This window comes from Anopheles gambiae, chromosome 2 (assembly GCF_943734735.2).
Source record: "Anopheles gambiae chromosome 2, idAnoGambNW_F1_1, whole genome shotgun sequence".
In the NCBI taxonomy this organism is placed as follows: Eukaryota; Metazoa; Arthropoda; class Insecta; order Diptera; family Culicidae; genus Anopheles; species Anopheles gambiae.
The window spans coordinates 97,961,099-98,249,456 of NC_064601.1; the positions used below are offsets into that span (position 1 = coordinate 97,961,099).

Sequence of the window (288,358 nt, forward strand, 5' to 3'; positions counted from 1 at the left end):
AGTCCATTGGCGCGAGTTGATACTCATACGATGTTTGGTGGAGGGGAAGGGGAGGGGGGGCTGTTTCTTCTGAAAGTATTCAAAATTAAGGAAGGAAGTTGCACATTGGAGTGAGAAAATACATTGCTCGATCATTTTGTTCTTGGAAATCAACACCTTCGCATACGTGGAATACGTGGACGAGCGGAATCTTGGAGAGTATGCTGATATGGTCTCGTTGTATGAGTTCTAGTAAGGTTATTTGGCTTTCAGGCTATTTGAATTGAACTTTGAATGCTGAATGTCTATGCCACGTCAAACACATGGAGCAGCCGGGTATGGTTCACTAACCAGTATGGTAGCAGAATCAGCATCCGAATTAGATCCGAATTAGGTAGTGTATCGGTTCTTGGACCAGGACAGCTTCGTGATGTATTCCATGACTGAGACAAAGTCACTGCGACAGAAAAAATTACACTCTACAGCATTTGTGGTGAAACTGACGGTCCGTGGGCCCCTGAGGGTTCTGGCCTGCGGCACTAGCAAGTTGGGAAGCATCCTGTTCACATTAGTGATGGGAAAAATGAATCATTCTGGAATAAGAGGTCATTCTGTTTTACTCCTAATTATTTAACATTTCAGTAATTACATCGTAATTAGTAGAAGAAATCCCTGAGACACGCGGACCTTTATTCAATATCAAATCAAATAATTTAGTGAGTGACTATACCTCATTAAATGCCCCATTACACGACCATTTGCTATATTTTGACTGAAAACTGCTTGATTCGACTTCGGAAATAAGAGATACGCAGATTCAATAGCGTATCTCGCGGACAGCCTGTACTCATTTCAATCGAAATTCCAATCCCAATCGCAAACGCAATCGCAATCGCAATCGCAATCGCAATCGAAATCGCAATCCCAATACCATTTAGAATCCCAATTACAATTCCAACCCCAATCAGAATCCCAATGACATCCCAATCGAATCGCAATCCCAATCCCAAACGCAATCCGAGTCCTAATCGAATCGCAAACGAATCCCAATCCCGAACAAATCGCAAACGAATCCCAATCGAACCGCAGTCAAATCGCAATGGAATCTTTGAGAGATTCAAATCTTACCAACGGGATCCGATCCAATTGAATATTTCTAGGGATATAATCTTCGAATCTTCCGAAACCTGGATCTCCCAACACTAGTCCACATTAGTGATGGGAAAAATGAAGATTTCGTCAGAATCGATTCCGGCAAACTCCAAAGTTTTCTGGAATCGATTCCAGATAATAGGTCCGGAATCAGTTTCCGGAATCGATTTCGGAATCGACTCCGGAATTGGTTCCGGAATCGGCTCCGGAATTGATTCCGGAATCGGAATCGGCTCCGGAATTGATTCCGGCATCGGAATCGGCTCCGAAATCATATTAAACTCCGGAATCATATTCAACTCCGGAATCGGAATCGGTTCCGGAATTGGCTCCGGAATCAAAATCGGCTCCTACATCGGAATTGACTTCGAAATCAGAATTGGCTTCGAAACGGAGTTGGTTTCGGCATCTTCTTAGGGATAGGCGTTTGGGTCCAATAATGCTACGTATTGATAGCGGCAAAGAATGGTCATTTTCGTCATTCCGAATGTCTAGAAACTAAGGAATCTTCAGTCAGCATAGGCAATTCCATCATTCAAAGTGTAAAGAAACTTGTACAAATTTACTTGCAAATGAATTCAAATGGAGATTCCCGGACTTATTTCGCTTCCCACACTTATTATTTCAATTCCAAAGCTAATTTTCATTCCGGAGCTAACTCCATTTTTGGTGTCAAACCTACTGATTCCGTTACCGGAGCAAATTGCGATTCCCAGGTCGATTCCGATTCCGGTGACGATTCTGATTTCGGAGCCGATTCCGATCCTGGAATCGATTCCAGAGCCGATCCCGGAATCGATTCCGGAGTCGACTCCGGAATCGGCTCCGGATTCAACTCCGGAATCGGCTCCGGAACCAACTCCGGAATCTGCTCCGGAATCGACTCCGGAATCGGAATCGATTCCAGCATCGGAATCGGCTCCGGAATTGATTCCGAACACGGAATCGGAATCGGGTAGGTCCGATTCCGAGCTCCCACCTTTAGTTCACATACCTCCAGCCTTTTAATACCTATTATTAGAGTACCTATCTGATATCCTCGTCTTTAGAGTTAAATATTGAAGCCACATATCAGATTTACAGCACTAGTTGAGATTCAGAATCAGTTCCAGCCAAGGGGATTCAGCGCTGTTTCAAAATCTTTCTAGATTCGGAATCAGTTCCATGAACAATATGGGTTCATCAGGCAGAGTTTCAGAACTGGCATTGGTTCAGCATTAGTTCAAAGTCTGGAATGGATTTGGGATAAGTTTCGTAAGAGAGTTGAAAATCCCGAATCTGAGCAGCTTGAGGTCAGTTTCAAGATCGATGTATAAGATCAAGATCATTTCTAGAACCGGTATCGGGTTTTGATCAGTTCCACTACTAGTCAGACGGGTGGGAAGTCTAATTTGGGTTCAACAGTAATTTTAAAAACTGTAAAGATTAAGATGATAAGATCGATTCCAGAACGAATAAAAGCTAAAAGAAATGTAAAAAGAAACTCGAAAATGGAGCACTGCAAGTGGTTCAATTCAAACATATATTGTATTTCCTTTGAAAACCATTTAAATATAGCTCCAGTTTTTTGTTGTTGGTGAAATGTGTTGCAAAACCTCTCATTTGCCAATTGCTGCATTTGTAAAGTATAAAACCAAAACCATCCACAACAATCCACTTACTGGTAACAATTAGCAACCAAAAGAAGCTGCAATTGATTGCTTCCGCCAGTCGGTGAAAACAAACAACCATGATTGGCATTTTTCGTTGAAATTTTTTCAACGTTTAATTCAAAAATTGCAATTAAAATGCCAATTTGTTTGTGCAACAGGCAAACCAGCCCCAGAGGGATTCGGGCTCTATGCCCTCCGGGGGTTCTGTAAGGCATTCTGCGCATCGAAACCACATCAAAGAGGAACCGTGCGGCATGTAACGATTAAAAATCAACCTGTCATGCGGTGCTAATTGCTACGGCGAAGGTGCTGTCGTAAACAATTATCGGATAGTGAACGAGTACGCAAATTGTAGGGCTCCGGCACATAATGAATGGTAATTTGTGCAACAAAAACATTGCACAATTGCTGAGCAAGCATTTTTATTTTCTTCTCTTCACGATTATCATTGGCTAGATATAAAGCTGTCGCTCTTAAAACTATGCAAAATTTACCACAAAGCTACCCCTTAGCTATCCCACACGTGATTATTTACCAGCAAAATGAATGACTTTCGCTGGCGGAACGAAAACGACCTCCTGCCTGTTCTGACGGCACACCACGGAAAAAGGAAGCCCCATCGTACCGCGTATAAACTTTATTACAACTTTAACACATTCTTCACCATTCCCAGCTGCAGTGGGACTGATCGTCGCCCCGCGGGAGGTAGCGCCGCAAAACGCAAAGCACAATCTGCAATGAAGAGATCTCGTTATCCCCGAACCCCAAAACAGGGAGCCAAAAATTCATCATCTCAGCCTCAACTTGCGTGGGAAGGGTGTTTGTGTCACAAAAAGCCGACAAAATTCCATCCCAGTCTGGGTAGTTGGGAACAAAACACACAGGCACAAAAAACGGACAACCTCGAACGATGTCCCGGAAGTCATCTGCGTGTTGAACTCCATATTTCACAACCTTCGTCCCACTCAACCATTTCTGTTGTGGAATGCAACCGATGATTTGTGCCACTCTGCTGAGCCCCAAATTTGGTGGTAACAGTCAAACTGAGCAACACACAAACACACCAATACATGCCGAAGACATGGAGCAAGCTTCCCATTACTTGTACTACCGAAGCGCGCGTGAAGAATGTCACCAGCATTGTCGGGTGCGAGAAATTACACACCACTGCTCAGACCTGTCAATCGCAAATTTACAAGTGCTGCTGCCGTGCCGTTGACACTTTCCCCGGCACGGGTGTGCTGGAAACGATTCTATCTTTCAGCACTTACCACACACAAAAAAAATCCTTCCCCCCATTTAGGCTGGGTTGCGTTTTAGACCGAAAGTTTTTACGATCTCATTTTACCTGATTACAACAAAGCCACAAAGGAGTTTGCTTTGCAAACGGCGGGCAGGGGTTGAGCATAGTACAGCCACATTTCCCAGACGCATTTGGCGCTGTGTGGTGGCGTGGTTATACTTTCCTCCATCGACACCATCTTGCCCTTCCACTTTCCCGAAACTCACACAGCACGCGAGATTATAAAGCTTGTCATCATTTCACCGCACACCGGGGTTTCCGGTTTATCCTTTGCGAACGCCACGTACAAGGGCCCTGGCGGTGCAAGGCGCGTTAATTAATTTTATTCTTTTTCCACCTCACCTTGCATGCAGGGGATAGAGAAGGTAAACTTTGCACAGCGACACAGTCGGTGTGGATTTTTGACATGTCGTCCGGTCGTAGAACATTGCGGCGTGTGAGCGGATTGCATCCCTCGTTACACGGGACGGGTCAGTTTGGGCTTTAGAGCCACCAGGCTCGGCTCGGTGAATCCCTGATTAGAGTTTGAGAGGGTTTTTACCGTACTACTTTTTTTTTCTTCTTTCGTTTAACTATCGGGTGATGAGCTGAGTGGATTTGGCCCCACGGTAAGCTAGGGCGTACGAATGCGTACAAGTTCCGCAGTAGGTGCAGAAGAAAGTTTGTTTAACAAATTTCGAGACAAAAAAAAAACATGTTTAATGCAATGAGGTTTGCTTTTGCAAACATGCAAAAGCACATTGCAATATTTGCATTTCAGCGGGAGGGAGAGATAAAAAAGGTTAGTATGCTTTGCAAAAGGGTTCCATTTGCATTTCGATTATTTGATTGCGTTTAAAGCGCTTAAAGTTTTGGACAACCTAAAACCTTCCTCGCTTGGAAGAATTTAAACCAACAGTAAGCAAATGAACTAAATTTTTATTCCCAGGCCAACTATAACTCGTTGAGCCGCTGGTCCAACCGATGTGAAATGAGCTGAGGGCCCGGTGGACGGTACAAATTACTGTTGATTAGCTCGTAAAACCTTTCCTCCCCCCTCCCTGAAACCTTTGTAGTAGCTTTCACAATTTAAATGATTTCCACGCAGCATTGCCTGCTTAGCGAGAAGTGCAGAAGAAGTTGATGCACGAAGAACTAGAAGATAGAAGCAAAGCAAAGAGAATTTCATGTTGAAATCGGTATGCATTAATTTCAAATTGAAATGTATCACATGATATTAGGAAAAATTAAGTAAATTTATGAGACTAGCCAACCCTGGGGAGTATAAAACGTACAAGAGAGACAATGTAGCAATTCACATCGATATTTGCATCTCAGACACGACATTCTAGCTATTTTATAGTAAATTTCTGTCAAAGTTACACTTTTTATTTACATGCAACCTAACTATTGAGTTTGAAATTAATAAGTAATCCAATTTATTCTCCTCCCCAGGACTGCCAATCCTGGCATAGCAATCCTGGAACACGTCATGAACACATGCATGAGGTGCGCTCTGGAGCGCACCCAAGATTTCGATCCAACTCGGGCAAAAGCGAAACCAATGATTCAGACCAGGGTAGGAGTGAAGCCTGGAGTTGAGGCTGGAATTCCGACTCCTACAACAGACTAGTGTTGGGTTTTAAGAATCTTTCGTTGAGATTCACTAACATTAATTTTCATCGATGCTTGTTTCGAATCTTGAATAGAATCTCTAAATATTCATGGATCTTTAAAGATTTGTGAATGCTTGAAGATTCATGAATCTCGAAACATTCATTAATATTGCAGCGCTGAAATTCGAAGCAGCGCCGTGTAGACGCGCATTCAGAGCGCTGTAGACACTCGGACATGAGAGCCCGGTGACGGGATCGGAATGATAAGAGCGGCAGTTGTGCAATTAGTGAATAATAAATGTTTTCCGGGTATAATAAGTTTAGTGTTTGGTTTTATTTAAGTTTCTACAATCTATAAAGATTCATTAATCTTCAACGATTCAGGGACCTATACAGAGTCATGAATCAGTGTAGATTCATACATTTCTAGGGACTCATGAACTCTTAGACAAAAGTAATTTTCAAAATGTTGAATTTGTGCGATCCCGTGGTACAGTGGTTAACTCGTACGACATGCCCGTCGTGGGTTTAAATCCGCCAAGGACCGTCTCCCCGTATCAAAACAAACTATCTGGCTGCGTGGTACCAAGAATTCTTGAATGCCTGTACAGGCTGGCATAACCACGTAGGTTGTTACGCCAAGAAGAAGCTCAAGCTATACGCATCTTTCGCGATTCATGAATCTTTACACCCAGATTCAGATTCATTGAATCATTCAAAAGATTAATTCAGATTCATGAATCTGATTCATATTTACTAATCACTACTCCAGACGACTACTGATGACTTTGACTCCAGATGACGCTCAAAAATTCCGGCTCTATATAGCCTCGATTCCAAACGATTTTGGACGATTCGGCATGGCTCTGGAAATTGCTGACAGAAAATTTTCGGAGTCGGAACGGATTCGACTCCAGATTTCTTGTCAACTTTACCCATTCCGACTAATCCTAAAACACAACTTGAACACATCCATACCACGACTGGACCCAATTACGAAGCCCCGAGGTTTACGAGGCCTTAGAAACGATCATAAACCATGTCTCAATCCATAGCTGAACTGTCACTCAATCCATAGCTGAATGAGAATGAACCTACACTGGTCCTGGTACATATGGCGCAACCCTATATCAATTCTGGAACCAGTCACGAACTCATACCGGTCCTGGAACATAGACTGCACCCATGCTTCTAAGAATTGTGAGAACAATCCAAAAACTATGAGAAAAGATGAATAAATCATTAGACGAATCTAAAACAATTACGCAAACCAACCAATAAATAGTGTGAAACCCTGTAACAAACTTATTTTGGCTACGCTTTTTCGCTTCACATCGTGAAATTCTCACGGTATGACAAAATGTGCGGCGATGTAAGCTTCGTAGTTGTGGCCTTTCCTCACTCTTTCAGCAATCTGATCATTTCAACGAATACAGTCCAACTTAATAGACTAAGGTCTATTTATCAATTTTCTTTCAAAAAAGTACTCAAAAATAACAAAAAGGAAAGCCAACACGTTTATTGATTTTTATACGAAAAGAAAGTTTTGTTTTTATTAGACTTTTTGTTTGCTCTCAATTTTTTTTCCTGTCCATGTTTTAACCGCTTCCGTTCGACACTCGTGTACCAGTGCAAACCCTGTGTGCAAACCGTTCTAATCAATTGCTATCCTCTTTCTACTGCGTTTTCGATCGATCAACGTTTGTTATTCGTTTCACTTACTTGTTTCAGAAACATTTCACTGCCTGTAAAGTGTCTTTGCTCTCTACGTGGGGCTTTGAGTTAGCTGTTGTTTTGACTAATCCTTTTGTCGCTGCTTTCTTTGCCCTTTCGTACCGATTTGGTGAGTCACTGGATTGAAGTGCGATCAAAAGACAGTGCTTGCCAAGGTCACGTTGCACGAGGACGTGCTTATACGCCTCGTTCTTCTGCAATGCAATTCCAACGCTAAGATGAATCAATCATTTGCCCGCTTCAATTTAGAGATAGCAGCCGTTTTTTTCCCAGTGGCATCGAATAGACAGTTTGAAAAGGTTTAACAACGCTTACAATTCCTCCGCGCACAGCCTGTGCCTGTGTGCCACCAACCACTGAGTGTACAATTCCACTAGATCCACCTTCATTCCTACACGGCTCGTTTTGCTAATTCCATTGCTTCCCAGTTTTTGTGCTAGTTTGCTGTGAAACGGGGTGGGGGAGGTCCGCCCTTCCGCTCAGCCATAGAAACAAAGGGATTTGGTTTTCTTTTGTTTTGTTTTTCTGTTACGATCAAAGAGATTTAACTACTTTTCCACACGTTTCACGCACGACTTGCTCGATTAGTTTAGTATTATTTTTTGTTTTTTTTTCTCCCCTTTTGTTTTTCCCTTTCAGTTTGTGGTAATGAATTTCGTGTGAATACCTTGTAAGTGTTTGCTATTTTGCTAGTTTGCTTTTGCCACCCTTTCTTTTGTAATTGTTTCATGTGATGTTTTCATTCTGTTATTTTTTGTTTTGTTTTTTTTTCGTCTTTTGTTTTTTATTTACTTTATTTCAGCAACTAAAAGTGTTTCTATTTTACAGTTTAGTTGTGAATGTCTTTATTTTTTTTTCTTTCTTCTTCACCAATCCATTATTTGCCACATCGAGCAGTGGTTTTCTTTTTCTTTTTTTGTAATTCTTATCTGGTCTTTGTGTGAACGTGTTTTTTGTCCCCTTGTTTCGGACTTCCGTTTCCGCTTTCGCTACAGTTATTGTAAGTGTTTTGTAAGTTTTAATTTAATTTTCTTTTTCTTTACACTATTCAACGGAAAGACTATATGTGTGTGTTTGTGAGTGAGTGTGTTGTGTATTTTTTTTTCTCTCTTTAAATTTATGTCACTGTAACTAGAATATCTCCAGAAAATGGTAACAAATTTATTACTTTCTCGTTAAATCTTTCTACTATCTTTTTATCATGCAATTTAGTTTAGCGTGTGGGGATTTATACTTCCTCTGCACCACCACTCCTGCTCGGAGCAGTGTAACGGAAAAACGAACCACGATCGTGTAGAGACAGCCAAGATTGAGTTATGCTTTGCAAATCGAAACTCATAGTAAACTCATCATTTCGCTACAGTTTTATGGTACACAGCACAGGAGTGTATAGTCAAGAAGGGAGGGACGTAACGAAACAGAACTTTTATTTTACATTGCGCGCCTGTTTCGATAGACAAAGCGTGAAGGTGTGTGTTCCGTGTGTTTTGCAACTGCCTTTGCTTAAGTTTTTATTTCTTTTCTCTGCTCTACTTTACGTGTTTGTGTGTATGATTGGATTCGTTTAGTTTTTGTTTTTTTTGGTGAATGAAATTAAATTCCTCACTAAACATAACAGATACATGCTTTCTTAATTCAACTATGTACAGACGCTCTGCTTCCATCACCGGTGTCCGTACCCGGCTGGCGACAGTGCGGATTATAAGATGTAATACACTTGCCTTAACTGTACCGATTCTTAACCCTTCTACTGGTGGACTGGAATATTGGCCGCGGGATGCAGTGCATCGGGTTTTACGCAATTTCAAACAATGTTCGCACGACCACTTTATCGGTCTGGTTCAATTTCACCACTCCATAAGAAATGGGACGTAAAAACCCTTCATAAACCACTTCAAGAAATGCCATTCCATTCGCTCTCTCTCGCTCTCACACACAAACACACACATACACACAAACGCACTTCATCTACAAATCTCCAGTACCGGTTTGCATTTGCATTTGCTTTTCGACGCCACTGTGCCACCCCCTTTGCACATTTTCTGCCCATTAGCCGTCGCTAAAACGGAGCACAGTTTCAAGCACAACCGTTCTTGAGAACGAGATTGCGCGCGTGATTGTTCCATTTGATTGGTTTACTTTGAAGAAGACGATGATGACGACGGTATTGCGCTAACAGTGGCAGTTGTTGGTCGTTTCGCTGCGAAGCAATGGGGTCTCATTTTGAAACTTCATTTTCGAGTGGTTTCGAGTAGAATATTTCGCCCTGTGTGTGTGTGTGTGTGTGTGTGTGCGTGAATAGTTTAACCATAATTCCAAAATGGCAGAAAAAGGTTCAACGTTCAATCTCCCCCATTCACGCCCTGCTCCACATTCGCACGAGTTCATCGGAATGAAGTGAAAAGCGAACTGTAAATTATACTTTCCGATGAGCTTTTCATAAACTGTGCATCATTGTTTCGGCCGAAGGGGGCGAGTTGGGACGATGACACTGCGTCGCAATGGTGCCGGCTCTTTGCCCCCGGTTTATTGCTTTCGTGTGCCACTGTGCCATTGTCTTGGGAGTTGCCGCAGTGAAGTGGGAGGTAACACAAAAAAAAGATGGACAAAAGTTGGGAGTTTTTTTTTTGTTGGTCTTGTTTTATGCTGTCGCCCCCTTTTTTCGCTGTCTTTGGCAATTCTGAGGAGGGCTTCTTTAGAACCTTTCTCGAGGGGATTCTGCAAGGGATGGATTTTTTTGTTTCGTAGCAGTAATGAAGTAAAGGGCGCATTGGATCACGAACACGATGGAGCGTGAATTAGTTGAAACAATGTGATACAAAGGACGACACAACTGAATCATGCGAGGAAAGGAAAGGTCAAAGGGCACGACGGTGATAAAGTTAATATTTAGAACGACATTAACTTTTGCAAAAGCGAAAAAAAACCTTTAAAAAAAAGGAATTTAATTTGGATTGAATTTTTATTCATTTTCAACCAATCTGATCCATCGATTGCCTACATTCAGGCGGCTATTTGAAAAGCGTTAGCAAACAGAGCAGCGCAGGTCTGCTCGTGCTGTGGCAGAGGAAGTGTGCAACGGTCAAACAGTAATGGGTAAACATTTTCCGATGCATTTGCAAGGAGGAAAAACCCATTTTCAATGGTATACAGAAGCGAAGGAAAGAGGAAGAATGCAACAAAACGCCCAGCCCAGCGCGTAACTGTTTGCATTATTAATGGTCGGGCCCATTGCGATAAGCTCCAATTATATGCGGATTTGATCCATTCGGTTTCCTCCCCGTGTAGCACGTGCCTGCGATTGTGGATGGGAGTTGAGGTACACAATGTTTGTAAAAAGCAAAAAAAAAAAGAAAATAGAAAAAAAAACCAGCATTCACTCGCCAATACCAATTATTGAAACATTCACGATCATTCACTCGATCACAAGTTTATCGGGGCCGGGCAAAAACATAAAACCAAAAAACCTCCAGGTCCGCTTTCTTTCCGCGCCTTCCAGGTTGGGTGAATGCCTTTTTCCTCGGTAGAAAGTGTGTTTGCATTCCACAGGCATGGGTCCGGCAGCATTGTATGCGTTATCGGAACGCTTCAGAATGTGCGTTGATAGGCAAACGATTGGGTATGGGACGCAGGCAGGGAAGGGTTTTTTTCCTCTTCATTATCTGGCGCATCCATTTGTTTGGCTTATTGAGAGCCGGGGTTTTTTTTTCCCACGAATGCTTTTTTGTTTTTTTACGATGATGCATTTTTAATGCACTTTTGTGTTGATTTGTCTATCGATGTGGAACACACACACACACACACAGCGAAAAAAAAAAGCGAGGGAGGCTGTAGGAGAAGGGGTTGTTTTTGTGTATTTACAAATTCTGAACATCGCTACAAACGATTTCGGTTCAATTTCGGTTTTGATTTCCTTCCTTGCTGAATGTTTTTCCACGCTTTCTCTCTCTGCCTCCCTGTTTGGTTCAATTTACCATTTCGGGTTAATTTGCAACCCGGCATGTGGTGCACTCTTTGTTGTTCACTCAAGTTTAACCTGTGCGTTCATTATTCAAATGGTTGTTTTTACACTTTTGTCCCAGCGCACACCCGCCCACCCATACCCCGCGGTGCTTTCGGGGTTCAACGAGGAGGAGCGTTTCAGCGGATCATAAAAGGATCATGTCTGCTCCTGCTGTGTATCCTGCTGCACCCCGAGCCATCCCAAACGTTCATTTGCAATTGGTTTGCTTGCAGCGAAATTTCTTCCCTTCGTTCCCGGAACAACGGATCATGCACCATCGATTCCGGTGGCACAAGTCATGTTTGATTAATTCATGTTCGGCAATAGTAGCAGCAGCAGCAGCAGCAGCAGCAGTATTGCGTTTTAACAATGCATGCACGCACCACACGCGAGCGCGATTCCTCCCTGCCCCGTCCCTCCGGCCCCGGCGATGTTAAACCCTTTGTGGCCAGCATTTGACCCTTTATCGTGTTTGTGTTCCCTTTGTCCAACCCTTTCGCGCACTGGTTGTTTCACGAAGCAGTGGGAAAAGTGAAGTGGATGAGGCTTTCGTTTTGCCTTTAATTTTTAAGCTCTCGATTTATTTACACGTGACCATCTCTCGCGCACGGGGGTGTGTGACGCAAGTTCGGGGCGAGCTCATTCCAACGTGTGTGTGCGTGTGTGAGCTGAAAGTTTTCTTTGCCAATTCAACGCTCCGCAATGGTGCACACATGGGCGGCAGTGTAGAATGTTTGTGCTCCTTTTTTTACTTCGCTCGTTCGTTTGTTTGTTAGTGTGAATGCATTCCGCTTCATATTGCTTGTTTTCGTATGCAGCGAGTTAATTTATTTAATGGTTTCCTTCTTCCGCCTTCTGCACTTTTGCAAGTTTGCACGAGGAAGAGAGGAAAGCTGCACCCCGGGTAATTCGATTCTGGTCCACCAGCTGCAAGGAGGAAGGTGAGATAGAGCGGGATGATGATGAAGGGTGAGGGCTCAACCAAGGTGGAAACAAATGAATAGAAAGTGGGATCCACTACCTATTTACAAAGAGTTCACTCGTCTTCCCACTGAGTCGGAAGATTGTTTTGTTCGAGATTAACTGTTTTATTTTTATGTGTCGATTTTTCGCTGCTCTTTTGCCACTCCCAACTTAAAGAAAACTTTTGTCTCACACTTCTTGGAAGTAGCTGTATCGGTTGAACAGTTGAAGTGAAACATAATTTTGCGTTTTTTTTAAATCGTTCTTCTAGATCGCTGTCCGTCCGTGCGTCCCCGGGATCAATCAACCTGTATTGCGCTATGGGCGACTATTGGGCCCCACCTGAACACCTTCGCCTCGTTCGTGCTTTCCTTCGTATGCTTTACGTTTGCTCCATTAGGCATAGCTCGACTTGAGCAGATACGATAGTATCACGCTGGGAAAGAACAAACACTCGAACAGGATGGCGGACAGCTGTGACGTGGCGGCGGCACCGCTCGTTTTTCGGCGCGAGATTGCTGCCGTATTGTCGCCTGCAATCGAAAGAAAATGGAGAGAAGAAAAGTGTTGTTAAATATTTTGCATTCAATGAACAACCAGCTGAGTGATTAAACATTTGGCAACTCTTGCTGAGACGTAATGTTTGTATAGCTAAGGGAAAATTGTTTGGAGCAAAAATCTGTTTATGGTAGCTTGACAAAGAATATTTTACGAGCCCACGACTGGCTTCATAAATAACTGGAACATGCCTTGGTAAAGAAGTACTGTTGCACCAAATAGAAATTAGAAGAATAATAGAAAAAAGTAGATGCCCTTCAAATAAGTAACAAGAACATTTCAAATTCTGTTGAAGTAAAACTTTGACAATGAAATGTAACGATTGAACATTATTGCATAATTTAATTTTTATCTTTAGGCTTGATCATTCTAATACCTGACAACCATGCATCTGATTCTTCTTCTTCTTCTTCTTCTTTGGCTCAACTATCGTTGTCGGTCAAGGCCTGCCTGTAACACTTGTAGGGTTAGCTTTCAGTGACTTATTGACTACTCCCCATAGCAGGATAGTCAGTCCTACGTGTGGCGGCACGGTCCATTTGGGGCTTGAACCCATGACGGGCATGTTGTTAAACTGTACAAGTTGACGAATGTACCTCGAGACTGGGATGCATCTGATTAGTCTGATTAAAAGTGCGATAAGCGCGGATTGTGTGCTAATTCCTACAAGGTCCCTTGAAATCATAACATAAGCATGGTCATGGTCATGACCGCATGGGTCGTTACGCCATCCGAAGACGAATAAGAATCATCAAGCTCAAGTATGAGTAATTTGATTGTTTATTGTTATGGGAGCATTTAGTTCAGAATATGCAGTCTAGAACACTAAGTCTAGAATATTAATCAAATCTACTCCACTGTAAATAGTAAGTGAGTAGTAGTAGTAGTAGAGATGTTTATTGTGGATATAAAGAAAAAAAAAATACATATAGAATCGAACGTTCTTTAACATTGGGTACGCAATGTGCTCTCCTCAATAATCGGGAATTTTTATAGCATAGCTGAGTAGAATATATGTTGTTTGCTGATTTTAAATCTGAGTATATGGGAAAAGTGCAAAAAAAAAACCCATGCAATTTTAGACTTAACCTAAAAACATATATATCTAACCTATATCTTAACCTACATTTGCTAGACCTAATCCTTAACTAGATAGAGAAGAGGAGAGCTTTGTACAGAAAATTATAAACTCATATTTTATGCTTAGATACGATGTTCAACTAGTTGATTAATTATGCTAATTGAGCTCTGGCGACATTTGTTTGCGTAATTTACATTTAAATTTCCTATAAATTCTTCTATTTTTACTAAATTACTTCTTTTGTGTAAATCGTTTGTGTTATGCCAAGGTGGTAAGTTCATGATCATTTTTAATATTTTGTTTTGTCTAACTTGAAGTTTTTTTCTATGAGAGTACGCACAACTAATCCATGCCGGCGCTGCGTACGTCAGAATCGGGCGTATATAAGCCGTGTAAACTAATTTTTTGTTTTGCAAATTTAGTTTTGATTTCCTATTTAGGAAAGGATATAAAATTTTTAGTAATTTGTCTACTTTTTCTAATTGTTTTTCTATGTGGGTTTTAAATGTCATGCGTTTTTCTAAATGTACTCCAAGGTATTTAACTTGATCTTTCCATGTAATGTTTCCTTGCATAAAGCTAACTTCATTACTAGGTAATTTGCGTAAACTAGTGTTTCTCGTGAAGAAGATTGCCTCAGATTTATTTGCGTTTGTTTTAAGCTTCCATCTATTGCAGAACTTGGCGTATGCTTTTAATGTGCCATTTAAGGCTTTGATTATTGAGCTCGGACTTCTGGCCGTAGCCGCGATTGCTAGGTCGTCTGCATATAGATAATTTGTACAGTTGTTTGTAGAGGGAATGTCAGAAATAAATATATTAAATAGTATTGGCGATAATATACTACCTTGTGGTACTCCCGCTATGGGTTTAAAGAAATTTGATTTAGTGTGCCCAATATGAACTGAACTTTTTCGATTGCTGAGAAAGGACTGAATTATTTTTATAATATACGTAGGAAAATTATATTGAATTAATTTATATAACAGGCCGTCATGCCAAATGGAATCGAAAGCTTTTTCAGTATCTAACAAAACTAAACCAGTAGATCTTTTTCTATTCCGATTTTCTATAATATAATTTTTGAGTCTATGTATCTGATGAGTTGTTGATTTTTCGGGTTGAAAACCAAATTGTGACTGTGGGATGATATTGTTAATGTCTGTATGAGAACGTATATTGCGTGCAATAATTTTCTCAAAAAGTTTACCTATGCAACTCAGAAGGGATATTGGTCTGTAGTTTCCAGGATTAGAATGATCTTTTCCGGGTTTTGGAATAGCCACTATTTTTGCTTTTTTCCATTGTGAAGGAAAGTATCCTAGTTTAAGACAACTATCAAATATTATTTTGAGGTAGAGTACTGCCTTTTTAGGAAGCATTTTAATCTCTGTGTTGTTAATTTCGTCACAGCCTGCTGATTTTTTATTTTTAAGATTTTTGATTATGTTCATGAGTAATTTTGGTTTAACCAAGTAACCAGGATCCAAGGAGTGATTTTGGTTTCTCGCAAAGAAAATTCTATTGTTTTTTGTAACTTTCCTTTCCATTGGACTATTTGTGTTGTAAGTTAAGTAATGAGAGTTTTCAAAATGTGTTTTGAGGGCGTTACATTTTTCAGTGGCTGTTAGGAAGATGTTGTTTCCTAGCTTTAGCGTTTGAATAGTATGTTGCTTGTTTTTAACTATTTTTACAAATTTGAATAGGTTATTTGTATTATTTTGTTGTGTATTTATACTTTTTAATGTATCAGACCAAGCTCTGTTACGGGCTAGCGACATTTGCTGCTCTATCTCTGTTTTAAGTGCATGATAATAATTCCGAAAGGTAATATTACGTCTGTGTCTTTGCCATTTCTTCCTGTATTTATTTCTTAGTTTAATTAGAGCAATAATGTAATCTGGAATGATAATGTTATATTTTCCAGGAATTGCTTTCGGAATGGCACTTTGTTTAGCTGTTGTAATAAGTGAGGTTAAGTTATGTAGCATATCATCGATTTGTGTAGCGTTAATTATGTCATTTGGGTGTATTGTGGTCAAGTCGATACTATTATTTATAATATTTTTGAAAATATTCCAGTCTGCTTTTTTGTAATTATAAATACCTTTGTTGGAAACAAAATTAGCTGATGAATGTTTTATACTGAATGTAACTGGCAAATGATCCGAAGTGAGAGCAGTGATAGTTCGTAATTTCGATATTGTATACAGATTTTTTGTTAGCATTAAGTCCAACGTTGAAGTATTTCTTGTGGGGTCGATAGGAATGTATGTTGGTTTATCTGGGAAATGTATAGAAAATTTACCTTTTTGTGCTTCAGCAAAAAGGAGTTTTCCGGCTGCATTTGTAGAGACACAATTCCATGATTTATGTCGCGCATTAAAATCGCCACAGATGAAATAGTTGTCGTTTCGCGCTGAAAGTTTCTTGATATCTTGTTGAAAGGTAACTAAGTTGGTATTTTTACCTGGGTGATATGCTGCTATTAAAGTAAATTCTCCTAGTCTAGTGAGCACTTTAACACTTAATGTTTCAATTATCCCTAGTTTATTATGTTTTAGCAATTGGTGTCTAAAATTGCATTTGATCGCTATTAGAACACCACCTTTTGGTCCCGATAATCTATCAACTCTATATACTATATAATTCGGAATAGAAAAAGCGTGCACTGGTTTCAGAAATGTCTCAACAATCAATACAGCATCAATATCATATCGGCTTAAATAGTAGATTAAATCCATCTTTTTGTTGGCAATGCCATTAGCATTCCAGTAGGAAATATTAAAATTGTCTGGGCAATCCATCACGGGAAACAAAATTTAGCAACTACCTCAAAGATCACTGTTATTTGATCCTGCTTTGTTTTGCACTTTTGTAGCTTCTGAAAAACTTCGCCTACAATTGGAATTATTTCCGAAGAATTAAAAAGTTCGCCTGACGCGGTTTCATTTTGTCTGAAATTTACAAATTTGACTGGGTTTTGTTCAAGTTGTTTCCATCCCTGAATTGTTTTTGTCTGTGGTAGAGCAGGAAAGCTATTTTTTTCCATGTTGAAAGAAGTTGTACGTTTCGGTTCTTTAGGTAGATTGGCAGCGGGACGTTTAGGACATCCGCTGAAAGTAGCTGTATGGTTACCGCCGCAATTCGCGCATTTCAGTTTGTGCTCTGGCACTTTGCCATCACTTGAAGATGACCCAGCTGTGAGTGGGCACACTGACGAATTATGATCGTCAGCACATTTGTTGCATCTAGCGACGCGATTACAATTATTCGCACCGTGCCCGTACAGTTGGCAACGTTTACACTGCATCGGTCCGGCTCTTTTCGAAAAATAGCTCCATTTCACTACACAGTGATCTAGAGCAGGGATGGTTCTGAGAAGATTCATGGATATTGTACCCGCCGGAAAGTGCAGTAGGTATACTGCTTGATCATCGTATCGTTTTTGCCTGATCTGTAACTTTTTTATACTGGTTGGTTGCAAATTCTCTTCTTTTAAGATCTCCATCACTTCATCGGTTGGGAGATCGTGTAGGCCATACAAAACGATTTTTGTAGATTTTTCTTCATCTAGTTGATAAGTATGATATGCAACATTGCTGTTTTGTAGGTGTTTTATCACGCTTCGGTAATCGCTTGTGTTAGTGACCTGAACATTGGTCCCGTTGTTTGTCTGTTTGGTGCTGTACCTCACTACACCTGCTTCTATTACACGCTTATGCACAAAATGTACGGACGAGCTTTTAACGACAATAGGTGGCACTTTGTTCGTTACCGTCGCACTGGTGGAGTTTTTTGTAGTAGTGGTTTTCGGGACAGCGTCCTGAAGCTTTGCTGGTGTATCTTCACACTCGCTTAGTAGCGCGTAGCTGTTTTCGGAACGATCCGATCTAACGCGTGAATCGTCGTATGAACGATTTCTGTTTCTTGGTATTGGTCTTAACCTTTTACCTTTGTGTCTTCCTCTCCCCCTCATCTTGTTGGTAGGAACGGGACACCTGCTGCTTGTTAGTATTTTTTTGTGATTCTATCGCTATCGATCGCTTATCAGATTAGAGATCAGCAAATTTACGTCTGCTCTCGATCGGAGCTGGATTGCGACTGTAAATAGTAAGTGAGTAATTCTAGAAGTACATAATGGTATAGTAAATCGTTTTAAGCATCTAACCATGAATACATGCAGCAGCAGCAGAATATATTCTTTAACATCATATGAAGTATAGTTTTTGTATTTGTTTCATCGAAACTTTAAACAGAACAATCTGTCCATTGGTGCAAGCAATATAATACACTTTGTTTACCATGAATCGCTGCGAAACTGTTACGCAGAAAAAGACAGACTCATCAAACATAACCGATTTCTAACCAAATCGCGTTTGCGAAATTGTCAACAAGAGCACTGGAACGGTGCGCTGGTGTGATAAGCAGGCTGATTGACACTATCATGCAGTGTCGAATCTTACATAGCAGCTGCAGTGTTTTCACGACCAGCTTATCAGGCCAGACGCTATTGCTTTCGTCTGTTTTCGTTCTTGACCGACGCGATCCGGTACGATTATTCTCCGTCCAGCAGTGGATTAAAGTAGACGTGAAATTTGTTTCATTCCGAAACAGCAACTATGGTGCATATTAAGGCAACACTTTTGGTCATTTTGGCGCTCACAACAGGTAATGCTACGTAGTGGTGAATAATGTAAAGATGTAACATTAAAAAAAATCAATTCGTTCCTCCTAACATCGGTAATACAGTGGCGTTCGCCTCACCAAGGTTTGCAAGAGATGCCGATTCTTCCTCGGAGGAGTCTGCCGAAACGGGTGAAATTATGAAAGAGCTGCAGGAATTTTGCCGTAACAACAGTGGCTCCGATGCAGCCTTCGTTACGCTGATGGAATCGGCCCAGACCACCTTTACGTGCTTTGTCGGTGCCATCGATTTGGACGCGTTCATGAGCGACCTGTACACGCTGTCGAATGAAACTCGGTCGACGTTTTTCCCTCGGTGTGTATGGTTTTTGACGAGTTGGATTATTGAGTAGGAGACTAATCGGGTTTGGGGTTAATTTTCTTCAAAACAGCTACTGTCCTCAGCTGCGGACGGCCTATAAGTGTACCGATCAGCTGTTGAATGATTTCCGTCCGTGCCTCGAGGAGGATGACTTCACGATCGTGCAGGCACTGTCCGGCATCATTCCCGATGCCGTGGATCTGATGTGCAAGAATGAGGGAGAAATCTTGTTCAGTAAGTGTGCTCTGTTCGATAGAGTGTTGGCAATACATCATTGATCATGTGTGGAAAAAAAACCCTTTCCAGAGCTTGAAGAACCAAAGTACGCGGACTGTGTTGCCAAGATTGGAGACAACTTCAATGAGTGCATCAACACGTTCCTCAACGGAACTGATGACTGGGATATCTCTCACCTGAACCAGGATCAGTGCAAGTAAGACCGTCAAACTGATGATTGATATCTGATTGGTTCTAAAATTCACTTTTGTTTCATCCTCAGCACCCTCACCGGTTTCCGGCAGTGCGTGGAAAGCAAGCTGAGCATTTGCAAGGCACCGGAACTAATCAGCGTGTACGATCTGTTCCACAACACTCTCTTCCGCATGACGCCGTGCCGTAACGTAAGTAGCACAGATTTGATGTATATATTTGTGTGCGACGTTCGAACCCGGTCGCGAGAGAGCCAAATGATAATTCTAAAACAAAACAAAACTGCTCTCTGCTCTTCTTTGCAGTACGTGGATGTTCCCAAAGTCGTGGTCCTTGATAACAACGAACTTAACGAGGTTTAGCTCGGTACAAGCGACTTGCTACCATCGTACTATCAGGTTTGGGTTTTTTAGATTAGAGGGGTTTTGTTTCTGTAAAATAAACAAAAATGATTCTGTATTGAAATCGTTTGCACGTGTGTGTGTATCAGTTAATGAGAGAAATGATATTCTTCCTGTGCTTGCGAATTTTGTAGTGCGCAATTTGTGCCGTTTAAACGCGATTAAAGAAACCTTTGACATTGGCCTCAATCGGAGAAGCGGTAGTAATGACTCAATACCATTGAATCGTGTGATAACGTGCGATGAATGTACTCTTGTTGGTACATACAGCTGTGCAGTGTTATGTTGTAATCAATACTTTCTACCGTGGTGAAGGTCAGATGAGCAGTTTATAACTGTACCCTGGACTGTCTCACAGTAGATACACGTTACGGTGGAGAACTCGATCGCTATCGTTGCTGGAGAGTCGGCACAAGATCGTGAGAGTGGGAGAAGGGAGAACCAAACCGTTAGAAAAAATTGGAGATAATTAGGATGTTGGATGTAGGCCGTAGTGTGGTTTAGGTTACTTTAAGAATAGTAAAGTGTTTTGTCCACGGTTGCGGTGGGTAAAGAGGGCAAAAAATCCAGAGTCGACTCCAATCTGACTCCAAAAATGTTAAATTTGACACCGGAAGGTAGGTCCGACCAGTACTATCCGGAGCCGTTGGGTATCTGCTGGAGTCGTCCATAATCGCTTGGAGTCATGAGGAGTCGTCCGGAGTCATCCGGTGTCGTACAGAGTCGGAGTCGTCCAGTGTCATGCAAGGTCGGCAGGAGTCGGCTTGAAAGGGCCGGAGCAATGCATTTTTGTTCGTGCATTTAATCTCAAACTCCGACTTCAGCTGACTCTGGTCGACTCAAATCACTATTCTTAGATAGAAAGGCTTGTTTAAGAAATACACACATAAAGAGGAGAGGAAAAAACACAACGAAATTAAATGTCTGACCACATACACATTGCTCCAGCCGTCTAGAGCCGACTCTGGAGTACTCCAGTTCACTTCGGATGACTCCGGCCAACTAAATACGACTTCAGATAACTGCGGACGACTTTGGATGACTCCGGACGAAATCGGACGACTCCAACTTCGGAAGGAAATAATCAAGTGTAAATTATGTATACATTTTAATTTAAAGTGGTTCTAGCGTAATTTAACTGTGCATAGTTTATTTTATTTGATCCTTTAACACAGCTTTAAAAAGGATGAAACGAGCATAACTTAGGCAATGCTCACCGTGGTTATGCAAATGCGATACAAGCGCAGCTGCAGGCATCAAACAAAGGTAAACGAACTATTTCACTAACAGGATGCTAAATGAACCAAACGGAAAACTTTCTCCATCTTACACTTCAAATCTCATCTGCGCGTGCTACCGACATTGCTCGCACCGAAAATTTCCCCGTAACAAGAATGCCATTTGCTCTTCACCTTTCCCGCGACCTTTATCCGTCCCGCAGCAGCAGCAGCAGCAACGGAACAATGTGCACTTTAAACTTTGAACTTGGATTCATTTGCGTACGCGGTATGTGCCTGCACATGTAATGGATGCCGGCCGGTGGAAACGGTGCATCAATTCCAGCGGCGGCGTTGGACGGGACACGTTGCGCAGGGAAGAAGTTTGCACACATTATCCGTTGGGATAATGGAATCCACTCGAAGAAGTCTTGTCGATTTCGAATCACTCCTGGTGGGTGTGTGTTAGTGTCGATGTAGTCGATGGATTGAATGATGCTAAATTGAACCTTACCAGCAAGCGGGAACGCGCGCACGCTGATCGACAAAAGCCTACTCCAGGCTCAGAGCTGTGAATATTTGCAGAGAAAAGTTGCGCTTCTACCCAAAGTGATGCACGAAAGACAGTCGTGGATGGTGATATCCTTTCCCTACAGTGCCCAAAGCACCATTCGAAGCATCGGGAGCATAGCACTGCCAAAAGTTCAGAGCTCAAGTTCAAACTATAAAACTGTTTGAAGAATATGAAAGCTTTCAGCTCGTTTTAAATTGGGCCAACCATTTTCCCCGCTCCGAGCTGCGGATCGTAGCGTCTTGTCTTGGTGGCCCGGAAGAATGGCTAGTGGAAAGTTTGATGCATGCCAGCTTCACTCTGACACTTCCTAGAGGGGTGGGCCGCTGGGTGAACTCTCCTGCCCCGGGTACCCCGGGTTGTTGGAAACTGGAGAACTGCGCTGCCGCGTGATGATGCCTATACATACAACTCGTTGCGCATGCAATTCCGACGAGAAATTTTCTAATGCATATTGAAAACTTCCGCAAAACATGCGCCATTATACTTTATGACTTCTCCGTTCGTCATTCGGTGCAAACGGACGGCGCATCCGGAAGCATCGTGACAGTGCTGGTTCCTCGTTCTCCAGTACGCACTGTGTACAAACGGATAGTTGTGTGTGTGTGTGTGTTTGCTTGTGTAGTGGAGTGATTTGAAGAGATTTTTTTTGTTGGCCAAAATAACCTTCACTCTTATTCACTCACACTCTCATGGTTAGTTAACGGGAAGGGCTTGCATGTGACGCTTTCCTATCAAGCGAAGTGGATATGCAACAAGACAACTTTTTGTCGATAAAAGCAAAACAAAAAACGGTTCAACTTCACTTGCTAAATCGACTAGTGGAAGCAACCAAACAAAACCAAAACAAAAAACCTGAGAAAGTTGCTGTTGGATGAAAAATAGTTAAATAAACATGTGATTATGCGAGCAAATACATTTCCTCGAAACGTCACACTCCCGTGTCCTGTGCCGAGCTGCAAAACTAGCAGCAGCAGCAACGAGTTCGTCGGGCGGGTTTGTCCTTTCCCTCCACCCAATCCAAACGCTGTCAAATTTGCTCCACTTGCCACTGCCCGATGTGCTAACGATGTGCGGTGCGAAAGTGAACGCAACGTTGAGCTCACTGCGACACACGCTCACTAATCAATCACCTCGGACTCGCTCCACCTCGTGATTCATATCCTTTCCGGACGAGGTAGCCGAGCAGCTCATCACGCAGGGTATCGTGATTCATGATTTCTTGAGCATCAGCTTTGAGCTGTTCCGTTTTTCCCTTCGAGCGTTGTGTTGTTGAGTACTTCCCCAGGGTTGTTTACAGTGTTGGTTTTTTTTCTTCTCTCCCACATTTTAAAGCTTCTGCATTGTCTTTCATGAGTTGGAGGTTGATGCTGGAGCCACCCAGACACCACACAATGCTGTTCGGCCGGGGCTGAAAGCGAGTGAAATGTTTCCCGTGCGCTCGACCGAGTGACGGATTGTGGAAGCAGCAGGCCGATTGGTGTGTTTGGGTGTTGAAAGAAATATTCAAAATGATAAACGATAGCGTCTAGCTAGGCTATTATCTACTTTGCTTTTCAGCGCCCGTCAGCGCCTGAAGAACCGTTTGAAGGACCTTAAGCAGCACCGCACACAAAAAAGGCACGAGCACACGATCGAACTAGGTTGAGTACATTTGTCATGTTTGTTGTTGGGTGGGTCACTAGAAGGAACAGAACATCCTCCATTGCATTGCACACTTTTTCTCACACCCGTCGCCACGAAATCGGCCCCAAATGAAGCGTGTAGTTGGCAATTACTACACTATCCATTTGGATGGAAGCAGTTTTTTCTTCTGTCACCAAACCTTCCGGATTGCTGTTAATTTCGAACTCACAAGGCAATGTTTGCCTTCCTTCTGCTAGCTCATTTCCTTTCGCAACACAAAAAATGGGTTAAACTTGTCTCTCCGCACAGCTCGTTTAGTGCCGATTTTTATGCAAACCTCGATTGACAAGCTGAGACAGAAATGATTGAAGCTCCAATGATTGATTACACACTGGATGAGTATCGTAATCTGTTCCGTTTGCAAAGAAAAACTAAAACGAACGTCTCGTGCCGCATGGTCGTGCGCTTTTGCGTAAAGTATGCCTCGAAGAAAACGGGGCGTCCCTGCAGCGTTTGACGTGTGGAAAATAAATCCATTTTTGATGCGATTCTTGCCGTTTGGAAACTTGTCGGAGACTTGCTCGTAAAATCATCCCCCCCCTCCAGGAAAAGGACCTTCGATAGGTAGGGCCGTGTTGTGTGTGTGTGCATTTTCCCATCAATTTCCAGCGTCGTACGGTATCGGTACGTCCTTTTGTGTGTGTGTGTGTGTGTGTGTGTGTTCAAGAGTGTGTCTTCAGGGTTTGTGGCGCTACGAGTGGTAACGATCGAACTGAACGAGGGTTTTTTTCTGCAGAAAAAGGGGTTTGCTCTCTCTCTTTTTTTTCGCGCACACTTCCTTTCGGGTGGTTTGAAAATTAGGTCAACTAGAATCGCCGCTTTGCCGCTTTGAGCGTGATGGCAGCGCGTCTTGAAGATGCTGAAGATGAGCGTGCACAAATTTCCACCTCTGCTTTCGAAGTTCTCTCGGTTTGCGCTAGCAGTGGCAGTAGATTGGGAAGAGGCTTCCACGCAGCCGAGCGTTTATTAATTTTAACGCTCACAGCACGAAGAAATGATTTATAGGTTTGGCGTTTTAATGGAGAAAATGTAGATGCAAGCTTGAAAAACAAAAGAATTCACAATAAGTCATTGTGGAGTAAGTGAAAACAAAATTTCCATCTTGAAAGGACAGCCCAACCGGCCGAAAGCAGCATTCAGGCGTTGAAAGGGAGCACCGGAAGTTTCAAATGAGCATTTATCTTGATGACTAATTGGTTTTTACCTTTTAAAATCATGAAGCTTCTTAGAGTTCAACAAACTATATAATAAATCAAATGAGAAGTGGCAGTTTAGTTGAAATTTATTAATAAGTTAATAATATTTCCAAAAAAAAAGTTAAATTTAAGTGAGGAGATGATAACTTTAAGATAATTTAAGAGCAAATATTCTAAATACAATACCGAATAAAATCTTTGAACCAAATTTTTGCAATGCTCGTACTGCTGAACTGTCCATACTAGCAAATTAATATATTTTCATGATTAAATTGCAGTAATTTAGCTTTAAAAATTTGATACACAATTGGACTAGTTTAGCCGCGTTAAACCAATCTATCTTCAAAAAGTTCAATTTAGCTAGAAAAGGAAAATTTAGCCTTCATTAACCACCCTTTTGATCATCCAGAATTGGTTGCAACTATATTCTTCATGAGTCACATATTTGCATAACAATTTTTTACCAAGTTTGGTTTCCCTGTTGCAGAAAAAACCCCTCAAGCCAGGTACGTCAGTGCACAAAAATGACTAGTTAGGCGTCAAACACATCGCTAATGAAGGTGATTATTAGGGGCCGGCTGAGAAGTAAACGAACATGGATAAACACATAAACACGCACGCGCACACACACACACATACACCCATGCATAAGCTATTAATGTCGAATGCAGCTCACCGCTCGTCGCTTTTCCCCTGTCATGCTGTGGTGCAAATAAACACGCCATATACTGTTGTCCGCAAACTGACAGTGAGTAAATAAAAAGTATAGAGGATATTTAAGAGTGCACAAACACACACACACACACACACACACACACACACACACACACACACACACACACACACACACACACACACACACACACACACACACACACACACACACACACACACACACACACACACACACACACACACACACACACACACACACACACACACACACACACACACACACACACACACACACACACACACACACACACACACACACACACACACACACACACACACAGAAACGTGTGCCCGAGTGTGGCTGCATCCACTACAAGTCAACGAAAGTAGCCACCTGAGTAGGTGTACGTCGAGTGTAATGCATTAGTGCACTCATAGAGCCGGCCCGCACAGCGCTCTGTACGTACGTGTGTTAACAACATAACAGGAAGAATGAAAAAAAATCCCCAACATATGTGTCTGTGTCCGGGTGTGTGGCTAGCGTATGCAGGTGAAGTACATCCATGTTGCTGCTAATGCTGCTACAGCGCTTGCATCGTGCAATAGAGCGTATCGAGTGAAGCATTTTGTAAACAGGAAATGAAGTACATCATCCCGCTTTATGCACTCTTCAGAGCTTTACCACTCACTTTAACAGCGAGCCCATTCCCATTCGCTTCCAAACCCTACCTCTTCCAGGAAAGGCAAGTTGATTGTGTGTGCAGGGTTTTGTTTGACTTTTTCTACCGTTTTGCCACCTAGCCACCTAGCCAGACTGCCCGTCCCGTGTTCACAAACGAACCGGTCTGATGGAGTGGGGCGGGCAATTTTATATAAGCGTGAGTAATTAATAGACCAACTCCACCTGCTGTAGCAACACCCTCTACAGGACGGACAAGTTGATATGAATTTCCTTTTGGTACATATTAAATAGCAGCACATTGTTACCGACTGTAAGCTGTTTGATGTTGATAGGGGTTTTTTTTACCTTATACTGCCAAGTAGTGAAACCGACATCAATTGTACAACCCATGAGGTGAATGCAGTATGCAGCATCAACACCGATGATCCGATTTGTATTTCCTATGCATCCGGTATTGCTAAGGGAAATAGCATTTAATCTATGCAAAGAATTGCAGCCTAACGAATCCTGCTTGTGATACCTTTTATCAACAGTTCATGGAAAACACTGAAGCAATTAGTATCGTTACAGGATTGATGAAACGATTGGTTTGCAATTTGAATTGGCTTAAATTTTGCAGGATTAGGGTAGAACATACTGCACCAAATCGTTTTAATTTACCCTTTATACAATTTCCATGTTGATTTTTACAGGACGAAAGATGGTTGAAAAAACAGTTCTATGAACTGTAAAGAGCGCTTTAAGTCAAAGTAATTTTATACTTTTTTCTACTGCCAGCCAATCGATAGCCGTAGCCAAGTGAATGGCTTATTCGTATGCTAATGCGAGAAACTAGCCGATAGCACAGAACGCGTGCTTCACACGCGTGAATATGTAACAGCTCAGAATTATGAACAGCATAACCCATCCCATACTCCAACAAGCTCCACAACTGTCTGGCTGTAGCCACAGAGCATTAACATTGGTCACTCGGTGGATGGGATTTGCGTCCCTCGCATCCCACCTCGCTGTCCATTCCCATCACCAAACGTCAGCCGCGTGGATGGAGGCGTATTTGCCCGTCAGTCATGTCTTACGATAAGTACCGGTCGCCACAGAGCATGATCCGACCGCTTCGGTGATAGTATCCGGTCATATTTACCACTCAACCGAAGGCAAAGCCTTGCCTGGCTCCCACCCCATCGCCGAAACGTTCCGTGGACGTGATTGCAATGGAAATTAAAAGTATAACCTACGCTCGAACTCCGTCCTGCCACCTGCCGCGGGCGGGGGGTCCTCTCCCGCATGCTGGGCAGTAAAGGCGAGCGAGCGTGGAAATTATTATTCCACTCGGGCGGAAATGGGCGAGAGATGGAATTAAATTTGATTAACCTGGGCAAGGATGAATAATTTAATGAGCAGCATTTTGCACACTCTGCCCATTCTGCTGTGGCGTGTGCACGACCGAAGGCGTACATGGGAAGGTGTGAAAGATGTAAAACGGCAGCGGGACGGGGGACGAAAGATGTGAATGGTTGACGATGATGATGATGGTGATGGCGATGGCAAAGCGCTAGTGTTGGGTGGGATGAGATAATGAGCGAGATTTGCTAAAAATATGATTTTGCCGCTTCGTATCGCGCCACGAGGCTATCCTTCCGGGCCCGGATGCTCACCGCCCTTGCTTCGTTGAGATAGTTCCGGCGCGGTGTGTGTCTCTATCCCTTGGCTGTCGGTGGGATATGATGAGCATATTATACTAATAAATATTAATTTTCCGTACTTGTGGTGCATGGTTGAGATGCGATTTACTTATCAAGCATACTGAGTGCAGGTAAGGTGTAAGCTGCAATAGGGTGTATCTCATCCGGATGAAGGAATAAGAGATGGTAACTGAGCAGTGAAAGAAGTAGGATCAAGATATATAGAGACAACAAATAAATAGGGATGAAGAAGAATCACTCGACGGTTTTGCTCCCAAAATTACCAACGATTATAGGTTGTAGATGTCTTCAAAGTCAATTACAGTTTTAGAAGAGGTTTTAGAACTATTTTTGAAGCATAAAAAACTTGAAATTCGGTTTCTTCAAATCTAATTTTTTACCTATGTATTTCTAACCTTTTGAATTCATTTATTTTGGATCCCAGCACTCCTTTGGAGCATTCCTATTTCGTATCCTATAACTTATGGGTTTGTTTTATCAGCCCATCCGGAGCGTGATGAGTATTTCCTAAACCAAACGGATGAACATAATCGTCCATTATGAACAGACACGCACAAAGATTCCCTTCCCAACAAATTTGCTGCTCCTGATGCAACAGATGCACTGGAACTTCATAATCGTTAGCAGAAAGCTCACGAAACCATATAATGATGTGGGAGAGCTTGAAACCATTTCGTTCTCCTTTCTGCGTTCAACATCAGCGAAAGATCACGCAGCATTGCAGGTAAATAGTTTCCGTTTTGCATTAATGCAAAGTTCGTGCTACGGGAATGCACTGGCACAGCAAAATCGGGTCAAAAGCTTCGTGACAATATGGCAAACGACCGTTTATTGAATGTATCGTAGGAGTTGGAACGGAAATTTAAACAGACGTGACGGTTCGTGTTTTTTGGCGAAAGATTTCTCCCGCAGGCGTATTAGTTTAGGCTTTTTTTATTCTATCTTTGAAAAGGATCATTGCCACTGCTGGGAAGATCTGGACGTACCCTAAGGATATAACAGTTTGCATTAGTTCTGTAAACAAACTCAGCAGCATGATCAATTACTCATAAAATATACGAGATTTGTTTAAAATATTTAATGAGTTCTCAATAAGTTTGATAGCCAGTACAGGATTTGTCCACAAAGTTGGTTCAATTCTAGGAACCAACCAATAAATCTTGGAAAGCTGTAAACTATCTTCGATTTTTTTTCTAAACAAGTGATTAATTCAAGCCGTTAGGAAGGATATAGAGACAACTTTGAATTGCAGGACATTTACAAATATGAGTTATTTTAAACCCAAAAGGCTCCTTCACATGTTTAAAAAATGAAAATTTAATAAAATGAAAATAAACTGATTTCATAAAAAAATGCTAAAAAAGACCTTAACAATTGTTTTTAAAACACATCTTTATTGGTTAGCTAGCAGGCTGTTTGTGGATGAAGCAAACGATACTAAATCGACCAATTCGATTAATTGATCAGCTCTGGCCAACATCTCCGTAACGTCTCGCCCCTGCTGAACCATCAACTAAATAGTTATCCGCTTTTAATGTGTCTGAAATCTGCCAACACCCACGCCCACGAGCCCATTAAAATCTGAACACTTGTATCATTAGCCAGCTATCCGGCTCTCGAGTGGCTCAACTTAGTTTAATTTCAATTTGTCTCACGCACTCTGCCCCACTCACGTCAGCTTTTTGGGCGTCAGCGGCCGGCCCAAGCGAACTACCACTTAAAAAGCTGCAATCACTTGAAAGTAAATAAAATTTTAGTGCTTCGTAAAATGTTTTCCAAAACACAAACCAGAAAACGGAACCACGGGCAGGCTGTGGCGCAGCGCTTCAAACAACGGACAGCTGGTGGGGTGAGCAAGTTCGTTCGCCCGTTGCCTTTGTTGTCCAATCGTGCGTAGAATAAGCGAGATCCGTTTAGTGACTCAATTTTGAAGATGACGTTGTGCAAAATTGTGTCGCCCCGCTCGTGGAAGCAAGCGGGCCAAGGTACGCTGCACGAATCATAACTCGAGGCTGGGAAGCTTTATGATGTCGGGAGAGTGGACTTTTTTGTGTGTGTGTCTCCTTTTCGTCCCCAGTCAGTTGTTTGCTTTATTTCACGAAAATTCAATCAAACTGCACATGGCAATGAGCGGGATAGAAGTGAAGCGAGCAAATACCGCATCGACTGCGAGGGACTAAACCGCGGCGTGGTGCCGGGGATTTTGCGCGTTCCCTCCCCGCTTGCAGGGCTACGGCGTACGCTGGGGGAAGATTGAATGAAAAGCCATCAAATTTAATTTCCTAAGTTTAATTTTTATAGACTGCCACTTGCTGCAGCGTGCTGCCCTGCCCGTGGTGCGCGCGGTCGCTTGTCATTCTGGGCTTCGGTGACCATAATTGCTTTGCCAGACGCGGTGGGAATCTTTTCTATACTTGTGCAGAGTGTGAGTGCAGTAGGCAGGGAAAGGGAGTGGTGGAAGGCACTGGCTTGGTGGACCGGGCTTGCGGGTCATAAATTGAGTATATATCCCGATTTATGGCCGACGCGAACGCTCGGTATTTTGGAACCAGTAGCGATGCGTCACGGTATTGGTTTGTTTTCGATCTGTTGGCCTTTTATCTGGACCATTTGATGATTTGTTGGCATCAACTTTCCTATCAAACTTTTGCAGCATTTTTGTCTTCTAGTAGCGTTAATACACAAAAAAAAAACAATAGAAGGGAGAGAGAGAGAGAGGGAGAGTGTTTTGTCATTTATATCTGCTTTGATTGATTTTGATATTTTTAAAGGCAGGGTTTTTGCGCTAAGGGAAAGCGCGCACTGTGTGCCATCGTAAAGCGTGTTGAAGTGGTACAAAAGTGAGATAAATTAAATAGACAAATTTAATTTGCTTGATGTTTTGAACCTGTAATGTGTTCTTTGTCTAGCGAAAAATAAAGACGATTGGTAAATGGCCACGTATTTTATTAGCAAAAGAGGTTTTGATGAATGAAAAATGTATGTTGAAAATAAAACATAATAATTTATTATGCTTTGTTTCTGGTTAAATATTTACCGTATTAGTTTATTTGTTTAAAGAACATGAAAACAATAAAAAAATTACCATTCATTATTTGAATTATTTAATTAACCTTTCACTAATCCAAATAGCATAAAAATCCATTCTGATGAAAAGCTTTTTAAAAACCGGTCTCTTGCTATCTCCATGCTTTAATAATCCCAAATATTTTTTTTTCCGTGGTGCTCCTATACCTGGACCAAAAGATTATTATGAGAAATGAATGCAGAACAAAAAATAAAACTTAAAATTATTCCATCGCTTGAGGGGAAAAGTTTTCTACTCCCATGCGTTTTTGCAGATCCGTACATTTGTAACCGATTCGAATTCATTTCGAAAAACTTTTAACACCCGACTCATACTGCAAAGGAGGAATAATTGAACCCCTTCCCTGCCCACGCTTTCCTCCCTCGGAAGACTATTCTGAAGCGTGATGGTAGTTTGAGCGGAACTATCGAGAAGAAGGCGTAACCGTAGCCCTGTGCTGGTGGATGGTCAAAATTTACAACAAATTTAACGCTCTTTACCCATGGCTGGTTTTCCGCCGGAGCCTCGTTTGGCCATGGGGAGGATAGGCAGGTTCGTTGGTTCGCTGCGTTGGTTGATAAAGCGAGTGACCCAATTTTGCCGCTCGATCACATCGATTTGCATTTGTGCTGATTTTGCGTTTGTATTTGCATCTTGCGCTAGATGCATTATGGAGGATGTAGTGAGGGGAAGCTTTTTGTATGCAAAATTTTATGCAAACTGTGCTTATGGGAGATAAACATGCTTTTTCCCAAGCTTGCTTTTAAAAACAAATAACTCTTGCAACTAAAATATTATTTAATTGGTGTATTATGTCAAAACAAACGTAAAACAAATAATTAAAACCATATTGATGCTCTATTTTTTCTAAAACTTTTTTAACTACAGATAATTGCTTTGACTAATGAATCTCCAGCTAAAATACGGAAGTCCTGTCCTTACTTATTCAAAGTAATGTTTTTTTATGTTTTTTTTTATTGACATGGGGCTAAATTTGAAATAAAAACATGTACTTTGACTACACTACTAAAATATGTCGTTACATTATTCCGCAGATGTAATCCATTCTATCAAAGGGACCGTTTCCGTTTTAAGTTCGTAGGCTGAAATTTCAGCCTGTCAGCTGTTTGCATTGTAAAGCAGTTTTCGAGCAGCTATCTAAATCGATATAATATACAGGTGGGCTTATCCCAAGGTGTATGTGTTTAGAAGGCTGATTTTTATCGCTTCTGTTTCTGAATGACGATTTTAAGAGTGTTTTGTGTATTCATCTAGCCTCCAGAATGCTGTGACGTTCACATTTGGATATAAAACATGCTATGAGACCACCTGGACTACATTCTAGACTTGATGGACTTTGATTCTAGATTCTATCACTTGATCTCTTTAATAAACCTTAATAAATGTAATACACCTGCATAAATGTAAACACCACCTTGTATTGCCATCTTTTGGAACAGGTACTTGAATCTAATTCTAGCTTTGAGGCTAGAATAATCTAGACTGAAAATTGCAGACTAGTTTTATGTGTGGTTTTGTATGAAGTGTTTACATAAATTCAGCCTCCAACTGTCAAACTCCACACAAAAAGCTGACTAGAATCGTGAAGGGCCCCAAAGTTGTCTTTTGTTCAGTTCTAGAAAACATGTTTTTCATCTCTTAATTAGTTTATCAAAACATTCAACGATATGTTGCCCTAAAGACACTTATCTCAATTATGGTAGCATTCCAAGAACATGGTATCGAAAGCCTTTCACTGCAGCAAAAAAAAAAAAACGTATCACGGAAATTGGCTGCATTGTTGAAACCCATCCGCGTTATTGAAGCCACGTAACGGAGTGGGCGAAAAATGGAAAATCAGCTTAAAATCAACGATCTTTTCCGAGTGTATATCAACTTTTTGTCAGTGGTTCTTGCCTATTTCCCCCTGTAAGGTTATAGCATACACACACACACACCAACAATAAAAGAGCAAAACCTGATACCTTCAGAATGGCCGGAAAACTTTACCTTCCTGTCTGTCGTGATTGCAGGAATTGCACTGCTTCCTTCGCCTCCTCCCGCTAGTCAAAGCAGCAGGAGTAGTGATCGTCCGCCGCGGAAGGAGTGACGGAGGAGTTGCTTGCTGATTTCCGTTCGTTTGGCAGCTTGCGTGATAGTTCAATTGTAAGTTTGCCGAAGAAGTTAAATAGCCCATCCAGTAGCTTCGGCTACTTCTTCATGGAACGATGTATTCTCTTTCCCGCACTCCGCTCCGCTCTCTTCCGGCATTGTACAAAATCCGCCCACGAAAGAGGGTTTGGGCAAAAAAGAAATGTAGTGGATCACCGTTCCAGGGTAAGGCGTGGCCGCCCTTTCATCATACCCTTGTCATACCCCGTTCCCAAACCCTACGGTCATCGGTTTTACACCGGCCAAAGAGTAGGAAGTGGCAGGAAATTCAAAGGGAGAAAAAAACACCCAAGCGCCCATCAAAAGAGCACGGTAAGAGCATTAACGGAGGGCGTTTTACGGGAACGCTTCTTTTTGCCAGTTGCTATGGGTGGAAGAAGTTTTCGCTGTTCTTTCCACCCTTTTTCTTGCCCGTTCGCTTGGGGCCCAGTAGCTTGAATGGTTCCCGGAGCGAGATTAGCTGCCACCGGATCGGTTTGGGCCGGGCAAGCGAACGGATCGGTAGGCTATTGAGGGTACGGTTTCGGGTGCTCCCGGGGTATAGAATCAATATTGACTTTGGCTATGTTTAAAGTTTCATCCCTGGGCATGGTTCATGCATTATTGTTATTACTTTCATAGTTTCGGTGCGAGAGTTTTTCGCCCGGGCTCAAAATTTACGGTACGCCTTACAGGGACGGAAGTTTTCTTGTGCTGGGGGAGCCGTGATGAGCTGGGAAAGGGGGAATCTTTGGCGAAAGTTTTTCGAACCTTCACAAAAGACAGCTTGGTAGGTGTGTGTGTGTGTGTGTGTGTGTGTGTGTGTGGGCATGTTTTCATTTTGAAGCTCTTGCATGCTTTAGGAAAATCGTTTTTTCCTTAATCATAATTTTATCCCGCTGCATTGAACGTTTCCAGCAACGATCTGTAGAGGGCGGTCGACGCATTGAATGTTAAAAAAAGGTAGATGAAAGACCAGTGGGGTGCCAGTAAATAACTCAGTTTGCGCTTATCTTTCGAAAGGAATAAGCTAAACATACTCTTGGTTCCAAAACCTCCGGTTGGAACTTTAACGGAAAGCGACTTTCCCAGCGAACGTTCAAAATCACGCTCGATTAAGCGTAAAGTGTTGCTGCTCACGTGCATAAGCTACTCATAAACTAACGAGCGATACACACAGCGCTAACGGCGTTTGGTGGTGTATGATTGTGAAAGTGGGTCGGAAAAATATGTTAACAGAAACATACATAAGCTCGGAGGAGGAAGATAAAAAAATAATCCCAAGAAAGCACAACATACAGGCATTACTATGGAAAGGTTTTCGGAAATCCTTGCTCTTTTTTCCTCGTCGAAAGATGCTGCAAAACGAGGCCTGAGTTCAACGATCCGGTTGGGTCGTTGGGAGTGATGGATAAACTACAACCGTCACTACGACCGACGACGGTACGCTGCCGCTCGAAAGGTAAACTGGACAGTCACGACTGGTGTGCGTTCCGTTTTTTGCCCGCCCTGGTCCCTGGTTGCGCTGGCCAGCAAATTCCCTATTGGCCAATCATGGCGTAATTTTATGGAACGGTAATCCGCTTACTTTCAAATCCTTTTTTCCCCCTTGGGGGAAGGTGACCATGATGGCGCTTTTTCGGCATCGATCCAGGTCCTATTCTGCAGTACTGCCCCTACTACCACCGCTATGGCTTTAGAGCTGAGCATTTATCCCTTCCCGTAGTAGTGAATGTGTGTGTGTGTGTGAGAGTGGACTATGTTGCTGGGCGATGCGTACTGGCTGATATTGTACACATCGCACGTGGCATCATGCGACGATGATCTGTTTACGACAAAACGATGAACCAATAATTGAATCTGGCAGCAAATTTCGCCCATGCTCGTCCCACAATGGCTGCGTGATGGAAGGCGTTCGATGGTTGGTATCGTAGCGCCAGGTTCCCCCCCGGCGTAATGGAAACGTGCGCAAATGTTGACATTTTGATTACGGCACTTTGCCGTGGGTTGCTTTGGGCTCTTTTTTCTCCACTCTTTCTCCACTTTTCACAGCAAATTTTAGAATGGTTTTTTGTTTACAACTCTACTGATAAGTGCGTAATGCATTCGAGCAGTGCAGTGAAGGTTGGTTTTTTGATGCAGTAAATATTGACGATAACGATAAAAAGCTTTCATGTAGTGCACAATGCTTCCATTTGTGTTCTGTTCTTTGATGTGTAATGGATGGTACTCGCTGTGGGTAGCACATGAAGCAACCAATTAAGCAATATCTATGTTCGTCTGCCGTTTAGGACTATATGTTTTTTTAAAGCGACTTTAATTCTTGCAAAAATATCTTTATGGATTGTGATGCAAAAGCTTCTAGGACCGTCAGGACCGTTGTTGAGCCAAAGAAGAAGAAGAAGAAGAAGAAGAAGATTGTCAAATTATATACTAGTTAGCTTGATATTGTGATTATCAATTAAACAAAAACAAAAAATAGCTATAAGCTGTCATTCACATTTTCTTTTCAACTTTATTTTCATTGCGGAAAAAAAAATGCTGTTGGCAGTCTGTCAGCTCTTATTGAGGAATGGTCTGAAGTTACCTTTAACAACTTCCCAGGACCGTTGCAGCTGTGTTTAGATTGCGTATTTCTCGATCCCGAGCCGGCTGTAACAACGTATGTAAGACGTGCACTTGCGTATGTACGCAATCCGGAGAAAAAGGGATCGATGACTTGACCGGTTTCGTGTGCGACTTAGTCCGGGGTTGCCAGAACGGAAGTATCTCCCAATCATGTGTGAATTTCTCAATTGATAATATCCAAGGAAGAACGCGTGACCGCGTTATTCAGGTGAATATGCTACTGAGGGTGACAAAAAGCAACAAAACCTCAAACGTTGACGTGTCTGTTTATTTTTTATGTTAATCTGTGCATCCTTTAGACATTCTTATCCATTTTTGGCACTTCAGCCGTTAGTACGACACCAGCACATCGGTATAGAGACATTATACTACAAATCAATTTCTTTAATAGGAATTCAGACAAAGACAGTTTGTTCTAATCAAGATCTTAGATGAAGAGCATGTGCGCTACCATTAGTAAAATAAAAATAAGGTTTTTTTTTGTCCGTAAGCAACATATAGACTTTGCATATGATATTGATCCAGGATAGCCAATGTCTTTAAAATGCAAGATTAAAATGTTGATAAAAGTTTGCAACTCGCTCTCATTACGTGTTTTAAAATAATATACACAATATTGAAATATCAATACAATACGTGGAAAAGACACATGCACATGCAAATGTTATCAGTTAATTATCTATCTTTCAGCCTTCGTTGGAGTTCGTAAACCACGCACTACAGATTATTGGGCAAAATACTACGCTCCGGAAGAACAATTTATTAAATTGGCAAATGAAACGGTCAACCACGATCACCAGCGCGTGGAATGCAAATTTCCGATACCAATCGATGTGGAAGCTCTGTACCTGCTAAACCCAGAATCGAAAAAAAGACGGGCCAAAACTCCTACATCGAATGGTATGCCAAAATCGGAACCAAAAACGCCTCGCTACAGCACCAGATATACATTAACAACACAGCAGCAGCAGTCTGTGACTTATCTTTGCATCTTGGCAAACATGAGGAAATGGCTTCGGTTCGGCCACCTGCAAATAGGCGTTTGTGGTACTGTGTGTGTGTGTTGAACGGGTCTCTGCAGAAAATAAACGCTAATCGTATTTTACTGCAATTCGCACCTCCACAAAACCGGCCCCAGCTGGACAAACACAGTCCACACGGAAAACGGAAGAAGCCGTCGTACGGGTGCCAGGTACCGGGAAGACACCGGTAACCGGGATCCAATTTCAGCTATGCAAAGATAAGCAGCATGGCTACCCCCGTTTGCCCTCGACGATATGGTGTGGCTCAGGCAAGCAACAAACCGGGGACAACTCCACTTAAGCCTGGGCGGGTATTATTTTCCAATTTGCGTTAATCGTGCTCAGTTCGGTTTCGTGCACTCACGAAAACCCCCAGTACCACACCACCAGCCCTGAACCAGCAACAAACTCTTTTCTCCCGTGCCTGGGTTAGAAATAAACTCAACACCGGTAAGCTGCTTTGTCGCCAAAAGTCGATCATTGTGCTTAGCGCCAAAATTTCGCAATTCAATAAAGTAATTAATGCGTCCGGCAGCGGGCCCAACTTTAATGTTGCTTTTGCGACACCGAAGCCAGAAGGCCGGTTCCGGTTGATTAGAAAGTTAGGTCCGGGCAGGGTGCAGGGCAGGTTGATAAGACAGGTGAACCGTTCATTTCGGGTAGCAAAATATCAAATTAGGCAAAAAAGCGTGCGTCTTGGTGCGTTTGGCGGGATGGAGAGTAATGAAATTTATCACCCCGTGTAGCGGGTTTGCAATTAAAAAGCAGCTCCCATCGGAAGCAGCACAATGCGGGTGAGGGTAAAGCATTTTAATTTCGTTGCAACGAGAGCTTGCTCAGAGCTAATCCTAAAGTGCGGGAGTGGGAAAAAAGGGACCAAATCCATTGAACGTCATTTTTGAGTGAGTTTTCAGGGTTTTTTTTTTTTGGTTGCTTCACCATGATGATGCGCAATGGGCACTTTTCTCACTCAGGTGTAGCTGCTTGGCATGAGTGCTGCTGACGTGGCAGATATGTCGTTTTTTCATTGGCGCTGAAGCTTTCCTTTACCCATCTCATCCGCATGTGAAGGGTGCTCTGTGTGTGCGCGCGCTTGGCGAGGTTTCGTCTAATGGAACACGATGGATTTCGTGGAAAAGTAGCTCGTAGCGGTGTGCATTAATGTAACCCCTTTTCCCTAGTCGCTCCCTCATGACATTCACTCTCATTCTTGCCACATAAGTACACTTTAATGGATGTTGGATCGGATGTGGGACCGCCAACGATCATCCACGTTGCTGTAAGCGCAAATGCTTTGTCGCTCGTTGCAACTTCAATTTCCATTGTGCCAAACTCGCTCCATTTTTGGGCTCATCGAAAGCATCGATCGTTGTCTTGTTACTATAAGAGCGGAGACGAAAAAAACGGGAAATGTTTTTTGTTGCCAAAATGGCCCGCTTCGTTTATCGCACAGTCTGACCAATGTTACAGCGCCTAATCCGGAACGAATGTTCGTTTTAATTAAAACTTGTTGCTGGTTCGCTTTCGCCAGTAGCTACAGAGTACTACTTCTTACCTGTCTGGCGTTATTCAGTGGAAGGGAAAGAGTGTACGGTTTTAATCAAGCAACCGGCACACTGGGAATATGGCTGGATAAAAGTACCAAAGTTAAATTTGGCTTGAGCGTGCCTGGACGTTTGGTCAGAATGTATGTAAAGTATCATGAGAACTAGTCTAACTTTCAATTTCTAATTGCTTTTTCTTAAATACTTTACTTTAGTAAGTAATTATCGCTATATTTTAAACATTGTAAGTATTACTGTGTATGGCTATTTCTTATCTAATACTCTCATGCAAAGAAAAAGCACATTGTAGATAAGGTGGATGTACCTTCATGGCAGTACCATATTTTGATCTATGGACAACACGATAATGTTGACATTTAGTGGTGTGTTCTCTGAAGCACACTTTCGACTCTGATTCGACTCCGGCTATTGTTAGACCGAATCCAACTCCGGAATATTTCTACTAAAATCGGAATATTTCTACTAGTTTCGCTTGGATTCTGAGTTACCCGGAGTTGGAGTCGTCCGGAGTATTCCATTTTTCGTCTGGAGTCATCTGGAGTTTGCTGGAGTCGGAGTTGTCCAGAGTCGGCTGGATGCAGAATGGGCAGAAGATGTCCTGTTTAATGTCTTTGAGGTCAGGCATTTCATTTCGTGGTGTTTTCTCCTCAATCGGTTTGTGCGTGCACTTCTTCAACATGTTTATTTTTCCTTCTAAGAATAGCGGCTTTAGTTGACCGAAGCCAGCATGAGACAAAGTCGGAGATATAATGCCCGGCCAAAATAATATTGCAAACATCGATTTTGGACGACTTCGCAAAGATCTCGATGACTCTGCATGGATCCCTACGAATCCGAGCGACTGCGGCCAACTTCGGCCACTCCGGATGACTTCAGACGACTCAGACTCCGGACAAATTCGACTCTGGGTGATTCCGGACGAATCTGGATGACTCTGGACGACTGCGGCTCCGGATGATTCTTGGTGACTCCGGACTCTGGATGATTCTACGCAACTCTGGATCACTCCGAATTCGGGCAACTTCGAGCGATTCCGAGTAGCTCCAAATGATTACAAACGGCTTTGTACATCAGTTCTCAAAATTTCGGAGTCCGGATCGGAGTCGTTTCCAGATTTTTGCCAGTTTTGCCCATCACTAGTCCACATGTACAGTAATATTGCGCATAGAACAAAATCCACACTTTAGGCTGCCCCTTGCTATTCCCGTGTAAAGATTACTTTGCTCTCTCAAAACCGGACAAAAGTTTTTGAATATCAGTCTCAATTGTGCCATTTTCATGTATTAATTTTAAACCCGTCTTCCCTCAGCCCTTTTCTCTGTCGCCGGCGTATTGAAATTAACTTTCGTACGAATTAATCATCCAGCAGAAGAGAGTCAAAGCTGGAGGCACGGGGTGGAATATTGCCGGCGAGGAAAAGAAAGTTCCTCCCCGAAAAATGCGAAACACAAAGTCACACCTTGGCCTAAGCCCCGGCACACAATCACGGGCAGGAAAGTGTTCAAATATTGGCGGTATTTCAAAATTGTTTCGCACTTGCACAGTTGGTGGAAGTTGGAAAAATACATTACTCGCCGCTAACCCCGCTAACGTACCCGCCAAAGGGTTGGTGCCGATTTTTCGGCGGCGGAATGTTAATAATTTCTTGTTAATGCCAACCCATTAAGCCGCTCGTTAGGGTTCGCGTATCGATGAAAAGTTTCCGCCGGCTGGTACCGTTCCGTCTGCTGCATCCCTGCCTGCCCGTACCGTTGGATCGAACGCCACCAAAGTCAACGTTTTCAATGGGATAGCTTACTTTTTTCACGCTATTAATAGCATGCTGCTGGGATAAGTTAAGCTTAAATTCCGCGCATTGCCGAGAGGGAGGTGAAAGCGAGCCCATCCGAGTGCTTAACATGGTCATCATCGTGCATTCACTGTGACTGTGTGTTTGTGTGTGTGTGTGTGTACACGCGAAAGAGTACAGTATCGAGGTTGAAAGCGGTAGCATTCTTCGGGCAGATCGTTCAACGTAACCTCACCCTCACCCGGAAGCGCAAAATGATGGAGTTGCAGTTGGTGAGCGAGTTTTTCTCGTGCACCGCCTTCCCCTCCGCCTATCGCGCCACGGAATGTGGAAAAACTCGTTCGCACTAGATTTCCGCCCACTGCGCTGTGCTGCTGTATTCTAATGCAATTCACTGTTCGTACCCCAGGCAGGATCCACTCGAAAGTTTTCGCCAATCCTTCCGGGTCCGTGCGTTTAATTTCACGTTAGTGTGTGTGTGTGTGTGTGTGTGTGTGTGTGTTTGTGAGGGTGTGTAGATGTTTTTTTTGTTTTAAAATATGTTCTCCTCTCGGTATCCCCTGGTGCATCGTGGAAACAGAAAACGCATGGCAAAAGTGCATTTAGTTAGTTGCAAGTTTTCGCTCTTTTTACAGCCTCCGGGCGAAGTGAAAGAATTCCGTTCGCCATAGTGTCGGTCAGGGAAGCGTGCTGTAAGTAAAATGTATGCAATTGTGACCTGTTTTTTTTTGGTTTTGCTCTTCTTCCCTATTGTAGGTCTTATCCTTCTGGTCTCGTTTTGCTTCTGCCCGGCTAAGTGCATGCCCTGCCCCGCCCGGAGGCCAACGAAACGTTGTTGTGCGAGTTTTATTTTACACGCTTTGCAACTGAATGTTTGCAATGTGGGGCTATAAAAAAGGGGTTTCACGCGGAGCAGAAGCTTTTGCTGGCCCGGGTTTGGCGAAAGCTTCAGCGATTCACTCCCGCTAACGGTTACGAGAGTTTCGTTGTTGTTTTTTTTTTCTCTTCGCGCTGTAATGACATTGTTTTTTGCCCACTTCCGGCCATCCAAACTATGCGTTCGCTCGGTCGGTAGGGGTAAGTAAGTTTCTTATTCGTACAGTTTGCTGCGAGCGGCAGTTGACCAGTTGGCAGTGCGGCGCTGTGCTCCGACCATTTCCTAGCACAGCGCAATCAACGCCATAATTCTTGGAGCTTGCGCACTCGGGGTAAAGTTGTCATTTAAGTTACTTTCGCTTGGATTGGGGCGGACGAAGTGGTAGTGCCGGAGTGCCACGTTGCAGATACGAATGCAACTCTTGGGCTATGTAGTAGTGTCTGCAAAGTGCATTTTCTCCCGTATAGCTCGCTGGGGGCTTTTAAAAACTTGCTCAATTCTTCGTACTGTTGGCGTAAATTCATGAGCAAGCTGTAAGTAATAAGATTCTCATTAGGTATGGCAAAGTTTTGCTGTTTTTGCCGGAGAAAATATTGTTATACAATGACAGCCGGGAGGAAGTGGATGTGTAACTTTGCGTGTATGTTATTATTAAGTATCGTTGCCTGTTAAAGCAGCTTCACGAGAATTCTGACGACGTAATCAAATGAGCTGCTCATTCTCAAGACATTTTGTTTCTTGATCATCTCATTTACTTATTTGTTATTTTTTAAAGATAACGTAAAATACAAAATTGTATGAACAAGGTGATATAGGAATATCTATTCCACCAATTTGACAATTAATATTATCAATAAATTAGGAGGATTTTCTTTCAGATATTGCTTTCTAGTTGAAATCCATTTTAATTTTCTCAAATTTACATGATGCTTTGTAACGTAAACAAAACCCTATCACTATATACAACCTCGCAGCAAAGAGTAAAATGTCTATTGTATGATCCTTCAATCGCATGTTTGTTCAAATGTTTAGTCACCCAAATTGACGTTAATGTTGTCGCACCTCAACCACACTCAACTTTGCGCCCGCAAAGTTCGCTCACTAATGCCCGGGTCTATTTTTGTTACGACTCGCAAAACTTTTGATGGATCAGCAATCGCTTCGCCTGTTCCGAATCAATTGAACCGTATTTTTAGCTGTCAAGTTTTTGCGTACCATTTCCTAATTCCCCCTAATGCGCTTGTCTGCTTCATCGGCACCGACTTCCTGCCCAGCAGAGCGTACCGCCAGCGGAGACCAGCAAAGCGTAAAGCTTCTATAATTTACCTAATCGATGCTCAGGTTCTCCGGCACCCGGCACGACTCAATTAGGCAGCACGAGCTTCCGGGAAATCGACCACCAATCGGAGTTTTCTTGCGCCTCACCCCGGCAGGATTGATCCCTCGTGATCGAATGGTGCGAAGCGAAAAAACAGCCATCACGACGGAGAACGGGGAAAGATTGCGTTGGGAGCGACAGTTGGGGTTAAGCTGTGTTTGTGTAACTCTCGCACTTCTCCATCCCCATGGTGCGTCTCTAATTTCGCGACAAGGGACAGGGCACACTGTAGATTCACACCTTTACCGACTGGTGATGGGAAAAGTTATGCTTGGCAACTTATTTCCGGTCGCTCCTGGGGCCGGAGTGCCATACGGTCGGATTGATGGTGCGCATCGTAGTACAAATACTTACTCGTGCACGAGACAAGACCACTCCGCGTGTGGAAAAACACACTCGTACATTCCATCACGCTAGGCACGCACTACCCTTTGCTGCAGTGCAAAGAACGGGCGGACGAAAAACTTAACAAATGTAGCAATTGTACGGAACGATGAGATAAATAAGCTGCCACGTGGTGTAGAGCGGGCTGCACGGTGGGGAGCACGGGGGAGAGCGAAAATTAATTTCACCCATTCAGCTCGAAGCGCTGCAAGTTGGGTGGTAGTGGAGGAGCTGGTTGTGTTTTTCTTTCCTGCGGTCTGTGGTCGCTTATCTTTGGCGTGCCTCAGATGCGGCGGAGCGAAACACTTATTGGGTGTGGTTTATGGTCGGTTTGGTATCGGTGGGAGCCGTGGAGTGCGGCTGTCGGCCAGATAGATTTGTCAAAGGGAAATGGGCGGTTGTTTGTGTGTTGCACAGCCAAAATGCCAGGAAGATGTTGCCCTTTTAAACGAAACACTAATGCCACTACCTACGGCTGTTTTTGGGAAGCTCTGGGCTATGGGGCGGCAGGCGGATTTATGGATTATCGTTAATTTGTTCACTAAGTGTGTTGGTTTTTGCTAAGCAAACGGAGTAATCGGAAACCATACGGGGCTCGATTTCCTGTGAAGTACAAACAAACTTATCTCGTTGCTCGTTTTCTATGTCAAACATTCTTGTTACGCTGTAGATGTGTTCCAATTATACCAGGCAGCATGCTACGTAAAACTATGGTTATTGTGATGTTTAGGATCTTATTGTGATGAAGAACATTGATTGAAATTAATTTATTCATATTCGTTACCGTATATTTGTGCTACAGAGAATCAGTTAAAGCGCTGGACCTCGCTGTTCAACGTCAATTCAGAAAATAAAAACTAAGCAAACACTGTTGAGTTCAGAGAGGCATAGCTCGATTACTAGTAAGCCGTTATAACACAAAGATGCGCAATGAAACTTGTTTATGAAGAAAACGAATGCGAAAGACGCACTGTTGTGTACCAACATTGAAAGCGTAGGCACTATCGTAAAAGTTGTTATTTTATGGAAGATTGTAAAACTGTTTAGTTATGGATGATGGAATAAAAATAACAAGAAAGAATTCAAGCAGTTGCTAATTTTACATTGATTGTTTTAATCTTTATTATGATGCAATATTTAGTCAAGCAAAGTTAAATGATTTATAAAATATTGTCAGATGTTTGACAAAGCACCGTGGTTTGTTACGCTTTGTTGCTATTATTCTTAGGTATGATAAAAGCAACCATGTTGAAGTATATACTGAGTAAGTCTGAGCACCAATATTTTAGCTTTAGCCTCATCAAATAGTATAGGAGACCCTCGAGATACGACCCATTTGAGTTACGACGATTTTGATTTTGACAGTTGAGTTGTTCTGAAGATACAGATAAAGATTTTACTAAAAAGTTGATGATTTTTTTTAAAGCAATGATCACTGCTGATTGTTACATACACATTTCCTAAGTTTCTTCAACTACCCAACCTTGAATATTTATGAAGTGTTCATGTTCAAGATTTTTACATAGAAATTATTGAACTCTTGAAAACTGTTTTAGTTAAAATACATGACATTTGTTTTGACTCTTTAACTGACTGGGGGTCTCCTGTACTTTAAAAGTCATTAAAAAACGATCAGAGCAACAACAACAAAACATCTTTCAGCTTAACATTCAGCATCCACGAAAGTTCACTATCAAATTCAATTAACCTTTCATAATACCATCAACAAATTGTGCAAAATCCATGCAGTTGTAGTCATCGCTGCCACACTTTTCCTGCTTCACCTTCGCCAACGCACACAATCCGAACTGTCAATCTCGAAACAGTCGCAAAACTGGATGCGCTAGTAGCAAGAATACGGCAACGCTCGAGATCATGTTTTATTTTACCGATAACATCTTCCCAAACTACACTTGCACTACACTTCAAAGCGCCTCAGTGGTGGTGATGTACACATACCGGCGTTGTACACTGGCGGGAAGGAAGTACCACCCAGTAAAGCGGCCCACGGTAGCAGTTGAAGTGGTTGTAGCAGGAAAAGCAGCAGCAATACCAACATCAAAACAACCAGCAGCAGCTCAATGGTAGTGCTGTCGAGAGAGAGAAAAACTTTCTCCAATCACCGACGCATCAGGGAGGAGCACTACTGCGGAGGGCTGCCTCGGGAAAGGGGAAAGGGACAAACTTTCGGGCATAATTAAGTCTCTGAATAGTAATTAGGCGATAAGGTGTTGGCCTAATAAATTTCAACAACTTTGTCCATTCATCACACGCGGTGGGGTGCGTTGCGGGGAGTGTGCTAAGATAGACATAGTGAGTGAGCGTGAGACTTGCCGTCCTGTGCCGAACCGGCACGTAAAATGGTGCCACAAGATGTTGTCCTTGGGACTGCGGGCGCTCCCCGTCAGCTCGGAGCAGGAGGTCAGTAATAGAAATCGTGCCACAAGCAACAAACAGCGACACAAACAATGGTGGTGGCGTGTAAGTGAAATGAAGTTGTCCTGTTGTCGGCAGTAGCCAGGACCAGGCTTGGCCCAAAAGAAGATGTAGTCGATTAAATTAAGCTGGCGGTGGTAGAGTTTGTTGGTTGCTATTTTGCAAACAAACTAAGCGCAGCTCGGTCGCAGGTACCAAGCTCTATCTGTTCTATCAATCGATCACTTTTTCAGGCCTGGCAAGGGAGCTTACCTTTGGACACGAACACGTATATGCTGGCCGGTTCGGTGTTGCTGGCCGAGCAGGTGTAGTTGCCCGAGTCGTTGATTTGCGGCTCCCGGATGATGAGGCGGCTCTGCGTCCGTGGCCCGGGCGTTGTTTCGATGGTGATGTCCCGCCTCGAGTCGTCGTAGTTGATCATCCGATCGTTGCGCTGCCAGTACACGTACTGCGGTGGCTGTGGGCTCTGGGGAAAGGTGGACAAAAAGACAGTCGCATTGAATTAGTAAACTTCCCATCGCTAAGAGCATCATCCATCTTCAAGCAAAGTTGTAACGAGTTTTTACAACTGTGGCCAAAAGCAATGGAAAGACACTGGGCATGGTAAAGAATGAAGCAAACGACTGTAGTCTAATAATAGAATTTCAATTCACTGCAGAAAAACCTCTTAGATTCGTATAGTATTTTCAATTCAAACTAATAATCATAAGGCCCACTACAATAACACATTAAAAATAACGCATTGAACATAACGCAGCACACGACCACATCACACGTTCATTCGTTAAATATTGTGCAGAGCAAGGCGCACCATTCGCTTCGTGACGCGACAAAATCATTGCCTCATTATGCGTCAAAAAAGACCGCCTTTGTGGAGTTTTGTTTCGTTTCTCTTTAGCCCCCTCCAAGACAATGGGGCGTTGCAGCTGAAACAGCACTTCACAGGAAATCACTTGATCGTGAGAAGGAAACACAGGGAACAAAAAAAAGCGTATTCCTTTCCACCATAAAACGTAAGCAACAAAAAAAAAAAACCCCAACTTACCCAAGCTTAATTTCCTGCCTTGTACTCTGGTGGATGGCATACATGAATGGAAAATCAATTTCCTCATTTTCTACACCACAGCTTTTTTTGTGGCTGCAGGAGCGGGGCTGGACGGCGAGCGGCGTACAACGAAAATGGCGCAAAATGGCACAAAATAAAGGAGCGACCACATGAAGCAGCACCGGGAGCAAGCGTTTAACTCTTTCAATTTGAAGTTTTCACATTGCGCTCTCGATTGGGCGGGGACAAGGGCTCCGCGCGACGCTCACACCCTCTCCCCAAGTCACCGTTTATTTTGACTCCTTTGCATCATGGCTAGGTTCTAATTTCGACTAGCAGGATGGGAAAAGAAACGGTGATCCCCCAGGAGCAGTGTGCCCCAATAAACGACGATTGAATTGGAACCTTCCCGCACACACACACACGCCCGTTTAGCTTCACGATTGTGTGAGTGTGAGTGGGGGCACCGTTGGCCACCTTCCTCCACGAGCGGCACGAATGCTTCCTTCCGTTTCATTTCATTCACTTCCGCGGCTACGACCATGCGGACGCAAACATTTGGCGCAATCGATTCATCCGCTGCCTCCGGAATGCCTTAGTTAGGGTGATTGTTTCAATTTTGCAACGGGCAATAGAGAGTTAAGGGGAATTCTGGCCGGCAACCAAAGAATACCAACCGTGCAGAGCAAAAGAAACACCGAGTCGCATGCCATGACCAGCAGAACCTGATCCACTGGTAGTACCGGACCGCCGGTAGACTGGGCGAAAATTTCAAAACCAAACCCATTTCCATAACGACCAGCGAACATTAAGCGTAATTGGAATTTGGCAGCAACGTTGCTGTTACTCTTCGGTGTATATATATTTTTTTTTTCTGTTGCTGTTGCTCTTGCTCTCTCTCTCCCGGTTTCTCAATTTGCCGAACTCGGATTTGACTGCGAATGGCATGCTCGATTGTTCGCCATTTTGTTGTTATTTCAATCGGCGACAAGCATTGGAGAAAAATGCGAATTGGAAACAATGGCTGTTGGTTAGTTTTGGCTTTGTGTGTGTGTCTGTGTGCTGCTTTTTGCGAGTCCTTCTCCTGTTGGGACAAATTGCAGAATGTGCATTTTCTGTTGCTGTGCTTTTGTGTATGTTTTTTCTTTGGTAAGGAAATGTTTTTTTTTCACGTCAATAGCTGAACCTTTCGAAAGCACAAAAGGAGTTTTGGCAGTAAAAAAATATGCAGGAAGCAACCGAATCGTTCCCAATCGCACCGACCAAAAGCTAACATTGTGCCTCGATTTACAACGTAATTGCTAGTTAAGAAACCGTTCCTCGAATCGGGTGTGGAGTGGGCCAATGGTCTCATTCCTCTAACTACTGCTGCTGCACGTGCCACTTGACAGCACGCCCTTTCTGGTCGTGCAGGACCGGTCGGAGTGCGGTAAGCGATTGGATTGTGCCAGCAAGTTTGAATTTGACACTTGTGATGGCCTGTAATGTGAGGAGCAATAAAAAAAAGCGAGCTGCCAACCAGCACAAGCAACGTCACACCATGCCTGGCAAACCCGCTTGGATACAGGCAGAGGGCAGAGAGTTTCAAAATTTCAATTTGTGGCTTAATTGTTCCACCCGCAGCTTGCTTGTTTCCCTTGTTAAGAGTGGCTTTGTGGGGGGAACGTTGCTGGCAGCAGGGAAATTCAGGCACTGAAACAAGCTATCGACAACATTCTTTGAGGTTGCTTCCATTAAATGAGGTTGGAAGAAAAGAAAACAAAACAACACCAAAAGCTCATGCCAACACACACACTCACTTTATACTAACGAGAATGGGTTTCTTTCCGTAATTGAATGTGGCATTCCGTTTGATGTAAACTGATATGATTGAAGAGGAACGATATTATATCGTTGTAGTTTAGGGTGGAACGTACATAATGGAACTTATTCCATGATAAAGTCACGGAAATACGGACAGTTATAACATGATTGTGCTTCGGTAATGCACATTTTTCAGGCGCTATATTTGTTTGATATGTATTGAGCATTGTTCTGAAAAATATCTTTATTTTAATGATTTTATTAAAAAAAAAAAAACAAAAACATTGACAATTATACATAAAAGCAGCACAGTTACTTCGAACTGTGCTGTATTAAATACTTCCTACCAATTTTTAAACAAATGTTTCCGTTTAATCAAAAGGCTCAAATGAAACAAAAAGCAACCACTAAAAAGACGTGGTAATCATACGCTTGCTGCGAGCGAAGTGAAACATACAAATAGTTGAAAATTAAATGCACAAAAGATGAAAGCTTTGCAAAGCTCAAGCACAAAAAATAATGGCTTATGGTGAAATGATTTCAACGGTCGGCCGGAAAATAACCAAATCATTACGAAACCATGGTTGCCAGCCGTTCAAATTTCATATGAATGGTTGCTGTTCAGTTGTGCTTTTTACCCAACTTCCATGGTTCCCAATTTGAGGCCATTTTTTTTGGGGGGATCGGATTGGCAAAAAACCAGCTGACGGTTGTTCCTCCTTTTGGCCGATGGGTTTGTAACGATCGATTTAACTCCCGTGGGTATATGGGCTGCCCATATATGCCCGGTGTTAAAATGCAGAAAAGTCAAGTTTTTGCTACGCTTGATTTTTTGCCCTCCTCCATTAATATGGAATTAAAAAGGGGCTTACCAATGATGGTGCAGCTTGGGATTTTACTTTTTTTGTTTTTTTGTTTTGTTTTTTGGTTCAGTTAAACCTTTCTTCTATCGGAAAGCTCCAAAGGAAGGGAGCGAAAATAAGCAAACACGTTGATTGCGATTCATTCGATGAAAATTGCTCCCTCCACTCCACACCGAAAGTAAGCCAATTTGAGAATCGATCGAGCTTGGTTTTTTTTTCTTCTTTCGTTGCGTTACGTTCTCTCTTTTGCAGATCGATTCGCAGCGAATGACAGCCGTCTGGAAAGTTTGACCATTTCGTGTCGTTTCAACGGTTGTCATCAATTTCCCAGGCGACACCCCAATTAGGTGGTGGAGCAGATTATGCTTTCCCAAGCACTTTTGTGCATTTGAAGTTGGCGGTTGTTAAATTGCATAAGCAAAAGCGTTTGACAAAATTGAATGAAATACGGTGTCAAAAACGAGCACCCAAGTAAGAAGCAAAAAAGTTTCAACACAAGCCACGAACCTGCTTGGCATTTTAAAGACAGGTGACAATTACAACAGCTTTTCTTTGCCACTTCTAGTTAGTTTTTTCTTCTTCTTCATATGAAACTCCTACAATTGTGGGCTAAGCAAAAAAAAAAAAAACATAATCCTAGCAGAGTTAAAAGACTCCCACAAACCAAGGGATGTGCATGGGCTTAGCTTCAGTTCATTGATGATCGGATTTCCGAAAAGGTGGATTCCGGCACGCGATACGAAAACGCCCCACGAATCAGCCACAGGATTTGAGTTTGAGCCTTCGACAATTTGTTCCCTTATCAATTTGGAAGGATGCGCTTGTTGTTAGTTAATGTTTCTATCTCGCAGGACCTTGACAGTGTGGCTCCAACCTCAACAACCAACATCATAGTCTGGCAGTGGTGGAGAGAAGATCAACGAAAAAAGTTGATTGGGCAGAAAATTGGTAAGCGTTTTGGCTTTGGGAAAAGGTTAGACACACGCTGGACGCAAGCACGTAATGTCGGTCGAGGCGATAAGCTTCATTTGGTGAACGATAAATTTTGATCCACCGAATGGGTTTGTTGTGCGTTTCGTGTTTTGATGAAGGCTAACAAGGATATGTATCAAATTAACGTAAAGTATTAAGAATTCATATGTTAAACTTATAGTTAAAAGGCAAATAAACATAGTAACAAATTAAGAATCTCAATTAGTAATGGATATAGTTTATAATTATAATTACAGCTGCACAAGGTACCAGGCGTCTCCATATTTTGAAAAGAGTTAGTTGATTTAAATTCCGTTTATACTCGCAGAAAAAACAATGAGATTGAAAATCTTCACGATTAAAAACAACAAAATTGTTGACATTTTATTATTTTTGGATTTAAAATTGCAAAGATTTTGTCAAAATTTTGTTGCAATTTGCGTGAAAAGTAGTTTAGTTCATGGTGTTTCTATTATCTTTGATATTAAAACATATGTGTTTACAATGAGTTGTGCGTGTACATCAAACATCTTGGAATGTCATCCCAAACAAAGTTTACTTTTTTGCAAATATTTTCTATGTTTTTTTGCACTCTTTCGATCAATTTATCGCTCCCTGTCATTCTATGCTTACGTATGTGACGTTCAACTTTGCAGAGGATGTAACAGAAACGATTCTTTGTGTCTGTACATCAACCCGGATGAATGCAAGATTAGCACCAGGCAACACAACGAGACGCACAAAAAGGTTTCAGATTGATTGATTTGATCGCACCGTAAATGACATTATCTGTAACGGGCCCTGTCTGACAAGATCAATCTTCACGAGCCGATAGATGATGGTGAGGAGCAACGCGGCAGAGTGATAACAATCGCTCGTTGTTGCTTCCCGTTCAACGTTGAGAACAGGGAACAGAAATGTTAATCAGAATCTTGATGGTTGTACCTTCATTTTGCATTAGTTTGTGAAAGTTGCATGTGTAGGCAAGTGTTCCGTATTGTGTTTTTGGCATGTGATGTAAGGTTGTAATATTTTTGTTTAAATTTTTACTGAAAATTCAAGTGCAGTTTGTTTAGCAAACTCAAAACCTTTCAACTGCAAGCAAAATTGTTAGAAGTTGTAAAGTGCACAATAAAACGACAGTATTTTAATATTCTTTCAAACGATAAACTATGCTCTTGAAAATCCAATACACACCAAAGCCCCAACTACTCAAGCAGCTATCCTTTTGTATTTCATCCCGGCAGCAAAGTATCAAAAGAAAATCCATATTTCATGAACTGAAAGATAACGGCAACCTTTTAACGCACGGTTAGCCACCCGAATTTGGAATGAAACAAAAGCGCACCCAAGAAAATCGAGACATTGAGTCCGCAGAGAAAGCGAGCAGCTTCCTTTACCTCGCCATCTTCTGCAGACGCGATGAACTGGTAATAAATTTCCAACCATTCGAGCGTTTCACTAAACTGACCGTTCGAAATCCGCAAGGACCGTGCCTCCGGTTGCCCGCCTCAGATCCTACTCGGTATGGAATCATCAATTATCGCCTTTATCACTCAATTCACTGCACAATAATGAACAACCCGAGCAAAGGAGAAGTGCTTTTGCACGAAGCAGCAAGCTTTTGGATAATCTTTTTGAATTCCCTCTTCCTGCTGTGCCACTCAATGACTGCTGTTCATTGTTTTGCCCTGGAGGGAACGAATGGTAGGCAAGATAACCGCGCAGGGCGAAAAGAAAAGTTGAAAAAAGCCTTTGACACTTTTGCGTGCAGGTAAAGGAAAAAATATAACAGTTATTCTTTGTTATGAAAGCCTCTAGCAAACGGGGTGAAAAGGTGGTAGAAACCCCACTTTAAAATACCGAGCAGCGTTCCGCAATTGCACATACTTTTATCGACCATTCCTGCAGGGGTTAGTTGCTGTGTGCGGACGATGACATTCCCGTGTGCGGCTACGTATTATCCGGCGGTGTCTAGAGCCTTTATCTGCCCCAGGACGACACGACGACACCGTACAGTGAAGCAAGAAGGCAATGAAATGGAATTGATGGTGACTGTCGGAAAATGCATTGGAAGGTAAAATATTGCAGCCAGTCAATAAAAGGTGGAAGAGAGTGACAACGCTCAAACCAATGTAACGCTTTTCATACACCATAATCGTCCTACAAAGTTGTGGTGCATGTTTCGCATGACTATGGTTACATTTCATTACTTCCAGCATACTGCAAGCACTGTTTGCGTACCGCAGAAATGTGTTCGTTGCACGCTTTTACTGAGCTGTGTGTATGTGCAGGGAATAACACATTTCGTCCTGAACCGCTTTTTATTTCAGCTGGGCAGCTTAATGGCTCCCAGAAGATGACGCTACAGAGCGTCATCGGTCCTTTGGATGCAAATTAAAAGTAAAAAAACATCCCCCAGCAAGGCGAGAACTTGTGTTGTGGAACACGAGCCTAAGGTTTTCGGGCAGATAGACACGCGTGTTTTTCGGCAGCAATTGAGGAGCTTTTCAGGGATGCTTTGAGCATGCTGAGCCTCTTTGCATGGTAATCTTATTAAAATAGTTGTACAAGAATAAAATCCCCCCGTTTCCCTCCTCTTGTTCTGTCGGTGAGGAAGATGAACCTGCCGACAACGTTGTTCTCGTGCTGTGGCAACGCAAATGCAAACAAAATCCCACCGCTCCAGAAGCAGACACATGCCTCCCGTTGCCTGCTTTGCACGAAGAGTATTTGAGACGAGATTTGTTGTGTAATGTGTTCTGCTATATTTCTCGTTTTACATTCAACAGCGCTTCAACAGCATGAAGTTGTTTTACAGTCATTTATATTTTTTCGCTTGAAGATCTCATCCAGCGTGGCCGTTTACATTTCATCGTAACTTTTCAAACTTTGGTAAACTTCCCGTAGTAATGAAATAACCAAACGGTACGGTAACAAACCGGGACCCTCCAGAACTTACCTTCTCAATTATGCAAACTAAATTGATTGTTGATCCCATATCCACGTGCAGCTCGCCGGAACCGAGTATGAACGCTTCCGGGACGACCACTTGCAGGTTCACGAAATGCGAAATGATCCCGGTCGGCGTCGAAACCTGGAAGAGTAAGATAAAGAGAAAAGGGACGTCAGTGGGATGGGAAGTATCATGTTGAATGTATTGAATGCTAGGGGTACATTTAAACGTGTTCGTAGCTGTTTTTTTTTGGGAATGATGATAACGGCCTGCTTCACGAGAACAAGAGTTTGTTTAGTAAAGAAATACAGGATTATACTATCGTATGCATTACTTTGTACAGCAGAGCAAACTGCGGCCATGTTGGAATTTGTAGGAATTTGTAAACCTTCTGCCGTAATGTTAAGAATCGTGTAGTTTCGAGAGGAAAGGGCTGCAACCTTATCGCAAGAGGCTTTAGATTATTTTCTAGGGACTTTTGTTTTCTCTTGGCGGTATACGGTATAACTTACATTTTCGTTTGGGGAATTAGTGTTGCCGATGCGGCACTGCAGTAGCACTGGCGTGTGCAGTACAGAGCAATAACAATTGTGTGTACCCCTAGCTGACAGGCAGCTTTTTCCCGGCATGCATCCTTTCAGCGTTGGAAAGGGGAGCGTTTTGTCAGTATTCTTTTTCCCTTGCCTACGTTGGACCATGTTAACGGGGATGCACTCCAAGAAGATTTAGCATATAATGCGGGTCCAAATGATAGAATACATTTCCAGCATATCTCATAGCTCTCTAGCCCGGTGATTCGCTTGAAGGCAAAGAGAGACCGACGTTTCGGCTGCATTTCCCAGGAGAGCGTCCCTGTTGTATCCTAGCGCTGAAAGGTACACTTCACCGAAAGGATCATGCATATTGCCCCACCACCCGCGGGGTACGGCGGGTTGCACTGCAACCAGGCTGTGTGACGGTAACATAATTTATGTGAAAACGTGATTGAAATACGATCGGAGCATGTTCTAATCCAATCAGTTTGCCCGGAGAAAACTGCTACCTTTTCTTAGACAATTGCGGCAAACTATCCAGGCTGTAGGTAGTGTGTAGTGTGTGTGATGCTAGTTGATCGTGCTCAACTGCACTGCACAGGGGGGATAGGGTTGAAACAAGGTTGGAATGTAATTTCATTCAATCCTCTTAACATATTCCAAACCGGTACGGTTCTTTCGATAGGCTTAGAATAACTCCATCTTTAACCACTTTTTATAATAGACTTAAAACCGCCCGGAAACGACTGGCATCGCTGTTTTCTCAGCATCGGCAACTGCACCAGAAGTCGCCAGAGCGTTGCCCGGAGGCTTAGCATGCTTAGCAAGACGCAAGACACAGGCCGTTTGCTATCTTCAGAGGCAATCGTCTCCTCCGGGAGGGATTTCAAAACAGTGCACGCTCGCCATCCCGGCCAGATGGAGCGAAAGATTTAGGAATAAGTAATTATTCTAAGTGATTTGGAAAACTTACACCGACGAACGTGAAAGCCTACGGGTGTTTGATGCTGAGCCAGTGGTCACTGGCGACTGTTGCGCACGGTTGGATTGTGGATTATGATTTATTAAATGTAGCTCCCATCCCGGTGCGGGAGATTGTTCTGTGATTTAGTATTTATAGCGCTTGTCATGGCCGTTACGTCAACCTCAGGCAGTGGGCAGTGCTGCTGCTGCTGCTGCTGGCATGCTTCTCCAACAACTACAGTCTCACAGCCCGACCAAGAGGGTAAATGAGGTCGCAAAAGGGCAATTCTGTTGAAATGAGAAATTTGCATAAACTGAAAACCACTTGCTTTTACACCGTAACCGGCACGAGCACAAGTAAGACGACTGGCTTTGGTGGATTGAGATCGATCGTGCGCTTCTTGCAAGAAGTGCATCATCCTCGAGCTGACGTTCCTGCCTGTTCCTGCCAGCAAAGGTAAGCTAATCAGGCAAGATGTACGCAAGATCTCTCACCACAAGTCCACAACACACAACTATGCACGACCTATGCAACGGTTGTTTGCGGTTTGTGTGCGAGTGTGTATGCCCGCTCCCTTTGACCTATCGAGCAAGAGCTTGATAGTCACCTTCTGGATGAATAAACCAACTTACTGTCCCACCCCACCAAATGGCCCTCCGATTTCTGGCCGAAATGTTGCCAACCAATGACCAATATCTGTGCAGTGCCCGGTGTAGCCGTTTAAAGCTTCCAGGAATGGACGCACTCTGTAGATGGCTATTGATTTGCTGGCTTCCTTTGAAACAGTGAACACACAAGGGAACCGATTCGGACAACCCGGACCCGGACAACGGTTACCTGTGTGTTTGCTTTTCGGAGCGAGGGTAGAAATGTTTCGAGAGAAATGTTGCGAAGTGAGAAGTAAGTTGTGCTAACTTTTCCTGGAGTTCAGCTAAACAGCCCTAGGAGCCGAAGTAGCATTGACTTGTAAATCAAATATTTTAATGCATTATTTATGCAGATGTTTACATTGCCCGGTGCCCTCTATTGGGACGTGTTAACTTTTGCTTTGCAATGGGGGTACAGTGATTTTTTTTTTCGATACCACTTGTACGAAGATCAAGCAAACATACGAGTGTTCAAACGACTCGGTTGTTTTTAATCGTTCGTCTAGGAAGGTGTGTTTCGGTTTCAATAAATAAGTATTTGGAATGGAGCAATGATGTTGAAGTTATTTCATTTTCAACCTGCATCGATATTTTATGAGTTTCGGATTTCAAGGGGAGTTTTTTGTAGTTGTTAAGCCTTCTTGGTGTAGAAGCAATAGATACCGGTATAGATAATAATAATTGAAATGATAATCCTATCATCCTGTTGGTAAGCTCTTTAACGATGCTATGTTTGGTTGGAGTATCTTTGGTAAACTGTTGTGAAGAAGAGTCAGCAGCAGAGTAGCATTTGCCAAAGATGTTTGATGTGGCTGAAGAGTATTTGAAGAGTTGATAGAATCTAGAAATGAACTCGAGAATAAATTGTGTAGAAAGGAACTCCGACAAGGATTGCAATTTTTAAAAGAATGCACTAGCAATAAAGACGTAGATTGAATAAGAGCTATCCAAAAACACAATGATTAATAAAGTTTTGTCGTTTGAAAAATATATAAAATGCTGTTTTTATGAAAGCGATAGTACTGAAACCTGATATATGAAGATTCATCGAATGGGACATTTCAAGGACGGTTACGTGATACAGTCGTAAATTCGTACGACCATAAAATTATCTACGGCCGATTGGTGTACAAATAGATACAAAGGATAGCCTGCATTGCACATAATCTATAAGACATTTGAACAAGTGAGCACTGGAGTGAACGACTCCGCATCCGACTTCAGTTTTAGTTAGTATGATTCTGACAAAATCGGAATTACTAGCTCCGCCCGGAGCCAGAGTCGGCTGGAGACGGAGACGGCCGGAGACGGAGTCCTCTGAGAGTCGACCAGTATCAGCCTTAATTCGTAGCCGCCTGAAGTCGGAGTTTTGGGCTGGAGGTGGAATTTCATTTCGCTAGTTTTGTTTCGCCTTTCGCTTTGCGCGTGCACTTAGTAAGCAAAGCGTTGTTGTATTTAAGAATAGAGCCTAGAGACGATAGCAACGCTTTGCGACAGCCTTGCACCGGCCATAGCCAGTCGCGATACTGAACGACCCCGGCGAACTCCGACTCCCGATGAGTCCGGGTCGTTCTCGGGACGACTCCGACTCTGGACGGTTTTGACTACAGATGACTCCTTACGACACCGGATGGCTGCAGCCGGCTCCGGAAGCAAGCAGAATGAAAATTCAGTATGATTCTATAGTTGTTCAACACAACCTGAACAAAATCCGGATGACCCGAATGGAATAATATGGATGACACGCACTGCGTCAATCTCGTTATAAAAGCTCCGTGGTTCAGCTCATTATCCTCGTGGATGGTATGTAATTGCATGGAAAAGCATGGATATAACGCTCAATAAGTTATTTATGTCAGCAAAATAAAATAAAAATTAAATTATTTTACACAATCTAATAAATTGTTTAAAAAAACTCTTTATGAGCAAACAACCCTTTGACACGACCTCTGTCATGTTTAGGTGTTTTTTGACAATTTATTATTTGCATTACAACCAAAGTAGCAGCACAATAGACCACCGCTATCAGCTGTACACATAAATTAGTGCGAAACAATCAACGGGCGCAATCCATTCAACGCGCGATGGCACCTCAACAAAGGCTCATCTCTCCCAGCGGACACACGGGCTGGCTCGCTGGCTGGCTGGGCTGGCGTGATGAATCATGCAGCCACGGATTCGCTGTCAGCGTGTTTTCGGTTGCGCATTCACAACAGCACAACAAATGGGATTTGTTACGTGCCCATAATAAGAAAGCCAATGTGCAAAACCCCTTTGCTGCTGACACTTGCCTCTCGCGCTATCACCGCTTCCATTCCCGCTGGCCGTACAAAAGCGTGCATTAAACATTATTTTCCACTACAGCGTTCCATTGTTGCCGAGCGGGAGCAGCAGCTGGTTGACTTTACCGTACTGCTTATAATGTTTGTGCGCAAAAAGTTACAAAAGAATCGGGTACCGGTATCCATCTTCCCAGTCGCTGTATATGGCTACGTTTGTGTGTGTGTGTGTGATTGTGCGATTGTGTGTGATAAAATGTAGAGCTTCTGGGGCAATCCTTTTACCCCCGGCTGAAATACACTCCGGGGAGAAGCAATGCAACAATACTGCTGTACCGTCGTCCCCAGGAGCAGGTTGCATCCGTTGCTGAATCGATTTATCTTCTCACACCGGAATCTCACAAATGGTGGCTTTATTTAGCCTTTTCCCACCCACAAAACTCGGCGTTTGGCTGTGTCTTCTACTACAGCTTTGGCCCCCGTTTGTCCCCGTCTACCGATTGGGGTTCGATGCACACGAATTGATTGAACGCACAAGGGAACCTCCCCCCGGTGAGCCGTGTTTTTGCCCGTGCAGCGACAAAACAATGTCAGCTTTGTTGATGCTTCATTATGTTGCGCCCGGTTTGCCGGTTGCGATCGCGTGATTCGGGCGGATCTTTCATTATTTTTCCGGCTCGCTCGGTCCACTGTTTGCGCCCGCTCGGTCGGGAGCTCCACTGATGCAAACGAACGTGAAGCTGCAGCAACAGCAGCTGGACTCGTACCACACGGGCCAACTAGCGCTTCGGTTCTGTCCCCGGGTCTCTCGTGGGAGTGTTCCGGGGATGGCGTTTTTTTTCAGGCATTTTTCTTCCCTCCTCTCTCTCTCTCTCTCTCTCTTTCTCTCTCTTTCTCTCTCTCACACACTCACACACTGTCTCTTCCCTGTGAGTGCACAGCAGCAAGAACAATAAGGTTTTCGCAGCGAACCTACACGTTTGAAACGACGCTTGTGGTCGCTGGGATGGTACGAGTACGAAGACTGAGGGGCATCAACATTGATGTGCTTCAAGACCAGCGAATCGCGATGGCAAACCATCCATCTGCTCCCATCCCGTCTCGCCGCTCAAACTTCATTGGAATTCATTGGGTGGAGCAGAGTTTGCGTGGCGCGCCTGCCGTCCAACACAAAACAAGACGACGCAAAGCATTGTGTGGGAACGTAAACTCTCATTCCCAACGCTACACACACACACACACACACACACACACACACACACACACACACACACACACACACACACACACACACCCGAAGGGAGGTTCCGCCTCCGGGGGAAAAATCAACAGGGCCTGCAGTTGAAAAACTCGGAAAAACGGCTTCTGCTGTGCACGCTGCAGCAACCGACAGCAACAATCGCCGACCACAAAACTGCCACTGCACGTCACCGTCCTTCGAGTGTGTGCGTCTGTACATGTGCATGGAAGATAGTAACCTCATTGTGCGCCATTGTTCCCACGTGTGTGTGTGTGTATCTTTCCTTCGGGGCAGTTTCTTGCGGGCGACTGCTGCAAAGCAGGAACGTGTTTTGCTTTGCTGTGGCTGTGTGTGATGATGAATAACATGCTACAAAAGTGCGTCTCCCGTACCAGTCCCCACTCCCTGTCTGCCGTTTGAAAACCGACAGCTGGGGTAAGCATTTCCTCCACGAACGGCACGGTTCACGATAATCAGGACGCCCGGGTGTCCGGATGGCCCACATTTCACGCTCCAGCTCTTATGGGGAGTTGGGGAGCTCCATTTTTCTATTTCAACATTTTCAAATTCTCCGGAAAATTTTTACCCCTTCCCAATCCCCCCTCCAAACTCTCCCCATTACGCTTTATCTTTTTTCGTCCGTTTTCCAACCTTCCCCTTTCCGTGGAATTGTTTTCTTTTTCGCCTCTGTCTAAAGGAGACCGCTTCCCTTTGCTTTTGTTGATGGATCTTGAACAGCGGAAAAACGACAACAATGTATGCCTTGCGGTCCACCGTATAATCATGCCCGTACGCTCGCATTGTTGCTATTATTCGTACCACACACACTCACACACATACAGTGGAAAAAAGTAGCATACACCGACCCGTTTTTCACGTGCCACAACAGCTTCATCATTAGAAGCACGGGGGATGCACTGGCTTCCTCCGGCTCGAAAGATGAGATGATTGCAGCACGGCACTTACTTTGGTTCATGGAATGGAATAATTACGCCAAGTGATGCACGCGTAACGAGCCCCACTAGTGGGCCGAGCCAGCAGCAGGTGGAGCCCGCGCGGTTTCGAAAAGTCTTTCAAAAAGTACGTTGGTCGGAAGTGATACTTTCAGTGCCGTTGGGGATAGGGAAACAGAAGAAGAAACGGCACTCTAATCCATCGGAACTCATCAAACCCACCAAGGCAAAGCCCGGACGTGACCGGTCGGTCTCGGACCATTGTGAACACGCGCAGCGAACACGTGGTTTTGTACTGTACACATTATGCACAATGTAGCTCTGTAGATGTGAGATATTCGCATAAATCGTGGCTGTTGTTTGAAACGTTGAGGTCGCTTAGGAAACTTTATAAACAGTTGTAATACTTTTCGTAGGAATCGTCTTTAACACCTTATTGGTTTTATATTAAACAATGTAAATGCTTTCTCTTTGTACCAGAAATACGCTTGCCCAACGGTTCGGCTTGTCACAAGGGAGAAATAAATATGTCATTTCCAAGAAAGAATTGTCGCTTTTGTTGCTCAAAGAGAACGTTGCTATTTTTAGCGCATTGCAGCATTGGGATTGTGGATTATGTTTTGTTGATTGCAAAATCTGATTATCTGATTACATTAAATGTCAAATGCAAAATAAATTCCCTTTTGGTCGAATTTTAAAACCATTTTAAAGGGTACAACATTGTAATCTTCTCTTGAAATCAGATCAAATAACTTTTTACGTTGCCAAAACCTACCACTTTAATCAAAATCATACGAAAATTGGCTATAATTTGATTGAAATCCTCGAAATTCGACTTACGCTAATATTGGAGATATGCTATTGCCTACGGTCCGTATTAATAGCGTATAGCGGGGAATACTTGTATAAGAATGAACCACTGACAGTCGTTGCCGCCAAATTGTGGCTCTAAAGGCCGGGCTACATTGATCGTACTCGCAAGCGTAATTTCGATTTTCACTAGCGCATCTGGCGGCGGCTGACCGAAGCATTTTGCCAAACAATTTGGAGCCGCTCCAGAAAATACGTTAATTTTCTATGTTTTTTACATTAACTGGAGTGGAAAAGCTTTGCAATTGATACATAAATATGTTGTGCAAGTATTTCAGCCGTTTTTGCAATGGAAAATGATGAAAAAACTACTTAATTTTGAGATCCGGCATGACCATTCGCTACATGACCAAAAAAAGCTTCCACCAGCCGCCGCCAGATGCGCTAGTGAAAATCAAAATTACGCTTGCGAGTACGATCAATGTAGCCCGGCCTTAAGGGATTCATTTTTGACAGAGTGTATTAAGGCCGGGCTACATTGATCGTACTCGCAAGCGTAATTTTGATTTTCACTAGCGCATCTGGCGACGACCAGCGCAAGCTAGATGTCGGTATAATTTATGTGTCAAAATTATTCATACTTGGTGTCTCATCAAGTTTCGAGCAGGCTACTTGTATGCCGAATGAAATGTTTATAAACGTCCATAAATTGCAACAAAATAGGCCGTTAATTGTTGTTGGTGGATAAATCGTCATTTATACAAAGCGCTAGGCAACATTTTTCCCCATCTTCCAACATCTTTCCATCATTGGGTAAAATTATAGCCTCCTGGACCTAAAACACTTTTTGACAGATAAATTATACCAGCCTCTAGCTTCGACCCGCCGCCGCTAGATGGCGTACGCGTTCACAAAAATTACACTCAGGAGTACGATCAATGTAGCCCGGCCATTAAATTTCGCTCCTTAAGGCCGGGCTACATTGATCGTACTCGCAAGCGTAATTTCGATTTTCACTAGCGCATCTGGCGGCGGCTGACCGAAGCATTTTGCCAAACAATTTGGAGCCGCTTCAAAAAATACGTTATTTTTCCATTTTTTTTACTAAAAACGGAGGATAAAAGTTTTGTAAAACGTAGATACACATGTTTTGCACGCATTGCATCCATTTTTGCAATGAAAAACGATGGAAAAACTACTTAATTTTGAGATCCGGCATGACCATTCCCTCGATGACCAAAAATAGCTTCCACCAGTCGCCGCCAGATGCGCTAGTGAAAATCAAAATTACGCTTGCGAGTACGATCAATGTAGCCCGGCCTTTAAACCTACACTCTGCCTTGATTTTTTTCACTTAAATAAAACTTCCAAATAGGCATAACAATGATAAAGTCTTAAATTTTTCAATGAAATTAATAACTTCTTAACGTTAACTCAATAATTTTAGAGCATTCATTTTTAGGCATTATGTCAAATTTTGTAATTTAAGTGATTGATTTACAGTCATAAGACAAAAATTGGGCCTTGAGACAAAAATTGGGCAATATTGTGTCACGCTATCAAAAATTGATGCCATAAAAGCAAAAACAGGTAGGTTAGGTAGGTTCAAATTTTTTTGACAACGACTGTATTTTATTTACCTTAGCATTGGGCGCAAAACCGGTTGTAGCGCCGGATAAGTAGCTTTGTGTTTATTCGTTAATCATATTTCAATGGTTTTGTATCTAATCTATAATTTATAACAAGTACTCAAAAAAACGTGATAGTCTTTGCTATATTTTAGCTTCCATGTTTACAAAATATATTTCATTTCAATACATGAATATGATAATTTGAACCAAATTGACCGCTCTAAATCTAAATGTCAACTTTCGGTTGGTTCTAAAATTTCAAAAATCCCACCTTCCTGTCATACAAACCCGTGACTTCGTATCTCGGTTTGAATAGGATGCTTGAGCAATAAAACCACATAGATACCACCATGAGACAAGACGTGGTTTCGTCCTTGTGGCGTTCGAGCTGGTGTGTGAAAAGGTTCGTCGAACGAACGAATGCCGTCACCATCACGAAGCATACTAAGTAGCGCCGACGGACTTCCTTTCAACGCTCCCCTTGGGAGCGCGATGCCAAAATTCCCGCAGGGATAGAAAGCAAGAGAAATATTATCATTATGATAGATACGTTTGCTTCCAATGAGTGTATGACGGAGCGAGAGAGAGAGAGCGCACGAAAGAGAATACGATAGAGAGATCTACGTTAAGGAGCTAATGCCCCTCTGGTGACGTACGCAGGAAGCGCAGGTAAACCCGGCAGGAAGGAAGGAGTGGATGGTAGAGGACGCCTCGGCCGAAGGACACCAACATCCGTCATATCTCGGGGTTCGACAAATCTCGGAGGGCTCCATTTCAGTAACGATGTCAAACCGTGCGGCGTACGTGATGGATGACGGCTGAAGTGTGCCACGCAATTCAAGTGTGTATGTGTGTATGCGTGTGTGTGTGTGTGTGTTTGATGAGATTGCTTTTGGCCTTGCCCGCTCTGTAGGATGTACCACGCGCGGTGCAGCGCTTCGCAGGTTTTACCTCCTAGAAAAATAGCATTTTCCACCCTTGCGAGCCGGCACCGCGACAGGAAATGGAAATGTCGTCCAAAACGCTCCCCATACGTGTGTGTGTGTGTGTGTGTGTGTGTGTGTTTGCGTGTGATCGTATTTGTGTAGTGGTTCTTCCAGGGAGCGGTGTGATTGAGTTCGAGGCACATGGGAAGGGTAGTGTTTGACGAGAGCGGGTGATTTCCTCTGCACGGTGCGAGCAGTATTTATTTTACCATTATTACGGACCATTCTTGAGGGCCAGAGAGAGCGGGCGAGCTACAAGAGGAAGTGGGTGGTGATGGGCTTCCATAGGTGCTTAGATTGTAAGGAGAACGCAGCAATCGGTACTGCAGTAAGCAGCACAGTAAAGAAGCCGCTTGCTATGCTTGTGATTGCTTTAGCTTTGTGCCATATGAGTATGTGAAGCGTAGTGGATAGATTAACCATGGAAGAAGGAGAGTTTTAAACTGTTTTAAATTGAAATTCGAACCAGAAGTTATTAAAATTGTAATAGCCTCTTTCAAATTATTAACTATTATTCAACTGTTTTGTAAACTAATCTTAAATTACTTCATTCGGCTATTTTTTATATATGATTGTTTTTTGGAAATTATTGATTATTGCAACTACATAACTCTCAATAATCGTGTATAAACCGCTCTTGCTTGAATTCTGACAACCTACAAAAACTTTAAAATGATATAAAATAATTTGAAATCCATTTTTACATGTTGTAACTCAAGATTTACTGTTTTAATACTAAACAAGTTTAATAAAATGAAACAGTTCTTCCGGGTCCTTACGAGGTACTCCATTGAGTGCAGATTTGAGGAAGTATTTTACCCACATTCATCCACAATTCATACAAAGAATAGGAAGTCAACATTCCAGCTGGCATAGCATAGCTCGTCACTCGAACCCTCATCAACATCCCGCTATCCACAAAAAAAACGGTGCTACGTCACTCGTATCCAATAATCCAACGACCAACACCGCCTAAACGGCATCCACACCCTTCATTCTTTATCCGTTCGCTCCCTAGTAGCTACCCCAAATGTAGCTGCCTAGCCCAAAGGAGTAACCGTTTTATCTCATTAAAAATTTGGCACCACGTTGCCGCTGCGCCACCAGCTCGGCCGCGGATGCACCTTTGGGCGGCCCGCTGGTTTGCGCTTACCATTTTGCGCTGCCATTTCAACTCGCGCGCCTTTCTTTACCCACTTTTCCGCCCGAACGAGTTATCACCATCTCACCTGACCGTTTCAGCCGGAATGGAAAAGGGTTCCCGAAGGGTTTTTTGTGTGTGTGATAAAAAACGGAAAACTCCCTCCGAGCGGTGCAATCAGATCCTGTGCCGGGTAGTTTCCGCTGCCGTATATAAAAACTGGCGGGAAATGGCAAACCTCTCGAAAAAGCTGAATGTGGTAGAGCCCCCGAGCGGTGTGATAATCGTCACCGATTCAGCACACCCCCTTTCTTTCGGATTGGCCATTCCGTGCGCATCCGTTTGCTTTTTAAATTTCGGCATGACGCGGCATTGGTTTGGGGAGGTGGTTTTTCTCATTTTGCACGCTCCCGTCCGCCCCGGTCCCGAAAACCGGGGGTTCTGGGGCACATTTTAATGTCGATGAGCTTTTCAAAGCGCGTTTTTTGTGCTTCTTTTTCAGCAAACCCCACTATCAGGCGAAGGATCGTGTGGCGTGTGAAAGCTATCACCACCAGTGGCTGGTGATGGTGTGGGCACATTTCGGTCACAGGGAAATTTGTATTGATGCACCGGGACGAGAACGTCCCGTCCCGCGGTCCGCTTTCCCGGCTCGAAACGGATCCGGCACCGGCACAGGCACAATCAGTCCCTCCTGCACCTCCGGTTGCAGGTTGATTTTCTTTCAATTTCACCACAACCTCCACCGGTAATGGGCGATTTAAAATGCCATTAAATGGATTTAATGAACTAAATTTTGCAACACCCTACCTTTTTTCGGTTCGACGGAGAGAGGGTTGAGGATTGGGAAGAAAGCTTGGGCTTTGACTTTTCAACGCTGTCGGGCGTCTTTGGTCCGCGTGCTTCTTTGCAGGCAATTTTCGGGCAAACCCCATCCTCGAAAATGCTCCGGGGCTCATCATCATGCCGCTCGCCAAATTGGATTCGTACGAACGGTGAAAAATCCAACCATTACGTCCACACAGCGGCCCGGCTGGTGGGAAGCAAAACGGGGCAAGCTCTTCGAACCTGGGACCGGGGTATTGGGAACGGGCAAATGGTTCACTTTTTCGTCAGCGGCTCAATTCTCGCCTCGCAGCTGGCAATGGAAAGCTTGGGCCTGGGCGAAGGAGAAAAGGATTAAAGGATTGCTCTGGCAGTGCCATATCAAGAAAGAGCGATAGAGAGAGAGCGAATGTGAAAGAACGAAACGCAAGGCGGCATAGTTTTGCTGATAAGTTATTTGGTTCACTTTTTATGAGGTTATTAACGTGATATATGAGCAGGAGCTGAGCGGTAGTTTTTCGAGGTCGAGTAATTTTTCCTGCCCGCTTGTGGGTGGATTGGTACCGTTGGTGCGTGGGAGAAATGGGACGAATAGATGGTGTGTATTGTTGGCTTTCCTTCCATTCGCTTCACTTTGTCCCAGCATACCGTCTCCCGCTACAACGCTAGCACCCACAAGCACTATTCCTGTTCCATCGAAATAAGCACACACACACACACCCCCATATAGATCACACATTCACACAAACACATACACACACACATTCCCAGCAATGTTTGGGCAAAGGAAATGGTCGTTTTATCCCCCCTCCCACACACACATAACCAAGCAGCTCGGAGCGTTTGGTAACGATGGCAAACTGAACGGGGTGAAGGGTGGTTGGGTGCGGGCTGGGTGTGCAATTTTTATGATGTACCACGTGTAATCTAAGCCATCATGAATTTTAATCAGATTACCCGTCGTAGGTGTTGGAGTGCACGCGGGATTTGAGTGCTTTCATTTCGGGGGCATAATGGCGTTTCTTACGGGAGCGATGGCTAGTCTGGTGACCGGGGGAGTGGGGGGGGGGGGGGGGATTGGTTGGAAAAGGGAAGTAGTGTGCACGATGGAAGATGATATCGAAGCGATGAAGGTTTTGAAATAGCGCCAGGGACGGCAAATTGAGCTGTGATTTTGGATGTAGTGATTGTTCAGTGCAGTGCGGATTTGGCTGCAGGAGCGGGCTGGCAAAGGGAGCTGGAGGGTTTAAAGAAGAAAACGACGGTTTTTTGGTGTTAATTATTGAAATTCAACGCCATTCTCGGTATGAAACGTTTGAGAGATACGCGTGAATGCAGAAATGGAACTTTCTGACATGTGTTTTAACTGTTTTTAATAACTGTGACATCCGAATGTATGCCATATCCTTGAGTTAGTACAATCAGTAATTCAAATAATTGAAAATAGTTCAATTTTATTAATTCTAGAGACACTTGTTGTCAAAACTCAAGTTTTTGTATTGCCACGTTCAAGGTTTTTAAAAGATAAAAGTAAGGTTTAAGGTCGTTAAAGAAAGTAGCAGCATCGCAACATGAGCTAAAGCAACTCACGCAGGCTTGCAAACGATCTCCAGATGAACTACAATGTAGGCTTTGCAGCTATATAAAAAAAAAAAAAACATAGGGTTTACGACGTTCTGATAGCACCACTATGTACTGATTACCAATTTTGCTCTCTATTCTTGGATAAACCACACGGCTTCCTGAAATTCCTTTCAAAACACGAACAATTAACAATATAGTGCTTTGAAACTCGGTAGGCAGCAAAAATCACGCTACCTTTCTTCCGCTTCCACAGCTTGCACTGCGCATTAGTGCCCCTTCAATGGAACCATATTAGCTAGGCAACCGCACATCGCACTTCAGATCGGTGGTTTTGTGTCTTGCCGCAAAACTCACACCCTTGCGCGTTTGCTTCCGGGTCATTGCACGGTTTACAAATTGATGCCGCATTTTTCGGTCCATAATTCAACCGGTCGGAAGCACGAAGCTCTGAAGTACGAGGTAACGCAGTTTCGGAACAATCGAAACTCGGTGAAGGACAAACCATAAAACCATGGTTATTAATACCATTTCAGCGCCTGCCGATTTTTACTGAATAGTGAAATCGGTTTATCGGCAAGCTTTGCCGTGGGACGCCTTTGTAGTGTAGGTGCGTCGCAACAACCCAGTTAAATTCATGCACCAGCTGATGGCTTTGTTGTTATTTTTCTATTGCTCAAATTTATTCGTAAAACCACTTCCGCTGTTGGTTGGGCTGAAAGGGCTGCGTGGTCTCTTGGAAAGGCTCCTAGTTTTTCATCATCCACTTATCACTGGAGCGACTCCAATAAATCTTTCGTTCTATTGTGCGCTTGTACCCGGAAAGGCACGTGAAAAAGTCTCGTAGGTGCAGCTTTACAGAACACAGCATATGGAGTGGCACAGAGCAATTGCCAGAGGGGCAACAACTTACCTCGTTGCAGAGGAATACCACTTTATGTTGGAAAGTGTGTTTATTCAGATATAAAACTATTGTTGTTTATGTAAGCAGCACTCCTCGTTTTTGTGTGAGATTCAATACAATATACGTAATTTTTAGGAAGGCCCATGTTTAGCAAATCATGTTCAGATCCACTTGATTTCTTAAAGTGCTATAAACAGAGGTCATTCGTATTACAGTGATCATTGACACGAAATGCTGCACTTCAGAAATCTGTTCTTAATTAATTTTTTTCCGCTTTAAATTATAAGTATTTTTCATCTACACTCTCTCAACTGTCCAAAGCGCAACAGTTAACAGATGGTTACTCTGAGCAAATATTGCATGCTTTTGTTTTATTAGCAAACATAAAAGATATAGCCAACAAATCCCTGCCCCTGCCAATAAACCGATAGCGAAATGCTATGCTTTAACGCGCTCTCGCCGTCCCGAATGTTTAAAAAGGATATAAAGCACGGCCAGGCACCTGGGCCAGAACCTGTTCCGCAAAGCTCCAAAAGTCCGCTCCACACAACTCTCTCCAATGCACTCGCCAGTTTAGCCTCTTATGGTATGGCTTTTCCAAGACCAACACGCTCCCTCAGCACGGCGACACGGCCGGTCTACCGAACGCAGCAGGCGACGTAAATTCTCTCGTGAGATTTATACCGGCAACGTGTTGAGTGGCATTAATTACCCCCGTGAAACACACACACAGCGGTCGGGACAACGAATGGTGAGGGGCGAAGGGGCTGAGAGCGAAATTTGAGTTCGTGTGTGTGTGTGTGCCGGTTTGAGCATAAAACTTTACGCTCCAATGGCAAGCGCCGCTGGTGACAAACAGAGGTGAACCCCATTTTTCATGACCTCGTAACGAATGAGTGTGCTTTTCCGCCGGGAGCACACTTTCAATATCGCTTTTCCAAGCGCTGGATGCAGGCAGCTGGCTGGGCGCAAAAAAAAGCTCTCTGCGTCCTCCACCCTCACTCAGCTTTTAGCGTTTTTGGTTCATTTTCGGCTAGAAGGTGTTTAAAATTAGGTCGTCCCGTGCTTCTGCCCGGGTCTGCCCAACCATTTCTCCCCTCCCTCTCCACTTGAAAGGCTTGTTTAGGCCGGCTGAAAGGGTGGTGGCATCCAATATGGTGAGCGGTTGCTGCAAACTGCCGCTTGAAATGACAGTCGTAAAGAAAAAAAAAAGGTGGCCGATAGCATCAGCGCCCACCCCTCCTCTCCCCATCAGTGACAGAGTGTAGGTTAGAATTGGTATAATTTAAGGCGAGGGAATTTTATTGCATCCGACCTCCCATTATTCGCTCCGTTCCCGTGCCCGGCAGCAGGGTGGTGCGGTGGAATTGAAAATGGGCCGGCGCCGGAAAAGTGGTACCCTGCTTTGCGAGTGACAATATGGTTTTAATTAGTTTGTTTATTTGCAGAACGTGTGAGATTTTTCTTTCCGCCCCAAAATCAGCCCCATCCGGCGGGCTTTGTGCGCCCGGGTTGCGTTTGATATACGACCGACCCCCCGGTGGTCGGGGGCGGATGGGGGCTTTTCATGATTGCGTGCTGTGCGTTTTCCAGCCACACTTGCTCTGTTGCGGGTTAGTGTGTATGTGTAGGCGTAGGTGGTGGTCTATTTATTTTGCACTCTTTACCATTTTCTGCCATGGCCGTGCGTGGGTTAGCTTAACCTCCCACCTCTCACCCACTTGCCGCCCTCAATCGGTGGCCGTTTTATCGGAGTGGCAGTGCTGTGAAATTGTTGTTAATCTTTTGCGAGGTGCAATTAATGTTTTAACATCCAATTTAGGAAAAATCACCCTCAGCAGCGGGCTAATTGGTGCACGGGTGCACACTGCTGGGACGTCCAATTTTAATGTTTGCCTGGCTTTAATGATGTTAGTTCTTTTCCCTTCTTTTATTCTCTTTGATCACGGGTTTGATGGATGGACAAAAGGGATGCACATAATATAAAGAAGAATGTCAACAATGGTGCTAGGTTGACATAAAATAACGATTAATACTATTGACACTCGATGATAGGCATTAAATATAAATAAATTGAAAGGAATATAATGAAAAAGGCTTTTCGTGTCTTTTGAGCACACGCTACAAAGACGGATTGATCTTCCACACTCACAGCGTGCTTTTAATGAGTTCGCGTTCATTGCGGACAATCATAACATCAAAATCATGCGTAGATATGCGTTACAGCTCGTGGTTATTGATGGTTAACTTAACTGCGTATACTAATATATAAGCAAACACATTTGTATGCATGTTGGAATGTAATTTTATGTGAGTGCCACATTGGCCACAAAGGCGTAATGTAGCATACATATTTAAAAGTTTATAAACATTATTCCGAAACCATTAATTATAGGTCTAATTTTTTGTTTTGAATATGTCCGTTAACACATTTTCTGCAAACAATTGTTCTTTTACATATTTGTTTTACATGGTACAGAATCGAGTAATGCCGATAGTTTTGAGATTGGAACATTAGACATCCTCTCAGGTTATGTTAGAAATCCTTCAGTGGATGTCTGCGAAACTGCGTGTTGTTTTCCATACACTGATATTTATACAGCGTTTTGTACAGGGCAGTCCAGTGATTTTCAACCTTTTTGCAGCTTTTCACCCCATGTAGGATGCATGTAGAATTTCATTCCCTCCCCCCCCTCCCATAAAGTTCATTAGCGGGTGAGATCGTTTCAATCCATGGTGTATAGCGAAATTTTTATCCAACAACTCCCCCCAATATAATCAAAATTGCCTTCTTGGGGGAGAATTCCCCATCGGATGAAAACCGCCGGGGTAGTCTATAACAATACTTAAGAGAACGTATAGTGTGGGCATCAGATGTACATTGTTATAGTACACGTGGATGGAGCGCACCAGGACTGCCAAGACACATCAAACAAGGAAATCTTTATATTTCACAGGGTTGCAATTGTATTGCCTCGAATAATAAAAGATACGAGCATGGTAGCTGAGTTTAAACGCAGATGTGCTGTTTGTTTTAAAAAAGTCTTAGTTAAGTAAAATTTTATGTGCTATGTTATGTGTCTTTGTCTTATGTTAAGTAAGTTATGAACTGCACTTGTCATCCTTGATGATGATGTGATAGAAAATTGAATATAAAAAGAATCAAAACCCGTTTAGAGCCCGTGCGCGTGCAAGGGGACATAACGTAATAACGTCAAGTAGGATTGCAAGCTGTTTTGTTTATTTGTTGGTACTATGTGCGTAGACCACGGAATGAAGTGTTTTGTAAACAGCAGTTTGGACATTTGATTTGGCACCATTTGATAATATTATGGTTGAATTAATTAGTTGTTAAATAAGGGCATGAAAAATTAACACTACATTACAGTAAGATAATTTCCTCTCGCTCAAACCTGATTTTGAAGTATGGGGAGGAACTCTTTGTAGCATATCTGCTATATAGAACTTATCTATCGACATCTATTGACTTATCATTCAAAGAGTTAAGTTATGTACGCCTACTCAAGGTAAGGCTTTTAAACTCCAACATTTCCTGAAAAAGAAACTGCCTTCTTAGGTTCAAGCCTAGATACCGCCCTCCCGCAGCAAGGACTTAACTAACTCGCTGCGTGGTGCTGAATAAGTGGTACGAAAGGCTGTATAGGCCGGCATGTCCGCTTAGGACGTTACGCCAAATAGAACAAGAGTAGTTAAACACACGTATCCTATTCACCGAAGAGTAGTAAGTGTAATTTTGTTTGTATTTATTGGTTGACTGAGCCATTCTATGTTGTAAACTCACTATAGAATACATAGCAATACATCATAAGGATAAGGAATCAACAGAATAAGGATAATTAGTAGGTTGTTCTGTACATAATAAACTGTTTCGTGCGATAATTAACCACAAGAGCAAACTCCGACTATATTATTATTCATCTGATTACATTATTCATTTCCTAGAGATTTCCTCTTCTTTCTACGCTGTACGCTTGACCTTCTGATCGACTGCTTCCAACAGTGTCATTCTGGCCACTGAACCGAACACATCACCCAATGGTACACACTGGAATGGCTTGTCAAATTATCAACTGATTCCCGTGCTAGCTCGGCGATGCTGGAAATTTATGTAATCACCCGCGCAAAGACAAAGCCCCGAAGCGCAAGGGATACGCTTGACTAAATCGAAGAAAACGAAACACATCCTGCCCCAAATGTCGCGGGCGCACGCGGGTCGAGACTTATGAAACAATTTATGATGACAGCTGCCGAGCCGTTGCCAAGCTGCCACTGAAAACATGTTTCGATTCAACCCCATCGCAAGCAACACGGTCGGGGGCGGAGGTGGGTGGCATTTTCCGGTGCCGTGATTCGGTAGGAACATGATACGGTTAATAAATTAGACACGGTCGCCGATGCTTTACGCAAAATCGAGTGCCTCGAGTGGGCTACAACTGTGACGATTTGTTTTTTCCCCCTTGGTGCCACTCCCTTCCTGGCCGCCCGCTGCTGCTGTGTAAGCGTTGTGTTTCGCGTTGGCCAACCCATGCCAAAAGGGCTTACCGCGGTCGAGAAGCTGACTAGTCGCCCGTTTGTTGGGCCGCGTTCGAAGGCAACCGTGTTACCGTGTTGATACGGTTTTGGCGACTTGCTGCGGCATGCCACAATGTGAACCCGGTCCGGTAACTGGGCGGCCATAAATTAGGCGGCATTTATTCGATGTCACACAGAACGGTTGTACATTTGTGCCGATCGATCGAGCAGGTCTCGCGCACTCGGTTGCACACAGCGTGGAGCAGGCGTTGTTGTTTTCTTTTTTTTTATTCATACTGCTCTTACTGGGCTAATGAAAATCATTCCCCCAATAGCAGCAGCAGCTGTACTTTCTTCCGGGCAAACCACAACCGTGCTGGTGGTTCTCTGCTGTGGTTTTTCGCTCGCAACGAATATTTAATGATGGAACAATATTTATCCAGAACCCGGCCCGTCATTGAATGCAATAGTCATCCGTTGCTGTTGGTGGTTCATTAGAGGGCATCTTTGTGTTGTGTTGCTGTACGTGCGCTTGGGAGTGTGAAGTAACATTTGCCTTAATTACCGCCGAAAATCCGTAACCACCGGAAATTATCGGATGATGTTCTGGGTGCTTCTGCCCTTGCATTTGCCGGCACGCACAGCAGTCTATTGCCTTGCAGCAGCAGCAGCAGCAGCAAGTCGGCTGGGCAGTGTGTTTAGTTTGTGTTGTTTGCACGTGTAGCGGTACAGAGGGAGAGAGTAATTTTCGACAACTTTTAGTAGCAGCGATACCGCAACCACAAACTGCATCGAATTGGTGGTGGCTTGAAAGTTTTGCACCAAACAGTGTTCGCCTTCGTTTATGCTCGGGCTGGGTGGTTTTTAGCAAGCGCTTTAGGGGTGGCCGGGAACTGCTGAACTGAATGCTCATTTCGATGTGGTTTTCATAGCAAAGCGATGTTAGACAGTGTAGTTATGTGGTGTTTGTTGTTGTTGTTGTTGGAATTATTTATCGTCTTAAACCAAGGGGATGCAACAGTGGTTAAGGAAATTTGGACAAAATGTTTGGTTTTACTTTTCTTAAATGATGTTTGTTGAAGTCTTTTGGGTGTTTTCAAATAATCCATTTGAGTTATTTAAAGGCCGGGGTACATTGCTCGTACTCGCTAGTGTAATTTTGATTTTCACTAGCACATCTGGCGGCGGCTGCTGGAAGCGTTTTTGGCCATCGACGGAATGGTTGTGCGGGATCTCAAATTTAAGTAGTTTTTTGACCGTTTCTTGATGCGAAAATTGCTAAAATACTTGCACAACATATTTATCTAAAACATACAAAGCTTTTCCAAACCATTCTAAGTAAAAAACATGAAAAAAAAACATAATTTTCTGAAGTGGCTCCAAATTGTTAGGCAAAATGCTTCTGTCTGTCGCCACCAGATGCGCTAGTGAAAATCTGAATTACACTAGCAAGTACGGACAATGTACTCCTGCCTTAATACTTTACTTGAGTAAAAGTATACTGAAGAACAACTGATCTTTATATGAAATTAGAAATATCCTTCTTAAAATCCTTACATTGTAAACTAAATTTTGTTAACATTTCATTAACCTAAGAGCTATCGATTGAAAGAGCAGTCCTCAGAGACTGCTGCATCAACTTAAAGCTTTAAACTTTAAGTAATGCAAGTGTTGAAAAATTATGTATAGTAATGTACGCGAAAGCTAACAAACCTCTGCAATATAAGAGTTAGTAAATAAAGTAAACTTATTCGGCCTTTAGCGTACTGTTACGGCTTGTAGAAAGCTTTATATTAGGTACAATTTACCAAGATCAAACACATCCTCAGTGCTTCAAAATCAAATAGCCTGTTCATGTATATGGCAATTCACATCCATGGTGCTCGCATTTTCAGACATTACTACAACCTTTCGCTAGTGTAAATGAAGCCTCCGACCAACTATCGCCACGACAAAGTAACGATTTCCCTTTCCCCAATCTAGGCGTGAGGAAATGTGCTGTCAACTGAAGCAGACTGTCGAAAAGTGGTTCCCACGATGAGGAGGGACCAATAAGGGCTGGCACTCGGTTAGCAGACGACAGGAAATTTCACCAACTACAGCAGGTTTAGGGTGCCATGTGCTAAAATTGCTATCGCCACCGACGTCATCCCTTCGTTTGGTGTGCCATTTTCCGAATTGGATTCAATTGCACTTTCAGCAGCACACCAGCTACAACACTCGCACACCGATACACCGTCTCTTGCTCGCTCTTTTCCGTGCAGTTGCAGTGCTCCGTATCCACCGGTGCGAGCTGTAAAACTGCGTTGCGTTGCTAGTAAAGCTGCCCCAGCCAGCAGAATGTATGCAACCATTTAAAAACTTTGACAGTTAATTTAATTTACTCCCTACCTTGTGTGTGTGTGGGTGGGTTGGTGTAAAAATATATCTGTGTGTGAGCTGGTGAGCATCCGGTCGGCAGTGGGTGGGGAATGCAATGAAGCTTGGTCGCTTCCGCTTACCCGAAGGTAGCAGCTGACTCAGCAGCGAACAGTGTCGAGTGGGTTGTAATATTTCACCGGTTGTCACTGGGAGTGTCACGTGCCCGAAACCGGCCCGTCGATAGTGCGGTTTGTTAAGGGGAAGAGCGAGAGCACATTGGAGGATTGCTTAAAGTTCACGAACACGTACGAAGCCGTTACTGTGCGCCAAACCGACCGGCAAAAGACAGTGTTGGCAATGAATTCGTGAGCGACATCCATCATGGAGCCAATGGTGTTCGACGTTTTCGCTTAACGCAGTGCGAGAGATGAAAATCCAGGTTTGGCGTTGACAGTGTTTAATAGATATTTCAAGCGAAACTTTTGCTTAAATTAATATTTAATATCTAATCGTGTAATATCGGTACCGATGAAATCAAGCGTAGTGCCTTCGGGAGAAAAGCTATTTCTACGTGTCCTGTTGGAGTTCTGCGTACTTGGTGAACTAGATAATGCCGTGACTTTCATCGTTTACATTCACACACGGCCAGGAGTAACAGTGAACTATTTTTCCAGTTATTTTTGATTAGAAAATTTGACAAAAGATGTTCTGGAGTGGCTGTAATTGTCCTATTGACCTCAACATTTCAGTTAATAATGAGTAAACTCCCATTTAAAATGTATGAACTACTCAGGTAGGTGGTTATAACACTCGTAGGTGTAGTTTTGGTTATAGAGATGTCGGTTAAAACAGTGCTCTCCAACCTTTTTAGGTTCGCGGACCATTTTGCTTTTAAAATACATTTTCTGCGTCTCACATCGATCTAGGGCATGCGTTTTTTAGACTTAGTTCAATGTTTTTTTAACAAAAATATGTTTTTATCTTATTCTAGACATGCCTGTTGAATACCTAATGTTTATTGTGGGAAAAAAATGTACGATATGCAAAGTAATTAGCTCTTATTTTTTCAAAATTAAATTATTTCGCTGACCACATCTTTTAACACCACGAACCACAGGTTGGAGACCACTGGGTTAAAAGATTAAAGGTCTAGGCAGTCTCATTTGTTCATCCAAGTTCCTTAGAAATTAAACCATTTTAGACAAAATAAATTGATAGTAGAATCGAGAGTAGAAATATTTCGATTAACTTATCGAAAAGATGAGTTGAAGTTTACCCTATTATAGAGAACTTCTGTTCAAGAATTACTCCAACAAATATATTAAAATAAATATAGACAATTTGTAAGACACCGTCCAGACAGTGTTCAATTGGTAGAAAACCACACATCATAGCGGGCGACGGTCTACCCAAACTCAAGAATAATAAATATTGATTGGCTGTAAAGCGTTTCGTAGCCATTAATGATTTATTAGTTTGGACAGCGATCATAAATCGCCATAAACCCCGCCAAGATAACATCTTTCTCCCACGCATTTGATGCTGCATTAAACGTAATATCTGTACGCGGCCCAACACCACAAATTATGTACGCCGGCACGTGTAATACGGTTCGGCGCGCCAATGTACTGCGCTGATCGGTACGGCATCAATATTTTTATACCATCCTCGCGTGCCATTCGCTAGACAGTGCATCCATTCAGACAGTTCATAAAACCACACCGACACCGTACAACAATGCTATGAACGCAACCGAAAGCAGTTTGGGGCATAAAAATCGCCACCCGTTATGGGGTGTTTGGGTGAGTGGTAGTGATTTGTAGCTCCGCCAGATTGGATTTCGCTTTCACCAGAGCAGTAGCCGATGGTGAGATGCTACTTCGATCATGTCGATGCTGCCGCTGCATGCAAAATGGCAACGTTTTGTTACCCCCGCACACCTCTACCGAACTTGACCGATTGTGTGAATACTAAAACGGGGCTGATTTTCGGTTAGCGGTTAGTGTGTGGTCGTGAAAAGCCTGCTGTGATGGTGCGTTGCAAGCATTAGGCGGTTCCCATTTGGTGGTATTGATTCCCGACTTGCGTGTCGTAAAAAAGTGAAGTTCGAGCAAGCCAGCAAAAGTCACACCGGAGTGGGAGCTCAATTGTACTACAGCCGGCAAATACAGGCGAGCGGCGCGAGACTTAACCTCTTCGGTCGATCGTAAATCTCTCACATTCATGGGCTTTAAATTGAGTGCTCCACCCGGCTCCACCGGTGGGCCAAAATTTGAAGGCTACCGGCACGCTGCTGGTACACTTTTCAGCGGGTAATGGTTTGCCGCTGGGGGAACACATTTCCCCACGCCATAAGTCTGCCTAACCTCGGTCGTGTCATGTTTTCCGTGAGCCATACAGGAAGCAAGGCCTTTCTTAGAGGGGCCTGGGACCGCACCATGACAATGGTTGTTGGTGGTTGATCTACCGCTTCTCCCCCTCCCGAAAGCTGTAGGGGAGAATGAAAGAGATTTTTTTGATTTCAGCAGCTACAAGCCACTACAACCGCCGCGCACAATCGCGGGCTGGGAATTTATCACTCTTTGGTCAAATAAAACATTGGCCGCAGGAAATCGGGTGGGAGCGCAGGGCGGCACGCACCATCGGCAGTGTTTTACGACGAACGCACTCTCCCCTTGGTTGTGGCCGTAAGGGAGGGGTAGCCAAACAAAAAATGAACCTATCGCTTTATCGTTGGTGCGAAATTTCACAGTATCGCGATCAAAATGAACAAGGCATCGGGCGAAGGCATTACACGCGCTAAGTATAAATAAATTTCCACCGCCATCAAGGACATCTGAGGGTTGGGAAATGGTTTCTCCCTGCGGGGGTTCGCGATTCCATATCGGCGTTGATTGTGATTTGCTGCTTGCGATGTTGAGGATACGCGAGTTGGGGCTGTGACGGTACGTGAAGGAGGTTTTGTGCGAGAGCGAGAGCGAAAATGGGAAATGTTATTTTTACAGTTGATTTTTGAGCGCCATAAAAATCCTTTACCTATAGCTTTACAGCTTTGCTCGTAAAAGACCATGCGTCTCCATTGTTGTGGTGTGTTCGAAAAAAGCAAGAAATAAAAGTCCATGTGCTTCAAAGCTGTTTTGGTAAGTTGACGTAAAACTGATCGAAGTGTAAGCTTTGTAGATTGGAATAGACCATGTGTTTTCATTATGATCGTGTGTTTAGCAACAACCAATTGAAAGTTTGCATTAAATGTCCTTGAAAACAGTCATTAAATTTAACGTTTCACATTTTTTTTCTTTCTTTGAAATAAAATTATACGTAGTAAAGTGAAGATTTGAGTTAAATGCTTTTGCTGTACAGTTATTAAAAGATTTAAAGAGAATTGTATCACATATTGTTTGAAATTTAAACTATTTCATGGTATCTCATGTAACCGTTCTTATTACCATTGTGTTAAAACAAACCTTATAGCTAGAATTTGTCAGCTTTTCAACAACTTTTTATCGTTTGTTGATAATAGTACATTGAGTAACTCCACCAAACATGATCCACAGGCAAACGTATTGTTGTTGCGAGAATGGAACAATCAAAACTTGAAGCAGTTCCTGAGAAACGGATTTTTTCCCAACCATCCCATCCTAACAATACAATTCACTTCCAGTGAAGCCATCCTGACTGTGCCCACTGCTCGTCTTTCTCCAGTCCCTCAGCCGCTTGGTAGAATTACACGAACCCACAAATCAAAATGCACGCTTTATTGCAGAATGAATACGAACAGAAAACGGCAAAAAGAAGAAACAAACTGCTGAACGAACAAAATTCAATACATTGGTGAAGAGTGCAAGAGCACACAACAGCAAAAAAAAATAGGCAACCTCTGTGCGTTTTGGGGGCCCTGGCCCTGGTACCTGGTTTGTAATAAAACTGGCCAACGCGACCTCCCAAAAAACGATAAATTCCCTGTACCTGCACCTAGCACGCGGCTGGCAGGACATCGGAGCTTTGTTCCGCTATTTTGGATAGCAAATAATTTATCTACCAATAGATTGCAATTGCTTCCGATTGGGGAGCGTGCCCCATGCCCCTATTCGATCCGTGAATCTCTTGTGCGGACGATTGATACTACCCGGCAAATCAATTCGAAGCAAACTGTTGTCTGGGCAACTTTCATCAATGTTTCCGACTGTTGCCTTGAGCTGCGCCTGAAAAATGAGACACCCATTTGTGTTGGACCCGCTGGGTACGGGCCCTGCCAGTCGCGGGAAATAGATCGCGCGATATTGAACATGATTGCACTTCGTCCGGCGCATTCCCGGGGCTTCGATGGTCGATCCGGCGACCCGTGCGAAATGGTACAATGTCGAACGAAACAAAGCTACAAACAAGGCAAACGGAGGGATTTTCTATATTTACGTGCTCAATCTTCCTCTCTTTCGCTCTCTTCTTCTGCTCTCTTTTTTTGCTTCTCACACTCCCAACAGTGCAAGGGCGCGAGGGTGGGTGGGTTTCCATCAGTTCAGAAGGCACTTCAATATGCTTCGCTCACGCAAGATTTATCGAATAAACAATCGAACGTCGAGCAGGAGGGACCGCTTCCGAGGGAAACATCTCGGCTGCCCGTCCATTTTCCACAGCCCACCCGTGGCCAAGGTAACAATCAATAGCATATTTGTCGGTTTTGTTTTGTTTGGTGCTGTAGTTATTCCCCGTTGCTGGCCTTCTAGTAGTTCCCAGTATTCGAAACGATTCCTATTATTTCCATCTCTGCCATTGGATCGACCGGCTTTAGGGGGCCGTTTTTGTTTTTGTTTTTTTTTTCTATGCTTCACCACCACACGCCAGAGCGGACTGAAATCGTTCATCGTTTGTGGCATTGGCGCGTTGTGTTTATATGAGCCTTTTCCGGTAACGATCGCATCTATTATCAAGCATCTATCACACAATTATCGAGGGCTGAATTCACTTTTCCGTTCCGTGAGTCATGGAACCTGGGAAGCGACAAATATGGCACCGGGTGGGGCATCATTTTTCTTCGCCCCGGCCAAATGGTTCGCACGGCAGTATAATGATTGTGTTTCCTGGTATGGAATCAATTGAGCAGTGCGTGATAAGGCTGGGCCAGCTGTTGGCAAAGGTCGAGCAAACCAACAACGTTGGTCTATTGGTTTGTTGTTCATTTTAATATTGTTTTCTGTGTTTGAAATAGTTAACAACATGGAAATTGATCATTAAACATGTTGCAGCAATTTTTATTGCTCCAGAATGCTGTTTTCTAATTTGCTTGGAATGCTTTAATCATGTATGAATTCATTTTATTTACCAACTAGAAGAAGGTTTCAAATAAGATTCGAATCGGTCATAAAAAATAACAAGATTTTCTGTCGATTCACTTATACCTTCTAGTTGTAATATTCAGACATTCTCGACAGAGCTTCACAGTTTCTGCATTTTTTTTTAATCGTTTAACACAGTGTTCCTTTTAACGGGCGCTTTTGTTTGCATCCGGGACGATCCGTTTTCCGCTCGCAGTTGGTTGGCTGGCTGGCTGGCTGTAATAAGTGTTCCCCGCCATCAAATGTCAGAACTCACACGCTACGCTCTTCTTTTCATTTGTCCGCACACTCGTGCTCGTTCAAAATGTCACTTCAATTTGCAAAAGCATCCAATTGTACGAGGAAACAGATTAAACTCTTGCACCTCAGGGCTTGTGTGCAGCGGTGCCTGTGTGTGTGTTTTTTGTTCGTCAACACCACAAGAGCGCAACACCACCAGCAAGCGCATATTCTTTAGCTCGGTATTGCCCCGGCACACCGGAAAGTGGCGGGTTTTCCGAGCATTAAGCATCCGTGCACACGTCCCCCGCAATGTCAAGATGTAATGGTCTCACTGGTGCCATTACGTTGCATACAGGAATGACATAGTACGAAACGATGCAATATTACTTTTACGACGCGCTGTACGTACGCGCAGACGGGGCTGCACGGGCGTATGGGGTAAGAAAACGTATTATGTTCGCCTGGGAAGCAGCGAAGAAAAACGGTTCACTTATGAGCAGTGGTGGAGCATGTTAAAAATGAAAAAAGTGCGCTCTCCTACTTCCTTTCTCTTGCAACACCAGCGCCGGTTGTACAACTTCATCCTCACAAAATCATCGTTCCGCACCGGCCGCCAGTTGATTACGAGGAACTAACCTTGGCGTACATGCACGGCGGCGCCGGTGGTATATTCCGGCTGCCCACAAAATCGCATTCACCGTTTGCCGACGAGCCGGTCGGTCGGTGATGATTGTTGTCACAAGCGCTTACGGGTTTTGCGGTTGACTTTCGGTTTTGTATTCTCGTCGTCTCGTTCCTACCGCCTTTCCACACATGCACACGCATGCACAGGGGTTTTCGCACAAAAGTCTCACACAAACTCTATGTGTGTGTGTGTTGGAGGGCAGCATGCGGCAGGTGGTTAAGTTTTACATAAAAGTGGATGAATTGTTGCTTTCACGTGCCAGCTGCTAACGATCGCGATTGGTTTGCTGTACCGGTCAAGTGGGCGCCGGTGGGGTAGTTTGGAATAACGTAGCAATAACGTTGAATCATTCACTGCGTTTTAGCGACAGGTACTAGGGAGGGTGCACCGGCGAAGGGATTCCCGCGCAGTCACTAGGGAAATTTGTAGCCGCTCGTTACAAATTTCATGCAACGTGACTTCGGCACGGTGTCGAGCGTGATGTGCGTTCTGCATACGCTGAGTAGGGAGGGCCAGGCAGTACGTGCAGATGCAGCTCGATGCTGCTCGATTACCTTCACAAAATGATAACTATGTCCCGTGAGGGTGGTTGTAGCGCTCTCATCGACACAAGTACGGCATTTTGGGTTAGAATTTATAAACGAGCGGGGCAACTGTGCTGGTTTAAGCAAAACAAACTCTTTTGTCAACATTGGTTGCTGAAAATCCAGTTTAATTTGTTGAATAATTACTTTAATGAATAAATTTTAAATATGATCACATGTATTATGAATATTGAAGTTGCAAAAAACAACAAATCATCATCGTGAAAGGATTTTCAACATAGTAACGTTGCCAAGAAACCTATTATGTTGAAGGTTAAAAGTACCTACAGCATCTGATATCTTCCTTTCTCTACACAAAATATATTTCTATTAACATTGGCTGGAATACATATTATTCGAGTTAAAAATAGCTCAACAAATCTCAATCCAAAAATTAAAGCGCTATGCTTATCATCAACCCTTCAGCCAACGAAAACATAAATCTTTCCCTTTACTCCCAATGGATAAGTTGTTTCTCAATGTGTGGAGCTTATCACGTAAAAGATTTCCTGGAATGATATCGCCGACAACCGAGCTTTGATGAAAAGGTGTATATTAACCTTTCAGAAAAATACAACACAATCCTATCTACGACTGCCTTAAGCGGACCAAAGGATGTGCCGAAACAGTTTCCAAAATGTTCGTTCCAAGAAGTGGTAGGCCTTAGAAAAGGAAAGATTTAGCACTTTGTCTAAGCATTGCAACCTTAACCACAGCTTACAGAGACCGTCTCTACGTAAGGTAGTGCGTAGTGCATACCTTTGCTTTAACATTTCCAGATTTCCGGAGAGGATAAGCGTTGTGGGAGTAAGCGTCGGAAGGGATTTCACAACTGCGGTTTTCAAGCGATTACTGTTGCGGTCAAGCAAATCTAATAGATTTTGCGAAAATGTACATTTTTAGGTTTGTTCTTTCATTTTGTGGTAAAAGCACAATATTGAAGATATGCTTCCATAATCCCCTATAAAATTTAAAAATCCCTCATTGAATGTAAAATATTTTTTCTAAAACTATTTTTTCTGTAACTCTATTTATTTACCTTGCTGAAGTGGTTTTCCATCAATATTGGGAGCTCATTTCAATATTTTACTTTTGACTATTTTTACTGTCTTTCTTAGTGAAAAAAAATCATGAAAATCCATTTGAAAAATGACCTTCCTCGTGGCGATCACTCTTCCGGGAGCTTTCGAACATATTTTAAAGATTCATCTCAATCGATCGAATGATACACATTCGAATGCTCTAGCGCATATTCGAATGCACGCAGCAGCGCAGTGTGAAGTAATACTCACTGTGCGAAAGTAAGGAAACAGGGCACACAGACGAATAAGCGTGTCATTCGCGTGCTCCGTAAGGGTAAGGATATCTCGTCCTAGCTGGTGGTACTAGCACTTATCGACATTGTTGGCGATGCTGTGAATAGAGTGTGACCCGATTCCGTACTACGGAGTGCTATAAATATTCATGACTGGTTACGGAAGGCGAAGGCCAACGCGAATGGAACAGATCTTCTTTATGCAGTAAAACGTGTGCATTCTTCTGCGAAAGTGCACTTTATCTACCTCAACTACGTCTCGGTCAAGGTGAACAGAAATTTGATCATATGGTTGAATGTATTGGAAGCAATGGAGAAGGATTTCGGTAAAAAAGTTATTTCTTTGTCTCCTTAGATTTGATAATTGCAAAAACATGGAAATGTTGCAAAGATATTTGAGGAAATGGAAGAAATCGTGCAGCGAAAGAATTGATGTATTTGTCACACTAAGGGTGTATTTTTACATCTTAATTACAGAAGGTAAAAGAAAAACAGATTTCAAATACAAAGCGACTAAAATAAAGAAAAAATCACCAGAAACGTATTTGAAAGCTTCTTTCATTCGTCCCCACAACGCGATGTGGGTTTTATCGCCGTTTGTTTTATTTTCGCAGCTATTGGCAAAAACTAAACCCCTGTCTCCGTCCTTTCGAATCGTCTCTGGCGGTGTCTTTCTCATCTGGCCAAATATTGCGCTACCAGCGTTTGCTATTTTTCTGTGCTTTATTATTCATCGTAATCGGATATTGCAAATATTTACGCATTCTTCTGCGGTTGGAATCGAAGCGAGCAGACAGTGAAAGTATGGTTGGTGTTTTCGCGAATGTGCTCATAATGGGAAAACATGGGCGCGCGCGGGAAGCCCGTAGACGATCGAATTACTTAGCGAAATGCTTTGCTGTGAACAAAATAATGCAAAGCAAAAAAAATGTATATATATACACGAACATCGTTTGTTTGCTGATGAAAATTTATTCACATTGCTCATTCTTCTTCGATGCGGTGGCGCGATTGCTTCGGTTTCGTGCTCGACAGTATCGTACCGATTGTGCGGTTTACTTTAAGCTTACGCTCGGCAAAGCACTGTGTACCAAACAGCTGCAGCTTTATCTTGTGAGGAATAGCACGGTTCTAGAAGCAATGTAATTATATAAAATAAATAAAGCAATAGTTTTCCTCGTAGAATACGTTTTACGAGCTTGATAATTTGATTATTTCAAACGTTTGGAATGTTTAAACATTGGACACCAAGTGAAACGAAGAAAAAGTCTTAAATTATTTATGCTTCTCATATTCATAGAAGCTAGAGTTCTTGCATTATTTTTTTTCTGAGGGTTCATATGTTATGTAAATTGTATGGAAAAAGGTGAAGATATTTGTTCAACATCGATAAGCATCGTGAACTACCAGGCGTCTCCATTTTAATTATTAGTACATTAGCGACGGAAGGTAAATCGAGAGATTATTCAATTCTGTATAAGTTTTGAAAAACATATACATAAGACTTAAGTGTAACTGTGCGAAACAGCTTCATAGATCAACACGGTGACGGAACCATCGACTGACAGTTCCAAATAAATACTAAAACGCACCAGGAAAGCTTTCCACAATGACGCGAGAAAAATACACTAATAAATGCAAAGCATCAACGTAAGCACGCTCTTCTGGCTGCACAATGGCATCTCCACGGTTTTGTAAACTGTCATGCGAGAAAAATTGCACCCGCATAACCTGTCCCGGCAAATGGCAGCCAGGCAGGCAGGCAGGCAGACAGGCAACGGAGCGACCTTATTTGCATTCCCATTTTTCTCAAGCACGGGGGCGCGCGCGCGCTTTCCCTCCCCTTCCTTCCAGCGGAGAATATTTATATATCACTCCTGGGTTGGCATTCTCAATCCCCGCGCAAAGGGAACGAGCGATTACAGCCCATCCGCACGACGGTACGGTCGCTACCGCTCGGTCGGTTGGTCCTGTGGCATGTTGTAATTTCCGCATCGCGGTAAGACGCCGCATCGCGCGCACGCTGAACCCTTAATGGTGCAAACGGAATAGCACACGTCACGTCAGGCACGGAAGGCACGGCAAAATGGCAGAAATAGTGTAGCTGGGTGGTGGGTTGAGCCGTGCGGCAAGCATCGCTCAGAAGAAGTCGCTCAATTAATCATCTTTTGCTCTGATGAAAATTGCAATCATTGCTGTATTCCGTGCCGGTGCAGCACGATGGTGCAGGAGATCTGCTACATCCTGGAAGGTTACACCGATGCATGCAAGCGCATCCATTGCATAGTGCGAGAGTGTGAGAGTAGGGGGAATGGAATTCTTGCTTGTCGGATATATTAACGCATCTGCATGATGTGGAAGATGCTATGCTACACACAACGGCACATTCTGAGGAGAGAGAAACATGACTAGATACTGTGAAAAGTAATACGTATCTGTGTTAGTTTTTTTGTCGTGTCGATACCTTTTTAATTAAATTCTAATATAAACATTTCTGAACGAACCAAATATTAAACTAAATATTTATACATGAGCGAAACAAATAAACTTCATCACACCCTCTACTTAGCTTTCGTTCTCCGTGGTTATCTGTTTCTTGCGCTATCACAACAATCGTACAAAATTCATACAAAAAAACATCAACAAGGCAAACATTCACATTCTGGCTCGCTTGTCGATGAAGACGAAAAGCGGAAGCAAAAGGGAAGAATAATAATGCTATGTGCAGACATGGAAAGAACAGCTGAATAAACATGCAACGTCAATTTTCTTAATGTGCGAGAACGTGATTCCACTTCACTCTCGATAATGGATTCGCGAAGCTGAAGAGCCTTCGATTCTGAGGAAACGCTCGTACCACTCGTCCGTAGGCGATTGAAGTGTATTGAACCGTGCTGGATGGGAACTGGTGGGTTGGTGGATGCCGCCTGTTCGCCTCACTGGTTTGTTCGGGTTCAATGTTCCGAGAGTTAATTAAAAATGAATCGAGCTTGTGTTTAGCGCTATTTTTGCTGCTGGTTTAGGGAAAACTTAAGAATATGGTTGTGGTGCACGTGTTTGATTGTGTTTAGATATGGTAAGCTTACTTTAAAGCTCATTGAAATTATTTTTAAGACATTTAAAAATACTTTTCAATACCTAAAAAATAACAATAAAAACTAGTAATCAACATGAACATAGATTAGAAGACATACTTTCATTCAAAAAACTATTACACAAAATAATAGGCACAAACTTGGACTTGTATGCACACTGTGCTGTGTTAAGCAAACTTTCAGCCATGCCTTGCCTCGCTCCGCACAAACAGTTCCGTTGCCAAAAGCATCTTCCGAAACCATGTTCACGCAGGAAGCTACGCTCACATCTTTAGCGATAAATCGCTGCAAAACCACAGCATCTCACCGGCGCATACTAACCGCAGCACCCACGGTGCAACTTTTTGACCGATTGTCGGCAAAATCCAACCCTCCCCTGAACCCACTTAGCCCAGCCCAGCGTTCCATTGCCAAGCTCGTGCACGGTGGCAAAAGATTTTTATCACAGCCAGCGCCACGTCCTATTAGTGTGCCTGTTTCGAAGCATTATCGTTAAGCTGCGAGACGTACAAAACTTGCTCCGGCGCTTCGGCTGCTGCTGCTGCTGCTAAGATGCTTCGCTAAAAATAGCAAAAGCCGAACGAGCCGAGAGGAGATGCAATAATGGAAAGAAAAAGCTTGGGCGGGCAAGAAAAATTAGCAACTAAATCGGTACGGAACCCGACGCCACCTCCAGCAAGGGGGCTCTGTCCAGCGGTCCCAGTGGAAGCATAGCGGAGATAACTTTCCCGAGAACGAAGCATCGCCTTTCCGGTACCTAAAGAGTTGTGGACTTTGTGGAAATATTCCGGTGTGTTGGAGAGAGTTTTTTTTCGGTGCCGACTCTTCCACATCCTCCCGAAACCGGACATCTTCGGACAAGCAGCCCGGCGAAAATGTCGGAAAATGTGTTGTCCATTTGCCCTGTGTGTGTGTGTGTGGGGCAGTACACCGTAACCCAACGCACATCTCTTCTGCTACCACGAAACGCATTTAGCGTTGAGTCAAAATGGAAGAAACAAATTTCTGGCCGCATGCTTTATGTGCATGCTGCTTCACCGTTCGCCGCTCGCGTTCTTCGAATCTAGCCCGCTCGCTTTGCCTCCGTTAAAGAACCACTGCCTTGGTGGTGCGGTAGCAGCAGTGCAAATACAGCAGCTCTCAAGACGGCAATCCAGTCCCGGGGTCAGAAACGGGGAAAGCGAAACTTTCTTCCCTTCACGATACACCAAACCCCATTCATATGTATTCATTTGAATAATTTAAGACAATCGCCCGCTTTCGGGATGTTTCGCAACGCTCCCTCAGTGCTGGCAGGAAACCGGAAAAGGTGAATGTGTTTATAAATTTATTTCGAGGCGTGTTTGCTAGTGCGCTTTTGTGCAAACAGTCCGCACCAGTCGGACTGGTGAAAACGACTCCCAGCGAATGGCACAATGGTCATTTGTTGGGTGAAAGTTCCCAAAATTTTCCTCTGAGGGAGCAGAAAATAAGTCTACGATCTTGTTTTAGTTTAGTCAAACAACGATGAATACAAACTAGTATGAGTTTCAAGCGGATGAAAGCAACATTTGTGTCAGGAGAGGTACAAGTCACCGGTTTCTCAATGGACATACGTTTTATTGCACGTACATTTTTCAAAAAAAAAAAAGGAAATAAATCTTGAATTTGGTTACAACAAATCAAAGCAAAGCCGGACACTTTTGTCACGATTAGTCTTTTGAGTGCATCGTTTCATTTAATGTAGCCATTTTCTATGAAACTACACGTATTCAAGCATTAAGGCCGGGCTACATTGATCGTACTCGCAAGCGTAATTTTGATTTTCACTAGCGCATCTGGCGGCGGCTGGTGGAAGCTTTTTTTGGTCGTCGGGGGAATGGTCGTGTTGGATCTCAAAGTTAATTAGTTTTTTCATCGTTTTTTGATGCGAAAACTGCTGAAATACTTGCACAATATATTTATCTATCAATTACAAAGCTTTGCCACTCCAGTTAAAGTAAAAAACATGGAAAAATAACGTATTTTCTGAAGCAGCTCCAAATTGTTTGGCAAAATGCTTCGGTCAGCCGCCGCCAGGAGCGCTAGTGAAAATCAAAATTACACCCAAGATCTATTAAGGAGAACAGGTCGATGCAAAGCCCGTTGCTAGGTTGCCATTTTCAGGTCGCTTTTGACAGTTTCATGAAAAAGTGTTTACAAACAAACGGCCAATAGTTAACGCGGAAAAGTGGACGATTTTACTATTAGGAAGATTATATTGGTTAAATTTCTTGCGGTCAATCACTTCTGGAGAATAAAGGAGAAGTAATTGCAGTCTACTCTGTGTTCAGAAACGTTGATAACCGTTTTCATTGTTTGCCATTCCGTGACCACAAACCACTACCGTTTGCAACGGTCCTGCTGGAAAAACGAAAAGTTTAACATGTTCGAACTGGGTAAAAGAAGTCCTAGTTACTTTCAATTAAACACTGAGAATAAAATGGAACATTCAATCGACACACACTGGTACAATATGTATACCGTCCTTTTCTTATAACCCGGCGACGAATGATAAATTAGATCCTTGGATTGAATCAGCCACGTAATATTCTAATTAGATGCTAATTCTTATAATATTCTAAAATGAAATGAGTGCAAAATGCTGAACAAAAATCTCATTAACTCCATAGCAACGTCCATCGCTAAACATAAACAATGTTCCCTTTAACTGTCAAAATTTTCCCATGGCTTTCTGTCATTTTACTCTAAACACTTCGACCTGTTTTCTTTCAAGGACCTTGATTACACCAGAGAGTACGATCAATGTAGCCCGGCCTTTAAAACTCTTGATGAACTTTCCTTCGTTTAAAACATCTGCTTCAGGAATTCAAACAATTATTAAACATTAGTCGTTTTAAAGTAAGAAAATTGAATGATTAATCTTAGTATCAATTTTACAGCACAGTTTTAACCCAACATGTTTTCCTATACCATTGTGTCATGTTTAAGGCAAGGTTAGGGAAAAACAACTTTAGAAAAAAAGTCAGGCATAAAATACAAGTTGCAACCGAACTACTGAAAACCTCCCATCCTGAAGCAAAAGCGTACAAGTCGAGCTCTATTATGCTCCAGTATCGTCTTGTCTTATTATGCTCCGCAGTGCTTCGTTTCGAAATGTTCTACTGCGTTACTGCCGTTACCTGCACACTACTCGCGCATAATGGTAAGCGGCAAAAGTTCAATGAGTGCTGCTGTTGGCCGTTTCCAGGTAGCGTAACATACACAAAAGAAATTTCCAAAAGGAAGCAGCAGTCGTCTCACGAGCAATGGAAAAAAAACAACAACAGAAAAATAAGAAAACAACAACACGGGGGCGTTACAGGAGTGTCCTGTCTGAGTTCTTTTCCGGCCGAACGGACGCTGGGAAAGAATATTAATCGGGGCGCCATTTTTCTTGCCGCGTGACAGCTTCGCAAGGCAGAAGGGGTTGTGCTGTTGGACGGTCTTTTCTTCTTCTTCTTCTTCTTCTTCTTCTCTCCAGCCCGGAAATACAGCGCTATACAGTGCTGGTGAGCAAGGACATCCCTTCCTTCCCCGGGACAGCAGTAGCAGGTTGGCCGGTCCGGGCGCAACCAGTTTGCATCAAAAATCGCATTAAAATTCAACGAAACTCAACAACTTCCTTCCCGTGTTGCGTGCCCTGCCCGAAGCAGTGTAGTGAGTAAGTGTACACGCTTCCTGGGCAAGCGGGCTCCTCGAGTGCGTCCGCAGTTTGTTGTGCACGTGTCTTTGCTGCTTCGGAAAAAAAACAACAAGTGCGCGCACAAAGTCCTCACTACCAGATGAAGCGGAAGCGTGTGAAAAGTGTGCGCGATCCTTCAACCCAGCAGGGGGAGGGGGTGTAGCTTTTTGTCCGGTTTTTGCCTCCCCCATTCCAGGTCACCTGTACCCTGTTTTATCACCAACACCGCATGATTTATGGGTGTTTCAAAGAGTGCTGTTTGCACTTTCTTGTCCTGCCCTTTTGGGCCATTTTGCTCATTTTGAGAGAGTGTGTGTGTTTGTATATGTGCGAATAGCCGTTGCCCTTTTTCCTTCGCTCCTCATTGGGCCACAAACTTACTCGTCCGGGAAGCATTTATTTTACATTTTCGCAGGGATGAGCGCAAGTGGCAACCGTTTACACAGCGTCCTTACCAACTAGGGCAAGCTTTGCACACCGTGGTTTGCGCTTTTTTTTCTTTTGCGCAAACTTCAAAGGTAACGCGCGAGGTAAGCGTTCGATCTGTGAAGGAGCTACTGCTGCCCGTTGCAAAAGCTGCAATTGCGCTCACTTAGCGAGCAGTTTTGCAGCCCGCGAGCTTTATGAGGAGCGGAGGCGTGCTTGGGCTAGATCTGGTGCACCCTGATAACGGCGTTCACCGCGTGCAGGGCTGTGCTCTTTTTAGCATATTTATCTGCTCACTCGGGCACCATTCACACTGACATGCATTTACATTGCAAACGAACTGGCTGGTGCAGGGGTTCGGCAATGGAAGGTAAGAGGGAAATGGTTGAAAGCGATTTTAAATCTTTCCCAGTGTAGTGCTGTGCTGCTTGCTTTGCATTGCAAAGTAACGTCGAAGAATATGCAGTGCAAATAGCCTCTGCAGTACTGAGCCAATTTCAAAGTAAAGGAGTGTTTTAATGAGTCGTGAGTGGAATTTATTTAGGATAAAATATTGTTTCATTTACAAGATAAAAACAAAGGTTGCAAAATAGGCAAAATAATCGAATGAAATGAGTAAGGAACACCGTTGTGGAATGGAGCCAAGGTGTGGCAAACACATCAATGATCAAGCACTTTTAGCAATGATTTCAGCTAATTAATAACAACGGCATTGTATAACTAAGAAAACAAAATTAAACAGTTTGATTACTATTTCTTCAACAGAAGCTACAATGCTCCCATCCGCTTAATAATGAAACGTCCTGCAACATCCCTAATAACAGCTTTCTGCGTCATCTTTCCCACAAGAATCTTATTACATTCCACGGCATGCACGATTAATAAACATAGATCAGCATTCGGCCAAGCATAACGTGTGCTGCGCGTAGCCGTACCGTTCCTGTACCGTTGCTTTTGCAATCGAGTTATGTTTCAATTTCCTTTCAGCATCATTTGCAATATTCATCCATCCAGGCGCGGGACGCGGGGCAAGGTGCGTGGAAGGTGACCACATCCAAACCACCGAAAGTGTAGCTGTATGTGTGCTGTCGAACGAGATTGTGGTTCGTGGTGATCAATCTCCTGTCGCCGTAGGTTATGCGGCAGAAATATTCCCCCACGACTACCACCAATGGCTCGACGGTGACGCGGTGCACACCATCGACACATAAATTGATGTCAGTTGATGTGATAGTTGCTGGCACCTGTTACGTTATGCATTAATATGATAATACAGGTAGTTTGTTTCGTAACGCCCAAACTAGTGGGGCTGCGCCGGGCTAGCAGTGAGCAATTTATTAGTTATGAAAGACAGTAAATAAGTGAGTTGTAACAGTTGGTTATTAATTTACTTTGATATGAGTGTATCCGAAGGATTAAGACATTATTTAATTTGGGAAAAAATGTACATAAGTTTAAGCAGCAAACAATTTAATGTATCTTCTGTACCATATTACCATTGGGCAAGGATATCACGCAACGTTCACAAATGTTTGCACCTCATTAACTAATCACTTTTAAACATGCTCTTTCCTACGCTGAGCCAATAAACCTTGTTGTGGGAATGCTTTTCTACCACAATGTCTATGCTTTCTGTAAGTGGTAAGTGTACTTTTGTGGCTTGTTTTCGTACAAAAGATTCCACTTGATGACTCCATTCTGTCTGCCAATCAATCCATAGCACCAGTTTGTACGCTTCTGCATGCGTAACTGTCTAGTCGGAATAGCAGGTCAGTATTATACCGAATACAGACAGGACTTTCTCAGACATTACAGAAGAGCAGTCAACACACTCAAGAAGTAGATAGTAACGATGGGAGCGCTCGATACTAGGCTTGGGCAGCAAGTGAAGCACAAAGACGGATGATGGTTACGAAAAATAAGCACACCAGCAAACGTGACAAGAAACAACCACCCGGCCCCCTCTCCCATCAGAGTGCTGCAGTAGTATGTGCCTGTCTGGTCATGGTACGCTGAGCTGTGACGGAAAGTGAATGCGGCTGACTGGCTCACTGCACTAAAGTGCTTTCGCTTCTTTTCATGTGGTTTAATAGTGGGCCCAGACGCAGAAGATCCACCGCCAAAGGGTGACTTATCAGCAGGCAGTATCTCTGCTTGAAACCGCATGCAAGTCTCTGCCGGTAAGGTAGTGTTGCATTACAATTTCAGTGGACGGTTTTTTTTCTCTCTCTCTCTCTCCTTCTCCCTCGATGCAGCACAAACCTTGTGTAATATCATGCACACGGTAAGCGATAAAAGCTACCGGGATGAGAGCTTAAGAGCGGTAAGAGCAGATAAGAGCAGTGGTCGCCTGCAGTGGTCGGCTGCTTTTGGAACGCAAAGAGCTTTTCTGGTAGGCTAGAGCTGAGCGTGAGCATGAATAAGTAATTCACATTGTCACGTGGCGCCTCGCAAGCAGGCCTCCGGGTGCACCTTCCCGAATCCTTCGCCACACACGTTCCCCTGGCCATGTTTCCCTGGCGAAAGATTAGCCCAAAATAGCGCGTCTTTGTTGCTGGGACGGGCTCGACCGTGTGTGGAGCCGACTTTGCGCCTGGCGGGCAGGCAGGTAATCTGATTTTCTGCCCTCTGCATCTGTCTCGCTGTCCGGTATGATACGAAATGGAACGCACAAAAAAAAGGTGAGCTTCATTTGATAACAGGCCCGGTGGTGCCCGGTGGCGATGGGGCAGTTTTGTAGCTGTTTTTTTGTTGTAGTTGCTTCTTCTCTATATGATCTAAGGTACACCACAGTTCGTTTCGTGGAGAAGCTTAATCCTTCTCCACTGTGGGATATGTAGATTCGGAATTTATACATTCATCATTCTTTTGGAAGTGATGTTTTCAGGAGTTATTAGATATGGAACAGAGGAAAAAAACGGTCGAAGCAATTTCAATTTGACATTTTTGTTAAATTAAAATACTTCAGGAGCTAGCTTTATATTGCCTAGCTTTGTACTGAGTTGCTTTGTTGCCTAATGAACGCTCCCTAGCTGTTACAAAATGTACAAAATATGTAACTGAATGTCAGGACTGATACCACCTGGCCTGTTCCTTCTGTAAACTCCAAAAATTTGAAAATAAAATAGTCCTCACTTGTTGAATTGGTTAATCATTAAAGCATTTCTTTTCAATATTGTAGCACTTGTCTTTTGTCAATTTTGTTCGACTCTGTATCACATAATTCCTGATACATCTTAACATTTACATCATCTTGCTGCTGCGGCACGTAAAATATAGAGTCTATCGTTAAGTATCTGTTAAACAATCTCCTATGAACGATGCTCCAAAACTGCTGGGCTCAGCTGCCAGTTTTTTATAGCCATCCCATTCAATCCACTCCATTCATTCTTCTTCCCCCTGGTGGCACACCATTAACGCAAATGAGCTGCTGCTCAAAAAGGTATCTAAAAATCATGCGGCAAACGACAACATTTCACCACGCTCCCGTCCTTCACCGAGGACGGTGGTGGTGCGCATTACTGCAAATTTAACCCATGTTACAGATTGCAACGTTTGCGACGGACAGATAGTGTGTGTGCGTGTGCGCACGTTGCGGCAGACCCGATCAAAAGAGTTTGAAAAGCCCGCCCAAAGCCCAACCCGCGTGGGCCTATCGGATGCGGGCATCGGACGCTTACACGCTTCCAACGCACGGCCGTTTGCTGATCGACACGTTCCATCGACAGGCAAAATCAACCGACCGGGCAGACAGAAAAGCAGGGCTCTGGAAATTGAATTTCAACTCTTCAACACCGCACGCACATTCGCGTGAAGCAACAGGAGAGCAAACGCACTCGCACCGCTACAGCGCTCGATCAAGGTTTGGAGCGTATTTCCAAACCAATCCACCGCGTGTCGGTGAAAGTTCAATCGCGCCAGTAAACAGAATGCCGGCAGGGAACCTGGGCCCGTTTGGGTGAAAAAGTTTCTCGTCCGCTATCAAAGCCGCGCGTAAGAAAGCCAAGAACGTCGAACGCAAAGGCGTAGTGCCCTTGCGGGTTGGGTTTAGCGCTTGGCGGCTGTTCGCGTGATTGAATTGGTGCCAGAAATGCCGGCAATTACTTTCCGGCAGGGTGGGAAAACGGCATGCCGGTTCGGCAGCTCATCTTGCCGACGTGGAAGCTTTTCGGTAAATTTTCACCACATCTAAGCTTGCGCGTGAGCGGTGGCTTGAAGCAATCACTTACACTAATTTGCATGTTTTGCACAATAAAACACGAGTATCGATAGGGAAATATCTAATAAATGCGGTTCTTTATGTTTGGTGGAAATTATTTTAATAATTTGGAGTAAAAAGGTAAAAATTAAAGCTTTTACTCATTGAACGAGTAAAATACAAGCTGTATGGCCGAAACAGTACAGAAAAATCACAAAATTGTCTTTAATTTCAATAGACTCCCTAATCAAACGGAACATTGAATGAAATTTTCCATAAAATTATCCAACCTCCACTTTCACCAGACTCCCGACAGCTTTCTATGGGGAAAAAAGTTTATTTCAAGCAGTTTCCAGTACCGCGAAACAACCAAACCATCTAATCATACGCACCATATCACGATGCAGCCCACCATTCGAGCCCTCGGCGCTAAATGGACTCATTCTAAATGTAACTTCCGCTTTTCGTAGAAAACCGCCCCGCTGGTTCCATAATGGAACGAATGCCGGCTTCAAGCGTAACGCCAAAATGGGAAGCCCAAAGGGAAGATTATTGTATCGAACGGAGCAGCACCAAAGTCTGAAAGTATGCGAAGGCGCAAGGCGGAAGGCGCGCAGGTAGCAACACGGAGCACACGTACCTGGGAGTGCGTGAGCACAAAACTTGCCCTACGACGACTGCATCGGAAGCATACCAAGTGCGAGTATAATCGTCCGTACAACATTAGCCGGATTATGCCGAATGTCTTTTGGTGTGTCGATTTCTTCCGCACCGAATGTTTCCAATCACGCGTCGGGTACACCATTTTGCTGTTGGTTGGAGGTTCTGCCTTTTTTTTTTTTTGTTTCGTGGCGTCTTCCGGTTCATGAAACAGCGAGATGGAGTTTATCAAGCTGAAATCACGTAAAACATGGAGCGTCGGTGGGTCGGTGGGTGGACCGTTGATTGGATTAATTGAGTGTGTCTCTGCAGGGAACTTTGCTATGAGTTTTGCAGCAGTAGGTGTTGCTAGAGAATTAATATGAATAATAATATGAGTTTTAACTAAGCGCTTAATGCGATATAGTTATGTATAGATTTGAAATACACACAATAAAAGTTTTCTGTTACGTTTTTATTCAAGAACCACATGTACAGTAGTACACAATTTACAGCAAAGATAAGCTTTGATACGCTTCATCCTGATCAGAACCAAACAAGATGGAACAAATCTTCATTTCAATCTCAGCACCGACAACCCGCACAACCCACCAAAAACCCCATTCCCACAGAGTTAGATTTCAATTCCAGAACAAGCACAATAAACATAAACATGCGCGTCCCTATGACTTTCGACCCCAAGCCCCCGGATGCAAATACCAGACAGCATGGCAAACTCCAATCGGAAGAATGTAATTACGAAGAGATTAGAAAGATTTTAAAGACGCTCCCGGTATCCTTTCCAAACGCAAAAAGGGGCCACCATCAAAAGTGGGACGGCTAATACAGAGATCACCCCGCCACACACACACACATACAGGGACGCCAGTACTCCGTGCTCGTGGTGTAAGTAAATGTCTGGCAAGCAGGGAAGCAATTCCATGGCACCGGTCGCTTGGGCACCAGCGTAAGCCCGGTTATAAATTCATAAAACTCATAAACCTTCATATCCGCCACTAATTTCACGCTCTGTGCAATCATTTTCACTTCATCTTTGGTATGTAAGTGTGGCACGAGCGAGAGAGAGATACCGGTTTCAGGATATGCTATGCTGTGTGATGTGCTTCCTTCTTCTTGCATCCCACAAAGCAAGAAGGCGGTCGTCCGTCTGATGAACTGCCGGATAGCGTTACTATTTACTTGCCAGCGAGCCTCGTCGTGTCTCGTCTCGTGCAAGTCGCAAGTGCTACAAATCACTAAAAGTCACAATTTTCTCAAGCTTTGGAATGTTTCTGCTTCACCTCCTTCCCGCTCACCGTGGAAGGAGGAGCTTCGAGTGTCTTACTTATGAAGTTCACTTCCGGAGCGAAACACGACGCAAGGCGCTAGGGGATGAACGGGTTGAAGCTTGGATAATGTTTTATGAAAATTTTCATTTCATTTCACTCCCATCGCCCCCTTCCCCCTTCACACACGTGATAGCATATGCTCGGTATGAGTGTGTGCGTGTGTGTGTGTGTTTACTGTGGGTTGAAAAGTTTCCGTCAGTGACGTCTGTAGCCGAAATGGTTAAAACTATCGTCGGGTTAGTTTACTGCCTTGCTGTCCGTGGACTCGTTGGCGGGTGAAAGAGAAAGCATATCCCCCCGCGTTATGGAGAAACTTTTGTAACCGAGCGATGAAAGTTCGTCGGCCGTTAGAATATGCCCGGCAGCCAGACAAACACACACACTTATATGAACATTTGCTCGATGAGCACTTTCGAAGCAGTTTTGCAAGCAAACGTTTGAACCTTGAAAGTCTGCGCGGGTCAGGATAGGTTGGCTCGGTGCTTACAGAGATGATGATTTCCAACTGTTTGTATGTTTGATCAGCTCGTGTTGGTTGGGAATGGCTTTGATGCGGAAAGTGATAGCTTATTCGAGACAGACCGGTGCAGAAGAACGTCATTTTAGTTCCGTGCGGGATCGTTGAGGGCATTGGAATGGTTAGAATATTGCTGTTTGTTATTGTTAGAAAGATGTTGTAGTGAATAACTGAATTGGTTATAGATAAAACAAGACATATGAAGCATTCCTATTTCATATTTCACGCAATAATTCATAATCACCACAATACAACAAATAAGATTGCACGAAATATGATCAGAAAAATCGTACAAGCCTCCGTAGTTGAAGTCAGTTGTCAATTGTTAAATAAGATCTATCGGTGATATTCTTCATGAGTTCAATAGCTTTTTTTATTCCAATATTACCCTAGCCTAAACTTTCTATTTCAATGAAGTTGTTGATGTTCTGAATGACATTTTAAGACACTTTTCTGGATGGTTTAGAAACGTACTCGAAACAATCAAACATGACGGCGTTACTGATGGCAGTTACTGTGATGCGCATATAACGATAAATTATTGCATATTTAATCGAATGCTAGTTCCAACAGGATTACAATTCGAAATGCTTTAATGTCAACGAGATTGAATACACTTATTTAAAAAACCACTCTCCAGTTACATTCGTTTCATAGTCACAAATAAACAACATTTTAAATAAAACAATGAAAAGGCTGTACTTACTTGACACTCGTAGGTACCGTGATCTCGGCGCTGCACAAACTTGATCTGTAGCGTCCACGTGTTGGAGCCGGGCGTGTGCAGAATCGCGAACCGTTCGTCGTTCGTGTACATCTGGGCGCCGGACGACAGGATGTGCCAATCCCGCCGTCTGATCCATGAAATTTGATTCTGCTCGCAGGACGACCCCATTAATCAGCGAGTAATTCGATGTGTTCATCGGTCGGTCAGATTTCCACGCAAGGTCATGTAAATGGGAAAACCGGAGAGAGGGAGAGAATGTGAAGAAATAGCACAAAAATACAAACAACATTAAAATGCGTGTCAAGTAAAGAACACAAAAAAAAGAGAGCAACCACCGCCCGCCGATGAACCGTGTGATCGACGAGCGGTGATAAATCTTGATAGCATTTAGCAAATAATACCGCAAAAGCGGAAGCGTGGCTCACCAGCAAGTGGTTTGCCCACAGTGTTTACGATAAGTTGCCCTGAAAAACGATGCCATTTTCTACCACCAATTACTACAGAGCCGGAAAGCGGCGAAGGTAGGCGGCGCGGCCGGATGTGCCGCCACAGCCAGCAAGCTTCAGGAATAGGAAAAGGGCATCCGAGAAAAAAAAAGGGGTGGACACAACGCACCAAGTGAGACGTGCTGGAATATATTATCTACACCAACATCATAAAAGTACGTCCAAGAAGTGGAAAAAAGAAACTGCCTCAGAAAACTTCCGCCATTCCCAAAAGGGGAATTCCTGTTTTCGTTTCAGCAACATACCGCGCCCAATATGCTGGTTCGTGGCACCGTTGGTGGTGGTGGTGGTGGTGCAGAATGCCGATAAGACACTCCACCGGGTGGGATGGTACCGAATGAAAAGAAAAGATTCCGATCGCAAAGGCGGCAGGGCACGGAATAGAGTTAAAAATGAGGGATGAATATGAATGAGTTGCTGCCGAACTTGCCGAACTTCCCTTTGTTCTGCTTCCGTTTTCAGCAGCCGGTTATCGGATCGGAAGGAACAGCCCGGTCACGCGGGGCGGACCCGGTGCCGCCCAAGATCAGCCAAACACATTCAACCGGTATACAAAGGCTTGCCGGTGCGAGGATGATATATTTGTAGAATTTTATGTTTGTTTGGGAAAAGTCTGTTTTGTTGGTTTTGTGTGTGTGTTTTTTTTTCGAGAAGCGAGAGCTTATAAACTTGAGTGAGAGTTTTGAGACGCAATATTTCATCTCTTTTGTCTTCTTTGAGAGTGTAAGATGATGAAATTTCGATGTATATAAAGTAAATTGTAGCGCTGAGGTCCTGGATCAACCTCAAACAAAAAAGGCTCATATTTTCAACTAAAAACACAACAATTATCACAAGAGTGTTTATCCCCTTCAACAGGTGAGGGACACTGTGGCTCAAAATTTCGTGGCAAATTAAAGCAATATTTGGCCGCTTTAAAATACACATTGAATCTCAGTGCCCCACATTAAACAAATTTGCGATACGTTAAAGTAAACACGAGCGTATGATAGGACACACATGAAAAAAACAAAAAAGAGAAACAAAAAAGATCTTCAAAATACTCTCCCCATAAATGTAAACATTTGCTCCCACGCGAGCGGGGGCCGAGAGCATTCAATTCCATAAATAATAAATCGAAAACATCATCGTTACGGCCAACCCATGTACAAGCATAAATTGCTCGGATTTTCATCACCCTTCAGCCGGCGAGCCGTACTTGATGCTTTTTTATTTTTTGGCCACAAAAGCTCCGACGAGTGGAGTGAAATCGGTTAAAAAGCAAAAAAAGGGGGTTACCATCGGTTGCGTACTTTTGCACCTATTTTTGTTTGCGGGATCCATCTTCTCGCAGAGCAGAAACACTTCCACACGTTTGACGCAATTTTTGGTGCGCCAGTGCGTGCAAAAGGTTGACTGATATCCATCATCTTACGCGCAAGCTGAATGCCAGCAAACCAACACCCAATCAAGCTTCAACCTGCAAGGCTGGCTGTGAAGGCATGTGAATTGTTTCAACAAAAACGTGCTCCAATATCTCATCAGCTGGTAGGGTTTTGCTTATTTTGTTCATTTTTGCCGGGTTTTTTTCTCTCTCTCTCGATTGGCTCCAAAACGAAGGCGCTACCGATTTGATTTTCTCTTTGTCTTATTTTGTTTTCGTTATTTGCTGTTTCCCCCCCTAATGCTGTGTACTTCTGTTTGCCCATTCCATCCATCGTTCATGACGGATAACAATCAATGCATTTGGTGGAAAATAAATATCGCTATCGAATGGGGGAAAGGAAACAAATCTCGCCTCACTGTTGATTGTCTGCGCTTTCTCCCAGTTTTGTTTGGTTCACGTTTCGTTGATTGTTAGCTTTGGTTCAGGTTTCGCCGATGTGTTTTTCATTTATTTATTTCGCCGAGATCATTTTAAACGATGCCTCAAGTGTTTCCTGCTCCTGCTCCATTAGCCTAGAGAGGCTTTTGTGTATTTGTTCATAATACGTTGGAACATAGTTGGATTTAACTATAAAAGCTGGTTTAATAAATTATAACTGAAAACTTTTGTTAATCCTTCATGAGAAATATCGATTTTTCCAATATTTTCTTTTTGCTATAAAACCTTCACTGTTCAGCCAAAATTCAATCAAAATAAATTCTCGCTAGTGGAGCGAAACAGATAAAGAAACGCTACTTAAAATTGCACTGATTTATAGCTACACGTTCACTTCCAAACGCGCTAGCTACAGCAGCTCCCGGAGCCAGTTGTAAACGGCAGTCAGCGCTTTGACTGGTGGAAAAATTTGATCCATTTTTTTGACTTTCCCAAGATGGGCGGTTTCCTGTTACGCTGCCAGGTTTCCCTTCCACACTCCCACCGCTCACCACTTGAAGCGGTGTTTCTGCTTCCTTCTGCTAAATTGCTAGCCCGAAGGCTGTCTGTTCCCACCCAGCAACGGCTCTCCGCGCTTGAGTTTTTGGCAGTTTGTTGGCTTCTTCTGGCCCAGCGTTTGCGAAACATCATTCACTCAGCCCATTCTTCAAAGCTAAAAGCTCTTTCATCGTGCTATCCGCTCGTTACTGCTGCTTGCCGGCTGCTTGGTATTAGCAACGTAAAGGCGAAGGCGTTGACGAAAAGGAACAAACACAGGCACACACACACACAGACATACACACAAAGCGGCAACGAACCCGATGCAGCATCCTGTTTTTGGTCGGAAACATCACAGCTCTTTGCGAGTCAACGCGTGCTTAATGTTCTATTTTATCGCCAATCATTTTTCCTAATGGTGGGCACAGCACCAAGCTGCCGATGCTTTGCCGGGCGGAGCATCAGCTGGAATGCTTTAGCCATTGGCTGACGAGCTCGTTTTATCCTTTTTTTTGCTTCTCTCTGTTCTCGTTCTATCGTTCTCGCCAATACATGTACGCAAACCGAAACAAGAATCCAGGCTCAAGTTCCTCAAGCCTCAGACAAGGATAAAACAATCGCGACACAGCCACTTGGAACGGCGTCGTCCATCAGCAAACGATCTATTTACTGAAGGGAAGGGCAGGGATGGAGCGGCTGACGTCCGGAGCGAAATGCGTGCCTATTCCGAGGGCACCGAAAGAAGTTTTTACCTCCCCCAGCGAGTCTGCCAGCAGTCTGCCTTAATCAAATCAACATTCAATTCCTGCTGGGCCCTGCAGCACTTCCCGGCACAGCGCGCCCGAGCGCGTTGACAATCGAATATGATAAACAGTGCGCCCATTTGCTGCCCCAGCCCCAGGGTTTGCGGGGCACAAAATGGGAAGATTTATGGCACAATATTGAAGTGTTATTACCAGTAATTCGAGTGGTTCAGTGACAGAGAGCGAGACAGGAAGCGGAGGGAAAGGTTCTGTGCGTAGTAGCTTATTGATTGCTTGGTCGACTAATTTTATGTCGCAAACTTTTAACGATCCTCGGTCGCCCCTCTCCGCTCGCTTTTTGCACCGTTTGCCGATCGAGTTTTGGGGCAGTAAAAGGCAGGGCACAGCACAAGAGGGAAGCATTAAAAAGAGAGGATGCGTTTAATCGCAATCGCAGCTGTAGCAACAGTTCGTAGCGGGCAAGCAGTTAAGCGATGGTGGTGTGAAGATTTTAAGTCTTTATTACAAACTAAAATCTATCGCTTGGATGGAGGAGCTGTGTTTGCACAATAATATGTGTGAGATGTGGCAGCGTTTCGGGAGCGTTGTTTGTAGTGTAAAATGGCTTAATGACAGTTTATAGCTTTATGATAACGATTGATAGGAGACACATTGAATAGTAGGTGTACATGATCGCAAATTTATGATGCAATTCGACACATTACATTCTATCATTACTACGAATAATAATCACTAGTTGCGATTAGAAATAGTGGTATAATTTACCTTGCTATCTGATTGTAAATTTCATATTATAGTGAATTATTTGGGCAGTTTTTTTTTTTCGGTAGTGTTGGAACCTCGCACCAAAGGTATCCAACTACCTGTCATAAACGGGATATTTAAAACGAGCGTTTTTCTAAACCAACCGCGGAAAACCGACAAATTTTTTGGCGCGTAATATTGTAATAAATCGTTTTGGCAAGAAATTTAATCCGCCTTGGTTTTAGTTCCCAACAGGCACCATAAATATGTAATGGATCAAATGTATTTTATTCGAGTCGCATAGCACAAATACAATTACCGTTATGCTTCAAATTAAAGACAGCTTCAATTCCGGACATTCGGCATGCTTTTATTGAACATCTTCATATCTAGTCCCTGGCCATACCCCTTTTTAATTTCATATAATGTCCATGATGTGCTAGAATATATTTAAAATGTGTATAACCCCTAGTAGGGCCTGATACCACAGTAAATAACTATTCTCTGTCGGTCAGTTCACCACCAGAGGCATTCTTAGCAGCTTTGCTTCAAACCCACGGCCATGTTATTTCTTCGATAATTCCTTTTAATCGCGTCCACGTGCACTAAAATACATCGGAATATCTGGTGGAAGTAGTTGTCAACGTGAAAACATTAGCGTTTTATCATATTGTGCTCTTAATTTCATTAAAACACTTATTTAATACTGTCCGGAATTCGGAGCTTGAATTCCGAAATATGTCCGGAATATTGTTTGTCTTGATTTTAATTCCGGAGAGCCGAAGAAAATAACAACGATATTTGATGATAGATGTGCCCAATGCCTTAATGGCTGTACAGGAAAGACCTTCAAATCGCGCAGCAGTACTTCGGTTCAATGTAAGAGAAACACCACACGCAAACCCCATTGTCAGTAAGACCGTTCTCTTGTCGACCCAGGAAGGAAATGACCATCAGAATTTGTTGTCCGGACGTAAATATAAGTGAAAAACAAAAAAAGGTATAGTGTGTGTTATTATGAAGATTATAAATGAAATTTTGAGGCTTTGCTGAATATGAATCAAAACGTTCGTAATTTGAAACATGAGCTTGAAACTGTCCTGAATATGAATCAAAATATCTTTGCAGTTTTATGAGTTTTTGCTGTGTTTCGAGTAAAGTTATTGGAATTCTTAATTTTTTCACAGTTATGATATTTTTTTTTACGAATTAGATATGATTTGGTGAGAAAATATTACATGCTGAACATGCCTGAAGTGTCCGTAAATTGAAGCAGTACGGTACATGTGGCTTCTTTTGTTTGATATTGTCCAACGATTTGTGAACAGACAATTCCATGCAAACAACGCAAACAGACGTTCAAGGTCACCAAAATGTTAAAGTTCATGGCAATGCTTCACCGTCACGTGACGAGTTCGGGTCAACCCTTCGCCATCGGGCCCATCAGAACAGACACAAACCCACGTACCCGGTTGACAATAAAATCTCCTAACCGTCGTTGAGTCATGGCCCCTTTTTCCTTTCATCCTTCAGCAGCAGAGCGGAAACACCCGCATACGTAGTGGAACGTTCAGGCTCACGTCCCCCCCATCCCCTGTTTTTTTACAATGCACATATGCCCAGAACGACCCATTCCCGAGCGAACCCATTCACCCATCCACCACTGTCACCGAGCAAAAACAAAACCAGCCGCACTCGATCACCCCCGCACACACAAAAAGGCGAACACAAAGCAGATGCATTACGGTCGGCGAACAATGGAGAGCCCCTGTCACCCCCGTGCAGTACCGGGTCCAGGGCGGAGAGAACAAAAAGATGAACTAAAGAAATGCTATCACCTACAGGACGGTTCAATAGCTGGGGCTGGGGAGCCAGGACATCTCATAAATAATCACTAACGTATGCAAACTTTGTGTTTTTGTGAGGCGCTCTCGTTCTTCCCGCCCTGAATGAGAGGGGATGGCATTTTTGGGCAGGGTAGAGTCCACGCCAACCATTGCCATTGAAAATCTGTTTGCCCAGATGGGTGAGCGCAAAAAGGAGAGGAAGGAGCATACAAATTATTTCTTCTTTTACAAGACCTCCCCACACCCGGCACAGCCCGGGTCACGGGCGGAAACTGCACAACAGCAAATCATTCAACTGCTAACTGCTAGCCCCACACGGTAGCGCTCCACCTTCTCAGCAAATAAGTTATCATGCACATTAAGATAAATTATTACCCCAGCAGGCGTTTGTTTCACTTGCATTGCCACACTGTCGTTGCAAGTGTTTATGCTGTGTGTTGTGCTTTTCTGTGCGGAAGGTTGTAAATGCATAGGCTAGTATTTCATCGGGGCTTTTTTGCATATGCCCCTACAAAACTCATGAACTCGCACGCTTTGCACACTGCCCAAAACCTCAACCACAACACCCCATTGGTTGGGGCTGAGTGTGTATATTTTTGAACAGAAAATTGTTCAGCCTTTTCCAAGAAAAACCAGGCCAACGGATCATCCCGGCTCACCCCAAACCAGGCACCGGATCAACCGTAACGGTATTGAATTGCATTCTTCTAATCCGTCTGGGGCTGGGGACGCTCCGCAAATGGCTGGATTTTTCACCAGAATAAATGTTTACCCTGCCGTACCGGGCGGCCTAACCGAGGAACAGGAATTTGGACTTGTTTTGCGATTTTTGTTTTGCGTTATGGTTGGCATTGTTTTGTGCTGGGAAATTATTCCAGGTTTTCCAAACCGGGTACCGAATTGTTTGTCGGTACCACGAACCGAGTGCTGCCCGCGTACCGTAGTTGCTCGACGTTTATATTCTTTTCCTTGTTGGATTTCTGCTCGTCTAGAAAGATTAAGGCTGCAACTGAGGCTTTTTGGTACGGTCGTTTTTTTTCCTTTCAAAAATCGACCTCGTTTGCTTCTAAATTTGTTCGAAAAATACACACACACACACACACGCTAAAACGCCGGTAGGCCGGTAATGTGTTTTTCTCTGCCGCAAAAGATAGGCGCAAACTGGGCGTGCCGGCACAGGCGCTAGCCTAATGAGGATTAGCGCTACCCAGATACTGCAGTGAAATCGTTGGCCCTCGATGGTCGTAAATAATCGCCATAAATCAATGGAACAAAGCTTGCAGTGTTGCAGGTCAAAGTGGTTCCATTTTTGAGAGAGAGAGATAGAGAGAGAGAGAGAGAGAGAGCGAAGAGGCTAAAGGAAACAAAAACTTCCGTTAGGACACAACACAAAATGCAACAAACTCGACAGAATGCTTTGTAAAATGAGAAGCGCCGGTGTGCATTGTTCGGCCCTATCATTTCATTGATGTTTTTCGTGGCAACTGTTATTACGCTTTGGCATTGGGCGCGAGCTTTTAATTGGCCCCAAGCTCACGTTAAACTATGGAAACACACAATTAAGCGGTTCATTACACGTGGGTCGAAAGGAAGTGTGTAAGTGGAACATACAAAACTGCGCCAAACAATAACGAACGTACACGGGAGAGAGTTTTTTTGCATTTTCCAGCTCACCAAACCCGATGAATTGTTGTAGCTTGTTGTTCAAGGTTCAAAGAGCTTTCGTTTTGTTCCCGATCCCGTTTACAAAAGGAGTTGGGCTGAGAAAAACGAAAAAAAAAATGTGTGTGAACCGTATGTAACCGGCTAGCCGTTAATTAAAATAAATGCATAATGGGTGCGTAACGAGGGCCGAACATGATGCAACCATGTTGCAGGTGACCTTTTTGTTTGAAATTAAATGTCTCATTCAGGGCAGCAGAAGCACGAGTGTTGAATTTCTTCGTTTTCGTTTTGTTAAATAAAAAATATGTGCGAAAATTGTAACGCCTTTGATGTGCTTTTTTCATTGATATTGGATGTCGATTGTAGCAAATGGTATTACGCAAGATAAAATGGCATTCGTAGCAGGGCAACAGGTCGTTAAGTCGATTTAAAAAAAAAACTACAAACATATTTTTAAAAGGTGGATAAGGATGATGAGTGATGCTCATAAGTGATATAAAACAAAATTATAACAAAGAAAACAATTATTAAATCGTGTAATGAATGAATTAATCCAATCGAATGATCCACAGATTCAATCATTTTCCTATTAAATATGGTTTGTTTTTGCGAATGCATCACAACGCAGCGATGCAATCGCAACGATCGTCCACTGTATGGAGGATACTTTATAATTTAATGTGTTTTTTTTTTTGGGTGTGCGAACAGTGAGAAGGAAATGCAAATCAAACACTTAGACAAACCCAATTTACACCCACTCTGTCCACGCCGGCCACTTTGCACACCAGGAACGCGACTCCACCGAGCTGGACGGTTGTGTTGTGCGCCATCACCTGTAAGAAAAGATGGTAAAGAAAAGAAAAACCAGTAAGTACTTTATTTTTGTTGTTGTTGAACAGAACAAGACGGGAAGTAATGAAACTTTTTAGAATAGAATCAAGCCCACTCAAATTAAATTACATCCACGCACACGTGGCCACCCGTTTGAATGATGCGGAATGGGGGGGGGGGACTTTCTTATAAATACAAATAATCATCATTTATCTTCGTGATTGATGAGTGCGAGGTTTGTGCTAATCTATCCACTTCCACTCATCAAAGAGTGTGAACGGACAACCGGGACATTTGGATGGAGCGATGTGATCACTCGTGTTTGCGATGCTTTTCGATGCGATGTTATAATAAATTAATGTAACGGGAGCCGCTGGTTTTCTCGTGGCGGTAAATAGACAGCGAAGTTTTGCGTATCCTTCGTCCACAAGTTTGATGAATTAGATTAAGGAATAATTGTCGTAAACTTTCAACGGTGTACATGAGATGGTTAAAAATCATTGAAGTGGGAAACGTCATCTATCATAAAAACGTTAAATTATGGCTGAAAATTGATAAAATTGCTGTAATACAAGCAGGCGTGAAACACTCTTCAAATTCTGAGTTTAAAGAAAGGCAAATACGTATTTGTAATATGTTGGTTGTACATTTTAAAGCTAATACCATCACGTGAGCATGGCTGATCCTAGCTTTAATATGAAAATATCATAATTTGCACGAGTACACCCAACCAAAGCCACCACCTGCAACCTCAGGTGCGCAACGGTGTGCGGTACCGAAGCCAGGCCCCCGACAATGCTGCCGCACTTGGCAGTTGAAGCGCGTACGTAATAATATGCAAATAGAGGCACGGGGACATAAAAATCTACTCTGAAAATTTGTGCCGAACGAAAACCGATCCCTGGCATGAACCGTTCGACGGGGCGCAGCGTAGGTGCAGCGTCTTGACGACGTAAACGACCCATAAAGTATACGGCTGCCTGCATAATGCCGCGCGGGAGTAAAATGGTCACCGTAAAAGTGGCTGAACTCGTCCATGTATTTGTGTGTGAACATGTGTATGGATTTGTGTGTGTGTGTGTGAGAGAGTTTTCCATTTCGGATAGCATTTCCATTCCGTTGCCGCAGTCAATATTTGTCAAATGTTTGTGAAAGATTTATTTCCTGCTCCTGTTTCTGCTTCATTCCACACGCGTGTTGGTGTATAAATAATATTTCACCAGCTTTTCTACGTCCTCCACCTCTGGTTCCTCCTTTAGCCGGTTTGGATCTTATCGAAGCCGAGGTAAAGCAGGTGGATAACCGATTTTGGTTTTGCAAACGTGTCCTTACAAGTGAGGGCTTGAGCTGCATGCACACCTTTTGCCAAGCCAGAAGGTAAGCGGGGCGTGCTAAGGGATGGGAAGCTTCGTTTGCAACGATACGGTGGCACACATACACGCACACACACAGGCGCATTACTTCCGGCATGCTCGACGTTCGTTACCGGGTTGTTGTTGCTAGACGGGAAATGCAAATTTAAGAACGTTCTGTCAGCTTGGCAGGATTTGCGTGCATCGTTGCTGGATTTTAAGTGAAGCAAATCACGAAAAGGACAACCTTCTTTGCCGACAAAGTTCTAAAAAGTAAGACACAAAGTAACGATATCGAGTGTCTTGAAACTTGTTTTCTACTTATTGCAAAAATAATCATGATTGATTGATAATTCCGAGAGATGAACTCAATTACTCTAGGTTGGTAATGTTTTAGGAGTCTTTAGTATGAAACGATAATAAAAATGGATGGATAAAACAAAAAAAATACACCAAATATACTCAGGTACTGTTTCGAGAATGGTTTCCAAAGCGTCCATTATCGATGGAATAATCTTGCATGATACTCACATCAAATTTGCCCGATTCATTGCGTTTAAGTTCTAACAACTGGACATTACGATCCTATATTTTCATACAATCTGTTAACGAGATTATGCCATGCATTGAGCCACACCCAACAGCCAATAAAAACGGCCCCAAAATACGTCCGAAAAAAGCGGGCACGTGACTAATGAAAAACGAAACAATGGCAATGTTGGCAATCATCAAACGATCTCGACCTGAACCTCGAACCGACTGTGCAAGGGCGACAGTTCATTTATCAACAATTTAATAAAGCATATCAATTTAACCGGTGTCACGAACAGTCCCATTCGCTTGGTTTGCTCGGTCCGAAAGCTAGCTAATCGTTGCCCGGTCACTGTTCACCCTCCAGTTTGCCGCTGTACCGGTGATGGTGGTGCTTTCGTGGAAAATAAATGTTTCACTTTTTTTTACATTTACCATTTGCCACTCAGCGCGCAGTGCGAAAAAGGCGAGTGAAAGGTTTTTCATTTTAAACTAGATGGAAAAGTACCCCCCCCCCCCGTTCATGAGGGTTATGATATGTGACATTGTCGCCCAGAGAAGTACAATTATGAACCGTGCGAACGATAATATCATTCCCAGCGGCAATGGGACCAATGATTTATATGGTGTTTTTTCTGTGTGTGAGTGCTTGTTTGAAATGTGTTTAATTTTGAACTCTTTTTTGTATGATGTTTGAAAATTGCCTCTTTTCAATGTGCAGAATCGTTAGTACAGGCGACATTACTAAATCATTGTGTTGCATAGAGGGAAGAAAACATATTTTCCGGTCCACTTTAAAAATAAAGATTACAATTTATGCCACCATGAATGTCAATCTTTAGGTTAAATTGTTTTCAACGTTCATTTAGAGAGGGGCATTTGATTTTAACTTATTATATACAAACAGGAATATGATTCAATTCCGATAACATGCATGAAACAAGTCTATTATAGCCAAAAGATTTTAATTGGATTGCAAATACCATTGGAAAAATAACAGTCCAACAGTTTTACGCACACAATCATAAACATTAGTCTCCCACGATGCACTGCGAAGCCTTGTTTATTTGGTTCAATCTTCTGATCGTAACCATGACGGACGAGTCCTAGCATCATTTGAATGGAACTTACGGTGACACATTTACATCCCAGATACGATGACCATACGGTGTTGTTTTTTTTCTTCCCTACACTCGCTCAACCGTATAACATAACAACTCGCTCCAACGAACTGCCAGGACCATAACTCACCGGAAACTGGAGCTCAAAATGTGACCAGACGTCCACCGGTATCATCGGCCTATCACATTTAGTTCGGACGCAAGCAAACGGACAAGCGACAGGCAGTTTTTATGCTGGGTCGTACAGTTTCGGTTTCCGGTCGAGTCCGATTGGGCCGCTTAACTTTGCCGCTCGTTATGCTGGCTTTACGACGTTTGATGGGTGTGCATGGGAATCTTTCCCCCCTCCACATCGGTAGATAAACAACCAGTACCAGGCGGCCTCGGTGACGAGCTTATTCCCAAGCACTGCACCACCGGTGTTCCCTCTCGAGCACGAGTGAGAAGAGGCTGGTGATGCGTGGGCTTAGGCCGTGTTTTTGAAAGTCATAAAACGGTTATAATTTTATTAGCACATCTTCGCTTTCGCACTAAGCTTGGACCCGACCTGGCAACGGACGAATTTGCTCGTGGACATCGTCCGGATCGTTCCCCGAGCAGCTCGAATGATCGCATCTGTTTTGAGCTGGGGATAATTTTTCTCCAGTCGTTTCTTCTAATCCGGCACTACGGGCATGGCATACGCAGCCAGTAGAGCTCACGCTGTGAGAAGTTAATTTTTCACCACTCACCCACTGCGGGTGGGTGGACATTTTACGGACAGGATGATGTATAACCGACCGTACGGCCTACCAATGGCCTGAAAGGAAACGGTTACCTCAGGACATCACCCTTGGCCATCACCCTCGCGTTTCCCATCGCGAACATCGATCGGGTGAGTGAGAAGAGTTTGAAGAATTACTTCAAAATTAGACGCAATCGAGCGAATACAGAAGCGAACCACAGGTCGAGCTTTCGGGGGTTGGGCTGGGGAATGTGCACAGTGAAGGAGGTGTACTTTGCAAACAACGGTTCAGAAGAACGATTTCCGGGTTTATGACAGTGGGGCAAGAGTTTTGGGATAAAACTTTCGACGCTCCATTGAATACGAGTGGAGAGTCGTTGAGCAACTGGAGGTCGAGGGCTGTTCAGGCAAACAATCGAGTCTGTATGGTTGAATGAATGGAGCCGTGCGGAAAGTGATGAATTTTACACGTCAGAAAAGCATCATCAAATATATGAAGGAGTGATTGAAATGTGAAATAAACGTTACGTTAGCGATTGATGATATATTTAGTTTGATGGAATAATGTAGGACTCAGAACATTACAGGAAAATAATATAAAATTGTTAATTCAGTTAATTAATATTCCAATAAGGACTAATAAAACATTAATATCAAGTCAAGTTTTCCAACTAAGTCCATCTGAAGACACGTATGAAAAAAGAACCATTCGTATTACATGTGACTTGAATATCTAGATAAATATAGGTCTATTTTTAGCAACAGCAATCATTTCACACATCTAAGTAGATACAATAACGTATTATTCCACTGTTGGGTATATTTGAAATAAAACACAAACACTTTTCAATTATTTAAACCAATCCACCAGCAAGCTGACGCCCCGTGGCCTAGACTACCTGAAAAGCAGCCCTGCTCAGATGCAGGAAAACTCTGCCATATCATAAGCAACATTAAGATATGCTCCGTCGCAAACGGGCCAACCCATAAACTAGCACACCTTATGACGATTGTTTTCCAAAAGTCCACTTTGTAGCAAAAAGTTGAACGTTTTGCGTCGTTTGTTTGGGTGAGTATAACAGTGTGCAAGTGGAAATAAAAGCGCACAAACACAAACAGAAAGGCCAAACAGGCAAGAGAAATAAAACGAAATCAGCCTCACTTTAACAGAGTGGGCCGTACCCCTTGCCGCCATGCCATGTTTGGCGCGGGCGCTCGTTTTTGCATTCGACATCAAACTTAAATAGCATAATCATTGGATAACTTTCCCGAGTAGACGGGTACGGTTCTCGTAAAACAGGCAAATTCATGGTTTGTCTCATCGAGACTCGTACTGCCGTTGTGGAAACTGTCCATTTGAATACAAAGGAAAGGATAGAAAGATACATAGAGACAAAAATATAGAGAGAGAGTAGCAGTAGTAGATAATGTAGGTGAAATGGGTAACCCAAAGAAAGTTGTGTTTTAATCCTCGCTCTTGGTTTGCAACTCTTTGTCTGGTGGTGTTTTTTTTTGCTTTCCTCACATCTCTAGTTGATTTTAGCTTTAGCAGAAAACTCGTTTGTTTTACCAAGTGTGCGCGAACAGCGTAGCGTGTACAATGTTGAAAGTAAGAAAAACAAAAAAAAAATCCCACCATGGCGCATGGCCGCTGATGTTGCCTCGGTTTTGCGGTTTTTGCACCGTGATTTGCGCCCTAATGCCGTACCCGCTAGTGTATCCCATCCACTGTGCCCGGTGCTGCACGAGCAGCGCCAACCCACGGCACCTCCCCTTTTGTCCGCGTGCCGTGTCATCGAGTGTCATTAAAAACGGGGGAAACCGATAACGCTGCCGAAGTTGGTGTCAAGAAACAAGGCAAGTTGTAATGTCGGGAACAATTTGTGAAATTGAAAAACTTTCCACTGTTACAACGTGTCGCCTATCGGAAGTCGGATGGGGGATGACCAGTACAGGAATTGAGGAGGGTGGACGGCAATGTGGAGCATTGAGCTGAAATCAAATGATGGTAAAGTTTCAGCTCCAGCCCTGAGTGCAGTACGGCTCCAGCATCAGATCCAGCGCAGCGGGAAGGAATGCATGAAGTGGAAAATCTCATTTGTTGTGTTCTCCACTGCTGCCGTGCCCTACCTTACATCTGCTATTCCATCCATCTGCGCGGGGACATCATTCATCTATCACGTTCTTGCAGAGCGCGTGTTTGAAAACTCTTAACCTGCGACCAACCTTCACTGCACGCCGTGCCCTGCCGCCAGATCAAAATGGTGCCTACAAAAGTTGACATTTTGCCACCGTAGTGTTCAGAATGCACGACACAAACGCTCGCCCCGACTTATTGCGAAACGAAGCACTACTTTGCGATTTCCGCCCGTCTCCCGAAACGCGGCACGGTATGACAAAGCAGGAAAGACGGCAAGCAGGGCTGTGCTCTGTATAATTTTTTGCGTGCTCTATGATAAAAGTGTCACCGTGAAATAGCTGTCACTCCGGTCCTATTTTCCCTTTGTCGTGCTCCCCCTTTTTCCTGCTTTCCCGTACCCGGGTTACGATCGCGTGTAAGTGAACGGTTTCAAACCGGTCGGGAACGCAGTGAGGATGACATCATTTGCTTCCTGTTACTAGTTATTTAATTCCTGCACTTCTTCTTGTCCCCACCCTGCGCGACAATAGCTCCATTTTTATGGCAAGAATGTCTCCCCACCCCCCCCCCCCCCCCCCCCCTCCACAACTCTTGTGTTAGTTCCGTGGCGAAAAGTGGTACCCGCTGAAAGAGCTATTAAAATAAACAAACCGTGAAACATCATTTCGTTAGCACCCGTGCGCGCTCTACGCGCTTTGGAGTTGTTTTGAAGAATTCAACAAGCTCTCGGTGGTTTCGGCGGGGTTGAGGAAGGCACCGGATGTGTAGGTATTCGAACGTTCGTGTTTTTATTCATGTTTGTATGTGTGTGTGTGTGGATGGAAGTATGTAAATGCGATCTAACAAAGGGAAGAGCGTAGAAATGGTAATTAATTTTTGCTATTCAAAAGCTGTAGCCCCTCGGGCGAGTAACTCGTTGGGTGTGGTCTTAATCAGGAAATGGGTAAACGGAGATGTAACAACAGTACAAAATGGAAATCACTCTTATTGATCGCATCGTTTGTATTACATGCACGATAACAATGTGGTGAGTAGGGGTTTTCTTTCACCTTGCGGCTCTCTTGCCGATAATTAGCGGTTTTCCCGGAAACAGTAAGCCAAAAGCTTGAAATGTTTTGACATTCAATAAGGTTATGTCTTGCGTATCATTTTAGCATAATTATTTATTCAATCATGTGTAACAAATGCACTCGTGCATTGTTTCACAGTCTTTACGCGGAATTTTGCTGAATGTGTTTTGTTGGGAAGACAAAACAATGAGCAAGAGTGAAAATCTTAAAATTTTACACATGGAAATGTTTGCTCTGATCGTTCTCTACAGGGCAGCAACGTAGAAGCAACATGTGCTTATGTCTCATTTTATTCTGTGTCGTGGCATTGCGTGTTTACTATTGAACAATAAAGCCCTTTTTTCAATTCAGCTCTCAACAAAATTTCATATTGGATTCAAATAGTACTAGAGTGGTCAGATTTAACGCACCCTGAAAACGCACATTGGTACCAACCTAATAATGTACCTAATTGATAGCTCTAGAAGTGATGTTGCTTTTTTGATATAGCAGCTGTTCAAAAACAGTCGAACAATATCGAAATGCAGCACCTGAGTTGGTCTGGGAGCTGTATCGACAAATGGGAAATTGCCCCATTGATTCATTGACAGAGGCGTAACACTAAACAAGGCATACTATTTGCTTAACGTTGTTCAAAACAATTTGAATCCATGCACTGAAATACTTTTGGAGAAAGACAAAAGTTTTTGCTTTCAACAGGATTCAACTCCAGTTCAGAATGCTTCAATCGAATAGGAATTGCGTAAGGAGAATTTTCCTTATTTGATCAGCTCATCTGAGTGGCATGGAGCTTCTCCATGTTTGAAGCCATGGAAATGCAGTATTTGAAGATAAATGCTAGAAAAGTTCGACAACGTTAGCACATGAGTTAGGACGAATTCAAGAATGATTTGATAAAGATTTAGGACAAAATATCAAATGAAGTTGTGCGTGCGGCTTTGCAATGGCTTCTTTTTACATATACAATGGAGAAAGATTTGAACTCAATCAAGTTCAATAATTTTACTACTTAAAGATGCTGTAGATATCGATTCGATGGATAAATTAAATCTGGTTTACATTTTATGGCATAAAAAAGAGCATAACATTTACGTTGTCCCCCTGTAGACTTTAATTAGAACATTATACTGCTGAAAAGATATGATTTTTTAATTCATATAAATATTCTCAACTCTTCCAGGAATAGCATGAGATTATTGATCGCTCATACGTTTTATCCATCGATAGGAAAGCTATGTGATGCTTCGATAGAACACAGCATTGGCAAACATGTAATGCAAACATGCTCCCCGATGAAGAGCTTACAAACAATTAGCGTGATTGCACAATGCAAACCATACTTGTTACTGCGCTTTTGATGAAATAATCGCTAACCGCTGCGCGCTCAATCAAGCCCGATACCTCCACTTAAACCGCGTGTACGGCCGCTACCCGGAAGTGGTTCCATTTGCCATACGATTTTCCACCAGCAAAACTTTTCCATACACGGTCAATTGGGCAGAAAATGGAGAAATTGATTCCGCTCCACTCCACATGCGACCCATCGTGCCCATTTGCACAAACTATGCTTCGGATATTGATTTGTGTACACTATGCGAGAGTGACAGGCAGGCTAGCTCAAGTAGGATATAACAGGACCAGCAAAAAAAAACATGTAACTGATTGTTCAGCTCACCAGACTTCAAAAGCATGTCGAGGTTGGGGAGGAAGCGAACAAAAAAAGGCAAAAGCGAAGAAGAGCGTTCGAAGTATCGTTCACCCCTCCCCGGTCGCCAGTGTTTGCTGAGGTTTAGGTATTTTTGGGTGTGCAGCTCCCCATGTCCAGCCTTTCCGCCGGTTGTCCGGTAGCTGTCAGACGGAATTCACCCATAAAACCAAACAGTGCCGTAGTGTCCTTTCACTATTTTTCTAACACGTTACCAACATTTTGTTGGGGAGGTGAGTGCTCCCTTTTTTGTGGATGGAAAGGGAAGACATTTTCTAGCCCACAACACGTCCTCGGCCCAGTGGATGAGGATGGAGCTTGATGGGCAAATAGGCTCAAGTAGTACTAACCAGTACGGTGGGCATGTTTGCGGTCATTTGTGGGTCAGTAAATTGCTAACAGTGCGATGAACTCGATCCCTCCCAGGAAAACGGAAACGGTACAGCAAGGGTAGGGAAAGAATCTAGCAAGATGAGAGCAAGAGCAAGCACCACCCAGACGCGTTGTCGTCCTCAAGGACGCGTACGCAAACGAAATTACCTTCCCGTGCTCTCGACCCAGCACAACAACAAGACACAGGGAAGGAAAGGAGAGAAAAAACAACCGGAGCGCAAATCTAAATGACAAATGATCCGAAATTACGGTCCGACAGTTGACGAAGGTGTCCGGTGCAGCTGACCGAGCGCGACGGGGACGGGGCAGCCGCAAAGCGCCGAGCAACTGAGCCGGAGATGTCGACAGAGTGCCGGAGAGTGGCGAAGATAAATTGATCAGCGCGAGAAAAATAACCTCACCGAGAGGAGGGCTTTCCGTTGCTTACGAGCAAGGAAATAAAACATCCTTGAGAACAACCTCGCGTGAAACAGAGAGAAGAAGAAAAAACAGAGCCGCCTAGCAGGAGGTCCCATCCTTGCCACGTGATCCTTATCATTCGCTGCCGACCGGTTGGGAGAGAAAAACAAAATAGTACAGTGAAAGGTGTTTTCTTCACCTTTTCCCTGGATGAGTCTGTGGGTGCCGTTTTCGGATTTTCGTCATCTTGAATGTGTGTGTGTGTGTGAAAGAGAACGAGCTTCCGCACCATTTACGCAACTAACTACAGCAACGAATTGTTTCGACTGCAGATGACAGAGCGAGAGCGCTCGAAGGCCACGGGACTAGTTAGAGGCATGCACTTCATCGTTAGGGAGTTAGATTGGTCAGGTGAGTCTCAGACAGCCACGCAGATGTTTTTCATCGAGCTTTCTTGCAGTAAAGGAATCTTTGCAACAACAAAATTGCTCAGTCCTCCCTTTTCGGTCCAAAGTGTCCAAATCTTTAACATGGGTCAGGGAACAATGTGAAGATTCGCAGCAACCTAAACCAAAAAAAAAAACAACAACCCCTAAACACCCACCCAAGCAAGATACTGTAGATGACTGAAATGATATTAATAGTGTTCAAGATGAGAGAAGGGGGAGCGGAAGTTTCTGCCGTTAAGACTGCCATGCGGACAATATCCTTCGACAACGAACACCTTGGCTGCTGCCCGACTCAACCCTCCAATCAGGCCCCAAACCGCCTTTCCGGTTCATCTCGATCGCTCGCTCGGTGTGCCGAAAGATTGTCACTCAAGCTCCCAACCTGACACCATTAGCCCTGCGGGATGAGTTTCGGGGAGCTGGGGATGGGGATTTTATTTCGTCCGTTCCTGCCTTTCCATTCCCTTGTTCTCCCTTTAGACTAAACTACCTTCGTTTTTTTGTCCCGAAAGTGACCATTCCTGCTGCGTTGCTGTCGGAAATGTTAATGACAACGGCACATCCTCTGCGCCATACGAGACGCTCGGCCGTGCCCGTGGAACGGTTAATGGGAAATTGTTTGACCTGCTGCTCTGCACCAGCACGTGCTGCTTCGTGTCCTTGTTGTTTGCTTTGTTTTGTATTTTCCTCATTATTCGGATCGAATTTTGCCGTTTTGCTTTCAGACTTTTTGGCTTAAAGGTGTTCAAGTGAATGGTGTTTAACTTTTAAAAGATAAATAATTAATTTATTGGAGGAACAAACTAGTCATAAAATATGAAAGTTAAAAAACATATACAAAATCCTTAGAGCAACAGTTAATGAAGCAAATATAAAAATAATTCTAAATAAAAATGAAATAATCTCAAATTAAATTTTCAGGCTTTAAGGTTAAATACATTGTGTCGGAATTGTTTTTGAGTAAATGTGGTTGCTTTGGATGATTTCAAACAAATCCTTTTAAACTTTACAAAGTGTCATGCTACACAACGTAAGCAGCAAAGCATATTTTATGTAAATAGTATTTCATTCATGCTTTGTGCAAACAGGCCAGAAAACACACCGTAAACAGCACAGTACATAATATTGCATAAAACGTTCCGAGCCACCAAAGCGCCAGGCAAAGCGAAATATGAATTCATTAGCCTTCGAGCAATCGCCTCCGAACCACACTATGCTTCCGCAAACAAAAACAAGTACCAACAACTCTCCCCTCCATTGTCTCCGCGCCTCTTGTCAACACTTAGAACGGATCCTGTTACAGACCCGAGTGATCCTGCGAACACAAAGACACGATGTGTGCGGCGCCCATCGACGGGTGAGCAAATAAAAACGCTTCCCTCCCCTCGAGCGAGCTTACGTAAGTCAGTGGGCATCATCGCAAGGCCTCACTTCCGCGCTCAGCCAGAGCATGCCCCCCCCCCCCCTCTACCCCGCCGAAACGGCGACGGGCGGCGACATGATGTTAATTAATTTTGCTTATTTGAAATGGTTGTGCGCTCCCGTGCACGCAGGGGCGGAGATTGCCGACCAGAGGGCGAATCGTTCTGGGTTGATGATTATCTATTTACGGGTGTGATTCCACAGCCCGTGCCGACGGAACTTTTCAGCCGCACTTTGTTTCACCCGTTTCAACGCCCACCCCATGCTGCGGCGGTGCTGTCACACAAGGGGACAGGAAACTTTCCTTTAAGAAAGCGAATTAGAAGAAGGTGTGCAAGACTAACACCTGGTAATTAGCGTCGGGACTTGCCCGACACACACACACACACACACACACACACACACACACACACACACACACACACACACACACACACACACACACACACACACACCTTCTGCCTTGTTAGTGGTGGTGGTGGTGTGTTGTGTGTGTCTACAGGATGGGTGTTTTTTTTGGTATCACCGCCCAGCTTTCATGATGCCCTATTCTCTGCCAAGTGAGCGGAAGCACTAAACGGTGTAACGAGCAGCTGGAACAACAGAACGCACTGATCTGTGAAACACCGATGGGGGGGGGGGAATAGTAGTCGGAGTAGGAAATTACGCACAATGAGGCATCCGGTTCAGGATGCGTATTGAACGGAGCAGATAATGATGATGATGGGCTAAACTAGTTAGCAATTTCGATGCGCACTGTTGCACGGTCGCTGTTAAAAAAGGCACTAATTAAAAATGCCTATTACCGGCGTTGCCGTGCGATAATAGCGCGTAATATGAATCGTGGCAAATTGTATCGTTAAAATAGTAATAAGCTTTTCTTTTACAGGAGGTTGTTTTTACAGGAGGAGCATCAGGTTAGTGATTATACAGATGCATTATAATAATCAGTAGAAAGTTTTTCTTTTTATAAAACAGATTAACCTATAGTTGAAAAGATGATTTAGATTAAACTTTAACAGAAAAACTCGTCAATATGTTCGTCTGAAAATTATTAAACATCAATTGACAGACTCTTTAACATGATCTTGCTTTGCGTTACAAAAAAAAGACTAATAATACCATTTGGATTCAAATTACAGCTCGAAACTTAAAACAATCATTATGTTATTTTAAATTTCTATATATCCTGTTTCTGGCCTAAAATCAATCAAAAGATATTTGTCCTCTAGTAGCTAGTGATGTCACGATAAATAAATATTGTCTGTGAACTAAACACCACCGGAGGCATTATTAGCAGTTTAGCTTCTAATTGACTATTGTTTTATTTCTTCGATAATCCCTATTTATCTGGTCCAGATGCACTGAAGGGCGTGGGAATCCTTTGTCGAGGTAGTAATCAACGTGAAAGCAACAGTGTTTTCTGTCTGAAATTCAATGCAAGTTTTTTGTATAGTTTCAAATTCCGAAAAGCCGAAGTAAATTGTGATTAATTGAAAAAATGTTTTCTAGACAGTGATCATATTAAGAAAACATAGACATTTAAACATTTAAACATAGATTTTGTAAATACTTAGGAAGCTGTACCGGAAAAATCGTCGAATCGCGCAGCAGTTCTTTCTACGAGTGCAAGAGAAACCGCACCCAAATCCCGTTGTTTTTACGACCGTCATACTGTCAGTCTAGGAGGAAAATAGCGCTCAAAATTGGATGTTCAGACCTTCGAATAAGTGTTTAACTAAAAATGTGTAGGGTGTGTGAATTTACAGATTATAGACGATATTTTGAGGCTGTTTGAAATTTGAATCGAAACGTCCGTAATTTGAAACTTTACGTTCGAAACTATCCGTAATAAGAATCAAAATATCTTAACAACTTCTTGTTATTTGCAATTGCTAGAATAAAATTATTGGATGTTTTTTAACAAATTTGATAAGTGTACTTCAGTAAAGATAATTAAAAAGAGGTATAATGGATTTCATATGAATTCATATCAAGAAACTACTTGTAAAAAATAAACCAAAATAATAAATTCCGTTAAAACAGTATTACTCGTAACAACGACCAGATTGGATGCACCTCGATCGGAATTCAGGATCAGAATATAACAATTAAGATAAATCGAAATACAACATATAGATGTTACATCAGCGTTATCTAAAGAGCTTGATAGCTTGTTTCTTCCTTACAACAAAAGTCCAGAGCTTACTTCTAAACAGGCATGAAACGGGGTTTTAAATAACTGCCAGCTTACCTCGCCATCGTCTATGAGCGTGGAGTCGCTGCTGTCGAGGTGATTGTCTATCCGGCCGCTCGAGCTCAGCTGCCCCGACTCTAGCCACAGCTTTTTCCAGTCCGTGTTGGCCAGTATGGATTTGTTGTCTGCAAAGAGTGTTGTGAGAGATAAAACGAAACGTTAGTTTGGTCGCCGCTAGCCTACCACAAAACTAAACGAAACAAATCACTAATCAGATAAGCGGGAAATCAGGGTGCGGTAAAAACAAAATGAACAATCAGAGATCAAACCCACCGACCAACCGGCGGTACGGTCCGATCGCGGCTGCTGATAGTGTGCGTTGGTCTTTTTTTGTGGTCTTAACTCGACCATCCCAACCCTGCCCTGTAACCGTTTGCGCAACTGCTTTCGTGAGTAGCAACGATCAACGCTTGCGAAAGGATACAAACCCCGCCTCCAGCCCGAAACCGCCGTCGGTGAAGGTGTTCGAGAAAATTTATTACCCTACACTGACCTATACAGCCCTCCCGCTCACCGCTGACCATTGCACACAGCAAACTTTTCCGCGCCGCACGGGGCCGCAGCACCCAGCAAAAAAGTTACTCCCCCATTTGCGGGAATAGCAAACTGGGGGAGGAAAACCTTCACAGTAACATCTTTATCATCGAAGCGCGTCATTAGAGCGTGGTTTTGCCATCGGGCGGTTTTTTTTTGCCTCTCTTAGGTTCCTTTTGGAGATGTATAGCGCGGTTACACCCTCGTTTGACCCGCCCAAGGCTACCTCCACCGTCACCAGCAGCACGGTGCGGTACGCAAAGGGACGAAAAGTGATTGCAATGTTGGAAGTTTGGTCGTTGTAAATGTCCTCCTTCCCCGCTCTCTCGCCACACGGCCACACAGGCACCAAAAGGTAAACGGGACGAGAAACCGAAGCAAAGTTCGATAATTAGAATCTCAACCATTAGGCGATGGCAGCGTAGCAGAGCAGCGAGCATAGAAAAAGGATGCGAGGTATGGTTTTGCTTTTTTTTTGGCCCTCCCCGATAAACGCGTTACACGTTCAATCGTTTCCTTTCACATCAGCGAGTTCAGCTCTGATGGGTGTATACTGCTTTTTTTTTCTTAGTTGCCTTCCCGCACCATTGAACGCTGACTATTATTTCTCGCTTCATTTTGTGGAGGGTGTTGGGCGAAACTTTCAAAAACGTGCGTGATGGTGATGGAACGAACAATTCAATTATGGCTTCCAGTCAATGTGACGGTCTAGCTCACGCGCTCACATAACGATCGGTTGATGAAAAGCGCAAAAAGGGCAAAGAGGAAGACCGAGAGGGAGAGAGTAAGCGAATGTAGCTTTCGTGCAGAAATGTTATAACGACGAGTTTTTGCCAAAATTGTGTGATGTTTTGTGAACCTTTCATATGAAAAAAAAAAAAAATTCATTCGTATTTTACCCAGTCCTGTACCTAAATTAACTTGTCAAGGGATTTTTCCTCATCATTCGCTGCGTTTAAGTAGTAACGATTCAAAATTTGGTTATTTTAAAATGATAATCAAGAAACGAACATAAAAATGTATGGTATATATAATTTTGAAAACTAAATCAAAACAATATTGTTTGAAAATAATGTAAGTAAACGACCCGTTTCTAAAATATTATAACAGCACGTATTTTCCATTAACAATACAAAACAATCAATTTGGCAATATCAATAGGGGAGCATAAAACTTGTTAAATGGTAAAACAGTCATTTAAGTATAGACTTTTAACATTTTTTGCCTAGTCACGGTTTTTTTTAAAATAAAAATCTACTAATTCAGTTTTTATGCCATCATTCACTTAAATATAACCTATTTTATCTGTTAGACTAAATTTAGTATCTGTTTTAAACTTTGTATATCTAGATGCGGGTGGATTTCATTTTTAATTATTTGTATCACGTAACTGCTGAATAGCTTGATTAATTGTTTTCCCTTATTGTAATTTATTCTAATATCTGGTTTTATCAATCTTTTGAACGACAATACCTTAATATTGAGCCCTTGAGCTATTCCACTGAATAGCTTCCCAGTTCCTCTTTCTCTCTCGACACGGTTAAAAATTACCGAAATTCACTCAACTGAGATTTCGTGAAGCTTTTTTAAATAAAAATCTAGGCTAAAAATGACAAAAAAACTTTCGTATTCAACTGAGATTTCGGTTTAGGATTTACTACAATGGAATTTAGTCTGATATCTCTTATTATTGTTTTTTTATACACTAAAACAGTTGCTTCGTTTTGATGCCTTTTTTGATAACTACGACTGGCAAAAACAAGTTTATCTGCATAGAATAATTTATTCATAACTTCACAACAGCTCATAAGACGCTACAACTACTGCAGCTCTTAAGATGGCTCAGGTTGTTTGCGTTGACGTTACAAATCCATCACAAGTTGAAATGGAAAATGTGAACAATTCTTCGTAAAACATTGTATTATCTTACATTATCGTGCTCCTGAGAGTGGAATACTTGCTGCATTTATACTAATTTAAATAATAATCCAACAAAACTATGTTTTCACTCGCACGATGTAAACATCATGACGGACTATGTTGTGATCGACTACTGAATCTCTTCAAACAATATGATTAAATCGATAACTCGATAATTATGCATTGTAAAAGCACGATCTTGACGAAACATTTTTTCAAAATTCAGTTAAAAAAATAATGGTTACAGAATTTTTGATTATTCGTAAAGCTTATTGACGACAATTGTGAAATTTTAACTGAGATTTTAACTAGTAAAGTGTGCTAAAGTGCAGTGGTTTCCGCAATATTTTGAACCGAGCTCATGAAATATTTTTGATGGAGAACCAGCATGTTTTTGCACAATTGATGCATTATTAAAATTCTATCAATGAACATTAGTACACATTGATATACATTTTTACATGCATAATTGTTCTATCAATTACAGTTTTTCTAATTACCTTCCAACTAAATTTGAAGTGACCTTATACGTTTATTAAATAAATAACACCAATCAACTGAACTGTATGTGAATTGCTGGCAAAGCATTCTTCTCAGTGCTTCCCGCTCAACGTTAATCCCACGCACATCGAATGCAACGAAAGCGATGCGGTGCAGTTGTAGCGCTCAGCTACATTTCCTAAGCGCCAATGTATCGATTAAGTGGAACGAAATCAAGCACCGAACTATTTTACATCGTCCTGCCCCACGTGCCTACCACCACGCGTCCACGCGTAAAGTGTCCGTTAATCGATCGAGTTTTGGTTTGGCACCGAAAGAGGGGAACATTGAAGCTCTATTCCGCGCCCTGCATTGCGTTCCACCCGGAATGTAGTAGGCGAAAAGTGTACGCGAAATGCTTCCAATTAGTAGCTGTATATGGAAAACACTCTCTCTCTCTCTATTTGCACTTCGCGTTAGTGTGGAGCCGGTTCGGAAATCGGCCATTTGCCGAGTGTCGAGGAACTGGTCGACACACCAGGAAATGGGGAAGGGGCACTTAAACGATTCCTCTACAACCCCTGCCCAGTGGGTACGTACAGCTCGGTAACGGCATTGGAGCGGTCCAATTTAGTGCGCCGTTGAATCTGTCGAGTTGATTTAGAATCAATAATCGAAGTTCAATGAATCAGTTGCGTTTCGTTGCACGTTAGATGGGTGTGGTATTTTCCGCCACAGGTTGATATGTGTGTGTGTGTGTGTGTGTTCCTCTCCTTTGGTATGTATGCAGTCGTAGGCGTTTGCAGGTGCAGCAGAGAGTGCAAACATTTCATTAACATGCAGCGAAATGAATAGAATTGCATGTTTAATTGCATTGCCCCCCGGTGGTGGCATGCCCGTGCTTGTGTTCGCTTTACTGCACGCGCCTTTAAATCGGCTGAAGTGCATCTTTAAGCAGCAGCAGCAGCAACAGCAGCAGCAGTGGGAATTGAACATATACATTCCCATTCAGCTAACACATCGTTCGCCGCTTACTCGAGCACGGTTTCATCTTGCATTGGTGCGAGTGGTGGTGTCATATTTGATCGGCCGGGTGCCGCGTGGATCGGTGCCACTCGATTGTGCTCGATGAAAGGGGAGCTGGGAAATTTCGAAATCGATATCCATTAGCAAAATATTCCCGGCTCCCGGCTTGAGGCAGGGATGCTTTGGGTGCGCTGGGGTGAAGGGGGTGGTGATGAAGAATCATGAAGAACCGTGTGATACCCGACCGGCCATACCGTCGATGAGCTTCCGCTAATGCGAGTGTTAATGAAGGGTGAGCCCGCTGGGTGGGAAAGTTGACGCTGGCAAAAGTTCGACCGAAACCGGGGGCCGCCAGGCCAACGGGGTTGGGAATGGTTTTTCAGGAAAAGCAATATCTCTGTTCGCGTGGAATGCGTCGATTAGCGTTGAGTGGCAAAGGGATCAATTTGGTTGAGGAGAATTCCTGCTCCCATTTCGCCGTTTGACGACGGTCCGTGCTTCGAGAGCTTTGCAAAAAGAATGTCAGAGTTTGAAACGGTTGCTAGCAAATGGGTGTTTATGGGCGTATGGGGAGGCGGTTTGAAGCACCGGCCGACCGGAACAGGAAACTTTGGCTATGTAATTTTGTTTTATTATTGCTTAATAAGGGAAAATAGTTGAAATTTTTCACTTTAGAGCCCACAATTGGTTGTGTAATTAGTGCTATAAGCTAAATGGGAATACAGTGTGTGAAAGGTGTAGAGTAGAAAATGAAGCAGTAAAATTGTAATACTAAAATGCGTGCAGCTTCATCTTTTATAAATATAAAAAAAGTAAATTTTAACATTCTAAATTCCTCCAATGGCATCCAATGGCCTGCAATTGGCTACACATAACATGACTTTTATCTAAATAATAAATCAGAAACTCGATCATCCTGTACTGAATTTATATCTTCAATTATAACATGCCCAAGAATTTCCATACCATTTCGCGCACGTGTCGCAAATCATTACAAAGGCCCTTTCCGCTCAGAGGATACATGCTTCCACCGAACAGGGAAACGGCCCCAACTGCCCAACTGCACACGTAAATTAGGCAAAGTTTCGTAACCAATCGAACGGAATAAGAAGATTGACTTTTGGGCGCACCGAAACTTTGCCAAAGCTCATTTTCCTCGCTTGAAAAGCGAGACCCATTTTCCCCCTTCCTCCAGCGACAACATATGGATGGGCTAAGGTTCGTCTGCTCGCCCGGTTGCCGTCTGGGTTCGGAATTTACAGCGCCAATGATAATGAACTGCGAACATTTCCTCTAGATCGAAATCATAAATCTTACCACAATCTTTCTCCAGACTTTGCCGTTTCTTCTCCCCTACCCTCCACATTATCCGCCAAAGCTGCTTGGTTTAAGTTTCACCGGATTCCCACAATTGCGACGGGGAGGCAAAACAATTTCCCTTACTTTGCGCTTTGTTTACGCAACGCAGGAAACAGGAAGCAAGCGCAGGCTTGCAACAAATAAACGCAAACGCAAAAAAAAAACATTGACCCCAAATGTTTATTTACTCTCAATAGGTATGTATATATATGTATGTACACTGTAGGGCGGGAAATTTGTTTGCCTCTTACACTTTTTCGGGCAGGCACCGAGACGCAGCTAGCCGGTGAAAAACGGTAATTGCTTGGGCAAAAACTTTCCTATTCATGTGCTGCCCTCGGGCGGAAGTTTCGAGCCAGAATAATAAAAAAACACACACACAAGTTTGACGGAAATGAAACGCAACAACAACAAAACCGGTCATTTGATTTTATTTTCCTGTGCCTGCTTTATGCTTTGCTTTTCCCCGGTGTGTCAACACGGGCGATGATGTAAAGTTTGCACCGAGGAGCGAGCGAGCGATCGCGGGCAACGGGGTGGGACGGTTATTGATCGTTCGTCGATCCCTGCGGCGGTTAATGGCATTTCTACCATTTACGCTACCTCTACCCAAGGCTATTGCCGCGTGAGCACGTGCAAAACTTTCCACTCCAAGATTGAAAAGCCCACCGAAGCGAAGATGGCGTTTTTTTTTGGGCTCCACTCTTGACGAATGGTGAATCCATCATGCACTAGAAAGATTGCCGTGGAGCAAACAAGCAGCGTACAACAAAAATTGCTAGAATAATGTACACACCTACACACACACACACACACACACACACAAACAGATACATTCCCTTGCATACTGGTGGAACGTTTTTCGCATTTATTTTTATTTTCCGCTTTCCGTTTTGTGTGTGTCAACACATCACTCCTGGGAGAATGGAGCAAAGTTGGAAATCCAATTCCCAGCGCAACGTTACGTTTTCTTCGTACTTCGTGAGCGCTCTCGGAGACGTCCCCGAGTCCACTGGAGCGTTCGCGTGCATGTCCAAGCGTGGTACCCCCGCCTCCTCTTCTCCCCCATCCCCACCACTCTGTGCTGAGTCCATGTTTCCGTTTGTCCGCTCCCCAGCTGCCCAGCTGCTGCGGATCATCATGCTGTAACTTGATCAGTGCGGGCGGGGTTTTTAGAGGAAGTTTACTTTATTTCATGTTGTTTTTGGCATCTCCACTGCCGTCCGACAGTGCGAAGCAAGCAAATCAAAGCCCCGATGGGGAGGGGGGTCGGTTGAGAGTATCGGTAGCACGTCCGATCGGAGAAACGTTCGGCACACACTGTCCTGGCACAGCTCCCGTCCTGGGAGAGCTGCGTTTGCAGAGCGAAGGGGGCGGGAGCAAAGCAGAGCAGACCTGGGCAGTGGTGTGTAACTGGTAAACTTTCTTCCATTCTTTGGTCGCTGTTTTCAATTTATTTGTTTATTTTTATCAACACCCAAGCAATCAGTATCATCCTGGCAGTGTGTGTGTGTGTACATGGATGGACGCAACCGGTAGGACACACTTGAACGGAAACCGAGCTCTATTCATTGGGGAACGACGTGTGCCAGCGATCCGCCCGGCCCGAGTCGTTTGTCTGATGCGTCTGTATGGGTTTTTTTCCCTTCCCCGACCAACTTCCCCCGACGCCATTGTAATGTACTTCCACGAATGAAAAGAAAAACAGAAACACACCCAGTGAAAGCATTTGCTCCCGAGGCATTCGGTTCATTGCGGCTGGGTGCTTTTGTGCCCCGTTGGGCTTTTATAATAACGTTAGCAGAAAGATGATACACTCTCCTGTGTACGTGTGCACAACTGTGTACACTCATGGGGAAGGGAGAGGGAGAGCGAATTGGGGCAAATCTTTATCTTTCATCAGCAAATTTTCTTGTGTGAGCAGAGCACCGGATGGGAGTCGGGACGAACGGGCCCGGTTGTACGTGTAGGTGGTACGGTTTGCGCGCTCCACTCCAACCGGCAACCGGTGGCTGCCAAACGTTCGGCTATGATGAATCACTGCTGACGGTGGTGGGAGCGTTGGTCCAGGTCAGTCCAGTGCGTTCGCTAAATAAACGAAACGCTGGTGCCACTAATCTGCCCGACCATGATGAGTGCGTCATTCACCGGTCGCAATGGACGGTAACGCAACGCACGGATTGAAATGTCACCTACGCATTCTGGCTGAAGGTAAATAACAATCTTAAGAGAAAACCGGTCCATTACATTGTGGACGAGTACGGTTGGCCTCCGGCTAGTGAGCGATCGTACGTTTGATGCGAAGGTGCTCAACACAAGCGGCAAAGGAAGAGAGAGAGAGAGATTACTGACACCCGTACCAAATGATGGCGGGTAAGTCATCGAACGTGACACATTGCAATCGTATAAATAAATCAAAGCTGCTGCAGCTCGGCACATTAGCACGCGTGAAAATGTCAACCATGACAGTCAACTTGATTGCTGGATGATAAGAAACGTGGTGGTAGATGATGGCAAACCAAATACGACTAATAACAATATTCAACAAAGTTCTTCGCTCCATTGCGTCATTCACTACATTCAATAATATTCGGAAAGGCGTCATCCATAAAAACGCCCTTTCAATGCATGATAATTATTCATCCTCTTCCATGAAACGCAATATTTTCAAATATAAATTTCAGTTTCTTTCGATGAACGCACTAGAACTGTCGTTCTTGGAAAGGAATTCAAATATAAAAGCCTTTTCCACACATTTGAAGAACGTACGGCACTTTGGGCTATATAATCTACCATAAAACGCTTTCTGGCTAACATTCTTAGCCCTGCTCCATTATCTACTGCATGAAAATTCTTTCCATCAGGCAACCAGAATAACCTGTGTTGTTTTTGAAAATCCATTTCTCAGAAGGTTTCACACTGACAAGTAACAGGTTGGTTGTACCGACTATTAGGAAGCAATGAACAGCGCAAAATGGAAATCGACGATGAACGGCACCAATAGAGCCCGGTTCCAGGAAGGTGCGTCCGACCGGGGAGCAACCGCTCAGGTGAGCATACTCGCTGATGTAGTTTGATTGTTTGCGTAGCGTAGTTTGTTAGCTTGTCGCTTGGTATTTCGCAGTAATTTTGCGCCTGCCCGTTTTGTTTGTACCACCCGTTCTGGATGCGACCGTAAGGCTATGAATCAACGCATCAAAACGGGGCTTCTTCCCGTAGATCAAAGCACTGTCTATCGTTTCACGTTTGATGCTTAATTCGATTATAGGTGGAGTGTTATGTAGCAAATGATTTGAACTGTGCATTTGTGTTACTGTTTTACGGAAATTTAAGAGATGATTTGTGGGTTTAACGAAAAAAAAAATACTCATTTTAGGATGCTGAATAGCTACATCTATAACAGGGTGAAGAGTTCAAGATTCTAAACAGAGTACTTTTTAAACTGGATACAGATATCGCATATTAGAATTACAGTGAATTGCATTTGAGACATACGATATGTCAAAGCCTTATAGATTCCACGGTACCGAATATCCTACTCTTCAATCACATCTTCTTCAGAATCACGAAAAGCCTAATTGCATAGTGTTAAACAAATAATTCCCTGACATGCAAGCTCTCAACATCTTTTCAATATTAACACAATGTCCTCCTACCCAAAGCGCAAATAAAAGATAGTTTGTGCTGCTTACACATGCCCATGAAGGCTATTGACAAATCGCTCAGCCAGTGGATTTGTCCTGCTTGCCTACGGTCATCCGGCACACAAAAGAGAGAAAATCACAGACTGCACACTATCGCCACAACCTTATCCTATTATTGCCTTCAATTAATAATCGATTTCTTCCGGCACTATCCGGGACGGAGGTGCCGATCGGGGAGCCACAACACGGGAAGGGTTGGGTGATACGACACAATTTCCAAACATAAACCTGCCGACGAATCATTGTTACCGAGTGTTTCCGAATCGTACAATCTGATCGGCTATCGTGCCACAGACGCACACAGACCGATGATCCGGTTGATTCCATGCCTGGTTCGGTTTGCCGTCTCTCTCTCCCTCTCATCTCTCGCTCGGTTGTGTTTCGCTGTGGCCGATCCGATAACAGGCTGGGGAGAAATGGAATTTTTGCCCCCCGCAGTACCCGGGCACTGGGCAAAATAAAACACATACGACGAGTAGAATGTCACCGCTATCGTTTGTCGGGACAAGCCGGCTGTCAGGGTTGCACAGCAGCAGGACCAATGCAGGGTTCTACAGAAGGGAAGCAAAAGCTAGTTTTTTTTTTTTTTGCTTTTCGGTTCGACTTCAGTGCTGCCTGTTAAGCCCGCATTTCGATCGCTGCAAACCAACCACCACCCGGTTGGGTGTGCGTTCGATTTCGGCGAAAACGAAATTAAACGAAAGTGCTGCCATGAAAAGCTCACTTCATCTCTCCATCTTGTTGTGCGACGCATAAAAAGGGTGGGCGCTGTGACAACGGGAGAAGATTGGCAGTGCCAAGGCGGTCAAAGCAGAGGTATGGGAAAATATTGCCAAAAAAAAAACGCAGAAAAGCAAAGCACAGCAAGTTGGGGAGGGAAATAAAATAAAAATAAAACTTTATGGTAACGGATTCGGTGCGCGATGGCATCGTCTTTCCGATTGTGTGCCAACAGTGCCAACGCTGGGTAAAAAAAAAAAAAACTGTGCGATGGTGTACGATAAAGGATTTCGATTATTGCTGCGTGCCAGCAATGAAGCAGCCCCGGGTTTTGTGCCCGTGGGATGAGCCCACCAAATATGAAGCCCTGCTGGCGGCCTTACTTGTCGATTGTGTTTTGTGGCGCCGCGGCACAATTTCAGCCACCGTGTACGCAAACCCCGTAATTTCTTTCCCAGAATGCTTTCGGGTTGATTGTTAAAGATTGCAAATAGGTAGGTTTCAGAGTGCGATACGACCACAGAAAGATTACACACACTGTTAGGTAAGTTATTTTTAGAGCAAACCCCCCGTTTAAAGGCTTGTTCCGTCAAATTGTAAAGACTTTGCGCTTACGCTTCGTCCTGTCTATTATCGTCCTGCCTATTATCGCTCGCACGGTTGATGAGGATCGATAATCGCACGCGCTTGTAGGCTAGTGGCACATATTGTGACGCACTCTGTGCCGCAGGTCTTTTAGGTCTTTTAATTGAAGCAAAGGAATGGTAGCGTTCTTGCAAAATCGAAAAACTTTACCCCGTAATCAGTGTGATGGGTTTTAATGAAAATTAAGTTTATTAGAGCACACAGTTCAAGCCATTCGAATGTCATCATTTCGCCTACGATGGAGGCATAACAGTGTGCAAAAAATTGAAAGCTTTCACTCTGAGCTGAGGATTCGGCGAAACCCGCCGGCAGGCTGTCGAACAGTTTGGCAATATTTAGTGATATGTCCGGGATTAGCCTTATTATGGGCTGCTTTTGGGCCGGCTTTGCTCGCAGAAAGCTGTCGTAAGCTGTCATTTTCCTGAGGATGGGATTAGGCACTCAAAACTGGGCACAAATAAAGATTGTCACAAGTTGTCACAAGCTAACGAGGGCCAGCTTAGGGTGATATATGGTTCCATATTGTTTCGGTTCGCTATAGTATTGCGTGAATGTTTGAAACTGCTCCAACGGTTTTGTGATGCCCACTGCTGAGTGCTTGCCTGCCTGCACTGCCGAAGCCGCCCGGTTCAGCTGAACAACAATTTGTTAGTCTTTTGTTTCATCGTAGATTTATTTTAAGCTTACCCTTTGATGGTTGCCCCGTGTTCAAGGGAAATTTTGAACCAACGAATAGGAAGCTAATGCCGCCGGCAAAGGCAAACCACCGGCCTAGCTTCCATGCTGAGAGTCTATATTGATTTTACAACCCATGCGAGACATACTGCAGACTTTTGGATAATTTCTAAAGCCTTGGTGGACTCCGGAGCGCGCTGGTTCAGAGGAGGGAATTTTGCCGGTGTTATTTTGCTGCTCAGATTTCAGAACCCAAGCAGTAGGGGTTTGTGTTTCAAAAAGAGCGAAAATAACATCTAAATCAAATATCATAAATCAGCACCGTATTGAACGCAACTGGCACACTGTGTGGGTTGGTTTGTATCCAAAACGGCTATTTTTAGGGGACTCTATTTAGGCCCGAGAATGTTTCGACTGGTGGGCGATTACTGCCACTGCTTTGCAGCGATTAACAAAATCGTTGCAACGTTTTACTGTGAATTTTAAAACAAGAGTTTTCGGTTTTGGTTTGGGAAGGGATGTATTTGATCTTTTCAGAACACTTTTACTGAGCTTCCGAGTGTTCAACGTTCACGTAATTTCGAACAAAATATGACGTCAAGCTGATGTTTGCTTGTTATAAAATATATCTTGGACATAAACTTTATGTTTGGTTTTTGTTTTAAACTTTAGCTTTACTTTCCATGATACGAATCAAACGAAAATAAACAGAAGAATATAATTCCTACTTTAACAATGCCCAAGTATTCGTGGATCTTGACACATCTCAATACGCATGATTGTTTTGCCAAAATCAAGGAATTACATTGATGCTTTATCTGCATGGTAGCCACATTCCTGCATCAACAATACAGCATTGTGCCAACCGAAATGCCACCGCTCCCCCGAAGCACCATAATAAACACCATTTCCAGGAAGTTATCCCATTCATCGCGCTAATGAACCATTGTGACCGTACAGGGAAGTGACATAAAGGGTTTGATTGGAAAATGTCACTGTCTTGTCCTTGAAGAAAACTCGGAACACAGAAGAAGATAACATCAAATTGCACATACACACACACACACAAAAACACAAGCATACACAGGGCGCCTGGAAATGTACAAAACATTTCTCCGAAATCGTGTAATTCGCTTCCGCTTTCATACCTTCGGTGGCGCCTAATATCCCACCATTGGCTTATCGCCTGACAAATCATCAGCATCGGCTCATCACACGAATCGATTCGCTGATTAGCCTCTATCAGGCAGCCATTCTTACACCGGCACGCGCTGATGTATCGTATGGCACACATCTTATGGTCGGCGCGAATCAACCTAATCGAACGGGCGAGCTCATTGTTTTTCAGCATTTGACACAAATGTAAATGAGATCATCAGTCATCAACCCCTGCTCCTGCTGCCGCTGCCGCCGTTTCTGTGTCAACTGTTTTGTTGGACAAAATGTCACCTTAAGCTGGATTAGCTGTAAAGCAACGTTGACGGGGCCGGCTTGCTATGGTGCAGCAGTAGCTTGACTAGATAAACGCATCCAATGGGGAGTTTTTGGTGTAAGCCAAACGCAAAACACTGTCTAGGTGCAGTGCACGAAGCCCGATAAGCACATCGGGCTCGCTGGGATTAGCTGAAAGTGGTGTGTCGTTTTATTTGCCGCTACCGCGCGGTGGCGCTGAAACGTCTCTCCGCTCGACAAGATTATGGATAAACATTCCCTTAGGCTGATAGTTGATGGATTAGCTCCAAAAGTGGGTAGTGGGACGTTTAATTTTAGCGCTGCACGTGTACTTATCGTTCATTCGAATCCAATTAGTAGGGGCATGCAATGGAAAAGATTCCAAGAACTCACGCTCGCCGTACCTGTTTGATGTATTTAGCGCGATGTTCCAAGAATGTGCGCACAATGCCTTCAAGCATCGTTTTGATGGTGTTCAATTGGAATCGGAAGGCAAAATAAAACTGGATTCCTGATTAGCGTGTGCATGCATTTAGTGTCACGGGCAGCATTCCAACGCTGCCATCAAACACAGGAAGTTACTAGCAAACTATGCAAGTCTCAACCATTCCAGGAACGCGATTTGTGGGATATCGTTGAAGCGATTTCATCGCTTTGACATCAAGGTTTTGAGTCTTTGGGCATTGAAATTGATTGTTTATAATGAAGTAAAGGCAGATAGAAGGTGCAATTTTTACCAAAAGACAGATAATCTTTCTGGCATAGAAATATTCCGACTATCTCATTCGGTCCAGCATTCATTTCGTCTAAATAATCTTTGGACTATTAGTTCACCAAAGAGTGGCGATGTATGAGCTTCTCGCTGCTCATCTTTACCTTACCCTGAGGGCATACACAACATAAACAATAGGGTGTGTTGATGAGGCGTCTGTCAGTTACCAGGTCAAGACAATCTTGCTGAAAACTCGCTTTAGCGTGTTCGTTATGCCAATCCCCCTTTAACAAGGGCGACGAGCCTTAGTTCGGGCAAGCGAATGTGGGTTATTTTCCTTCTCCTCTTCAACCAAAAACAAACAAAAAATGTTGCAAAATTCACCTCTCTCTGCGGCTCTAGTCAAGCACCACCAACAGCAACAGCAACAACAGAAGCCAAGTCTAAACGTGCTTTTCTAAGTCTTCACGCTACTGCCATCCAACGGAAAGCTTCCTGTCTGCCTGCCTGCCCCACTGGTGTGTGCTGGTGAAGGATAATTTATATGATGAAGGTCTACGCGCGCGATTGGGTTCTAGCAGCGGGAAGCCTTAGAGCGCGCGGAAAGTCGTTAGTTCAGTACGGGCGGTGGGAAAAACGCGGTGGAAAACTGAGATGCAGAGTGAGAGTAAAGGGAAAGAGTATAAAGTCGCTCTGTCGGTATTTTGGCTGGTGGAGATGCATATGGAGGGGATAGCGACTCGGGGCCGGCCAAACCGATCATCAACCTTCTCGTTACGGGTAAATGAGGGATAAATGCGGGAAAACGCTTCAGCCGCTTGGTGGGTGAACCAATATTGGTGAGCTGTCAGGTTTAATCAACTGCAGCAGTTTGGCAATGAAGGCCGCCCAGACGATGCCGTACTGTGCTGGGCATGATTCTAGCTTCTTTATATAAGCACATGGGATTAAAACCTAGTGTGTGTATTTGTGGCTATCCGTGTCTATTAATTGGAGTGAATAGGTCCACAGTATAGAATAAAATGCTTATAGTCGAAAGACGAAATCCTCCAAAACTTGTTATTCCTGTTGTAAGATAACATAAAAAAATCAGTAAAGAAATATATTAAAACCATTAGAAAGAATATACCTCACAGTCGCACAGAGACGCACAGTTAAAACACTTCAACATTTGTGTAAAAAACTTTCGAGTACTGTGCAAATTTCTTTACATCCTGCGGATGTGGTTGAACGCAATATAAAGAAAAGCGTAAAAAAACTTTCTTCCGCCCCAGGGACACCCGTGAACACCCTTGCCAAGGTTGCGCCGCTCCCAAGCCGCTGAAAGCATGTTTCCGCTGTTGCGTACGCGTAGCTCGTGTCTCCGGACGTCCCGTGTCCCCACAAAACAGCCCAACAACCCTACACGCTAATCAAATTTGCCGTCAAAAGCCGCGAGAAACAACGGAACCGCTTCTTTTTCACATTTCCCTCTTGCTGGCGCGGCCCATACACGAGCGTGTTAGTCGCCATTGTGTTATGCCGCCGGGCCGTGTACTTTCCCGATCCGCGGCAAACGTGCCACCTTAGCGCACTCGGCACCCATCTCACGCAGATGATACTTTATGTCGTGATTAAGGCAAGGTAATGAATAAAATAGAAGCAGATTTGAGCACCGAGCCCGGTGTGTGTTTTTCTTTCCTTCTGACTACACACACTCTTCCTCTCGCTCTCTCTTTGCCGGTGGCAGTGGTGCACGTGATGATGATGAAGTACGGAACGATCCGATCCCGTGTCTTTGCCCCCCCCCCCCCCCCCCCCTCCCTGCCTGGATGTCTGGCACTGGATGAAATTCGCAGAAACGTAAAGTGACACTCGTATTTTCTTGTAAGCATCCCAATTTGTTATGTTTGAAGTTGGAGATAAGCTTCACATGATTAAATAACTGCAAAATAACAAACAAGGTTGTACCAGCCAGCAAGGCTGCCAGGCAGCGTGCAGAAGCAAATAGGAAGCTTGAGGGTAGGGGAGGCGCAATGTCATGACCATATTTCATTTAGCTGCTCATCCCTCAAGGTATGTAGCACTTAATTTATCTCTGTTACTTTCTATACTTTTCTGTCTCTCTCTCTCTCTCTCTCTCTCTCTCTCTCTCTCTCTCTCTCTCTCTCTCTTCAAATCACTGTGTTTGATATCAAAAACCCCTGTAGCATGAAAAGTTTCCATAAAATTTCATATTTACCGTTCAATTCATTAGAGAACTCGGAAGATATGAGCCAGAACGTTATTCTATTTCCTCGAAAATATAAATTAGGTTCTCCCGAATCACTCGAAATACGGTAGGTTGCACATTGCAATATTGTTAACTTTTACACGGTGAAATCCATATCACTAGGCATGTTCAAGATTTTCTTGAATGATCTGCAATGATGCTCTAGCAAAAAAAAGTCTTTCTATTTCCAATCTCTGTTTTTGTTAACGTTAACACTGATATGTGAAGTAGGCGTTAGGCATACATTCTTCGAATGTTGATAATAAAATTCATCGAACCGGCTCTAACTGACATATTTGTGCTGCCATCTGGTGTTTCAGAATTGATGTTAGTTCGTTTTGCAGTTGTAAATGGATAATAGATGTATTACGATTAAAAATGTCGCTCCAAAACGGTTGTGATTTCATTTATTGACGTAACAACATTAAAGAAAAATTCAATAACGCTCGAGCAAAGTTTCTACGAAAGCAGATGTGCGTCATATCTCTTGCCACTCAGTTCCGTCATAAGTAATAAGCGTGTAATAAGGATGTATTATCGAGAATCATGATACAAGCAATTCTCACTAAAACTGGTCGATGTTAGCGTAGACACGTATATAGCTAGGATGACCACGTTTATAGATTCGAGAAGAAAGATGTTTTTGTTTTTCAAATAGTGGGGCCCTTTCCGTTTGAAATTCATAGGCTGAAATTTCAGCCTGTCAGCTGTTTGCATTGTATAGCAATTTTCGAGCAGCTATCTAATTGAGTATAATATACAGTTGGGCTTATCCCAAGGTGTATGAATTTAGAAGGCTGATGTTTATCGCTTCTGCTTCTGAATGAAGATTGTAAGAGTGTTTTTAGTATTCGTCAAGCCTCCAGAAAGCTCGTTGGAGCAAAAGTTTTCACTCGTTCTGTCAAAAAGTGATGCTCAAAATTGGTTATGAAAACATGCTATGAGACCACCTGGACTACATACACTTTGATTCTATATTGCATCACCTGATCTCTTTAATGCACCTTGGGATAAATGTAAACAATACCGTGTTTTCGAGCAGGTACTCGAATCTTATTTTAGCTTTTAGGCTAGCAGGTTAGTTTTTTGTGTGGTTTTGTATGGATTGTTTACATAATTTCAGCCTCGAACTGTCAAACTCCATACAAAAAACTGACTAGAATCGTGAAGGCCCCTAGTAATGGTTTTTATTTGTTAATAATGGTGTACGCATATAAAATTTCATAGAATTGCAATTTGTAAGTTTGAGCAAAACTATTGTGTTGCGAGATCAATGTAACATTAGGCATTCATCATTAGGCAGCAAATATGATGTGAAATAAGTCTTTAAACTAACATGTTACAAATCTCCAATATCAAATTGACACAACATTAGAAAACTAACCTAAAATCACAAAAATAACAAGTTCCCATATTCACGAACTGCTTACTTCAATAAATTATATCTTTTGAGAGCAGAACGGTATTTTAGACACCCTTATCTCAGATACCAGTTAGGATAAAATAAAGCTTCAACCATTGACTATAGTGTTTATTGTTACATTTTTTTACATGTAGGTTAAAGCTGGGTTAAAGAAAATGACGGCATCGATCTACGGAAAGCAAGGATTCGGAAACCCCTTGCCAAGGGCACAGTTTAACCACACGGGTTTAAGGAACGTGCTGTTCTTACCCATTTTCTACGGTCTTATGCTTGCCGCTAAATCCATACGACCCACGCTTCGGCATCATTATACCAGGCCACGAAAAAGTGTACGTACGCTTCCCTTCAGGTGTCGTGTGGAAAGCCCTCGCCGTTCTTCATACCTGTCCTGCCACTCCGTTTTTTTGTTGTTGCTCGCTCCTACATGCCTGCCAAAGAAAATTCGTTCCAGCCACAACAATTTCCCGGTACCGTGTGTCGTTTCGATCGAACGAGCATCTCTTAGCTCATCAAATGATGTTCCATTGTGTGGTGGCATAATGTCATGGTTTTTTTTTTGCTTTCGTTTTTTTGCGAAAGCAGAATAAAAAAAAACGATACACCCGGGATGAGTGTGGAAAAGAAATACGCTCGTTCCGTGCGCTGCTACCCACCTGGTGACTATTTGGCTTTTCTCGGAACCGGTCTTTGGCACAGGCAACTTGGTCAACGCACTCCCCATACCCGCCTCCCTCATGTTTCTCGATGTAGTAGACCATTGATATTTTTATCCTCTCCCATTACTCTTCATTCTAATCACCTTTCGATTGGAAAAACACCTTTTATCGTATGTTGGCTGGGATGGTTAGATTGCTGCCATGGCTACTGGCACTGCTCAGTGAAGTTTGTGGGTGTGTGTGTGCGTCTTTGGAGCAATGAGTGGGAGGTTTACGTTTGGGGGGAATGAAAAAAAAACTCCTACCGATCGTTATGATGAATGGCATTGGCAAAAAGGAGCTTACATGCATATTTTTCTTGCGTTTAAGAAAGGCGTTTTTTGTCCTTTATTGGTAAAGGAAACGGTGTAGTATTATGTAGAGACGATTTTATAGTACGTACAGAGTAAGTACAACTAGTCTTGCTTTATATAATGTAGAGTATTTTATAAAACTGATATTACGTATTGTTCAGAGAGGTATTAAACAATAAAAGCATTAATAGGCGATTCAAAGCATTATTCAGCAATTTAAACTAGTTTCGGTCGATAGGTTCGACTTTAAATTGAGTTTAAATTAAACTTATGTTATGTAGTGTTCTCATGTAGTATTGTGTGCTTATTGGATAAATTATGCTGTAAACACGTCCTCCTAGAAAGTCACGCAAGCCATAAACTGGCTTCAAACTATGAGCATGACGTAATAAAATCTTTCTTACTTTGTCACACCCTCAGCATTCGCTGACAACTTTACTTAAGACCGTCACTTTAACGCACTGAATCACATACACACATTCACACACATCGCTTGATTCTTATTCTGCCCGGTCGTCTCCGCACCAAGCGCAGGTGTAATAAATTGGACCGCAAAGTAGGGAAATAAGTGGAATTTTAATTTAGTTCCCCTCCCGAACAGCAACAGCGCCAGCGTTCCGAAATGTGAAAGTATTCCAATTTTTCCCCGTACGCTTGTCCTCGAGCACGGGCCGAATTTGCTTATTATCATGATACCTAAGCGTTCCGTACGTACGTTCATACGGCTTGGCGCTTCTATATTTTTTTGAGTGTGAGAGTGATTTAGCATCCGTTACACGGTAAGACGAGCCGGTGTAGCGGCAAGCGCACAAAGAAGGAACAGAATTTTGATTGATGTCGTGCTTGACAAGGGGGTGCTTTTTTGCAACGTTCTTTACTCTGCAAATACCGGTGCTTTTTTTTTGTTGCTGTTGCATTCCGTCTCAAACAAGGCCGGAGCTGGTTGAGCGAATCAGTCAAGCTCAGCAAACGGAAATCAAACTGCCGACCGTGCAGCGACGCATAGCGAAAGAATTTGCAAAACTCGTTGCCATTCCATCGCTCGGACGGGTGGGTTTTTTGTTCTGCTTTTGTTCCTACGCACTTTTTTTCCCCCAGCTCAAAGAAAGAAAGCAAATTTTCGTGCTAGAAAAATGTCAGCCTCCTTGAGAGCGACAGAGCGAAAAAAAAAGCCCATCAACCATCACTAGACCGGCTGTTTGACTGTAATGAGAATTAACTTGTTTTTCGTTCGAGTGCACGAATGTAATATAATTTCTCAACGTGACGATGTGGTCGGGGTGTTTTTTTCGTTTTGTTCCTTCTCATTCCTTGTTGTCATTCATTTCTGTCGCCAAAAAAAAAAAGAGTTTTCCAGCGAACCCGGTTGCAAAACAGTTTATATCCTTCGTGCGAAGCGACAACGTCAAGCGGTTTGTTTCCCACGCGTCACACACGCGTCCCAGCGCTAGCGCTGCGAGACACACTTTTGCGGTCGTCAGCCCGGCCAATTCTTCGTTCTGGGGCACGCCAACAATCAACAAACGGAAAAGAGAGAAAAAAAAAGCAGGAAACCGCTTACGCTTTGCCGCTTCATGCGGCAGGGATACGTGCAATAAAAATAACGCAACCATCGCAACCCGTGGGTGAATCCGTGCTGCTAGAACCGAGACCACAATTAAGCGCAGTGACTGGCATGTGTCGGTGGCCTAGCCGGTGAATCGGGCGTTTGGGGCTGGCAGGCAAAAATCAACCTTCAATTACCACTACATCGTCCCACCCGGTTTGGCGCACAAGTCAAGCGCTAAGATGGCAGCGCATTATCTGGCACCGGGGTACGGTTGGTTGAGTTCGCAACACAATTATGCGAGCGTTTTTTTTTTCTTCTTCACTTCGCATCGCTTTTGCATAGGGTTTAGAAGCCTGAGAGCTAAAAATATTGTGCTGTGCTGTGCTGGATCTGACGCAAGAGCATGTCGACGCACTTGCAAACCATGCGCACGGAGGTCTGGGGTAAGCTGTATGGAAATTGCTTCCGCCATTGCTTTGTTGTTGTTGTTGTTGGGATGTTTCTCAGACTGTCAATTACTGTGTGTGAGAAAGTGAAATTTTGTTAAATCATGCCTGCAGCTTGGAAAAGAGGAAATATTTATGCAAAGAATGGAGCCAAACTGTGTGCGTGTGTGCGTGCGTGTATAAGTGGAATCTTTTGCGGGTACATATGAAGCTATGGCATGTGAACCGCTCGTTCTAAAAATAAATTTATTTGCATGGAAAAATGCTTTGGCATGGCTTTGAAAAATTTGAGCGAAGAGGTATTTATAACATAACATATTCGTATAACAATTGGCTTCTGTTACTTACTTTGCATTACTTTCGAAATATAACAACTTTTATGTTATAAATAAATCTATTTAGAAGTTAGAACCAACGTGCGTTTGAATTTACTTGTTTTGTCAAGCCTAATGCCCGTCTTACAAGATCAGCAAGATGAAAATTCCCATCCTTCTTCATTACCATAATTTCTGATGCAATGCTAATACATTGTCATTCTTTTTCCATTTGAACACCTTCGTCAGTTTTTGCACAACCATTTGCACTCCTCCCCCTCCCCCCCACCCACAGAGAGCGAGTTCAAAACGTAGCAAAAAGGTACGCAGTTCGCACAATTTACACGGACACACGCCTTGACACCACATCAAACGGTCAACTTGTCGAAAGCCGCGCACCGCAGAGAAGTTTAGCTTTCCGTGCGAAACCGACTAGCCCTTTCCCCCCCGGCCCGTAGCTGCGTATGCGACCCTAACGGTGTGTCCCCGGTAGCCGTACAAAATCCTCAACTCATCCGTCAGCTTGTCGGATGTTCCTTTACAAAACACCGCACGAAGCTTATGGCACGCTGCGTGCGTTTGCAGCATTTTGCACCATTTTGTACTCGCGCGCGCCTTCTGCGGCACACTGCGGTCGACCCTTTTTTGGAGCCGTCTCCGTCTGCTACCCTGTGCTTCCCGGGGCTCAGCAAACCCTAGAGCTAGTGGCGCCGGGTAGTTGATGCGCTAATCCGCGTTGTTTACCTTGACGAAGGAAACCAAACGGACGGGAAGGGGAGCTGGCGGGGCTGACGATGCTGGGCCGTACGTTTCGCGGCCCGGACCGGTCTTAGTTTCCAAATTTAGCACCGCTGCGAGCACAAGACTGCGCCACTGCATTGTTTATCGTCACCCTAGGGTGGCACTAGGGTGGCCCTTACGGTGCGGGGGGGACTTTTCACCAGTCTGGGGGGAAAAGCTACTTTCGGGACGGATTACAAAGCGCAACTTTGAAAATTTCCAGCACGGGTAAGTCGGCAAAACCGGGGCGACAACAAATAAATAAAAACAGCTCAACAGTGTCGGTGCTGGCTTTCGGTATCCCCAAAATGCTCGGGCAAGGATTTTGGTCCAGCCGTCGGATTCTTCACAGCCGACCGGTTTTGGATGAGGCTGCCACACTAGCTCACACCGCTCCCGGTGGTGGCGGGATTTATTTTTCATTTCCTGCGGGCAAAGGTCGATGGAAATACCTTCCGAACGGTGTATTGAATGCGACAAAACGGGAAGGTTTTTCAACAAAAGCACAACGCCTGGCGTGGGATGAAAATCCATTGGTTCCGATTCCTTTGTCATCAGGATTAGAACCGAACTTTGGCAAGAGTTACTGCGTTTTTTTGTTTTTCGTGATAGGAACATAAGAGATGATACGGAAAAAAAAGAAATAAAACACAAACATTCACCAGATTTTTTTAAAATAAAAAACAAGAGTTGCTAAACTTGGTTGAGCTGTGCCGAAACAAACACAGAAACGTTCCATAAGCTGTTGGAAGCAATGATATGATGTTCTAAGGAATCATTTCATCAATAAAGTTGCTAACAGTAAAGCAATGTGTTACAATCAACAACCAATTATACAACACCTACAAAGTCAATGCCAGATAAATCCCTACTGTTGCAGAACTTTCATTGAAAAATATATGTATGGCATAATGAAAACTTACACTTGAATTCAATTTATTATTTATTATAAGCAATACGGCAAAGCCCTCTGCTTCAAGTCCCTCTGGAATGATAAATAATAAAGAAAAAAACAAAAATATCTATGCATTGTTACTTTTTGACCAAATAGTTGAATTTTTCCTCTGCTCCGCGAATGTGAAAATACGTTGTTGAAATCTGTGAGCTACCATGCGCCTCCACCAAATATACTTTCTTCGATTGAGCGCAACCATGCGTCTCCATCTACGTGCAATAAAATTATTATTCTATTTCAGAATGATACAAACAACTCTAATTGTTCTAGATATTTTTATTTACAACGAAAATTCAAAATAACGTTAAATTCATTCATGATTTTACATCAAGCGCCAGACTTTCTACATGTTCAAGTCGATAATGGAGAAGCCTAGTACTTCATAACAAAAGAGGGGCTGCAGATGGATTACACCAGTGCTCTCCAACGTTTTTAGGACCATGGAGCACTTGGGATTGAAAAAAGTATTATCTGTGTCCCAGTTATATTGGAAGCTTATATTTTCTAATTGTAGTTCATCGCTTTTTGATAAAAAATGTGTTTAAATCTTTTGTATAAATGTCTGTTAAAAAATTAATCGTGAATGTGGGGAGAAAAAAATGCATGATTTGTTATGTAGTAAGCTTTTCTTTACAAAAATCAGCTCATTCGTGGACCACTTCTGTTAATGACACGGATCACATGCAGAAGACCAGTGTATTACACAATAATATCCTCCCTTACATAAGAACAAAACCAAATAAAATAAAATAAATCAAATAAAAAATTATAAAACAAATTTATTAAAAACCAAATTTAAAGAATTAGCTTTCTCTTCCGCAAGGCAATCCACAAATCCTTCTAAGGTCACACTAATCTGGCCACTGTGGTAAATCAATTTAAAACATCGTCGTTCAATAGAAAATTTACAGCGCACCTGCTTTGCGCATTTTTCCCAAAGACATTTGTTAGGCTCAGCTGACAGAGAAAGATATGCCACACACACACACACACACACACACACACTCCTTCAGGCAAATCGCTTCGGCTTTGCACCAAACGTAATCGGCAATAAAGTAAGTTATCTTGTTTAACGCCACATCCATCAAAAGCCAACCACAATGGCAATGGTAACAGCTGCTTCGAATGCATTCTGCCCCGTGCTGCAGATAGCGCAGAAAAGTTAGTTACATTGGCAGTTCAGCAACGCCGCGCCGAGCCCCTCCCGGGGCACACGCTTTTTTACACGTTCTAAATCAATTCCCCGGTACGGTCGCGCACGGTACAGCATGCTGTCCTGCGGTGAGCAATAAGTAGCCCGACTAAACGGTCAATAAATCTTGGCAAGTGAGTTTTTGAAATTTTCGATACCATCTCGGGCTGGTCTCGGGCAAGGCCTGCGGGCAATAAATCTGCACCACCGGGTGGGTTGTGCCTGGCGGTTCGGCACTGTTGGAAAATCAGACCAGAGCACACCAACGCGTGACCCTTTGCCAAACTGTGGGCTGCTGTTGGTCGCGCGCGCGGCTGCGAAGCAGAAAGAATGATGAAAGTCAAACGGCATCACGCAGAAGGCCACTGCACAGCGGTGGGGCGAGATGCGCGGTGCGATACGCAAGTACGGCGGCTTGAGCTAGGTTCGGGCTGATCGATTGCTATCGACATAAATTATGTGCCGTACATGGTTAAGCCTGGGCAAATGCGTGATAAATTGGGTGATTCGCGTTTTCTTCCAATCGGCATTGGCTTTCGAGATGCTGCCAAAAAGGGTGTGACCGCAAGGGGTGGAGCGTTTAAAATTCGGCTGAAGAAATGCCAGATAAATAGGCACAACAGAACGATGGCCCATTGGGACTAAAGGGCACGCGTTTGAAATGCTAATATGGAGTGGCCACTGTAACGAAACGGGCTTGAATGTGAATAAATTATGTTGCCAGTCAGGTATTGGAAGTTTGAAAGGGAATATATTTGTCATTGTTTGGCTGTCTCTGTGTTCCCTAATGTAACAAAAATGATAACCGATAAAATAGTCTCATTATTATCTACTTTATTTCTAAATCATACGAGTGAACGGACGTGCCAAATTCTTCAACATTAAAAAGAGCATTTTCTAGCTGTTCCATAACTTCCCTGAACAAAAATGCCTTCGGGTAAAATCCTAGTCAATAGCTCACAACTTCCCATACACTCCAGTGGCACAGTGGAGTGGAGGAAGGGTGGAAAATAATTTCACGCGAAATTTAAATTTCAATTCGACTTTCACTTTACACCCGATTCCGATCCGTGTTTGGCTAAATCGCTACCACAAGCGAAAGCTTTCCAAGCACCACCACCATCACCATCGCCACCACCAAGCGAGGAATGGGATAGCGTGACGCGCTCGTTTACTTTTCATCGATTTGCCGATAGCAATTTTCACGTCAACGAAAATTCAGTTCGCTCTTCGCTTGCCTGCTACACACACACACACACATTAGCACGCGTCAACACACGTACGAAAACTCATCGATGAAGCGACACAACACCAAGATCTAGAAAGATAGAAACCCATCAAACTCAATTCCCACCCTTCCCAGCCCTGTTGGCGGCTGCCTTCTGTCCGGAGTGATGCGCGTATGCGAGCGAACATTTTCAAGTCTGACATTTTCACAAAACTCCTTCAAACTGACATTAACACACATACACCCGAACAAGCTTTATGTGCAGAAAAGGAAAGAAAGAAAAAACGGGCGCGTCTTGCTGTGCCGGTGCAAAACGCTTCACGCTAGGTTTGCCGTAACCGGAACCTATCAACGAGCCCATGCAAAAGGTGTTTGTGTGTGTGTGTGTATGTGTGTGAGGGTGCTTGTATATATTCGAACGAGATTCAATCAAACTGCAATCAGGCTTTCGGAGCTTTTCCTGCGCTTGCTTTCCAGCGCAACACGCGTCGAGCTCCTTCGCGCTTACCAATGCCACCGGAAAACGGCTCCCAAACTCTAGGCGCCTGTGTGTGTGTGTGTGTGTCACTGCGAGAAGGTGTGATGAAATCAATTCCTTTGGCAAATTGAAAATAGTAGTAACATACTTAGGAGAGAAGTGTAATATTTATTAGCGATTTTATCGCACATTTTTCACGGCCTTGGAAAAACTGAATGTATTTGTAATGTTTTTAGAATAAAATTATTCTTCCTTTTCTGATATTTTTTAAATGGGTTTTTTGCATCTTCTAAAAAGAGCCTAACAGATAAACTATGTTTTCCTGAGTTCCTTGATTTCAATCCACTTTATTAACGGAAACTTTGAGCCTACTGGACTCATTTGCCTGTTAAAATTAAGAATTAAATCTAATCTTGTAATCTAACCTATTCTTTGTATGTCATCTGTGCCTTCCTTTTCCCAGTGGTCACGGTAAACTTTATTCTATCAGTGGATTGGATTTGAAACGCATGCCTGTAAATTTGTTAAAATATATGCAATAAAAACCAATACAAAAAAAAACACTTAAAACACTCCAATTTAACAACACTGTTGGAACCTGTTATTTAAGTGATAGGCATATAACAGTGAATATTTCCTCCTCTATATCTGCACCATTCACCAACACGTCCGGGGTTCCACAAGGCAGTATTCTCGGACCTATTCTTTTTAACATTTTCATAAACGATGTTATTTATGTTATACCAGATTGCGAAAAATTGTTTTATGCAGATGATATGAAAATGTTTCTATCGATATCAGATCAAACCGATTGTTTTACCCTTCAAAACTGCTTAACTCGATTTAACTCATGGTGTAAATCAAATTGTATGCGTCTCAACATATCTAAATGCTCTGTTATATCCTACACTAGAAAAAGAACCCCCATTGTTTACGATTATAAAATTGATGATAGATCAGTGCCGCGTAAAAATGTGATTCGCGATTTAGGCGTCCATTTAGATAGCAGACTTACGTTACAGAACCACTATGAAGCAATACTTTCAAAAGCCTTCCGTTTGTTAGGATTCATTTTGCGTGTTGCGAAAGACTTCAAAGATCCATTCAGTATAAAAGCTCTGTATTGTGCAATTGTCCGTCCTACCTTAGAATTCGCTAGTATTATTTGGACTCCGACACAGCAATATTTAATAGATAGGCTAGAATCGGTTCAACGTAAGCTCACTCGTTCATTGTTTTACCGTCTCCCATGGTCTCGTAATTCTGTTTGTCCCTCTTACCGTACAAGGTGCCTGCTATTTGGACTAGAACCTCTGCAACATAGAAGAAAGACGGCACAGTGCTTATTTATACACAAACTTGTTACCGGATCTTTAGACGCCCCGTCAATTCTGAGTAAATTGAACTTTCAGGCCCCCAGTAGAATGTTAAGAACCAGGACATTATTTAACATAGAATTCAGATCGACTAATTTTGGATCAAACGATCCTTTATTAAAAATGTTAAGTGCTTATAACTCGCTAGGAAACAATGTCGACTTGAACTCAAACTTAAACAATTTACGGACCTTTTTACATAGCTTAATATGACGCTTCCACAGTTTATGTTGTTTTTTTTATTTTTATTTGGTTGATTGACAGTTAAACTTGTTATGTTTTTTGATGCGTTTTTGTTAGCACTGTTCTTTAGCATTAACTATAGAAATAAGTATGTTATGTAAGCTTATGCCAGCTGGATAACTTTCGGAATAAATAATAATAATAATAATAATAATAACCTTATAACAGCAAAATAAGATGGTTCAAACGACCTGTCAACATATGCGTTAGGAATTGGTCAGAGAAGAAAAGATATGAGAAAAAAGAGAATATTTGTTAGAAAAAAGGATAAAAAGATAAGCTAAAGAGATTATAATAAACGAACTGACGGAATAAAAACACTTATTTTTTAGCGACAGCTAAAGTTGAACCATGTGCTTTAATGTGCTCGGCATTAAATCATTTTTCCGTTTCGTTTTCTAACAAACACCTTGAAGAGCTTTCAAAACCGGCGTGAAAACTTGGCTAATTTAGTTTTTTTTATCTAAAACAGCAGCTTTGAATCTCAAATAAAGCATCTCATTTATGCGAAATTTAACATACATTTCAAAACTAAACCAATGTTTCCGTTTGAAGTTTTTCCATATTTTCTTGTCAAGTTCAACGTAAAACAATGTAAAAAATATCCATTGCTTAACCAAAAAAACTAAAAATAATGCAACATAAAAAAAATATCCCAAATATCCAAAAGCCTCTCCATATCATTCATTTTAAAACGCTCCAGAGCTTTTCAATCAGAACGCCACATCACCGCACCGCAGCTTTCCATAAACATGTTGTTGTAGCGTGAAACAACTTGTTTTTCGGTTTAGCCAGTGCTCGGTTCCTCTCTGCTTTTGTTTTTGCTGTTGTTCGTTGCTTCAAAAACACACAGCCCACACACTACCGCGCTACAATGTTTTACGCTGTTCACACGCTTGTTACTCGTGGTGGCACTTTCGTTAGCCCAATGCACAGTGCCGTTGGGCGGAGGCGCCCGGCATTGAGGCGCAGAATGGCAGGCATCGAGTGAAAATACTGCTTACTTTGCTCTCAAAAAACCCCCCCCCCCGAGCACTAAAACGCAACGCACATTGGCACACGGAGCTCGTGACCGGCTTGGCGCATTTATTCGTCATTGATTATAATATAAAATTATGTTAATTTATGCTCGGCGCACCCGGCGCACTTTCCCCCCACCCAGTGGCCGTATTCAACGGGGACTGAAGCTGAAGTGCTATGCGGAATGTTATTACTACAGTGTGATGCAGCCTTTCTCTCCTTTCTTTTTTGTTGGCTGGTTGGTTCGCTGCCGTTCTGGCTGTTGCTGTTTCCGTCCTCTTGCCCTTCCAAACAACAACCGGCACACAAAGCCTTCGAGTTGTCACACACTAGCACCACACACGCCTGTGAAATGGATTTGCAATTCGACTGCTCGAGCACGCTCGCCTCTTCGGACCGGTCACTGTTTTATTCAAGAGCTTCGAACATGGCTAAAACATATCGCTACTAACCTTTACCCCAAGTCACACTCAAACATACACGCACACACACACACCAGACCGACCCAATCTCGAGCATGGCTTTTCGACAATTGTCAACTCGGGTGTGAGTGTAAACCGGGTGGACGAACAAAAGTGAAATGAAATAATGCAGCCCAAACGATATGGCGACCGGGAGCAGTATCGACCGGAAAAGCCATCCGCATAAGCTACCACGCTACCACGACGCTACATACCCACACAAAGACTGCACACACACACACAGTCACCGCATGCGTGTGCCTGACGAGAAAGTTAAGTAAATTGTCAACGCTAATTTGCATCTCGTTCCAGTGCGTCGTTTCGCCATGCAGGCAGGGTTGCAGAGAGCCATAAGCCAGGAGCTAAGGTTCGGAGGGAGTGGAGTGGAGCACCCCGGCAGGCTAACGACGCCTTCAGTACTCGTTCACAAAACGGTTAGATCCTCAAGATCCTCATTGCCGGAGCGGCACAGTGCCAACCGCGCCCGGATACATGACAGCTGTCTGGATTTAGATACCCGAGTATGCCATCATACCCGGTTTTGCCACAAAAACCCGTCGTTCGGTCTTTGCCGAACATTGGCAGGATCGACCATCGCAAAGGATCGACTTCAACACGCTGCCTTCACACAACAACCCTGTCTTGCTGTTGCTGCTGCACTGTTGAACGTACCGAGCGTTACCGGGCGTTACCGATTCCCGAAACCTTCTTGATGGCAGCTCATCGAGAAGCGTATTAGATCTAAGGGCTCCACTTTAGAGCTCGGTTGGTTGCTTTCTTTTCTACCGAGCCGAGGCTCTGCAAACGTCGCATAATGCAAAATAATGACACCGTTGTCGATGGGCAATTACGGGCTAATGCGGTGAATTGTAATACGCTTTCGATTAGATCTTGAGGCGCCCGCACGAACATCCTTCTTTACAGCCCGGTGAAGGTGTGAAATGGAGTGTGATAATTTTGTAAGTGTGCATGCGAGCATCTGTACCGTGCAGATGATTGATCTTTCGACGAAAATACGGAACTTAGAAAGAAAAAAAAACAGGTACCTTACGCAGGTAATGCTATTGAAGGCTCATTATGCCGACTGATGTGAAAAAATGAACTCCAACGCTGTGTGTAGAGTGTACCCTGAATAACAAGTATAGTAGTAAAAGTAAGCTTTTGATGCATAATAAGGTTTGCGCTGTAACCGAGTTACGCTGTAAGCTTTCCTTTGTTGCTGAAGACATTTACATGCGCGCACAGCCGGTATTCTTTGATTAAAATTTTATACCATTCGCTGATGAGATGCTTGGTGTGGTAAAGATGAAAAAAAAAGGAATCTGACTTTTGTTATAACGTCTTATGTTGACGTCTAACTTATTCAGATATACTTAATTATAAATCAATTTATTATATGAAAAGAGTCTTAAAATGTGGGCAAAGACGTTTTTTTATATATTTACAAATTGTAATTCTCATTCCAAATTTGCTTTTGATGAAGGGCCTGAGACAAGTTAACCAATAAAAAAATTAATAAAAACTAATATATTTTGCTTCATTTTGAGCCTTGAAAATAGTGAAGCTTGACTCCATCGTTTCTTTTAAAGTGTTTTGCAGGTTTGGCAGGACTTTTTAAATCATAATATAAAATTTTTAATTTCTTTCTAGCAATCTTACGTCCAATCTCTAAGAAGAAAACCCTTTGTCAGCGCCTAAAGCTATGCAAGTAGTTTGTAACAGAATGAACTCCATATGACAGAATGAACTCGTATACTAGTATTAGTGTAAGCGAGGAACTATTAGAGATGGGACAATGAATTGGAGAATACATTTAATCCAAGCTAAAACCACGTGCGTTAAACACATCTTGTCAGAGCTACGAACAATTGGTCCTTCGAACCGGATTACTTACTTTACGGATTAACAGCTTGTCACTCAAATTATCAAAAATGTTCAAAACTTGAATTTGATTGAGTTAAGTGAATTAAATGTTTTATAAAAATTATTCTCCATCAAAATGGTGTTTCAACAACCAACAGGTGAGTCAAACATTTTAAATTAGGCACTACAAACAGTCTATAAAAATAGACAAAACTATCGAATTTAGAGGCAAATTATTGTTTTTTTATCTGTTTTATAACTGTGTTGTTATGTTTCGTTCCAAACAAAATTGCTTTGCGCAACAATAACTTTTTGATAAGTCAAACAATGTCGTTTTTGTTTTTGCTAATTTGCTCATGGATGTGTTTGCTTGTAGATAAACGTTCTAAAAGAAAAAAAACACCTCACAAAAAGCAAAAAACTACTCAAAATATAAAAAAAAGCAAACAAAAAAGGTAAAGTGCCAACCATCACCGTGTTGCATTTGCGGGTATTTGCAAACAATCAGCACGTTGATTGGTTTGACTTGAGGAAACTGGCAAGCGGAAGCCATTTCCCCTTCAAATCGTCCTCCTTATTTGCACCGCCTTTATCTCATTCTCAAACATATCCTCTTAAGCTGATTTATGACTTTCCCCGAAGTGCCAGTGCATACACAATGTGCCCGGTTTTTTATCTCCTTTCTGCTCCCCACTGTGCAGTGGAGTTTCTCCATGCAAATGCCTTCTTCGCTTTCATCCCCGTACGCTTTGCCAAAGACTTGTGTGCGCAAGGAATTGCTTGAAATAATTAAAACAGTCCCATCAACGCCAACTGCAGGCTGAAGGGCAGGCCGGGACGGCAACCGGACGCAAGGTGCATCGGAAGGTTTAATTATGTAAATTTTGGGTCATCTGAACTGCACACTAAAGGGGGGAGCAAAAAAAGGAAGGAAACGGAAACACACACACATACACCAGCGAACGGTTACGGTTTGTGGGACGATTTCGGTCCGCAAAAGATACAAACTGCTGGCAAATGGGGACGGGCATGGCGCTATCTGTGCAGCAAGATCTGAAATTAGTTTCACCAGTTTGCGCTCTGCCTTTGGTTGGTGTGTACATGCTAACACCGTAGGGTCGTTCAACGGACATGCGGTACAGTGGAAGGGGCACTGCTCGGTGAGGATAGATTATCTTCAAAGCAAATATTCATATCATGTACAGTTCGGTTTCGATAGAGATTTATAAATTTCCCAATTTCAAAAGGCGTACCCCGGATCCGGAGCACGACCTTGGCAGCCATAAGCTATTGCTCCCGCAATCATGACGGCCATTTTGTTGGTGGAAAGACGTGGACTGACAGTGGAACTGGAAACGAAAACGAAAAAAGAACTCCTTCTCAACCATCTCCGTGCATTGGTTCATATTTGCCTCGGTTCTCTCGGTCGTCTGCAACCATTTAGCGCACAGCATTCAACCCCACCCCGTGGCGTTTCTAATGGAAAGGATAAGCAATGCCTGAACTGAACTCCTCCCCATCTCAAACCACCTCACACACACTCTCTCCCTTCACCATGCCATGGATCTGGAAGCGATAGCATGTCCCGAAACGTGACTTTGCTTTAAAAAGAGATTTTAAATTGATACAGCACGGACCGGCGCCGAGAATGAGAGCAAGCGCTACAGCAACTGAGCCACTGTATGTGTGTGTGTGTGTGTGTGTGTGTGTGTGTGTGTGTGAACGGTGGTTCGTTCGGAGAATAGAACGATGAGCACGTGTGCATGTAAGTATGCACGTCCAGTGTCATCCGCTTCTTCATTCTTCTTCTCCCTGCTGGTGTTGCCAGTGCATCTGCATGCTTTGGTGGTTCCATCCTTTCGTGATCTTACTAGAATCTAGCTGGCCTGCATTGAATAAAACTCTCCCCTCTCGTTGGAAAATACATTCACAAAGACACAGCGCTCTCTCTCTATCAACCATTTCGGCAGGGTAGATGAGGGTAGATAGATTCATCGTCACGTGACGGCGCTACGATACGTTATCGATTTCCGTCCCGATAATGGACGGAGGAGCTGCGCAAATCTGGGTTATGATAAAAAATTGAACCGATCGAATGACTAATGGACTACGCTCGCTTCCCACCCGACCAAAAAAAAAAAAAAAAAAAAAAAAACACAGCTGCAGTCCGTGAGGACCGTGAGCGGAAATATTTCACTTGCTGCGATGTCGGGAACGGTTTCCTTTAACTTTCCCCATGCCCACTCTTTCTACCGCCCACCAGGCACGCTTAAATAACGTTCTAAACGAGCTTCGTTCAAAAATTTCCGCCCATCCAAACGCTGTTGTGCAATTACTGGCTCGCTCGTGTGTCCCTTTGCGTGGTTCACGGTTCGCTGTCCCGGCAAGGCTGGAGCAATTAATCTTGATGTAAAATATCGTCCCGGAACGATCTTGCCATACGGCCTGAACGTTCGGAACGTTTCGCGAGATCGGACCGGAGGCAATCGGGGGAGGGAAAATCAACAGTCTCGAAACTTTCCTTTCCTACGGTGGCGACGGGCGACGACCCGCTTAGGCTCTGTGTTCTTGGTACGGACATCCGGGGCGGATTTACGGCCATGTTCCCAGGGACAAAGCATAGAGCCGCTCAACTCAAATTTCAACCATACAGATAGCCGAAAAAGCGAAGTACCAAAAGAAAAAACGCCCCACCTCAGCATCCTTGGCATGATCCGATCCGGGCTGATCCGCCGGAAGACAGACAGTACGCCCCAGATGTCCGGCCGGCGCGCGGCGGCCGTTTGCGGACGGGTAAGCTTTCGGATGAGGTAGTATTTTAGGACCTAATTGAAGTGATTATGTATCACCCACTTGACGCGTGTTGTTTTATTTTCAGCGGACAGCGTTGCCAGCCAGTGCTACAAATCCCTCGGCGCAAGATAACGAATGATGGTGCCCTGGGTGGGTTGGTTTTTTTTTTCTTCTGGCCTTAAAGTGTTGTAGGGCTAACAGAACCAATGGGCCCTGGAGACCCTGCGACCAGGTGGTGGACGGAAGTGCAGTGGAAACTGTTTGCGCGTGAGTCACGTACAGAGGATTATTGATGTAGGGAGTGGTTTGTGCTTTCCGGCACAATGGCACGATGACAGTGGCAGTACCGTTTGGACTGGGAGAGATTGTTTTTTTTCGTTCCCAAACGATGAAGATGTGCTTGTAACGTGGTACAGTTTGGTAGATTTGCTGAAAAATATCCTTTGGACGTGCTGGTGGATTGACACAGGAAGCACAAATGGCACCGGAATGAAACAGGTAAGACTAATTGTGGTCTAAAGTAATATTATAAGTCCTGGTAATGTGTGCAATCTTAGATGAAGTGAGACAATGTTCCTACTCATTATTTACATTGCTAATCACGGTGGAAGCAATCTGTCATTCCTACTCATGTACTGCTGCTCGAACTATCAATGTAAAGTAGCTGTTTCAGTACTGTTTTCACTACAAGTAACCTCTCAGGAATGAAATGAAAAGTTTCTTGGACAAAAATAATCATCAAAAGGAATTCTGTTATAACGATTAAAATCATTTTTAATTTTTAAATATGTTTTTATTATTTTTACAAAAGTACCATACCAATCTATCTCCAATACATCTTCAATACGACTAACAGTGCGATGTTTGCAGGGCTTCTTGGACCGTTTCGCTTCAAAAGCAACGACTGTTGCTGCGTATGCAAACTATAGAGCAGAAGAAAAAGTCCTGTAATTCATACTTCGAAAAGCTTACTTATATTTTTTCCATTGGCCTTTTTCTAGCGCTCATAGTTTCGATTGCGACTTTGTCTCTTGCTCTTCTTTTAAATTGACTTCTCTTTTTTCGCATTCACATTCATTTATGTACTTTCTATTCTGCATTTTTTTTTATCGCTCCTTATCTAAACCCGGTTTATTTTTTTTTTAGATTTTCATAAGTACCACAAAAGGACGCAGCTAGGGACGCATAACAATATTGGCAATAGACCGGTTAGTCACTTGAAGCGAAACATAGTTTGACATCTGGAGCAGCAGGCAATTGAAATGGGATAAAGAACAATCTATGTTTCAGAATTTAAAAGAAGCGTGCGGGGATGTATGAAGGAAAATGATATAGGCAAAACATTTCATCCTTAAATCAGTATGTACCCTGGCATTAGCTCTGTCACTGAGGCCAATAATTAACAAGAAATGGTAATAAATCAAAAAGTGTCGATAGAATAACAAAGCACAGAGGAGTTGAGTATGAATGGAGCTTTTGATAATAACTGAGTTTAGGATTACTGGTTGTCCCGTGATGTGAATAAGAACTTTACACACAACTGGTACCACAATACTAAACAGGAACACAATAGTTCCAGGACTGTGACCTATTGTTGAAGACTCGGTCATTGGCTTTAACAAGAGATTAGACTGAACAAATCTCCTGTAAGGGTTAGCTGGAAGAAACAGGAACAATTATGAATTCTTCTTCTTCTTTGGCTCAACAACCATTTTCGGTCTAGGCCTTCCTGTACCCACTTTTGGGGTTGGCTTTCAGTGACTTATTCATTGCCCCCTATAGCAGGATTTTCAGTCCTACGTATGCGGCACGGTCCATTAAGGGCTTGAACCCATGACGGGCATGTTGTTAGGCATATGAATTCTACTTTAAACAATAATAAAAAGCCACTTTCATTAGTGTTTGCCTATGCCTTACAAATTTGATTGCACTTGTTACAATGAAAAAATGTAGGTCTGTTCTCGAAATGTACACTCATGTCAAAGGTCACATTTATACATGACATGACATGATCTATTTTGTTGAAAAAAAAACACAAAAACTGAAGAATCATCAATTGCATGGCCACTCAAAAGACGTGAACAAAACATCTATAAATAGTTAGATGTAAAAGAGACAGTTGACATACGGCATTTGATTAAATTAGTTTATAGTACCAACATGTAAAACAAAATATTGATGTTGTGTTTTCTTTGAAGCAAAAGAAACTTACCTGAATCCAGCGTTGTCGCTAGGAGGATCGATGGCAGGCAGAGAAGAATCAATTTAAGTTCCAGCATCATGATTCACCGTTTTCGCACGATTTGTTTTCTATTTGAATGAACTTTTTTCTTGCACTATATTAATTTTTCCCTACCACTTTCTCACTCGACCGTGTCCTCGACCGTGCGCCGGGGCATCGATCACTTTTGGTTGCTTCTACTACTGCACCACGGTTGAACGTTTAACCGCGAATTCCACGACACATTCAACGGTGGCACACGCGACCTGCCTGCGGTGCACAAAACGCACAAACCAACCCAACACTACGTCATCCCCACTGCCACTTGGAGCGCGTGGTCTGCGCCAAAGCAGCCATTCAATTTATCTCACTTTATGCGACGTGCACCGTGTTCGTGATGACTTTTTCTCGCGAGAAATTAATACTTCACACGTACCCGGAGACGCGCACGTTGCTTCCGTTGTCCTGCAGCACACACACACACACACACAAGAAAAAACCCCGTTATTACTTTTTTTTCTTCTTTCAAATAGCTTTCCAACGTGAACTTGCCGTAGTGTTAATGCATTTTAACCGTTCGGTTCGCTGGCGTATAAATCTTAAGCAGATATTTTCCACGCCACGCCAGACCATGCTCGGCGCTTACTACTGCGCACACGGGAAAGCAAATCCGCCCTGCCAGTGGTACACTGGCATCGCCCGTTACACTGGATATTGGAAAAAGTTATCGTTATTCAGGCGAGAAAATTAATTTGCTGCTTCTGAAGTACGGCTTTTCTTTTTTGCTTCTTCTTCTCCTTTACCGTCCACTAATGGTTATGCTCACGCCGCCTCATCGCCACACTACACATTCCCACGAACGCACGAACGTTAGCTTACACTTTTACAGCATTTAATAACGCCAGCCCGGTAACGATGCACGAACATGGTCGCACCAGACCTGGAACACATTTCATAAAACGGTCACTCAACCCTTCCGCCGGTTCCACCGTGCTGTGCTGCAATCTGTGGGGGAAATAAAGGGAAGAAAAACGCGATGAGTAAATAGAAAAATCGAATCGAGTAAAAAGGGTCGAGTAAGCAAAGAAAAAAAATGATACAAAGGCATGAGTTTTACAGTGCCGTTCAAACAGGGAAGCAACACATTGTATCGCGACGTACATATCGCTGGCACATCACATGTCACATGGACGAAAAACTGTTACTAGGTGTACGGCAGTAACCCAAAAACCACCACCAAACCGGGACGTGTGTTCGTGCTGAACAAAAGCGAAAACACGATGTCATCAGCATGCCAGAGCTGGCAAAACATCAAGCTCACTTCCTGGGGCTCGTGAATTCCAGACGACCATACAACAAACAGGCACTGTGCGTGTGTGTGTACACGGTCCTAATTTTCCTTCCATTTCAATACACGCACGCACAATACACACGCGCAAAATTGGCCAGCCTATTCAACGCCACCGCACCGAAGGCGCCATCCCTCTCAGCTAATGACTTTTATTGTCCTAATTAAAGTCCTACCCCTTCCCGCGCACGTGTGTGTGTGTGCTCTGGGACAAACGGACGTGAAGGAAAAATGCGCCCAACCAAGCATCTTTGTGTCATTTTCGGTTTCATCAACATTCATCACGTTTGAATGATGTAGCGCGCCGCCGCCGTAGATGGTCCGCACACAACGTCAACGCTAATCAGGAGGGCGACGCTTTAATTGGCTGTCGCCCGGTTTTGTCGAAAAGTTGTCAAAACCATGTCATTAATGTGACGACGAAGACGCCCGCTCACCGTACCGGGTGCCATGGTAGTGCCATTAATCAGCGTCGGGTGGCGGCAAAACTTGTGGGCGGAAATCGTGCCAACCATTCAATCCTTGCGCGCGCCATCTTCACTCGCATCGGCCACCACCGCCAGGCGTCCTGCATCTCTTATCTCTCCCGGAGCAGGGTTTTACGTTTTATGCGATAGCGAAAGCAACCGTAAACAACAACGTAGCGCCCACGAATGGCGGAAAGGCATTATGGCGGCCCGAACGTAGCCGGCGAGACCCGCGCACGCAGGAATCAAAACCATCAATTATGCATTTTGGCGTCATGTTTGCACGATGGATGGCTTTGATCTGCTGCTGTTACTTTCTCTTCAAGGAGTTGCGAACAAAGTGTGGAAGGCTTCTTTGAAGCGTGCGTTATGTTTTTTATACATTCGTTCCAGGGTTGAGAGTAGCAAAACATGTTAAAAAGTACTGCCTAATCCATTTAATTGAGCAGTGAGTGTTCAATTATGTGCCATGTTAAACATTTCCCTTGTTGAACGTAATTTTTCCAGCATTATAAAAAAAAAAAACAAAACAAAGATGATGTATACCATGGACATTTTAATCTGAGTTCAGCGCATTTCCTTTGAAACATGTTGTTCGTTTTTAATTTGAAGAATTTTCTAAGTAATCTCTTTTTATATCTCAAATACCAACCGAAGTATTAAAAAATTCACAATATTTACGTGACGTGAGGCTCTATCACGATATTGGAACAACGCTGAAGGTTAGGTCATTGAATGGCATTGGTTTAAAAATTTTGAGTAAAGTTCATTTCATTGAATTTTCATATGTGTTTGAGCCTTTATAACGAAAATGCAAAGTATGTTTTTTAAATACGTAATTGTGGCACGAGTTTCTACAACACACAGCTCGGATATTTGAGAATTCCCCGGACGGTGTCGTGTTAACATCACTTAATTTTCTTGAGCGCGTGATGCCATGATAACTAGCAAGAAGGTTACATTCAATGAGCGTTGTCATGTTTCACACGAGCATGTTAGTTTAGGAACAAAGCTGCGTGCTCAAACCCACACGTACTCCAGTATTCCTCAGCTCCATCCAGGATATACATTATATTACACAATGGGTACACACACTAGTGGTGTGCTCTCTGGAGCGCACCCACAATTCCGACACTGGTTATTGGTAGTTCAATTCCGACTCTAGCAGTGGGGCGCTTCACGATTCTAGTCAGGTTTTTGTATGGAGTTTGACAGTTGGAGGCTGAAATCATGTAAACACTCCATACAAAACCACACAAAAAAACTAGCCTGCAATTTTCAGTTTAGATTATTCTAGCCTCAAAGCTAGAATTAGATTCGAGTACCTGCTCGAAAACACGGTGTTGTTTACATTTACCCCAAGGTGCATTAAAGAGATCAGGTGGTGAAATCTAGAATCAAAGTGTATGTAGTCCATGTGGTCTCATAGTATGTTTTTTTTAAAAACCAAATTTTGAATATCACTTTTTGACAGGATGGGTGACAACTTTTGTTCAAACAAGCTTTCTTGAGGCTTGACGAATACACAAAACACTCTTACAATCTTCATTCAGAAGCAGAAACGATAAAAATCAGCCTTCTAAATTCATACACCTTGGGATAAGCCCACCTGTATATTATACCCACTTTGATAGCTGCTCGAAAACTGTTATACAATGCAAACAGCTGACAGGCTGAAATTTCAGCCTACAAACTTACAAACGAAAAGGACCCCAGTATCGGAATCACTAGTTCCACACGGAGTCCCCCGAAGTCGGAGTCGTAGTCCTCCGGAGACATTCGGAGTTGCCCAGAGTCGTTTGAAGTTATTCGAAGGCCGGCAGGAGTCAGCAGGAGTTGTTCAGGGTCGTCCGGAAGAATTTTATTTCGTGTTTTTTATTTCTTCTTTTGTTTTACTCGTGCACTTTCTTAAACAAGCATTTATTTCTGAAGATAAACCATTTTTTGTTTGAAGTAAACAAGATGAAAATTTCGGCCTATTAGTGGAACATTGTTCATTATCCGGATTGATCTATTAGACATTTACGGTCCGTCATATTGGATTTATCCATTTTTAGACTAAAATAATCTAGCCTATGGCAAATTTTGTGTGTTGCTTTCCATGAAGTGTTGAGATGATTGCAGCCGTCATGTACCAAACTCTAAACAGCTGGTTAGTGTCGTAAAACCTCCCAATAACGGTTTGAGTCGACTGGAGTCAGCAGGACACTGGGTTGGAGTCGGAGATGAAATGTCTGACCACAAAAACATTGCATCAGCCGTCTGCATCTGACTGCGGTCAACTCAGGATGCATCCGAATGACTCCGGACGAGTCCAGATAACTCCAATTCTGGACGACTAGGGGCGATCCGCCGGTAGGTACTAATAGAGTTTTTATTATAAAAATTATAAATACCACTAAAATTGTTTATTTTAATTCATCATTCTCAAAATTTAAAGTGAAAAAACACCAAAAGTCTTGGTTATATTTGTCGCATGTCCACTGAAATTCGTGATCCTTTTTGTCTTAAGTCCCTTTATTGTTGTTGGGTCCGTTCCGTACTGGAATATGCCTGTGTCATCTGGTCTCCTGTTCAACTATCTCTGCTCCAAAGGATTGAGAGGATCCAGAGACGTTTTACAAGGATCGTATTTCGTAGGTCGCTGGGTCATCACTCTATTCCGCTTCCTTCGTATGACGATAGATGCACTCTATTAGGCCTTGCCAAGTTGGAGCACCGCCTCTCGGTCGCTCAGGCTTCTTTCGTCGCTGGCATATTGCTCAATACGATTGATACTCCTTCACTTCTGCCGCGCTTACATTTGTATGCACCTTGTCGCACCTTACGTTATCGTTTTCGTCTCCAGTTACCTATATGTCGTACACGTTTTGCTCGCAATGAGCCTTTTGTAAGAGCTATGTCGTCTTTTAATAGTACTTCTGATCTGTTCGATTTCAACATATCCTATCCTGTCTACCGATCCCGTCTTCGCTCCTTTTCCGTACCATAAACTCCTTCCAACTCCTTCGTGAATAATTGTATACTATAGTCAGTAAGCACTATTGCTGTAACCCAACGTGGCCGAGCAATTAATAAAATAAAAATAAATAAATAAATAAATAAACTACCCTGTAAATTCATTACCAATTAACCCAGCCGCTGAGATGTCATCTCACATGTAAAACGTATCCATTTAAAAACAAATACATGCTTTGAAGGGAAAAAACAAATTTCCCTGCACTATCGAACGTGAAATTGCAAAATCGAAATTGAAAAAGTGTCTGTTCAACTAGACCGCTAATGGATGATAAGTGACAACCGAAGTCGATGGCCACGCCAGACGATCGTATATCGGGGAATGGCAATTGCAAAAATGAGGCAAACACACATACTTTCCGCTAGTAACAGACGGGTGCTGCGGGTACCTTCGTCATCGTTGCGCTGGAAAGGTGGTACGTGGCCGTGCCAAACAAGCAAATAAAACTAGCAAATAACCTTAGGAAAATGCCACTAACCACTCGAACAGTAGTCGATGTTTTGCTTTTTTTTCTGTCCGCTTCAAACGGTTTGACCGACCAACACGACGAATGGAAGCTTTTTTCAAGCTTCTTGTTTTTCTTGTCACTCTATCTCTCTCTCTATCTCCATCTCTCTTGGGCTAACTTCATGAGCAAAACTACATACTCCTCCCACTTTGCCGTACATTTCCATACAGTGGTCAGCACCGAAACGAAAACAGTGCGCGTTCTACAAAACCCCCAACGGGGTGGATTCTACTCTGGGCGTGTGAGCATGGGTATAAATAATCAATTATTCAAATTTTTCACCCAGGCCAGTACGGTAAAGTGTGGTGCCCGGGGCAACGGATGGTCCTTGTTTTTTTTTTCTTTTGCTTTTTTTAATCTACCCTAGCTGTTTTGCCTTGACGTGGGCCGCACTGCTTTAGCACGTGGTCACGAACGCTGGCCTTGTGTCTGTTTCACGCTGCTCACAGCACATCATGGTTGGGTGGTTGGGCGTTTTTTCTTCCCCATTTATTTTCACACCCACCCATCCCACATGGACCCATGTGTGCGTGTCGATAAGGACGTCACAGGAATGGCACGCACGAGACTTCAGACAATCTTTGCCAGCAGCAGCAGCAGCAGCAGCAGCACACGCATGGCGAGACACACTCCCTACACCACCGGCACGTTTAATCACGAAAAAGAAAATCGACTCAACAAAAGCGCATACCACCACCAGTGGTAAGGTCGATCCATTTGTCGAGACACATTCAAATACACACACACACACAAAGCTATCATAAAGTGGAAATTCGTTCCAACCCGAAAACATGGCTCATGTTTATTGCGCAGTGTCTCCCATTTCCCAAACCCTGCTCGCTGGCAGCTGTCTCCCGTGCCATTTCATCATCTTCCACGACATCATCGAACACGGTCGCAAAGGGATTTTATTACCAACATGAATGCCACGAGCCAAAGCAGGACGATCAGTTGTTGGCAGTTTTGGATAGCGAGGCGGCTTGTGTGTTGGTTTTGTTGGGAGCGGCTGTTGGAGGAGCTTGATGAACATTGCTTTATTTAATTTTGAAAAACCCGTTGGGAGTTTGCACATTCCTTCTTTTTTTATTTTAGAGCATTTCGAAGCCACAGGCTGTGGGGGTAAACTAGACTGCAGGGGCGGCTTGAAACGATCAAATAACGTTCTTGTGTACTAATGATAACCACCATGTCATACACAAAGGTAACATAAATAAGGAAATGTGTTTCGATTGCTTAATGTCATGTTGATTTATTATTTCATGTGTAACCTTATAAATCATGAAGTCTTATAAACTTCAAATAGTGAATGTAAATCAAAAACACATACCCAAATCACTGAAAAATCATTTTAAATCTTTTTTTCATAGCCTTAACACACTTCCAGGGAATAGATGACCAAACCCCCGTTTTTACATCGTTTTATTCTCAGAATCGTTAATGAACTCAATGGACCAAAAGCTCCCGATCGGGTGAAAACGTTCAAAGTTTTTACACAGAATGCTGTACCACCTGGAAGTCTTATTAAATTCACGCTATTTGCACCCAATTTCCGCTGGATCGGCCGCCATTCAATTCAAATAAACTACACCATACATGCCACCGCTGGCTGCAAAATACGGCCGCAGTTTCGCATAACAAGCGAATTCCGGTGCACAAATCCGAATCCGGGCGCACACACAAACACACACACACACACAGGATCGCAAACTAAACCAAAAACGAAAAAAAAAGTTTCACAATTGGGTACTTCTGCTTCAAAGATTCATTGCTTTCGGTGCAATGAAAATGCTAGCGTCATGAGAATCGAACCGTTTTCCTCCCAGTGTGTGTGTGTGTGTGTGCGAGTGTTATTTTTTGCTCTACGTCCCTCTCTTTCCCACACACTCGCTTCCTTCGTTTTCTCCATTGCTTCCTGTGTGATCACTTGAATATTTTGGCAGTTAGTAAAATTTCTAACCAAAGCACTGGTTAGCCATTGCATTTTTTATCCCACCGTGCACCGAAACGCGCTTCCGTTATTCGTGTTCCATCGATGGTGCACGAAGGGTTGCAGTCCAGTCCACGTGTGAGTTTTGCCTTTCGTGTAGTGCAAGTTTTGCGTGTTATCAGTTGTGCTATCCAGTTTTTTTTGTTGTTGTTGGAAGCCCTCCTTTTTCGGCACTAACAAATTCGATGGTTTTAGTTTTAATTCATCCGTTCCGTCGATCGTTTTTGGTGCGCTGCGTTGAAAAAGGCGTACATCTTTTTTTTTAGAATCACTCATGATGATCCCGCCGTTCCCGATGCCAACGGGAAGGCAAGTGTTGATTTTTTTTTGCAATGTCCCTTTTTTGGTATTTTTTTTTATTCATTTTGAGAAACTCGTACGCCCCAGCTTGCAAACGACGACGATAAATGCATCACCGCATCACCGTGTCAAACATCAGCAGTCGGCCAGCAATCAACTGGCAAATCCACTAAATGCAGTTATGCATGATGCTTGCATTGGTGTTCTGTATGTGTTGTGACCGTCGCTCCCTACCACCGTACGGTTTTAGCAGACGGTTGTTCGAGTGCGACCAGCAGCCGGTTCTGTTCGGACCGCCCGACAATGGTTCGCAATCAATTTCAATTAATTTAAATTTCAAATTAAAATTCAAATGATTCAATTAACTCTACGTCCGATTGGCGCTGGTTGGTGGTCGCCTCATCCCTACCCCAGCACTGCTCGGGTTTGGTTTAGATTGAACGAAAGAAACAAACCCTCCAGTCGGGGGCTTCCCGTTCCACTCTGTTTTCTTATTTAGCTTTATTTTTAGCTGCCTCGCGCTGCTTCATTGTTACGCTTAGCAGCTGCAAGGTGGATTTAAGCTTTTAAAACACAGCTGACGGTTAGTTTCTTTGCCGTGCCACGAAAGAATGCTCATGCTGAACGACACCGCGCTTAAACCACACCATGAGCGAACCCTTGCGTGGATAATGATCCTCGCTGCTGCAGCGTCAGTATAATTGGCCTCCGCTTTCAGTTAACAATGCCACCCACAGGCACCACCATATCCAAGCGTATTCGGAAAATCAGTCACGGTGAAATCAGCAGTCGCAAGGCCAATGCCAAGTGGAAATGGTGATTGGCCTCCTTTTTAAACCGAGCCAGCAGCAACGGCGATGAGCATTGTGCTCTCGATTTGCATTTACGATTGCACGAACAATGGGCGATTTCGATGGGGGACGGGAAGGGTTGAAAAAAAAAACGGAGGGTGAATTTTGTTGCATACCGTTACGATGCTCGCGATGCACTCTTTTACAGTATGTGCTTTATTTTTTTCTTCGCTCTCTCACTATTATGCAGCGCATTATCGAAATCAAAATTGAAGACGATACAATTGGGCTCTGCTTGCATAAGCACGGGACGTTACTTTGTTACTACGGAGGGTATGTTTTCCTATCGTTTTAAGCAGTTGGGCGATTTTTTCATTCGGGGATGACTGAGACGTTGATTGATGCGTGACAAATTTGGACGATTTTTAATGCGCACAGTAAATTGATATATTTTATTTAAACTGTCCGCCGGTTTATTTTTTAACCCATTTCCCCTTTAAAATCCCCATTTTTCAAATAGGTATGAAATGTTCGTTTATTAACGTTTCTTTAAAAAAAAAAATAAAATAAATTTTTCGTAATGAGCTGCTTTTCAGAAAATTATCAAGCAAAATTAAAAACTTTATATAAACAAATGTGTTTTTAAAAACTGTTTCAACGTTGCACATACCATTGTGCGTTCATAAATCACAAGGATACCCAAGAAACATTTCCTATAGCTTTTACACATAAACACGTCGAAATAATGCTTGATTTTGAGTGTACTAAGCCACACAGTTTTAACATGTCTTTTGAAGATGCTTAACAATCTTGAAAGTTGTGAAACCTTTAAATCGTTCTGAAGACGCATATAAGACTGTCTGTCAAAACTACTATAGGATCCACATAGTTTCAACATATTTTTTAAGATGCTTAACAGTCTTTAAAGTTGTTAAACCTACAAACGTTATGAATGCGAGTATAAGATTGGCTTATAAGACTTGTAAGCAGTGCTACAAAATGTCACTATCAATGCCATTAAAAAATCTGACTGAAACAAAATTCATATCAGCGTCACGTACTCAATTTCGATAATCAGAGGTGATACTCAGTACGATTGATGTGACTAATACAAGCTCATGACATGTTGGCGACCATCGCTTGGTCAGTCAATACATCACGACTTTTTTTTTTGCTGTGATCAATTTTGCAAAATGTCAATGACATAGTCATGACAAATTCTGGCTGAAACAAAATCATCTCAGCGTCACGAGCTCTACTGCGAAGATCAGAGGCGAGCCTCAAACAGTTGGTGCGAGCATCGCTTGGTCAGTCACTTGGTCGCGACATTTTCAGTCGGTGATCATCGCGATGGTCACGGGAGATATGCGGCGCGTGCGAGTGGTTCCAAGAAACAAAATGAGCATGTTTTCTCTCTCTATTTCACCCGACAGATAGTCAAAACAGATAGAGGGAGAAAGCATGCTTATTTTGTTGCTAGAGCCCACGCGCCAAGTATATTCCAAGAATGTGTGAATCCAAGAACTAAATGTCACCAAGCATGTGATTGATTCTCCAACTGTTTGAGTATAGTCACTGATCATCTCAGTTGTGTACGTGATCTGATTTGAGCTTCGTTTCAGTCATGAGTCATGGCATTTGCATGGTTTCAGTCATGAGTCATGGCATGGCAGCACTGTTCACAGCCAGAAAAAAATCATCATTATGCTTGCGCCGGCATTAAGTTAAGCTATAATTATATAATTCTCAGTCATTATTATGACTTCATATTCATTAGTTCAAAACCGTCTCAAGAACATGTCAATAGAAATATGTTGTATTTTTAATATTATATTTGCGCTTCACATCTTAAAGATCTAGAAATTGTTTGAACAAATAGTTATTCCAGTGTTCCATAGATGCACCCTTTCAGTTTTAAGAGAATTTTGTTATAGTCTTATTAGGTCATACAATACATTCACATGAAAAAGGAAGACTTAATGGACTAACCGTAACAAAAACGTTAAAAGTATGATAAGATTTTAAATGTTCCTTGGGTAGCTTTCAACGTTTCTCAAAGATTAATGGCAACGAAATTAAACGTTAACTCAACTAAAAAGTTATCTACCCTAACCCATCCGCTCAAAGCAGCACAGCTCTAATGACCCTCTAGCTGTCATTGCAATCTACGTTCGAAACAATCCCTCAGTGAGTGAAAGATTTTTCGCTCCCGTGCACCACATAAAAGTAAACTATCGCGTGCACCTCACTTCCCACCTGCCCCTAATCCTTCATTACTTTTGTGCGGTCTTGCCAGCGTCAGAACGTTTCCCTACCAACGATTGCAAAACGTTTGCCCGGGCCCTCCAGGCCAAATGCTTTGAAACCCGAGTGCAGTTACGCTTGCCTTGCTGCGCGAGCCACGTTTAATGTGGTGCAGTTGACTACGTACGTAATTCGGCGTATCGGGCGGGGGAATCGCGAAGGTACGGGAGAAGCCTCCGGGAAAATCTCGTACTGCTCACCCTCACTTTTTGCCAGTAACCATGCGTTCGTACGAATTTATTGCATATTTCGTATGCACTTGACGCGCGATACCGCTGCAACGGTTGCGGTGCAATTTGCGTCTGACGCGCTAAATCTCCTCTCCGTTACGTGCTGCACCGTATGCTTTTGGTCGTACCAGCGAGAGAGAGAGAGAGAGAGAGAAGAAATTAAAAATAGTAGTCACCCGACACTAAGCACGAATTAATTTTATGACTTTTTATGTCTCGGCACGGTGAAGATGTGTAAAGAAAAAAATAAACCCAGCCACGCCAGAACGTCCTGAAATGCATGGCGCTGAAAACGACTCCAAAAAGGCACTCGACCGTTGGGAAACCGTTGCAACCGCTCAAAAAGGGGTTGCAGCTGCAGTTGACGGCACATCCGACCACTCACTGCATAGAGACAGCCGTGTTTAAGTGAGTATGAGGCGACGGTTCTCAGCTTCTCGGCAATTCCTTCGCAGAGTTTATCGTGTAAGAAAAATGAAACCAACGGCTGAAACGAGTTTGTGCAATTATGCGTTACGAAAGCGTGGTACACCTTTGCAGCATGCACCTGGGCTGCATAATTATTTAGTTTTTTTTTTCGTTTTCTCCCCAGCTTCCTGCAGTACACTCACACAAGACGACCACCCCTTCTTTTCGTCACATCGATTTGCGATGTGTTTAGCGTGCACCGTGTGCTTGTGGGTGAAATCGAGCGTAAGAGGCTTATGCTAAACAACTTCTAGCGCTTTGCCCAACCGCCCCAAAGGTCCCTTCGCACCGTGCGCCTTGGTACCGGTAATGAATGCTTGTGCTTCATTACTAAAAACCACCTCCCCACCGGGGAGCAACCCTTCCGCAACGCAGCGGACGGTGGTGGGCGATTTCTTGACACCCGGCTCGGCGCGCACGGGAAAACCAGGCGAAGGTGCGTTACGAAATTACTTAAACCGATTGTTTGTAATCCTTCTAAACTTGAAACGAAAACAGCACTCCTGCCGGGGTGCACCTTCTCGCGTGGCCCGAGCCGTACCGCTTTGGTGTTGTTTTGTTAACGCGTCTTAGTACACGCCATCAGCAGGTGAAGCGGACGAAGTTGATGATTATGATGATGATGCACTCGCGCTGCTGGCACCGTTTATGTTTTCTTAACGATAGAGCATACGCCGTCTTGAGCCGCTGCTGAGCGTAAACTGACACAGCCGGTGCCACAACTGGTGCCGAAACAATGGCCTACGAGGGAACGGGGGAAGCCGTCTCGCCGTATGTTTGTTGAGCTTTGAGAAAGTTGATAATCGCTTGTGCAAAGGCAGGCGTGACCCTTGACTAAACTGCTGACAAATGGATGCCCCATGCAGAGGCTGCGCTGCTGTCGCGTTGGGTTGAGTGTTATTTTATTTTCAAAATGAAAGCGTTCGCGAAGGCTTTGTGGAGTGTTGTATTGCGCTACTGAAGGTTTAAATCGTTATTTATGTTTAGAAGGACTTGCTTAAATGATGTTTGCTAGAGTGGATGATAATGATGGCAAACGCTTAGTTTTGTCGTCTGTGCTTTGCTGACAGCTGTCTTATTTTAAACAAGGTTTTTTTTTGTTTTATTTGCTTAAGCGTAAAGGCCGGGGGACACTGTCCGTACTCGCTAGTGTAATTTCAATTTTCACTAGCGCATCTGGCGGTGGCTGACCGAAGCTTTTTTTGGTCATCGAGGGAATGGTCGTACCGGATCTCAAAATTAAGTAGTTTTTTCATCGTTTTTTTATGCAAAAATGACTGAAATTCTTGCAGAACATATTCATCTATCAATTACAAACCTTTTCCAGTCCAGTTTAAGTAAAAAAACATAGAAAATAAAATACTTTTTGAAGCGGCTCCAAATTGTTTGGCAAAATGCTTCGGTCAGCCGCCGCGAGATGCGCTAGTGAAAATTGAAATTACACTAGCGAGGACGGACAGTGTCCCCCGGCCTTAACGATTGATACAACTAGTATAAAGGCTTTGCGTAAAATAAAACCCTCAAAGTTATCAACCAAATTCTGATTGATAATGAACTTATCGAAAAACTGGTTAAAAATAATGAAAATTGAATTGGATGGCAACTTCCAGTTTGACCAATCTACTGAAACCGGAAAAGTACCAAATTGTTCATTGCAAATAATTTGAACAAGAACGAAACAAACACAAAACCAATAAAGAAAAAAAAACATTATAAAAAATGAAATCAAAAGGATGAGAGAATGGTGAAATACATAAAAAATTATGAATGAAACAAACGTAATGATCGGAAACGATCAACACACAATTAAAATCGAATCGAAAAGACAAGAACTAAACCATCTGACATCGACATAGCAACCAAAAGTCAAATTACCAATAACAAAAATACAACGATACGAACTCGGGAGCGATGTTCGACACAAGCAGTTGGAGATCCTAAACAGAGCAGTGTATCTTTATTTAAATACAATCATGAAAAGAGAAAGAAGAATAAAAAGGCTTTATATGAGGTTACTGTTTTTGTTATTGTATTAGGTTATTGAACAGTCCTTTGAGCCTATATTTTATGGCTGATAGCTGACATTTCAGTGAAACAGTATTTGTCATCCGGGTTGTATCCACGGTTTGAAAGTTACGGTCGACCATTTTGGATTTCAGTAATAGGGTACAAACAAAGATGCATTTTGAGTTAAGGTACTTCCATTAAATTAAAAAAAAAAAATCCAGTGTGTGGTTTAGTTTGGAGTGCTGACATGATTTTAGTCGTCAAGTTTCAAACTACATATAATCTGGCTGATATCGTAAACGCCCTATTTATTTATTACAGACCTAAGGTTAACCTTGCATCACATAGAACTCAAAGAAGTTTTGCTACTTATTTGAAAACAGTCGTTACATATTTGCATTTTATATTTATATTTTGGAGTTTATTGTGTCATCATTGAACTTTCACTGTATCAAGTCTTGAGAGTTTAATTCATTAAAAATCAGTATCATTTACAACGCTTCTAATGAACAAACAATGCTAGTCAGCTATTCAGCAGCAAACAACAGCGTCAAAATGCATCAAAAGAATTCTTTTTTTGTTTTTGCAACATGTTTGAAACTAGCTTTATATTGAAATTCCATGATTATGAAATAATTTAGTCACAACAAACCACTTCATTCACTCAACAACTGTTCAAAGGATATTTCAATGCACCCCACCATTTGATGATTAATCCAAAACACTGATCGTAGCCGACCGACTTTCATTACGCTTATTAGCCGATGTCCCTCCACCCAGGGTGAATGATGAAACTTTGCGCAACTTTTGAGTAATTATCTGTAATTTAATATTCATATCCCCACCCGCTGGTGCCACCACCACCACCACCACCACGATCGCAGCAGTCCGATGAAAAAAGTTTCACAATTTATGAGCGCTTATAAAGCTACCAAGAATAATCGAAAAGTTTTGAAGCTTCGTTTTGAATTCCATACCCTCCCTAGCCAACCTCCTCCTGCCACCTGGCGAACGGCTACAGAATCGAACGTTGGTTGGGGCAAGGTAAATGAATAGTTGTTTCAATTGAAAGTGTGTTTAATAAATGAATTCTCGGTAGGTAAAACCATCGCACCATCGTTTTAATGCGGGACTGACTGCAGTCATAATTTGCTCCCCCTCCTTTCCCAGCTGTGGAGTGGCAATGGAAGCAACGAAAAAAAAAAGCTTTAATTCGAATTATACTATGAGACACTAGTAAAGACAGTACAGCTGCAGCACAGCTGCAACACGCTCGATGACGTATTTGCAAGTTTTGCATTCCACTGTCATGCAGCGCATAAATGGGGACCGAAACTGTACGGACCCATCATCCCACATTGTGAGCGAAATGATGCCCCCAAGAGTTGACTGCCAAAGAGAGCTGATGATGCTACCATACAAATTATAGCACAATTTTGACCATTTACGGGAAAAGTGCGGGGAAAGTATTGCAGCTAAATAGTTGCAGCTGACCACTACACCGCGCGTCATCGGTGCGGGCTCCGGGCCCTGGTGCTTCCGAAAAGGCCACTGCCGATAGAGTTTTTGAGCATTCCAAATTAATTTATTCAAAGATTCCATTTACCAGTGCCCTGCCCCCTAACACGCTTGCCAGTAGCACACTCCGGTTACGCTCTAGACATGGGGCAGGGGACCGAAGTGAAGAGGAAAGTTTTATAAATTTCAATTAAGCCAAAAGAGTTTCCCCGTAAACAATCTGTTTAACTTCTGGCCATCTACGGGGAGCAGCTGAAAGGGAGCGCTCACAGTCCCGTTTGGAGCACACTATTCGATGGGCTTCGGAAGAGCTTGTCAGTGTGCTTTCTTTCTTTCGAGCCCTCTCGTGTAAAGAGCCCAATGATGAAGAGTCCATACCGCAGTGTGAGGAGCACGGTTGCGATGGTATTGCGGAATGCCGGTGGGTACACACTGCTCATATTGCACTGAAGGACCCTTTACACCGAACCGAACTCCAACTAAAGCTTCATGCGATTGGCCATGCCGGTGTTGAAGCGACCGAAGCAAGGAATCAATTTCCTCTCATCATAAATAACTCATAATGCTTTTAAGCCATTGCCATCCACCGGTGTGGGAGAGGTAGGAGTAGTAAAAGTTTTCTCACTTCGCAGCCTCCAAAAACCGGCACAGCGGTGGGGAGGCGGAGCTCATTGGGCTCCGATGGTAGGCAATCATCAATCTAATAATACGATTACTACTTTTCTTTTTTGTGTCTATTTTGTTTTCGTTCATTCCACCCCACTGTTAGCCTACAATGTATTGGAGCAACGTTCGGCAGTAGCCTCCAGAGTACGCCGGACAAAAAAGGTAAAAGAAAAGGCCGCCCCGAAGCCCATTAGACTCTCATTACTCTCGATGAATGTTTCCTTTCGTTTGGTACTAGTGTGTGTGTGTGTGTGTATGTGTGTGTTAGTATGCAGACCACCCACTTCTCGAGAGGCTTAGCACGAGAGTTTCTCCCCCTGTTCATTTGCATGCGTCCGTCTGAAAGGAGGCCCGCTGGCTCGCGCTTAGAGAAATGGGCAAGTTTTTGTGCCGGCGAAAGTTTTTTCACCTTCAGCCATCCTCTCCATAGCGTTCTGGCGGAAGGTCTACTGGCCTACTGCTACTGCTCGAGCCTACACGAACGACCCCAAACGTTCGGCTCGGTGGGAAGTTAAATGTAAATTTATTCTAATGACCACTCGCGCTCACGGGCTTTGCTGCCCCTTGCCCTTGCTAGCGGCCGGCATCACATGATGATGTACGCGTCGGTCGATTTTTCGAGCCAAAGCTGACCACTTCTGCGCGCTCTCTCGATATCTTGCAAAATGCAAAAAAAAGTGTAAGAGAGCAAGTAATAAAACAGAACCGGGTGCACTAGTGTTTTTTGTTTTTTGAGAGCCTGGAAATTATGTGTTCTTAGCCTGTTCGGGCTTTGGTACCCGGTAGCAGCGGATCATTAGGACCGCAAGTATAAGGACGCAATTGTCGTACGGTGTCGTACAGTGTGGGGCGTTCGTCGCTTGTCGTTCGTGGTTGTGTTTAACGGTTGGAAAACCGGCCCGGTGGGAGAATGAGATAATTTCCCAGTGAGGAGTTTTGTGCTCAGGAAAAAAAAGGTTAACCGTTTTTCCGAAGCTAAAAGTTACTTTTAATTACCTGCTGTGGGGCCCGACAGTTACATTTAGCATTAGCTTTCATTGTAATTTAAGATTCCCATTCGAGTTCATCTGCATATTGACTCGAATATTCAAAGAAGTTCTTTTGGGAAATAATTGCCCATTATTAAGGAGAAATTTAACGCAACAAAAAGCCAAATTACTCATACAGTGGCGGCTATCTAAAGTCGAACTCTTGATAATTTCACCTTTCTTCTTAAGGTTGCTTTAGACCTTGCGTGAAAAGTGAACGTGAAACTTTGGTTGTTTGCTATATTTCATTGAATATTTATCATAATATGGCTTATCGTACGCCATGAATATAATACATATCCTTGTCCATTGTGATGATCCTTGTGATTCCCCGTTGTCCATCATTATTCACCGTGAACTAAGCGGAGAATCTCAAGGAAATGCATTAAATTTTTCTAATTCAATATTTATCACAGTCTTGATAGTTGAGGAAATCCTTTCTTTCGGTATACGATATGCCATATTCTGATAAAAAAAATGCAATATAGCAGAAAACCCCAAAATGTTACGTTCAATTTCACTGGGGCTCTAATACGGGCTTTACCTTAAAGCCTTCTGGACAGTTCCTTAGACCATTTATTGGAAAACTCTAAACACACATCGTTGATGACACTTTTTAGCTATGATCCTACAGAAAATTAGACCGATAGCTATAAAAATCTCAAGAAACTATGCATTAAAGTGAAACAAGGAATGAAATTTATGAATTTATGGGACGCAGCTTAAGGATGTTGGACTGGTGTCGTATATAAATTCTACCGAAAATCACTTTAAAAGGTGGATTTAAGTTTTGGCATCATTGCTTGCCGCTGCAAAGCCAGTGGACGCGATGTATGCTACCTGATATGTTTGTTCATGTTTCTCATGTACAGCTTCACTGTTTTACCGGTTTCATCGACCTCCCGGCCAAGCGAACGCAGCGATGAAAAGACTTTTCGCTTGATCTTCATTTACACCATCAGCTTCAAATGATGTGCTCTTGGTGCTCAGGGTCGTCGTCCATTCGAAACTAGACTTTCTTTCGATGCTCTGATTGTTGTCTAATAATGCCAAGATGTTGTAGATGCTAGAAACGGCTCAGACAACGTCCGCAAAATGCCGCATGGAGTCCGTTATAGATATCACAGTGTGTCGTCCTCTGATTGCGCACGCTTCTAAACGAAGTAGTTTTACTAGTTTGGCCATTACGGTTAGAGTCTAACTGTTAGAGGTGTCAACATTTTTCTGATGTGTCATGGTATACTATTAATGAAAGTGCGAGTAACGTGTTCTTAGTGCGAGAGAAGATACAGGGTTTTCCAGGAGTTCCCATTGCTATGGGACACTTTATAAACTCTTTCTTACATGAAATGAATTTATTGTAATAGGAATTGGACTCTCTACCACCCTTGTTGCACACATCCAATAAGAATTTCCAACGAGCCTGTCCCAAAAGGGTGCTATAGAGTTCAATTTTCAACGTATGAACTTCACTTCCAATGAGAAAGAGTCTAGTAAGAGTCCCACAGCTATGAGAACCCTCGGAAAACCCTGTAAGCCCCTGAAAAATTGTACAATTTTTGTCCAGTGTTTTAATGCATTCGAACTATCCAGGAAGCATCAACATTAGTTTATATCTGGTACAATGTATACGACAAACTAAGAGTCCGGTTTGAGGTGGCCGCCACAGTATATCAAAGGTATTTTTGTATTGAAACGTGAAATTGGACTTTTATTAATATTCTAATCACACTGATAGCTTTGCAAGGAATATATTGTACGATTCGGGAACATAACGTTCCCTCTTTACCTGATGACATCAACGCTCAATTTCTCAGTATGGTTTGCCAGCAATGCCAGCTTTCCTAGCCACAGAGTCTAAAGTATACATTACGCTGCCAGCTTACTTTGTCACTTTCGCCCCAAACAAAGACGCAAATACAGCTGCATCATCACTGCACCCGACTGTAAACCAGTGCCGACGCCTATCGCCCACAATCATCTCATCAATCATCGTGCCACATTTCCATGAGCACATTTGTCCGGCACAAACTCCCCTTGGTGCCAGTGATGAACGGCTAAAAACCTTCCGCCGGTGGGATATCGCTCGCCAGACGAATGACATTTTGCTGCTGAAGATCCGCCCCGTTCCAGCGGCCAGCAGCAATTGAGAAATTTTCTAATCCTACACACAGAAAAGTAAATGTTTGTATATGCGTGTGCGAGTGTGTGTGTGTGCTTGTGTGGTCGGTTTCGTTCCGAAGTGCATCACTTTCAGATTACCGTGTTTCTGCTCTCAAGCGCTCGGCGCCATCCAACGGCCACATCGTTCCCGGCCACATCATGTCACCGTCCAGTTGATTGAGCCGGGGGTTGAAAATTTAATGCGCCTGCTAACGATTGGACCCACATTGAGAGTGTCCGTGTGTGTGTGTGTGTGTGTGCAAGTGTGTGTCTGTGTACGACTCCATACGGTAGTGATGCTATTGATTTATATGTTTATGCACTTCACGTTCGCTAGCGTACTTTGGGCGTTCGGACCGAGTCCGAGCCCGTCATCCCAATCATCCCCTTCACGAGCACGATCAGTCGAACAATCACGACCGCTCGCAACGAAACGTCGCTGCTGCTGCTGCTGCGGCAAGCAAAACAAACAGATTGTGTCTTTATCAGCAACCGAAAACCGGGCGCCCCAGCGAACAGGGAAGCGATACAGGGAAAAGAAAGTCTGGGACGTGCGATGCAATCGCACGCTTCCTCTACCGGTCGTCAGTCAATCGCATGGAGTGGATTGAAATGGCGGCGATGTTTGATTGGGAGGCGGGCGGCAGCAGCACGAGCGGTGGGTGCCGGCTTTGAAGCCGATGAAGGGGTTTCGCTATTCGGACCCGTTTGGTAGTGAATCGGGGCATCCCGTCAGAGCATCCCGCTCGCGCAAAGATTAGAGTTAATCATTTACGAAGCAAAGAAGAAAGAACCGGAGCTCGCGAGCGTGTTGTTATTATTCCCGCGGCCGCTCGATGTGTGTCTGCGAAACGGGCCCGGTCTGATAAGCCGACACTGTGGACACGGGTGCACTGGCCGAGCGCTCGAAGCAGGCCAGTCTCTTCCAGCCCGTTCGCGTGTGTAGATGCAATCAAAGTGTCGTCCGCCAGCGGTACGATGGTGACGGTCGCGTTGGAAAGTAGTGTTGTTGCCGCTGCCGGTTTGGCGGCACTGTTGCTAACGCTGGCGGCGGTGATCGGTACGAGCGGGAACCCGCTCGAATGCCCCCGGCCGGCCGCGTCTGGCAGCGCCCCATCCGGTTGGCAACCGCGAACGCCCGAGCAAACGCTGTACGCGTACGTGCGCTGCCTGAACGACTCGTCCGCCAGCATCGAGATGAAGATCCGCTGGGTCATGTGGCAGCCGGACCAATCGCCCGAGAGCCAGTGCTACGTGAAGTGTGTCAGCGAGGATCTGCGGCTGTACGATCCGGCCCGGCGGCAGTTTGTGCCGGAGCGGTTCGAGCAGCAGGCCCGCGCGTTCCACGAGGATCCCGAGGCGGACGACATCCGGACGCTGTACACGGACGCGCACCGGCTGCTGGCGGGCGAGCTGCCCGACAGCGACTGCTCGACCGTGTTCGCCAAGTACGCACCGTTCTACGCGGTGCACCAGGAGCACATACTGGACATCTTCCATGGGGATCTGCGCAAAATCTTGGTCACGTACCAGCGGCTCGGGCCGCGCGTCAAACAGATCGGCCAAAGCTTCGTCGACTACTGCGAGAAGCGGTACGGGTTTGCGTGGGCCGAGGAGGAGCAACGGCCCTGCCCGAATCAGACCGCGGTGCAGTGTATCCTTCGCGGGTTCCGCTGGATCACCGAGGAGGGCAGTGTGAATGTAAGTGACTGTACCATTCTAAACATTGCTGCTTAATTATCGAATACCCGGGGCTGGTTTTATGTTAATGCTGTGGACTGTTTTCTATCGCTCGACAGGTCGCTGAGATTGTACGCGATTTCGATGGGTTCGGTGTGGAGGCGAGCGAACTGAAGCAATGCCAGGGGGCGGACGATCTGTACTGGTGTTTGCGCTCCCTCAATTCCGACAAGCTGGCGGCAGTTATACGGCAGCGCGATGCCCAAACGGCGTTCTACTTTGATCAGTCGTCGACCGACGAACCGTGGAAGTCGGCCGTCGATTTTGGCAATGCACGCCTTAATCGTGCTTAAATTCGTACGTCAAGCCAATCACGAGGAGAACATGTTGAAAGTTATTTGTAACGGTTGAGAGAGTGTCGTTGTAACATTAACATTAATAGAAACAATAAAACAAAACTAAGAGATAACTGTGAAATAAAGCGTAATGCGTTCAATTCATAAAAGCTAATTTATTAATTAAACTGCATATCCATGATGTGTTTATGAGCCCTCCCGGATAGGCATATTGTCTTTGTTTATATTAGAATCAACATTGCAATGCTTGAAACGAAAAAAAAATCTTTTTAATACCTCTCTTTTAGACACAAAAATAATCAATTTATATAAACGAAATGATTATTACTTGTGGCACCACTTTACAAATCACCGAAAAATATTTTTATAGAAAAGATGTAATTTATTGTAGTTATTTTTTTTAACCATAAATTTTGAGAAAATTCTGAGCACTAATAAACGTGATATTCTGAACAATTAAATGCTAGTGTACAGGTGTTGTAAGCATTACGTTGCAAGCATTAAATGTAATAAATGCAACCAATACTGTTGAACAAATAATGAACCTAACACACACAAAAACGGTATTTATATTATATTTAACAAATGTGTACTTTGCATTAGGTTTTTTTGTAATTTTTTACAACGCAAACCGGTAATTGCAACGGTAAAGGAACTGTCAGCTTATTGTACATCAAATTCCATTAAACCTCGTAATGAAAAATATTGAGAAAGCCTTATTTAATTATTTACTCCAATGAAGTGCATGTATGCTGCACATAACAAAAATAATAATAATAATAATAATAATAATAATAATAATAATAATAATAATAATAATAATAATAATAATAATAATAATAATAATAATAATAATAATAATAATAATAATAATAATAATAATAATAATAATAATAATAATAATAATAATAATAATAATAATACTAATAATAATAATAATAATAATAATAATGAAAACCAAAATGATTATGCTACGAAGAGGGCTACCCAGAGCCGTACGGTTCATTCAGCTCACGTGAAAAAGATAAATGAATTGTTTCACAAGAAAACACGCGATCTTCTAATACTTCAACAATTAAAAAAATATTCCGCCATTTAAACAAAATTTTCCATCATCTGTTATGCCATACTACAGTAATCAAATGAATTCCTTTGTTAATTTGGTTGGCTGGTACAGGCTCTTTATTTGTGAAAGAACGAAGCAACCGAAAGCAGGTTCACGTTTATTGTCATCGGAGCGAATCGATTCATTAGCGTTCACAAAAAAAGTTCCGAAATGCCCACTTCTAGTTCAATTGTATGTTTGAGTCTATCTGCTCGAAGCTAGTAGCGTAAGAAAGATTCGAAGGGAATTAGCAAACAAAGGGTTTGCATATTATAATAAAAAAATAACTTAGTTTTAAAATACTGATACGATGCAGAATTGAAAAAAAAACCTGCTTGAAGCGTTTGATGAAAAATTTAATATTCAGGTTACCAGAATCAGTTTTAAATTAAGCAATCGTAAAAGGACAATCCAATGAAAAGCAATTATATAAAACCGTTTGCTTTTATCGGCGCTAAATTAACCTTTTCCCAAACTGTTCCATCCTGTGCAAAAGTAACCTTGAAGTGTGCCCGAAGCGCTTCCATTTTTCGTTTTTTTTTTTGTTTTTGGTTCGCTCCCAATCAAAACTTTGGCAATCTGTTCCGTGGGCCAATAATTTGCCATCAATATGGCAGCTCCATATCGAGCGACTTTCGATATACGTTCACCGAATTCGCCGCCCTCTCGGCGAAGCGTTGCTCCCTTCGTCCGGGAAGAAGTTGTAAAGTCGGCAAGACGACGCCGCATACCTCCATACCATATTGGCTCAAGGGCTTGCTCAAAACCTCTCAGCAATCGATCAAGCTTTCGAAGCGAAGGGCAACAAAAACCTGCTGCTGCCTTGCTGCGGGGAGGGCAACAACGAAAAAATAATCGTAACGATCGGTAGTCGTAATTCGACCGTATGGAGCATATTTATTGCACAGGCATGAGCACATGGCATGCACCTTGCAGGCGTGTGCAAGGGTGGTGCTATTGGCCCGAAAATTTGCTGCAGTGTTCGTTCGTTCGTTCGACAGTTTCGATATAATTTTGCTTCCCGGGTGTGTGTTTGTGTCGAAAAAGGGTTTGGGTAATTAATTGCCCTTTGTGTGGAAGGTTGCGATGCAGGCCCGTTTCTTACCAGCCCGACTTAGGCTCCCACCTGTCGTGGCGCGTACCCTGGGGAGATCGCAATAAGGGTGAAAACTTCATGCTGCGAAGTGAGCAAACGTAGAACTGCGGTGCCATTGTGAGATAAAAGCCGCTTATTTCACCAGCCGGTATAATGAAAGCAAAGGTCAAATGGAGCAATTGAATGGGTTTTGAGAATTTTAATGCTTTGTGTCCGAACAGAAAGTAGCTGGAAATGCTACCATTAGACACGTGTGAGAACTGTATTTTTCGTTGATCAGTTTCAGCACTTGCTCAATACGTTTGGGGACTAGGGAACAAAACACCAAAATCAACAGTTTTAAAAGTCATGTACATTGAATGTGTTCCACCGGACCGGGCACACATAAACATAACGGCAACACAATGCTGAAAAGATACAACATTTATTAACAAATCAAAGCCACTCATGAACAGCACGACACGAACTTGTTGGAAAGTTATGTCCCTCAAAAGCATATCAAACATGAGCAACGGTTCGGCGGCTACAACCGTCCATGCCGTCATCCACTGGACGTGAATTCGTGCTCAATTTCGCCCGGCAGCGGTATAATTGTCACTCAATCCGAAAATTTTCCAATTAAAGTTTGCTCATCGTCTCGCTCATCGCGGCAACCAGCACCAACGATGGACGGAATGCTACACGCTGTTGTACATGCGGCAACCCCAGAACAGCATTGCAATGGACAGCCTAACCTGGTGCAGGCGCTCGGCTTTTGCAAACACACCTTCGACCGCCTGTGTACGCTAATTAAAAACTCAACTTTAATGATAAAAGTTATAATTTTATTGTGCCCCATACTGATGGGTCGTGTGTAAGTGTTTGCTCGGCCGGCTGGTGTCTTGTCAACCGGTGGCGGAGTTTATGATTGCAGAGCTGGACAAAAGTTCATATCGGCTGGATTACTCTTGCAGTTTGAATTATTGGCTCTCTCTCTCTACTGTTCGGAATGCTATAGGGGTGAAAGCTGTTGGGCAAGAAATGTGTTGCTGTTTCAGCAAAGAAATTCTTTCATTTTAATTACTTTCACATAAAAGGAAAACAATCCTAGCCATCATTTTATTCGCGTTGGATTAGGGTAAGCAGTTGTTTTTTTTAATGTGTTGTACATCAATTTGACACAACTTTTCAAGCTAAACGTCCGTAAAATTAAACAACCAACCAAATCCGACCGAATCCGAACATTGGAATGATTTATCAACACACACTACACGCAGTGGTACGTTCTATCAATCTAACAGTTGGATTTTCCCGCCCGCACTAAGCCACACGGGTGATAAATGTAACGCAGCCGCTCAGCATGAGGGTTAGGCGTAGTTAGCGCGAGAAATCAACTATTTTGCTAAGCCGGCCCAAGCAAAAAAGGGGGCACCCGCTAGCAAATGCTCACCCGCACTGGTCATTAACGGACGGTGCTAATGATTTTGCATTTCAATTACTGGTGCACCGGTGTTGGTGGTGGTGTGCGCCCGATACAAGGGTCGGACTTTTCCACGAACGTGTGTTGTTGAGCCAGTTGCGGTTGATGGTAGTACCCGAATCAAACCACTAGCAGCCATAAATTCGCATAATCCTCACTGCATGTCATACTCCCGCTGCCCAAGTAACCTAGCAAAAAGGGGCAGCGTAGCCCCCTTTTTGCTAGGTTATACTTAACTTACCTTACCGTCCCTCCCCCGCACGGGAGTGTCTAAATCCTGTTGACCGGGGTGCAATTTTCTTGCCTCATGTCCGCACCTGCCAGCGAGGGGTGTAAAGGGAATCAAATAATTTTTGGTCTATTATAAATCCATAATATGGCCATAAATCCTTTGCGCACTAAACTCACGCTGATCCCACATCTATCCCAGCGACCGGCGAAGCACAAAAGGATCAGTGTGGTTACGGCACTCCGAACCGTTCGTACCTATGCATACTTCATTTCAACTCCAACATGGAGGGAGAGGTTGCAAAAAAAACCCCGAAAATGGGCTCTCATCCAAATGCTGACCAAATGCTCTACTACACTCATTAAGCACACCGGGGCACACCGGTCCATTTGCTGTCCGCCAATATATTATTCGTGTTTCTTTTTCAGTCTACATATATGAGCTTCTGGAATGGGGAATGGGGCTGGGAGGGGGGGGGGGGGGATGGTCGGACTAGATTGCTACAATCTCAAACTACAAGTTTCTGGAAAATGCTCGTTTGCCCGTCGAGTTCGATCCATATATTTTAAGCCTGCGGGCCGCGCTAGCACGAGTTAGACGCCGCAAGCAATCATGCCGTAGTACAAAGTTGGGAATGTCGAAGGGGATGCCCCGAGCATACGATTCCCGTGTTCCCCGTGTGTGTGTGTGGAAGTTTTGGATGATTTTTCTTCCCCGGGGCTGTGGGAGGATGAGCGGGTATTCGGAGTTTCTGGGGGGTTCTCAAAAATAAATGTGTAGCTACTACATACGATGAATTATGCCTTTTCGACTTAATTGGTTTTCCTAGTTGTTGGGATTTATGAGCGTACCCCATGGTCAGCTCACCCCGGTATGGTAATTGAGGTTGAAATCGGAACTGCTCCCAACTGCTGGAGACTGCGACATTCAAAAGCTTTCTCTCTCTCTCTCTCTCTCTCTCTCTCTCTCTCTCTCTCTCTCTCTTTCTCTGTTTTCTTTAGCCTTTTAGTGGCCAATATCACAACATGGGTTACTTACTTGGTTAAAGTTTTTTGGCTTGAGAAGCATGCTTTTTTTTGGGTGCCTTTTAAAACAGGGCCAAACATAATGGCTTTCTGCGGTTAAAACACTTTTGATCACATGCTTTATTGCACCGGACATTAAACGTTTCGTTGGCTCAAGGATGGTTTTTTTGTGCTTCCTTTCCATCTCCTTATGCCACTTTGGAGCAACTTTATAGCAGCAATGCTTCCATCCCGGTCCATTGTCGTGGTTCGTGGAGTGTGCTGGAAAACTCACGACACCACACTTAGTAAGTTGGTCATGAACTGGCTGTATTATAATTTACTTCATCGATGTCCCTGAGATAATCGACTGGTGCAGAAGGGATTATACGATGGGATCGGATTTCCTTTTCAATGGCTTCTCTTTGTTCGTGCTGGAGAGGTAAAGTAAGTCAATGTCGCGGTGTCCGGTGCGACGGGAGCGTCATAGAAGCGTTTTGCTCGCGGACGTGCTGGGAATAGGAAACTCATCTGCCACTATCAGTGGCGTATTTTTTGCTCTCTCTCTCCCTGTCTCTACTTTTGTCTTGCTGCCGAAACAGGAAACGAAGTGAAAATAGGTGGATGGGAATTTCATTTTCATAATAGAAGCAAACGAACGTCCACCATCGAAGCTGACACACATTTAATCGAATAATGGTATTCAAGGGCGTCACAGAGCGAGTGTTTCGATTTGAAGTGGAATTTGGCACACATCGGTGGGAAGGCAAACTAGCACGATTTTGTTAGGTGTTGTTTGTGGAGCGAACACAAAATAATAAAAAAACGCCTCACGCACATCCTGTTGCCCTGATGATATAATTGCACCCGTAACGCATTACTAATTGTTCGCCAATTGCATAACGTGTGGTGTTAACCTGATGAGAAATTGACGTTTTGTGTACATGTTGTTTTTTTTCGTTTTACACACACTTTTAAAACGGTTTACTCACATTTCCATGAACGGTTTTAAGTATTGCATGTAAAGTGTTGGAACACCGTGGAGATGAAAATAAAACAGAATAATCGTTATATATTCTTAGAATATTTCAAATGATTTTCAACAATAAAAAATTAACTCATTCAGCACTGAGCGCATTAAAATTTGAAGTAGTTTGCCCGGGTAAAGCACGGCCCCGATTTTTTGTTCTGCGTCGCCCGTCGCTGTTAAAGAGGGTTTTTTCGATTGTATTCTAGGAAAAGGATTTTTTTCTAGGAAAAAAAAATATCTGGCATCCGGTTTTGAAGCATTAAAAACGTTGAAAAACAGCTAGTGTCATGTTTTTCAATGTCTTTAATACTTCGAATTGTATCATACAAACGTCCATCATACTACAAATTCTACGAAAAATCCTACGCTATTTCCTACGCTGCAATGTACTGCCGGGTATGGTTTGTCGGCCAGCTGAATCAGTAACTCGATCGAAACTGTAGATGTATCGGTTCCATACTCGGACCAAAAGTTTCGTTCCGAATCTGGAACAGGTCCAGATACAGTTCCAGTAAAGGAGTGAGACCCAGAGTTAGTTCAGGACCGGTATGAGATAAGCATCAATTCCTGGACCGGTATGAGTTCATGCTCGGATCCAAGTCAGGAATAAGTTCATGATCGGTTCCAAGGCTTGTATTGGTTTATTATTGGATTCAGGACTCGCATAGATTCATGATCAATTCCAGTGCCGATATGCGTTCAAAAACGGTTCCAGGACCAGTATGAGCTCAGTGTCACTTCTTGGACGGGCATTGGATCAGTATTACTTCAACAACAACTATGAGTTCAGTGTCCTACAGTTTCAAGGCCAATAAATTCGGCATACAATTCAATGTAAAGGAGATGTTTGAAATTTCGTTGCGCAGCCCTAGCCAAATTACTAGTTTTTACCAAAAATACGAGACTGTTACAGGGTTTAGTTAAATTAGGAATTAATAAAGTATATTTTGATAATATCAATTGACATGCATGTCTGATAAAAATGCTTACATAAAACACATTGTCCATTTTTACAAACTGTAGCATGTCTGCTATACAAAATTATATAATCACAGAACCGTCTGGAAACTATCACATTTCACAGATCAAATAGTTAGAACAGCATAGTAATAAAAACCCATTTGAAACATAACTGATGAATGCAGCAAATGCAAGGATAGAACTGTAACTTATCGTAAGGAATCATTATCGTTGGCCCAAAATAAACGTGCATTTTGGAACGGCACGGTAGTTAACTTCATCGGTTAGCGTAGGGCAATAAAATGTCTCAGCGTAGGTCCGTACAGCATGAGAAGAAAACATGAAACAGACTGCATGATGCAACATGCATATGCGTAGCAATAATTGAATCCTGTAGGATAACAACACAAGACGTCATAAAATCTCACACTTGAAGAACGTTCTAGAAACGCGAAGGATTTGAAGACAAACACAAAAAGGCAAAACATAAGGATATATAGAGAACCATAAATTCCGAAAACAGACCAATGGAAAGAAATACAAAATAGGTATAGCATAACCATATGTAGCTACACATCGACACAAGATATACATATACATCCAACACACACTAATAATTCCAAAATATAAACCAGGGTTTTCGTGAAATAAAGACAGATTGAATTAGATAGTACATTAGACTACCCGTCCTTATTCATCAACTGCGAGTGTCCCCCTTCCCAAGGTAAGGCCTTTTAACTCCAACGATTCCAGTTTCTTACAAATTTCCAAGATCACAAGGACGATCACAAGACTGAAGTGAGAAGTCAAACCATGAATCATTTTCATATTACAACACATTTGAATAACTAAAATAACATTTTTTTTATAAAAAACATGTAGTAAATGACATTTACTTCAAGTTTAAACCTGATTCAATCTGATATGCCTTTAAACCACCGAATATATTAGCTTTAAAACACTCAATAAAAAACAAAAATGATTTGAATAATTGTTGAAGCTTAATCCTGAAAATTGGGGTTCCATGGATTAGAGAAAAAAACACAAAAATGATTAAATGTATAAAATAAACCAAAACGCACACGGCGGCCATTCTCCCAGGAGGATAATCAAAAACAATGTTGCATGAAAACCAAAATAGCCATACAGTGAGCTATGGCTACCCCTCCTCTCGTTCGAAGCGGGTACGGAAAGCCAACACCATCAACAACAACAGGGCAGCTGCAGCTGCCAAAGTATAATAATTTAAAAAAAATAATCATCAGCTCAACAGCACACTTGCCGACCGACCGGCCAATGCGAAGGGGCCGACATTTTTCACTCCATATTTTTCCTACTACCTGCCACACTTTTCTACTTATTATCCCGATGCAGTACATATTTCCCCAAAGTGTGTGCGTGTGTTTGTGTATATATTTTCGGTACGTGTGTGTGTGCATTTTTGTCCGCGTTTGTTTTTGCCTTCCTGTCTGCCAGGCTTACACTGGGAAGGGGATAGTTTGTCATGGCGCTACAATGAAGTAGTTATGATAAACAGTCCCGGTACCGGTACCAGTGTACAGTGATGGTTGGTAGAGAACGAGGGTTAAGCGAGGATGGCTAAATATCCGTCCACCGGTGCATCGGTTGCCGGAAGTTGCTGCTGCAGTTGTTCGGCACAGCAAAAATGGCACACGGTACACACAACGGAAGACGGCAACGAGGCACACTGGGGAAGAGCAGCAACAGCAACAAAAAATCAAGCCTTGGGAAAACATTCACCGTACGAGATGGCTTCGCTGCTCCGGCTTGTCTGCATGCTTACTCCGTCTCCGTCTCTGTCACACACTCACTTGCTAACTGGGGCCGCCCGCCCGTTACGCTGCAGCTTTCCATTAAAACCGACTGCATGCATAAATGCATAAACGCTTCTGGTTGGCTGCCAAAAAGCCTTTAAACTAACAAATTTTATGGCGTTCGCCCGCGCCTGTTTGCGCTGCCCCTTTGTTGCGAGAGGGGAGCAACCCCGGCCGGCCAGCCCAACCCAAACTGCTCCAAACGACCTGGGAATGAATGTTAAAGTGAAATAAAAGTGAGCATGATTTGGGATTTGGAGCCAGTGGAGGCAGTGGGAGCTTTGCCGGTTTTTTATGTCTTCTCTCTTGTGCAGAAAAATGGTCTTACCCGCGCAGGTAAGATGGGTAAGTAAGGCACAGAGCAACGGCTCTGGACGGTGTGTACAAACACACACCCACACAAACAAAATACAGAAATAATATTCCTTCGATGGAAAGTCACAACCGTTTGGGGGTAAGGTTGGAGATTTCGGGACATGGCAGCGTCAACAAGATTCCCTCTTGGCAGCTGCTGGTTACATTGCTACCTTGGGTACGCTGTGAAAACTGAAGCAAGAATAAAACAACAAAAAAAAAAGGATAGACACAGCGAACACTCCATAATCGTCTTTGGGACGGTCCGCTGAAGCCAGGTCGTGCTTTGAGCGCGCGCCGAGTTGAGTAGTTTAAAATATTTGGCCAACGAAGTGAAAGAAGGAGCGCGCACAAGATCGTTCTGTAGCCAACGAGGTACGAAGCGCTCTGCTGTCCCGAAAACCTCGACGGAACGGTTTATTTATTCATTCGTTTATTTGCCACTCGCTGGATGAAACCGGAGCTCAGAGCAGTAGTAGTAGCAGCAGCAGCAGCAGCAGTAGCTTCTAGCAGGGTGTGTTTTCACTCCACGGAGTAGCTCCCAGTACTGCCGTTAGCATGGGTTTTCACTCGCCATCAATAATTGATGCACGATTGTTCGTGATGGAATTTTATAGGCGCCGGCAAACTAATGCCGTAATCCTCGGACACGATGTCAAGGTCAAAGAAGAGGGAGCACTGCAGGGGAGGAGAGGGTAAGACACTACTAGAAGGTGCAGAAGAGCTTTCGAGCCGTGCGGCTAGAAGTTGCTGCAAGCTGCGGCACAGCTCGTGCGTAACGAAATGCGCAAATAAGCGCGAAGCGCTAGGACGGATTTGCAAACGGTAACAGCTTTTCATTAATGCAAAACGGGCAGAACGTCTTCCTTCGGCGCACGGGTGGCTTCTTGCAGCTAAGTTTAAAAATAATAATTTAATTCTGAGTGATGCAAACGAGACATAACTATGCGAGAGCGATGGTGCAAAAGGAGCAGCAAATTGGATTAAAGGGAAGTTAACGAGGATAATTTTTCTATTCCTCTTAAGGATGTCCAAAAAAGTTAAATTTGCAAATTATATAAAAGTATGTATTATTTCATATAATATAGATTAGATTACTGAAATAACAAAAACTTTGTAAAGAAAGGATTTGATAGCAACAGAAAAGACAGAGAAGACAGAAATGATACAAAAATATACATTAAAAAAACGAAATAATACAACAAAAAAGGCAATTTAAGAAAAAAAACGAGACAACAACGTAAAACTAAATGTAAACAAACACAATAAAAAATATACTCGAATATTGAATAAAGCTTGATCAGCTCAGCAAAAAAGATAATTTAATAAATATTGACAGAAGTCGTCTGAAAAATAGATTAGATGATCTCATCTAATACAGCCCTAATACAATAAAATGCCTTTTTAAGTAAACCTTATGAACAGAACTGTTAACCATTTTATTGACCTCTTCTTAAGTGAAATAAACTTTTTTTTTTTTATTCAGGAGTAACGGTCCAAAAAGGCCGTATTGCTTAAAGTGAAATAAACTTAATGTAATAGGAATTGGACCGTATAGGACCCTTGTTGGACAAATCCAATCAGAATTTCCAAGGAGCATGTCCAAAAAGGTTGCCATAGAGTCCAATTTCCAACATATGAAGTTCACTTCTCATTAGAAAGAGTCAAGGAAGTTTGACTATGAGAATCCCTAGAAAACCCGGTATAAACAAAATTAGTTCATAATATCGATATTTTAAAATAGATATTTCATATTTATAAGGAAAACTAAACATTGTGCTGTTCTAAATTCGCAGATAAAATATTCATGAAAGAAACTTCTTTCAAATCTGTAACGAAAGCAAACATGCTCCCCTACCACCCCGATAACAAATTGCATTTCTCTTTAACTCCAACACTTGGCACAACAATCACTCAACACCCTTTTATCATTACGCTGGCATATCTCATCAAGACGATCATCAGCCGTAGCATCGGTTCACATTTTTCTGTTCAGCCACTATGTTCCATCCTTCTGGCCAACCGATTGCCCGGCTAGCAACTGTACTAGTAGCCTGGTAGACGCAGGACGGAAGCATGCACCCTTTCCGCTCCCTCCCCATTGCCACTAAATCCCAACCATTAAATATCCACTGAACGGCAAATGAAAGAGAAGCGAGAAGCTGACTGCACATAACGCGGGATGCTGCAGCACGGCTCCAAAGATGCACTCAGTTGGCAAACCTATAGACACACACACACACACACTGACACATAAAAAGCACCACCGAAGCGCCGCCGAACATGAAAGCGAAAAGCGAGCTTTGGGGGCAAAAATTATGGCTTTTTATTGAAGTTTCGGTCCGTACAGTTTCGGGGCCAACAACACCAGCCGGTGCACGCAAAGCGTACGAATGCACACGTACACAGCGCACCCCACACTCACACACATACAGCGACGATTCACATGCCACACATTTTATACTGCAGTCGGTTGCACTTTCTGACCTCGGCGGCGTCGTGAATTGGTGGGGGGAAAAACTCCGCTAACCCCCCGCTCTAGTCATCCTGTTTTTGTGCAACTGCAATTTATGGTGGAGAAAATCGTCCACGTCCGATCCGAAGCGGAGCGGAGCAAGAGCGCAAACGATAGCCCTCTCGCTCGCTTCATGCACTGTCTAATGTCTAATGCATCCATCGCTGCTGCACTTGGTGATGATCGTTGTCTTTTGGTGGCACGGTGGCAGCGGTTCGGCGAAGAAGGCCACACGTGCAACGCCACTTCAATGCAGCGTTTCCTTTCGTTTTCTCTTGCTCTCTCGTTCGCTCCTTCTAAAATGTCCCACAAAAAAAACGGGACAGCGCGCGCGCTTTTTTATCGTCCGCAATAACTGCAATTTCGATGATTTAACATTTTTCTCTTTATTTATCCACCGAATATTATGGCAATCGAGATAAAGCTTCAGCACATACACACACACACACGTTGGCAGTAAAGGGCACAAAAGCGGGGCGGAAGGATTTATATTTTTTACCTTTTTTCCCACTTCCATTTTATAGATTTCAGTAAGCTAGCCCCCGCTTCAGATTTCGGGGTTCGCATTTAGAGAGCGAGAACGTCCTTTTTTGCGCTTTATTTTCCTACCCAAGTTCCAACTGTTGCCCTGCTTTCAGGGTGCTGTGGTTGTGGCAAGTGTATGTGTACCCCCCCCCCCCTCCCCACCCATTTTTATCATCTCTTTTATGTTGGACCGTTCGCATTTTATGTTGAACTTTTACCGCTTTACAAACCCGCGTGCGTCCATAGGGCGCCGTTTTTCCGTGTTTGACTGAACAGCTTTACTAGGGGTAAGGTAAAGCGTTGCGCATCACGCGTGTTGATTTGATTCGGCTGACAAACTGGCGTGAACAAATACCATTATTGGCATTGCAGGGTTTTTTTTTATACAATTTTTGAACGTTATGTTTGATATTTGTTCCAAATATTGGACTTTTGCAGCATTATTATATTTTACTACACAGTGTGTTACAGTTTCAAATGACTGTAAATGCAACATTTCTTTACTCTTTAGGACAAAATGGTTTTGGTGCCAATGATCCACTGCTCAAAATGATTGATGTGTATAATAGGTTAGGGTTATCAGCAGATTTCAATCAATCCGTTAGTCAGCTGCGTCAGCATATTCAAGTTAGTTCTAGGGCCATACTTTAAACTTGTACTCTGTAAGCATTAAGTTATTTATGCATACTGCCCGATAACTTTGATTTAAATAAATAAATAAATAAATAAATAAAAAATTATTATTGCACATTTATTCTACAAATTTATACTAAAACCGATAATTTGAGGATAATATACAATAAATTAAATGCCAAATACGAAAGCTCTACGGTCCTGTTGTACCTTTAATATCGCTTCAATCCGTTCGGCTTCGTTTGCCAATGCGGTGTTGTGAGCTAGAATTGGTGGATTGGTCACGTCATCTAAATTAAACCTCTTATCAAGGTTTCCCGTGTGCTTTCCCCACGCAACCACGCAATCGTTTGCTAACGATGGCTATTCGATTGGCAAATCGTGAACCAAAAAGAAGAAAAAAAACGGCACCATAATCTACCACCCCGCTTATAAGCTGACCTTGTCTGATTTTTCTAGTCGTGACCATTTCAGGTTTGGGGGCGTACATAATGCAAACCCAAGTACCATTTGCACTGACGACTGACCTGGTGATTTTTGTTCTCTCTCTCTCTCTCCTTCCCATTCTTACCAGCGCACCAGCGCAGCCATTTCGGGCTAAACCATGCGAGAAATGTCGATATGCTGCTGTCGTTGGCGAGGCACCATCAACCTATATCTTCATGCCATTCGATTTGCTTTTCCTTTACTCCAATTCGATTGCCCTTTCCCACTACCCAAGTCCAAACCGTACCGGCAAAATCCAGCCAGAGTGTCAATGCTACTTCCAATTCGATCCTTCACTCGCTTATCGCTTTTCCTTTTTAAGTGAAAATTCGATTTCATGGAAATGAATCATTCAACCGTAGCGTGCAGAGAGAAGCGGGAGCCACCAACAGCCGGTGCACTGGATGCATTGGTGGCCGAATTATATTCAGCGTCCTCCGCTCAAACCCACCCAGCTTTGGGCCACGAAATGGTCCCCGGCACCGGGTGGCAATGGGAGTCGGAGTCGCATTGCACGGTATGATACCATGTGGAAAATTGAAGCCGAAAAGATTTCGCCCGGAGGTTTCGTGCTGGTGGTCGATGTGGAAAAGGGTGCTTTAGCAGGCCCCACGAGGGAAGAAAATGGAGCTGTGGCGTGTGAACGTGGGTTACGATGCAAGAAATTGACCCCATGTTCGGATGCTTGATGATGATATGTTAGTTGTGGTGGTTGATCTCTGTAAGGATTTGCGGGGAATACTAAAACGTCCGTCGGGATGTTTTAGTTTTTTTTTTGAATATTGAGTAGAAGAGCTTAAGCTATGGAAAGCACACTGATAGCTTTTTCTCGGGATCTTTCAGCAAGCAACCGATGGTTTGAAAGTGTTGCTTACTTTAAAATTTAAGGCTAGGGATCAGATCAAACGCATTTATCGATGAAAGCAAACCCATATCAAAGATGGTTTTTTTTTTCTTCTCAATATTATTTGAACTTGTCCATTCAACTTTTTTGTCAAACATTTTCAGTGGGGGCGAATTAGCATCTTATTACTAGAATCATAAAATGAAATGGCTCCACCCGTTTGATGTATTCAATATCGAATGAAGAAAAAAAGCCCTGCTTCGCTTTGCCCATATGCTTCCAAACCGCTAAATGCACCAATCAAAATTCGGCCGCCCGCACGCTAAAAGCTTAATAGAAAGCAATCAACCAAACGGATCTTCCTCCTATTTCAACACGAAATAGTGACAATGAAAAAAAAAACTTTAGCCACCCAAAAGGTCCTTTAATTTTCCCATTTTTCCTTGCTTTGATGTGATGAGGCCGAACGCAACCCGGGCCGGGGCGAGCGGAGCAAACGTTTGCCCGAAAAGCCTTTCATTCATATTGCTCATCATTTTCATTATCCTTCGGGACACACCGCACGAACACTGGCGGTCCCTTTTCGTGCAGGCGACTTCTTTTTTTTTTTTTTTGTCCACCTTCATCCTTATTACGTTTTGTTGACGCTGCACCATGGGACCATGGACCATCTTTTCGCCGGCCAAAAATCGATGACCTATCATCAGTTTGGGCCCGCTGACACGGGTTTTGGGGAAATTATAAAAACGGAAAAAGTAACAGTGAAAAACGACTGTGTGTGTGTGTGAGGCGAATATATACATCACACACGCACACACACACACAAACGCATATAAGAAATGGGGTAAAAAGACTGAGCAGGACAATTTTTCTTTTGATGTCATACGACGGCTGTCCCCTTTATTCTCGCCTTTGCAGCGCGCCAGCGACACTAACGCAAGCACGTAAAAGGGACAGAGTTCGAACAAACGATTGGTTGGCCGTTCAGGCTGGTTTTAGGGTTCCGTTCCGGGAGGTTTACTTCGAATGCTTGACGGTCGCTTTTTTGTTGCTGTTGTTTTTGTTGTTAGGCCCACCGAGTCGAGTGCCGCTGCTGTTTGTCGGCCGTCGAATTGTATTTATTTTGCTTTAACTTCAATGTCCCTGCAGAGAGGAGGTTTTACCCCGTGCCCAAAAACAAAAAAAAAGAAAGAAAGACAAAATCGGTCGTCTTTAAACTCTGGAGCGTGCGTCGGATCTTGTTAAAAATTCATTACTTCTTTCATCTTTAGTTTTGCTTTTTTTTTTTGGTTTTTCGGACGTTTCTACGGACGTGCTCCGTGGTTCGGTTGTGGCAGAGTGTAGAAAACGAAACCGGGATTTAGGATGTGTTTGGTTTTTTCCCTCTGTTTTCCGGAAGTAGCTGAACACAAAAAAAAACAAGCAAAGAAGAAGTTTTTGGCTCGTTGACAAGCGGGCTTTTTGTGAGGAAACACGGTTTTTGGGCAGGCTTTTAATTTGAGCTAGGAAAAAGGGATGTGGAATATGATGCTCCTCGAAAAAACGAAGCCCTTCTTGCTTGATGAATAATTATGTACCTTGATGAACACTTATCACTTCCACAGGGAAGATTGGACATTTAATTTTAATACTAGCAATTAGTATAATTCAACCTATAAATTTTGGCTAAATAATGTTCACTGCATATTCGTCTTACTTTATGTCACGTACATAGTAAAGTCTTTCCCCGAGTTACGCGAATAATGCGTTCCGGAGACAATCGTGGAACCTCGGATTTTCGCGTAAGTCGAATATCACGTTTTACAGCCAAAAAATACCTAATTAATAATGATTTTTTATTTAATTTAGTTTATTTATGTTATTTATTTCTTATTTAAAGCAAAACGTGTAGAAAATTAGGTTATTGCTGTCTTTTTAGTGATATAAAGGTTTTGTAAAAATTTCAAATTATTTTTCATTTGACAATTGTTGGAGATAATTGTACTGATTGGACATATGAACTGTCTAAAATAAAAATTTGCGTATCTCGGGGAAAGACTGTATACAAAAGTATGCAAAAGTTAATCAAAGTGTTGTCTCTAAGTGATATTGTCAATCGAATTTCATGGTAAAAAAATAAAACATTTCAATTTTTTTGAGCAAAAATAAAACAAATGCAGCCGTTAACCCAAAAACACTAAAAGGAATAGTTACGCCTTGAAGCCAACCAAACATTGATGCATTTCACTAACGAGTTTGTGCTCGCTAAATACACACAACTCATGTGAACTGCATTACTATTTGCTCTCGTCTCTTTCGTACTTCACATTTTATTAAGCTCATCCCTTGTCAGTGCAGTACAACAGCACCGCGACACTAGAAGGACCTAATCCAATCGGACAGTGCAGTACCGGTCCTCCCAAAAACCGTTGACCCGCAAGAACGCTTGCATCAACCAGTGCGACTGTTGCTGGCACTGGTTCAATGTAAGAATATAGAAAAGATTTAGGGTAATAGGAAAAAAACACAGCTTCTCGCTCGTACAACTACTACCCTCCACCGAGTCTGCCAAGAGCAAACAGAAGCAAGCAACATGCAAGCAATCAGACACAGACCAAAGAGTACACCACATTTCACCTCCAGTGCATCCACGACGCGATGCGATGGCACCGATAAGCAAGCAGAAGAGCAAGCAAAAAAACAAACCATAAAACAAAGCCAAAAAAAAAATCCATTTGATTAATGAACGAACCCATCGCTGCGACCCCTTTTACTTGGTCCCCCCCAGCAGACTTTGAAACCGTGTGCAAAAGTATGCTGCACACGTGGTTCTCGTTGGCTGATTGGCTGTCGCTTTGTTTTAAACACAACCAGCCGCGTCCTTGGGGGAAAATGAACGATAGCAGAGACCCGCTACCCGCGATAGAGACCCGCTACCAGCCTCCAGCTGTTCCATGCCCTTTTCCACAATGCCCGAAACGCTCCAGCAGCACCGGCGGGTATGGTTGACTCCATACCTCGAGTCCATAAAACTTCTCCACAAATCTACCGTAAAGCGTAACGCACACGGGGCGCTCATAATAAAGCTGTAAATTTTCTTACAATACCATAAAAGGATCGCACTAAATTATGCGGTCCCTGCGCGGTGCACGCGGTGTGTCGAGGGGACGGTGCCCGACACTGGAAAGTACGCCAAAAACCAGCGCGCATTAAAGGATTTAGCTGAAGCGATTAGAAATTTGCGTCCCTGAAGTGGGAATTTTCCGATGGGAGCCGGGGGGAGCTGAATCCTTACAATTCAATGCCATGGTTTAAGTTATGGCAGTTTTAGTATTGTGCATTGAATTACGCGGTGCTTCTTCTTTTTTGTTTTTGGTTGCTTCTTTGTGTCGTTTGTCGAGCATTGTTTGTCGGTACATTTTAATGCGCTCGTTCGAGTGGAATGTACACTCCTTCCCACCAAGGCGTGGGAGCTGATGGCGTATGTGGCGAAGGGTAATGGCGAACATTTGATGTCACTTTTACTGGTTGGTGTTTTGATGTTGGTTATGATGCTTTACATTTTCACATGCGGGTTCGTACTGTTGCATTTAATTGCTTGAATATTGATTATTTTTGGAAAGTGTGAGTTTTGAAGCGATCCAAGGTAAAACATTTATATTTTACTGCATTTGTTACATTAAAATTACATGAAACCACACTATTTTATAATACAATTAAAGCTCCAACAAAGGATGCAAATGCAACTATTAACTGTAAAAGCAGTGCCGTAATGGCTTGCTTCCCACATCAGCAAATTTCTCCATCGCCCTTCACCAAAGCACTCCCAAAAACATCAAAAACCTTCCCGCGGTTTTCCTTCTTTTGAGAGCTCCCCGTTCAAAAGCGCCGTCCCGTAGCGGCGAGCAAGAACAGCTTCACGCTCCCATTAAAGCATCCATTCTCTTGCATAATTGCAGCATGCAAAGAAACGGCAACAGGAAAATCCTTTCACCCGAGTCGATATTATTGCAACGGCTGGCACTTACCATTAAGCTCCGCAGCACGTGTTCACCACCAGCAGCAGCACACAAAGCACAGCGGTGCAAAGGAAAGCACGGAAACACGATCTAGCGTGGTGCTCGAGGTAGAAAGAAGCTTACCCATTGCCCGAAAAACGGAAACGGTGCCATTATGCTCACACGTCTTCATAACGAGTGGCGAAAGATAATTGTAACCTAACAAAAGGTGTTTTCCAGCGCGATTTTTTTTTTTGTTGTGTGCCTTGGCTGCATTGACGGTAGCAGAGCTAGAGTGCCCACACCGGTACACCGGAACTGATGGCAAGATGGCTTGGCCAGATAGACTGTTTGCTCGTCTTTTAATTATTTTGCCCCCTTTTTTGCTCCCAGTCTCTCTCTTTCTCGCTAACGCTTATCTTCCTGGGAAAACTGGGAAGTTCGCTGTGAAAACAAAATTTTCCACGCCGTGAAAAAGCAACACCAAAAACACCGGCAACCGGGGAACTGCGTGCGTGCGGGTACGGCGTGCGATAAATGGTGGCATGTAAAAAGTTTTTGCTCGTTTTGTCTTTTTCCGGTTTTTTTCCTGTCTTCTGTCTTGTTCGGTGCTTTGGTCGCCTTTACTCGCTCTTCAGTTCGGTGCCGAATGACGCCATCGAAGTGTCATACTGGCGCCAGGAAAAGTGTGTCCCCTTTCGCTCCGGCGCTCGGTGCCGGCAACGGTGACAAGGCAAGTTTCACGCTCACGCCAATGTTTTGCGCTATCTGCGGAAGAATGTCGCTATCAGCAGGCGGGATTACAACAATTATAACCGGTAACGGTTGAATGGAAATATTCAGTGAATAAAATAAAAGTACTCCAATCTGCACCGAGAAGGCGGGGGGAGGGATGCCTGAGCAACGGAGCCAAATGGCAAATACTTTCCCCCCTTTGCTAGTAGACGAGAAGCGTCGCGTGCTTTGTGCCGCTGGTTGTCGGCAGCTCTGTGTGTGTGTGCTTGCTTCTGTTTTTACCTTATGCTTTGTCAAGCTCGGGTATACGAAACGGATATACATATAAAAATACGAAAAACGAGAACCGCCAGACGTGGTGCAGCTGTTTGCAAAGGGGAAGCGGGTCTCACTGCTAGCACAAAATGGTAACGATGCCCGATTAATTATGATTTTCGTTTTTCATAAAATTTTATCGCCACACCAAACTCGTACTCGTACACAGGGCGAGGACAGGGTGAAATAGAAAGCCGTAAGCAGGGAGCAAGCGACAGGGTGGCATATCTCTGTCCATGCAGCAGCAGGTTGATTTCACACCGGCAAAGACGAGCCCGGGCCGAAGCGTTCCGGTAGAATAATTATCGAGTAATCAAGGTTGTGGGTTGTGGGGATGGGCAAAGGCTTAAACAACCGGTACACGACCTGCTACTAGGTTTTCCATCCAAGGGGGTCGTTTGTTCGTGTACGGGTGAATAATTATAGGTTATTATGCTTCCGGTGAAGTAGGTGAGCACTGTGTATGGGTGTACGGTCTGACACATGACTGGGGGAATTTTGAATCGTAAATTCTTTCATGTTCTTCCTAGTTGGCGATCTGTTCAGTGTGTGAAGGCTTGTTTGCAGGCCAACACACCTTTTTTGAACTGACAAATACCATGCAGCATTATGGTCCAATGATTCGGGTGCTTCATGCAGGTTCAAAAAGGTTATGTTATCGTGTGCTCAATACACAGCAGGTTGCGCACACTTTCTAATTAATAATTGGCTTCTTCATACGGCTAGTGGTCAAATCAACATTATTTTGACATTGCATTGATTTCGTATTGGCTAGAAAATTCAATCATAAACTTTCTAGAATGCAACAAACTTCTTGGCAAAGAAAGTATCGATTTTCGGCAATGAACGACATGAAACAACTTCACTTAATTTTAACAAGTAAGAGTAAACAAGTTTAAGTTCAAGAGCTGTTTTCAAGCATTTTTTGCACATTTGTAATACTTTCAAATATTTCTTTCCCACGTTTCCGATTATGGAAGGTATTACGATACTAGCCATATGGAGTTGGACAGTTGGCGACTGCAATCAACATTCCAGACAAAACCACTAGCGAAATGAGCATCTGATTTTCAGCCTGGATTATATCAGCAAATAAAAATGATAACAAACGCTAACTCCATCAAATAAGCTCATTAATAATTGATTTTTTTTTTTGCTCAAGTAAAAATATGATGTCAAGAAAGTTTAAAAACTGTTTGATTCGATGCTTCTGAATGAAGTAATAGTATTAAAACCCATATTAAGCAGAAAACAAGAAAAATCAAAACGATTTTTAAAAACATCTTTTTTGCACCGCTTTCCAATTATAAAATCCAATTGGATGTCTGTCTGACTGGATACAACCCGAATGTTGAATATTGTGTTACTTCCAATGGAAATTTCAGCCTTCTGGTGTAAACAATAAAAAGGATTTATATTGTACAATTTATTACTGCAAAACATGGTAATCTAGAGCATTCACAAGGAATAAACTCAGTCATGGCGTAGATAAGCACAAAAATAATACGAATTTAGGAAGTCCAAACCAACCTTTTCAAAACGAGATGAGAAACAAAAAATGCTTCATTTTTGCGTTACAAACGTTTAACAATTTGCATCTGCTATTTTAATACTAACACTAGCCCAGCTATTATGTGCAAACATGTAATGTTTGTGCAATTTGCTAAATTAAATAAGCACTGCTGATCGCATTTTAATGTTGAAACAAGATGCCACGTAGTGCATGCAAAAAAGGAAAGGTCTAATAATACCAGCTCATTGTCACGACATAAAATAACCAAAGCGCTCACAATGCAGATAAGAAACTCGTTGCACAAAAGACCCTTTCCCATCGCCAGAAGGATACTTTTTATCATCAACCTCTCAAGACGGAGGTACTGCAGTCCTTTTAAAACAAAACTAGTGCCTTGCACTGTAAGCCAACGCCAGCCAAGGGCACGTTAATCCTTTTATCATCACTATCGCCCGGCGGATGCCTTTGTCGGGCTCGAGTGGCGAAAGCATCGGAATGGACCGAAATCAATTTCCATGCCCGCCGGTCATGCCGCACAGTCTTAAAGCTTCTCGGCCTCGGTAGAGCGCTCTCCGCACCGAGCCCCGAGTGCTTGTGCCCAGTGTACACGGACACGAGAGCGAGAGCGCACGACTGTGTATTGCAACATCATCATCCACCGCGGATAGCTGGAACTGGACGGAGACGGAGTAATCCCATCATGCCGGTTCTTCATTTTGTGCACGCCGGGAGTGCTTTTTCCGTCGCAAGTGCTTACTTCGCCTGCTTAATCCTACGGCGCTGGCACCGCTCTATACGCGGCACCACGGCAGCGACCGAACCCGGTGCCTTTACGTGTCAACAGTAGTGTCCGGTTTTCCCTGCCCGGAACTTGCTACCACTGCGGGCCGAAGGAAAGCCGTGCCGAAGGTTTTTAATTAATTATGTCGATTGAGCTCCGAAACGTCCCGGGAGCTATTTCTCCACTCTCGATCGCCGCGGATCTGTGCAGAGCGTACAAAATCCTTGTTTTTTTTTTGCCACGATGCAGCACCCTTAAGGATGTATTTTTTGTTTTAAATTTTACGCACAAAAGAGGCAAGATAAACCCTGTCGAGTGAGGGAGTAGTTCAAGATGGTCCCGGCACCTCAAGCAACGGCGGCTTCAATTGTTGGAGTGTTGGAAATTAAATTCATTATGGGCTTACGTTGCTGCCGCGTGAAGAACCGGCAAGCTGGTTCCGCGTGTACCTCAACGCGTGTAGGTTCAATGTGACCGCACCCTCCCGAGACCACGGCGATGCACGACGAACGCCATTGACATTGGGTGCCGGTTTGTCACGTCCGTCGCAAAGGTATGCCAGCGCCGATCAAGTGGTCTAATTAAATTGCAATACTCGATGCTCTCCTCCGAGGAGCAAGTGCTGGGAGGGTGTGGGGATGACGGGCGTCGTACCTGTAAATAGAAAAGAGAAATCATTCGGTTAGTATCGATTCTTGGCCACCAGCACTCAACCGCACAGCACAATAGAGCGTAATCTGTCGCATAACACAATTATAGTGCAAGCGTTGCACAGTGGTCAAGAAACTGGAACCGAAAGGAACCTACTGGGGCTGATGTTTCCCGGGCAAGAGGTGGAATGATTACAGATTGCGGTCCCCGTTTCTGTCCCGAGGTGGACCAAGGCAAATAAGTAGCATCCTTTGCTGTTTCCATACCGGTTTGCCAAAGCACTACGTCTCCCTGCGGTCGGCAAAGACCCAATAGCTAACAGTTTCGAGAGAGCTGTGAGTCGGGTGCTTTGCACAGTTCTTGCATCTTCGGACACGGAGAGCACGGAACCCAACACTGACCACCAACGTCAATAGATCGTCTTCCGTCTTGGCACTCTGGGTGGTTGCACAAGGTTATCGGCACGGCCAGCTATTGCCAGGCAATCGGTGGCTGAGCTTGAGGTTGGACCCAACCCACCAGCGGGAGCCACAAAAGGAGGAGACAGGAGAAGAGTCATCGATGGAGCTATTTTCAGGTTGAATTATTTCCCCTTACCGAATGGTTCTTCTGTGCCACCACAACGGTACCGGCACAGAACGGTGCCAGAACGATTTTGCTGCCGGTGGTTGGTGGGAAAAAGTCAAACGAACAAGCAATGAAAGGCTTTATCGTGATACCGACCGTTCGCACCGTTGTTGACATACCGAGATTTCCGATTGGCGAGTGTGTGCTTGTTTGGAGACATGCTTTTATGTGGAGGGGTCACAATATTGTTCGAAGCTGAAATGTTAAGTGGACGGAAAAGCGAGCAAACTAAAAGCAGGCTCTAAAGAGTACAATGCAATGAACATGCGTGGCAGGTGATGGAGGGAAATAAGTTTTCTCGGGAAAATCTTCACAATAAGCTTTTGAAACCTACAACCTGACGGCTGCATGTTTTACCGATGCTCGTGTTATGGTGAATCAAACATGATTGAAATGTTGATATAATTCATAAAAAATCCTCTGAAACAACATTCAAGGTTTCGGATCTGATAAGATTGTCTTTAACGTTATGATTGCCATTGGAGTGCCATTATTCAGAATTTGTCTTTCGTGCAGATTATTGGATAACTAAGCGTGATAACTAATGAAGCGTTGAACCACGCGTTTATTGTACAAAAATTCAAAAATATATTTGTCAAGTATCATCAGTTAATTAGATAATCGCACTCAGAGCACTGCACAATGCTGAAATAATAATACCAAAAATAAGGAATATCTGGTTGTCCAGTATTTCGTGGCAAGAAATCTAGCAGGACTTGAACTTCATGAACGAACTACTTGGAATAAGAATCATTCCAAATGGTAGGCTCAAGTAACAACACAAGGTTGATAATGTCTTATAATTTTGCAGTAAAATAGGACTGCATTGTTATAGAAATATCGTTAACAATATTAGCAGAAGTTACCTACAACGTCCGGGGACGACATAAAGCTTAATTAAGCAGCAGATGCAGCCCAACCACATCCACACCTCAACAAATGCACTCACCAAAAGACCAATTGTTCTACCGTCAGGCAATTTCACGATCATCAATCAAAACACCAACAAAAGTGACATTGTTTCTTGCCACCAAGAAAAAAAAGTACCAAACGCCACCGACTAATTGTCGCTTGCAGGCAATCGATCACACGCGCGGGAAGCTTTCTGTGTCACGCAGTTAATTGAATGATAGCAACAATAGCTAGATAAGCGATAAGCAGAGTATGCAATAAAAGCAATCAATCCATCGGCCACCATATTACTTTTCAAAACGCTCTACTGGCAGGATATTGTGTTAGATCTTACATCATGAACATGACGTAAGAAATGTGTATATTGTTTAATGCCGCGCTGGCAACGCGCATTAACCATTCGATCGTGTGCTCTCTTTTTCGGTTTATCAGCTTGTAATTACGCTGAACATTACCGGAAGGCGACACACACTCTCTCTCGTTCACAATCGTAAAACGTAATGTATTCCAAGGATTTCATGCGCTGCGCGCTAGAAAGCAGCAGTGTGAAAGCAGCGGGCAGGCAGCAGCAGCAGCAATTTTCTTCCGGCATCGGATCTGCATTTTATTATTACGACTCAATGAAGCTTAATCAAAATTATAATCCACCGCGTGCTTATTTTGCGCCGTTCTTTCGCTGCGGTTGGTGAAGCACCAATTCCTGCGGTGAAAAGCATTCTTGCGCATAGTGCGCATCGCGTCGGGGTGGGGCGGGTTGCGATGGCAATATCACCACAACCTTGGAACGGATGCATATAAACACGCTTCTATATTGTGCGAGGTGGTGCTTATGTTTGCCTATGTGCGTACTGCAATCCAGCTCGATCGATTTTCCGACTTCAAATAGATCCCACAGCAAACGGTTTCCGCCACCGCAAGGACTTTCCGCTGGTGCCGCATTCCGAAGCTTGGTGCCGAAGCTTCCACCACCACCATCACCACCATCACCACCATCACCACAACTATTACCACTGCCTGAGCGAAACTCATTTTCCAGCGAAAACGATCGCACCAGAGCAGCGCACCATCAAAACCGGTGTGCAGGATGAATGTTGGCTTTGAAGCCACCACAAAACACTACTGCCAGAACGCCAAACACGCTCAGGGCTGGGAGGGGGGCTGTAGTAGCGTTGCGAAACTATTGTTGGTTTCATCGATGCTTTCCGGTTGGGCGAAGGTCGGCACGCCTTTGATGTTTTGCACGAGAGTTCCGTGGAGAAAATTCGAATCTCTCCAGCCCACAAAACGAGTCTGAGGCTGAGCTGCTGCTGTCATCCGGTCGGAGCAACGGTTGTCGTCAATTTCGTTAAGACTAAAAGGATCCCTTTTGCTACAAGAAACATACACACACACACAGGGGAAGGGGCCTGGCGGGAAACTGTGTCGATAGCAATAAGGTTACCACCGTTCGGCATTGTTTTGCAGCAAAACGAAATGTAAGAAGACAGTCACCGCCGGCCGGGTGCCGGTGTCGAATGATGGGAAGCACCGGTATGTGATGGGAGAGTTTGCACATCAAAAAGACTATTTAATACTTTCGGCAAATATGAGTGGTGAGTGGTTGCACGTCTCCCGGGGAGACTGAGTATTTCTTGAATAATTGTATCTGTTGCCGGCAGGGAGTGAACTGTAGAATGATTCATGCAGCGAGCTTCAACTCGGTACATGAAGTAGAAAAATGCACTGCATTAGGAAATGACATGGTATTATTTCAACCGCTCGCACAAGCTTCTACAAACACATCAAACGAGACGTATCGAAACGATATTCACTGTTAAATAACAACCAGAAGTTTCCGAGTGACAGCATAAAGCAGCTGAAACAGAAAGGTAAATGAATACTGATGCAAACCAAAATTAAATTCTCAAGAAATCGTTCAGCAAGCCCGAACATTTATATGGCAGCAATTCTGCAAATTATGACAATACCTATCAACTCCATCAACAATTCTATGAAATTCGAGTTTCAACTGAACCAAAATAGCTATCAGCAAGCCAAAATGCAGTAGCTGAGAGTAACTTAAGCAAATTACGAGTAATGCAGACAAAATCTCCAAAGTATCGTTGTACTTCCTGCGTACTCTATCTGCAAGGATAGAGTGAAAGGACAACAAAAAAATTTCTCTCTCTCTCTCTCTCTCTCTCTCTCTCTTTCTCTCTATCTCTCTCTTTCTCTCTCTCTCTCTCTATCTCTCTTTCTCTCATTATGTCTCTCTCTCTCTCTTTCTTTCTTCAAAACAGCAGTAAGATCATGTACTACAAGAGCTGTTCTATGAAGCTCTAAATATTGAAACTAAACCAAAGTCAAGACGATGTAAAAATCCACGATTAAAACACAATTGATATCAATTTATAGAACATACTAAATTCAATTTGTAAATGAGAACTTAAACTTCAACATACAAAAAAAATAAAAGGAAAAGAGAACAAATGAACAATGGAAAAGAACGACCGAAACTTAAGGATGACCCATTTCATTGACCTCGGCAGCTATGGTCGTGGAATATAATGCCTTACATTCTTAAGTAAAGTGAATTTATCGAATCCTAAAAAAACACATAAACGAAGTACGTAATAAAGCAAACCGAAGTTGGTGAAAAATATTCAAATTGAGCGATAAAAATATTAAAAACACCAATTGCTTATTTCCAGAATAACCAAACGATTTTGCAAATCAGCATGATTTTGTCTAAATGGCACCACAGTTTACAGCCATTATAGCATCACCTAAACCCACCCACCATTTGCACATTCAACGTATCGGGCAGAGTTCACCTTTACGTAAACTACGCCCCCATTGCCCGGTGACCGGATACGGTGTGATGTTTAAAATAACGATCACGCGCGCTTTAAAGTTCTCCAACCGCAACACTTCACTGCACGGCATGGGCGGGGTGGCTGGTGACGACAGCACTGATGACGCCGATGATGACTGCGATGATAGCGATAATAATGCTGATGACCATGAGCAGTTTCCGTAAGAAAGTAGCCACCCCCCCCCCCCCCCCCCCCCACGGTCCAACACTGCCCGCGCATCCGTGCAACCGTGTATTCCGGTGAGTGACATTAAGCGGAAAACTTTCCCTCACAATGGTTACAGTAGCGCTGATAAGGCTGCACACTGCTGAGCTTTAGCCGTTTCCCATGCGGCATTGTGGTGGACGAATGGGACCAAAGCTAGCAAACGCGAGTGCGAAGACGCAATGTGTTGGAACACGGCTCGACTGCAGTGCGGCACAGCATAGCTTTGCGTAAGCCAAACATTAAAAAACATTTCCCAGCAACAACGGGTAGGTTGGGAAAATGGTGGGTGCTTGTGAGTGCTTGTTTAAAACTGCTGCTGATAGGTGTTTTAGAGCTAGCTGCCGATGGATTCAGTTATAATGTTGGTAAATGTGTCTTCTTCTTTGACAGTTCAGAAACTTTGGAAATTATTATTTGAGCTTAGACAGAAACCACTCGTAGAATAAATTTATTCTAAAGGCAGAAATTGAGCGTTTGAAGGTGCAGCAGTGAACTGCTATCGTCGGGCGCCAATACGATTACGATAATCTATCGAAACTTGCAAAGTCTATAGACAAAGACCTTGACAGGGCCAATTTGCTGCTACACGTTTGTCCCGCTGCTCGAAAGCCAGAACCCATCCAACGGGTTTACTATTCGGCAGCTCATCCGCAGCATCTTCGTAGCATCCGAAACCGGAACCGGATGGCAAAAACTGTGCAAACTTTTCAAATTTTCATCGATCGTGCACTCAGAACGCAGCAGCAGCAGCCAACGCACCACCGTCGCCACATCTCGCATGCGTTTCCCGGATGCCGCAGATAAATTTGGCTAACAATTTTCACGAATTTCGCCTTGCGTTGAAAAGCTTTCCGCCGCTCGGCTTGCCAGCACATTTGCCACTCAGCATACTCGCGATCATGGCGCGGCAATCTTCGTCAAAGTATGGACGCGTTCACGCCGAAAATCCGACTTCACAATTTATTATTTCCGTTTCGCTCGATCGAGCGTAAAATCTATCCCCGTTCCTCGGAAAGCTCGAGCACCCCTTTTCTTCTTGCCGCAGCAAAGACATGGCCCAAACCTAACTCGCAGAAACCCAATTGTGTGTGTGTGTGTGTGTGTGTGTGTGTGTGTGTGTGTGTGTGTGTGTGTGTGTGTGTGTGTGTGTGTGTGTTTGGTTGCTTTGGTGAAAACTAAACACAATACGCCGTGGTAGGTACGACCGCCGTGCGCTCAACGTTTCATCTCGCCAGCCAGCGCAGAAGGTTTCGCAACCGAACAACAAACACTTATCGCTGTCACTGGACCGTTCGGCAACGGTTCAACTTTTACCGTACCGCGAAAGCTGTATTCTTTGGCAAAAGCTGGACGCACCTTGCCCTGGCTAGTGGATGGGAACGTTTGTTTGTGCTTCGTCTGACTAAACACAAACGATTTTTCCACAGCTTACCACACAGCACACCGCCCTGCAGCAGCTCATCTCGTCTAGGCGAGATGCTTTGCGCCAGCGAAGTCTATTGAATGGCAATAAGGGGAGGGGGTTTGGGGAGCAGTGACGAGGATTATGGAGCGATTTCCCATGGGGATGGTTATGTTGAGTTAAGCTTGCTTTGTTCCAAATGAATTTGGCATCAGGCAAACTAGGTGCGGGCTCAAGCAAACAAGCAGATTTGCACGCAGATGACCCCTGTATGTTGTGGTTTTGTTGTCTATGGCAGAGATCTTTTCAAACTACCATAAATAAGGGTTTCTTTCTGGGACAATAAGGAAGCCTACCTGTAGTAAGGTTTGTGAAAAACTCTACCGAACCAGGTAACTTTGAAAAGAACAATATTAATTTACAATAAAATAAATATACAATGAATATTAACTATCTTAAATAAGAAAATCCAAAACTTCAATACGAACTATTCATTGAATTTCTCCTTAATTGCCTAACATTAAATGATGGATTCTATTTTTGCTATGAAGAATTTATTAGCGCTTTATACATTATTCACTTCCAAATCACAGTTTGCCCAGGTGGAGACTCACCAAACCCATCGAGCCAGCTCAGCCTCTCACTAATAAATCAATCCACTACCGCCGCGGGGCAAAAACTTTGGGATTTTCATAATGAAAACTGACAACAACGGTGGCACAACAAAAACAAGCCTAGGCCCTGGTACCGCGCATAGCAGCGCACACCACGCTACCGGCAGTGCCTTACAAACAAAGCAAAAAACCACCATTTTCACGGCATCGACAATGAAACCGACGACGGCAGCTGACAGACGTCACGAGCCGCCCGTCAAATCGAGCCGCCTCTAGCAGCAGCAGCAGCAGCAGCAGCAGCAAAAACAAAACCCCCCGAGTAGATTCGATCGAGCCAGTGCCGTGCTCGACATAGCGCTTCCTTACGCTTTTCGTTTTGCCTTAACCTCTGCGTATTAAACCCACTTTGCCAGCCGCGTCACCTAGCTAAAGTACAAACGGGATGGACAGGATGACAGCACAGAGAAGGATCGACATTTCCGGGGAAACAAAGAGAGAAACGATAGGAACGTGGCTTTGTGGTTCCGGTGGAAGGTAAACAAAAACATGCACACTAAACGAAAAATCGATTTGCCCAAATTGTGCCGATTGGAAGATCTGTATGCGCCTATTTGTATGTGTGCGGTCGTATGTATTTATGCATGCCAGTGTATGTGAGGACTCTTTTTTGTTTTATTTATGTTTGTATTCCGATCGGTGCAAATTGGACTACGAAAACCCGGTGACCAAGTGTCGCCTGCAGCACAATATTTGTTTTCCAATATGTGTGACGGGTGGACAATTTTCATGCCAACTGGCAAACAGACACGCACCGAGGCAAATGAGCATAAACGGTTTTATCATGGCAAAGGCTGTTGCGTTTGGTAAACTGTTTCCTTTTTATTTATTTTTTAGAAATGAGCAAGCTGTCATGGAAGTGTGGCTCATGGTGGTGCAATTTTGAAGGCAGGAAGCAATTTGAGTCAATTGCAATTTATAAAATATGCAAGAAAATGCATTTGAAACTTCATTGTGTTAAGATCCAGTAGCTTATACAGAGAAAAGGCACATGATCGTTAAAATGTTTTACAACAAAAAACACCCAAGGGGCTTTTCTTGACAAACAATTACACGATTGTAACATATTTTTGGATATAAAAATTTTATTGGGCCCCTTAACCCTTTTAAGATCGTAGGCTGAAATTTCAGCCTATCAGCATTGTACTCAGTTTACCTTGTATAGCAGTTTCAAAGCAGCTTTCAAAGTGGGTATAGCATACAGGTGGGCGTATCCCAAGGTATTTAGAAGGCTGATTTTTATCGCTTATGTTTCTGAATGAAGATTTTAAGATTGTTTTCTGTATTCGTCAAGATACCAGAGAGCTTTTGTGAGCAAAAGTTTTCACCGATCCTGTCTCAAAAAGTGACGTTCAAATTAGGTTATAAAAAACAGGCTATGAGACCACCTGGCCTACTTACACTTTGATTCTATATTCCACCACCGGATCTCTTTAATGCATCTTGGGATAAATGCAAATACCACCTTGCTTTGAAATTTTTTCGAGCAGGTACTCGAATCTATTTATAGCTTTGAGGCTACAATAATATAGGCTGAAAATCGTAGGCTAGTTTTGTGTATGGTTTTGAATGGAGTGTTTACATGATTTCAGCCCCCAACTGTCAAACTGTATATAAAAAAGCTGGCTAGTATCGTGAAATCGGAGATAATATCGTGAGCCGGTCTCATGGTACAGTCGTCAACTCGTACGACTTAACAACATGCCCGTCATGGGTTCAAGCCCTAACCCTGCCCCCATTTGTAGGACTGACCATCTTGCTATACCCCAAGCATTCCAAAATAAAGTCATTGAAAGCCAACCCCACAAGTGGTAAAGGCAGGCCTTAACCGACAACGGTTCTTGAGCCAACTAGAAGAAGTATCTTGAAAGGACTCATAATTGGAAAGGTCTTCTCCCATATTGTTAGGATTTTGAGATTTTTCAATTAGTTTGTTAGTATATCATGATAATTACATTATTTCTACAATACAAGAGAATTTTCAATCCGAATCCTAACTGATCGATACATCTACATATCTTTAATAGTTTCCACTTTCTCATGTTTATTATATTGGAAATTTCTGGTACATATTCAAATCTCTAATTACATATTTGAATGTGGTTAACTTTTGGCACTCATGATACAGGGTTTCCACGACTTATTCATCGTTTCTCATACATGTTTGGATCGTTCTCACAACTTCCTGATATTGGATCCAAAAAATCGCGGGAACGTACAAACAAACAATAAACTACGGAAAGCAACTAAAAGTGTTGGCAATGACCTGCTATTAAAGAATTAAAATTGACCCAATAAAAATGCCTAACATTGAAAATCAATTTGACAACATAAGACATTGGTAAACTCTTATATATTTTCCACAATTGCTTGTTCTGTTACCTCACTATGTAACAGGAACGTATGTCACTCTTGTCGCTTAAGCTATTTGCTACAGTAATCCACCCCCAAAAAAGGCATCGTAATCTCTTCGATAATCTAATCCAACAAACGGAAGTATGCCCCATAATCAACATTAACACCTGATCTGTCGAGCCGGCTAGACCGGAAAACTGGGGTGAAAAAATTGAAACATTTACCTAGATTGCTCAATCCCCTTCAATGTTTACACTCCTACATGGGGGGAGGGGGGGGGGGGTCCGTAATCACCGTGACGGATTGCTACAATCGACGGTAAGCAAAGTGAGAACCACCATCCCCGACTTTGCCGACAAATCAATCGATCCGTCTTCACTGCCGCCCGGCCGGGAAAGGTCGCTGGAGTCAAACCGTCGTCCTCGTCGTTGAACGATTTTTGCGGCAAACCCTTCTCACGTGTGACAGTCGATCCTTTAATGGGTGTATGAAAAGGGAGTCCTGTAGGGACTCTACCCCTCCCCTTCCGCTTTCGATTATGCTATGCGGAGGCACTTACCTCCCTGGCAACACGCAGAGCCGGTGCAGAATGGAGCGTTAACTACCGATCATTTGTATTCCATTGCGTCACAAACGGCCATTATGGGTCGAGAAGGGACCGTCGTAGGGGTGAGAGGGTGGGAAATAGCTTTCGCTGGGTATGTTTAGCCATACGGCAAACACGTTCGCCCACCCCCGAACGATACAGCCGTGTGGGGTTTTAGCACATTGATTGAAAAACATGTATCTCATCAATCGCTCCGCAAAAACGCACGCATTTTCCTGGGTAGTAGTAGCAGCAGCAGGTACGGGTAAAGGGTTACGATAGCACCGCACAAGCACTACAGGCAAGCACATGGGCAACCCATTTCAAGTTGTCTTTCAACATATGTGTCAACCCGGTACCACCCAACAAACAGCTGCGTGCCTGCGTGCCTGCGTGAGAAGGACAGTTTGTAATAAATTCAGCAAATTTCAATAACAACACATTAACATTGGCCCGACCTGATGTGTGACTGGTTGGTGTGTGTGTGTGTGTGTGTCGATATGTGCGTGCGTTTGGCAGCATACCGCATATCTTCACGTGCGGTACGGAGAGCAAACACACACACACACACGTCACGACCGAGCCGAGGTATTGTGCTTTTGGGGAGTGAGTTGTAAAATAAACCGCATCCCTCGCACAGCCACCCGGGCACTGGGACGGTTTCCTTCATCTTGCCAACCCCGGAGGGGGTTGAAAAAAGGTTACCAAGAAACTGAAGCCAAGGCGATACGCCAACTTCCGGGAAAGCCGATTTTGTACCCACGCTAGGCTCCACTCCACCAGGCCGAGGGGCAGCGCACGGTGTGGCTCACCGCCGGGAGACGCAATCGTTTTGCAACGGACAACACTCGGAAGGGCCGTACGACAACAAAATCCGACAAAATGTTTTTCTCACCCTCCTTCCAGCCAACTAAGAAAACCAACCAAACGAGGCAGCTGACCCACTAGCAGAGGTGCTAGCAGTTTGGGTGGGGCGTAGTGGAGAGAAGTTTTCTTAAAGCATTAGCTCCGTACGGGGCCCGATTTTCGTAAGGTTTCCCCTTTTTCCCACACATGGCGTGTGTGTGTGTGTGTGTGTGTGTGTGTGTGTGTGTGTGTGTGTGTGTGTGTGAGCAAAAGAAAATGTTCAACCCTCCCCCCGAAGCTGGAATTTCAAACCCGGTAGGAAATGGGCGAGGAGTTGTGGTTAGCAGGCTCCGAACGAAGCAGAAGCGAAAAAAACAAAACACGACAACAACCCGAAAACAATTTATTTCCGTTCGTGCATGAATGTGAAGGATTCGGTTTGGAGGGAAGGACCTGTCAATGTCGGCTGGGGGTTGGGGTGAATGACCCGAAGGGAAATGGTGGAGATTTTTTTCTTCTTCTTCTTTTCATAACACATTCTCCTACCACGGTCCTTCATCACTTCGCCGGTTAGGGAGCGATGAGCGTTTCGTGGCAGAGACATCTTCAATAATTCTTATATACGCCAGCGATTTTACAGCTGCATGAGCCTTATTGAGCGATTGTTCGCAATCGATAGCAGGGCTTCGTGTGTGAGTGTATGTTTCTTTTTGTCTCAACGCTCGAGGAACGCTTCGTTGGAAGGACGGAATGAAATAAAGCAGCAGCAGCAGCAGCAGCAGGCAGATGATACGCGCCACGGCATACTGCATTCCTTGAACTGGTGCTTCCGGATGATCATGATACGTCTTCTACTTTGTGCTACCTTTTTTTTTTTGGGATTTTATTTTGCTCATATTGTTTTTCATTGCCAACGCCCAGTCGCCATAAAATTCTTCCACTCGAATGGCTTTGCCTCACACGGTGTCACGGAACCCTCTAATGGAGCACACGCTTCACGTATAGAGACATATTTAGGATTTCCCCCGTGCGGAATCGCCACATCTACTACTGTCCTCTGTATACATACTTGATCTAGCGATGGCGCAAATGCTCATGTGCCGGTGTGGCCACTTTCTTCTGTGTTCAGGGGTTTTTTTTTTATTTGTCATTCTTATGGTCGCTTATGCTTTCGGTTTCCGTTTGCCATTTCCTCCGTCGGTTTGGTTCAGCAGGAACAGTGGAAATGCTAGCGGGTGCTGCAGGTGGTGGTGGTGCGGGTACATACCGTGGTACGATAAATGATGTCGCCTTATGATAAAGGAGCGCATTGTAAGGATGGTTGCTACAAACATTGCGTTGTCAACCACAATGCGAAGTTAGGATGAGTTAAAGAGAAGAAGAAAAACGTTTCACAGTTTGTAATGGATCGTTTCGCTGCAGCCCACTAAAGATACGATAGTGAGATGGGACAAAGAACGATTCTTACGGAAATCCTTTAAAGATTTTTTTTTCGGTGAACAGCCACCAAAAGAAGATGTTGTAAAGGGAACACAAGCAAAACGACCATTTTGGAACGATTCTAATGAACTAAAAAAAACCTCTACCAGTATCAGATGCCATTATTTCAAAATATGACTTATATTTTATCAAATCCTCACGAGAAAGAAATAAAAAAAAAGTTATAAACATACCAAATAGAATTGAAATGCATTTTTTCTCCAAAAAACTTTAAATATAAATTAGTTTTAATCCCACCAAAAGCCCGTAAATTGGACCCAGAGTTAATTATTTCGTCAATTATCTTGATAAACAATTTCCACATTTATCATCAACTTTAAGAACTATTTTTATGAATATCTTATACTTTAACCATTTTTAATTATTAATTCAACAATTTCACCCTAATTCTCTTAATAGCTCTCTGTTGGATTCTGCATTCACCCCTTCAACTTCAATCCAAACAGCAACCAAATAGGCGTGTTAAAAATGTATCTAAACCCGTTATTTGTGCGATAACAATCCCGTTTCCATCCCAAGGGTAACAACATATTTCTCCTAAACCACTACCCACTAACTAGCAACCAGATTTTGATACAAATACATTTTTATCCTAGCTCGCGACTCATACGCTCTAAACCTTCCCAGCTCAACGCATATCCCGACTTCCCGTGTGTCGCATCGGATGGAATGTGTGCATGCTATTTTGCTTCCCCCGAGGGTTGAAAATTTCATGCCAACGTTTGCCTCACCGAGCAGCTCCGGCTCGTACAGGCTTATGCTCTAACGAGAAAATAAATAAGCGCAAGAATAATAGCTTCGATAGATTTTCTATTTTTATGACAGCCCCCAGTTGGCAGGTGAGAAATTTATGACCCTTGGGTCGGACCTGCCGTTACCACCGCCTCACCACCTCGCATACTGCCCGCCCGGTAGTTTGCAAACAAAAGCAAGAACAACAGCAACAACAACAATATCCATTCCAGAACTAAAGCGAGTAAAAAGGGGCGCCTATAACCGGAAGGACGATGCGGGACAAACCTAGTCGGCCCGGCCGGCCCCCGCATGATAATAGAGTGATATGTTTCTGGGAACTCTCAGCGTTTGACGGGTGGTACTTACTGTGTCGCCACAGGAGCTCACCGCCATTAGGGGCCCCCGGTATGTCCCGGGTAACGCTACGGGAGAGATGTTAATAATTTACGATTGACGAGCTAACACAGGGAAGCTTATGGGAAAACTGTACACAAACATCCGAATGGGTGAAGGTAGAAGCGACAAAAAAAAGGCTTAACCCCTACCTCCACCTCCGAAGCTACAATTGTGTGCCGAAAAGCTTTGATCGCTTCTTCCCCCACCTCCTTCAAACCAGGGGCACCATAAATCCTGCGCGACAGTGATAGATATTGGATTCGAACCGCCCGGTCCGCCCTAACTGTGACTGACAGCGAATGCAAATGCACGTGACAAACTGATTGCAGCAGCAGCAGCAGCCACGGACAGCGAGCGGACAGCGAACGGACAAAGCACGGCAAAGCCAACGTGAGCTACCACCGCCGGACAATCGTGTTCCACGTCAAATGCGAGTGCTTTGACTTAATGGAAGCAATTAATCTAATTCTCCTATCGCACTCGATGTGCTTGTCCATCATTCTTCCCGTTCGCTCGTGCGCTCGCTGGGCGCGTGGGTAGGTTGTAGTTTGTCGGAGCCGGTCTGATTTGCTGGGCAAGGAAGGTAATTAAAGATTTCAATTGGATTCATTACATTGATTGCTCTTCTTTGCATCCTCCTCCACCGTGGTTCCCCTGTGTGGTACGACAGGGAAAGCTATTTGAGTTGCACAAACTACTTTTACCAGGTCTTGCCGCCGGGGTCTTGAGTGCAGTCCATCAAACAAGCAAGAGATTGGTTTGTGGCTGTAGACTGCAGTGACATAATTATACTGATGGTTAAATCAGATCGTAGAACTGAGGTGGAAACAGCATACAGCGTTACTGTTGCTGGATTTTTCTCTAGATATCAAGACATACTTTCAATAAGATTGCAAGCTAGATTGATCATGATGATGGTTGAGTGTATCCAAGCAAATGTAATTATTTTCTCTTCAGCCGTATCTTCAATATTGTTATCCTATCTACATTGTCTAGCAATGTGGAAGGAATAGGTAATGCTGATTCGTCATCTTGAGAGGTTTTATAGATTGCAACAGATTGAATGAAATAAAAATAGCATGTTGCAATGAAAATAGCCGGTTTGATCAGAACCCAATGTATTTGAAGATTCGAATAATTCTAGCGTTTCTTAATCTAAGTGCACTATCATGCCTGTGCAGACAATCAGGATAATTGTTTACAGGTTCTGATGTATTGATGAACAGTAATAATTGTACGAAGGTTCTCATTTTCATTGTTGAAGTTTCATTGTTTGAACTTTCTATTCAAACTACAAAGGATAGTACAATGCTTATACCCTTTGTATATGAAATCTACTACAAAAAGATCTCTATTTTTTGCCAGCAGGTCATACGAGAAGATGTAACGTACTCGGTTCTTTGACAGTAATTTACAGTTTCTAAGAGATGCTCTACTACTCTGGAAAGTATGACCTAAACTGACACTACAAGCTCAGAGGATACTTTTTATTCAAGACCACATTATCAGCTGGGTCAACTAGTCAAGGCTGCAGTTGGAACCTCAAAACCTGCTCCTAATCTTTTTCGAACTACAAACTCAACTCAACTCAAACTTAAGACGAAATTGTCAAAACCAAGCTTCTAGTCGGGTTTTAATCCTTCAAATAGTTGAAGCAAGACCAGACTTCAGATGGATTTCTTTGGCGTAATTGTCGATCAGCTCATAACTATTCATTGTTGATGACGTGGCATAGGCGTTTATTCAAGCAGTTTGACTATATTCATTATAAATTACTTTAAATGTGAATGTTTTAGCCAAACATATAAGAAAAGTGCAAAACAATAAAGCAAGACATCCAATCAACTTCTTTTACCATACGGCGTTTGAGATGTTTAAGACACTCTATGTAAAGTTGATTAAATAAAATACTAAACAAAACCAACAGAAATGCAAGCAATGTACAAGGCAACCATTGTTTACTTTAGTTCTATTTTCCATTGAATGAATCATCCTAGTTCATACGAACAAGTTCCCTATGCTATAATATTCATGCAACGGGGCACTCTTTCGCTTAAAGACTAACCTCCCTACCTACAGCCTATCACAAAACAAACATAACCATGATACACAGACACATGCACACAGAGCGCCAACCAAGTTCGTGCGTTTCCCGTGACCAATCGCCCTGTCATGAGCTAGTGTCGTAAATTATTCACTCAGCGCTTGTAGTTGACATCCAAGCAACAACAGCCAACAACAACAAAAAAAGACGCTTCAACTTCCGTTCCGGTACTCTCGGTTCGCTCGCTATCCCTTGCCTTCAGAGCATCGCCCTTACCGTCCCGCCAAAAGTCAAAGTCACCGCACGTACTATACCACCGCCCAAAAAGGGTCAAAAGGCAACTCACGCACCTTGGGCGCAGCTCACGCTACATCGCGCTGTCTGCCGTGCTGAAGAGTGTTTTGGTGGCGTGTGTTTATGTGTGTGTGTGTGTGACCTATGCTGAACCGTTACCTCAACCAGCCACACGAACTTTGCCAGTTCATCGCTCATAACATGTCGCCGCTCTTGGCCATCCCACCGGTCGTAGGTTGACCGGTATTGATGGGGAGCTTTTTGGGAAAATATTTTTAGTTTTGGCCAAGCCCTGCAGAAAGAACCCTGCTGCGAGACTTTACCCCAATAGAACGCCCGACCCAGCCAACCCAACATCATGATGCCGAAGGTGTGTGTGTGTGTGTAGTTAATTGGAAAAGTTTTTTCTCGCTTCCGCGGACTGTAAACAGTCACGCCCGCCGAAAACTCCGCAACTGGTCTGGGGGCCTCCCAGCGACCGACGCCAAAATTGCGAACGACTTCACCGGTGCCGGGTGCCTGCACAGCTTACCTAGCGGGGTAGGGCTGATAGCTCGGCTGACGACCCTAATATGCTTGCCTTTTGAAGCTGTCCCGCCGCCAGTCCCGCCAGCACAGCTTAGAAAAACAAGGGAAAAGTGCGGCTTCATTGTTGGCGTGTTATGATTGGAAGCTTATCGCGGAATTACCATCAGGAATGTGTGTTTTTCGTGTTGCTCCTTGTCTCTCCTCCCATTCCACCCCTTTCATCCGCCCGCAGCCCTAACAGCGAGCGCAACTTTTGAAGATCGTGTCCAACCACTTCTTGGGGGTCAACTTAATAGGTTCATTTAGATTTTGTCGCTCGGCCCTCGGTCTTACAAGGGCTTCCAGGGCCTGCCGGCTTTGACGTTGCTTGGTGACGGAACCAATTTTTTGACGAACTGGAAGCGAAAAACCAACAAAAAAAAAACGTTCCCTAAAAAGTCAGGAAGTTGGTGCTTGCTTTTTCTTTTTTGCCCCTGAAGGTATACACGTGGGGTAGGCGAAGCAAATCCCATCGAATCATATCATCACCGTCGTGCTGGCATAAGGGGCAAAATAAAAGTAAAGCAAACGCGCCCCAAAAACTTAAGCAAACGACGATGGAGACGACGACGACAACGGTGAATTATTACGAGCGAAAGCAGACGGAAATTGAATATTTCAGTGAAATGATCCAGCCCCGAAGTGTCGAGGCTTACCGAAGTCGCGGTTTGCAAGAGCAGTTTGGGCGGCTGTTGTGCGGAAGGTATCCAGCCATAATAACGGCAAAACTTCCCCGCCCAAGGTAAGGGCGGATGGTGGGACACATACAGCAACACACTCAAAAAAAAACCCTCAAACGAATTGTGGCGTGGTCCACAAGGCTGGTTGGAAAACTTACGCGCTTTCCGAACGTCGGCCCCCGCAGTACAAATGGGCGACGCGAGTGCGATAAATAACGGGGCCAAAGTGTCATTATGGCTGTAAACGAGATTTTCGGTGCACGATAACTTCTGAGCGGGATTCTGCTGCCCCTGGCGGTGGTGGGGCGTTGTGTTTGTATTGTTTCGTTGGTGCTGAGTGTGTGTGTGTGTGTGCGTGTGCGAAGAATAGGGTCAATCAGGATGGTGAATGATGGCGGAACAGGGCAAAATGGAGACCATTTCGGCTGTTGGGTGGTTAGTTGTCTCACCTTAACTTGTAATAACTTAATCGGGAGAAAGTTATCGAGAGAAAGCTAGAGGTCGCGTACAGTGGAATGGAATGCAGGGAAGGTGGTTGATCTTATTTTTACTGTCAATTTAAGAGTTTGCGAAGTCTATTCTCAGATGGGGATTGGTCGCGAATAGCTTTGTGTAGGTTGTGCGATGACGTCGCCATAAAAGAAAGCTTTAATGAGTTTATTTTTGGTGAATAAAGAGCGGGAAAAGATACACAACCACCTGACCAGTTGGTTGGCCATCTTTCTTTGGGGAAATAAATCGATGGCGTTTTTAATGCTCCAGCATGTTGATAGGACATGATGCCTGGTAAACCCTCTAACCATATTGTTAAAAGACTAAATTTGATCTTCTTTAAGTCGTAACATCACCAAACAATGTTATGAAAACAATAGATTACAGTGGAAATGTAAAACATCTAACATTTGACAGGTACGATCAAACCTCTTTCAAAGATTTGTCTTATCTCGTCTTTAAATCTACAACAAAAAACATTTGATAAAAGAATTCATCTAGCACACTAAGTGACACTGTTCGTGCCTTTCACCGTTTTACCTTTCCAACGAAAACTCACTGTCCAACTCAAACTGACAATTAAGCTCTACATTTTAACCGAGCTCGTGCTTTGTTCCATTCATCCCATTTCAATCATTGTTTCAAGTTTCTGGCGCTTTAAAAAGCGGCATAAAGAAGAGCGGCTCTTAGAGAGCGAACCGTTATGGTTAAAACTTTCAATTGTTACTCTTTAGCGCAAGAAGGATCACTTAAAACCGGCTGCATCAGGAAACCTACTCTCCATCATCCATCATCCTCGCCGGGCCTGGCAAGAGGAATGCGCCTTCCTGCACCTTCCAAACCCCACACTCCCTGCGAGTATCTTTCCCATTGACCCAGTTTTCCAATTATTCCACCCAGACGCATTTATGAGCCGTTTTCCCCGGGCTAAAAGCGACCAAAAGAGGGGAAAAGGTTTGTGCAAAGATGCAGCAGGAAGGGAATAAGCAGAAAAATGCCACCCTCCGGAATGAGGGCCGGTAGCGGCAGCGACAGCAGCAAGACAAAACCACAGCAGCAGCATCAGGCGCACAATGTTGCCTATCACTGTGTGGGCGGTTTACTTTACCCTCGTCTCAATTATGGTGCTATTTCCCCCGGTGGGTAGGTGGACAGCATTGTTTCCAAGGTGATTTTCTTTTGCGTTCCTTTACTTCTTTTTTGTTTTTTTTTTTGGTTTTTTGCTTGATGGGTGGAGCTTTCCTCTCTAACCAGTTCGTAGGCTGAAAACTGGTTCATTATTTCCATTCTGTCTTTCCACTTCATTGCTGTTGTTTTTTGCTCTGCCATTTTGTGTGTGTGTGTGCGCGCTATTTTTGCTGTAGAACAAACGTCCGCAACCTGGAAGGAGGATGATTATAATGGTGATCTGAACCCGCCTCGTGCGCGGCGATCCCCTCTCAGCTTTTCTGGATGGGCAGATTAAGATTGTTATAGGTAAGAAGCAGTGTCATACCAGCAGGTGGATTGGTGCTCGGACCAAAGAAAGGACAACAAGGAGTAGGACAGTGTCCCAACCATGATGTAATTACGAAAATTATTTCCTTAAATTTCCGTTGCATCCTCTCAACGAATACCTACGGCTCGTATGTTCAATTTTAGGAAACTGGACTACCAAAAGCTTCATCATATTTTAGCCGGTACCGATTGGTGCTTTACTGATGATGACATAAATCAAGCTGTAGCAGCGTTTACTAATGTAATCACTTCCGCCTTCCCTTCCTGCTGTCCTCTCCTATCCTGTCTACCGATCCCGTCTTCGCTCCTTTTCCGTACCATAAACTCCTTCCTACTCCTTCGTGAATAATTGTATACTATAGTCAGTAAGTACTATTGCTGTAACCCAACGTGGCCGAGCAATTAATAAAATAAAAATAAATAAATAAATAAATAAATAAATAAATCGGTGCCACAAAGACTGGTACCTTGAAGCTGTAATGGCGCAGTTCAGGGAGAAGCAAACATTTTTGCTACTTTAAATTAGACTAATTTTATCAATGTTTTCGTTGAGAAGTGATCTTTATCATCATTATAGTTAATTTGAACATGTTTCTTTTTTGTCTTTTTAAGGAACAGTCCTTAATTTGGACTAAATTTTTGCTTACTTTCCCCCTTAAAACCAGCCCTAAATTGACGTAGCAACGATAAATTGTTTTCCAAATCCCAACGGTTTAACGCTCCTGAGCTGATTTAATACCCAACAGCTAAGGGAATTGATCCAACAAATCCAAAGGAAAAAGAAAGACATCAACCAGCAATCGTCTTTCTGTTAAATTCTTTTCCAAGAAAGCTATTTGCCTGCACGCGCGAAATTGTAATGAGCAGATTGTACAGCGATTCGATTACGCGCCTCCCAGAACCATGGCGCCATTCGCCAATGATCCGCCCAAATGGACGCCGATAAATTCGACGCAAAAGTTTTGCCGCGAAACAATGCGAATCAACCACAGAGTGCCCTGGAACGGTTTTGCTTTCGCATTAGCGCGCATTTCCTGGAAGACACGCGGTTTTAATTAAACTAAATGTAACATGCCAACTACAGGGGTTATGGAAAGCGCTGGAAAGCGAGTTCCAAAAACGGAACGGTTGAAATAGCAGCTCCAAGCGTAAGCAGATTCGAAAGATTTGTGACTCCATTTCTTCTTGCGTTGCTTTATTTCGGTGGCCAATAGGGCGTTAATTAAGGGTGCGTTTATTAATAGGTATTTTTGAGCTGAAAATTAGCTCAATCAAACGGTGCCGTGTCAAGATACAAATAAAGCATCCTTCTGTCTGGTTTCGTACGTCATACTATCCTAATAATTACGCTTAATTAAAGGTTAAATGAATAACTCCACATCATCGTACCGTCATTTGTCAGCACGATGGCACTATGTAAACGGTTAATTTTAGAACACACCTTTCTAAATAAAAGGAAAGCCATCATCCCCCTGAAAAGGATGTTCTTGAACCCGTAACTCCTACAAGGACGCCCCGTGAAGATAGAGGCAGAAAATCATTTCCTTCAGGGAAAGACTAACGCGTTCGCGTGTACATGGACAAAATGCGTGAAAGAAAACAAGTTTGAGAAATCGAAAATAACTGTAATCAAATATTAAAATTAATCCCCAAGCCGCCCCGAGGAGAAAGAAAGAAGCAAGAAAGTTTCACCCCCCCCCCCCCCGCCCAAAAGTTCCAAGGAAAATAGAATTTTTGTGTGTCTTTCGATGGCGGTTCGGGCGAAGAATCTAGAGCCCGTGTGCCCTCTAAACGAAGTACACTGATTCGCCCGTGCCCCATTCTGGTGCCTCGGTTGTCCCTTTCCCAGAATCTGACCAGAATCTAATGAAAAATTAATCACCACCAAACTGTGGTGGTGTGTGCCCGTGCTGGTGGGGCAGGCATTTCGCTTCAAGCATCTACCCCAGTACAGCCTTTACATCGTTCCAGTTGGATTGTGGCTTCCGGTAACCGGAAAACTGCCGATCGGACTCGAATCCCTTTTTCCCAGGGTACCCGAACAGGGTGAACGGTGGTAGAAAGCCTTAAGGGAAGGGAGACAAGGGAAAGTGTACAGTACACCGGTGTGTTTTTGGCGCGCAATAAAACGCACAAAATAGCACAAGCAACCTGTGTGTGCAGGTCACAGCGTTTTTTTCTTCTCTTTGTTTGGTATATTTTGGGATATCCGCAAAGCGAGTGAAAGTTCCCAGGTGCAACCGGCCGCACAAACCCACGCTAAGGAGGACAATAGAGTGGAAGAAGGGATGGTTGGTCGGGAAACTCCCAAAAAAGGCCCCAAAATTAAAGGAAGCGGAAAAAGGCACAAAAGTTAATAATAAAAACCTTAAATTTTGATGACTTTGTTTATTCCGAAGGCGTCGTCGACGGGACGGGAACCTGCCGGTGCTGCTGCCTACGGGCGGTTTTGGCGGGTGCTGTGCGTTGTTGCGTTGAATTGTCGACGGCGTTTTTTGTGCCTTGCGCCTTGCGCCAGCGAATGTTCACATACGTTTGCGACCCAATAGAAGAGGGTCAACCGGATCAGCAGTGTGAGTGTTGAGTATCCTCTTTTTTTTTCTTTGTGCTTTGTTTTTCACGCTGCAGCAACGGGCAGACACTACACACACACACACACACTGTGGCACACTACCGGAACAAAACCTTCGTAACGCAAACACGTACCACTTTCCCAGCGAAAAGGGTAGCTCCAAACGTCGCCTCCGGAATGTGCGAGTTTCGTGAATGGGGACACAGTCGTGACGCTGCAGACCCCGCGGGGCGGTCGGTTCGAGCTTTATCCTATGCGTGCTGTTGCTTGTAGACGTTTATAGCTCCCTTTGGGGGTGGGTTGTGGATGTGCGTGCGAAGCACACTGCACAAACCGATCCACTCACGACCACCAACAATGCGCATCCAAAATTGCTGCCATGCTATTTCTCTGGACCTTTTTTCGGCCTCACAATCACAATCCACCGGATAGGAAGGTTTAAAAAAACCCGTTCACACACACACACACACACACACACTGAGATCACACGCACACACGCTCACACCATTGCCGGATGGTTGAGAAAAGGGACACGGCGGTATGATGATGTTTTGATTTTATTTTATTTCACACGAATTGGTACCACTCAACCAGTGGGATTTACACTTCCACAATAAACACACATTTACAAACAGCACACACACACACACACTTGGTTTTGTAGGGCGATTTTCTTTTACTACCAAACGGAGCTCATACACTTTGCTTGGTTTTTGTACACTTCACTTGATTTATTATCCTGTAGAAATGGGGTAGAATTTCAAATAAACAAACGAACGAACGATAAATATCTTGCACACCAATATAAAGAAGGAAAAATAAACTAATATAATACAGAAAAAAACCCAGCTCAAATCCAAGAAACGGGAAGCTTTCAAGCGCATTTCACCAACATTAATAATTCATTAATCTTGTACCGAAAAACACAAACGGAAAACCTATTCCTGTTGCCCTCCTTTTTTTAAGGAAAAACGCAACCGTAACGGACATTCGTACAGCTGTACTAGACTCCACATATTACCCTTGTGCTGTGTGTGGTAAGTTTTCCATCGGCAAGTATTTTTTTTACACCGAAACTCCGTTCACGGTATGTTTTATTGATGTTTTAACTTACTGCCTGCAACACACTCGAGCACTCAGCCAACGCACTAGGCCGCAGAAAGCTCCGTTGCCGAGTCATGGTTGTTAAATTTTTAACAATGTTGATATACTGTTGCCCCACCTTCATCCATAAAAAAACACTCTCACACACACACACACAGAGCTGCTACGGGACACGAGAAATGGTGCACGAGATGTCATAAATATAAATAAAGCATTACCGTCAAACTAATTAACACATTTCACTACGCAACCACGGCCGCCGCCACGGATGGTGACGGTGACGGGCTTTCGTGCCGGTCACACATCAACCAATCATTCGCACCCATACACACACACACACACACACACACACACACATACATTCATTGATCTGCCTATGTCGGAAAAGAAGAAGGAAATAGGTGAAAAAAGGAAAAGCATCTACCGTGCTTAAAGCTAGCAAAACACGACCGCTCGTCGTCCCGGAGCGCCCAACGAAACGGGAAAAAAGAAATAAAACGGCCCAAATAATTGAAGAAAACTTTGCCCACGTCGTCGTTCGTCCGATCGCGAATAATGGTGGCAGCTGTGTGGGTGTGTTTCAGCCGAAAAAAAAAATCCCGAACCCACCCAGCCACGCCACCCAACGCGGAAAGTGTGCGTTGGCAATCAAGTGCCCTTCATCATTCGGGATACGCTCCGCTCCAAAACACCGGCAAGGCTAGCTGGCGGAGCTGCTGTTCCCTCCATTTCTTCTCTGGCCTTTCTAACGCAGCGGATGAAATCGATTTCACGATTCACGTTCGACACTGCGGGCACTGCCTAGCCCGAGCTGGCCGCCTATTTGGCACGGGCAAGGCAAGGCCGGGCGCTTGTTTGGTCACCAAAACACCGACAATCACACAAACACACACCCCGGAGACCGGGAGACACACACACAGACACACACACGCTTATTTTTACTTTCAGTTTCTGTTGATTTTATGGATTTCTCTTTTACGTTTTGCGGCTGTTGGCTTTTGCTTCCCATCTAGGGTCGCGAACTTTCACTCCCGAACAGCATTCAGACGAGTATCCTATTTTTGCGGTGGTCGATTTTTTGACATTTCACAGTCGCGGAGAAGTTTAACACCATGCAAACACGCACTCCCTCACACGGATTTGGTGCACTCGGTCGAAATATGGAAGTGTTGTGTTATTTATGTGCTGCAGTTGGAGGGGGCAAGGAAAGCCCACACGGTCGCTTCTTTCTGACACTGTTTTCACACGCCCTATCGGGTGTCCTGTGTGCCCAATCTTGACAATCAAACACTTCGCTCTGGCGAAACCCCGTACCGTGATGGTTGTTTTTCGTGTTGAATTTCTCCAGACAAATCCTTCTACATACTGGAAGTGCCAAGCCGCGCGTTCGGAAGGTTCGGGAAAACTTGCCAAAACGTTCCACCGCTGCGGCGACCGATACAGAGAACAGACGACCACGACAACGAAGATGCCGCCGACAGGCGAACCACGACCGCGACGACCACGATGATGACGGGGTGCTCGTGTGCTGTGTGCACTGGATGAATTTCCGTACGGACGAGAATTGAAACTGACTCCCGGCCCTTGGACGAACCCGTACCGTACGCGTGTGGACGACGATGGTTTTGCGCGAGAGATCCTGTGTGAGAGATTAGGTCCGTTTCGCTCGCTCACATCTCGCACACTCAAATCCGATATCTGACAGGTGCCTCTGGACAAACTCCATGCTCCTGTGGACGTCATTTCGCGTCAATGCTCGCTCGCTCGTTCTCTCTCTCTCTGTGTTTTTCTGCCACAAACAAAACACAAAAAAATGCTGGAAAACCAGCTGTGAGAGAGTGGTCCCGGTGGCCTAGTCCCTAGGTTGAGCACGGAAAACGCCCGAACCGAAGGAAAACTCAACGCGATTACGATTGAGAGGGACAGAGCGAAGCAGATGGACATGCGCGCGGCAGTGTGCTTTTTTGGTGTGCAGGATTTCTGCGAGAGCCAAAGCTTTTCATCACACCCATCCTGACCTCTCCGGTGTTTACATGTCGTTCGTGTGCGCTTTCTCTCCCGCATTTTCATGACGGGAGGTTGTTGAAAATTGCTCCTTCAGGTTTCATCGATTGCCAGAGAATCGACGAAAGTTTGGCAGCACAGTTTCGAAGTCCTCGGGCTCCGCGCTGTCGATGAAGATGGGGTCACTCACATCGGTCACTCGCGTGAAATTGTGACGTGAAACTTTGGCGGCAGTGAGCACCACTTCCTCAACACGTGTTCGATTGTGGCCTACGGCAGTGAGGACAGTTTCCACGAACAGTAGTTGGCTTAGTTGCATCTGGGTGCGTGCGGGAGTAGGTGGATGTTTGCTGACCTTGGTAACTCTTGCGAGTAATGGGGTCGCCGTGAGTACTGGGGCAACATGATTCAGTGTGTTTTTTGTTATTGCTTCTTCATCTCGAATGATGGCTTTGGTATCATGGATTGCACATTATTTGGTTCATGTACACATTTACTTTCGCAAAGTTATGCAACATTTCTCGTTGTATCAAGTAAATTTAGTAAATATAAAGTTTTCCACATATGTTAAAAAATGAGACAAAACTACTTTCTACGTTGTCTTTTTTCTCATAAAAAATAATAAATTTGAAGTAAAACTAAATAAGTTGAAAATGTATTTTAAAATTACTAATGAGATGAGATTGAAGTAACAAAAGTATTATAACACGAGGAATAAACGTTATTAATTATAACCATTTTTAGTTTATAAAGTAACATCGATTTAAAATACTACATGCTAAAGCTACTATGAGTAACGTTACTACAACATACCAACAATATTTCATGTTTTAAATTACCTTTTTCGGGTTTGTATGAAGAGATTTACAGAGGATTTGTAATAGATCAATTGTAATAAAAACGAATTATTGAATAAACATAAATTTACATATAACTGTAGTGACTTTAGTAAAATGTGCTAGAATTAATGCAGAAAAATAAATACAAAAAAGAGCATACATCAATGTTGATACATGATTCAATCACGTCATCATCGCTCAAAACAGTAGAATTGTTGAACAATTTCTCATAATCATCAACAATTTTGAACTAACTACTACCATGGAACGCAATTAGCCTCGCCGCGTAAACAATGTTACTTTGCTCTTTAAAGGTCATCCCAAAAGTGTACACACACGTTACGACACCTTCAGCGCTTATCGCTAGCCACATCTTTAAATGAAAGTAATCTCACATGCAAAACGGTGAGCGGCGCAAATCGATTCCCACCTTCATTACACACTGACCCATTGATCGGGACACCTCGTGCCTCGGGAGCCTTCGTTTTGTTTCCATGCAAAGTACCAAGTTGCTCACTCCACACCCATCGCAGCGCACATCATTATTCAAGTCGCACAGCCGTATTCAGCGGGACCGTTTTCCCGCCAGCAGGAAGGACATTCCTAACGACGCTCATCCATTTATATAATCAATTTAATAATAAATCATCCAACGATCACGGCCCAGGCAGAGAGCATTCAGACACGTTTCGTCAAAACTGTGAGCCGGAAAGCAGCCGCAAGGAAGAAGCGTACGGGGCCGTTTGAATGGACAAATCCAACACCCTCCGGGCAAAATAGTAGAGCACCATTGCGCACCATTTCCTACGTTGGCCGGGAAACGGAGCTGCCTGTAATAAGGACTACCACCGGACCGATCTATGCGTGCAGGCGAGTGGTCGTACGGTGGAGAAAGCGGAGGCGATAAAAAACGCATAAAGTCAACAATCAATTCACTGTCACACAGTCGGCGATTAAATATTCATGACGACTATCTGCATAAACCGATCGAACACCGGATGTCCACTTGTCCGCCGGTTGACATCCGGCAGGGGCTGTCACTACCCCATGGGCTGCTATCCTTCGGGCGCGTCCTGTGCCAATTCAGCCCGGCACGACAGTGCATCATGGCACCAGGCGCGCTGTGTACGCTCATAAAAAGAAAATAAAAGCGTCCGCAGTACAAATGGACTGACACACACGCTTGATAGAGGAGGAAATGCTAATGGTTAGAACGATAAAGTCCAGGATACTCCCTAAGTTCTGGCGATGTTTGAAGATTGACCTACTGACTGGTTGTTGGTTTTTTTTTTGTTATCTTCTGTCTCATATCACACGCAACACAAAACGAATAGATTTATTCTGAGCTTTTGCTTTTCGTAAAGACAGAAAATGAACACAACTTGAACACTGAACTTTCTTTAAATAGCGATATGAAAAGGAAAAAAACACTAACAGTAACTAACTAACAGTAGGTGCCTAGGCTTATTGGCACTCATGTTAGCACGCTTATGGGCGCTGGGAGAGTGTTGCCAAACGAAGCCAAATTTCGGTCAGTGAGCTATTGTATGACGTCATCGTTGCTCGGTCAATGGATTCGAGAAAACAGATGTTTTCCTTTTCGTGAGTTCGCCTGGGAGGTTGCGTGGAGCAAAACATCGATTCGATGTTTACAGGCAAAGCCGCCATGTGATCGAATGAGTTACCATTACTGTTTAAGCAAACGTTTCGGTGTAATTGTTCCAAAGTAACAAGGATTTTGTCGTTTATAAAACATTCCTATCGATACATGCGAATGAATCTTGGAATGTTTGTACTGCATTGTACGGCAAAGTACTTTTATTTACTTCTTCTTCTTCTTCTTCTTCTTCTTCTTCTTCTTCTTCTTCTTTGTCTTCGTGGAGCAGTGTGTAATCTTCTATGCTCTTGAGGCGAATGTTTCATAGAGGCATATTCAAAGTATACTGCTCTGTTTAGGTTTCCAACTGCCTTTTATTTACTTCAATACTTAAATCTCTATTCCAAAATCTTTATTCTAAAACATAATCCTCCCGATGACAATATTATGTTAACATTAGTAGTTGAGTTATTTTTACATTGTTTAAGTCACATGGAGCAACGTTTATTTATTATTAATTATTCACAAATGTGTTCACAATAATGATTTAGTGCATTTTGTTCTGAATATAAATTATTCTCTTCCTTTCAAATATGTAATCAAAGAAAAAGAAAACTTCACTAAATTCTATTACATTAAGAGCGAAGTAACACCCATAAGTTCGCACACGTCGCGCTCAAAGCATCCCATTCGTCTTCACCTTAACTGCTTTATAACACCTTCCTTCCAAACAAGCATCAGCGAAGCTAATTGTTGGCAAAACTTAAAGCCTTTGGTCGAAACCTTACCAATCCTCAGGCAGTACGCCATTAGATGGGGATAGCTTTATGTTAAAGGGGTTACGGTCCTGCAGTCCTTATCGGCCAAACCGTAGGCTACACGTACGGCGTTGCTGAATCCGCGCCCAGAAGATCCCTAGTGTCGTAGTCTTTTGTGCCCAAAAACCTGCGTCGCTTAGCCTGGGCCAGTGTTTAAGCTGAGCAAAAGTGAGCGACAGAGCGTATGTAGAGAAACATACCACCCAACGCCATACAGTGCCACAAATACCGACAAAGCTTAACTGGGCGGTTTGGCATGACAACGAACGGTTTTGGTTAGGGCCATGGGCAAACCAGGAGCAAAATAAAACAAGCATTCACACAAACAAATAACACACATGAAGAAAAAAAGCTAAAGAGAATTCCACAAAACCAAGTTCACCAAATCGCTCCGAAAGTGCGTTCCTGCCGGTCACAGTTTTAGCTCGCATAGCAGGAACTCCAACGGCAGTCGGCAGGACTATTGAAGCGAGTCGGAGGCGCTGGCAAACGGTACAGGGCACGGTGTGTGTGCTTCCTGTGCTTCGGTCTGCCACGGCCAAACGGCGAAATATGTACGTACGTGTATGTATAATACGTACATGTTACGAACATCATAAAATATGAAAAGGATTCCCTTGGCAGGGCTGACGCAGGCAACTGGCACTACTACTGCTGCTGCTGATGTTGCTGCTGCTGCTGCTGCTACTGCCGGCTTGTCTTCTGAGGGCTTAGAAGATCTGTTCCTTGTTTTGGCATTTCGTTGCTGCAATAGTAGCATCAGCAGCAGCAGTATAGAGTCGTAGCGACCCGAAGACAAATATGATGAGCAAAGCTCCTGCTACGAGCCATGGTAGCCGCAGGCAAGCGCAGGCAGGTGGGCAAACTGAAACGACGGGCGCACAGTAGCTACAAAAAAATATGGGAAGCAAAGCGAGAAACGGAACGGTGGATGGAATATCGTAGACACAAACCCAACGACTAAGATTCGTCCCCGGAGGGATGCGTTAAATCTTCTCCCATCAGCATAAGATTGTAATCTTACGTTTGTGCCTTCGCATAACGGGCATCTTCTTCAGGCCGCCGGCCACTGCCGCTCGGTTGCTGGGAGTAAGGGAAAAAAATCTTCCAGTTACAAAAGACAACACAACCCGTGTAAACGATGGTGGAGGCGTTCAAGGATGAACTTTTACTGATGCTGATGATACCGACGGCGGTAGGTAGAGGAGTGTGTGCTGTTGTTTTTTCTTGCTTCTTTTTTATATTATCTTTAGGTCAAGCTTTTCAGACCTGGCAAATGTGTGGTCATTTTCGGAAGGGTTAGAACTTGAGTGGGCTGAGCTTTACAGACAAATTTACCGCAAACCAATGTGGCTTTATCGGATTGAAAAGGTAGTTTATGCTCTTTTTGAAGTGAAGGTAAAGTTAATGGAAATTCTCGATCTAACACATCAAAACGGTACACATACGAACGGATTGCAAACGAATTCCAATAATATGAAGTACAACTGTTGGTTTTGAGGTGCTGGTTAGGCAGTAAGTAAATTTAAAAAAAAACTTATTTAATTCCTTTGAATGACCGATCGTTTTATGCTTACGATTGCTTTTGCATTTGTTTCTACGAAATTACTTCAAACACATACGCATCCATCACGCATATGTTTGAAACAGTTTTCTTGTATTGAGAATTCACAAGAAAGTAAGCTTTAGACGCTTTCTTGAAACAACACCGACACATTGGTTGCCCTAGTGGAGCTCATAACTTTCCAGTCAAAAGCACACACAGGCTTGTGAACCATGTAGTGACTATCCTTGGCTGGTTAAGACACACGAACGCTTACAATGCATTTGCTATAAAGCTGCCTTAGTATGTAGAAATCAATCAAACAAGCGCTCTATTGGCTAAAAATATCCCTTCTATGAAATACTAATTTGCTTACAATGTTTCTCTAAGTTCTATTCAATAGTTAGAAATGTATGAAGAGCTTGCTCTTGTTCAGGGAAATGATTGGTAATGTTTCAGGCCTCCTACCGTTTTCAAATGCCTGTTTATTCGGCGAATATTCACTACAATGCACGGACAAACAGTGTTTGCTTAGTCTGATCATTCTTGTTCAAGACATTTATGCTCTCATGCTCTGTCGAATGCATCGTATACATTTTTTTAATTCAAAAGGAAGGAAAACGTATAATCTTTTATAATAAAAATATTAGGTTAAACATGATACAATATGAATTTTTAATTAGAAAAATTTATTAAACAAAAAGCATAAAGGTTAGTCGTAGGCTTTTGATCAATGATATTCAATACCGAATAAACTTATAAGCAATGTTTTTACAATTCAAAATAAAACAATTTCACTTATCCAAATTTAGGTTAATGCTTACAAAAATTAATAAAACATATAACAACCATACAATTGCTTAATTCCCATAGACACAAAACTATTCGTCTCGCAAAACGCAGCACAACGCAGTATTCTCTCGCTGCATGCACTAATGAGTTTCCGCTGCGACAGACACTGAGATCGGGTTAATTTTACCGATCAAATTATCGTTCAATTTGCACACGCATCATTCGAACCGATGCACAAGTAATGAAGTCCCGATGCCTGATGCATCGATTACCGACCAACGAGCAAAGACGGGTGGAGCATTTAAAAAACCACACACTTTAAAATAAAAAAAAAACGAACATATTGAGCTGTACGTGTTTTCATTCACTGTGTATACCATGTTTTATTTCATCTACACTGTTTGATTGATGTTTTAATGGTCTGTGCCACATGTAAGTGTATGAGCAAAACGAACCAAAACTTTTCCCACTGGTTGTTGAATTTACCCACAACTCCACACACTTCCAAAGAATAGTATTGGAGTTTAATTACTTTCCAACCAGCAACAGTTACCACACTGAACTTGTTGTTTGAAAAGATACTGTCCTGCCAGAACTGAAGATAAAAGTGACATGATTTGCAATGAAGCAACCGTTTGTGAGAAAAACCATCCCTTAGCTCGGGAAACGGCAGACAAAACATCGAAATAAAACCTCCTATTTACACAGCTTGTGTTGCAAACAATGATTTTCACATGGATTACCTACCAGCATGGGTGCTTGCTTAAGTGCAACAGTAATTAGTCGCTTGAATTACCGGGTAGCTTATTTGCTTAATTAGTAACCAGGTCCGAAGCTGGGGTATGTACTTGTGAGCTTGTTTTGTCGATTAGGAAACAAAAAAGGAAGAAAAAAAAGAAATTATTTACTGCGTCTCATTTCAAGCGACAGGTTCTTTGTGTAATGGGGGAAAAATTAAGTAGTCGCATCCACCCCGAAAGCAAATGAGCCCTGCATTAGGGTGATAGACCCGTATAGAAGCAAGGTTACAGATACAAAAGTTTGCTCAGAAATGCTATAATTTTGAAGAAAAGTAAAATAGAATTACAATGATCATGTGTACTTGTACCAGGGCACAATTTCATGGTAGGGCATCTCCACATTAGTTCCTAACCTCACAACCCTCCAGGACCAATTGGTTGTCGAAGTTTCTTTCCCAGACCTGTTAGATGTTCATTACAATCTTCTTCTGCTTAGCTCTCGATCCCAGGTCAATGATTTGTTGATGGCCTGGTCACATCTTCAATTTCAGCCATTTCAGCCAGTCTCTTGTGTACGTCTGAATAACTGTTTTAAAGTACCGTAGTTAATATTAGGTCCTAATCAAAGTGTAAAAAGCCTCGCCACCTTGTCCATAATGATCGTATCGTTAAGCTATATTTAACTTCTTGCAGTTTTATTATGTTGCATATGTAGCCAGAAGGACATTACCAAATGAAGTTTCTCATACTTATTTGAATGTTACTGTATCGAAGCAGAAAGTTTTTGACCAAGCTCGTCGAACAGAAAGTGTTGTCTAATAATATCTCATTTAATGCTAATTTATTCATTCACATCCAAAGGTTCACAAAAAGGTATGATAAATGTATGATTTGATGACTGTCAACTGTCTGCCACCAAAACCTTGGGTAACCTAATTTCAAACAGTGTAATTAAATTAGTTTGTACCTCATTTTTCTTCTGCAGCTTGCCTTTTAATATTCCCATCATGTTTGATTCGTGTCTTTACATTTAACACGTCTCGAAACTTGCAATCTGCTGGCGTAAAGTTCGACCAAACCAGCATCCAAAAACATCACACACGGCATGTACGTGCCGTGAATACTGTACTCATTAAAATGGATATTTCAATGGGAAAATTACATTGTATTGAGTTCTCAAGTTTCCTTTCCCCCCAATTACCACCGCCCACCATAAAACCGCTTCGAAAATGATGTCTCAAAAGGCACAAGTGGGCAGAATCTCATTGACGTCATGTTTGCCTATTTCAGGTCCCACCGGGTGGACGACAGGGTCGCTGGCTTTGCATGTTTTGCGTGCCTTCCCGTCGCAGCAAACGAAATAAGAAAACAGTGCGCTACACTTGAAGCATTCGTACGGGACCGCTCACAACCTTCCCATCCTTTCCGGCGATGCGTACCGGGCGAAAGCGCTGCCGCGTACAAAAGCCTTAACTGGGGCGGCAGCCGACAGGAAAAACCCTTTCGCGCGCGCTCATTGACGACAGGCACTCGTCAGCGCGCACTTGTCGCGAAAGAAAATTTATTTCCAATCATTCTGACAACTGTTCCCCCGGGGGAGGGCCTGCTCGTCGCCTACAACCCCGCACGGCGCGGCACAGTGTACCATCATGCACCGTCCACTTCTGCTCAGTCGTTCTTCCCCAAGAGCCAAGAGTTCATCACTGTAGCACGTGCCGTTGAAGTTTACCCCGACAATCAAACCCCGCACAGCGGAAGTGTGAGCAGCACTGACAGCATTTCCTGTCTTTTCCCATTTTCTGCCCCATCCCATTTCAACAGTTTTGTGCGTCTGTGTATGGATGTGTGTTTGTGTGTGTCGAGAGGTGCAAAAAAAGATTCTTAAAAGTGCATTGCTCCCAATCGCACTTTTTCACTTGCTTGCCTGCTGCTTGCCTCAGCTGGAGCAACTTGGCAGCAAGCATCCGACACTTCGAACGAAACGACGACATCACTTGCAATTATTGCCCTCGGTTTGCGAGCACAGTTGAGTCCTTCCGGCTGACGTACGTAGGACGTACTTGGGAAATGAGAGTGTGTTACGAGGCCTCATGTCGTCACTCTGGGAATCACTTATCAGAATTCAGAACGGGGCAGTAGGGAGAACATTGATGTCTGTCTGTTTCACTTTTTTTTGCAGACTCGAATCGTCCATCTTACGCTCGATGGATGTTTCGTTCGGTGCCACAGTCAACGCAAAAGGATTGCTTTTGTTTTATCTTCCATTCTTTCCTGCTCTGCTCTGCGCCGTCCTTTACTCATCAAACTTACGTTTGGGATTTTGAGCATCGATTGAAGAAGAGCATGGAAAAAATGTATTATGTTAGTTTCAACAAGACCGGCAAGTGGGTACAGAGGAGGAACCTTATTAACATTGTTTCCTTTTTTCTGTTTTTGTTCCTTTCATGTCCTGCTGCGGCGAAGAAGTCATTGAGCAAATCTAGGCCGATCAACAGAACTCGTTGGTTCGTTGAAGTTTTTCTATACGTTGAAAATTTTCATAATACGATTATTCAATTATTCTTGGTAGTTGTTGAATTCCTACGTAAACTTTGTAAAGATTTGCCTATGAAGCTACTTTATTGAACAAGTTTTTTTAAAACTTTGCATTACAAAATTGGATAAATGTAATTGCTAAATCAAGATTGACTTCAAAGCTTACCTGAAACAAAAGATTTATCATTAATTCTAATCTGTTTTAATTTCATCATTAGAAAAAAAACTCAATATCCTCTTCATAGTGTATAATTATCTTATTATTGCATAAATAAGCATTAAAAAATCAACAAACCGATCGATGATTAGTTTTTCATTTCCGCATTAACAGTAATAACAGCCATTTCACATAAATTTCATCAATCCAAAAACGATGATCAATTACAGCGAGGTTTGAGTTGAATGCTTACTCAATTATATTTTTATTTGCAGCACAATAAAAAAACACATCAATTACTAGCAAAAGGCTTCAATTAAATCAATTGATTCATATGGTTGCCATGTTATCCATTTCCGTGAGTCTCGTGGCTCATGGTAAATGGAATGAAATATTTCACTACGATGCACTGTCAATTCATAACAATTAAAATAAAACGGTCCACAATTCATTTTTTGTTGTTGTTGCTTTCTTTCACTCCGTATCATCTCTATCGTCAGGACTGGTCGCTTAAATCTAATGTTTTTTTTGCATCAAACAACAACCACAGTCTGAAGCTGAAATATTCATTGCAGAATATTTTTCAAATCCCTGATCACGTTCTAAGTAATAGACAATAATTTCATTATTTATATTTTTTCCTATCGAAGCCTATTCTGTCACATTTCCTTCAGGCGCTGGTACTAAATATACATGCCGCCAATCAAAACGCATCCGGCTGGGGAGTGTATCAATAAAGTACTTGTTTTATATTTTTGTCGATTTCTTTTTAATGCATTTTCTATGCAAAAAAAACTCACTATTTGAACAAAACCATAGCCACGTACAAAAATAAATTGCATGACTAGATATTTTAAAAATTAGCAAGCAACAAAAACGAGCTACAAAAGAGCTACCGTTTCATCACACCGCTATAAAATGCATGCTTGTGCGCTCACAACCGTGCAAAACAAAACAAAACAAGCGCCAACACCGTAGGCCAATAAATATTGATTAAATCTACCTCTAAACACTAGCAAACATCACCACCAGTCAGGTTGACGTTGCGATAGATCCTCGCCAAATAGCCACCTGCCATCAGGGGCTCAGCCAGCTATACGGTACGGTGTAAAAATGATGCTGATGTGTCCAAAGATACAGAGCGCAGTGCCCACCCACTCTATTGGGTTGTTTTGTATCCCTAGCGCCGGATGCATGAAACGCTGACATACACACACACACACACACACACACACACACACACACACACACACACACACACACACACACACACACACACACACACACACACACACACACACACACACACACACACACACACACACACACACACACACACACACACACACACACAACTACACAAAAAGTACAAAAAGTACAAAAAGTAAGGTACCTAACTGACGAGGGAAAAGCCATGCCAGGAGACGAGCGGCACAAAAACTAGGCTTTCATCGGTTCCCTTCCCTTGGGAAAGAAGGCACGGCGTGCAGCGGGTGAATTGGACCCTAATGCTACCTATACACCCGGCTGCGACCGGGTCAGTGTGAAATGATAGAATAGAAAGAAGAAGAAGAAAAAAAGTACACACTCACATTCAGTCTTTTAAATAGTTTGTAAAACGCAAACGATACGAGGATCGTTCGATATCGTTCGTGAGTGGGGTTGTGAAATTAAAATAAGCTTTGCAACAGAGCGCCCTTTTGCACGGTTTCGTGCCAGCATGTGCCAGTCTCTGGAGAGATTTACTACAAACCGGTTTGGTAGGTCGACTTCGGTCCGGCATCCGGTGTGCAACCGGAAACTGGACCGGAGCGCATGGAATAAACGGCCGTGCTCCCATCAGAACTGGTTCGATGCCACCACCGACGTACCGCCAGCATCATCCAAACGCCAAACGTGGGTGAGTGCAGCTCTGTGACAACCGAGGTCGGATTAAATAGAAAGACTCAGACGAAACAGTCACAGAGGTTCAGTGCTGAGCCGGGGTTGAACACTCACGTCGTCCCGCACCATGTATCTCCATGTAAAAAGGGGCCGAACAACTACAGCATGGTTGGATGGGAAAAGTGAAACGAGACCATAACAAAAAAGAGCGCCATAACAGCCATACACAAACTATCATAAAAAGAGTTGCAGTTTGGGATAGGATGGCTGATACGGAGCAGCATGGTGCAGCACCGAACGAGCAGAGATAATTTTTCACAGCTGGTAAATTGAAATTTTATTTCGGTCTAGTGCATTACCGCTTTCGCCACTTGATGGTCCGTTAAATTTGTGTACCGTGTGCCATCGTTATTGGTTCGGTGGTATTGGTGGGCGTTAAGCGGGGGAAGCATAGCGCAATGAAGTGAACGAGCAAGAAACAACAGGATATTGCTTTCGTTCTTTTGAAGCCAATAGAGCTGGTGGAAGATGGCTTGATGACACTCTGCGATGGACCATGGCGTTGTTAAACAATTGAAGGAATAATGTATTTTTGCTGTCATTTTACGAACCTTCTATTATGCGTTTTGTTCGTAACTGGTAATGCTGATCAACTCTATTATTCTTGAGTGTTGAGGATGACTCTTATTTTTTCTTTCGGGGAGTATGTGAAAAAGCTTTTTTTAAATAATTATTTTAAAATAATCGAAAAGCTGCTAAAAACACACAAAAACTTCAAAGTACCAGATATAAAGAAAAAACTTCTTGATATGTTTTATAGTCAAACGCAAAAAAAAACGATTGTTTCATAAATTAATGTTGTCTCATAATTGGTTAAGGGCAAGACAAAGAGTAGAAAAGCTTTAAGGTCTTTTTGCAGACTTATCAGCAGCAACCGAGACCACGAAGCAGCTTTAAACTAAAAATCACATTCATAAGCAAAAAACCCCCACATTAACATGTCACTTCATCAACAGACGCAACGGGGTTTGATGCTTGCACAGCACAACAAATTCACTGGCAGAAATATTGTGCACTACCCATTTACCGGCCGTCACTCACACATGCAAACGCGACGGCATAAACATAAACACCGACCGACCTTAATGAAGTCAGCTGGCAAAATTCCCTTTGATATGGAAATTAGATTCCTTCGCAAACCGTAATCATCGGTGCAAAATTGCAAATGAATAATTATCGATCCGAACGGGCAGAACGAATGCTGCGGTGCCCTCGCACCTAAAATCCCAAACAGTGGCAAAAACACGTGGGGGGCGAAGGTTTGATACACGACGCGCGGGGGAGGGAGCCAAGCCCGACCCGAGCAGGAGTGAAACGCAAATGAGCGCACAAAATAATCAACAAATGCACGCAAATTGTAGTGAAAAGTTGACGACCGATGAGCCGTTGATTTGAAGGTTGATTATTTGTAGCAAGGCAGACGGCTAGAGAGGGAGTGCTTTTGTTTCTGTTGCTGTTGCAGAGTGGGAGTGGCATTGTTCCTACATGTGTTTGACATTGCACATGCTGCAGCCAAAGCGAGCAATGCAAGGGTAAAGGGGAAATTTATGCTATCGTTTGGCAAAATGCCTTCACCATTGAACTAGACGATGGGAATGGAGATTTTGTTGCAAAAAGGACTGTACTGGACAGAAGCCCGGTTTAACACACATTCTACTTATTTTTCTTGGTTCACCTAGCTAATGAAGCAAGGCGAGGCTACGTCTAGACTGTAAGATAGCAATGGTCTGTTTGTATGATATCGATTGAACGAATCAAACCGATAGATACGAGTAGAACAATTTGCCATAATTTGTATAGTGTGTAGTTTTTTTTTTAAACTAGAGATTCATGATGTTTCTTCTTTTTCTTCTTTAGCATACCAACCGTTGTCGGTCAAGGCCTACATGTACCACTATTGGGCTTAGCTTTCAGTGACTTATTGATGTTTCTAGCAGGATAGTCAGTCTCACGTATGGGGACATGGTCCGTTCGGGGATTGAACCCATGACGGGTATGTTGTTAAGTCGTACGAGTTGACGAATGTACCACAAGGTCGGAACGTCCATTCATGATGTTTAATTCCTATTATTTCTGATTTCCTCACCACATTGATCAAGGATCAATTCTCAAAGAAAAAAACATTTTAATAAAAATGTTTGTTCGGTCGTTAAAATTAGAGTAAAAGGGGAAAATTTTTAAAAAACTAATTCGTAACAACTTTACCGCAAAACAAATTCATCTCAATAGACATTTACGGCCACGAAAATCTAGATTTTGAGTTATTTCCCTTAAAGTAAAACCTTAATCTTGCCTTAAACTACACAAGATTGAGGAAGCTTTTTTGTTGTTTACTTTGTGCTCCGTTAAGAAATATGCTTTACAATCCGATCCTGGATGGTCTAATAGTACCTTTATACCAACATATTTATTTGCCTTTTTTCATATATAAATGCATATAAAAAAGCATCGAAATGTGAAAGTGATGGAGATGATGATAACAGGCAGACGGCGAACAATACCGGTCAACACAATCGTATGACGACGATCGAAACTGACTGAGAGAGGTAGAGTACGTGGACCGAATGAGGGAGAACGTTGCGACCAGATTTTTTTTTTCTGTTTCCCAAAACGATATTGCTTTATTGCGATCTGATCAACGACAGACCATAAATCCGAGTTCTCTTATCGATAAAAAATCATTCTGTTGCCCGATGCATGCTATCTTGCCGAACTTCTTACATACTTGTAAATAAATAATAAAATTGTCCATCGATAGAAAAATGCCTAATATATTAACAAACATAATCTTGCCACTTTCAATGCAGATTACCACACACAAATTCACGATTTAAAAATGTAGAATAATTGAAAATTTAAAACTAATGTCACTTGGGATGAAGTACTAGGCGTCCCCATGCGTGATTGTTGAAGATAAATTATTTTTACTTTTTTAAATGTAATAAATGATAAATAAATGTAATGATACTTTTTGCTTTTGCATGTTTGTAATCTGTTACTTAACAGATATAAAAAACTACCCTTCACGACAACATCATGCTGTTAGGCCCATACAGTTAATACCAAAGGGTTTAAAATAGGCATAAGTTATGAGAAGTTTCACGGCTGGTATGAAATGTTTGTACTGGCGTGGTACACTTCATTCCGATGTGCATAGATTAACACACAATATAGCTGACACCTTGAGCTAATACTTTAGCCTGCCAGATGACAACTACTTTTAGAAGGCCGAATGTTCTAACGGCAGAAGCACCGATCCTGGATACATTCTGATCATGTTTCAATCCTTGTTCAGAATCATCTATGTAATCCAAGAAATCTACTGTTAGAAGAAATCCAAAATTGTTAACAGTTCTTCACACTAATTTCAAATAATCAATGATTTTCTCGGCTGCAAGCATACTTTATCACCAATCGTTTACAATGCTTAATCAAGTTACATTTTTAAGAAATAATAATCACTACACCTATAAATCTCGCATCAGTTCACATTCATTAGACAACTTTTGCACATGTTGTTGTTGTTTGCTCTGTGCGCGAATGTTTTCCCTGCTCAATGTTTACTCTGTACGTACATACAACAAAAAACCCAACAACACATGCATACTCTTCATTTATCCTATTACTTTCACATCGCCACCTAAGTTTGCACCAATTTCGGAAAGCAACGCACCAACTAGCGCTCTGTTGATTGACAAGTAAAACGCTGCGCTTGACTGGCTGCTGCTGCTGATGCTACTGCTGCTGCTGCCACTGTGGCTGCTGGTTGTTGTGACAATTTTCCCGCATCTAACAATTTCATGAAGCGCACTCTTCACCTTGACGACTCGCTGTACTAGTGGCGGCCGAGGGAGCGGGCCGCCAGCCCTGGCCGGCCGCGTCTGGCGGCTTTTCTTCGCATAATTGCAAACCGTACCGTTCGCGTGCAGTCGAGTGGTGGCGCGCTGCTTCCAACTCTAACGACGCGCATGCCTTCAGCTTCAATGAGCCACATTTAAGGTCGTTAACTCACGCGTACCTGCCCCGCCCGGGGAGAAGTGATGGTGCCGCGCGACACCGTGCGGTTTATGGAAATACATTTCCTACACCCTGTGCGAGAGCAACGCAAGCGGGGGTGAAGTGTTGCCCAGATGCATAAGCACGTCCGGCATGTGTGTGTGTGTGTGTGTGTGTGTGTAAGTGGGGAAAAACAACTTCTGAGAAACTGTCATCATCTAACGAGCATCAGTCGGTTTGGAAATGTTCAGCCGTTAATGTTACCGTTTCCGAACAATACGGCTGTGGCGGCGGCACAATGACTCGGTCCGGGTGCATGTCTGCGAGAGTGTGTGTGTGTGTGTATGTGTCGTACGCTCCTGCGAGATGGGAGTAATTATTTGCCCATTATGCTCGCATCCATGACGCTTGAGTGGTGCCGACTGCTGGCGCCTCGGTCGCAATGGCGGAAATGCGCAATGATGAACGTGATAAGCTAATTCCGACAAAGTACAACGGTCAGGCATTGCATCAGCGTAACACTGAACGTGTCAGCCTGTGTATGCGTGTGCTTAAATGGCAGAGGTTGGTTTCCTACGGTGCGCGGTGGATAAGCTGCTGCCGACTGCTCAAATATTTGGATCACTTTATGACACTGCCGAATGGGGCGGCGAGCGTTTGCACTGCTCACACCCGGCCACGGGCACCCCGGAACACAGAACAAAGACGTTTGCCGGGACACTCCAAACCAAGGAGCAAGTGGCTGTTGATATCGGCTGTTAAGCCAGCGGGGATAGGGGATGGGGGGGGGGGGGGGCGGCTGACTACTGTCATAGCGGTCGAGCTACGCGAAGGTAATTATGGTGCGAATGCGCGTCTGTCGAGGCAAAGCCTCACCGAACGTCTCGGTGGCCGTAACTTTTGTGTGGCAGTTGCGGGAAATGTATTAGCTGTTAAGAACTTTTAATGTCATTATACAATGCGTGCCAATTTGGGCGGCACTTTGAACCGAAACACCAGTGAGAGGGAGCGTAAGTAAACTGTTCATTGTTCAAAATGGGTTCAGTGTGGGAAATTAGATCATAACGTTATTTAGCAAACGTTCGTACGTGTGTTAATTTGTGTGATAATTGAATTGAGAATCTGTTGTGTTGTGCGAAGAAGTAACAGTAAGGTCTTTTCAAGCACATTTCGAGTGGTTTAACACGTTCATTATGAATAAACAAAAGAGAGCAAAATGAACTAGAATATCATCCTCTAAGTCGACACATTTGGAGGATCTTATTAGTAACATTACATTTAATAATTTCATATGGGATGCTGTCACATCAAAACCAAAATAATAAGATGTCACATTTAAATATTTTACACATTTCATGTTTTCTACTTAAATATCATATGTAAGCTTCTAGAGCTGTTTTATACATTCCAGAAGCAACTTACCACGTCTTACAACATCAAATTTAAATACAGTAAAATATAAACTCATCTATTTCCAGGAAGGAACTGCAAAGTACCGAATAATCAAAATGTCAACCAGCTTTCGAGCTCCGCTATGATGCCAACCGGGCTAAGCAGTTTCGCATGAAAAGTGCATCATAACAGCTTCCTGCAGAGAGCAGTAAGTGCAATCTTAATAAAGAAAAATAAAAAAAAAAAACAAAACACGCAAAACCCCAAGATTGCAGCCCCAAAGCCAGCCAGTATGCTGAAAGTTCGGGGAAAGAAATAAAGTGTCTCCATTGCAGCGACTAAAATTAATCCAAAATGCAAAAAAAAGCACAAACATGCCAAGCAATGCTTCCTTTCCCGCGATGCATCCGCGACGGAAATGAATAAATAAACACGTAAATGCATGCATGCGTTCGAAAATTCCACGTTTCCCCTTCTTGAGAAGTGTATGGTGTGAAGTGGTGCACATAAAGAGTGCATATTAAAGCACTATTTCCTTATTTGCTTACCCAGTGCAGTGCAGCTGGGAGGGTAAGATCGTCTTGGAATGGTAAGTGTGTGCTGGAGTGTGTTTGAAGTGATTTTGTTGCTGTTGCTGCTCCCAACGTTGGAAAGGTAAAATATGTACCCGCCGTTCAAGCCACCAAGGTTGGATGGCGAGGCGACCGAAAGTAATGCTACATTTAAGGAAGTAAGGTTTGCGAGAACATTGTCCGGAAAATGCCGCACATGTTGTAGAACGCGCAACGGTGGCGTGTTGGTGTTGGTTGAATGGATTATTCAAGATGCACTTAAATATTCACTTTCATAAAGTCTACACGATATGACACATAAACAATTCAACTGTTACCAGCACCATTTGTTGCAACAGCATGGCACGGGCTTGTCTTATTGGAAAGAAAACATAATTGAAAAAGTTATCAGTATAATAATTTATTCTTATATGACGGATAATTGAACGTTTAAAATGTTTAAAGTGTAAATTATGAAATCTGTACTTTGAATCGTTCTTACTGGATTGCGAATCTTCCTTTACTCCCAGAATGGTATGTCTCCTGGATAATATGACTTGTAGCGCTTTCAATTGAGCAAATCATTACTCTTCTTCCAGTACAATCAATCCTCCTTTTCAGCTGAACAAGAACAATAATGAAAAATACATACATGTAACATCAATGCAACAACACGGCTTCCTCTACTAGACGACAAATAGATCCTACAACCAAAATAGTAATAGATCCTATCGTTACCACTACCTCAATTGCCTTTGAGCTGGACCTAAACTATGCACAAAACTGATGTACCTCCTGTTTTCTTTTTGTGATTTACTTTCATTTTCTAGGATTCTCACTTTAATCATGCATTTAAGGATGATGTTTCCACTGACTCTCAACATTTTCAATCAGTAGCCCTACCCGTGTCACACAGTGACACCCGTGCATGCATGCCAACCGTTGAGCTAAAAATTATGAGCCAATACATTAACAATGCATACTCGGAGCAAGCAAACTCCCCCTCGTTAGGTAAATTTTCTTGTTTTTCTTTTTACTTTTTTTTTAATTTGGTGAAAATACAAGCTTTGGGTAGGTACCACAATAAATAAACCCACGGTAAATGAGCAACTGGCACTTGGTGGAGGGTCTGGCATGGTGCCAGATTGCCGGTGGGAGGAAATTTTTGCTGCTTTCGTTTTCCCCCCACTGTGGAAGCGTCAATATTTGCACAAGCGTACTGGAAAATTGCTGTAGCGTGTGGGGTGAAGCGATGAAGCGAACAGATCGGGATAAACTACCGAACCGGTTGGAGGAAAGTGTATGTTCAATCAAAAGTGAACTGGACATTTTTTTTACAAGTCTGCACTCAGCAAGTAAAAACGAAACAACTATTACAGTAGTATAGAAGTAGTAATATTTTCAAAAATTCCATTGAAATACTTCTTTTTCCCATGTGAAAAAATTTCCAAAAGAGAATCAAAAAATGACTCTTTTAAAACATACCTTTCGTCGTTTTACAAAAAAAACTATTAGGTAAATGTACCTATAGTGGTGGTAGTACCAATAGTGGTGCTATTGCTCTAAAATGCGGTTCAGAGGGCAAGTTAAAAGTAATTAAGTTATTTAAGTTAGTGTGAAATGTTCTTTAGCCTTTTACAAAGGGTTTAAAAGTTAAATGGAGCCATTCCGTTACTTAGTGACCGAAAAATCCATTATTTTGTTGAAATGTGTTAACATTTTTCCAAAATCTTAGGATTTCATAATGAAACTTTATTTTCTGTTAACGTTCTAAACGACCACATAACCACGCAATTACTAGTTTTTCAACATAACTGTTATGTAATGTTATTGTTTTACTAAAATTATTTGCCTTTTGACCATATTTATGGATTTTTAAGTGTTTTTTACCATAGTGCCATTACAGGTACACAAAACAGGCATGTTCCTATAGTGGTTATAGTTATAAAATCAATAAAAACAGGTCGTTTTAGATTTTTTTGAGAAAATTTTTGACATGTCGTACTGATTTCACTAAAATAAGCAACAGAAATGAGTTTTATGTAGGTAATTTACCAAAAACAGGCCAAAATTCGCTTATCTGGCTGAATAAAAAATTGACTTCAAATCAAGCACACTCTTCCGGGTGTAGGTTGACGACAGGTGTGATGCAGTACTTTAGTCAATAGTTTCATTGATCAAATTTATACATTTTTTTTCGATCAAATTACGCAGGAAACCTATATTATGGCAGTAATCCTTGCTATTCATACGAAAACAGCTTCGAAACTAAGTTTCATTGATATTATACACCGTTTTTGATGCATCTTTGTTTACCACCACTATAGGAACACAATACGACGACTATAGGAACCATACCACCATTATAGGTACAACGAAGCAGTCACAAAAATATGTATTTTTTCGTAAATTTGATGTATTTCAGGGTAAAAATGGTTGTGATTGCGAAGATAAAACATATTCCAAAACATATGTGTTAAAATATTCAGAAATTGTCCTTCCTGTCACTTTAAATCCATTAAAACACATCGGTACCACTACAAATTGCACCACTATTGGTACATTTACCCTACATCGCATTGCAAAATATATTATTGGGATTGACGGAGATACAGGAGGCTAATCTCAAAACATCATTCTACACCATTATCTGGAAAGGTATTTTTCAATAAGTAATTACCCTCGTTGTAACTGTAACAATGGTTGTCACAATTCGAAAATGAAATTCTCAAACATTGAAAACAAAACAAAAGAGCTGTGCCAATCCTAACGACTATCGGACGGATTCAGGAAACCATCGGAAGAAGAGGTTCGTGACCGAAGATCCCACAGGAACGAAGCGACCGGAATAGGAGCATTAGCAAAAATTTAAAATTAAATCGAAAAACAGCACACCCAAAAAAATCAAGCACTCGCGGGACGAACCCCTTAAGGACTAAAGAAAACCCCCAAAAAACGGCGAAAAGGTCTCAATGGGCAGCAAATGTAAAGAACAAAGCAGAGAATGGAGAATGGCGAAAAAAATAAATAAATTGCAGATTACATCGAGTGAAAAAGTCTCAACGGGGTATTACCGGGCCCCGTATCCTTTCTTTGATCCGAGGCAATCCATGCTTCATTGGCGGTTGCATAAATTGTTCCTCGGGCACGCTAGTGAAGTCAAACGATTGTGCACGAAAGACAATTCCACCAACCACGGCCGGCGGCATTGGTTGAAATTTGTGCACCGGGGAGGGTGGGAGGGCTCTCGCCTTCTTTGTGGACCGATAAGTGGACAATCAAATTATCGTCATTAAATTTTCCTCTCGACAGCATATATACCATCTCCCTCCAGGATCGCAGTCGCTAAGGTAATCCGGTGGACTATAAGGTGAGGGTATCGCACTGCCATAAGATTAAGACCGAAAAACCCCATTTACACGACCCTGCGCCATTTTGCTCACGGTCGATTTAATCAAGCATCGAACTGGACCGAGTTGACTGTCCACTTTGCAAACTTTCCCTTCCATTACTATTGGGGAACGGGAAATGGCAACGGATGCTTCAATCAAAGTAGCAAAAGTTTTCGTCGCGATGAAGAGCGACACAGACAAGCACATGGCTTTGAAAACACGCACGAGTGGAAAGGATCAACCATCAATCACGGTATTGTCCGGCACAAAACTACTCCGGCCGGGGGAGTGCGCCGTTTCGCTCTCACCCTCTCTCTCGTTCTTTCGCTTACGCATTGTAGCGATGCAATGTGTTCCCTGTTCCGGGCGCTTCTCTTTTTGGAAAGAGTTTGCAAAATCCAATTTACTATCAACAAACATCCTGCAAATTGAGCCCCAAAAGTATTTCTGCTTAGCCGCGGCGCTCCCAATCTCGGTATCACATCCCACGGGGGTACAACAAGCCCGGTGGTTCGGTTCGGGGTTTCCTTTCGGGTTTTTTCCGTTCCGCTGTTGCGACCGGATAGGAGTTTTATCAACTTCCGAAAGGTTTTGGAAATGGCCTGCGTAAGCATTCATTTCAGTGCAGTTTTTTTGTTGTTGTGTTGGTGCCTCGTATAGTTACCCTTTTTTATTGGGAGAACTCCCACGGTAAAAGTGAATGAAACTATGAACCATTTGTGTGAATGAACCGAACGAAACTCAACAAACCTTGACCTCGGGTGAGCCGTGAAATGCTTGCGAACATGATCGTTACATTTTGGTGGAATGGAAATTACTACAAAAGTTAGACGTTTTAATGACGCTTGTGTGATATTGATTTAGTAAAAATGATTTTTATACTTCTGTTTATGAAAGTTTATGATTTTTTTAGTACGTTTGCGGAACCTATGGGAACTTAAGAGGAAGTTTCAACTATAGTTTGTCCCTCTCGATCGCAAATACTGATCATCTGATTTCGTAACTAAAAGCAGAGTGCAATACCCGATTTGTTGCACCAACAACTTATAGATAAATCAAGTTAAGATGATTTTGTTATGAATATAACGTCGTAATAAATGAAATTTTACTGAGATTAGCCCAGAACACATTTGATCAACATGATTTATTTAACAAATGAATGACAAAAAAATATATTAAAACAAGCCAACGATCATTTGAACGTGTTACAGAAGGAGCTAAAATTCCATCGTTTTTTTTTTTTGGTTTTAAAAAAACCTAATATGATTGTTTTTGTACAGAAAAAAATTCTCGTTACAGTATTTGGGCGGGGAACCAATTTTCTCCCGCTTCGTTACTTAGAAAATGTTCTTTATGCATCCTCTACCGCTTTTTTCCACCTCGTTGAATATTAATGTGAAACCGCTCTAAGTAAAATAATGACCCGTAACCTTTACATTAGTGGTTCACATCTTTTTGCGGCACATCTGATGCAAACCGACGGAATGATGAAACGTCTGTTCATCAATGCCCTGAGGTGTCTGTACCTCTCAGCTTGAGGGAGCTTTTTTTTTCAACACTCTGAATCAGTTTACAGAGTAATCGGCTTTGATGGACATATTTCTGCTAGAAAAGGCGTCGTATCTAATTAGAAATTTTACATTCAATACAATAGTGTATTATGATTTTCTAGTACAAAAACATCTAAAATGATTTCATTGATTTTTTCACTCATCGTATCAAACATTAAACATTATTTTTGAAAACCTCTTCGCCATCACTTGACTTGGAAGACTGTCACCGTACAACTTTGCTTTAAAATGTAATTAAAATATAGGTCATGCCCTTAATTAAGATTCGTTAAATCAATCTAAAATGTAGGCTAAGTAGCCGACCTACCGTAAATCAAGTCGGCTGCTGAAAAGTTGTATAAATAATTGAATAAATGAACAAATTCCTGGAATGCCACAACTGTTCGGCCGGCCAGCCCACCCACTCCGCAAAGCTTCCATCCCCATGATGCTGATGAATGATTTACATAAGTCGGATCATCTTTTCAACATTCCAGCGGGCCAAATGGCATTCGGGTTTCGGGTGCCAGCGCATGCCCCTCCCAATCATCCAGGGTTACGCTTCGGTTCTAGGCATGTGCTAAACTACCCCCGTCAGCCGATCTTGAACCCGAGGTCCTGACCCAGCTCTCCCGAAGAACTCCATCATTCCCAATAGAACGAGAAGAAGCACGATAACCATCAACGGTCAGGGGAGCAGGCCCAACCGCTCGTTTGAGTTCACTTCGCAGCTCATCGTAAATTATAATCACCTCAGCCGTATCCTACCAAAACACCATTTCTCTTCGCCCCACTCTCCCCCCTCCCCCGAGGGGCACATGATTTTGTGGGGTGATAAAATCTGTACATTAGTAATTAATTTGCTCAAATAATACAGCCCTTGAGGAATACGCACCATGGGATGGGCGAGCGCAAGACTTCGCCGGTGATGCGAACCGATGATGCGAGCCAGCCTCCTTACTTGCCAGCTGTCATCGTAGCCGGCCCGAACGTATGGTGCCCGCCTGTGGCCTGCTCCCGAAACCGTACCCGTTCTGTTGCCATAAATCCCACATCTTATTAACTTGAAATAATTCATCGACCGGGAAATAATTCATTTAGCATGCTTCTCCCACACGCCGTTGATGGGCAGCTGGCTCACATTCCCCTCACAGTCAAAGCTAGGCAATTCATCTAGTCTTAGGCAGACTAGCCAGCCGAACACACGGGCCAAACAATACAAAATACAAAGGGGCACGGTAGCTAGCATCGGCTGCTGTCCGTTTTGAATGACGCACCTAAACCATGCCTTCAAATGAAGCGTTTAGTTTGAAGCTGGTTTGAGCGTGAACCGAAGCTTAGCTGCTGTAAAATAGCCGTAAGCCGATTTAGATGCTTAATTATTTATTAAATTATTTATTTCAAACCATCTAGAACAAACGGACGTAGTTACTAGTGGGACGAGGAACAGTTTGAACAGATTTGAAGCATTATGGTAATAATATCCTTAACTGTTTGCTATCAATTTCAAACATATTTGTCTGAACGATTTAAAAAAGAAAAATGTTTAATTAATTTGAAATTGAATGTTATGATTTTTAATTGATACTTTACAGATGGAAAAAATAAAAACCTATAAAACCAAACGCAACACTGCGAAGCGTTTTCAAGTACGTATAAATTAATAACACTTGAAGGCACTCCAACCTCAATGTGTCCATTTTTTAAACTTGAATCACACCTCAACATTATTTTACCGACACCACAATCCACTCAATGGCGGTTCTCCCGACTGCACCCGTTTGGCATATGCATTCGTTGCATTAATGATGCAGCTCTCTTACACGCTAACAAGCGCCGGCGTGATTATCCCGAACAAATGATATCCTGATCATGCACTTCAAAATTGGTCCGACATTGTTCGAGTGCCGTTGTGCTGTTTGTTGCGCCGGTTCCGGTCGGGCTCGCCTTTTGTCCGCACAAAAGTATGATCAATTTATGAAACGTAAACATGATCGTCTTCATTCCACGCTGTGAGCGCTGTTGGTTGTTGCGAGGAAGCCATACGGTGTGCCGTAGCAAATCGGAGCCATCTTCGGTCGTAAGGTGCATCGTTCATGCCCGTCGACCACGTCGGCTGCGTTTTGCTGATGGTGCTTTTTTTCCCACCCATCCAAGAGACGAGAAGGAGAAAGGGACACTCGTCCTCCTTGCAAGCAGCAGCAGCAGCGTCGGCGGCAGCTGTCGTGGCCGGGTAAGCGAGCGAATGACTTTTCAATGGCCGTCTTGCATCCTTCGGTTTTTGCCCGGTCGGACCCGAAGCCCGGAGACGGTGCGAGCGTGCACGTCCAGCCAAAGAGCCAAAGAGCGGCTCACAGCCGGATGTGGCAAATGGGATGAATTGGCAGTAAAACTAACACTTGACAGTATCTTCCTGGCGTGCGCCCTCAACGCCACCCTTCGGGCATATATACACACACCCCATTGTTCACGTCATTTCGTAGGTTATTTATGAAACAGTGAGCGCTGGCAATGGAGCGCGTTCGTTCTAGCAAACGGTTTGAGCACCACCGTTACAGCACACGTGGATGACGTGACAGGTCGTGTGCTTTTCGGGAGTATATTACACTTGGAAGGCGATTGGAAGACTGTCCGGCATGTGCCGGTACCGTTTTCCTTTTATAAACCATAAAATTCATAAATTATGTACCGTGAGGATTGCGCTCCGATGCTCGCGAGCTTCTCGGCCTGTCCCTGACGCTAGCCCTGACAGAAGCCATTGAATATTGTATTTTTTTAACCAGAAGCCAATTATATGTCTTGCTCGTTTGAAATGTAGGAAATAACTGGGATTTTTGTAGTTTATCGATCATAAGTTGCAATTAGTATAGAAGCTGCAGATTATATGGTTGAAAACTATAAAAAATGAGGAAATAAATTTATAAGCTGTAGGAAAGTTACTTAACATAAGAGCTTAGTTTTGTTACCTATGATGGTCGTATAAATATTTAAAACTCGTAAATATTCCAAAAACCTTCCTAAAATAATTCAAATTGCAACTAAACATGTAGCAATCGTTCGAGAAATGAAGGATTTACCAACATTCATGAATGCATAAAAATGATCATTTATTGTTTTGTGCAATTGATTATTTGTATTGCCCGATTCGATGTGAGTTGCATCATTTATAGAATTGCTTCTATTTCCTTCTATTCAATCATCAGATTTCTAGCTCCTTTTTTTCCTTCTTTAAGTTATCCTGTTACTGGCAAAGGTAAGTCAGTACCGGTAACGCTCTTGACCACTATCAACCTTCTTAGCGAAACCCGTTCTTTTCAAGCTACAACCAAACCAATGCTGGTTCATAGAACATCCAAATGGAACGTGGAATGGATCACAAATATTATTACCGCCCATGAACACACCGATGCACACACGCTCACAAGCACACATGGAGCAAAGGAAAAAGTAACCAGCGTATGAGCCCTGTAACGGCATCCGAACCAAGCGACACTTTCCCCGGGCAGATCAACCGAACGAGACAAGCCACAGGGAAACCCGTTACCCATTCGCCCTCTACTGTCCAGCGCCACTGCGACATGGATGGGTGGTTACCGTCCGAAACATGATTGATATTGCCATCTGCAGGCACACACATGCTGCCAGCCCCAGAAATGCTGTGTGTGCGCTCGAAATGAGCAACGACCAAAACCGAAAGGAAGACCGGACCGTTCGGACGCGCCGTGAAACTTTTGATGCCGTCGACATTCGTGTTGCGTCGAGCGAGGGAAGGTGAGTGAAATGAGGACACACAGATAGGCAAAATGACAGCACCATCTTTTGCAGCAGCCGCCTTCCTCTAGGCAGCGTCCGGTTTACTGGCCCTCGTCACGCTTGGCCCCATCATCATCAGCTATCAAAGCGTTACGTCCGAAATCGCGTTCAACCAATTTTACACACCCGGAAATCCTTTCCCTTTTTTTTTGTTGGCTTGTCTCTCGCAAGTCCTAAAGCCTAGCGTCCGGTTTGGGGCCTTCGATTGGGGTTGGGACGGAGTGGGCATCCTTGATGTGCAGATGTGTGCGATTTATTATGAGGGACAAGAATGCTTTTATCGATTTTTTTGGTCTTCTGTTTGTTATATGACTTTTTTTTTTTTTTGCGAAACTCGTTTAGGAGGGATTTTTTGTTAGGAATTTTAAACCGATTCCAGCCTTGTCCAAGAACGAAGGGTAGCATTTAGGATCAGAGAAATATTTAAGAAAATAAAACCACAAAATAAAGTAAATTATATGCTTTAGTAAAGCTTAAAGGATTGTTTGTGAAGCTCTTATATTAATTTTAAATTTAATTACAATACAATTTAATTGAATTGTAATTTATAAAATAATTAAAGAACGAGTTTCACTTAAGAAAATAATATAAAAATGTCAATGTGTCGTAAAATTACACACTTTATGAAATATTCCTTACAACGTTACAATGAACACATTACACATGTAAGAAGTCTTTCTGTAGAGATGTGTTCCATCGTTATGATTACCAACCACTAACTGATACTGTCAACCGTACGACCAAAAACTCCTGCAACAACGGCTCCCACACGTTTGAGTGTTCTCCATCCCGCTAAGTAGTTAATCCAAAAAATATGAGAAATTTCGCTTGCTCAAAACCAAACAGTTTTCCCTTACCTCGTGCATTCTGTAGAGTAGCTTTCGTGTGTGTGTGTGTTTTTTTTTTGTTACCTCCCAGTCACCATGCACCCTTGCCCGCAAAGCTGCACTTGCACATGTGAGTTTGGTTGGATCGGTGAGCTTCGCCAACCGGTTCACCTGCAGCTTGAAGTTTAACTTGAGCGGCCGGGATGAGGCTCGTGTATCGTTTATTGGATGAACGAGGCATAACCTGATGATGGAACGACAGCTGTGACAGTCGGACATGGGACAGGCCGGTGGTGCTGATGTGCTTTCCACATCCGACAGTGGTAGGCGGAATTGCTGTCAAAATCACAACGCGCCCAAAGCGAAAAGATATTGCTTCGGCAAGAGGGATATAGAGCGTTGGCCAGATTTTTGCGTTACTTTTTTTGCTACTAAATTTGCCTTACACTTCGTTTTGTGGCCTGCCTGCCATCGTTCGTCCGGACGCCATCTCATGTACGTTCTCACAGAACCCAGTGCACGGGTTGGACGAGGTGGGCTTACAAAAAAGAAGCAGCAAAATAATGCCAGATAAAGCAGTTGTAACGCCTCGAGCCGCTTATCCTGTGCTGTCCCTGTGCCGCGCGTAACGCATCCGCTGCACGCTGCATAGCAAATATCGTTCGTCCCCAAAATGCGGCTTAAATATAAGCACCGCTGTAGAATATGTTATCGACCGGCTTACCGGGAGGATGCGCTTCGTTGGCGATTTATTTTATTAGCATTGGATTTTGAGGTAAATAATTGAAATGCAGAAATCTGCCCCTGCCCTTTGCCGAGGCGTCCTAAAACGCTGAAATTAATCCCAGGAAGGGGACAGTGGACTAATATGCCTAGCTAAGCCTAATTCTACGAAAACTATAACGTATGGGCATAAAACTGAAGCGATTGTAAATGCAAAATGTATCGTATAGCGCGAAATTCATACTTGATTGTTTGTTCTGTGGTAAATATTTGCATGCGGAATAGAACTTTTTCGTAATCCAGGTGATTAGGTTTCAGTGTAAGCAATACGGATTGGCCATTCATTCTAAAACAAATATTAGTTTTAAATGTTAAAGCTTCAACTGATCTGCATAAAATGTTAGTGTAGGTTATTTGAGGTATTCTCTCAGTATTCATAGAAGCAACACATTAAATTCCTCTCTTTTTCCACAAATATCTTCCCCACAATCGTGCTCGGTGAAAATGATCGAGCATGTAATTAAAGGCCAAATATTGAAAGTGTTTGGAAAGCACCAAAACAAAAATCCCACCCATCCAAAATTTGACGTCCATCCTGGCGGCAACCAAATAAAAACACCGACCTCTGCTACGCCGGTGAAGATGAATACAAATTTTCGAATTACACCGAGCGACATTACGTAAAACGCGCGCTTCCCAAAGTGAAGCATAAATATTTGCACAATCGCTCTCCCTCTTCGGGGGGGGGGCCAAAACAGTGCATAAACAGCCTGCTATCGTTGTCTCGGTTTCCTGTCCGAGGCCTTTCTTACACGATTTCGTTGCACAGCCCTCGGGAGGTCATCGATGTGGAGCGTTATGTTGTTGCTGCCAGTGTTTTCAACGCCCCTCCCACACTCTGTTTCAGCGAGGGAGATACTGTGTTGATTCTGCCAGAAAAGTGAAGGCAGGCTTCCAGAAACGAATTCTTTCTGGTTCAATTATCTGTTCTTCTGGTGCGTTTATATTGCATTGACGAAAGCAAGCAAGCAATGGCGGTAGTGTTGTTTGTTTCCTTTTGTATCGTTTACTGCGCAGCAAACATTTCACTTGCTGCGGTTGGGCCGAAACCACCACTGTGTGCCATCGCGAACGAGCACAGTACAATAAGTTCAATGAACAAGAACGAACGAACTGAGCGAAAGGTTCACTGCACATTTACCCGGAAGAGCCAGAATTAAATGAGATACTTTGAGACATTTCGTTTCGAGCATGCTGTAGTGTTGCTGAACAAGTAGATAAATAAATAGGAAACGCTAAAAAGCCCTCTCAATGGAGCAGAATATTTAAAAAAAAATCTCGAAACAGGCAAACCAAACAAATGAAAATCGAGCAGCCCTAACAGGATGGGATGTAATGGTTTTTGGAGGATAAATGCTTTGCCTTATTTATAATTTTGAATTGTCAACTAAAGCTTTGTTTGTTATTCTAATCAGAAGAACATGAATTTATAAAATAAAAACACAATATCAATGATTGCAAAATACTACTCTTTGATGTACATAAAATGTAGATGAAAACATCGTCAAAAAGTTTAATTTATTCTGGGAGAACCCTCTGTCATGTGCCTTTTATATCCTATAGACGTCGTTCTTATTACATATAATTGATATCATGGACAGCAAACGACTCATGTAACATTTAAAATAACATTTTATGTCTCGTAAATTATATTTCATGTCAAGAAGTAAGTATAAATTTAACAACTTAATTATTTAAAAAAACTATATACATCCTATAACATGAAAGATCTTATTAGTAAAGATTTAATGTGATGAAACATATTTTAATATAAAAAAGATATTAAATTTTAGAAAAAAGAAAATACACTTACTCTAAAATTCAAATTTACTATTTGTGTTCACGTATACTTTTTTAACCAGCAGATGTTAAGATTGATTTCAAACTACCACGCCGAAAGCTCATTCCCCGGTTCCACAAAAAGGAAAGGCAAACAAAAACCAAATCGAAAAATTAAAAACCATCAGCAAGGTAAACACAGCAAGCTGATTGTAGAGCAAGCTTTAGTAGACAAAACACACACAAAAATAACAACAGAATCTTCCCGTTCCATTCTGTCCAGTATTCAACGGAATTAAATAGATGTTTCGACCGAACTCCGTGCTCCCGATTATCACCATAGCTCGTCGCTGGGCAGCATAATTTTAAGGAAACGCATCCCTTATCTTATAATCTACATCTTTATGCTGCGGCCACACCACCACCACCACCACCACCGCCATGCGGGCAGATGAAAATATGCCAGCCGCAAACCAGTGCGGAAACCTGCGAAAAGCTTCGAAAAATGGAAAGTGAATATTTAAATCCGTTTGTTTAGTGATTGCTATCGGGTGGATGCTTTCAGAAAAATTTACTTCGAATCCGTAACATGAAACCTTTTCTCGGATGGTCGTTTTTTATTTATTTTTTTTGGTGCGGCTACAGATAGGTTTGATCCATCACTTTTTGCTCAAATAAAAAAAAAAACATTCATCCCCATAAGTGAGCTCGAGGCAGCTGTTCCAGCACGCCAAGCGTAATGGTAGGCAGGCATGGGCGGGCTCATCCTTCATTTCAGTCTTCGGTAGGATTTTTTTATGATTATTCCTATTCAATCAACGACTTTGATTATCCCGTAGCAACTGTCCGTGTCTGTGGTTGGCAGGGAAAACGCTGTGCCAACAGTCAACATAACATGCCATCTGCAGATAGGAGAACCCAAGCAAGGGGAAACAGGAAGGAAATAAATGACCTGAAGGTGCTGGTGGTCACTCGCAAAGAAAAATATAACACCAGCACATGCGGCGAGGGAAGGGAACGGCCGGCCAGTGCCGAGGGGAGGGTGAAGTTTTATGATCTAGCTTTATGCGCCTTCAAGGTCCTTGGGTCAAGTTATGAGTCCCGGAGGGAATTTAACGGGATCAGCGTATCGCGTTGACTCAAGCTGTGCCGGTTGTTTTCTTCCGAGAAAAGAAAAGAGCTTCGTTGAAAAAGATGTTCGTTGCTCTGCAGTCTGGGGAAAAAAATGCCGGACGAAATCCTTCGGGATGTAAAAAATCGATCAAGTAAGAATCGATTACGGGGGGGAGGTGCGGTTATCGGTTATGTACTGTTTATTTAAATCATTCAAGGCGTGAAACGAGATTTTAACAGTAGGGTGCCTCCTTTCTCTCGCCTTTCGCTTCGCAAAAGCACACACTCGGCTGATCGACTTTCTTGGGTGCTTTATCGATTTTTGAGAAACCCATTATCTCCACACGACAATAGTTGCCAGAGTCAGAAATCAAAGTGCTGAACATCAACCCGACGGGTGGTTAGTTCATGCATCATCAAAATGATAGCACCGCTTCACCTTTTGCTCCTAAAACACATACCAATGAGTCTCGTTGGCTGTTGTGCGGTAAGGTTTTATTGCATTTTTGCAAAACCCACCACTTTGCCACAGCTTTTCACCGTGGTTAGTGGTATTCCTTTTTATTCAATTCTTCAATTCGGTACGATGTCCAAGACGGTACCGGTTGGTTGCCGGGACGATGATTCCGTTTTACGATTCTGGTCAACTCCTGCATTGAGCGGACATGCCAAACGAGCATCGGCAGCGACTGCACTGCTATTGCACCGTTTGAAAGCTGCTCACTGTTTTATTAATTTTACGTTATTCACATTTCTGGCTCACATACCGAATTGGGACTGGCGAAACCGTTGGTGGTAAAGCGAAATAAAACGAACCAGGAGAAATTGATTCATGCGGTGCACACCTTTGCGGGATACTATCAATGGTACATTGTTGCCGCTTGGCAAACTGTTACTGGACTCGTTAAACCGAGCCGAAGATCATTTTAAATAGCTCTTTATTTTAGCGACGTTTTGCACTTCCTGCTGTTTACATTGAACGACAAAGAGTAAACCTCGTATGATTTTATAACGCCGAGAATAGCCTTTCATTGCATGAATTATATAATTACCTTTCATCCTTTAGACATTCAACATGAGATACAGATAGAAGCTGTTAAAAAACTCCTTGTTTGATTTGATTCAAAATTGATCCAAATAGCATCCAAATATGGAGTAACGTCTTGTCCGCACAAGCCGGCGTATACATGCTTTGGAGACTTTATTAAATACCACGCAGCCAGATAGTGAATTCTTGCTACGCGGGGACGATCCATTCTAGGCTTGAACTCATAAAGGGTATGTTATTGAGTCGTTCGAGTTGGCGACTGCACCACGGGGCCGCCTATGTCATGTCGTAAGTCATGCCATATATAAATGTTTATATATGTTTGTGTATTGCAACGAGCAAACCTAACAAAAAAACTGACCCAATAAAATTGCAGGTCAACGACATTGGATCAGTAAAGGCTGACAGCCATTATAGACTATAATCAAGCCCTAAATACGCTAACAAATGTTCCAGTTTCCAGCATTATGTCTCACCTGGCGGTGGTTCAATCGCCAGCAACATTAATTTGTCAACTTCTGTGTGTGTTTTTTTTGTTTTCTTCTTTGTTTTCGTTTTGCTCCCAATAACAAAATTAATTATTCCCAGCCTGGGAAATGCTCACCGATATTGTCATCATATCCACACCGCCCTGCCCACAACTATCGAGAATGGCAGTTCAAGGGACCTCGTCCTGCTGACAAGGCACCATTCCGAGGGAGCGCAAAAGGGTGTATGGCAGCGAAGTGTGGCATAAATCATAAAAGTAATTTATTGCACCACTTTAGCGTTTTGCTTCCTCGCCCACCCTCGCCCGATGGAGAATTGTCTGCAAACACCGGCGCTAATCACAAACAGCAGGGGTGCGCCATTAGTAAAATGCGACATCGCACCGCACCGCAGCTCTCGAACACACCCACTCGGACACGCCGAGCGTGACACAGCCAGTCAGATGTCACTACCGTCATACCGCGTGCTTCGACCTGCCGGACAATCCTTCCTTGGGGGCTTAATAACCGACACGAAGGGCAGTCGAGTGAAAAATGATGAGTATCCTTACCTCTACCAGCTGGCTGTTAACCTGCCCCAAGCGGGCACCAACAGCTTCTAAGTTGGTCAACTGTCCACACCAGTGTCAAGGGCATACTTGTCCCTTGCGGGCTGAAAGTGATCAGCAGACAGCAGAACGGTAGCAAATGCTATAACCAACGATCCCACCTCCGCCCCATTGGCCATTGGCAAAGCGCAAATAAAATGTACATCAGCGCTCAAAGACACTCCCACCGGGGAGGGTGCTAGCCAGCTTGTAACAGATGCGGAATCAATTAACTGTCCACTGGAACGGGTGTTCGTTCACTGTTCAATAATCGGATGGGGAGATGGAAAGCGCTACACCATGGGCAGTGCGAAAGGGATCATATTTTAACTTCGCAACATTTGCAATCAAGGTGTTGTTGCAATGTGGCTGAGAGCGGGCGGTCAAACGGGGGCTATATGAAGCACTGATAGTGAGAAACCATTCGACGCAGGTGATGGGATTTGTTGCTACTTTCTCGATTGAATTATTATCCCACGCACACGGGTATCACTGTAGGCTGTGCTTCGGTAGCTTTGGTTTAATGCCAGTGGATTTGTTTCATAACTAGCAGGGCTTTAAGCGTTTTGTTGGTGCCTGTTTGTAAACTGCCTTATGGATAAGCGATATTCTTAAGAACTACAAATAGATTATTAAATTGAAATTGGTTTGGATTATTGTGTTCTTATAGACATTATGATGCAATAAATGATAAACAATATTAAAGAAAATGTTAAGACATCTTGAAATATATAATTAATGGCATGTACCTATAAAAAGCAAATAAATGCCGAATGTATTTGAATTTAATTTTAAGAAAACATAAGAAAACACCAATATTATCAATTGCACAAATTACGTAGAAACTTTCCATGATAAAAAATCAACACGAAAATTGCCTTCAAATGCACGAAACAAAAATGTTTCTGCCAAGAATTGTTGATCTTTCTTTTAGCCCGTGATGACTATTCATGAAAAAAGCGTCAAGAAATCAATCCCAAATCGAAAACGAATGCGTGTGCGGTACACAGCCCTGCCCAGCGCTCGAACTGCGGCCGAGTCGCTTGACAACTGCCTGTGCCCGGCTGGCGGCTACTTGAAACTTTTTCGACGCAAAATGCTGGACCAAACGGACCAGAAATGTCTTCCCGCGCGCCCTTAACCCACCAGTTCCAAAAAAAAGCACGACCAAAAAGATTTGATTACAGTCAAACTTTTCCATATCGAATGTTTGTGGACGATTTTGCACAACTTTCTCGGAAGGGTTCGATCGGAATCATCACCAGCTACGCCCTGCTAGGAACGGAGGCATGATAGGGGCACAGCAGCGACGGTTGCAGGAGATATTTGTTGATTGCTAGCATTCATGGAATTCATGAACCCTTCCGCCTGGAACGGATGTCGAGCCGGCTGGTGTCATCATTGCCAGCGACCCTAAAGGTCGGACTTCGGAAGAGCCTTTCCTCCCGCTCGCAGTTCGAAGATCCGTCGGGGTCGAACGGGTGGGGTGCAAAGTTTCCTGCCCCGATGCGGCTGATCGAAGCGCAAAGTGGTTCGGCCGGCGCACCCTGTCAGATTGAATTGCCATCTTCAGTGGGCGAAGAAATAACTTTCACTCGCCCCTTCCCTTTTGTGTCGGCGGCCATCTTCTCTTCTTCGCGTCCGCTGCCGAATAATGTCCGAAATCAAAACGAAAAAGTTCCCCGAACCCACAGCCATGGCTGCCGCTGCCCGGTGATGGTTGCTTCCCCGTACGAAGGCTTTCAGCGATTTATTTGACTTTAATTTAGAAGGGTTACAAGGGGCCAAAATGAATAATGATGAACCGATGAGGCGTGTGGTGTGTCTTTCACCAATGGGTTGATGTGTTTGTGGGTGTGTGTATTGTTGTGAGTTTCGGGATAGAGACTTTAGAACTTCGAGCACCACTTTCATGTGCCGGGTGACGGTTTTTGTGATTTAAAATTCAATTAGGCAAGCATTGGACAATGAACGACATTTCACAAACTCGGCTCAAGTTCAAGAGGATTTTATAACACAAAAGCAAAAAACGACATTGCTCAGAGCGATGAATAGTAAAGTTGGGCGAAGTTTTCGGTGTATTCACACTACTGGAAAGCTTCTAGCGCCAGTACCGCGCACAAATACCAACCATCCAACCGTGCGCATGCAACAGGATGCGGATTAATCCCGGATTTCCCGCGGCAAATTCCCCACTGCTTGAGCTACACCAATACGTTGTGTATTTATTTATTTATCACCGGGAGGTGCGCTGAACCGAACCCCGCCGCGGCTGTTGGTCGGTTTGCCCGCACGCGAGAGTACTGTGTTTAATCAAATTTATTCACTTAATCAAGCCCACGCCCAAAACCCTTCCGCCACTAAGCGGGGGGTGGTAGGGAGTGCAAAGTTGCAAAGGAGGTAGCGGGTTTGTGTGAAGCAGCTGCATGCATGAAATATGCATCAACTCAGTGACCCAGCAGCTGTGCACGCCACCCGGCAGTGCTACGTCCAATGATTGACCCACGCATGTCCTGGAACGGAGCCAGATAAAATCATCAACCACGGGGCGGGGCAATGTTTGGGTCCCCTTTCAATCGATGCTGTGCAGCCGGAAAATAAACTCACCATAAACGCACGCAAATACAAAAGCACACAGTGCTGCGCGGGTTCGGGGAGATCTAATCGAGAAGAAAAAGTGGAGTATTCATTATCGCTGTTTTAATTCAAGTGTTTTTCTAAGCATTAGATAATTCGGGGAAATATGTTCGAATATTGTAAACAGCTCTATATTTTCATCGGTGCTTTGATTTCCAAAGCCAGAATTCGAGTGAAATTAGACTTATAACAGATTAAAACCTGCTTGTAAACAGCGCTGTACAAAAGAACCTGTACAAAGAATAAATGGGGCTGAACTAGTATTGTGCTGCATGAATCTTTCATTGAGATTTATTCATATGTATCTACAGATTCCAAAGATTCAAAAATGTCTTTCGATTCATTAATCTCCAAAGATTCTTCAATCCATAAGGATTCATAAATCTCAAATTTTAATATTTAGTCTCAAAAGTCTGTATAGACTGGCATGGCTGCGTAAATAGTTACATGAAATAGAAGAAAAAGAAGTGTTAAATAATATTTGTGAATTACTTACATGTACTTCATGCGATTTATAGCACTAAAGAGATACACAAATCCCTTGAGCTGTTATCATGAATATCTAGTCTCGATTGAACATTCATCTCTAAAGATTGATGAATTCCATGATGATCTTCAGAAATTCAAGGGATTCTTGAATCTTTAGAGATTGATTAATCTTAGGAATTTCATGAATCTTTAGTGATATTTTTATCGTTGGAGATTCAATAAGCTCACATTTCAAAATGAAACAGATTTATTAATTCATTTCAAAGGTTCATTCAGATACAAGAATCTGAATCAGAGGTGCCCATCTCTAGGTTGAACCAATTGGACAAATTCCCAAATTAATCCTTGAATATAAAATATTCTTTTAGCTCTTTGGAGAGTTGCTTATAGATTGTTTTGGAGGATTCAGTTTTTTTAAACTTTGTTAAACTTTCCATACAAGTAATAGGCCCTAGACTAGACCCAAAAGATCAAACTGAAATGCAACATGTATCGGACGCGTCTACAAATTCTGAAGTTAAACTTCTTACTTTAAATTGCCTGTAAACTATTTCCAAACAATGCAGCCACTAACAAACACAGTCAAAACATAAATAATCCTAATGCACAATAGCGGTCAACAAATTATTGCAGCATTACATGCTCGTACATTGAATTAAATCCCATGCTACACACATCCCATACGAACACAATGCTCCGGATATTCTCCCTCCATTGCTGTAACCCCTTTTGTTTAAAGTGTGACTAGTATGAAAAATCCCATCCTCAACAGTGTCATTCCTGCGGTGGATCCAAAGGCACGCTAACAACACATACTGAACCACCCCTGTGGTGCACACAGTGCACAAAACAATTCGTCCCGATGCCGTCTGCGCCCGCTCGGTCTCGTTAGCCACGGATTGATTCTGTTTGTCAGGGGTACCAGTTCCGGCAAGCTACCACCACATCCACTTGATTAACTTCGACAGGCGTTCATGGTGCCGCCGGGTCTTGTCCACTGCATGCGGAAGCTTCTGGCACCCAACGCGCTAGCACTCGACGAAGGCAGTACCGCTGGTCAGTAGCGAAACAGTGCCCGTAACCGGGAGTGACAGTTATTTATTACATAACATTCAATATCCATTATGGCCACCAACAAGTGACCGGTTGAAGGACGCAGGGAAAGGACGAGCAACCGCCAGTGTCCAAGCATCGTTTCCGGCATTTGGGATTGGGCTCCCGAGATCCCGACTGAAAAGGGATTATGTGGGGTTTTTCTTTCCCTTTCGGTACGGTTGGAATGCGTTGAGAATCGATCAAAGGAGTATTGCGAAAGCGCTGGTGCTACAGTATGCGGCAAAGGCGCTCTAACGAGGACAAAGGCATCCTTAATTCGTTATTTATTTAAACCCCTTTAAAACTCTTTCCAATCAGAATGGCTCCAAGGTGTCCCTCGTAAAATGGTGTCACTATTCGGTAGCACAAAACCATACGCCATCAAACTATGTTCATTAGCGCTTAATTTATGCAACACGTTGCGAGTATTCTAGCTTTTACCTACTCGCCGTAGCGCTGCCGATGCTGATCTCATAACGGCGTTCGATAATTTAACACAAAAAAAAACAATCCAAGCTTCCAAGCTGCAGCTGCATTCCGAACGTCCTCGATCTATCACCCATCCCAACTCATCCCATTGCATAGCAGATACTTTAGAAACCAAAACCGAACTCGCTGAGGGCGAGAGCACGATCCAGCATGGTTATAAAATGCATGAGCATCGGTTTTCATGACTGAATACACAAAATTCACCACCGCCGAGTCATGCTGACCGAACCGAGAGCTAAAGCTGGACATACTACCGAGTGTCACCAAGGGAGGCACAATCCTTCTTTAATAACCCGCACCATGCTGCATCGATTCCCACCAGCGAGGCGTCCGCATCACTGCAGAATCAGATGCTCAGTGTTCTTTCTACAGACACTGAGAGACACGAAGTAATAGATTATGGTTATGTGTTTCTTTCCTTTTGCTTTCTCTCTATCTCTCTCTCTCTCCCTCTCTCTCTCTCACACACACACACTCAAGATGCCACACAAAGTGCTAAGCCAGCCAGCTGCAGCAGAACAACGGCAGAACACGTAGCCCCATTCGCACAGAAGACTTCAGACCCAGAGCTGTCCTGAATCTTTGCCATGATTATACTCCTTCATTGAGCGTGATTGAGCGACGAAGATCGGTGAAAGGGCTAGGTGTGTGCGGTCAAACGGAAGGTGAAATAAAAACAACAATGAACTGTGTGCCTAACGCTAGCCAAACCCTGGGAGAAATCGGATCGCTTTCATCCGGCCCAAGCCGGGCCCACTGCAGGGCCCTGTATACGAAAGGGGAAAGAGGAATGCAAAAAGCAACAACATGACAAACTTCTAATCAGAACCAAATTCGCTCGTTCGAGCTGAGGGAAGGGGCTCGGCAACTGGCTACAAGCGGTATGTTTAGCTTTTTCAAAGCATTCGTAGCACAGACCAACCAGGGGAAAGGGTGGCGGCTTTGGTTTTGGCGCTGCAAGGCAAAAGCAAAACAAGCAGTCCTCTATCCAGTGCGACCTGCTTTAACAGCAGACGGACGCCATTTTTTTTACATCTCTCCTGCCTCTTCCCCAACCCAGCTGCTGCGCTGTGAGCAGACAGGGTGGAATAAAAACGAAATGAAACGAATCGAATTTCATTGAGCAAAATCACTGGATATTATTTAAATCATCGGTGGTGCCGCTCGGAGGGGAATTCGTTTCAATTGCATCGCCCGCAGGGACCTCTGTCCGATCCAGCGACAACTGGAGAAGGTGTGCAGTAGGGAAAGAGGGTGAAAGGGAAGGCATATTGAAGGCAATGGGAAAGGGTTTGTGGTAACCGAATGAATGAGTTTTATTCGTCCGATGTGCATCATATACACACACACACGCACACACATTGTCATCGGACACAATAACGGACGGAGATGGCAATGATCAATCGGCACACGTACACACGAGTAAGGGCATAACCATTCGTATGAATCGGAAACATTTCGAATATGTTTCATCGGTCTCGGCATGATGTTTCATACTGATCAGTTTCATACCGCACATTGGACCTATCTGACAAAGGTTTGGCTGTGGGAAAAAAGGGAAACATATAAAAAATTGTCCTAAAATGCACACACACACAAGAACGCACGCCGGTGGAACGAGAGACCATTCCATCGTACGGCGATTGCTCCTAATAGATGCATGATACATGAGAATTGCAGTAGTTGTTTTAGGAAAACATAAAACGTACACGAACCAGCATGTGCCCGGGGCAGGATCGAAAGCCGTGTTTTTTTTCTCTCCCTCCTGCTCTCAAAGGATTTTTGGTTTTGCACGATCCCCGGACCGCTCGGCGGGAGGGCGCCCCCGTCGATATAAATCTCTCGCTTTCATCGAAATGGAAAATGCCACCATTTTATCGGATCGGTGGTACCGACACGGTCGTGGTGCACTCGCTTTATTGGCACGAAAAGTGAGCTTAGAAAGCGGTTTAACAACGAAATGGAAGCTGCACGGCCCGAGAAGCCTCGGCACAGGGACCATCCAAAGTGATCAGTGTATGGGGGGGGGGGGTTTTGGTACAATGCGATGATACAATGTATTTCAGCAAATTGATCCAAACTAATGGAAATGCAAAGCGTTTACGAGTGGTAACAAAGACAGGCGGGAAAAACGCAAGCACATTTGCACATTTTGTTTTAACGTTTTACAATGGATGGAATGATTCACATTTACAATTTTACAACAAAAAAAACATATCAAAGCATTTCATTTGGAGAAGCTGAAAGTGACTTAAACATAAGGTGTGTTTTTATGACAGCACAAACTATTTACTGCAATGTTTTTTCTAATTTTTTCCGCTACAAGCAACACTACCATGTGAAAGATGAATTTAATTTGCCCAAATGCACCGCCCACCAAATACAGAATATATGCAGCCGTACAATAACAATTCAATACTATTAATTAGATCCCTAAGATTACAATCTTGAAAACAGAAGGATAATCATGGACTTAACGATGGAGAAATCAAACAATAGAATGTTTTATCCTAGTGATTGATAATTTAAAGGATTTTATTTCGTAGTTCGAAAATTGTATATTTTTTACTTAAAATAAAATAATGTTCTTCTAAGTAATTTCAAAAGGCAAATACCACCATATTTATAAACAGCACCACCATGGTTATAAACATAAAAAAATAAATTTAAACTAGGACTTTAAGAGCGAGTTCGTGTAATGGCGCTGTAGAAATATCAAATCTATATATATAAAAATCTCGTGTCACGGTGTTTGTCGCGAGCAAACTCCGAAACGGCTGGATCATTTTCAACGAAACTTTGCACACACCTTATGGTGGTAAGAGAATAGGTTTTAAGACTCACATCATTTTCAGAAGTTGCACTAAACTTAATTTATTAGCAATTTTATAACTCCCATATAAAGGACATCATTGTTGTTGTTGTATACAGCACTTTGACAGTCGGTGTGAAGCGCGGTTTACACTCGGTGTAAGGTGCGGTTTACATTCGCTGTGAAATGCCTAGCGGTTTACGATGCTGTCACAAATATCCATAATGACAAAACAGAGATGGAGTACTTTAGTTTGGGAATAATGAATTAAAAAATACATGCTATTTTGCTTTGTCCTATTTGCTGTTTGATGTTCCAAAACGAACAAATATGCTTGCTTTAATAATTGTAACATAAACATGTTTGGTTACTGATGTTAAACTCGCAAGTGTAAACAACATTTTTCGTTATGGTGTTTTTTTTTTTCGGTCTGCCCGGCTGCCTTCTTACCCGGCGCTCTGGCACCAATCGAACATACAAAATGTATGGGATTTGATATGTTCGATTTGATATCAAACAAATCGAACATGTCAAATTCCATACATTTTTCATGTTCGATGTCGTGTTTGATTGGTGCCAGAGCGCCACTTTATGTGTACATGGGGCTATTGAATGAGTAGCAGTTTTCTAGCATACAAGTGACATTTGAGAGCTTAGAAGCAAACTCACGTTAATACTTTTGTTTGTGCAATTTGAGTATCAAAACTGTGTAACAACATAAAAATTTTAATCGATATATCGGAAAAAACACGTATGTAATATAAAGTTCCTTCAAAAATACCTTACTATCCCTTTATTGATATCATTATTCCTTTACAATTTTGTTTTTCATTAATTGGCGTTTTATAGTAAACAATGCCAGCAAGGTGGAATATAGGACGAAGAACGAATACAGCAGCAAGTAAGAGAAGGAGCAGAGCTGAAAGAACATCTGATCAAATAGATCGTGACAATTTAAGTGTGCGTGAAGGAATGTCACAGTTACGCGCAACTCAGTCACAACACAATCGAATAGGGCGAAATCAACAACGACGATTAGAAAGAGCACAAACGCACCGGTTCGTAACTAACATCCGCAGAACATATGACCAACAACGACAACAAGAGCATCGAGCTTTTTCATATTCTTCCTTCCATCGAATTACATTTCAATACGAGCCTGACATTACATATTATAACCATTCAAAAGTTTTAATAGGCTCCATGGATCAGGAATGTCGCTTCTGCCATGCACTTAAATTCAAACATGAGCCAGCTGGAATGTGTTGCGCTTCTGGAAAAGTTTATTTGCCATCACTTGAGACACCACCGGAACCGTTAAAAGGTTTACTTACAGGTACAGATTCTGATTCTGCCATGTTTCTGAAATCCATCCGAAAATTCAATTCGTGTTTCCAAATGACCTCTTTTGGAGCGACCGAAATAGTTTCCAACGCTTCTTCAAATGGTCAAATATTCAATTCTACGTTTAAGATTAAAGGCCAAGTTTACCACAAAGTAGGGTCGTTATTACCAATGCCAAATACTACCCCTAAATTTTTACAAATTTACTAGGTTTACCGGGCCAGCTAGTATTACAAATAAAATTTATTTATCCAGAAAGAGACAGATGATCGAGATCTAGTAAGTGTAATAAGGATAGGATAATGCGTATTGTAATTTTAAGTAGTACCATAAGCAACCGAGTTCTAGATACAGTATAACGTTATGGTTCAAATTAAACTGATTGGGATGAATTGAACTACATCGAAGTTCATTGTAGAAGTAGTTATCAACGTGATAACAACAGTGTCACAACATATTGTGCTATTCATTTCATTAAAACGTATATTTAATACTGTGCGGATTTCTAGGCAGGGGTTTTTTTCATCTTGTTTTTAACTTCATATAGCAGAAATTAATTGTGATTAATTGCACGAAAATATGTTTTAAGACAGTGATAATAACAAGAACAGAGATGCGATGATATTAATAAAACAACTATATTTGAAGATAGATATTCCCAATGCCTATATGGCAGTACGAGGAAGATCCTCGATTCGCGTACAACACCTCAGTTGAATGTAACAACGAATACAAGAGAAAAACGCATAATGTTTACTGTCGAATTGGAAAAATGAAGAATGTTGTTACATAGAACACAAATTATTAACAAAATTGAACTAATGATAATCTGATCAGACATAAAAAACACAAGAAATACAAAAAAAAAAAATCCGAAAATCAAACGTTTGGCAGTCATTCCTCTTATCTCTAAACCAGGGGTCTCCAAACTTTTCAGTTCGCGGGCCGCATTGCTTCACAATCAACCTTGTTGAGGGCCATTTTAACCCTACCTTTAGAATGAATGGAAGTTCAAATCTCGTTTTAATAAGAAAATACTATTGAAATATATAAAATATCTGCAGCTTTCTTTTATTGAACTTTGATTTTCATCTTTCAAAAGTAAAAAAAAAACAGTTAGAAAAGAAAGCTATTTCATTCAACCTTGACCCAGTCCTCGCGGGCCGCATTGAAGGCTCTTAAGGGCCGCATGCGGCCCGCGGGCCGTAGTTTGGAGACCCCTGCTCTAAACGGAATGCGTGCTGTCAGATGTAAGTAAGCAACACCTTAACCTCACTGTTGATTTGAGCACTGCACAGCATTTCTTAGAAAATCCATCATTTACTCACCACATATTAAAGGTACTTCCGGCAAACAACATGCAGCCCATCACGACTGACATATTCAAACAACCAACGGTGAATGAACCTATTATACAGTCAAAATGGCATCCTCCTTCCCCAAACGCCGGTTCAATAAAGCACCACCGAACGCTCCCGATCGTATCGTGTCACACCAGCGCCACGCCAGTTGGCACAATTGTGCCAACGAGGATGTCACAAAAGGAAATGAGCTTCTTTCACTCGCTGCAAAATTACCCGAGCTTATTGCACTGCAGGGAGTCCTCCCAGCGTCGGTTCCGGATTCGATCATCCATCAATTCCCATTACGCGTTTTGTGCGCCACTGCGATGATGGTTTTCTATCACCCTGACATTCCACACACACAGAGCCGCGCGCGCGCGGCCTCCGTCAGATTGCAGGCACATGATTATGTCAGGAGCCTGTGATGTTTCATCACGTTGCTTGATTGCACCGGAAATGGAACTACCTCATCCTTCCGAAACCGAAACGATTGCACCCCGTCGTCCCGATCCGTTCCGTTTGCGTTTGTCTACGTGCCGTTTATCTAGCGAGAAAGCAATAGTAACGGTCATGCCCGCTAGCAACTAGCGCACCCGCAATTCGCGCTATTACTTTGAGCCGATAGATTCTATAAATTTTAATTAAGCAAGCCTGTTTTTTTTTTTTGGCTCGTTTTGCGTCGCTATCGAGAGTCACGCAAACGCGTAGTTCTCCAAAAAAAAAGCCGGTCGACATTTATGCTTTGCTGGTGGAAGATTCGGTGCAATTTATCCGATTGCCAAATCATCACTTTTGCTTCCTTTTTGTTGGTCCCCGGACAGCCCGAAACGAACTCTTTCCCCGGTCGCTTAAATCACAGACACTCGCGGCCAACGAGCTAATGAATTCCACCCAATCCCGACGGGACTCACCACTTTGAGTGTGTTGGTTTTTGGATGAATAAAGACCACAATTCGGAAGCTCCAGATCCGGGGAAGCTTCATCATGCACCCAGAAGTAAGCCAGCGAACGAACGGGCGGGAAACGGTATTGCTCGTTGCTTTCCCGCCCCAGCCTGCTTACTCAGGCATAATCACGCGCGATCGATTATTTGAAAACAATTTGTCAAAAGCTCATTAGCTGATGACACTTTTACGGCAATTTTATCGTCGGCTGCATAAACGGGAGCCCCGGCTGCGGGGCGTGTGATTTGATCGTGTGTTGTTGTGTGGTAGATGGTGGATGGTCGAATAGTCTACATTTTCTTTTAGGCTTTGCGCGGTCCAACCAGACGATCTTGACGATAGCCAGAAAATTGTCACGTCCTTAAAGCACTTGGCGGTTTTTTTTTTGTTCGCTTTGCCGTTTCCGTTTTAACTTCGGGCCGTTTCGTTCGCTAGAAGAAACGGAACCGAAACCCGTGCCATAAACCACCGTGTGCTTGACCCTACTCCAGCAGCCCATCCGGTCGGTGTCAGCAGTTTTGCGTGGCGCGATCGAACGACGAATGGAACGGAAAGAAACCAGACCACTGTCGTTAACGACCCGCTCCAACCACCGGCCCAACGGGAACGCTTAATCTTGGGATATAAATATATATATTTTTTCAATTCCCTCCTACCCAAACGCTGACCATGAAATGGTCGTTCGATTGAATATCTTCGAACCCGAAGCGCTCCGTTTTGGGTTTGGGGCAACGAACCCCCCCCCGATGCTTCTATTGGTACTTCGGGCCGGCCGACGAGAACGGACAAAGATGGGGACGGGAATGGTGAGCTTTAGCCTACCCGTTGATGAATATTCATCGTAGAGCCTAAGCGATGGTAGCAGCTGCCACCTCGTACACCCATTGATTGTCCCTTAATGCCTGGGTAACACAATTACGGGGCCACATCGGTACGCGATAATATTATGCTTGCAGGGCCACAGGTGGAAGCTCGCCAAAGGTAGCCACTCCTGAACGAATGGTCCCTTCCTCCGGCCACGCTGGACTCTTTTCGGACCAACCATCTGGTGCCACCAAGGGTGAACTGGGCTGGGCTGGGGAAATAGCCACTTCGCATCACCGCATAAACCGGGTCTGATTATTATCATCGCAAACATAATGTTACAACCGAACGCGGGTCATCCAATTCACGGAACTTTGAGATAATGTTCGCCGCTAGAAACGGGTCGTGCTTTGAATGGGGGAAAGGATATAAAAGGGGAGGCCGCATTCCGGTTAACCGACACCGCCCGGGTGGTCTAATTGGTCATGTAAATCGAACCGTGTTATCTGCGGACGAAATTTGACGTACTGGTCCGTTGGAGGCATGCGATAAATCAGTGACGCGCGTTTCGCTCGGTGACGAGATTAGGCAGGCTTGGCTGACTCCGGGACCAACTGAGCGGTGTTTCGCGGCAACCGTGAACACCGTCGGTATGATGGGGCTGCTTTTGGTGAGGTGATGCACACGCTGAACCCTGTTTGATCTTCAAAGCTCTTTGGAACAGTAGTTAAATTAATCTATACACTAATGTAATAGTAATCATTGAATCTGAGGTTAAATCTGCCTACATCAGGGAGTTTTCAAGGTTCTAAAGCAAATAATAAAGTGGATATCAGTCGTATGTGCTCAATGTGTATGTTTTGGATTTAATTGTGTCTTCAAACACATAACACAACACCTTTTTGTGTCACACTATGACATTTTCTCTAAACAAACTCTAAAAAAACTCTGTGTTTTTTTTATTATTTAGCTTAATATTTACAAGGCTTTAGATAAGTAGGGCTTTACGTTGAATGCTGGAGTTATTAAATTAAAACAATATTTTTTAGACGAGCCGATCAATATTTAAGCATGTTTGTTTGTGAAAGCTATTCATCATTTAATAAATTATACATTCAATGTCTAACTATAGCCACCAAGGATCTCAAGTCGCGACCAAACTTTCAATCATATTGTCCCACACGTTAAAATATCTTTCCGTACATGTTCCATTGTATTTATCTGCTCTTTTGCGTTGAAAGAAAAATTAAACCTATTATAAAAAGAAAAAAAAACCTACAACGTGAAGGACGGGGAACGACCAAAGTTAAGGTAAGGTTATCTTAATTAAAAAGGTTTGCTTCAACTTGCCACTACGAAAAAAGAATCCTTAGCAATGGGAAGAAACTTGTTTTTTTCAAGCAAATTGAAACTTGACCTTTCCTGGCATGGCCAACGGATTCCGTTAAGTATAAATTGGCAGCTAAAGAATAGCGTGAGTAGTGGACAGATAGACAAACTAACCGAGAAAGCACTACCTATAGTCCGATTAAAGTAAGCCTCCGGTGAGTTGCCAAAAAGGAGACAAAAATTTACCTCACGCAGAAAGAGAAAAACCCCATACTACCACTCTTTAGCACATTCGTTTCGCCCACGATTGAAACCATTTCTAGGGGTGGTAAAATGTTTTAATTCCACTGCAAAACTTTAACCTTTCCATTAGGACGTCCCTTGCGTAAAAAAAGGGTTTTTGAAGGTTGCAATGAACGAGAGCGTAAGAAAAATAACCCAGAGAGCCCAGGATTGCGGTGAATTTCAAGTTCATTTTCCACGACACAAGGATGCACTTGTGCCACGACCGTTGCCGCTCTATTGTCAAGGGTTTGCTTACGAATGTCTTTCATACACCTTTACAGCCCACATTAGAAGTTGGTATATTTTTTTTTTAACTTTGGGTGGAGAAAAATAACTCTCACAATATAGCAGGAGGTTTTGCTTATGTTCTTTTCTATAGTTTAGGTGTGACTTTTTTTTTCAACAAACCACACCGGAACACTTGAAAAACAAGGTGACTGCTGCTCTAGAACTGTTTTTTTGCTACTTATAAAAAAAAGGAAACACCTTCTGCCAAGGCAAAGCACCTTCATCGAGCAAAAAGGGAATAATGAACACGCGAAGAAGAAAAAGGAAGGCAAAAATCATCCCATAAATCATACTCTAATTTGACAATCACTTCACGAACTACACGAAGGAAGGAGTTTAAAGTACGTTGATGGGGCAAATAACAGAAAAAAACGAGTCACACCCATATAGTCTAAGGAGGAAAAGAAGAAAATTGAAAAATTATAAAATGCTCAAGCTGCCAGTACGACCACACGAAGCAGGTTATAAAAAATAGCGCCCACGTCAGGAAACTTACCACACACAACGCTTGACTTTTATTAGCCATTTCTAGAGCTATGCCATGCGGAACGCGTAGCTTTTGCTTTGAGCTAATTTGTTCTGCTGGTTCTTTTTGTTCTGCACTTACCTTTTGGGTAAGTCTCGGTACCACTCGGTATCAGTTGCTGTCCAGTGGTTTTGAAGGATTCAGGCGTAAGCTTCACGATGCCTTCCTGTAGCCACAAACTATTCATTATAGCACCTTGTCAATGGTAATTTAAATTCCGCCCAGTCACAATCCCTTTGCCAGACAATGCTTTAAGAGCGGTTAAAGAGCAATAAGAAAGTGCCACTCGTAGTGCGTTTCAATTTAAACAATTAGTTGATTAATTGGAAATAATTGTTGGAGTAAGCGACACAAAGGAGCATCGAGTGTTGATTCTTTCTCTTGAGCCGGCATTCCGGTCGGGTACAAATCCATTTTCAATTGCAAAGCTCTTTGCTGAGCTGCCCACATACTTCAGTGGTGAATCACAGTTTGTTTTGAGCCTGTTTCAAGTACCATTTGGATTAATCGAAGGTAGTATTGATCAGGATATTGTACTTTTTTGCATTTTAAGGTTCCTGTTTTGGTTATCGTTAAAATATATGGCAATAAAAAATACTTTCAACTATTAAACGTAGCTTTCAGCAATCTAATTTGGCTGTGGACAATAGTATGGACTATATTTTCCCCATTTTCTTCATATATAAATTCAATGCGAAGTACTAACAACTGCTTGTTAGTTGCAATTTATTCTGCACAAATTGCGACAAATACAAAACGAAACTAAATGTACCACAAATTTGATAGATGCGACATTGAGCCTGCATACAAAAAACACCTGTACACACACATACACACACACACACACTTGGCCAAACGTTTGCACTATCAGCAAATGTTATCACGGGCTACTACCCCACTGTGACTCCATGCCGCGCGGCACCAGTACAAGCAACGCAACCGCAATCATTTACAAACCAATGGACAGCGGGCTGGTAACACAACCGATCGTCCACGTCTTCACGCTGAAAGTCTAGAAGAGAAAGTTCTTCTACGCAGACCCAGAGAGCTAAGGGGCAGTGAAGTTGGTACGTTTGTTCGTTTCACAAAGTTCTTGCCACGCTCCTATTGCCGGCGTAACGAGCAGGCAGGTAACACCGGTCGCCCTCGCCTGTGTACCACGTGCCAGTTGGGCAGAAGGTAGTACAAGCCATTCCTCAACCTCTCGGCCACTGCTCACTTCGTTCGCAATAAATGTATTCATTTGATTTATTTGCTAAACTTTTTCCAATAGCCGGCATTTGCGTGGCGACCAGAACGGGTCGTCACTGAGTCCAAACTGAGTTGAGGTTTGGGAGGGGACGAAAACAAGTTCTTCGTCCCTGGTAAACGGTTCCGCCCACCAAACCCCGAGTCGATAGCATCGTACTCTTGCTTGGTCCTTTAAAATGTCACACCAAACTGTAGGAGACCCGGTAACCGTACCTCATTCGCACTCACGCTCTGCTCCCGTTTTTTGTTCGTGGTCATGTTCACGTGTCCATGAAAAATGTACACTACCACCGCTTTCGCTCACTCTCTCTTTTGCCTTGCCTTTCGGTGGGTCTTTACCAACCAAACCAACACAGGCCAGGCACAGTGCTTTAGTTGTGTCGTACAGCAAAAAACACAACACAACAAAACCGGAAGGACACAGTATCATCAAACGAAGAACAAAGTGATCGTACCATCGAGAGCACGCCTGGTGGAGGAAAGTCTTCGAACACCCGAAAACCAATCGGGAGACGATTGTTGTTGTTTTTTGCAGAAAACGAGTTGCTTCAACTAAAAAGTTCATATTACTGAACATGGAAGGAAGAAAATACACCCCCCTCAAGACGGCCTGGACCAAAAAGAACGGTTTCGAGCGAACGAACCAACGAACGAACGGAACTTTCACAACGGGCACGGGGCAAAAGGGCCCTAACAGTGTGTATGAAGTTTGCTACCTTTTCATCGTGCCCGGCCTACCATCGGCAAGGAACGACAGGATTGCCGGTAGGAAGACCAAGCCCGCGTTTTTGTTATTATGATTTTGCTTCAGCCTTCAGCGCGGCGCCAACACACACATGCATACAAAAGTCCACAACGTGATTTATGGACGGAAATTGTGTATTGAAATGTGTGCCGCCTTTCGCTATCGAGCACTCAACAACGCTCACTGTCTCAAGCGGTCCTTTTTCTTGCCGATGGCTGTTACTCTACTTTCCTATGCCGCAAAGATAGTACAGGAAATAAAAAAAAACGATGCATAATATTTGCCACACAAAAGCTGACGACTCAAGCGCCCAGATCAAGGTTAGCTGTGTACTCGGGAGCAGCGATCCAATCACGTTCGAGGTGCAGTTCGATACCTTTAGAATGGAGCAACGCTCGCGATTCGGTTTTTCGTTCTAGAATAACCTTAAAATACATAGAAACACACACACACACATCAGTTCATCTTCGCACATACACGTGCGCACTTGCCTAACTTGGACTTGGGAAGGAGTTTTTCTTTCATGAAGTCACTTTCCACCTATATCGGTCGGTCGTGTACTAGTTTTAACGAGTTTACGTCTTTGCTTCAAGTTGTACAGGAAGGAAGTTTACAATTCGCAAAGTTTCGCCAAGGGAGCCCGCCGAAGTCGATTACTTTCGCAAACGCTAGTGCACGAAAGAGATACCTGTAGCCCCGGTTCCAATTTCATCGCTGTTCTTGTACAGCGCATAAATCAATACCAGTTAACAGGTTGTAGATTTTATTGAAAATGGAATGCACAAGATTTGTAGGTTATTTGTTTCTTTAAAAGTACCCGATTGCTCCTAATATAATATTTAAAATATTATGCGTTTTAAAAGCACTCGGTTTCTGTAATGTAGCGTTTGTTTCTACAACTCCGACTATTTCACCAGTTGCGCTAGTTTCCAACTAGTGATGAGCGCATCGGAGTGCACTAACGACTCTGAAGCCGACTCCAAACGAATGGCCCTTAACCAACTATAGGATAACCTAACTTTAAATATATTTTTGCAAGCGCTAGCTTCTGTCCGTTACGATTTTTCAATCAATTATCTCGTTTGGAACATCTTAGCGAGTTAGTGTACCGCGTAAAAGGCCAAAGGAAAGGGTCAAAGTATACTCTTTTTATTAAAAATACAATTACTACTTATTTTTGCTGCTCCTACTCTCATTTACTGCTCAATATATTCAAAACTGCAAAAAAAATGCATTGAAAACAATATTTTAATGTTGTGTAATGAATTTAGAAAAGGTTTCAACGTTGTTGCAGAGGAAACATCAAAAGAACTAAACAGTCTGAAATCGGCGCCTAACGTAGTTGGAAAGGAAAGAATCGATACGTTCGTAAGGAAAAAAAATAGGTTTTTATTTTTAATTTAAAATGTATCTTTTTTTATTTTTACTTGCTAAGAACACATTTTAATTCGGTCCCTCAGTCATGCCAAATGTTTCCAAAAAGGTTCATTCTTTATTTCCACTTCTAAGCACCGAAAGCATACAAATTAACGCTTGTCCATTGTATGATCTAGCTCAGATAGATTTTGCATTGAAAATAATTTCATCTACCATTAGCCTTCCCAAAACCAGGCTCCCTCGAGGGCCCCAAAACAACACGCTTAATAATTCAACAACCTCTCAACCGATTACCACGAATTCGCCTTCCTCCTACTTCTGCTGCTGCATTCAAGCAAGGCTCGGGGAAATGAATTCTGAAGTACGAACAGGTTTTGCTACGGCAGCAAACCTAGGCTGGATAAGGCAGCGCTGGGTATTCCGGTCACCGGGCAATTTATTTTAATCGATCCCTAGAACTACTTGCCCAGCGGAACACCCCCCCCCCCCGCCCCTCCCCTTGATGGAAGATATCCAATGTGGCTCTGATGAAACACTGTTCCACCGTTTCCATCATCCGCCACATTAGCATCGGCAAACGGTTACAGCCACATCCGGTGTCGGTCGGATCAAATCTCATACTACGCTTTCCCCCATCTCAAAGTGCGCCCGAACCGAATAGCTTATCAAATGGCGAAACTTACATTTGAAGATAATTCATATCAAATTCATGTACACTCACAATCATCAGTTGTGAAAACTTCACGTTCTGCTGTTGTTCAGCCTTGCAATGCTCATGCAGCCCCTCGTTTTGTAAAGCATTTTCGAGGTACGGGGTGCATTTCTGTGTTACCAATGTAATCCTTCCAAAGCTAGGGGTGAATTATTAAAAGCCTGTGCTACCGGATACTATCCACAGCTCAGTGATTACCAGCTTGCGAGAGATCAGAGAATCCGAACTGCCTGGGTCAAATGTTAAAAGGTTCGGGGCTTTGTAGTGTGTTGTTTTTTTTTGCTGGCTTCATCGAATTATCATCATTTATCCTTTCATATCTAAAAGCTTGATGGGTGGGTAGGTACTGAGACTTTTTTTTAATCCTTCTATCAGTATGATCCAATCAGCAACACGTGCTACTGGGCATGGTATTAAATTTCTTTGATGGTTTTTAATTTCAAGCTTCGTTGGAAAAAAAAGTGTGTATTGACAACCAACCACAAAACGAAGAGTTCAATCGGTACTTTCCACATCACTAGCCCTTTTCGACTTGTTCTTCTGTATAAATTCAGCTGATCCCTGCGTCGAAGAAGTTGAACAGAGAGTGCGAAATATGTTTCGATCTGCTCAAGTTATCTATTGGTTATTGTTTCGAATCTTTTCACGCAATCCTTTGGAATCTGCAACAAAACTCTTTGTTGCACAGTTCTGGATTAACTGCACTGTTGTAGAGAGTGAATTCGTTAGAAATTTCACAATATTCTTTTTCGTTTTCTCCAAAATCTTAATACAACTCACACTTGCAAGTGTCTCTGCAAACCCCTGTAATGCCGAGAATGTTAAATTTGGTTCCCAGACGCTTCTCAGAAGCATGGCCTCGTTTTGGAGTTTTAAGCTTTACATTCCGTAGCATTTGTGTCACTGTTGCATACATTAAATGCAATGCAATATTCTGAATACCTACCACTACACGAATTCATGAAATAGCATCACCACATGATAAAACCATAATCCTATCGCTTAAGGATCGCTACGTTCCACGCTAAGGCACGTTCATCCTCCACCGTAAAACGCCACCGAAGCTACAAATTTAAATGCAAAGATACCGCGCATTCACAAATTTATTTTCAATACAGCCTGGGCTGCAAACCATTACCTCCAGGATCAACGATTCGAGCACGGGGCAGTGTCCCATTTTCATACCATCTCTGCCGTTTCCGGGCAGGTATTTCCCGCTAGATTGCACTGCACCGGGATCAAACGATCAGCGCGCGAGATGATGCTTTGGCAAATCGGCAAACGGTACACCATAAACGGATCGGTTGACCTTGGCCGCCCCTAACCTGCTGGTGGGCTTCGTGTTACCAGGCGAGCGTCGTGAGCGTACAATCGTGCGATGAATGCTAAATATGCTGCACGAAAATCGAAAGACCACCAAAACTCCCGTCCAATCCAGTCTGCCAGCGATAAGCTTTTTTGCTACTTTTTTGGTTTGTTGTTGTTTGTTAGCTTCCCCCCCAGCTCAGCGACCAAGCCGAACCAACACGCGGCACCAATTTAAAGGTCGGTGAATATTGCCACACGGCCGGAAGAGGGCACGTCTAAAAGGGCACTGGCACACTGTGGTGAGAAGTATCATGGCTTCTGGCCAGTCGATGACAACGCCCGGGACAAAACGGGCAGGACGACTGCATGGACGAGAAGAGGAACTGGTTGGCCACAAATATACAGACCCAGCTCCGGGGATGATCCGCACGTTTTGGCATAGAGTGCGAAATTAAAACACGAAATGTAAACAAGCGTACTCAATTTATTTTATTCCCATTTGATTTTATTTGCTTAAACGTGACATAATTTATTTCGGAACGATCAGGCCAATCTGCTGGGATGGTTTACAACCGCACGGAGCAAATGGATGCAGAAAATAATCCATCCAGTGTTGGTTTTGTGTTTTTGTTTGTGTATGATTGTTGCATGACACTGTAAAATTACTTTATTTAGATTATTGGGAAGCTATCATGGCATGAATCATGTATTCCCATCAGTTAAACAAGCAACATTTTAATATTTTACTTGAATAATCATGACGCATACTTGCGCTCTGTCAAAAATAGCCCGTATTTTGTTTTTATCTGGAAGTTTAATTAAATTTCATAAATACCTCTTTAGCCTCATAGAACTGTTAATCACTTATTAGCATATGCATTTTAGCTGGAAATGGCTTACATGTCATTGATACGTTTTAACTAGTAGCACGTGTCTTCTAATTCAGATTGGATCGAGTAACAAGAGTTATTTAGTAGGGGAGGATAGGTAAAGCGAACACATCAAGAAAAAGGTTTAAAAACCACGGATAAATACATACAGCGACCATGCAAATGTGCATGCCTTATCTTTCACTCATTTTCATTTCTATTAGAAAATGTGTTGAAACTTTTATGTTTCTATCAATTTATGTTTTTTTCATGAATTCAACTCATGTTTTTTCGTGAAGTTTTTAAATGGTTGGGCAAGATGCACTCCTGATATGGGAAAGATGGACACCATGAAGATGTACAATCTGTTCAAAACGTTGGAAATTGAAGAGGGTTATAATATTTTAACACATCTTATTGTTTTCCACGTCGTTATACGTATATAAAAAAATATTTTATAGAAGAACAGTTTAGGCCTTCCCTTTAAGAAAGTACTCAAGTCCACGACCCTAGAAAGTTGAGTGTACTTAATGATTAATGTTATAATGTTAACTTTTTCTTTTTTTTTTATTATGATTTTTTAACATGTGTCTATATTTAAGATGAGTCCGGCTTAACCTACCTTCCCCTAACAATAAACGAAGTTTTAGGGAAAATATCGCCATAACGATTGGATTCTGAGTTAGAATCGCGTTCAGAGAAACGAACCGCAGGAAAAATAGTGTAATAAATGTAATCTAATAAAATTAAAAATTCAAAGCTGTTGAATTTAATAATTTGATCTATATGCACCACTTCTCATGCACAATGTTACTTAGTGTCGTCGCGGTATAGTTTCTTCCAGCAATCAACTATATTAAATATACAGCAAATCATTATTCAGGAAAATAAATCAATGAGTACATACTCTTAATATATCATGTGCAAAGCAATCAAAACTCTACCAGTAAACATTGTTTCGAGAGTGACCTGCAATTAAACTAACCCCAAAAACATTTGCCCTTTGACACATCATAACAATAAAAGTACAAATAACAAGACAACACTTAAGAAAAAAAACGGCCCATCCTCAAGTAGTATCCCCCTTCACCGAACGGGCTTGCAAATTACCTTTAATTCGACTTTAATGCTTGTCGTACACATAACAAGTGATAATTGCATCCCACGCCCCGTCGCCGACCCAACCGCACGAAGAAAACGACCGCAGTAAGATATACGGACACGATAAGCATAGCAAACACACCATCGGAGCAGCCAAGGCAAGCCAAAAAAGAAGGGCTACCAAATGTCACACATAATTTTAATCCGTCATAAATCGTCCATACTATATCCCGGCGGAGCCATATTAGCAAAGCGTTATTATTCGTTTCGTTCTGCCACTCCACCACTTTCACCACCGACACTGACATACACACGGAGCACAGAACAGACAGAACAGCGGTAAATCGGTCGCAGGGTACAGGGAGCCAAACCATGGCCGGTGACATTTTATGCACGCTTACGCAATCACAACCATTTTAACCGCCGCCCGGTACACACTTTCACACAATCCCAAAATAACACCCTCAACTGCCTTCAATCCCCTCCCGTCTTGGATCCATAATCATTCACGCTTACTTATCCGCCTTATCACTAGCTGAACACATAAAACTTACTGAGAGGGAGAGAGAGAGAGAGAGAGAGAGAGAGAGAGAGAGAGAGAACCGAGACACAAAAACGGAACCCAAAATTTGGTGTGCGTGTGTCCGAGGGGAAGGGCTGGAAAGATCTTTCACACCGATACCGGCGTTCCAGGCACAGGAAGAGGCATCAGAAATGGGGAGAGGGGCTGGAACCGGCTAACCGAGGATGGGGATTGGATTGGCCAAACCCGAGCCCCAGATTCCCGTGCAAGGTTAAAGCATGAAATTAATTTTGTGTATGTTTATTTTATCACGATTACCGGTTGCGTTTGGCAAATGTTGGGAGAGTTTGGCTTGCCCACTGTAGCACACTTTCCGAGAGCACTGATTTTGGGGATGCGGGTAGCAGCCCTGAAGGTATGGTCGATTTGTTTAATTTTATATTTTGTGTGCGTGTGGTTTTTGGTTTTATTTTACTTTCATTTGAATTTTCTATCACGCTTCAATCTGCCGTTCCATTTGCCGACGCAGAAGCGTATCAGTAAGCGGAACCATATGGACATATGGCCATAGGACATTAGGTGGAAAATGATCCATATTACGCATGTGATTTTGCTCTGTAACAACAACACATTGCGTTACTTACATCGGGCACATCGTAAGCGTATCATTTACTTTACACCACTGCCCCACATACGGACGAGATCGCGTTCGGGACAGGCGGGGGGCCGAGTTTCGGGATTCCTGAAGGACCACTTTATGTGCCACCCGCACCGAGCGACCGTGATTAATTTGCATACCTTTTAGCGGACCGCAATTAATTTATTTTAATTATTTTTATGCAAGGCAATAAATTTAAGCTTCAGACCAGGACCAGGACTTCTTTTTTTTTTTGTTCTTCCGTACCCACATCGGAAAATCTTTACCGTCGAAAAGCGGGTCTGCGTGTTTGAGCAGGAGCACCCGCACTAGGGTCCCAGAATGTCTGGATCCAAAAGAATGTCATACCGTTACTGTGGAGAGAAAAATTAACTTAGCTATCAACTCTTCACGGCAAAACTACCAGCCCGGAGTATCACGGACGCAATGGGCGTATGTGGCTGTGTGTGTGTGTGTGTGTGTGTGTGAGTGGCAAACCACCCGAAGGGAGAATTTGTTAATTAGCAACAAGAGGAAAGGATTTTGCAGAGTTAGCTGTTTCATTTCACTTTTTTTTTGTGTGTGCGTATAGGAAGCGAGAATGTCTACGTCATATTTTCTTCGCCGTATGTTCCCTTCCATGGTGGAGAGCAAAGCAAAACAAAACACACACACACACAAACCCAACCGGTGAAAATGAAAAATGGGGTTTCTTTGCCGAACACCCGCACTCCGGGGGCGGATGCATCAGGGAAAAGGAAAAAAGGCCTTTGTTTCTGCATCACTTCCTGTGCCGTTTCCAAACATGAAACGATGGTTTTTTTTAAATGGTAAATGCTTTCAGCAGCACAGACACACTTTCGCGGTGTTGCAAGGACGGACGGCAAAAAAGCAAAGGTAGTTACAAAAAGTGGCGGCCAGTGTACGCAGAAGCGCAGTTGTAGCATTATGAAAGATCATCTTCATTAATTTTGCGTCACCCTGGTTGCGACAATGCGAACGGTTAACGGGTGGCGTGTGTCTGCGGTTTTCTTTTGCTTTCGTCGTATGAAGCATATTGTGCGGCAAATAAAATGTCACCCTGTATGAAATGCTTGGTAATGTGTCACAAAGGCAGCACGATACAGTGCAGAGAGCTATGGGGACGAATTTACGTACAAGCATGCATCATCCCAGACACAGTTTATGTAAATTATGCTGCTTTTGCTCCAAAGAGCGCTATTTCAATTGTAGGTACTTTTCGAAGAAATTAAGAAGCAGATAAGCGTTCTAGTATAGAACGATAAAAACAGTAAACTTCTAAAGAACTTCGAGGGGACAACTGATAGGTGCAGATAATGACATACATGAATAAATTGATTGCTTTTCTAGAAATGAATACACATGATTACGAATACGTCAAAGATGCATGTGGATGCACGATTTTTGCAAAAATTCAATATTTGTAATATGCTTTGTATATTTGCTGGTTTACGTAGAAAGGATTTGAATGGATATCGTGCTGATATATCTGTTACGCAGCAAACATTTGGTACACAGTGGAAAGATGTTTTTATCAAAGAGGTAAATCAACATTCAATTTTAAACATTCGTCAAGAAGTAAAACGGCTCCTCTAAACACAAAAATGATTAGGTAAGAATTTCAGTTTTACAGTTTGGGCAAAACAAACGCAAGTAATACTTAAATCTAGTATCCGTCCATCCTTATCGGTTCCTGCATCTCAATGCATGGAAGAAATCATTCATTTAATAGACATTTCTTAGCTACACACAATTCCAGAAAAACTAGCACACATTACCATTTCCATGCTAAATAATACCTTGCCATGTAGCTTTTAGTGCCTTTATTCCCATCCACAATAGACTTGTAGCTTACAATGCATCACGAGCCCATATTTTGCTAATGGTTAGGTAAGGCAAATCTCAAACAGCGTATGCACAGCTTACATCATATTCTCTTTACAGAAAAGTCAAAAAGCAAACCTTTGCTTGTGTAAAATTTTGCAATCAACTTGAAATACCACTCGACCGGGATGCCTACGTATGCTTTTAGCTAATGCTTCGTTCGAGTTTCTACCAAAATACTGGGGCTGCTAACCAGAAGCTTATGTGAATGCTCACAACCTAGAATCATACTATCTGCATATAATCCGGAAATCAATTGTACTACAGCATGAACGGAATGGATAAAAACTTAGCCACTCAAAATGCCTTCCTTTGAAAGCAAATACAGATAAATTGTATCTCCTTCCCAAACATGCAGCTAGTCAGATGTATCCCATGCAAAGATGAAATTAATGGATAAAACGAGGTGCAAAGCGAAAGATGAAACCATCAACGCATTCCAGCGAGCTTGCGTAGCGGTCACACCTGGATGCCGTTTTCTCTTCGCTTCACTTCTATCGTTTGGTGCTAAGCTTTCTTCGGAATGCACCGATATTGGTATTGGGAAGAACCTTTTATCAATCTTCACTTCTTAACAAACTCATTATTGACGTGCGAGACGACACACGGTGGAAAGAGCTGTGGAAAATGCACAGCAACAAGTGTAGGAAGAAAACTTATCGTGTCGAAAGCATTGCTTGGAATTGAAATTTTAGCAAAAGAATATGCTCGACGAATACTAGACAACCTTTGAGGATGGACCAATATTGATGTGCTGGTGAACCGTTTCCATGTGCTGCTTCCGAGAGGTTATCGCCAAGAATATTCTAGAGAGAGTGTTAGTAAAATTTGAACCAACAAAGCGCTAACCCGAAAAAGGTCTGTGAAAAAGACGGCGGTGGACCAAAACAACCCCTGCAGGATTACAATTCACGGTTGTATGCACTCAAGCTTTATTGTAATGCAGCTGATCAAGAGCAAAGAGGAGGATGAATTCAGCATGCCACATGCGTTGCAATCATAAGTAAAGACATAAGTGAACAAATTTAGGTAAAAAATATGTTTTATAACAAATGCTTTACGAAGTGATTGTCTCATTATCTGTAATTAAGAAAAAAAAAAGATTATACAATTCTACAGTCTATAATTTTTTCCGAGTTTTCAGAATAGTTTCAGGCATCGTTTTTTTGTATTTTGTAGAGCGTTCTGAATAATATGTCCAAACATGTTACAGAACATGTCACTCAATTTCGTTATTGAGGGTAAATTCAGTTTTAGAAATCAATCATCCAACGATTCAATCATCACTTATCAGTCGCAAATCTAAATACATAATCTGTCGGTGAACTGAATCATCCAGATAGTGCACAACAAAGGGCAAATGTCAAAAATCAAATATTTGCTACCAAAAATTAAATTTCATCTGTAGAATTCATATGCCTATCACAAAGCAGCAAGTCAAACAAGGATGTTACATCAGTCAAATACAGCCTATAATATTGATGATCAAAAATCAAATAAACCAAATCGTGGAAATTTGCTATCATGCTGAAGCTTACAAACCGGGATAAACCACGCTGATCCTTTTCTGTCGACAATCAATCTGCTGTCATTGTTCACTGCCTCTAATAGTTTCTGATGGGGAAGAGGCATCCACGGTAGAATACACCTCATTTCATTGGAAATATGAGAAATTTTCCATTCCAAAATTGTATCGTAATCCTTGCTCTAAACTGTGACTCGCGCTAAAATGTACTCTATGTCACATTGCGTATCGAATACTGGCCGAATTGGTTAAAAATAAGTAAACCTTTCATTTTATATCCCCAAATGGCTTTGACTTCTGTGTCACGGTGATTCGCGCTTCGCCCAACAGCCCGTAAAACAGAGCATTGTGGGATAGTCGTCGATTATTGCTCGAAAATTGGTTCGAGGCTACCGGAATAACCCCCGCACAACAATGCAACAACCCGCAGCAACATTCGGATGCAAATTAGATGACGTCTGCTGCTGCCGTGTGCGGTGCCATGTTTTCTACACCGTCAACGAAAGAAAAGCTCGTGCTAGCAAATGGGTCCAGTTTCGCGATGCACTGCTGTGCCGGAACGGGAGCAAACCGAACGCAACATGCAGGAGCAAATTTTAATTGCTTTCATCAAACTATTGATCAACGATAACCATCTAGCGGGATGCGGGTAAAGCCATAATAGCGGGATCTGAATGACAGCGGTCGGACCATGGGACCGCCATTGAGATTAACATACAAATGTTTGCCAAACAATCACGCATTAACATAATGCAACAGAAAGGCATGCATGTGAAAATGAAAAGGGAAAGGTCACGGTTAAAAGCCTGCACGATGGTTTATAGGGTCGTTTAAAAAAGAGACCCCATTCATACACAAACAAAGAAGTAGTTAACAAACATAGTAATTTGATGGAGTTATTTTGATACGAAACATCACCGATAAGTAGCACAAAAATACTATGAAATGTGGAATAAAGTCAGCTGAATTAAGGAAGGTATAACTAAGGAACAGCCGGTCTCGTAGTACAGTCGTCAACTCGTACGACTTAACAACATGCCCGTCATGGGTTCAATCCCCAAATAGACCGCGCCGCCATACGTAGGACTGACTATCCTGCTATGGGGGAGAATCAATTAGTCACTGAAAGCCTAAGCCCACAAGTGGGTACAAGCAGGCCTTGACCGACATCGGTTGTTGAGCCAAAGAAGAAGAAAATAACTAAGGAACGTTTATACGATATTTTTTTAGAAGATATCCTCGACTCACTTGGGTGAACGATTTGCGAAGATATGGAGCTTATTTGCCTTTATTTTATGCAAAGAGCACATTTTGGCAAACAAATATAGTTTCCTTGTCCATAACAACAGTAGTAGTCAAGTGTAAACTAAATGTTTGTATATTGCCTAGTGACGATATATTTACTTCTGAGCGCAGCCGCAGCTTATGCGTAATTGCAAGAAGACAATTCAGCAGCACTGTTATTATTATCTGAAGTTATGTTATGTATATTTGTTATAATGTTCATGTCTGAGATTTTGAAACAATAACTTCAAAAGAGTAGAACCTCATCAGATCCAGTTACTAGCTATGCCACAACAACAGTAGCGGTAATAATGATAAAATAGTTATAAAATTCACTAGACATGATAATTCCGATGCAATGTGATAGGCAAAGGACTTTCAAATAATTAGATCAAATATTACAATTTCCAAACAAAACACATCTTTTGCAGCAACACCGAGCTTGGCGAATCTACTCACTCAAGTTCAATAATCAATATTCTTTCATCCTCTTTTTTAGTACATCAAATTCCAAGCAGCATAAAATTTAATGTATCATTTCCAGCAATCATGTAGCCATACGCCCCAACTTAACGGCTTTGAAATGGAGCATATAATTAGCACCAATATTCCATGCATTCAAAAACACAACGCAGCTCACAAACGACGCATAATTTGCCTCCTCATCACGTGTTTACATGAAAGTAATTTCGTTTTCCCTTCTACAGAACCCCCACCCAACCAGCGAGTATGAATCTATCGCTCATGTAAGAACCAAAACGAGCCACCTATTCTGTTTGTTCCACTTTCTGCGTATCATTTTTCAATCAACTGGCGAGTGAGATGGGCGTAGGGTGGCACGTGTCTGGGAGGAAAATTCCTATTGTCTGCCGAACGCCATTGGAGCGTCTTCGAGCACCATTAGCGTTTAAGATCAGTTCTCCTTCAGTGGCCGAGAATGCGAAGTATCTCGAATAACGCCCGGCAGCCGTTCTTGGAAGCATTAAATTTACGCCGACACGCACCCGTCGGCAGCCCACCCGTGTGTGTGCGTGCGTCTAGCGATACCGAAGAGGCTTACGGTGTAACCCGAGCAAAGTGCACGGGACACTTTACGTATGACGTCGATCGATTCTTGCTGCGCGCTGAGGGCTGGGCCGTTCTTGCCATTCGCCTGCCAGACAAGCTAGACAAACCGACTCGCCGCTTAACTTCACAAGCGAACATAAATTCCTTTGCCCGAACCGTCTTGGGTTATGAAAAGATCCTGATTGGAGGCCGGGCGGCAACCAGGCATGGAGAGTATGATAGTTTTGCCATGATTTTCCCAGAACTGTGAGCTGCTTACGTACGCCGGTAGCTTACGAAGGAAATTATTCAAGAGCCTGCTAACGATTCTTCAATAATATCGTACCCACCGCCATCGTCCGCCCGACATCTCCCATCCGCTCCCGACACGGCATGGGAACGTGCCTAATCCGCTTTCGTTTAATTAAAAGCACGCAAAACTAGCGCTGCTTCCGGAGCCGAACCCTCCCGGAAGGCGGTTACTTGGGATGTGCCGCCTGGCATCACAACACGGCCACTTTCTTCGCTCCGATCGCAACAGAATGCAACCGAAAAAGCTTCAGTCGCATGCTGCATGTACCACGACAGTACCAAAACTTCTCCAGAGCACACCCAAGCACTACTGACCATTTTCAGCAACGTTGGGCTGGGAAAATTTGACTTAACCACTCAATCCAAACGAAACGCTTCCTGTCTCGAGCTACACGAGCACACTACAGGAGCACACTTGAAGGAAGCGCACCGAAACCAAAATGCCGACTGTCCTCGCACTACACCAAGCGGTGCGAAAACTAAAACCGGGCTGTCGGTTTTAGGACGGCAAACGTTGGGACAAACCTAACCCAAGTGCAACGAAAATGTGGTCAAATTCACCGACTGAATAGCACAGCTGTAGCTGTAAACAATCCAGGTCCTGGACACGGTCACATTTCCAGAGTCCGTTACATGAAACCAATATGCCCTACCGTGCGCCACCGACATTCGACACATCGGCAACGGGTCGACCGGCGTTTGGGCAATGCGATAGCCCACGCGTATGTACCCGCTTCAGTGACGGTTCAGGGGTTTGGGGGCACAGAACACGAGCCCGAAAATTGAAAATGTTCTCAATTAGAAGTGAAGAGCAAACGAGTCTCGCCAAGCTCCCCCTCTGTCACCTTGCTGAAGTGTACTGGGTGGCCTCAAAACCCGTCTGCCCTTCGATGTTCCCCCAAAAGTGTCACGAAACCCACCGTAATATGGTCAACAGGCGGCACCGAACGTTAGCAAACGGAACGAAGCAACGGCGCAACGGGACACGATCTCGAGCCGGTTATTTATTTTGTCCGACGCTTTGAAAACCAACGAGCGTCTATGTGAAGGCGTGCACAGTTCACACTTGCAGAGTACACACTTAAAGGCAAAAGGAAAGCGTACACCCTACTTCCTTGCTGTGCGAAATGTGCGATTGTACTGGGTGGAGTTTCAAGTGCTACATGGAAACACTTCAAGAAAGCCAGAATCTAACACGGTAGCGGAAAAGAGTTTCGTACCGCTGTCCTTGTGTTAGCCTTTATTTGGGAGCAGTACTTTTGGAACTTAAAATAGAAGACATGGGTATTTTAAAAGATTTTTGGTAGTAAATTTTTAACAAAACTAGCATTTAAACCTTGTAGGTGAACAATGATGCTATTTTATCGTTTAACTATACCACAAACTTACGAGAAATTAAGACATAAAATGTAAATAATCCAACCAAACTTATCTAGTAGTCCAATCAAATACAAAACAGGAACGAAGCAAATTAACTAATTTAATATACAAAGCAATTACTCATTAAATGTATGTAACAAATACAAATAAAAACTCTAACAAACAAAATATTCAAGCACACCAATAAAAAAGCATATCATGCTTGAAAAAGTAAGAAATAGATAAACGCAACTTCACATGAACACATATCAACTTCACTAAATCTTAAAAATAGTCATGAATCAGAAGAAAATGCTTAATTCCCAAAAATAAAAAGCAAAACACTATAACCAATAAAAAATAAAAGAAGAGAAAAATAGTGAATATTACATAAGTTGAAAAATATATAAAGAGCTACTAATGAACTTTGTAAAATAATAAACAAGGATATTCATTTTTTAAACAAAACCTTAAAAGAAAACGAAGTAGCAAAAGAGCTTTATATTTATGACTAGAAATTATGAAATACGAAATTAAGTATTAACAAAAATTTAAACAAAACAAAAATAAAACACATCTTTAAATATCTCTTTAAATCGTCTTTAAATCTTCAAATATTTAATAAAACAATTATTCAAATAATAAATAATATAGCACAAAGTAAGAGTATTTCTCTTGACACACACTGTAAAAAAATATTGACCCCGGAAGTAAAAGCCAGCAAAGGACAACGGTGAGCACTAGTACACCGGGCAGGAGTAAAGTAGGACTTTATCGCAGTGCTTAAATTAGCACCATTCCCGGGATTTCAAGTGTCCTGTGGCAGTGTGCATGGCCCTGCCAACCAGCTTGCCCGACCATTGCTCTTCTCCGCTCAGCCCAGCAGGGTGAAGGAATTGGACGTCACCGCATGGCCGGCTCCTTTCAAGATCGCCCGATTACTGCTCGAAGAGCACAAAGAGCAAGAATGGGGCTACTACCGTTGCCACCGCCGTCGATGCTCATGCTATCATAACAAAATCGTGTTATGTACGGTATCGAGATTTGCTAACGAGATACGTTTTCGGAGCTAATTTAGGTGCTTCGGGTCAAACAGTGGGGCGTGAGCCACCCGGAAGGTGCCTTCCAGAAACGGCCGGGACAGGGTATAATGCTCTGCCGCTGCTGTCACACTCGCACTCGCAGCGCCGCAGAGCCAAGCGGGGCAGCATTATGTTGTGCGAAGTGTGAGAACATTTAGCAGTCATAAGAGCTTTCCCTATTTATCGGCAACACGTACCAGGGCCGCTACAGCGCAAGGATGGCAAGGATAAACAGGTTGCGGAAGAATGAAGCGTGTGCATGTGTGTGTGTGTATTGGTGTGCCTCAACCAGGTATGTTCACGCACGCCCGGGATCGTGCGAGATTCGATCGGTTGGCCGGCATTATGTGGGGCAGCCGGACTGGCAAATCACATGCACGCTTCGAATGAAAATTGCAATCGATGACGCTTGATGACTGCTGACGAAGCATTAGGGGCATTATGTGCGATTTTGCAATCGATGCATAATGAACGGTGCTGGTAACAAGATTATGTGCAAAGGAGCAGCAAACAGCAACAGCACAGATTGAGCGTTGGTCGTTTTCACACACGAATGGTCTCGTTTGTAGAGCTAGGTTATCTTATTTTCATACAATTTAACAACGATTGTTATAAAATAAGTTAAGAGCTTATCTCTTGTACGACGCAAGGCTTTTTCATTAGTTTGAAGTGTGAAAGAATGAAGATTATTTCTTGAAAAGCTTATGTTTAGTCAAATTAGTGGCCTTTTTATAGAAGTACTAAAAGAAATGGTAGTTATAACATGCATTACACACATCAAAAGTTAAGAAATAGGAAGTCTAACTATTAAGCAATTTGTAATAAGTAGTTAAGAATGAAAAGTTGTTTCAATTACACTGAAAAAAATCAAAACAAAGAAATCAGAAAAAAGTAAGAAAATAAAATGAAAAAAATGAACTCATAAAATGTGCAATAAAAAAATATACAGGATGAAAAAATCAAACAAAAGCAAATAACGTATCAAACAAAAGCAAGTAACGTCCACAACGTATATCGACCACTTTTTAAGTAACACTTACTTCACTTTCAAAATCAAACACTAAACCCTGAACGAAACTTCTTCCAGCAAACGTCTAAGATAACACATGTAACCAAACACATCTGTTCATTGAATTATGCATTCTCTTCGGAAAACTTTTGTCTCTTCCTGCATCGGTCACCGGGCAATGTGGGGTGTACCATTTGCGCCATAAAGCGTAGTGTCAAGCTGAAGTGCCATACGGTGCCGACCATCTGTTAGCCGCCCATAACTTTACGCGCGCCGGAAGTACATGTACCACATACCTCCACGATACCCGGGATAGTGCCATTACCCAGGCGAGAGATAGTAAAAGGATAGTTACGGCCACTAGAAACGTGGTCAACCCTCCCGAGTTCGCCGGGTGTCAATCAATTAACAGTTTACGATCGCTCGTTTGCAAGATTTGTCCCATATAATAGTGTCCTTTTAAGATACCCTCGCACGGCGCACGGGATCTCGGAAAGGCAGGATAGTAGCTCCTGCCCATATGCGTTTGGTATAGTAATGGTAGTAATAGAATTGAAGTTGAACGGTAGCGCTCCACACGTTGAACTTGTTTTACTGAATGCATAAATGAAGGATAATGCTGTCGCAGGAAATTACGCACGCCATCTAGGCGGCACCTAGGACTGCTGGTACCGTGGTGAAGCATTCGACCACGCGCCAGAAGAGGAAAGTCACGTCCTGTGAGTTGTTAAACCCATTTGCTGCTCCGTTGAAAGTAAGCATGTGCTGGCGCATTACACAGTAAGATGGTAATTCCGTGCCGACGGTCTGTTAGACGACGGGCATTGTCATCATAATTAATATTATCAGCGTTGTCCTGCCCTTTGGGTTGCGTGCATGATGCGGCAGGTAATTACACCCTTTCGGCTGACTTCTGACCAGTGTTGCATGTGTGCATTTGGTTATGTCAAGCGGTCAGGGACACGGTTTCGATTGTGCGAGTGGTACATGCATCCTTGAGTTATCGTGTACGAGCAAACACACTGTGATTTGTTTGCTGCTCAAGTTGTTCTGGACGACACGCAAGGCTACTTCACAAAAGGTGTTCTTGAAAACTGCGCTTATCGTTTGGGCGTAGAAGTAACATATTGAACAACTTCATCACATGTATGTCTTTGTTATAGTGGTGTGCTCTCTGGAGCGCACCCACAACTCCGATCCGATTTCGTCTGTTGTTAGTCCGATTTCAACTCCGGCAAAATCGAAATGACTAGTTCCACCCGAAAATGGAGTCACCCGGAGTCGGAGTAGTCAGGTGTAGGAGACGTCCGAAGTCGTCCGGAATCGTCCAGAGTCGTACGGAGTCATCCGAAGTCAGCCGAAGGCATTTTATTTTTTGGAGTACTTCTTATACTTCTCGTACTTACTTAAGCGCCTGTACTTCTTAAACAGGCCTTTATTTTTTAAGATATCGGTTTGAGTCGACCCGAGTTAGTAAGAGTTGGAGTCGGAAGTGAAGAGCCCGATCACAAACACGTTCCAACGCTATCTCCAGAAAACTCTGGACGATTTCGAACGACTCCGAACAACAACTTTGACCTACTCCGACTCCGGATGATACCGGAATACTCCAGATGACTCCGAACGACTCCATACGACTTCAGATAGCTCCAACTCCGAACGACTCCAAATGACTCCGACTACGACCGACTCCGGGCAATTCTGGACGACTCTAGACGATTGCATACGGCTAGGCTGACCTACCTTCTGGAGACGATTGCGACCTACCTTCTGGAGACGAATTTTCGGAGTCGGACCGGAGTCAATTCCGGATTTTTGCCAACTTTACCCGTCGCTACTTTGCTTGTTATTAGTGTTTGTATGGCTCTGGATCCGAAAGAATTCTTCCACGTGCTATGGTTGATTAGCAATTTATTGGAAATATCAAAATACTACTTTTTTACATTTTAACCATGTTCATAGATCATAACTCATAGATCATAGATCATGATCTAGGATTACCAAAAAAAGCATTTGTTGGTTAAAAGCCTCTTTGGACCTCTATTTGTGTCTAAAATCTCGTATTTTACATTTCAACAAAATGCGCTTAAATTAGTTGTCTTTATGAAAGTGTGATGTTCAGTAAGTCGCACAAACTATTGGTGTAACACAGACAGTAATTACACCAACATCACAAAATGGTACTAAAAAAAACCCAAACCTTTGAGAATCCTGAACAAAACAGTACTAAATTGAAATTAGGCTCTCTCGTTACTTTAGGTTAAACCGATCAAAGAAGTACAGTGAAAGCTTCATGACTTCCGAACAACTACTCAACTCCGTCAGCACGTCATGTGAGGCTCTAAAAATAAGATTACCACCGGTAATAATGAGCAGCGTCCCGGCACTCAGCCACGACCAAACGTCCAATGGGTATGTCACAATGTATCAGTCCCGGTTTTAACTTTAAGGCATCGTCGGAGAGACGGAAAGCTTAAAACAGCCTGTAAGCCTGTTGACTGATGGCTCCAGTACGTTGTTGGAAGCTGACAACGGTACGTCACATTTACGTAAACTGTGTCCTCCCCGGTGGCTGTTTGCGAGCATTTGCCCGTGATTGGAGAGCCGTAACGGCGCGG

At 43.1% G+C, this 288,358-nt stretch overlaps 3 protein-coding genes and 1 long non-coding RNA gene across 9 annotated transcripts; 3 read left to right on the forward strand and 1 right to left on the reverse strand.

The window, feature by feature from the left end:
• Positions 1-7,185: 7,185 nt before the first annotated feature.
• LOC1276929 (zwei Ig domain protein zig-8) lies at positions 7,186-220,612 on the reverse strand. 5 transcript variants are annotated; one of them, XM_061647642.1, is made up of 9 exons: positions 220,388-220,612; positions 217,713-218,656; positions 153,784-154,797; positions 118,961-119,088; positions 105,313-105,402; positions 96,685-96,852; positions 52,531-52,665; positions 45,138-45,349; positions 7,186-12,914 (listed from the first exon to the last, which is right to left on the reverse strand). In XM_061647642.1, exons 3-9 carry the CDS (start codon positions 153,851-153,853, stop codon positions 12,764-12,766), a joined length of 954 nt encoding a protein of 317 aa, XP_061503626.1. In that variant the 5' UTR covers positions 153,854-154,797; positions 217,713-218,656; positions 220,388-220,612; the 3' UTR covers positions 7,186-12,763. The 5 variants fall into 5 exon arrangements, with proteins under 5 accessions (XP_061503626.1, XP_061503629.1, XP_061503630.1 ...); XM_061647645.1 differs by having other exon boundaries at positions 45,138-45,351; positions 220,336-220,608; XM_061647646.1 differs by having other exon boundaries at positions 45,138-45,351; positions 105,328-105,402; positions 220,336-220,606.
• Positions 18,129-19,922, forward strand: LOC1276930 (27 kDa glycoprotein). 2 transcript variants are annotated; one of them, XM_316340.3, is made up of 6 exons: positions 18,129-18,691; positions 18,773-19,022; positions 19,099-19,262; positions 19,335-19,461; positions 19,528-19,648; positions 19,763-19,922. In XM_316340.3, the coding sequence occupies exons 1-6, from the start codon at positions 18,643-18,645 to the stop codon at positions 19,817-19,819; spliced, it is 768 nt and encodes a 255-aa protein (XP_316340.3). In that variant the 5' UTR covers positions 18,129-18,642; the 3' UTR covers positions 19,820-19,922. The 2 variants fall into 2 exon arrangements, with proteins under 2 accessions (XP_316340.3, XP_061503631.1); XM_061647647.1 differs by having other exon boundaries at positions 18,396-18,691; positions 19,528-19,922.
• Positions 127,188-148,441, forward strand: LOC133391721 (uncharacterized). The gene is made up of 2 exons (XR_009765181.1): positions 127,188-127,332; positions 147,228-148,441. It is a non-coding gene; the product is annotated as an uncharacterized LOC133391721 (long non-coding RNA).
• LOC1276932 (37 kDa salivary gland allergen Aed a 2) lies at positions 172,041-174,757 on the forward strand. The gene is made up of 2 exons (XM_316342.5): positions 172,041-174,297; positions 174,396-174,757. Exons 1-2 carry the CDS (start codon positions 173,575-173,577, stop codon positions 174,627-174,629), a joined length of 957 nt encoding a protein of 318 aa, XP_316342.4. The 5' UTR covers positions 172,041-173,574; the 3' UTR covers positions 174,630-174,757.
• Positions 220,613-288,358: the final 67,746 nt, after the last annotated feature.

Coding starts and splice junctions, on each gene's coding strand:
- LOC1276930 (XM_061647647.1), top strand. CDS start 18,643: ATGGTGCATATTAAGGCAACACTTTTGGTCATTTTGGCGCTCACAACA. Junction 18,692..18,772: donor CATTTTGGCGCTCACAACAG/GTAATGCTACGT, acceptor TCGGTAATACAG/TGGCGTTCGCCTCACCAAGG. Junction 19,462..19,527: donor CTGAACCAGGATCAGTGCAA/GTAAGACCGTCA, acceptor TTTCATCCTCAG/CACCCTCACCGGTTTCCGGC.
- LOC1276929 (XM_061647642.1), bottom strand. CDS start 153,853: ATGATGCTGGAACTTAAATTGATTCTTCTCTGCCTGCCATCGATCCTC. Junction 105,403..118,960: donor CGCTCATAGACGATGGCGAG/GTAAGCTGGCAG, acceptor CTTTTCTTACAG/GTGATGGCGCACAACACAAC. Junction 12,915..45,137: donor ATACGTGTTCGTGTCCAAAG/GTAAGCTCCCTT, acceptor TTTCGATTGCAG/GCGACAATACGGCAGCAATC.
- LOC1276932 (XM_316342.5), top strand. CDS start 173,575: ATGGTGACGGTCGCGTTGGAAAGTAGTGTTGTTGCCGCTGCCGGTTTG. Junction 174,298..174,395: donor CCGAGGAGGGCAGTGTGAAT/GTAAGTGACTGT, acceptor ATCGCTCGACAG/GTCGCTGAGATTGTACGCGA.